Source organism: Acanthochromis polyacanthus, chromosome 15 (genome assembly GCF_021347895.1).
Source record: "Acanthochromis polyacanthus isolate Apoly-LR-REF ecotype Palm Island chromosome 15, KAUST_Apoly_ChrSc, whole genome shotgun sequence".
NCBI classification, from domain to species: Eukaryota; Metazoa; Chordata; class Actinopteri; family Pomacentridae; genus Acanthochromis; species Acanthochromis polyacanthus.
In genome coordinates this window covers 32907855-33196212 of record NC_067127.1, presented here as the reverse complement: position 1 = coordinate 33196212, position 288358 = coordinate 32907855, and the positions used below count along the sequence as shown (strand labels likewise).

Here is a 288358-nt window from a genome sequence, read left to right as displayed (position 1 = left end):
AGCACTTTGTCATACTGGAATTTTCAATAACCTGTCAGAGGCAGATGGATCGCCTCCTGGAATTGCTGCTCCGTCTCTCTCTGCCGATGCCTGTTCTCAGATCGCCTGCAGCTCCTCAGACTCCATTAAATCGGCTTCACCTCCCGTTCACTCGTCTCAGAACCAGTGACGGTCTGCTTACAGCTCCTGCTTTTGAAACATCACAGAGCCCTCAGAGCAGACCCTATGCAGACTGTGGACTCTTACAAGTACCTGGGTGTTCACTTAAACCATAAACTGGACTGGACTGTTAACACTAACACACTCTACAATAAAGGTCAGAACAGACTCCACCTGCTCAGGAACCTGAAGTCCTTCAGGGTGCAGGGAGCAACTGCAGGTCCTTCCTTCCTGCTGCCGTCCAACTGAACAATCAAACTCCCAGCAGTTCAGTTCACCCACTAATTGTGCAATAAAAATGTAAACAAGAAAAGCACTCAGAGAGCACAGTACTCTACCAAGGCTGTCTACAGCCCCATATGGCATTGTCAGAAATGCAGCATTTGTTTATTAGTTATTGATGATCAGAAATCACTGCAACATAGAATGTGTCCATTTAATATAGATGTACCCACAAACAAAGTGGCCTTAAGTTGAGCACAGGCGTGTGTTATGCATGTGTATGTTATGTACAGATACTGAATCACGTGACCTAAATATGTAGCAGGTGGCGGGAATTGATGGGACTCAGAAACACCCCCACAATTTAATCAGTTGTTCCTTATATCATTTCAAACAGATAAGTCTAGATAAGTCCGCAGCGGTGGATTTGTAGTAGGATCACAATCATGTGATCGTCAGCAGGCAGCTGATGTAGTGTTCACTTGTTGTCATGGTTACAGTGAAATCATGCCGCTATCTCACAATGATACAGAAATCTTTAACAAATCTGTGGATCCAGACTATAAGCCACATCACTGCCTAATCACTTGGTTCTTGTGTCATTTTTGACCGTAAAATGAAAATTTCATCCAAATCCATCTGTCCGTTTTTCAGTAATGTTGCTAACAGAGGAATGATTCACGTACGCTGATCATCACATAACTCCACCACGTTCCTTGGCAGACTGATGAATCTTACCTTCATTCTTTCAGTGCTCACAACAGATCTGGATGAAATAGTTTCCATCATGCTGATTAGTCTGTTCTGTGGTCCACTCGTTTCATCCATTCTTCTAATATGTTTCGCGGTAGAAAAGTGTTTGTCAATCGATTTTTTGTTTTTTGTTTTCCACCACAGTGTTGTACGGGGCGCAAAGCAGTTTACCTCCGCTTTCATGAAGAACATCAGGGAATTGTCTCGCGAGGTCTTCAGTAGTAATTTTTGTTGGTAAATGAGAGACATTATAATTGTACATGTGTGGATCTTCAAACCATAAACAGAGAAGTGAATTCAGTGGCGTATGTGCGTTACGTTTGCTCTGGGGATTGCTAAGATTGGTGGAACTCATGGGAGGCGGGCCAAAATTATGGAAAAATTGCGGTGATTGGACAAAAAAGTCCAAAGCAGAATTCACGGAGATTAGTTAAATTTGCGTGAATTGGTGCCATCGCAACAACGCAAATTCATGGAGGCACTGATAAGGAGAAAGTATGGATTTATATCTGTGCGCTGTGTGCTGCTGTTTTCTTTGTACAGTTTGTTTTCTATCTGCTGCTGTAACACAGAAAATGTCTTGCTGCAGGATCAATAAAAGATCTATCTATCTATCTATCTATCTATCTATCTATCTATCTATCCGCACGTTCACTTGAAAACACACCAGTCTGCACCGTGAAGCAGCAGCTCTGAAACTTCTCATTGGACCTGAGCTATTCCAGGGGATTAAAAAAGAAAAATGGTCGGTGCACACTCAGCACTGTTTCACGTTTACATTTAATTTGGAGACATGCTGGTATTACGGGAGGATAAATGTGACACTCGTACAACATCTAAATGTGAGTGAAAATGATGGAATTCTGCTCAGTATTCATATCTTGCGCTCCGTAATCCTTTCCACACGTTGGGAAAAACCAGTGGGAACGAGATGACTCCCTAATGGGAATGGATCGCTGCCTCTGGGGGAGGAAATGAAACATAGGGAAGAGAGGAAGGCTTGTAACTCTGACATGTCACTTCTCCTGTTCAAAGCTGAAGTTTTAGTACTCGGATCGGTTTGATATTACAAACATTAAGTCGTATTATATCGATTTATGGGGTGCATTTCATAGCAAAAGCTCTTCTCTTCATGTTCGGTAACTGCCTCTTTACACAGCAGGTTAAATTCAGGAAAGGAATTCAAATAAAAGTCTTATTGGACTCAACGCATTTGTCTTCTGTTTTTTATTCAAACAACATGATGTGTTGAATCCTGTAAACACACAATTTGTTTGTCTGATTTGTAAACCCGAGCTGCTTTTTCATAAGCATCAAGGTCTGGTCAGATTTATAGAATGGTCACATTTAAAGGTATTTCTGTTTACTCAAGTAATTTAAATATTAAAACCGGCCCTCCAGACGGTCCAATCCGGACCATGGGACGACTTTGTAAATGGTAAAGATTAGACAGAAAACATTAACTGCAGATTGTAAATTTGTAAAACTATAAATTTAAAATCATTTCTAGATCATGACAAGTTGTCCATCCATCCATCCATTCTCTATACACCGCTTTATCCTCACTAGGGTCGCGGGGGGTGCTGGAGCCTATCTCAGGTGAAGGCAGGGGACACCCTGGACAGGTCACCAGTCTGTCACAGGGCTACATATACAGACACACAATCACACTCACACCTACGGGTAATTTAGAGTAACCAATTAACCTCAGCATATTTTTGGACTGTGGGAGGAAGCCGGAGAACCTGGAGAAAACCCACACATGCACAGGGAGAACATGCAAACTCCATGCAGAAAGATCCCAGGCCCACCCCGGGATTTGAACCAGGGATCTTCTTGCTGCAAGGCGAAAGTGCTAACCACTAGACCACTGTACAGCCCTATGACAAGTTGTTTTTATTGTAAAGTAAATATTAGATTGCTCATTTTTCTTTTGACATTTTGTGTCTCATTTTTGTAACATTTTGTCTTGTTTTTGTTGGGTTTTTTTGTCTGACTTTGTCCTTTGTCTCATGTTTTTGTCATTTTGTGTTTGTGTTTCCGTTTTGTCTCGCTTGTGTTTTTTGTCTTATCTTTGTCATTTTGTGTTTTGCTTTATTCGTTGTTTTCTGTTTTTTTGTCTCATTTTGTGTCATTTGTCTAATTTTTTGTCTCTTTTTTGTTTTGTTTGGTGTCGTTTGTCTAATTTTTATGTCATTTTTGTGTCCTGTTTTGTCATTTTGTTTCATGTTTTTGTCATTTTCTGCTTCCTTTTGTCTCGCTTGTGTTTTTTGTCTTCTTTTTGTCAGTTTGTGTTTTGCTTTCTTTGTTGTTTTATGTGTTGTTTTATGTGTTGTTTGTGTTGTTTTGTGTGTGTTTTTTTATTTTCTTGACTCTTGAGTTTTCTTAACTTGCATGTCTTGGTCAAACATTCCTAAAAGAACATAGAGGAACATTAAATAACACACCTGTATAACTATGAAAACTGTTTATAACCTGTATATAAGATGCACAGACTCTTTCAGATAAGAAAAAGAATTTAAAAACTTTTCTGAGGAAGTGGAGAGAGAAAACAAAAAGCAACAAGAGTGAATATTTACCTTCAGGAGGACACATTACGCTGACTTCCAGCTCTACATTTTTATTCTGAGAGTAACTTTGCATATAAAGAAAAAGAACTTTACATAAATTGTTGACTAGCGTCAATGCTTTTTCTGGTTTCTGGTACCACTTTAATGATATATAATGACAAAATATTCATGATACACTGCAAGCAATATTTGTGATATTTTACTGACATTAAAGTTCTAGAAGAGTCGAAACAGTGAAGACCCAAGTTCAAGTATAAAAGTATGAAAATTTCCATAAAAATAATAAAAAATCTCAATCTACAGACTAATTGCAGAGAAAAGTACATTATATTCTTGAATATAATTATTTATGTGTTAAAATGAACAAACTTTAAACGTAAGCCAGATCCAAAGCTAAGGCTTTAAACCAAAACGCTGCATAATACATCATAAATAATTCTGCTCATTATATTTGGTATCATCCATCTTGAATCTGCAAAATACTGAAGTTATCAAACAAATCTGGGTGTCGTAAAAAACTGCCATTTCCGTCTAAAATGGGGAATCTCCATTAGTTTCTGAGTTTCATCAAGGCCCTGATAGGCAATATCGACTTTATTCATAAATGTGGATGATTCTACTTCTGTCTGAAAGAAGCTGTGACTTCAGTTTGTGTTTCAAAAAGATGCATTACTTACGTTTATATTGATATAGTTTGTTTTTAAATTTTAAAAAGCTGAAAATTGATCAACCTCCTGTTCCCAGCTGATCGTTTCTCATCTAGAAAAACAAGGAAAAACTTTCACCTAACTCACCGCTCTGTTCTGGTTCAACCAGTCCAGCCTTTTTTTTAAGGGCTAATTTAACTTTTTTTTCAGTTATGCTAATAGATGGATGTAAAAATTATATTAAGTCATTTATCTTAACATGAAATAATCCAATAAATGTTCGATTGGTTTAATATCGGTGTATTATTTTGGACAACATGCACAGTGGGTACAGGAAGCATTCAGACGCCCCTGAAATTCTCCACTCTGTTATGATTGCAGTATTTGCTAAAATCATTTAAGTTCATTTTTTCCTCATCAATGTAAACACAGCACCCCCATATTAACAAAAAAACACAAAATTGTAGACATTTTTGCATATTTATTAAAAAGAAAGCTAAAATATCAGAAGTATTGAGACCCTTTTGCCTGTGACACTCGTATATTTAACCCAGGTGCTGTCTTTTCTTCTGATCATCCTTGAGATGATTCAGCTTCACTGGAGTCAGCTGTGTTTAATTATGTTGATGGGACTTGATTAGGAAAGGCACACACCTGTCTGTAGAAGACCTTACAGCTCACAGTGCATGTTAGAAGCAAATGATAATCATGAGGTGGAAGGAACTGCCCAAGGAGCTCAGAGACAGAATTGTGGCAAGGCACAGATCTGGCCAAGCACAGCCTTAAGGTTCCTAAGGGCAAAGCGGCGTCCATAATCCTTAAATCCAGACGTCTGTAACAAAATTCTTCCTAGAACTGACCAATCACAGCCAAGCTGAGTAATCGGGGGGAAGAGCCTTGCTGGGAAAGAGGTAAAGAAGAACCCAAGATCACTGTGGCTGAGCTCCAGAGATGCAGTCGGGAGATAGGAGAAAGGTTCCACAAAGTCAACTGTCACTGCAGCCCTTTATGGCAGAGTGGTCCAATGGAAGGCTCTCCTCAGTGCAAGACACATGAAAGAAAAACACATGAAGCACTCAAAGATTCTCTGGTCTGATGAGACCAAGATTTTGGGCTTAATTCTAAGTGATATGTGTTGAGAAAACCAGGCACTGCTCATCACCTGCCCAATACAGTCCCAACAGTGAAGCATGGTGGTGGCAGCATCAATGTTGTGGGGGTGTTTTTTCAGCTGCAGGGACAGGACGACTGTTGCAATTGAAGGAAGGATGTGCAGCCAAGTACAGAGATATTCTGGATGAAAAAAGTGCTGAGAACCTCAGACTGGGCTGAAGGTTCACCTTCCAACAGGACAATGACCCTAAGGCACACAGCTAAAATAACAAAGGGGTGACTTCAAAACAACTCTGTGACTGTTCCTGAATGACCCAGCCAGAGTCCTCGACTTAAAAGCAAGAGACCTGAAAATGTCTGTCCACCAACGTTCACCATACAGAACTGGAGAAGATCCCCAAATGTAGGAAATGAAAAAGTTGTAGCATCATTCCCAAGTAGAACTCACGGCTGTATTAGCTTAAAAGGGTGATTCCTACTCAATACTGAGGCAAAGGGTTACAATAACTTCTGGCCATGTGATATTTCAGTTTTTCTTTATTAATAAATCTGCAAAAATGTCTACAATTCTGTGTTTTTTCTGTCAATATGGGGTGCTGTGTTTACATTAATCAGGAAAACAATAAATTCAAATAATTTTGACAAATGGCTGCAATATAACAAAGAGTGAAAAATTTAAGGGGTCTAAATACTTTCCATGCCCCTGTACATGAAGTTGCATTTTACAAAGTCAATGAAACAAAAGTTTTCCATGTTTGGGTAAATCTAGATGTGATATTTTAAAATGTATGTCCATACAACAAGGAACCAGAAGGATCACCAAATTCTAAACTCCTAAAGCTCTCTAATCAATAGTTTTATGTTAAAAAATCTGTCAGATATATATATTTCCTATGAAAAGGCTCAGTCAATGAGAATCTGACTGTTTCCCTGGACTGTTTTTATTTATTGTCTTCGGTTTTCCTTGACTGTTTCGAATTTCTGGACTGTTGTGGACTTTCTGGACCGCTCTGGATTAATCTTGACTGTTTAAGGCCCGGTCACACTGCCCGAACTTTGCTGGAGCGTTCCTTGAACAGTAGGGAGGGGGGGCCGAATTTCGACAACGCTCGTCACGCGCGCACAAAAATGGGAAAAAATCGAAACACGGGTGTTGGCTTAAGCGGTGCACCGCTGAAGCCGGCGTTGCTTTAGCATTGGTTTAGCGGTCAACAGCTTGTTGCAATCTGAGGAGGTTCTGATGCTGCTGCTGGACTAGTGCACCAATCATAGCAAGTCTCTCAGCATCCATGGTGATACAGTTTTACTGTAACTTTGAGCAATTCGATATAGATGAGGTCTGAACTCAACAGCTCGATTCAATGAGCTCCTGGTCCACTTCTCCCCGTATTGATAGCCAATTTCTGGTCCCGCTCTGACACCTCTATACCAACGCCAAACCAAAGTTCATCGCCGCCATGGATCGCTGCTTCAACGCCCCGACACCGTTCCAGCAACCCCGTGTCCGCTCGTAAACGCTTACAACCGCTCCACCGAAGTTTGTGCAATGTTTAATCGCCGCCCGGGCAACACTGGCGAAGCAGCGGTGGTCCAGCGTTCAAGATTTCTGCGTTGGCCTAGCGGACCCAAGCGTCCACAACTTGCGTCTAGCGGTGCCAAACTTTGACTGGGCGCTGGTGGAGTGGGGGTGAACTTTGCCGGGGCGGAAAATTGCCCCCCTCCTCACCGCTCACATATTTTGTGCAGCTCAAAACTTTCGGAGCAGTAGGAGGGCCCCTCCAGAAACATCAGCGGTGGCCGAGCGTATACGGCGTTGCTTTAACGGGGGCCACTTCTGTTAAATGGTGGTGAGCGGTTATGAGCGGTGATGAATTTTTTTCACCGCTCCAGGAACGCTCCAGCAAAGTTCGGGCAGTGTGACCGGGCCTTAAGGTTGGCCTCAGGCTCTCGTTATTTCTGAGATGGAGGGTTTGTGCCAGAAATAAGTCGACTGAGAGGCCAGATGTGTCTGTGATGAAGCCAGTGACTGATGTGACTTCTGATGGGCAGCAGTGTTAAATAAATAGTATTCACCCTCTCACTGAACTCAGATTTATTCTGTGAGCCATGTTGTTTCAAAACTTACTGTACCTCAGGAACTTCCACTGGTCACTAGTAACCTGTAGTTCATCATCTGCATTCTTTGAGGAACGTGAAGGAACATTAAAGAAAGCAATTTTTGCTCTTTTGCTGAAATTAGAAAACCAGTTTCAGTAGCATATATTTTCTGCGTTACGAACTTTTGTGTTCTCTGTGATGCAGAAAATACACACCAGCATGTTTTTATACTTGGCCCTGATTTGCTGCCAGGTTCAGTGGCTCCTCACAGCCGTCTCATTTAGAAGCACTTCACATAGTGAGGTGAAAAACTTACAAATTTTATACAGAGACACCCCAAAAAATCTAAAGTTTTCCTTTCGATTCTCTTTGAACAAGCTCTAGGCAACAGCGGAAAGGGGAGAATTTTTTTTTACCAAGCTTCTGAAAAAGGAAAAAATAAAACCAACATCACAAGATACACATGAAATTCTAAACAATTAAGATTACATGGTATTCTGTAGAAATTCATGGAAGGTTTGCAACAAAAAGAAAAACAAATGAATGAGGAGCAGCAAGAGACAGCAAAGAGAAGCAAGACGACTGAACACAGATTAAAGAACTGATCAGTCTGTTATTAATCACAGAGAACTTTCAATCAATAACAATAATTTCACTTTGATTTGGCCAAAAGCTAAAGGGATTTCCAATGTTTTCCTCATTATTAGACAGTGTCAGTCCTTAAGTGCACTCATTGAGCATCATGTTTAAATGTAAGAAGTTTAAAGTTTCAGTTTCTCTAATGTGCAGCTGAACTTAGAGTGAACTAAAAACGCCTCTTTGATGAAGGTGAAACATCCTCATGAACCTAAAAAAAGAAGTCAAGTTGCTTTTTACCAAAGTTTTTAGAATATTAAATTTTACACCATTAATAATTTTCTACTAGCATTTGTCTCTTACATCATTTGCAGTGACAGCGTTGGTTTTTACTGGAATAAATGTATAATTCACTCAAACTTTGCGTTATAACAACCTGTTTGCTCGTGATGGAAGTAAGCGACACACCAATGGTCTACATGTAGCTCATGGGCCAAAATCGGCCCTCCAGAGGGTCCATACTGGTCTGCAGGACGACTTTGTAAAGTGTAAAAACTACAAAACATCAACTGCAGATTGTAAATTTGTAAAACTATGAATTCAAAATAATTTCTAGATCACGACAAGTTGTTTTGATCATAAAGTAAAATACCAGATTGCTCATTGTTCTTTTCTCATTTTGTGCCTCATTTTTGTAATATTTTGTCTCGTTTTTGTTGTTTTTTTGTCTGACTTTTGTCATTTTTCTCATATTTTTGTCATTCAGTGTTTCCTTTTTGTCTTATTTGTGTTTTGGGTCATTTTTGTTTTGCTTTGTTCGTTGTTGTATGTATTGTTTGTGTCATTTTGTGGGTTTTTGTGTTTGTGTAGTTTTTTTGTCATTTTGTTTCTTCCTTTTGTTATTTTTGGTCTTGTTTGTGTCATTTGTGTAATTTTTTGTCTCGTTTTTGTCGTTTGTCCATTTTTGTTAGCTTTTAGTCAAATTTTTTGCTCTCTTTTTGTCTTATTTTTGTGTCATTTGTCTAATTTTTTAAAGCTTTATTTCTCATTTGTGTCATTTTGCATCTCATTTTTGTAATATTTTGTCTTGTTTTTGTTGCTTTGGGTCTTTTTTGTCTGACCTTTGTCGTTTTGATCATAAAGTAAAATACTACATCATTCAGTTCCAGACTGACTGACTAAATGCTGTGTTCCTTTGCAGAAACTCTGTGATCTATAAGTTGTAATGTGTAAATTATAAACTGAGGCTGAATGTTGATGAAATTTTTCGAGAAGTTTCAGGTTGTTCATAATATTTTGTAAAAAGATAATTTCTTCAGCGTGAACATTTTCAGAATGTACTTTTTTGTACTAAAACAAAGGAAACATAATTTATGCTGTGATTTTGCTGGTCTGGTCCAGTGGAGATCACACTGGGCTGAATGTAGAACCAGAACTAAAATGAGTTTGATATCCCTGATCTACAGAATGGTCTAGATGAGAAAGTTCATCTTCACAATCTGTCTGTAAAAAAGTATAACTGGGAGAATAAGAACCAAGTAATAATACGCTACAGTTTTAAGATTAAGGTGTTTGTGAATGCAGTTTGCCAGCGTTGGTCCTCACAAGTATAGAGGTATAGAGTGTGTTTGGATGTCTAATCAGTGGTGTGTATCTTGTGCATCTGTTTCCTCATCCTTGTCTCTGATTTTATACGTTTATGCAGCACAAATACACACACATTTCCAAATTTCAATCTGAGCTCCTGCACCTCAGTAAATGGGCCACATTTGCATCTTTATAATATTCCCTTTCAGCTGCCTCAGCACAGGGATGTCTGCGGCTGGCTGTGATGTGTTTGTATTCTGCTTACCGCTCACTGTTGGATTAATTCTTAAACAGCTTCCGGAAACATCCTCACAGCTCTCATTCATTCCCACCGGCCGTTCTTTCATATCTCCTTTGCCCTGTTGCTCCGTCTCTTTCTTCCTCTTTCTTCCGTCTTTATTCCCAGAATCTGTCTGTCACTCTTTCTGTCTCCAGCCTTTCTTCTGCTGACTTAAGTTTTTAGTCGTTTTGCCGAAGTGCTTATAGGTGGAGTGCTGCTTGGTTTTCTTTGATCCACGCAGCAGTGGGAAAAGTTTAATTTGGCTGCTTTTTCTGGATTTGGTTGGTGTCACTCATAAAGCAGCTTATTGGCACTTTTTTTTTTAAGATTCTTGAGCAGCGGCGCCTCAAAAGTGACACATTTCTGCACACGTTTCTGTAGTTGTTCCACTGACAGCTGAGAGGACACAAAGGATTAGCTTTAGTCCAGATTTCACTTTGTTGTGCAGAGCACGTTTTCTGACGCACATAAGCCTTTACTGTAATTTGTAGGGTTGTTTTTTTTCTGCATGAAAAAACATCATTATTTTTTAAGAAATTAGCCTTTTAAAGTGAGATTAAAACAGAAGTTTGAGCAGAATTTGCAGAAATAGCCCTAGTTGTGTCTGTTTGTTGCACCATGATTTTCACGCCTGCATCCACTTTCCTTATTAGCCCACACAGTAGTCCTCCTTCTCAGCATTAGCCGAAGCATTCAGGCATCTTTGAGGCCGTTTTCCATCTCCATTTGGTTATTTTTCCCTCGTTTAGCACCTAATAAGACTTTGACCTGATAAATTAGACATTTCATGGTATATTTTTAGATGTGTTGTGTTGAGATGCCACCCACCTGGGGAAAAGGAAGCTGCATGAAAACAAGCAGGTGTTTCATTTTAATAGGTGGTAGGTTTCTGTGAGAACATAAGAGACTGTGAGAAAAACACTCTCTGAAGCATGTATTATAACGTCCATTGGGGCTGCACAGGTGTGGAAACTTCATCCTGCTGCAGAGTTTGTGAATAGAAATGAGACTCCTCCTCAGCAGGGCCTCCAGCTGAGCAACTTATGGGTCATTCCAGAATTAGGCTTCAAATTTTTGGAAAATAAACCTTCTCTTTCATAATTTTCTGCTCCGTATTCATCAATAATAAATTATCAAAGGCTTTGATTGGCTCAGCTTACACATCAATGGTACCATTTTTACTCCATGTTATATTTGTTGTTTGCTAACCCTACTCTAATCACAGTAACAGGGTTGCTAATCCATGCTAACGTTAGCTTTTTCTCAGCAGTAGAAGCTAGATATTTAGCTAGCTGTTACTGCTGACCAAGAGGACAAACTGACTGTTGGAAAGAGTCAAAATAATTAGTCTGATACTGATAATATGAGGTAGAGCGAGACATTCAATCAAGGCTGAAAATGTTATGAAAATCTGAAAAATAGAAGAGTCTGATGATGTTGATGACAAAAGCAAGGCACAAAACGACAAAACAAGACTGAAAACGACAAAAATAAAACAAATAACAGAATCAACACACAAAGAGACAAAAGCAAGACAGAAAATGACAAAAACAAGACAAAATGACAAAAAGAAGACAAAAAATGACAAAAGCAGGACATATAAGAAAAAAATAACAGGAAATGACAAAAACAAGGCACAAAACGACAAAAACAAGACAGAAAATGACAAAAGCAAGATAGAAAACACAAAAGCAAGATAGAAAACGACAAAAACAAGACACAAAACACACAAAAATGTTCCCACAGTTACAGGAGACATTAACGAAAAAAAAATAACACCAAAAAAAGGAGATTTAAATTTCATTTTAACTGTTTTTTTTAGATTCAGTTTGGTCATCAGGGGGATGGAACAACAGAAAAATGGCATTTTGGGGGAACTCTAGACTTATTTGGTATTTTTGAAAATATTTTTAAACATAGTAAACTAAACTACTAAACTTAGTTTAGTAGTTAGTTTTTTTAAGATGTGGTTTCAGGACAAGAACATTTGCACAGCAACTGCATGTTTTAATATTTTGTACATGCATTATTTGAAATTTGATGGATGGGACATAAAATGACCTCCATTCTGGAATGATCCTTATAGTTACGTTCAAACTACTGTCAGAAGGTCAGCACAGCATATTTCTTCGAGTTAAGTCCACCTGACAGCTGCAGCTTCCAAGTTAGTCGGAAATGTTGTAGGGCTGGATGGACACATCACTTAATATGACTGGATGGAAAAACACTAAATGTTCTTGTCAGGCATAAATCAGGCGACATAAACACAGTGTCACGGCTGGTGAATGAAAGGAAGCAAAGTATTCCATTCAGTCTGACTATCTAAAGGCCTGGGTCCTCACTGAGATGGCAAGACGACAGCTAAAGCACACAGGGGCACACACAGGCCTGATTCAGCCGCTCTGAATAGATTACTGTCCTACATTCAGTGGCTCCAGGCGTTAGCCATTAGCTCAGCACAGCCCAGTACCCAGCCCCTGCAGAAATCCAAACACCAGAGCTGTCTCCAAGGTGTGGAGGTGCACTGGGGGAACAAAGCATCTCCCCACAGGAAAACTTTCTCCATGAAAAAAATCGCACATTTTCACCACTGTAGCAAAGTGGTACCTGAAAGCAGACAGCAGAATCAGAACTCCATCAGAAGAGTCTGACTTACACCTGGAAGCCATATTGAAGGGCAAAAAGTTAGCGAATGTAGCCCAATCCAAGGTGATGTACAGTGGAAACAAAGCTGTCCTATAGCACCGCATGACGATGTATTCATCCGCACCACTCGCCAACTAGTTCCACAAAACCAGTTCCAACGTATCGACGAAACGCCATATGTCAAGGGCCCTCTGTATAAACAAACCAACCGCTAAATCATTTAGTTTTGGAATGAAATGCTACAATAAACCTCTTTTTTTGCAGGAAATCTATGAGAACCCAACTGTTGTGCAAGTTTCACCAGTTACCTTAAATCGCAGCTCACACATATGAAATTGTCATAGCTCTTTTTAAAAAAATTTTGAGCCGAGTTCACATTCCCAAAAAGTAAACCAAGAAAATAAAGAGAATCTGTGAGCTACACTTTTGCAGTAGAACTTCCTCCTTCTTGGTTCTTTCTTTATTTCACAGGAAATCATTGAGCAAATAAAATAAATGATATTTCAGAGAATCTAGTGTTACCTCTCAGATTTGCAGGTCCTAATAATGGGAGAGATTCATCTAGTTTTACTTTAACCCTGCCTCTGAGCTGCTAACTAGACTTTTCTGTCAGGACCATGTCTGCAGTGATGACATACCTACATCTTAACAACTGGAAATACAATTTTGGGAAACTGTTGAGACACTTTATGGCTGATTACATTAGCTTGTAGTTATTCAGCAACTATTGGTTTGGCCTGTTATCAGATCCAGTACAGAGGGTCCTCGGTTTATGACGTCCTTGACCGAGGCGTTTCATGGTAACGTCGGAACTGGTTACATGGAATTCGCTACCTTGGATTGTGCTACATTCACTAATTTTTTGCTCTTCATTATGGCTCCCAAGCGTAAGTCAGAGTCTTCGGATGGCAGTGGTTTGAAGAAAAGAAAAGCCATCTCCATGGAAGTGCAATTAGATACAGTAAGATGCTTAAGTTGTAAAAGCAGTGCAACATATTTTGCTATCTTCTTGTACAATGACTCATACATGAGTGAAAGTCATTGGTATTTATGACTTTTCTGAAGAACTGATTGATATCGTGACACACGTAACGTCTTTGTTTGCGTTTTTGCTGGAGTTCTCACTTACAGCGAAAATCGACTTACGGCGATCTGTAGAAACGGAACTCCAACTTAAGTCGAGGACCCTCTGTATCCCCATTTTTCCAATTAATGGAGATAAAATATTCAGTGGGCTGCACAGTTTCAAATCATACAAGGAACAAATGATTAAACTGTGGGGTGTTTCTGAGTCCCATCAATTCCTGGTACCCGCTCCATATTTAGGTCACACAATGTAGCAAATCCCAACCAGACAATGGTGAAGCTCTTGATGTTTCACAAAGCCTTTATTTATGTTCAGTAGTCATCCTTATTTTGAACACAAATTCACCTTTCTGTCCTTCACTCATTTATTCACCGTAAGAGCTTGTCTCCATTCCAGCTGCTTCTAAGCTTAGACACATCCTTTGCTAGACAGCAACAGCGTGAAACCGTTTTCTTTCATCCTTACGTGAATTTTTGGACTTCATGTCAAGAAACCACTTCTTAGATAAGGACTTCCTGTGCTGCTGGAATGGTGACAAAATAAAAGTCCATTGCATTAAAAATATGCCTTCAAAATAAAAGCATGGAGCGGTTATTTTAACACTACAAAGGCTTGCCAAAAGTGATGAACTGATCAACAGACCTTTATAAGAATAACTGACATGCAATTCAGTATCCATACATAACATGCACATGCATAACACATGCATGTGCTCAGCACAAGGTCATTTTTTACTAAAGATTTCATCCGTTGGAAATGATACGTCAACTGAGCAGCCTTGGCAGAGTACTGCACTCTCTGAGTGCTTTTCTAGTTTTAGTTATTTGTTGACCTTGTTAAGCTTTATTAACAGTGAGAGAGAGACAGGTAAGTGGAGAGAGGACCAGCAAAGGGCTATATTCAAGCCCATGGGTCACCCGCTCAACATGCTGAGGTAGCGGGGTGTAGAGTTTCTTTGTGCTTTTCGGAGCCAGCATACTGTATTAAATCTGCATGGTTAGCATGTAGCTCACATTTGCAAAGTCGACAGAATGTCTTCGAGTTACTCCACTCTTTACTATATTTTTTTTGCCATATTTCCCCCACTTTTTCCCGCTCATCGTTACTGTCTCCCTCTGACAGACTCTCAAGCGTTGTTGTGCATGTTTGTGAGTATGGATAGTGGTGGTAACTGAGAAACAGGGGAGTGGACGGGTCCTGGAAAAGGACAAGCTAATGTGTTTTGCTTAATTGTGGCTAACTGGGAGAGAATCAGGAGGGGTTCATACAGGCAGCAAAGCAAGCCCAAATAAGCGACTACACTTTAGAAAACAAGCCCAAAAACCTGCAACTCACGACTGATGAGATTCTCAAGCGATTTTACAGAAAAACAAGCCCAAAGTCACTTACAATAAGTGGACTTTGCAATTATGGCTCTGAGCTCGGAAATGCTCAGAAACAGAGGCACACACAGGAGTGATTCAGCCAATCTGAATAGATTACCCTCCTACATTCAGCGGCTCCAGGCATTAGCCATTAGCTCCATGCAGCCCAGTACCCAACCCCTGAAGGAATCCAAACACTGGAGCCGTCTGCAGGGTGTGGAGGTGCTGCAGGGGAACAAAGCATCTCCCCGCAGGAAAAGTTTCTCCATGAAAGATACCCCACATTTTCACAGTATGCTCATTTTCCCAGGCGAGCACTCAATTCCACTGGAGCTTAGGGTGCCGTCTGAATAAACTTTCATTAAAGGGTTTCAGTCAAATAGTGACATTTCTGCTGTACAGCTAAATGAAAGGGGAGGATTTTAAAAAACAAGTCACCTTCTCCGCCGCTCGGCATTGTGTCGCCGTCCTTTGTGAGCGCTGATTGCTAAGCAACTAAGAAATTATGGGAATCAAAAATGGCAGCTTATTTCACTGTGGTAATTATTTGAGCTTTTAAGTGTTGCTTTCTCATAGTGGCAGCTTAATGCCTCCATTATAATTATAATTAGTGCGAAGAAGCGTCCCGCCGTCAGAAGGTCGCCAGCTTGATTCCTGAAAGAGCCGACATGTCCGTTCACATTAAAGTATCACGAAGACTGAAAATTTAGAAGAATTAAAAGATCATTTTTTGCACATTACTAACTGTCTTCTTAAATGTTAGCTCAGGTTTGACATTTCTGAATATGTGCAGTTTGGTTTGATGCATATATATATTCTGATTTTGAATAGAAGTGGCAATGTTTAATAAAGCAGGAAACTTAGGATGAACGACAATGTGTTAAAGTAAAATGTAATTTATCATTTTGTCTGTGTTTTGGGATCCACTATAGCAAAAAATAACCTGTTAAACATGCTTCACAGTGTCTTTACTTCTTGTTTTTGTAACTGCCTTTGAGTTTGAACATGCAGTTTGATTTCTACAGTATGCTGCTTACAGTTTTTACAATCTGAAAATGGAGGTCAGGTCTCTAAAGTCTCACATGAGAGGTGTAAGCTGGAGTTTGATACATGTGGTTTTATGAAGCTGGTGAGGGTTCTCATCTTTGTCGCTGCATGATTTGACTCCTCCCAGGTGTGAAACTGGTGATTTTCCACCACCTTCTGCAGTCCTCTGTAGAGTGAAGCAGAAAAAACAAAACAACCAAGAATTAAACCTGAGAGCTGTGCAGTCATTTCCCTTCGGGGATGAATAAAGTGATTCTGATTCTGATTCATTCTTTGCATCAGCTGGCTCAACTAAACCTCAGACGCCAATCGGAGATGATGGATGTCACTATGGTGGTTGCTGGCTTTCTTTGTTAACCAGGTAAAGACGATATTTGATGCATCATTTGACATTTTGTCTCTCACTAAATGAACCAACCACTTGCTGACTATTTCATTTAAGAGGAACAGGTTGTGATACTGGAGATGTATGAGAATTCTAGACCTTTATTTTGGTGAAAAAGCAACACTGATGCTGCAAATGAGTCCAGTGAGGAACGCTGGTAGAAAACTACTCATAGTTAAAATATTTCTTCTCCCATTCAGCTACTCTCCTACTCCTTTTCGACCAAAAAGAACCAGGTGCTAGTTCGATGCTGGTGCTTAGTTGGTTCTAATCTCGTGCCTCTTAAGAACCGGTTTGCTTTTCTATTGGCAAGGAGCCAATTTGGAGCCACGTCATTTTGTCACTGTAAAACTTCAGGACGTCACTGCATGTGTAGCCATTCAGCAACGTTGGTGTAACCATGCAAGTGCTTTTCCTGACTTTGCAAGCCTACATTGTGATCCAGAAACAAATAATCAAGCTGTTAGTATCTACCTGTCTTCATCTTAGTCGCAGGCAACAGCGACTAAATTTGACAAAGATGTCTTGATTCTTAACAGTGGTGTGTTAGCGTTAGCTTAGCTATTTAACTTTGACTAAATTTGCATCCATTACATAGCAGTTAAGCAAACGCAGTAAGTTGATGACAATATACTGCATGTTTGTCTTTATAGATGATCTTAAGGCTAATTGTGAGGCAGAGGTCAGCTGTTGCCTGGGCACATCCGCAATCATGCCACTGGTGGGACACAATTGATTTCAGCTGAAGGCTGCTGTTCTGTCCGAATAGTCATGAGACATTGACATTTTTATTGTGATATACCCACCACTGTTGTTAGCTTTTGTTTTAATAAAATGTTTGAGATGAGGAAATCACTATAGCATGCTTCTGCTTAAATGCCCCTGACCTACTCTGTTCTTAGCTCTGACCCAGCAAAGAGTTGCTGCTTGAAAAGCACCAGTTTTGGAGCCTGCAGCTGGTGGTTAGTTGGTGGAAACACAAAGAACTGGCTCTAAGTCAAGCATTGAACTCTGAACTAGGACTGGAAGCAACGATGTAGAAAGGGGCCTCAGTGCAGCTGCACATTAGAGCTCTTAAACCAACTTTAAACGTTAAACATTATATTTAAGAAGTGCATTTCCGTCTGACACTGTCCTGTAATGACATAGAAATCAATTTAGTTTTTGGCCAAATCAAAGTGAAAATAATGTATCTGACTGAATATACTGGTCAGTTTCCTGATCTGTGTTCTATGAGCTGCAGTACCAGCAGAGTGAATGGACTTTTCTCTTTTCTCAGATACATCATCATTCGGTGCGTTGGAATAATATAAATATACAATTAAATATATACCGTATTTTCACGACTATAAGGCGCACATGAAAGTCTTAGATTTTCTTCAAATTGTGCGGCGCGCCCAATGGTGCAGTGCGTCCTGTGTGTGTTGTTGTTGTAAGGCGGACGTAGACCAGGTGGTTTTTTCCACGCATCACCATCGCTGTTGATCTGTGACTCTATGCGTGTCCATCTCACAGCCGATGTGAAAAAACAAGTGAAGCAAATGAACTCTGAGCTTGCTGTCATTCCGGGAGGCCTGACAAAGGAACTCCAACCGCTGGACATCGGTGTTAACCGGCCGTTCAAAGTAAGGCTGCGAGCGGCGTGGGAGCGATGGATGACCGATGGAGACCACAGTTTCACTAAGAGTGGAAGGCAGCGCCGGGCGAGTTACGCCACAATTTGCGAATGGATTGTAAATGCTCGGGCTAACGTGTCTGCTGGCACTGTTGTTCGAGCTTTCGCAAAAGCCGGCATCATTTCCGAGGCGCCGCACGGCACGGAAAGTGACTCTGACAGTGAAGAAAGTGAGCCTGGCGTGTTTGATGGAGGTTTAGCGCAGCTGTTCAATTCAGAAACAGAGGATGAGGACTTCCATGGGTTTGATTGATGACGATTACCGGTAAAAAAAAATGTGAATACCAAACTCAGTTTTGCTCCCGCTCTATTTTTAAATACGCACACTTGTGTGCTTGTTTTATCTGTGTTTTACCATGCCCGCGCCTATTGATGATTAAAAAAATGTTAGTACTTTGTAATCAATACTTAAATAAAGCACAACCAAACTCAGTTTTGCTCCGGCTCTATTTTTAAATACGCACACTTGTATGCTTGTGTGTGTGTTGTTGTTGTAAGGCCGACGTAGTAGAGGACACCATGAGAACGTTAAAGGGGGAAGTGTGGGCGTGGATTGTATATAAAACCCTCGCCATATAATCAGGTGCGCCTTATGTGTGTGTTAAATACAGTAATGGCACACATAACTGAGACTGCGCCTTTTGGTACAGTGCGCCTTTTGGTCGTGAAAATACGGTAATTGTATATTTATATTATTCCAACGCACCGAATGATGATGTATCTGAGAAAAGACATTGCTTGCAGCTTGTAAATATTGGTGTAAAGGGGGTGGGAGCTTAATAAGTTTTACTTCTCCCCACTCCCTTTCGAGCTTTCTGTTTTTCTTTTTTGTGTGTTTTTTTTTTTTTTGTGGGGGTTTCTTTTTTTTCATTTTTTTTCTTTTTGTATGACATGTTTGATATGTTTATGAGGATCAAAGAAATTGTATCAACACATCTTGAAATAGTAGAAAAACTGCCAAAGTACTGTTCACAACATGTATAAACTTTACCTTGTAAAAGCTCGAAATAAACTCAAACTCAAACTCAAACTTTGCAGTGAATCAGGACCACAAATAAACACATACTGATGTGCTTCCTGCATCACTAATTGAATACATGTATGTCGGTTCTCATGGCAACACGATGCTTCAAATTTGCCTGCTGTAACTGCACAGCTTTGTTCAGTGACGTTACTGACAGCTCACAGATTTACAGATTTAAGGTTAGCTGTGTGTAGCACTGGTTGCCCTGGAGACACAGCAGGTTTAAAAAGCATTTATAACACTGAAAACTCTGCCTTTAGCTTCAACATACCTGCTGACATCCTACTTCTAAGTAGTGCATCCTTGTTTTATTTGGGTATCTTTATTCTCACTGAATTATTCTTTTAATCAGTAGGCAGCAGTTTCTCCATAAAATCTTACAGAATTAAATCAGGAATTTCAATTAATGTTGACATGAAACAGAAGATTAAGGTTTAAGAGTCTGTAGAGTTTACTCAGAATGCTGAAAAAAAGAAAATAGAGTGGCTTTTTGTGCTTTCTTGATGATAGAGGTCAGAGTAAGACCATCAGGCAAAAACAGAAATCTAACACTGTAGTGGGCTAAAGCTCAGAAATGTCAAATGTTTTTTGGGACATTTTGGGCTCTTTATTACCAGCACTGGCGGTTTGGATGCCTCGGTCTATCTGAGTGTTATTGCAGGTGTGTCCCTTTATGGCTACAGCTTCTCTAACGGCTGTTTCCAGCACAGCGACGCTGCAGGTCACAGCAAGTTCAGAGGACTTCATCCAGCAGATGTGAATCCAGCAGAAGAAAACCTCTGCGACGTCGTAAAGCAAGAAACTGGCAGCTTGAATGTTCAGCTGAAAAATCAGAAGGAATAACGTGATAAATCATGTCAACATGGAGCAGAATCTCAGAGGAAGGAATCCAACATTCATCAAAAAACTGAGAGCCAAAGGAGGCTTGACCCAGAATGCTGCCAGGTATGTTTGATTCACAACAACCCTGTCTCACAAACATCACGTTCCTCTACAACTTAACTGCTTTTTCATTTACATTTTGAAAGATACGTCTTCCTACAACACTGACGAAACATGAAATGCTTCCAGTTCTTGGAAGGTTGGGGTTTGTGCCTGATGTGGGACCATTAATCTGACACTTCAGTTTCTATTTCAATAGCTTTTTGCTTTTGTTTTAGGAACCAAAACCTCGCTTTTGAAGCTTCTTGTCCTGTTTTGAGTGCTGTTTCTTTTAATGCATAATTGCCTTTATCCAATTAACCAAATGAAACCAGTCTATCTGCTCAATGCAGTACAGTGGGTGGGGCCTGTGTTGCCAGGCAAGTCAGACTGAAAATACACATTTTAAAATGATGCATGTATAAATCAGAGTTTTTGTAAAGCTTCGCTGTTTTCCTGAAACTATTTTGTCAGTTTTCCTGAATCTCTACATCAGAGGCTGAGATTACAAGGTAATCATAACCCCAAAATAATAAATTGGATAAATATTATTCTATTCGTTGTATATATTACATATTATAAATGTTACTATCTATATTTAACAAAACAGGGAAAATATGCAAATTTCCATTTTTATCAATTTAATTTAAGTCAATTTATTTTAAAAAGAAACATTTGTAAAACAAAGCCTCTTAATTTTTAAAAAAGGTATTTAGTTATTTATTAACAGTACACCCAGGTTTATCCACTTTAAAGACATGAAATATAAAAGGTATTTTCTTGTCTTTAAGATTAAAGAGTCATTTTTCTTTTGTCAAAAAATATACTTCAGTGATTTAAATATAATAAAATAAGAAATGGTAGGTATGCATTGCATATTATGAATTTAATTATTTAATTATTTATTGAAATGGAAAAATCTGGAAATTGAAATGTTAAAATTGCAATTTTACACATTTAATTGTCTACATTAAGCAAAAACTAGGAAAATCTGTAATTTTTTAGAAATCATTTTAATGTATTAACTATATATATCTATCTATCTATCTATCTATCTATCTATCTATCTATCTATCTATCTATCTATCTATCTATCTATCTATCTATCTATCTATCTATCTATAAATAGGCTGTACTAACTGAAAAGGGTGCTTGGTGCTTCTACTCAATACTGAGCACAGGGTCTGAATACTTCTGACCATGTGATGTTTCAGTTTTTCTTTTTTAATAAATTTGCAAAAATTTCTACATTTCTGTTTTTTCTTCTGTCAAGATGGGGTGCTGAATGTACATTAATGAGAAATAAAATGAACTTTTTGGATTTTGGCAAATGGCTGCAATGACACAGAGAGTGAAAAATTTCAAGGGGTCTGAACACTTTCCGTACCTACTGTGTATATATATATATACAAAATCTGTGTTTTCAAACATGGGAGAATAGTTTATTCTTTTACAAGTATTGATAAACTGATGCTATTTTCACTTTATTTATATTAGGAAAAAATCTTTTTTCGGATGTTTTTGGTGATGTTTAAAAGAAAAGATGCATACAAACTTAAACAACAAAAATGTTTGTTTCATTTATATTTCTCCACACCATTTGTTTGTAGCAGTACTGTCGTAGCTAATGTTAGCTCTGGTGCTAACAGCAACATGTTTTGCATTGAGGTGATCAGAAAATTCTTTGTTGCACAATTTGTAAACAACCACACTTTCATCCAAGCTGCCATTGAAAAGATTTTTAAAAGAAAACTTTCTGCCCAACAAGCTCAATGCGACCTCATCTTCCTTCACTGTTCACCAAACTTTCTTGTGCGCTGACATCACTCCTGTGTGGTAAACAGACTTTAGGTTCATTACCGCCACCTACTGGGCTGGAGTGTTCATCAGTGTTACCGGTGTGGCTGAATTTAACGAACTGAGAAAGGTGCAATTAGTTGCTTTTTAATAGTTTTTTTATTGCGTTATTTTTTGTAATTAAATGAACAAAATTAACATGTTAAAGTTCCAGCCGTAGGAACAATTTTTTTTTTGCCTTTTTATTGTGATAGTTGCAGTGAAGAGTGACAGGAAATGGGGAGAAGAGTTGGGGGAAGACATGCAGCAAAGGGTCACGGGCAGGAATCGAAACCGGGCCGCTGCGTCAGAGACCAGCCCCTGTACATGGGTCGCCTGCTTAACCCGATGAGCTATACGGGTGCCCTAGTAAAAATTTAAACAAACACACAATAAATAAATAGATAAAGAAAATTATTACATAATTACACACAGAGGATTTAGAAATTTAGAAATTGTTTAAGTAGGTAAAGTTCACATTAATTTATATTTTCTTCATTTTTCATTCTGTACATTGACTGTCATATATTGTAGATTGATGAAAAAATCTATGAAATTAAATAATTTTGCTGTTATTCAAAAGATAGCAACATTCAAATTATGGACTTTAAATATAATTAAATTGTATTTTATTTATTTTTATTATATTTAAGAGAAAAAAGATTGAATGATGTCTGGTTGGGTGTGTCTCAAATGTCTGTTTTTTAGTATATATTTTATATTATGTGATATTTATCACTATTTTTGCTTGTTTCTTTATTCATTTATTATTTGGTTTTGACTTGCACTGTTTTCTTTTAAGATTGCACTTCATTTCATTGCACAGGTTAAAACGACAATAAAAAGACTGAACTGAATTGAGTTGAATTGAAATTTGGCCAGGAAATTAGAAACTATGAAAGGAATATGTGACTTTACAGTTATTCATTATTGAAATTTGCTAGGTAATTTCTGTTTTATTTTTCATTTTTCTTATCTTAAATGGGTACAAAGCATCTACCATGAGTCATACTAATCGCAGATGTCTGTCTGTTCAGCTCTCCACTTCACAAGATTCAGCAGTGACAAAGATTGAAGAGCAGAAAATGCTAATAGAAAAGAAAAAAAGGTGGAAAATGTGCTTGAGGTGAATGGATACGCTGCGACCACCAGCTCACTCTCGTCTCTTCTCATCTTTCGTCTCCTACTCTCTCGGTATAATTCACCGGTGAGGCTCAGCTTCAGACTCTTTCAGCACCAAGGACAGCTCTGCAGCGCATCACATTAAGAACCACAGAATAACATACAATAATAAAAGTCCTTTACCCTCAGTCCCAGTCTGATTGTTCCTCCCTTATCGTCTCTACTTTGTGTCAGTCGCTGACAGAGCTGCCCAGACAAGGTCGTTTGATGTGAGCTACAGAGGTCTTAATTAGGTCTCTGACAGTCGAGCAGCGTGCAGAAAGACTTCAGCTATCATTCGCTCTGCTGTCAGCCGGATTGATTGTAATGGCATAATTAATTTTTGATTTAAGTTATTCAGGAGGCATTTTAAATAACAGCGTCAGGATGGAGTGGGCAACTTTCCCACCTCTGCTTCTTCTTCAGCTTTGAGAAGTCAACAGTTGTATGAATTCCTGTTTCTTCTACGTGTTCCCACAGAGCAAAGGCTGCTTTTAGGGAGTGAAATTGAAATATATTCAGGAAGACTGCTGTGATTTAATGAATGCAGAAGATGTTTTTGAAATGTTCCATTCAGCTGAATGTTTGACCTCCCTCCTATTTTCCTGGAAAGGTAAACTTCAGATCTGTAGCTTGCTAGAAATCTGAAGGAAAGTTGGAGTCATGTGCTTCAGTTTTAATTCATGAATTTAAAATCGTTTGCATCATGAAGGGGTTGTGGATGTTTTTCTGTCTAGCAGGAAATGAAAGTCAGCGCAGCAGATTTAAAGCAGCTCTGCTTGTAAATCAGTCTGACCGGAGGATTTAATGACGCTTAATGAACACAAACTCTCCAGTAATTTAAGATGCTTTGTGATGTGTTCAACATTTTGGCTGTGTGTTAGATTTACCGCCTGCCTAACATGAATATTTATGTGTCTGTATTTCCATTATGCCCCACTGTGATTGGTCCAGCTAGTTAACAGGTGAGATGTGACTAATGGAGACATTAATGATTTATCAGTTTATGTTTCACTGTCGTCCATTATTTAGATTGTAGATCAGCAACATTAACGCCAACAGCTGAAGTGGCGACGTTGATTATCTCGTTATAAAAGAGCCGCTGTCAGGAGCTCTGTGAATCAGACAGGAGGTGAGCAGATACTTCTAGAACATGCGGCCTGAACTTGGACCACAGAAATACACCCAATGAATTTAAAGATTGAGACGCTTATCTAGTCATCACAAATTCCAGATTCCAACACATCATCTTCTAGAACACGGGTGTCAAAGTCACATTAGTTCAGGGGCCACATTCAGCCCAATATGATCTCAAGTTGACCAGTGAAAATGACACAAATTAGACAAACGTCATGAAACAAAACAAAAAACAAACAAATTTGATAAAAAGTTACAAAGCAACAAAAAAATGACAAATGACACAAATGAGACCAAAAATGACAAAAACAAGAAACAAAACTGCAGAAATAATAGACAAACAACACAAATGAGACAAAAAAAACACAAAGTGACACAAACAGCAGACAAAACAATGAATAAAGCAAAACACAAAATGACAAAAATAAGACAAAAAAACACAAATGAGACAAAAAGGAAACACAAAACGATAAAAATCAGAAGCAAAGTGACAAAATCATGAGACAAACGACAAATTCAGACAAGAAAACAGCGTAAACAGGACAAAATATTACAAAAATGAGACACAAAATGACAAAAGAACAATGAACAATCCACTATTTTACTTTCTGATCAAAACAGTTTGTCATAGTCTAGAAACTATTTTAAATTTATAGTTTTACAAATTTACAATTTGCAGTTGATGTCTACTCTATAATTTTTACACTTTAAAAAGTCATCCCGCGGGCCGGATCGGACCCTCTGGAGGGTCGTTTTTGGGCCTCTGGGCCACATGTTTGACACCCCTGCTTTTTAGCCCTAAAGGGAAATAAAAACTTTTCTGTGTTTCCTTTTAAAATCCATCAAAACTAAGTTCTGCAGTTTTAATCCCTGCTCTAAGGTTTACAGACCCTCAAACTGCGCATGAAAACACATAATCTTTATTTAATATTCCACAAGATCTGACAACTCTTTGAACTTAGGCATGTCTTCATTAGAGAAGAAGGCCTTTATAACTAATTAATGTGGTCAAAGAGACCCAAAGTTGTACGAGAAACTACTTTTAACAAACACCTTGGTGAGATTTTCTCTTTTTTGTTTCTTACTGCAGCGATGCCCTTAAGAAGAAACTAAAATTTAAAACTCATAGTTTTACAAATTTACAATTTGCATTTAATGTCTTCTCTGTATTTTTTATGCTTTAGAAAGTCATCCCACAGGCCCGACTGGACCCTCTGGAGGACCAGTTTTGGCCCATGGGCCGCATATTTGACACCTCTTTCTAACAGAATACCACAATAATCAGTGAGTGCTTCTGTGTTATGCATCATCAGTGTATATTGTTGAAGCTCAGGTCACTGAGTGTTTCATAAATTAATAATCGGAACAATGTTTTCTTCCATCACATTTGTGCCTCATGCAACTAGAACTCCAACAAATGTCCTGATAGCAACCTTCTCATTAACTTCCTGACCTTCATAAAAATCCATACAGCTAAAACTCCCAGCAGAAAACCTGCCGTCATGGAGGAAGACGTGGATTTAGGTTTCAGATTAATGCTTCTGCTCTTTGACCTTCACCTCTAACATCAAACTAATAATCCTCTCATGTTTTCTCGTCTCCGGCTGCAGTTTCGTGGGATTCACTTTCCCCAAAAAACACACAAACAGGTTCCTTTAATGAAAGTCGTCTCCGGGCTTTAGCTTCATGCATTATTTACCGAACACAGCGGCTCAGCGTCCCTCCAAACTTTTTCTCTGAAGAAAAACAAAGAGGAGAGGACAGAGTGTTTTCCTCCAAACACACCGAGAAAAACATCCCGTGGTTAACCAGTCAGACAAATGAACAACACACAGAAAGAAAACAACAAGACACAAGGAAATCCAGAGAGGATCAGAGCGACATGGAAGTGTTGTGAGGCTGCAGTCAAAGGTTTGGGCACCTACTAGTCAGAACATTTATACTTTTTACAACATTTAAAGCAATATCAATGTTTTATTTTAGCTTGAGTGCAATTTCTGAGTGAATAAATAAAAGGAGCACCGTGAAAAAGTTTGGTCACCCCATGAGGTTTGGTATATTTTAACAAGGTCTCACACTTTAATTAGCTTGTTAGAGCTCTGGTTTTTTCATAATTATTTTTAGTTAAAGGCCAGGTGATGCAAATTTCAAAGATAGATAGCTAAATACTCCTTAAACCTTCCTGTCGACACACTGATGCTCCACTATGAATAATCTAATGATGTCCTATATAGCAATACATCGGTCAGAGAGACTTTTACTGCAGTACTTTGTGGAGTTTTTCATGCAGGACTGACTTGAATCGGAGTATTTTTGTTTTGCTGTATTAATAATTTACCTTTTTGAAATCTTTTTCCAACACTGATATTGTAAATTATTCAAGATTTGTAGTAAAACACACCAAACCACCAGGGTTCGGTTCTCTTTAAGTCCCTTTTATCAGTCTAAAAAGGTGGCTATGATTCTATTCCATCATTTTGCCCTCAAAACATAAATCTTTGCAAACAGCTCACAAATCAAGTTGTGTTTTACAGCTTGCCCAAAGCTGACGACTGGGGGGAGGTGGATCCATCATTGGCAACAGAGCAGGCAAAGACAGCACTCAGTCATAGGGACACTGTGGGCCAAGTGCAGCAGGGGAGAGGTGGTGTGGCCTTGAGAAGAGGAGCTCTACCAGCACAAGAAGCTGAGAAACAAGGAGATATACTGCCGATGCAAAACAGCGAGGCTGGAAGGTGAGGGTCTGACCAGTCGAGGTAGGTAGCCACCTCTACATCCAGGCTTCTCCAGGAGATGGGAGTGATGCGGAAAGGCCCACCGGCAGGTGATCAAGGACCTCTAGCTATATTTCCATCATTAACACACACTCCATCCCATTTCTGTTATCTTCCTTCAGTGCTTCCAAGGCTTCTTTAGATCTATCCATCCATCCTCTATACACCGCTTTATCCTCACTAGGGTCGCGGGGGGTGCTGGAGCCTATCCCAGCTGACTTGAGCGAAGGCAGGGGACACCCTGGACAGGTCACCAGTCTGTCACAGGGCTACATATACAGACAAACAATCACATTCACATTCACACCTACGGGCAATTTAGAGCTACCAATTCACCTCAGCATATTTTTGGACTGTGAGAGGAAGCCGGAGTACCCGGAGAAAACCCACGCATGCACAGGGAGAACATGCAAACTCCATGCAGAAAGATCCCAGGCCCAACCCAGGATTCGAACCGGGATCTTCTTGCTGCAAGGCGAAAGTGCTAACCACTACGCCGCTGTGCAGCCCATTTCTTTTGATCTATTTCTTATTAATTTTTCTGAGCTGATTTCCTTTGTATTGCATTTATAGTTTTTATAAACTCTAAAAACCGGTAAATGATCACTTACTTACTTTTCCATTAACTGCATTTGTGAAAATATTATCAATAACAGTCGCACTTTTTGATGGTATTCTTGTTGGTTTGGATATCATAGGAAACAGATTCAGGCTATACATTGAATTTATGAAATCACTTGTTGAGTTCTGTGAATTTGACTTTTCCAGATTATTGTTTATGTCTCCACATAAAAACACAGTCTTGTTTTGGATCCTGTCAAACAGCTCCATTATTCTATCTGTGAATGTCTCTACACAGGCACCTGGTGATTTTTTTACATGTCTAATGTAAAATAACAAACTATGATTTTTTTTTTTACATTTTTCAAGAAAATTTGACATTTTTACAATAAAAAATTGTAAATATATATATATATATATATATATATATATATATATATATATATATATATATATATATTTTAAAAATATATTTTCTGTATTAACAGATGACACTGACCCTCCACCTCCTGCAATAAATCTCAATAAATAAATGAAAATAGATGATCAGGGTCCTAAAAGCTGCCCCGATGTTCACAAATCTATCTGTGTTTGGAAACATGTCACATTATTTGTCCTTCAAACTTTTGAGAGATTTCCAAGTGTTTTATTTTCTGCTCCTCTGTCTTGTAATTTTTTCACAATTAGTGACAAATAACAGAAAAAAGAAGTACTGTTTCTCTAGTTTGTTTGTTAAATGAGAAATATCCTCTGTAATTAAAGAAGTTCTCACAAGAAAAATGTTGAATGATGTGTTTTCACAATCATGATGCATTTTTTTTATCATTGCAGCTATCCATCGTCATTCGTTATTACACATTATAAACAATTTCACAGTTTTTCAACATGTAAATTTCAGTCATTCAAGCCAAAAAGCAAACCCCAATATCATGTAAAGTTAAAGTTAGAAAATGGATTTTAGGTATTGAAAATGACTGTATTTTTCTCATCAGCTGCTGGAATGTTACAGTTTTTACATTTTATTTTAGAACAAATGATACACTGAAAGGATGGCATTGCATTAAGGTCCATTTATTGGGGATTATTTGCAGTGATGGATGGATACACATTTAGTTTTTTTAGGCATACATGATGCTTTTTTGTGGTTTTGTCATTCATGTGTCTCCTCTTAGATATCATGTCTGATGGTTTCTGATCTCACAGCAGCTCTGATGAAACATTAAAGTGAACCAGCAGTGAGTCGTGCTGCATTCGTGTCACAGTTCTTCTGTTAGTTTCACTGTCAGGATGAGTTGAATCTGGTTTTATTTGTCTTTTTCTGGCTCCGATAAACTCACAAAGTCCTGATTCCTTCACTTCAGACCACTCTCACATTCATTAACTTAAGAAAAGAGCCTTCATTCTGAAATTTAATGATTATGAGGAGTTATTTTTTGCTCCAAAAAGGGATTCAGGTTCCCTCAATGTGACTTTGTAAGTAGAATTCATCTTCACAGCAGAAGCAAAGCAAGTAAACACACTCGCCTCCTCTGTTGTGATCATTTGCATATAGCCGACTCATTCATTCCCAGAAACCTTGAAGCCACGTCTTAATAATTTGCACTCCCTGACCCAAAATTCTCTTTGTGCGTCTCCTCGCACATTCTTCTGCTCTTTCTGCTATTTTGGCCATAATTAATTCACAAAGGATGCTGCGTTTGAGGTCTCTTAGTGATGGTCAACGGTCACGTGGGAAGATGGTGCAGCCAGGAAGTGTCACGTGCAAAAACGCTGGACAGCTGGCCACTCTGCAGGGAGTGTGTGTGTGTGTGTGTTTATTTACAGCATCAATGCATGTTCAGCAGCTCCTTGCCTCTGGATTTCTGCAGCAGTTTCACATTTGCACATTTCTGCTTTTGTGTGCCTCTGAGAGAAGTCGGCCACTGGGGAGGTAAATAAGCTCAGCCGACACATGTGGTTCGTTACATAAGAGCAGGGTGATGCTGGGAGTGAAGGAGGGAGGAATCTGGAGAGACTGTGAGGAACACACTCTCTGGAACATATATTAGAACGTCCATGAGGGCTGCACAGGTGTGGAAACTTCATCCTGCTGCAGAATTGATGAATGGAAATGAAACTGCTCCTCAGCAGGGCATCCAGCTGAGTGATTGAAGGGTCATTCCAGAATTGGAGGACATTTGTGCTTCAATATTTTGGAAAAAATCTCTTTTTCAGTTTTCTGCTCCATATTCATCATTAATAAGTAATAAACTATCAAAGGCTTGATTGGCTCAGCTTACACATCAATGGTAGCATTTTTATTCCATGTTTTATGTGTTGTTTGCTAACCCTACTCTAATCACAGTAACAGGGTTGCTAATCCATGCTAATGTGATCTTTTTCACAGCAGTAGAAGCTAGACTTTTAGCTAGCTGTTACTGCTGACCAAGAGGACAAACTGACTGATGGAAAACAGTCCAAAGAATGAGTCTGATCCTGATAATATGAGGTAGAGAGAGACATTCAATCACGGCTGACAATGGATGAAAATACAAAAAATAGAAGAGAAGACATAACTTTGCTTTACCCATGCTTTTAGAAAACTGTTTGATGATGTTAATTCTAGCGTTTCATGTGATTCACTGTTTTCTTCTTCTTCCACCAGATAAAAAAGTTATGCTGCCAGGGTTGTTGTGGGATAGACGTTTGTTACGACCACCAGTATTGGTGTGCCGTTTGGTTTCTGGGTTGTTATCTGTTGGGCCTTTGTGGGGAAAATTGCAAGTGTGGGTTCAGCTGTGGCTGTGCCTGAGTCTTTCCAGGATCCCCAGCTGCCAGCCATTCCAGCCAACGAGTCAGGAGTTGACGACCTGCACTGCAGCCCTGTCTGCGTCACCTTCTGACATCTCTGATTGGGCCACCCTCCAGCTCCCCTCCTCCTAACCAATCAGACCAGCCATCACCACACCTTCAGAGTGTGTATATCTGCCACCATGTTCTTGGTCTGGGCGGCTGGTGTTTGTGACCAGTCCGCCCTGGTGCCTCTTTGTGTGTCAGGTTGTTGTTTGTGTGATGTGTGTCTGTAGGTACATGTGGTTGGGTTTATGGGTACCGCAGACACTATGAGTGAGTGCTACAGACAGGTTGGGCTTAGTGAAGAAGAAATTCATTCTGAGTGTTTGTGACCTGTGTGGTCAAATGTCTGTATGTGAGGCACCAGTTTTGTTGAGTTCGTTCGTTTTGTGCACACTTTGTATTCGTTTTTGTTACTGATGGTTTTGTGCACACTTTGTATTAGTTTTTGTTACTGGTGGTGGGTGTTGCTGATGTAGTTATGTTTGGCTAGGGAGTTCAGTTGTTTTGTTTTGGGTTTAGATAATATGGGAACTCTGTTAGCCTTCGTTTTGTTTTATTCTATTCTTTGATTCAGCAGCACTCACCAGTCTTGTGTTCATTGTCACTTTTATGTTCCTTTTGCCACTAAGCAATAAATCCCTTCACCTAAACCAACAACATCTGGTTAGTCTGTTGCATCCAGCCAACCCCTAGAGGTTGGATCCTAACAACATTCCATGCATAATAATTATTATTTAAAGTATTATGTTGATTAAGAAAAATGTTCCCACAATTACAAGAGACATCAATGAAAAATAATACCAGAAGAAGGAGATTTCAATTTTATTTTAACTGTTTTATTAGAGATTCCACTTGGTCATCGGGAGGTTGTACTAGAGAAAAATGGCATTTTAGGGGGAACTCCAGACTTTTTGGTATTTTCAAACCTTTTTTTCAATTAGTTTTTTTTAAAGATTTTTTTTAGATTATTGTAACTGAAAAAGCCTCAAAAGGCTCATTTCCATCACAACAGCAGCATTTTTAGAAGTGTTTTATAACAATAATGATAATAACTTTATTTATATAGCACCCTTAAGAACAGCATTCAGAAGGTACTTTGTCAGTTAAAACATGCAACAGACAATCAAGCAAGACAGAAAATAGACTGAAAATAAATGAAGAAGTACCTAGATTAGCACGCATATCCATCCATCCGTCCGTCCTCTATACACCGCTTCATCCTCACTAGGGGTGCTGGAGCCTATCCCAGCTGACTTAGAGTGAAGGCAGGGGACACCCTGGACAGGTCACCAGCCTGTCGCAGGGCTAGCACGCATATCAAACAAAGGAAATAGGCAGTGAAGAATTTGAAGAATAAGATTGAAGGTTAAAAGTTAGAAATTAAAAATAAAAAATGAAAATTCTAAATAAACAATAATAAAATTTGAGACGACATCACATCAAAGAACTATGCAGCTAGGAATTAAAATAAAACAAGACCGGACATAAGAAATAAACAGGACATATATACAGAATAAAACACTAAAACTAATTAAAGCTAAAAGTAAATTTCACAGAAAAGCAAGTCTATAAAAGTAGGTTTTAAGAAGCTAATGACTCTGCAACACTTCCAAACACATGAATACATTTTCTTCTTTTCCAATCATGCTATTTTGGGCTTCACATTGTTGGGATTCACTCCTGCCACCTACATGCTATAAAATGCTGTACTTGACAACAAAAGCCCCATAAAACTGCAAATATGACAGCTTAACATCAAAACTTTGATGCATACAAAGCAAGATTTGGATGGAATTGGCTCTGATTTGATCTGATTGGTTTAGAAGTTCAATCAACAATGTGATGAAAACTTCTAATTTCTGGTAAATTAAGAACATTTAATTTCATCAGTCTGATTTTAAAAGTTTCTTCAGAATTCTTTTTGTATTTTTGATGGTGATTTTAATCTGTCATAGAGGCTAAAAACAGATTAGAGATCAGAAATTACACACAAGGTGTCAAGATTGTGTTTATCAACAATAAAACTTCTGGAAATGTGAGAATTTCTGTACAGATGTGAAGTCTTCATCCAGTCCTGCTTGTTGTTCATCATGACTGCAGATTGCGTGGCATGAAATGACGCGTGAAAACCACAGAAATTGCTTTGTGATCCCGGAGAAAGTGAAGTGAAGCCTGTTATTCATCACTGTTTCAGTCTACCAACCTGTCAAAAAGTATTTAGACATGAAAAATCCATAAAACAAAATGTAAACTAAGGAAAAAAATAGAAATCTGATTCTCTCTTTGCACAGGTATATGTTGGGTTTGGTGTTGTTTTATGACACATACATTTTTGTCCAAATTGTCAGGAAATTTGAATTAAATGTGATATTAAGTCGTCGCTGACCTCCAGACTGCTCAGCATTTCTGCTGCCGACTCAGGATGAAGTCCAGCAGCATCATCGGCTCCATAACACACTCAGGTGATCATCTGTTCGACCTGCTGCCCCTGGAAGGATTTAATCAGATCAGACAAACAGACCGAGAAACTGATTTTTAGCTGCAGCTGTTCATCACACCTCTGAACAACCGTCCCCTCCTCCAGAACTGCTGCACAAACAGGAAGCCAGACTCTGCAAGGACACAGTTATTTTTACAAACACACATACAGGCGTCTCATTATCAGGAAAACGCACTCTGACACTTCATACACTGTTTGTTTGTTTTTTTATTATATTCTGTGTAAAATGCTACTTCTGCATATAACAACAGATGCTGCAACACGGTCTTACTGTTTTTATTGTCCATTTTATTACCTTTATCTACATCAGGAGTGTCAAAATCATTTTAGTTCAGGGGCCAAATTCAGCCCTATTTGAAGTCAAGTGACCAGTAAAATCACAGCATAGTAACCTATAAATAACCACAACTCCAATGTTTTTTTCTATGTTTTAGTGCAAAAAAGTACATTCTGAAAATGGTCACATTTAAGGAATTATCTTTTTACAAAACAATATGAACAACCTGAAATTTCTGAAGAAAAATAAATTCAATTTCAGCAACAATATGCCTCAGTTTATCATTTACACATTACAAGTTTCTACAAATTAACAAAACATCAACAAAAGTCAGACAAAAAAACAACAAAAACAAGACAAAATATGACAAAAATAAGACACAAAATGACAAAAAAATGAGACAAAAAACATGAAACCCTAATATAACCATGCAGCCCTAATATTTACAAAACCAAAATGATTCATGAATCGAAAATGGGGGCATTAATAAGTGTAAATAACGAAGATTCATTCACATTAATATGAGACTTTGTTACGAGCATAAAAATCTTCCTCGGTGGGTCTTTAAATAAAAGTGAAAAGGGTGAAATCCTGTTGCAAAGACCAGTCCTTCCTCTTCAAGTGTGGGAATCCATGTGTTAAAGACACTTCACAGTGAAAATCTGTGAGAGTGAAAGACACTTGACAAAATGACAAAAACCAGAAACAAAATGACAAATGAGATGAAATGTCAAAAAGGGGGGGCAGGGGATGGGGGTGGGGGGGAATCACAAAAAAGTTACAAAGCAGCAAAATAAATTGATAAATAGAAAAAACAAGACAAAAAAATACACAATAGGCACAACCAAGAACAAAAATGACAAAAGTAAGAAAAAAAGACAAAAGTAGACAAAACACAAGCGAGGCAAAAAAACAGAAAACAAACAAGTAAAGCAAAACCCAAAATGACAAAATAAGACAAAAAAGGAAAAACATGAGACAAACATCAAAAGCCAGACAAAAATGAGACAAAATATTGCAAAAAATAAATCAGGAAATGACAAAAGAACAATGAACAATATTTTACTTTATGATCAAAACATTTTGTCATGGTCTAGAAATTATTTCAAATTTATAGTTTTACAAACTTACAATTTGCAGTTAATGTCTTCTGTGTAATTTTTACACTTTACAAAGTCATCTTAAAGGCCGGATTGGACCCTCTGGAGGGCCGGTTTTGGTCCGTGGGCCACATGTTTGACACCCCTGCTTTTTAGCCCTAAAGGGAAATAAAAACTTTTTTCTGTTCCCTTTTAAAATCCATCAAAACTAAGTTCTGCAGTTTTAATCCCTGCTCTAAGGTTTACAGACCCTCAAACTGCACATGAAAACACATCATCTTTATTTAATATTCCACAAGATCTGACAACTCTTTGAACTTAGGCATGTCTTCATTAGACATTAATGGTCAGACATTAATGGACATTAATTTATAACTAATTAATGTGGTCAAAGAGACCCAAAGTTGTATCAGAAACTACTTTAAACAAACACCTTGGTGAGATTTTCTCCTTTTTGTTTCTTACTGCAGCGATGCCCTTAAGAAGAAACTAATCTCGATCTTTTAACATCAGTTGTAAGCATTTCAACAGATGTTTTCAAGGTGTTTTTTTTTTTTCTGGTTCCTGGGTTTCCCAGAATGCTGTCTGACAGCCCATAAAGGATTATGAAGTTACAGCAGTCAGCTGTGGGTTGGTTGTGTAGGAGGAGAAAGTAATAGCAGCAGACACAACATGTTCAGAGAGAGAAAGTGACAGTTTTTCCACTTGAGGAAATATGAGAGTCTAGAAGAGACTCGGTGTGTTGCCCACACAATTTCAGATTATTAAATATTGATGCTAAATCTCACCTCGGCTGTCTCTGTTGCACAAACAAGATCGGAGGCAGGCTGGGGCGAGGAAGGATTTCAGTTTGGGAACCTTGGACTTGCATTTTTTTGCTGCTTTGTTTTTTGTTTTGTTTTTTTTCCAGATGTTGTGATTAAGTTTGCAGACAAATGTGTGAAGTCTGTGGACATCTAAAATGAGTTTCTTAGAGATTGGGTGAGGAGCTCAGACTGTAGGAATAGAATTGCTGCTCTTTTGTGTCACGAGCTGAGCTGGTGGACCTGAGCAGAAAACCACACTACCAGGGCTGGCTGAATGCAAGGGGTTTATTATTTGGGGGTGAGAATGGTGGCTAGGTGGGGGGAAAACCAGGGTGTAGGAGCGGGGAGTTCCGGGCAGGAGTGGGGGTCCAGGCAGGAGTGGGGGTCCAGGCAGGAGTGGGGGTCCAGGCAGGAGCGGGGGTTCCAGGCAGGAGCGGGGGTTCCAGGCAGGAGCGGGGGTTCCAGGCAGGAGCGGGGGGTCCAGGCAGGAGCGGGGGGTCCAGGCAGGAGCGGGGGGTCCAGGCAGGAGCGGGGGGTCCAGGCAGGAGCGGGGGTCCAGGCAGGAGCGGGGGTTCCAGGCAGGAGTGGGGGTCCAGGCAGGAGTGGGGGTTCCAGGCAGGAGTGGGGGTTCCCGGGCAGTCGAACTGAACGAAAGCAGGAGAAAAACAATGTCAAAAAAACACGGCAGAACTCAAAACAGAAAATGCTGAAGGCGGCTAGAGAGCAAACCGAACTGCATGGTTCTTTGTTCAATACTCTGGCAGGGAGTGGAAGGCTGAGCCGGTCTTTATTGCAGAGGTGAGTCATTAGTGAGATGATTGTCAGCTGCCCGGGAGACGTGGAGATAGTTGATTGCCTGAGTGGAGTCAGCTGGAGAAGCTAGACTCCACTCAGGCACCGAGCTGTAGAGGAAAGACAGGACAGAGGAGCAGATGAAAGATAGGCAGGCCAGGCAGGGCAGAGGAACAGATGAGACAGGCGGGGCAGAGGAGTGGATGAGGGACAGGCAGGGCAGAGGAAACAGGAGAGGGGGAGAAAAGCAGATGGGAAAAGGGGTATTTGGGGATGTCAGGTGGGAAGGATGGGGGTGAGGAGGGAGCCCTGACATTTTGCATCAAAGGAAACCATTTGAGGTGTTCTGGCATCAGATTAGGTTTCCTCATGGACCTCTCCTTTTGGAGGTTTTCTGGGGAACTGGTCACAGACTCCAAGGTAGAACCAGAACTCTCTGGAGGGATTACGTATCTCATCTGGCCTCGGATCAGCATTGGTTTGGGTTAGAGTAAGGGTTAACCCTGCCCTAATCCTAACTCTGTTGCACAAACAAAATTGGACGCAGGCCAGGGAGAGGAAGGATTTTTGCTTTTTTTTTTTTTGCAGATGTTGTGGTTCAGTTTACAGACAAATATGTGAAGTCTGTGGACCTCATTCTCTTGTGGAAACTTATTGATTTCTGGTGGCTGATGAGGAGTTGTTGCCTCAAATGAAGAAGTTTAAGTATCTCAGGAGTGTCAAGAATATGAAGCATGAGATGGACTGGTGCAGCATCAGCAGGTGTTGTAGCAGTCAGTTGGGGTAAAGATTATCGATCTATGTTCCAGCCCTCCCCTATAGTCAAGAGTTCTGGTATATGCAGCTAAAATGAGTTTCTTAGAGTTTAGGTGAGGAGCTCAGACTCTAGATGGAGTAGAGTCGCTGCTCTTTCGCATCTAAGGAAACCATTTGAGGTGGTTCTAGCATCTGATTAGGTTTCTTCCTGGGCGTCTTCCTTTGGAGGTTTTCTGGGGAACTGCTCAGAGACTCCAGAACCAGGACTATCTGGAGGGATTACAAATCTCATCTGGCCCCGGAGCAGCACTGGTTCCCCGGGAGGAACGGGAAAATGTTGCTGAGGAGAAAGATTTATGGAGTTCCTTGCTTAGCCTGCTGTCATCCCAACCTGAACCCAGATAGACAGAAAAAAGATGGATGGTTCAAATTCTGCACAACTAGATTTTGAAGCCACTTATATATATATATATATATATATATATATATATATATATATATAATTTTTGAAAATCAAGATGCAAAATGGGGCATTCTGGCACAATTTGGAGCACATTTTGTTGTATTTGTAGCCATTTCCAAAAACTAAATTAACTAAAATTTTCATGCTTGTTTTCTAAACATTAGTGATAGGGAGAAAATATGACAAATATGAACTCACTTGTCCTTGCGATCAAAACATGTCAACTAGTCCAGTCTGTTATATTCTGGTCAGATTTCCACAAGCCATTCCAAAATGCCACATCAGTTCTTATTACAAATTTGAAAAAGATGACAAAGGACTTGAATCTGGAATCAAGTGGTGACTTTTACTTTTTTTCTAAAAACAACTACATGTTAGGTACCAAATTCCCACTTCATTTTTATTTATAATAAAAAGGTTATGTCATGACCTTCATTTTACTTAAAAATGTGAAAGAAAACTTCAACTCTGGGTTAACAACTGGTTTTCTGAAGGAGTTAGTTCTGTTTTCAAAACTGTTACCTTTTTGAACACAGAACTAGAATTTAAACACAGAGTTTGTTTTGCCATTGACTGATATAATTTCGGGCACTCTATAAATCATTTTATCAAAAGAAACTAGGAACTTTATATTCCGTTGAAATCATTTGTCTCGTTCGTGAGAACGGGTTTTGTCGTGCCTAAATGTTTTAACGGGAGCCATTTTTGCAGCCACTGTCAATTCGTATCGCCGCGGACAACAAAACAGTAAGCAAACTCAGTAAAGGAAGCGAGATCGATGCCTACACTGCGTTGCTTACTTTATTTTGATGACATGCGATAGTTTTGATTCTTAATTTGACATATGTCTGTGATACACACCTGCTTTTAGCCCCGAAAAACAAAACCATGGAGCGCTGCCGCTTCTTATCCGCGATGCTCGTTGTGCCCCAACCAGAACGACCGACATTGAAACACGAACTCGCGGGATGTCATACGAGAACTGAGTGTTACCGACCAACGGGGATGTGCGTTGCTGTCTTCACCCACGGCGAGAAAAGGCTGCTATTCTGACTTGTTAATTTCAGCGGCGAATCTACCGGACTTATGTGTCAATGCTTTCTAATATTTAGCATTACTTTTTTTTTTTTTTTTTTTTGGTGAGGACCAGTGAGCAATGTCGGCAATGTCGGCAAAATTGTAATGAGGCGGTGGCCTATAGCAGCGAGGCGGGCCGCCTCGTCGGTCATATAGGAGGGGAAACACTATATATATATATATATAGATATATATATGTATGTATGTATTTTTTTTCAAATAGCCATGACCACAGTCTATGCTTATCATTGACAAGCCATACTTGCATGAATTTTAAAGAGCCCATGTAATGTTTTAGCTGCTATTTTATGCATTTACCAGGTCTGCTTTTGAACCACACCAGCGTTTACTTGCATTATGTGACTTTAGAAAGAGACCAGATCTGCAAACCTACAAAATCCACAGAAAATAATGCATGAAACACCTCATTTAAGTCCAGCTTTTTCCACATTTGCATAATGCCCACCTGGCAGCTTTGTCACTTCTGCTAGCGCTATGTCTCTCTAGTTACACCCAGAAATCTGATTTTTAACTTGCACTACCATTCAAAAGTTTGTGGTCACCCAGGAAATTTCATGTTTTCCATGAAAACTCACACTTTTATTCATGTGCTAACAGAACTGCACAAGGGTTTTCTAATCCTCAATCAGCCTTTCAACACCATCAGCTAACACAATGTAGCATTAGAACACAGGAGTGATGGTTGCTGGAAATGTTCCTCTGTACCCCTATGGAGATATTCCATTAGAAATCAGCTTTTTCCAGCTAAAATAGTCATTTACCACATTAATAATGAGACAGGAGCTACAATATGTATGTAAAGTGTTTCAGGCAGAGGCTGAAATGAGGTGATGCAGCAATGTACAGTATGAGGAAACTATTGTGTTTTTTTTTGGATATTAAAGCATGAAATCCTATTCGACAAAACCCTATAAACAAAACTATAAAATACAAATGGTGCAAAAATATGGGCTCTTTCACTAAAAGACAGATTTGAACCAATTTTAGAACATTAATAAAGGCAAAAACTGACAAACAACCTCTTGGATCATTTAGAATTCAGACCACCTTTTAATGAATGGGAGACAAATGTGACGTTCTAACCTGCATCTGTCAGGAAAATTGATTTTTTTTTCCCGTCTTCTTGTATTTGTCTTTGTCAAGGACATGATGATAATAAAAAGTGACAGATGGCTTGTTGGCATACTGTCGCTTCCTACCGTGCCCGAGCGGAACAATGACAGGGAAGAATTTGCCCCACAGGGGGCATCTTTCATCTCTTTCTTGACACCAAGTGGAGTAATGTGCTGTGTTGTTGGCGAGAAAGAAGAAACATGACAGTCAGGCAGCAACCCATGATCCAACTGTGCTCCAACGTTTATATGCTAGTAAATGTACAAGGGTTTTCTCTGTGGCATAAAGGGTGCATTTACACACCAGGGGCTGAGCTTTTTTGCCACTAAAATGTCCACATTAAGGCTAAGACCTCACCCTTATATTAAAGTTGTAATTCATATGATTTCTGTCCAAGTCCATTTATCCACACTCACAGTAACAGCAAGCGCAGGTTAATATCATGGGACCCTTAAGTTTGGAGGCAGTAAACCATAATTGAGCAGCTACTTTGCTAGAGAGACAACAGAGGTGCAATCAAATGAACAATAACTGCTGCTACAATCTGATTTCACGTTGAGCACAGCACAAGCAGTTTTCCACGCAGCAGCTGAGCATAGTGAATCCCCGGTGCACCGAAAAGCAATTGGAATCCATCACAGAAATGGCAAATGCTGCCACCAAAGATGAAAACTGCTGTTTACATGAAGATTTAATTGCTGTATGTAAATATACCGAATGGCTACTGCAGGAACCGAAAACGCTGACAAATTTAAAATCGTTTCTAGATCATGACAAGTTGTTTTGATCATAAAGTAAAATACTAGATTGCACATTGTTCTTTTGTCATTTTGTGTGTCATTTTTTTGTAATATTTTGTCTTGTTTTTATTTTTTTGACTGACTTTTGTCATTTGTTGTCATAATTTTTATCATTTTGTTTCTAGTTTTGTCGTTTTGTGCTTTCTTTTTGTCTCTCTTGTTTTTTTGTCTTATTTATGTATTTTTATCTTTTGCTTTATTCATTGTTTTATTTCTTTTTGTCTTGTTTGTGTCATTTATGAAATTTTCTGTCTCATCTTTGTCAATTTTTTTGTCCCTTTGAAACTTTTTTGTCTGTTTTGTTTTGTTTTGTTTGACGTTGTTCATCTCATGTTTTGTCATTTTGCGTCTCATTTTTGTACTATTTTGTCAGATTTTTATTTTTTTTCTTTGACTTTTGTGGTTTTGATCATGAAGTAAAATACTATATCAGTCAGTTCCAGATACCTGTGACTAAGTGTTTTGCGTTTGTAGAAACATTGTAAACTGGAAGTTGTAATGTGTAAATGATAAAACTGAGACATAATGTTGCTAAAATTGAAGTTCTTTGTCTTAAGAAATTTCAGGTTGTTCATAATGTTCTGTACAAAGATAATTCCTTATGTGAATATTTTCAGAATGTACTTTTTTGCATGAAAACTAAAGAAAAACTTGGAGCTGTGGTGATTTTTAAGTTATTTTGATGAGATTTTACTGGTCTGGCCCACTTGAGATCAAATTGGGCTGAATTTGGAACCTAAATAAGAATGAGTTTGACATGCCTGCACTACATTATAAACATGAACTGTGAAGTAAAAGGAAAAACCTCAACATCTGTAAACAGAAAGGCCAGTTTTAGTTTTAACTTGATAATTTAACTGTTGCTAAAATGTGACTTCATTGTGATTTTAAGCAGGCTTTTACTGTCTCCAAAAGTGAAAAATAACATGGGAGAATTTATTTTTTTAATAGAACAGCCAGCAATAACAATACAGTGCTGCATTGTGCTGCCTTCAGAACAGAAAGTTCCTCTTTTTTCTCTCATTATAAATGATATAGGACTGTGGACCTGCTTTCCCAGTTCACACTCTGTGTCAGGATTCTGCTCCTGGTGCTACCTTTTCATAATTTTTCTTCCTGTGTTGTCTGGTCTCTCTGTCTGCTGCTCCCTGCCTTCTCTGCACCTGGGCTTTGATTGTTGTCACCTGATGCAATCAAGTTCAGACTCAATTCACCTGGTCCCCTTCTCTGTATTTAAGCCCTGCCGTTTCTCTGAGTTGTCGCTGGCTCATTGTCTTGGACTCACTCTGCTTCAGTCTCTGTTCCCTCCTTACCTCTGGACTACACCTGCTCACTGGGTCACTCTGCTTTTCCCCCTGGTTATGGATTTACACCTTTTGGACTTCAGTTTGTTTCCGCCTTCAGTTATAGTTTCCTTGTGTGTGTAAGTACCTTTTGTAGCCTTGTCATTTGCCACAGTTTAGTTTTGATTTCTGTCATTTCAGTCCCGTCTTTAGTTGTAACAGTTTTTGATTAAATAAACCTTTTATTTATTATCATGCCTGGTTGCCTGTCTACTATGTCTGCGCCTGGGTTCTCCACACCCCACATCCCTGACACTCTGGTCAATCAGGTCAGAGCTCTGAACAAAGTTACAAGCAACTATGCATAATTTCTTTAAGATTTTTACAACAGCACCACCTAAATTTATAGATACACAATCAATACTGGATATCCACAATGAACAAAATGTGCATTTTCTTCTGTATTTACTTTAATTAGTTTAAATTTCAAACATCTATTGTACCCCACCTGCTCAGCAACCAATAAAAGAGCTGCTTTTGAGGAAAACTGATTCCCACAAAGAGGATGGCTTTTAAAACTCAATCTCGTTTTAATCCAACTAGGCTGTATTGGGACCATGGAAAAAAGTGCCTAGAAAGTGAATTTCGTTCCACTTACGTGGATCTACATGAACTCTGCTTTATAAGATCTATCTATTGCTAATTAGTACCCCAAAAAAAGTTCCTACTCACCTTTTCCAGTCATTTTTTCATAATTAGCGTTTTTGTGTCGGTCTTTTTTTTTTTTACTGTGGCGTAGTGATATTTACACGGGCGGACTAGGATTTACAGTGCGTGCAGTGGTTTTTGGTCACGTGGACCAATAGGAGCCGAGTTCTGTTGCCGTGGAATCAGACAAACACCCAACATGGCGTCGACTGTATCTCGCACAGATACAGCGAAGATGACGAAAAGAAAGACAAGGAAACCGCCTTCAAAAGTTACTAAAAAAGGATCAAAATAATGCTATATGCATCTCGCAGATGTCCAGGGCGAAGACATGCAGGACTTTACACGGAAACGGTGGGAAACTTACAGAACCTGCGTTTAGGCTGTATCGGGAAATCACTGTGGCATATGCAGTGATATTTTAAAAAATGAATAATGATTTCATTTTCAAATCTTGTGCATGGGGCTGAACAGTGGCGTAGTGGTTAGCACTTTCGCCTTGCAGCAAGAAGATCCTCTGGGATCTTTCTGCATGGAGTTTGCATGTTCTCCCTGTGCATACGTGGGTTTTCTCCGGGCACTCCGGCTTCCTCCCACAGTCCAAAAAATATGCTGAGGTTAATTGGTTATTCTAAATTGCCCGCAGGTGTGAATGTGAGTGTGACTGTGTGTCTGTATATGTAGCCCTGTGACAGACTGGTGACCTGTCCAGGGTGTCCCCTGCCTTCGCCCTAATGAGGATAAAGAGGTGTATAGAGGATGGATGGATGTTGTGCATGCAGCAGTAAATAATGCTAAAGGCTTTTCGAGGAGTCTTGTGAATCGTTCTCAGACGGAGATGCACAGATGCAAAGATTTAAAGTGCTTGTACATTTCTCGTTTTGCTCGATTTATTCTGAACAACTACAAACTCAAACTGTGACATTTACCATGAATGAGACGCACATAAGCACATATTTCATAATGCATTCTTTCACAGAAACGCTGAAAGCCCCTAGATCCCACAGAGCAGGGAAAAAGAGTGAAGAGTGCTCGCTTCAAGGAAGGATATACACTGTTACTATATATAAATAGCTCTCAATATATAATAACTGAGTGGAAAGGTGAAGGAAGAAGCGAGGAAGAAAGTGAGATGGGCAGAGATAGAAAAAGAAATGTGGCTATTCCTCTGTTGTCTGTCCAAAAGAAGCTTCTTTGTTGAGCTTTTATACTCTGGAAACAGGATCCTCTTCATGGGCAAGACAGTGAGATATATGTATCAATATATCACACACTGACTGGATAATGGAGAGCTGCTGGCTGTGAGGTTCAGCTGAATATCATGCCAATATGTGACTGCTCAAAGACACAAATAAATATAGTTCACTACACTGGCTCCTTTTTAACTCCCAAAATCTGAATTATGAACTCATACAACCACTGAATCTTTTGTGACAATGAAACTAGATGTGTATATACATTCTATTACAATGCCTTTAAAAAGTAGTCCGAACTAATCTATTGTCAAGAAATGGGAAGAATACAAGTCACTTTGATTAGGTCATCCTCAAAAATTGAGTGACATAGCAAGAAAGAGACATTAGAGGAGGCCACCAAGACACCTATGACTCCTCTGAATGAGTTACAAGCTTCAGCAGCTGACATGAAATATAATGTGCAAACAACAACTGTTGTCAGTTCTTTACAAAGCTTTATGGGAGAGTCTAAAAGAGAAAGACCATGTTGAAAAAAGCTCATATTCAATCTGTATTGGAGTTCTAAAAGAAGACATATGGAGACTCTGACAAAACAGCTTTTTGTTCATCGTACTGCATGCTAGAATTGGTGGAAACCAAACACTGTCTGTCACCACAAATACATCACCCCTACTATGAAGCATGGTGGCAGCAACATCATGATGTGAAGCATGGTGGTGGTAGCATCGTGACGTGAAGCATGGAGGTGGCAGCATCATGATGTTGAGCATGGTGATGACATCATGATATGAAGCATGATGTGGGAGCATAATTAATTGAAGCATGGCGGTGGCAGTATCATGATGTGAAGCACGGTGATGTCGGCATCATTAATTGAAGCATGGTGGTGGCAGCATCATCAACTGGTGCATAAAAATTGAACCATAATCCAAGAAATTATGCATGCGTCACTCACTCATTTCCTTGGGGATGACTCCATGCACGTCGTGTCGTTCCTGAATATTCAAATAAAACCTACACCCATTGATCTATTGACCCTTAACTTACAGCTATACCTGCCTACAATCTTCTGGTTTTAGGAATCCTCCCAGATTGTGGAACCTGAACACAATGTGTTGCCATAAAGTGTTTAGATCCTGTCATTCTCTTTGATGCAGAAGGTCAGCTGGACTGGGAATATGGCCAGAGGAAATAGAATAGAGTTTTTTTTAAAGATCCTTTTAATGTTGTTTTCTTCTCCAGAAAGCAAACACAAGCTGACCAGCCTCAGTCCTTGGGGTTTTCACATTGTATCTCACTTTTTGATTTAGGTGCATATCATCTGCAGGGTTACTGTAGCAACTGCATAGCGAGCATTTCTCCTGTGTAGAGGATTTTTTGGTGATTTTAGTCCATGTCTAAGTGAAATCACCTGTAGCAGAGTGATAAGAACTGCAATATATGGACATCAAATGGTCAAAAATAACAGAAAAATGCAAAAATTCATAGATTTATTGTACATGGACTGATCATGCTTAATGTGGTGTCTCGTCACTCCCAAAAAAATAATTCTTAGCCTGAAAAAAACCCCGCCTTCCTTACTGCCTGTACCTTGTGTCGACTGCGTCAAACAATTTAAATTTTGTTTTTCTGAAGCCGACAATCAATCATATCCACTTCATGCAGCAATCAAGGCGGCGTACAAAGCTTTGAGAAATGTTTGTTCTTGCCTCTCGTCTTTTCTTTCCAGAGTGCATTCAGAGCACACAAAAGGCACAGAGTTCTTGGAGAGACATCAGACAGGCATTGTGTAAAGCCAGGGGGAGGTTATGAAAACAGGCTTTTGGCTCCACTTTTGTATGTGGCCACTGGGAACAGGCAGGGGTTAAATTGGGATTTGTAGCGTCGGAGGGTCTCGGAGGTTTCAGGGATGAGCAACAGACAAAATGTTTCCTCATACAAAGGCCTGCATTTCAATCGAAAACTGTTCAGACACTAAACAGGAGGCTTAGTGTTCATAACCTGGAACAACCCTCTGCTCTGAATGTGGCAATAAAAATCCCTGGAAGTGCACTTTCCTGTGCATCAAATGTAGGAATGGAAGCCTTAAGCCCCATCCACATATAAAATGATTCCCTCACCACTTCGTGGCTGACATCTGGTCACTAGTGAATGTTGTAGGTCCTGTTTGACTCCATAATCCTTTTGTATATTTCCCAAATCAAAGTTTCTGACTGAAACTGACTAGCTACTTCACAATGGAACACAGTGGAGTTATGTGACGATCAACGTACGTTTGTCTGTCTGTCCGTCAGGTCTGTTTGTTAGGAACATTACTCAAAAACAGATTAACGGATTTGGAACGAAATTTTAAGGGAAGGTCAGAAATGACACAAGGACCAGGGGCCTCATTTATAAAGCTTGCGTACGCACAACACAGGGCTAGAAAGTAGCGTAAATCACAACCTTGGCGTAGAAAGTGGCGTACGCTGTGTACATTGTGATTTCTAAAAACAAACTTGGCGTGAGAATGTGCGCCAACTTCGATGCTTGCTTATGCACATTTTGGAGACAGAGGGAACAGCAGTGCCAGAGGGTGAAGTGGCGAATTGAAACCAGATTGATCTCAAACCTTTATTGTCATCACATATTAGACTTGTAGAGCCGGATAATCATAAACCCTCATTGTTGTAGATGTTCATATAGTGCGCCATTCGGCCTACGACTGTATTTGCAGAACTATGTTCATATATCAACAGGAGCGGCTTGAACATTATTTCATTCGGTCTGGTCCACATCTGGGCCGGTGCGCTGGTCTTCATTAAATAGTTTTGTTTATTGAGCACCTAGCGCCCGTATAGCTCACTGGGTTATGCAGGTGACCTGTTTGCAGAGACTGGTCTCCGACACAGCGGCCTGGGTTTGATTCCTGCCCATGGCACTTTTATGCATGTCTTCCCCCTACTCTTCTCCCCATTTTCTGTCACTCTTCACTGCAACCATCACAGTAAAAAGGCAAAAAAAAGTAAATTATTTTGTTTATTTATCCATATGCGGCGGAATGGGATGAGCGTCCAACCATTAATCAGCCCTGTACAGGCACGCAGGCACACATGCTTCACACCACAACCACGCTCAGTGTAGGGAAAATACTGCAGGCCGGCGCTGCGTAAAATGCCGTGGATCCAGCAGCTTATTTATATACAGATACATTCATGAGTTACTTTGCATTGACCATTCATGGTAAAATGTGGGTGTGTTGTGGGCGGGATGTGAGGTGGATCCACCTGCGCAATCTTCCAGCTGGTGTGTGATTTATAAAGGGGAAATTGCATGCAGCTGTGCTTAAGCACAGTTTTATAAATCAGGGGCGAAGGGCATACCCCCATTTCGGATTTTCGGCGTACGCAAACTTTAGTATGGATCCTACGCAGTGTTTTATAAATGAGGCCCCAGATGATCAGATTTTGGCAGTGACGCGGCTTATAGTCCTGATCCATGGAAAATTTCTTTATCATTGCGAGATAGTGGCACGGCGTCACTGTAACTATGACAGCAAGTGAACACTATGTCAGCTGCCTGCTGAAGATCCCATGATTACGATTCTACTACAAATCCACTACTGCGGACTTATAGGGACTTATCCGTCGGAAATGATACAAGAAACAATTGATTAAATTGTGGTGGTGTTTCCAAGTCCCATCAAGTCCCCCCGCCCGCTATGTGATTCGTATACGTACATAATGTGCACATGCATAGCACATGCCTGGGCTCAGCGCAAGGTCATTTTTTTGTGGTTACATCTATATTAAATGGCCGCATTCTACGTATGTTGTTGTTATTTCTGATCATCAATAACTAATAAACAAACGCTGCATTTCTGGCAATGCCACATGGGGGAATGAACAGCCTTGGCGGAGTACTGCACTCTCTGTCAAATGTCCAAGATGCATCATTTGTGTTACACAGTAATAGATTACTGACTGATAATGCTGCATTTATTAGGAAAATTAATAAAATCTGCGACAACTGTGTGACACCGAATATTCATGCCGAGACAACCTATCTAGTATCTGTCAATGCTGAGTCTGAATCCAATACCATTTTTGTAGATAATACCCACTTCAAGTATTGTGGCTGTGGTGCCCCTCACTGGTCATCACTGCTGCTGCCATGAAAAAGCAGGTAGTTCCACGCTGACAATCAGAGCATTATGTTGGGATTTATCTATTAAAGGGGCACCATGGCAAAGACTTCTGTGACATTTAATGACCATTGGCCATCACACATGTTATAAAAAAAGTTGAGTAATTATGAGAGTGACCTTAAATCCAGTGGCTCATGAGATAACTGCTTTTGCAGTTTGTAGAAATATATTGTATACTCGAAGGTCCTGGGGTCTTTCTGTGTAGAGTTTGCATGTTCATGTATGACAGTGAACATAAATGAAGGATTAGGTAAGTTAAATGTGATACTAGTCAGTTTAAAAATGCTTTGATCAATCTCAGGATTTGGGTGGGGACATCCCTGTTTCTAACGGGACACAGGTTTTCAGACATAGCTTCAGCTTGTAATCGATCGAATATCGATCAGAAAGAACTGGATTTGGAAAAGATCTGGTGAAAGGAAGACAGTTCTTTTAATTAATTTAAATCCCAAACTCTGAACAGAACCTCGTCTGGAGCAGGTTATTGTCAGTTAATAAGGTGATCTAACAGGTTGAAGAGCTGACAACTCCAACTTTAGGCTCAACATAACACGTTAATGTCTCTTCATAGTGCAGCCTTCAGGTGGTCCATAAAAACACAAAGAGGGGAAACAGTACAAGGAAAAGGGCGTTTATAAAGCATATTCTTGTCTTTACAGTGAATTCATCAGCATTTGTGTGATCTCTCATATAATTTAGCATTAAGCTGCGGAAAAACAACATCAACAAAGACCCTGCAAGATATTATACCTCCTGCAGAGTTCCAAACTGCACATCTGGATGTGTGAGGACAGAAGTGCCCTCCCAGAACAGTGGAAAATGTGATCGATGGTTATAATAACGCACAGTATTTTAAGCACCAGCAGCTGCACTGAAAGTACAGTTTGGCTTCCCGTGTGGCCGTCACAGAAAGTTGCATCGATGTTGTGTTTTTATTGATCAGAGTACTATTGATGGCCGCCGTGACGCAGTTCGCTGTTTGACCCATTTATTTTGCCGCCCAGGGCAGCGTTTAGATGAGCGGCCCGCTATCGATTCAGCCTTCCCACATTCATGCTCAGAAATACCATAAAGAGAGAATTCTGCCTTCTTCAAAACACAGCGGACAGCAGGGGAGAAGCTGAAGAACTTCACACCTACTGTACTGTACTTTTTACACAAAAGAAGAAGGAGTGGACTCTGCATGTGTTTCTTTACACATCGTTTTCTTTGGCGAAGTTTGGCTTTTTGAGAGCTATTCAAAGTGAGAAGTTCTGTTTTTCCCGAAGTCAAGAAGACGAGGAGGAGTGTAAGAGAGATGGAGATGGGAAGAAGCGAAAAAGAAAGAGTGGGAGGAAGAAAAAGTAGGACTGAGGAGGAGGAGAAGAAAGAGGAGAAAATGGCGATGGGCGGAAGGGAATCAGCAGAAAGACGAAGAGGGGAGATGTAGCAGTCGGAGGATGGGCTGTCAAACTCACTCAACACTGAGTCATTGGCTTTTAGTGTTATTACTATGACGTGAGCCAACTAGCCATGTTAATATGATGAGTCAAAGACATGTTGATTATGATGAGTCAGTGTATGAGGAGGCGGCGGCGACAGCAGAAAAAATAGCAGTGACTTCATCTGGACGGCCATCACACTGATTATGTCCTTAAGCCGTCGGCGGAGCGGAGGAAGGGCGCTTTAATCTTTCAGACGCTGCCGGTTGGAGGCCGAGACCGACGCCGTCTGTTCGTCGTCCGACCACTCAATCACACGGACCCACGTTTTCACGCCAAACAGAGCCGCTCGGGAGGCAGAAAGTAGTTTGGAGCAGAGTTAGAATGTCGAAGAAACAAGCAGCGGTCAGTCAGTCCAGAAGCTTAACACCTAAAAAAACAGAAATCATTGTTTGTTGTGCAGTCCAGAGTGATCCAAAGCTGCATTCTATAAGAAGTAATTAATGGAAAACATCGTGATGAAACAAAAATTATCAAATTTATTGGTTTTCATGACCATTTAAGTTTCAAATGTTTTAATGAGTTGTGTTGTCATAATAATGTTGCATCAACTCAATATTTAAACTCAAATTTCAGTTAAAATCAAATAGAGGTTTAGTAACTGAAAGAAATGATCTCAATAACCTCAAGTACCTTCCACTGTGTTTCTGAACGTGTCTGGATAGTATCATACGTTTAATAAAGAATGCCATAGAAAAACAAGCTTCAGACTGCATTTAATGAGTTGTACTGACATAATAATATTAGTAACTGCATCAACTCAATATTTAGACTCAAATTTTGGTTAAAGTGCAAATTAAGGTAATGCAATGAAATGAAATTCAAAAGGTCAGGATTTAAAGTCCCTTCACTACGTATCTGAACGTGCCTGGATAATTTCAAATTTCTCTGATTGTAGAGGAAAAGCTAATTAGCCCAACTCATTGTAGTTTGTTGGTTGAACATAATTTTTTAAGTTGTCATAACTCAAAATGATCGCTGCTACCTTCTTTCATCTAGAATGACCCAAAGCTGCACACTAGAAAGTACAATCTATTTCACTGATTTAATAAACTATTTAGGACCAACCATTATTTTTAATGAGTTGTGTCAACATAATAATGTTCCATCAGATCAATATTTAGACTCATTTTTCAATATACGGTAATAAAATTTAAGTTAAGGTAACGTAATAAATTAACTTGATAACTCCATTTTTTGTCACTTTGAGGTCAGGATTTTAAGTTATGTATCTTAATGTTATTGGATAATTTCAGACATTTAGTTAACTCTTTGACACCTATTGTCGTCCCAAATTCGCAACGTACCACTTTCATTCAGACTGCAACCGAGATAGTGTATCCCTTCCCCCAGTTTGTGTGTATTCAAGACGTACCTTGGGAACCTTTGCAAGCATTAGTTTCTTGTAGGACCAGTCGGAGTGGGACCTAATTATTATATATCTGTTATTATTATTATTATTATTATTATTATATCTGTTCTATGTGTAATAGATAAATTAACTATTACACTTAATTTAGCATCAGCTGGAAATCAAAAAGACACTGAAAAATGTTTTTTTATTTAATTGTAAATAAATTCCAGGCGTCAAAGAGTTAAATACAACTGATAGTACGAAGGAAAATCTAATTAATCTAACTCATTGTAGCTTGTTAGTTGAACATAATTTTGTTAGAAGTTATAACTCAAAAGATTGATTCAAATCGTATGAGTTTTCTCAGATTTTCGCTCCTTATTATTAGTGCCTTTCAATAAAAAAAGTTATGTTATTATAGTTGTGTACCTATCTGTGCATTTCTACCTTTTCTCTTCTTTGACTAAAGTTTTCATTGAATTTAAGCAACTAAACAGACTTCACTAAAAATTGTAACTGTACTGTTTTACTGTTACTTGTTGAATCATAGATAAGGAGTAAAAAACATACATTACATGTTGACCAAACAACAGGCCAGTAACAGCAAATAATGTCCACATAAAAACCTACAATTTTTCAGAAAAGTAATTCCCTTTATTTTCAAATTTTTAAAAACAATGTTTACTGTAAACTTTGAATCACGGGAAATATCGTTATGTTGCTGATATTTGTTGTTGTTTTAAAAAACATAAAAATCAAGTATCAAAAATAGGTTGTATAGATAGATAGATAAGAACTGTCATTACACAGATTTTTGGTATTTTAATTAAAGTTACAGAAAATATTTCTTAAATCCATGGAGAAAGTGTTCATTTGCGTGTTGACTGTAAAACAATAGGCCCAAATTGTATACATTAATATATATAAATGAAATAGGATAAAAAAAAACTGTTAAGCACAGGAATTATTTACAAAATTTGTGACTGTAAAATTAAAATCAAATCAAAATCATTTTATTGTAGATATTTATTTAAAATTCTGCAAAAAAATGTAGCATTTGCTTTCACTAGATTTTGTAAAAAACTAAAAAAATTCTATCCTCTTCACAATCGTGAAGCTGTTAGTGATTCAGCTGCAAATCAACAGTCATGTGACAAAATTTATTGAGTTTGAACTTGGCTGAACTGCAGGATGTGTGTTTGATTCCAGTTTTTCTTTCAATTTTGCAAAAATGAATAGTCACATCATCATTTTTTTCCCTTCAAAGATTTATGTCTTTCTGTGTCATGCTGCACAGATGATATTTCTGAGTCCTCTCTCCTTCATGGTTGTTCTGGTTTCATGGACATTGCAGTGGAAAACAAGCCCACAGTCAGTTAGAATCCTCTTTTTTTTTTTAGGTTACAGAGCCTGAAACATTCACTGAAGGCTGCCTGGTGCTGCTCTGGTTAAACTGGATGCAGGATTGTTGTGATTCGTCTCTGTTTGCATCAGATCTGGTCGAGCTGCCGCTGAGAATTTTTAGAAACAGCCTTTTCAGAATTTTGGTAAGAAAGAATTTTGTGTTTTTGGATTCTCTCCAGTGTTTCTGATCCGTTGAGTCTTAGGCGGCTGAGGTTGGATTTGGGTTTGTTTTTTTAGGTGGAGATTTAAAAAAAACTATTTGTCCTTAAAGGTTAAACAATTGACCAAACATATAGAAAATAGTTCAACAAAATAGGTAAAAGAGACTAAATTAGTCTCACCTCGTGGATGCGTAAAGTCAACCATGGTGTTTACTAGATTCTTCTTTTGTCCCCAAACAAGCAGGAAGAAAAGAAACAGAAGAAAATCAATTAAGGCAGTTTAATGGCTGCTGCTTAAATGGCTCCTAGCCCATTTGTTAACACTGTGAAACATTTGATGCTACTTTAATTATTTAATATCCGCTTTCAAGTCCTCGACTCCACCGTTCAGCCCAACACTCGACATGTAGCCATCACTGGAGTCCCCATGGTGAAAGCTTTTATACCGTCTATGGATTTATAGCTCACACACATTCACTCAGTCATTACACACACACACACACACACACACACACACACCACACACACACACACACACACTGACTGACATTCACCTCCAGTGACACATTGTCTCTCACCTCACCTGCTAAAAAAAGAACATTTTTAGCAGTATTTAACTGCAATTGTATGAAAAATGTACTACTATTATACAGATTACAGATAATAACTGAGACATCTCAGAAATAAAGTATTCATTTACATAACCTTAAAATATCCAGGCCAAAACCTTAAACAATGTTTGTTTTTTGCTTTATTTGATCATCAGCATGATTGATTGATTGATTTTCGTGTCTCTTCACACAAGCGTGCCCAACCCTCATGGGTTCACAAGACCCAATATTTAACATATGTAGAAGTATTTGTGTACCGTATATATGAAAGACTGAAAGTCTTGTAACTGTATTTTTTATAGATTTCCTAGTTTTTGTTTAATTACAGATTATAATCTAGTAAATCAGTTATGTAAGATCTATTATTTTAAATGTTAATCCTGAAAATAAAACAAAACAAGCCAGAACTATAAATTATCATAAAAATCTGTAGTTTTACCAACAACAATTTGTTCTATTAGAAGACTATCAAGTGAATTTTTTCTGTTTTGTTATTAAATCAGCAAAAATGAAATTGTTTAATAATATTTGTTGTTATTTGAAAGAAAAACAATTTAACAGTTTTTTTTATAAAGATTTTCCTTGTTTTGTTAAATTACAGAACACTCGCGCACAGGAAGGACTATCGTACGAGTCAGGAACATGGCCTATTGCATACAGGATTGTAAATAATGTGAGGCTATGAATTTTCATACTCATCCACTTTACATACAGGAATTCAATCTGCAGCACACGCAACAGCATCATGCATTTATTTATATGGCACCTTTAGAGCTTATTCTAAGAGGTTTGTGGACAAAAAGTAAGAAAACAAAAAGATGGAAGAGATAAAGTGAAAATAAAACACATTAAAGCACAGACACATTTAAATTACAGTATAGAGAATAAGTAAAAGTGGCATTTTAATAAAAAGCAGTGGAAAAACAAGTTTTACTCACCGAGCTGCACCGCCTGACTTCTGTTTCTCAAACTAAAACCCTACTTGAGTGATTATTAACTCATGTGTGCTGTTGAGGCTCAAGATGTTCTGCAAAGGGACAGTGAAGCTTGTTCATGGATGGACATAGTGCATTGACGTTAAAGGAGGCTATGTTGTAAAATAACACAAGACCAATGTTTCTCCTGTGACCTTTTTTTGGTGAGAAGTTCCAGTGGAGTTGTTTCCAGGAGTGAGCAGTGTAACGGCTAAGAAACATTTCACCATGTTTGGTTTAAACTCCGGACACCACTGGCTGATTGGTTTCTGCTTGTACTCTACAAGCATACATTCATTAGGTCCCGGCAGTAACTCTACTGACTCAGGATTTTGCTTGACATCATGCAAACAACATCAGAAGGATGCAGATTTGTAATTTCACAGAACCAACATTGGGTCGAAATCAACCAACCCATCAAGAATGACGCAACTTTAACGTGATCACCACTGAGAAAGGCCCGTACAGCTACAACCAAGAGACCAAACAAAGCTCCACCACTTCCACTTACAAAACAGGAGTTTAAATTAGCATCCAAACGTGGCCGGAGCAGCACTGAGAGAGGTGCCGAATTTTAATCAGGCACAACTTTAGGGTCATTCCAGAATTGGAGGACATTTGGGATTCAACATTTTTGAAAAATAAACCTTCTCTTTTACAATTTTCTGCTCCATATCCATCAATAATAGGTAATAAACTTTCAAAGGCTTGATTGTCTCAGCTTACACATCACTGGTACCATTTTTATTCAATGTTTTCTGTGTTGTTTGCTAACCCTACTCTAGGGTTAGCAAACACAGTAATGGGGTTGCTAATCCATGCTAATGTGATCTTTTCTCAGCAGTAGAAGCTAGATATTTAGCTAGCTGTTACTGCTGACCAAGAGGACAAACTGACTGATGGAAAACAGTCCAAAGAATGAGTCTGATCCTGATAGTATGAGGTAGAGAGAGACATTCAATCAAGGCTGACAATGTGATGAAATATAAAATAGAAGAGAGGACATAACTTTGTTCTTCCCATTCTTTTAGAAAACTGTTTGATGATGTTAATTCCAGCGTTTCATGTGATTCACTATTTTCTTCTTCTACCAGATAAAAAGGTGATGCTAACAGGGTCGTTGTGGGATAGACGTTCCATGGTTAATAATTATGATCCCCCCCCCCCCCCCCCCACACACACACACACATGTTTGTACTTCTATCTTAGTGAGGACATCCATAGGCGTAATGCATTTCCTAGAGCCTTACCCTAACCTTAACCATCACAACTGATTGCCTTACCCTAACCCTAACCAAACCTCAATTCATACCTGTTCTCTAAAAACTAGTCTTCACCCTCAAACATGGCTGTTCAAAGTGAGGACCGGCCAAAATGTCCTCACTCTGTAAAAATGTCCTCACTTTGATAGTTAAATGCAGAAAATGGTCCTCACAATGTAGCAAGTACAAGAACACACACACACACACACACACACACACACACAATTACAAGAAACATCAATGAAAAAACAATACCAAAGAGGGTCTTTAAATTTCATTTTGACAGTTTTATTTGAGATTGAATTTGGTCATCAGGGGTATGGGACAAGAGAAAAATAGCATTTTAGGAGGAACTGCAGACTTATTTGGCGTTTTAAAAATATTTTCAAACATTCTTTTCTCCTATTTTTTCAGATTCTGGTCTCAAAACAAGTAAATTCACGTAACAACTACATGTTTAGTATTTTGTACATGGATTATTTGAAACTTGATGAGTAGGACATAAAATGCCCTCAAATTCTGGAATGACCCTTTAGCTTCTTACGGACTCAACCTTTTAATCGCGTTTTATATCTGATCTGTTTTGGGACGACATGCTGCACTTAAATTTCGGTAGCGTTCAGACCGTCTGCTTCTCATCCTGCATCTTCTTTCTGCTCGTCTGATTTAACCAGCACCGCAAAGCACCTCCAATCAAGCTAAATCCATCTCATTATCCAGCTTATTAGCACTTATTAAAAGTGTTGCCAGCCCGTCATTCAGTGGCAGCTCCTGGGTTTTGTGCAGTTCACCCACGTGTCTTCATGTCTCAGTGTTGAAAATAGTGAATTTAAGACATTAGGGACTCTTGTTTGGGCTAATGCCTTTTGTAATTTGTGAAAGAAGTGCTACAATCTAGATAAAGTTGCTACTCCTTTTGTAATTTGGTTTTGGATGGCACAGATAAGTTGATTTTGGAGCTTCTATTTTGTTAAAACAGAACAGGTAAAGGTGATTATGGCAGAACTCTTTTGGTTATAGTATTTTTTTTTTTTTGAGTTGTCTCTTTCTCCCTCAGTTCCCTCTTTTTTTGTTGAATTGGTGATGCTTAGATTGTGGTAATTACCCACATTTAGAGAAAAAACATCTAGATTTCACTAGAAATAAGTGCAAGGATTGGACTTTTATGTTTTTATGCATTTTGATGCATTGAAAGGTCCTTTTTAAACTGACATATAAACTTTTAAAGTCGTTAGCAAAAACTGCAGTCCACCTCAATTAAATGTTAGACACATTTTATAGACACTTTAACCGCCGTCCTCCCATTTTATTCGCACTTGTCATGTCAGGAAACATTTTAATCGCGAATAAATATTTATACGACACACTGAAAGCCTGCGTTTGTATATTACAGCCACAAAAGAAAACCATGTCAGGAGTCATCTGAGGCTTCTGGCTGCATTGTTTTGGAAAATTACGCCTGAAATTCATTTATGATGTCAGTTGGCATCTCGTCTGTAGTTTGGCTTCATTTTCAAAACCGATCTGATCTGCTTTCTGAGGTTTTCTGTGAGCTTATTATTCATGTAATCTTCTGCCTCGTTCAGATTTCATCAGTCTTTGTGGGCCTTTCTCTCATTTACTAATTTGCTGTATTGTCCTCGCTGTCTTGTTTCTGTTTTTCATTCACCATCCTCCACCGCTGCCATTGTTTGCTGGCTTTCATTCCATTTTTCTCTTTCTTTGTTTCTTTTTTATTCACAAACAGCTCCTCTCGCTATCTCGGCATACGGCTTTCTTTCACATCTTTTCCATTCATAATATCTGATTCCTGGTTGCTGGTATTATCCCGCTCCGTCTCGTCTTTTCATTCACAGATTCTACCTCCTTCTTACCTCAGTTTCTTTTTTCTCTGCCATTCACAAGCTTCAGTTCATGCTCCTCTTGCTGAAATCCATCTCTCTGTTTCTATTGTTTCATTCTCTACTGGTGTAGTTTCATATTCAGAGGCCCTTGTAAAAATTGTTTTCATTTGCGTTCTCATCTGTGACTCATTTCCACACTTCCTCGTCACATGCGCCAGTCGCTGCAGCCGTTGGGGCTGCACCGAGCACAGAATACTCTAGTAAAAGAATGATATGGTGGATTCAGTCAGACTAATCCCATTAACTGCTGGGATAAGAAAAGAAAACAGTGGGGGATTCAGGACAGAGTCTTTATTCTGATAAAACTGAACTGGACCACACACAGTGTAGGCGGGAGGGGGAAGCTTGTTCCAAAAATAACTCACGAGGCCGAAATATGCAAAATTGAGTAAATATATAAAAAACTTCATCCCAAATCCATTAGAAGCAGCATCTGGCCTTTGCCTCTCGACAGGTTTTAAGCAGCGAGGGTGAGCAGGAAGCTAGAGGGAGAATTAAGGGTTTGACATGCAGACGATCCTCAAATAAAGAGGTCTTTGGCCACGGCCTGAGAGAATATTACACTTGAAAACTGCTTATGAGGCAGCAGGGATCTTCAAAGTACTTTGTAACCCAAAAATTTCCAATTAAAAGTCAAAATCCTTTCATGTTTTCTTTTTTCTCCTCACCCTCTGTGTGCAGCAGAATGATGTAACGTTGAAAGAGACGCTCTCACGGTGGTGAGTCGAGGCCGATAACGAACAACGAGTCGATAAGCATTGAGTGTTGCAGATTTAAATATGCTTGGTCCGAAACGGATGCAGTTGAAAGTGCAGATTGCATCGTGTTTGCTGAGAGAAGCCGTGGAAGTTTTGACAGTAAAATAAACTTTGTGAAAGTCTACAGGTGCTCTGTTCTGTCAGAGCTGTGGCTTCATCTGCGTCTGTGGGGAAAACAAATACTGGAAAAAAACTTTGAAACTAAGAAAGGCAAAACTTTCTGTCTAATGTGAAGAAGCTTTCAAATTAAAATGTGGCATATGGAACAAGAAAACCACTCAGAGAGCTCAGTACTCTGCCAAGGCTGTTCAGTCGTTGCATGATTTCCGACGGATGAAATCTTAAAAATTTGGTGATCCACAGCAGTGGATTTGTAGTAGGATCGCCATCATGTGATTGTCAGCAGGCAGCTGATGTAGAGTTCACTTGTTGTCATGGTTACAGTGACGCCACGCCACCATCTCACAATGATACAGAAATCTTTAACAAATCCATGGATGCAGACTATAAGCTGCATCACTGCTAAAATCTAATCTCTTGGTCCTTGTGTCATTTCTGAACTTCCCTTAATTTTCATCCAAATCCATTAGTCCATTTTTGAGTAATGTTGTGAATAGAGTAACAGACGGACAAACAGACGCAGATCATCACATAACTCTACCGTTCCTTGGCAGAGCAATAAACAAAATGCTGGCAAAATGTAACATCCGGTTCTACGTCTTCAACTGTATTTTTCCAGACACAACCTCGCAGCTGCTTTGACCAACTATGACAAATATTATATCCAGTATGGTTGTGATGCATAAATCAAAGCTCCTGAAGCCACTTTGATTAATAGAAGCAAACAGTAATATTAAAACAACAAGAACTGAGTCACATGCACGACCTTCACATTTTTACTTTTTATATATCTAAGAATCTCAATACATCAGTCTATCAGAAAAGGTTTGAAACAAACTAAGTTAGCTGCTAGCTGATCAAATACAGATCAACTAGCCAGAAATGTCCTTTCTCTACCCATTTCATCGAGGATTCTTTGAGAACTTATCCAGACTTTATGTGGATATTTTGGGGATCTTTTTCACAAGTGATGGGCAAAGAGGATTGTGAGACCAACTGGAGGTTGGGTGGAACTTTTTCATGATGTGATTGTTGTATCTTATAGAACAGGGGTGTTTTTAGTTGTAAAGGATTCAGCAATCAGTGCAGGATTCACCCCACCATAACAAAGCCAGCACTGTTTGGACCTGATTGAATGATGTTAGCGTTAGAGGCGGTCTGTTCCTGGATTTCAAACCATACTAATATGATGGCTTGCTTCGAGACTCTCTTTTATTGTGAAAACATGTCAGTGAAATGTTTCCATGTTTTGTTGAGGGGAAAATAAACCATTCAGCTGCTTTAATCTGTTTTTATTTTTAGATGAACAATGATTAGGTTGAAAGTTTCCCAGAAGTTTCATTAGACATTGGATCATGCTTGGCATCCTCATTTGCATAAAGTTGCTGAGGCCTCAATTTTATGCAAATAAGGAGCAGTTAATGCAATGCCTCATCCCTCCAAATGTAACACCACACTACCAGAATGCATTTCAGGGTGGTGCACAGAGACGATGTAAAAGAAGCTTTAAATACGATGAATGCCACAGACACAAAGAGGTGAAGAGGGAGTCGAGCTTTAATTGAAAGCTCTCAGTTTACTGCTTAGTCTATGTCCCTACCTCAACTGAGACCATTAACTTTAGGTAATGATGTGCACGAGTGGCTGAAATTCATTTTTATTTTGTGATAGCCGGGCTTACTCTCTAAGATTGGAAGAGAAGTTTGGACATGTAAAAGGAGCTCAGGGTGGATGCTCTGGTGGGGTCATAAAAGAACCGAATCCAGAAGCTCCTTGAGGTCTGCCAGGCTCAGCCAGCTGGCTGGCTCTGTTCATGACCACGACTTGATGGAATAAATCTTCCAGGAAGCCTAAGAGGGACTGGGGATCCCCCTGGATGAGCTGTAGATGATGCAACAATGACTTTACAATGGATTAAGCAGTTTGAAGAATGAATAGATGAGTGGAGAAAGTAACATTTAGATCTGAAAGAGATCTAATAATGCACGTAAGAGAAGCGCATTTTAAGATAAGCAGAATATTTGGTATTCAACATTATTTGAGACTGAATAGCCGAACCCCAGAAATTGCTTTTCGGACCAGCTCTACACTCTGGACAGGTTGTCAGTGTATCACACAGAGACAAGCAATCACACTCACATTGACACCTACAATTTAGAGTTACCAGCATGTTTTTGAACTGTGGGAGGAAGTCAGAGAACCCGGAGAAGACCGACTTATGCTCAGGGAGAACATACAAACTCCATGCAGAAAGGCCAGGACGTGAACCGAGGGTCTTCTAGTTGCAAGGTGATGGTGTGCAGCCCTGATATCAAAAATGTTGCTTATGAATCAAAAGAGAGTCAGTTTTAATATCTGCTCTCAGATGCAAGGCCCCGTCTGCCCAGTCAGACCGACCAGTTGTCTCCTGAGATCAAGTGGTTTAGAACAGTTATCTCAATAAGCCGTCTGGTTATTTACTGCTGACACTGATGTCGGTAGTGTTTATATATCACATCATTTCTACTGGAAGAGAGCTTTAGTCTCAGCTGAAATCTAACATTTCTTCCTGTCAGTTTGCCCGAAGGCAAAATTAGCTTCATGTTTATTGAACAGCACAACTCTCTGCCTCTGTGGACTCTGGATCCGGCATATACGTCACCACATTTCAATGAAACTGACATTCAGACAGTCTGTTTATGGACTTCTAGTGGATTGTCTGCATTTACAGTGCAGTAAAGTTGTGTAATTATCATAGCCAAGCCAAGCTGCTGGTATCAGCAGGAACGTTTCTGTTACAGCTGCAAATATCCATCTTGGCTGCAAGGGTCTGGTATCCTGAGATAACCTGCAATCATGTATTATAAAGAGTATTTGGCTACATATGCCTGTTTTTGGTTTTCAAATTAAATGTGGTAGTTTTTTATAATCTGTTTCTTTATTTTCCAATCCCAGATCAGACAGAGATGACTGTATGCAGTCAGATATTGGGAAATAATTCACTGATATTGAAGTAATCCTTTGGTGATGGAATAACAAATGGTAATTTACAACCTTTAACTGCTTTAAGATCTGTTCTGGGGCAGAAAAAAGGATGGATCCATCTAATAGGGAGACAAAAATGGTGTATTCCATCACATACAGCAGCTGTGGTCAGAGTTGGATTGCCAACAGAGGAAAGCGGCCTCAAAAGTAATGGTTCGGTGCATTTTATTCGGTTTGTGGAAGGTATCGGAGAAGGCAGACCCTGGGTTGTTGCTGCCATGTAGAAGGAACTCGTGTTAAAAGATGGTTTAAACATATTTATTTAAATAGTCATCATCTAGTACATGTTGCTGAAACAGTTTGGGTATGGATGAATAGTGAGGCAGCAAATGTTCACCTGACGGTCATTAAAGTGGTTAATCTGAAACACATTTTGACAAGAAATTAAATGAACACCAGAAGTTATTTGGCAGCAGAGCTAAACTAGAAACAAAATCAGCTTTAAATGGGTCAGACTTGTTAATCAGGAGACTGCAGACAGTGAAGTAGAGGGTAACGGGAGCAGCAGGTTTGAGCTTCCTCCTTTTACAAACATTAGTTATGACAGGACTGAGCTTCTGGGATGCTTACAGTTGCACTAGATGCCCTTTTGCATTTTTAAAATCAGCTCAGGATGTAAAACACCTCAGTATGACCTCCAACGTGCCCTGAAACAGCACTCCAAACTCTGCCGCTGGCTCTAACAGTGCCTCCCGTCCTTCCCTAAAATGCTCATTTACATATGAACAGCTCCTCAAATACCTTCAAACAAATCATGTGTGATTACCTGCCTCTCTGCTAGATGAAAGCTTCTGCAAAGAGACTCATGAGGAGCAGAAGGAGCTCATAATGACCACCGTTTCATGTTTTCCTTTGTGCTGCTCATGGTTGCTCATTAGTGGCAATATTCAAAATATGAATCTCCCTCGCAGTGGGCTCCACTAAGAGATGCGAACACACGGACCAAAATATCTCACAGCTGATGAGATGCAGATTGGAGTAAAACTATCAAATAACTTGTGGAGTTTGCGGAGAGTGTAATGCAGGGCTACGGATTCTTTGAATAATTATACGACCAAACTACATCTGGGTTTGCTTTTGGGTTATTTTTCATGCTTTGAGTCCTTTGAAACAACAATATAAGGGAAATGTAAAGATTGTAATGTGTTTGAAACTTAAAATGTCAAACAAAATGTTGTCTGATCACTTATAAAGACACAAGTGTTAATACCAGTTCCAACATGCATCCTCAGCATTGTATATACTTTGAATATTTGGCAAAAAAAACACCAATTGGCTAATAAATTAGATAAAAAGTACCATGTCCAAGCACTCCAGATGCATTTGAAAGGCAAAAAGACCCTTTGTTTCTGTGGTAGACATACTAAGGACTCTAGAACATCACCCTTTACCACATAATCTGCACAGTTCTTGAGCTATTTTACTTTTACTTTACTTCACATCATTACATAAGCCACATTTTCCATCCTACACTCCTGAACATATTGTGATTGTTATTATGTTTATCATTATATTGTTGTCTATTGTTGCTTATTGTTGCTCTACTGTATGACGTATGCTGCTGTAACATGGGAAATTTCCCCAGACACAGGGAGCAATAAAGGATTATCTTATCATATTTATCTTTAAAAAACATATAAATGCATGCTTGTGTCTTCTTTATGAAATAACATCTGCAATCATCACAGTTGTGCAACACCTGCATGTGTACCTTGGTTGTTAAGATGAGATGAACTTTATTGTTCCCTCCCTGGAGAAATTTACATGTTACTGCAATTAAATGCAAATGAGAATTGGGAAAAGGAGGTCAAAAAATACAAAACTGCAATAAAGATAAAGATGTAATAAGGTTATGTTGACTTTTTGCATATACAGATGGGGCATATAAATTTACATACAGACTGGTAAAGGTATGGTAGTCATGAACAGGTGAGTTAAGAACCCAAATGCAGATACAAATGAAGGAAGCAAAAAAGAACTTTTGATCAAAATGCTGGGACCACAGTCCAGGAAATTTCATAAACTGAAGCCAGAAATTGGGGGGCATTTTACATCCCACCCATGAAATTTCAAATAATCCATGTACAAAATACTAAAACATGCAGTTGATGTGCAAATGTACTTGTTCTGAGATCAAATAATAATAAAAAAAAAAAAACTAGGTTAAAAGAAGATTTGAAAATATTTTTTAAATGCCAAATAAGTCTGGAGTTCCCCTTAAAATGTCATTTTTCTCTTGAATTAACATCATCGAACAGACAGTGGCACAGTGTCACTGAAACCATGACAACAAGTGAACACTATGTCAGCTGACGATCCAGCCCGATCTCACGAGGATTCGTGAAACTGTCACGTACATTTTTGTTTCGGCTTCGTGCGCACCAACACGATTTCGTCATGTTTTTCGTGCCGCTCACCACGAAATGCGCACCAATGTATTTTAAACGGCGGACTTTTCGTGCCACTCAGAACGTATTTCAAAAGAATGTGTATATTATATTTTTAATGTAAAACCGCGGCGAATCCAACGCTATATTTTGCATGACATCGTCCCTAAACATAACCCTAACCATAATCCTAACCATAACCTAACCATAACCTAACCATAAGCCGGTGGTACACTTACCAATTTGCATAGGAATTTCAAGAATGTCCGGCGGCCGGCGGCCGCAAACGCAATCGCACAAGCAGTATACGCCGATGGACAGCTTAGATTGTCATGAATCCGCCGGTATAAACCACTTTCAGATGTGATTACCACAGCGAAAAACATTTCGTGGTGAGCGGCACGAAAAACATGACGAAATCGTGTTGGTGCGCACGAAACCGAAACTAAAACTTACGTGACAGTTTCACGAATCCCCGTGAGACCGGGTTGGACGATCACATGATTGCAATCCTGCTTCAGATCCACCACTGAGGACTTATCAGTTGGAAATCATACAAGGAACAACTGATTAAATTGTGGGGGTGTTTCTGAGTCCCATCAATTCCCGCCGCCCGCTACATATTTAGGTCATGCGATTCAGTATCCATACATAACGTACACATACATAACACACGCCTGTGCTCAACGCGAGGTCATTTTGTTTGTGGGTACATCTATGTTAAATGGACACATTCTATGTTGCTGTGATTTCTGATCATCAATAACTAATAAACCAATGCTGTATTTCTGACAATATGGGGGAATGAACAGCCTTGGAGGAGTACTGCTCTCTCTGAGTGCAGTTTGGGACTCAGCATCAGCAGAAACTAAATATTAGCGATTAAAGCTCGTGTCCGGAGTTTCCGTTTGTTTTCAATTTATGTATCATTTTTTAACAAAGCTTAAATGTGTTAGTCTAGTTCAATACTATAATATAAAGTTAGTATAACGCGATATGAAAATTTATTCCTGAGCTCCGCCTTCCTCTCATAGACCCCCATGTTATCCCAAAAAGCGCCGGTCGCTGCCGACCAATCAAGTTCGAGCTTCAGCTTTGTCATGCTGTCAATCAACGGTTACGCGCACAGCAAGCAAGCCCATGCAGAGGTGGGCGAGCTACGCACTACGCAACTGCGCGCACATTTGTTTTGCTTGTGGAGGAGAGAGCATCAGGGATCAGCAACTTCCAGAAAAGTTACCAATCCCACGGCTTGTCAGGCCAAGAGACTGCAGGACGTTTTTTGGCTCGGGGTGCTCGCGTCGCTCCCCGACCACGGCCTCCATAGCCCGCCTGACGGCTTCGTTTAGATGCCCGACCTCTGGAGGAAGATGCTGGGGCGTCTGGGACATACTCTTTGTCAGAGGAGTCATGCAATTCTGAACTCTAGATAGAAATAAATAAACAATGTAACACATATACACGCGTAAATGCACTAAGTTTGATAAACAACGTCATCCAGAGGGATACACGAGTGTAATCACATATTGAAACTTTACTCGTTCGTCCTAGCAGATTCATGTTATTTTGGTATTAGGACAAGTTAGACTCAATACAGCATTCTAACGTAATTCCTTTATTATTTACTAAATGTACTAAATGTAGAAGAGTGGAAAACAGCAAAACAGGCAAGATGCTGCAGCACTCCGGGCACTCCTGTCAGGTACTGCGCACGTACACAAATAAAGGGGCGAAATCAGAGGGAGGGACCAACAGTGTTTTGGGAGACGCTGCGATTCAAAGTCCGGACACGAGCTTTAAGTCAGAAATAAATAGCTGCACTGAGAGTGCATTGAACTCACTTCTTAAGTGTTTAATCTGTTCAAGAAATGTTGCTTCTGTTTATTTTGTTGCATAAACATTCCCATCACTTTATAAATATCTGGCTCTGAGAGATCTCGACTTGCAGCTCTGACTGTAACCACCTTTGGCCGAACCATTGGTTGTTACTCACCTTCAGCAGCTTCTGCTCCTTCAGGCGGAGGCTCAACCTCCATTTTTTCTTCAGCATTTCCATCCTCAGTGTCTGCAAAGGGTTTTATTCCTGTTGAATGACCTCTTCAGTGCTTTGCTACCAAATCCTGCACAGACGTATTAATCCGACTTCAGACACGAATCGTTGCAGATAGCTTCTCAAGGCATGTGGAGGACAAATGTCACGCATTGGAAGCTGTTTATTTGCCGTTTTTACAGAAACACTATATCTCCAAAACAAAGAAAAAAAGGACAATATATATAAACTTTCACAAATTGCATCAAACAGTTAACTGTACTGTTACCTTCTGAAAAAAACATTTCCCCATTTCTCTCCCAGGACACTTATAAATAGGGAAGAAGAGGTCTTGTCTTTCCAGCTTAAACTGGTCACATCTATTATCCAATCATACAAAGAGCTGCTCTGGAGGTGTGGCTTCCCATAAAACTCCAGGACAATATGGCCGCCGCAAGCAAGATATTCTGACAAGTGGTTTTTAAACTGAATGTCTTTTTAACAAGCTGCTGCTTTATTCAGAAACTAACTAAACTTTACTTTAAGAAGTAAAATTATGTACGTAAAATCAAATTCAGTCAACAACGGAGATGGAAAACTTTAGCATCGCTGTCTTCTGAACAACTACTTCCTCATTCCCACTCACATGTGACCAAAACAACCAATCAGAATCATGAAAGGCTCATTTAATTGCCTAATGTGTAAACACAGATTTGTAAACCCTAGAAAAATATTTTAATCTGCAAATACTCTTGAACATATTCACATTGTTAGTAAATTAATTGCACAAATTACTACCAAAATAAGAACTATGAACTTGTACATCTTAAGTTAGTCATGTTTTTTTTTTTTTTTACAATCATTGGTCTTTTGCAATATTTACGGTTGCTATTATCGAACAAATTTTCTTTGCTCTCCATTGTGACAACCTTCTTTACTAAAGTAAGCAACACACAATCAGTACATTTCATGCAGAAAAAGAATCAAATGATTAACAAGAAACTTAAAACTGCAATTGTGACACCCATTAACTCTGATTGGGTTTAAACTTTTGTTCACCTGCACACCTGCTCCTCATCCAATCATCCATCTCTCTCCTGCAGTGCTTAAAATCAGCTTATTTTTTTACCTAAATCATTCAAACCGTCAAGTGATACTAGCCCTGTTATTGTGTCTGTTGCTCCTCGGGATTCCTCAGCATTGTTTTACTCCGTGTTTCCTTCAGATTCTCACCTCCTCATGTAACAAACACTCATCACGGCCGGACACGCTTCACACCACTCACCATCCACTCCGCTGCCAAACCTCCACGCTTCAGCTCCGTACATCCGGTCCTCATCCATTCAGCTTTCTCTATTGTGCTTAAACGCTGCTTGTGTTTGTCCAAGAAATCCCTGCTTACATAACAGAAAAAGCTGAAAACACGCAGCGTGGGCAAATCTATGTGGACACCTGTTCCTTGTTCAGTTCCACTCCTCTGGTTTCAGTCTGCCCACCAGATGCTGAGGCCTGGTTACCTGGGTTTGCTGCCCTGTCTTGTGGCTGCTGTTTCAATTTTTTTTTTTTTTTACCTTTACTTTGGGTCATTTTTGTGCCTTTTCTGGATTTGTTTTGTTCCTCTTTGGGTCATGTTTGATGCAGGATTGTCCAGGCCACTGTGACACAGTTTGCTGCACATATTTTCATGGTAATTTTCCATCTTCTCTGAGTTTCTTTTGTGTCTTTGAAGTTAAATTTTTGTCCTGTGGTCATTTTGCATCATTTACAGTTTAATTTTTGCCTCCTTGTGGCTGTTTTGCATCTTTGGATGGTCATTTTATACATTTTTGTGGTCATTTGCATCTTTTTGGGGTTATTTCTGTCTTGTTTTTATCATGTGTCTTGTTTTTGTACCATATTTTGTGCCATTTTTGGGCATGTTGGGAGTAGTTTTGTGTCTCTTTGGGTCATGTTTGATGCAGGATTGTCCAGAGCAGTGCGTCGCAGTTTGTTGCACATCTTTCAGTGGTAATTTTCCATCCTCTCTGAATTTCTTTTGTGTTTTTGAACAAATTTTTTTGTCTATTTGTGGTTATTTCGCTTTTTTTTTTTTTTTTTTTTTTTTTACAGTTTATGCTTACTCTGTTGTGGTTGTTTTGCATCATTTCGGAGTAATGTCTGTCTTGTTTAGGTCATGTGTCTTGTTTTTGTACAATTTTTTGGGGTCATTTTGTGCCTTTTCTGGAACTGTTTTGTTCCTCTTTGGGTCATGTTTGATGCAGAAGTGTTAGGACCAGTGCATCACAGTTTGCTGCACATCTTCCAGTGGTAATTTCCCATCTTCTCTGAATTTCTTTTGTGTCTTTGAAATAAATTTTTGTCTCTTTCTGGTCATTTTGCATTTTTTTACAGTTTATGTTTCTCCTCTTTGTGGCTGTTTTGCATCTTTTTAGGGTCACTCTATGTGTTTTTGTGGCCATTTTTCATCTATATTACCATTTTGGGGTCATTTTGTGCCTTTTCTGGAACTATTTTGTGTCTGTTTGGGTCATGTTTGATGCAGGATTCTAAAGACCAGTGCATCACAGTTTACTGCTCATCTTTCCATGTTTTTTTTTTCTTTGTTTTTTTTCTTTGTCGCAGTCTCTTTTGTGTCTTTAAAGTTAATTTCTTGCCTTTTTGTGGCAGTTTTTCATCTTTAGAGGGTCACTTTATGTCTTTTTGTGGTCATTTTACATCTTTTGGGGTCATTTCTGTCTCCTTTTGTCTTGTTTTTGTGTCTTTTTTTGGGGTCATTTTTTGCCTTTTCTGGAACCGTTTTGTGTCTCTTTGCTTCATATTTGCTCCTTGTTCTTCTTGGTTTCAGTCTTTCCAACATATGCTGACCCCTTTTTGCACTGATTTTGTTCAGTTCAGCCGCTTGAGAACCACAAAGTTCCAACTCTGATGCTGGCTGATAAAATGTGGCACACAGTTCCAGATTATCCCAAAGTTTTTCATGGCGATGAAATCAAAGGTCTGTGCAAATCTTCCACACCAAAAGAATATTTCCTTTAGGTCTGACTCTGCACACAGTCATGAAATATACACACAGTTGATCTCTTTGCACTGAGAAAACTGCAACACTCGGGTAGGAAAAATTGCATGAACAGAGTAACCGAATAATTCATGTTGCATTTAATCTGTATGCACCTCCATTCAAAACTGCACTACTTGGTGATTGTAGACTGTATGTAGTCGGCTGGATGAACACTCAAGTGCAGAAATTACGATGAAAGACGGGAAACAAACACCTCAATAGCTATTGGCAGCTTTGGAGGATTGTATCTATATTTAAGAAATAATCAAATTTTCAAAATTCAAGTTTCAAAAATGAGATAATACAAAACAGAAGCGTTATTTTGAGGCGTATATTTCATTAGCAAGAAGGTAAATGGAGCTCAGTGTTGACTAGTGCATCTTCATGAGGGGTCAGTCAGGTTTCCAAACCTAAAATGGCATTAATACCTGGGTTTGCTGCCTGTCTTGCTGCTTCTATTTCACATATTTTTTACTTTTTTGGGTCATTTTTGTGCATTTTTTGGAATTGTTTTGTGCCTCTTATGGACATGTTTGATGCAGGATTGTAAAGACCAGGGGCTCACAGTTTCCTACACATCTTTTTTTTTGATAATTTCCATCTTCACTGTTTTTTGTACATGTCTTCCAAGTTAATTGTTGTCTCTGTGGTCATTTGGCATCTTTTACAGTTTATTTTGTGTCTCTTTGTTGGTCGTTTTGCATCTTTTTGGGGATAATTTCTGTTCCGTTTTGGTCATTGTGGTCATCAAGTGTATTGTTGTTGGTGTTTCATATATTTTGTGCCATTTTTGGACCTTTTGGCCTACAAAAAATTGGGTCAAACATGTAATAAATTATTATTCGAGCATCATAAACACCTAGATTGAAGATGAAGTAATTTTTATAATTAAATTCTTAATGTCTTCTGTTAATGATTTATATTAAAGCTTAATGTTATTACAGCAAAGCAGTAATGTGTTCTTATGTGACATTTAATATCTTTAGCAGTTTATTATCAGTTGGCGTGAAAGAAAATTAAATGTATCCTGATAAACGTCTACAGCAGCACTTTTTGGCATGATCAGCATGAGTTTTAAAATTGGCCTAAAAAGACGACGTTCTCGATTTTGGACAGGATGTTATCGAGCTCCGGATGACATTTAATTACAAAAAATGTAAAAATATAATGACTTACATCCTGTTGCCCCTCATTCCCTCTCGCTCGTCTTCTCTCAAAAGCATTCCCCAAAAACACACACCCGCATTCTGAGTCTGATCTCATCTGATGTAATGATAACACAGATTTAATTATTTGGGGGGCTCTTTTCCACTTCAAAAGAAGTGACTCATCGTTCTTTTTGAGAGGAAAGCTGTCTTTTCAGAGTTCAGATCTTCAGCAGTATCTGGGATTCATTCACATCGCTGCTGTCAGAGGAAAATGTTTTGTAGTCTTCAAAAGTAGGTCTTATCTTCAGCAGAATCGAGGCAATCGCTGAGTCTTTTTTCTGGGAGAAATCTTTGACAGAGAGTAAAAGAAGACATAGAATAAGGCTCTTTTCCCCTCACTCTAAAATATTAACTTTAACAAAACTGCATCACATTCTGCAGATTTAACTCTGTGTGCACAAAGAATAAAAAACATAAAATATCCCTTGATGTTTGCTCATAATGTCCAGATACTGAATGACATATTTAGCTTGATTTTGAGAGATTGTTCAAAAAGAAGAGGCTAGATCAAGCTAATTATTTAAATCAAGAGTGTCAAACATGCGGCCAAAATTGGCCAGACAGAGGGTCCAATGGGGCCCGTGGGACGACTTTGTAAAGTTTAAACATTTCAGAAACGTGTGAAACTGTTTCTCTGCCCAACTCATCGACGTGTTTCGCAGGTAATTAATTATTTGTTGGTTTTTCTGCCTCGAGTGTTGCTCGGATTCACATCAATCGGCCACAGCATTACAACCACTGACAGCTGATGTGAACAATGCTGATTGTCTCGCTCCAGTGGCACCTGTCAGAGGCTGGATTTGTAAGGCAGGTCTTGAAGTTAATGTGTTGGAAGCAGGAAAAAATGGGCAGCGTGAGGATCTGAGGGACTTAAGCAAACTATGATTACTGCTTCAGAGCAATGAGCCTGTTGTGGATATTCCCAGGATGCACCAAAAGTGGTCCAAGGAAGGAGAAGTGGTGAACCAGCGACAGAGTTATGACTTCCTGAGGCTTCTGCAGCACAAACTGTTGGAAACATCAACACAAAGCATCACAGTTTTGGTCTTCACTATCATCATGTCGACCACTTTTGGGTCATTTTGTGCCTTTTTGGAATTGATTTGTGTCCCTTTGGGTCATCTTTGACGCAGGATTGTAAACACCAGTGTGTCACAGTTTGCTGTACATTGTTTTATGGTCCTTTTCCTTCATCTCTGGATTTATTTTGTGCCTCTGTGGTTCATCTTTTATCCCGTGTTGCATCTTTCTGTCTTCACTTGATACCTTTGTGTGGTCATTTCCTTCTGTTTGTGGTTATAGCACACCTTCTAAGATTTATTTACTGTCTCTTTGTGGTTGTTTTGCATCTTTGGAAGGTCACTTGGTACCTTTATGTAGTCATTTTGCAGCTTTTTGGGGGTGATTTCTGTCTGGTTTTGGTCATTACAGTCATCATGTGTACCGTGTTTGGGCTACTTGCTGCCTTTTTGGAATTGTTTTGTGTCTCTTTGGGTCATGTTTGATGCAAGATTGTGTGGGCCACAGCGCCACAGTTTGCTGCACATCGTTTTATGGCCACTTTCCATCTTCTCTGTGTTTCTTTTTGTGTCATTGGCATCTTTTTGGCTTCCTTTATTGCCTTTGTGGTGTAATTTCCTTCTGTCTATGGCCATTGAACATCTCTTGGAGTCTCTTTGTGGTGATTTTGCATGTTTTTGAGGCACTGTCTAGCTGGATTTGATGATTATGGTCATCATGTATCTCATTGCTGGTTGTTTGTTCTGTGTCTTTGTGGTTATTTTGCATCCTTTGTTGTTTATTTTGTGTCTCTTTGTCGTTGTTGTGCCTGGGATAAGATGGCAGCAGGATGCACTGTAGGAACAAGACAAGCCAGTGGAGGAAATTGTGATGTTCTGCTGGGAAATCTTGGATCCTGCATTCATGTGGATGTTAGACCTTTAGACCACATACATCCCTTGATGGTCCGTCCTTCCACACTTGCGAACATTGTTCAGGGACAGTTTGAGGAACATGACAAAGAGATCAAGGTGTGGAATTGACTTCCAAGCTCCATCCATCGAAGCCCCCAACTCGCTAATTCCAGGATTTAAATTCTCGTCTTGGTGCCTGATAGCACAGGACTCCTTCAGAGGACTGTTTTGGTGGCACAAAAAGAGATTTTTATGTTACGGCTGGTTAAAATTCCAATCTGCACAACTGACAACATCGTCGACCACCTGTGTCTTTTCATCCATCGTCTTATCTTTCTTGTTGACTAATGCAGATCTTTAAATGCATTTTTAAATGTTTGTCATATTGCAGGTAAACCACACTTTCTCATGATGAAAGAAAACAGCCAGAGCCCTTAAACACACCACTTACTCTCACCACTTACAATGATGGCTCCTTCTGCAGGGAGGACTTTTTCATAAATGCGATGTCTCAGGCTGTTTTCGGCGTCATCCAGCTGTCCTGGAGCGTGACAGGGAATCAATAGCATCTCCACCTTTGAAGTATCGCTAATAAACGCTGAAACACTGCAGACGGAGGGTTTCTGATGCTTTATATTTTTAGAAAAGGCTGACTTTGAATGCTTTCATTCTCGGTGCTGTCTAATCAAACACAGCATGTCGATGTAGGCCACTGAAAGATGGGAAAAAAGAAATGCTTTGTTTAGTTTCAAGTGTTATTTTTGCACAAAGCAGGACGTCATTCTGTCATGTTTCTCAGGAAAGGGTCACGTTTTCTTGCAAAGCTGAAGAGCATCAATGAGGGTGCAGGTTGTGTTGTGTCTATTTAAAGTTCTGCATATGAGGGTGAGATGAGGACAAGAATCAGTCGTTTTTACTGCAAAATGTGGTTTTGCAAGCTCATGTTTTACATAAATGTAAGGGTAAAGATCTTGTCTGTGCGTTGGAAGTCAGATATTTATTACTCCGCCAAGAAACGCAGTGGAGTTATGTGATGATCAGCGTTGGTTTGGCTTCCTTTATCTGATTGTCAGCCTGTTAGCAACTTTACTCAAAAACGAGTAGCATGTATAGACATACGACATGAAGGCTGAAAACTCCCTTTTTTAAAAAATGTAACCTTTATTACTCTGCCAAATAAGGCGGCGGAGTAATGTGACAGTCAGCGTTGGTTTGTCTGTCCGTCTGTCTGTCTGTTTGTTTACAACATTGCTCAAAAACGGACTAACAGAGTTGGATGTAATTTTCACGGAAGGTCAGAAATGACACAAAGATCAAGTGATTAGATTTTGGCAGTGATGCAGCTTATAGTCTGGATCCACAGATTTGTTAAAGATTTCCGTATCACTGTGAGATAGCGTCACGGCGTCACTGTAACTATGACAACAATTGAGCACGACTACAAATCCACAGCTGAAGACTTAACAGGACTTATCCGACAGAAATGATACAAGGAATGAGCAGTCTTGGCAGAATACTGCACCCTCTGAGTGCTTTTCTTAGTATTTTGCCAAGGAACATGATTGATGTACGTGACAATTGGCGTTGGTTTGTCTGTCTGTTTGTTCACATCACTCAAAGACAGACTGATGGATTTAGATGAAATTTTCAGGAAAGGTCCAAAATGACACAAGGACCAAGTGATTAGATTTTGGTTGTGATGCGACTTATAGTCTGGATCCACAGATTTGTTTAAGTCAGTTTAATTCAATTTTATTTGTATAGCGCCAATTGCAATTCAAATTGTCTCAAGCTGCTTTACAGAACCCATATGCCTGAACCCCCAGAGCAAGCCCGAGGGCTTCAGTGGCAAGACAAAACTCCTTTTTAATGGGAAGAAACCTTGAGCAGACTCCGGTTCATATGGGAAAACCATCTGCCGCTGGCCGGCCGACTTATCAGGACGTATCTGTTGGAAATGATACAAGGAATGACCAGCCTTGGTGGAGTACTGCGCCCTCTGACTGCTTTTCTTGTTGAAGATGCTGAAAGAAATCACACCTGTTTCATGTTTAAGTGTTTTTTTAATGATTCATTCGAGCAAACATTCGCTCATCACTCAGCACCCTGATAAAACTGTACAGACTTTCAAATATATTTACATTTTAAGCAGCTTTGCTTCCATCACTACGTTGTTCTTCTTAAATTCCATTTCACTGCTTCACATAGATCTTACTTCATGGTTTCAGTACTAAGCTTCATGGTCGATGCTTATAAAAGGTCCTGCAGTTCAAGTAAAAACGTAAGAATGCACCAACACCCTGACGAGAACGACATGTTTTTACTGTCTTTTCCACGTGAATGTGCTGATATACAAGGAAGCCAGCCGTTTGATTGGCCAAAGACGCATCACATGTGTGCAGATTAATCCCATAAAACTTCTCCTGCTGGGCTTAATGGGACGTTAAGCCCAGCTGTTGTGGTCACCGGGGAGCAACGGAGTCCTTTCTCTTTTTTTTAATGTCATCATAATATATGTACATCAGTTTCACACCATATATACATGTCAGTAAACAGCGGCTAAAAAAAGCAGTGTCGCCCCTCTTTGTTGTGTTTGATGACGGCAGCGAGGTCCTGCAAAATCAGCGGCGTATAATCTCAGCGAGCAACATCCCCTTTGGTTCAGGTACTTTATATTATGAAAAGGTGGTTAAATGCTCAAGAGCTCGACTTCTCCGGGTCATAAGTAGCTCATGATTAGGACGCCCTCTTGGCACGAAATTGGCACGAAATTACACGAGTATCTATTAGAAAAAGGATCACTTCCCATTCTTCAACCAATTTTCTCTTCACATCTCGAGTCGTTTTCTGAGAGCGTTTTCAGGTCAGATAAAGGATTTATGCGAACAAAACCTCGTGGTGTCTTCTGTTTGGCAGCTGTCAGGTCTGTGGATAATTATATTTTTGGTTGACGTGACACTGACACTGATCTCATCAACATTTTCTCACTGGTTTCTGACTCTTATCTGTAACATCTTGCTAAAGGTGTAACCACAAATCGATTTTTGCCCTCTTAGGTTTAATGTTTTTTCAGCATTTCACAAGAAGTAAACATCAATCACAAGAAAAGATGCAGAAAAAAAGACAATATTTGATTGAAAAGAACAAAAATTGGTCTATTTTGAGTGTTTTGTCAATTAAAAAAGCTCAATTTTTGAGTAATTGGTATATCTTTGAGTCATCAAATAACATTTAAAAAACAGTAAAGGTTAAACAAAACTTAAAAAGAGACAGAGATTCTGCTGCTGTTTATTTTAGCGCCGTTATCCGCTAAGGTGACCGGTTAGATCTGATACTTGCATCTGACCACCTCCAGTGTTTTAGGGGTCGCTCAGGCTTGAAAAGTGCAGCTCGGAGGGAAAAAAGCTTTTAAATACGACTCCTTTCAGTGGGAGGAAGCATTCGGCTGCACTGACAGCTGACAGACGGCGACTGAATGCCAGTTTAGGTGCTTTTCTACCTTCTATTTAACACATCTTTCCTCTTTTCTGTCTCGTTCCCAACATGTTCTCTTTTGCTCTATTTCCACCAGAGTCACAGCATCTTCCAGACATTCTGTCAGGTTAACAGTACCTTTGGTTCTCGAGCACATTTCACGTGATATCGGTTCAGTTTGAGCTTCGGGATGCTCTTTTTGAAACATGCAGTCCTGCTCATATCCCCTGGCAGCTGTCCTCCCTATCTTTATGACAGGAAATGGAGCTGAGCCACGACGGCAGCGAGCCCAGAGCGAGCCCAGTTCAGCGGATCTCAACGAATTCTTTCTGACTCTGCAGAAGCGTAAACTCTGACAGCAGAAGATGACTTTCTTAAAGAGGTTTTGCTCCCACAGATCCTCCACACTCACACATACCGGATGAAATTATAAAGTTTTCTTGTTTAATTTGTGTGGTTTTGCAGCGATCAAAGCCAACGCCAGCATTTCATTTTGGCAAACTTGTAGGCATCTCCGTCAGGGGTGTCAAACATGCGTTCTTCGGGCCAAAACCGACCCACCAGAGGGTCCAATCTGGCTCGCAGGATGACTTTGTAAAGTGTAAAAATTAAAGAGAAGACATTAACTGCAACCTGTAAATTGTAAATCATTTCTAGAGCATGACAAGTTGTTCTCATCAAAAAGTACTAGAGTGCTCATTGTTCTTTTGTCATTATGTGTCTCATTTTTGTAATATTTTGTTTTGTTTTTGTTGCTTTTTGTCTGACTTTTGACATTTGTCTCAGTTTTGTTGTTTTCTTTCCTTTTTTGTCTCATTTTTGTCATTATGTGTTTTGCTTTATTCGTTGTTTTGTGTAATGTTTGCATTATTTTGTGTTTTTTTTGTCTCACTTGTGTTGTCTACTTTTTGTCATTTTGTTTCTTGCTTGTCACTTTTGGTCTTGTTTGTGTCATTTGTGTAATTTTTTGTCTCGTTTTCGCTGTTTGTCCATTTTTTTCTCGCTTTGTAATTATTCTGTCAAATTATTCTGTTTTTTGTTTTGTCTCGTCTTGCTTGTGTTTTTTGTCTTGTTTTAGTCATTTTGTGTTGTTTTTTGTTGGTTTTGGTCTCACTTGTCTCGTTTAACTTTTTGTCTTGTTTTTGTCGTTTTATTCGTTGTATAAGCTGTATAAGCCATGTAGACTCTACATGGCTTATACAGTGAAACTGAAGCTCCAGGATTCTGGGAAAGCTGAAGGCTACAATATAGCACTACTAAAGGAGAGAGATTTCCCCAAATTTACATGGCTTATAACGTGAAAGCAAGAATAGAAACTGATACTCCAGTATATTATGATGGCAGTACAACTTATCATTGGTCCATTCTCAGTCATATTGACTTGTAATGGCCCTTGTGATAACTTAGCACGGTTTCGCATTTCATATCATTGGCTGTAATGTTTATTTAACAGTTTTTTGTTTCGGGGGTGTTGAAAATGGAGTTTGGGTTCTTCAATTATACCAAAAAGTTCATCCAATCATGATGCAGGACTTTGATTTTGGAAAATAAAAAGTTCAAAAAGTTATAACCCTAGTGCAAATACAATAACCTGCTCCTGCTAACCTGGTAGAGGGATGCTGATTTTCCCACTGCCAGGCAGGAGGCCTAGAGGAAAACCAAAGAGGAGGTTTATGGATGTGGTTAAAGAGGACATGAAGGTAGTTGGTGTGACAGAAGAGGATGCAGAAGACAGGGTTAGATGGAGGCATTTGATTCGCTGTGGCGACCCCTGAAGGGAAAAGCCGAAAGGAAAAGAAGATATACAATAACCTGCTCCGGTTTACTCCACCACAGCTTAAACCTGTGCTTTACAGTGATCTCCTGATCTCTGAGGGAAGTGCAGCAGTGAAATGTGCTCTCTTAAATCCAAATCAGATTCCTTCTCCAGGCCTTAACTTCCCCAGAGACGTCCACGTTAGATCCTTCGCTGCTGTAATGAGCATCTGCCATCACGTAAAACTCAATAACAGCAGCAGCGGGTGAAGAGGTGATCAATATAATTTCATCAACACACCGGAAGTCAAATAATTAACCTAAATGCTTCCATGAGTAAACAATCAATAGAGGACTGATTGACATTTTTTTGTAACTTTTTCAGTTTATTTGCTTTGGAAAAGGGGGATTTTTGTGCATAATTTCAGTCAAAAAGGACAAAAATCTAATAAACCCAGTGTCCTGTTGAAGCAGATTAATGTACATTTTTTAGATTTAAGCAGTAAATAATGAAGAGCAGTTTTGTCATGATTATTTAAGGCGGTAGAAAGAAAACTGAGGATTTGAAACCAAGTTTTTAGCTCCATTAGCAGCTACAAGTTTCTCTAATGCCAAAATTAGCAGCTTTATTCTGTTTTATATCAGTCATGGTGCATTATTGTTTTTGGTTTGGGGTTGTGTCACTGAAAAGAGAACAAATTTACAAAAATTTAGATTTTTTCCCTTTTTTTTATTATTTTTATGCACCATTTGAGGGGCCAAAATCAAATCAATGAAATCTAACTAACCCAAAGTGTCTTGATGAAGGAGATTCACTTATATTTTAAGAGTTAAACACTAAATAAATAACAATTCATGTGTTTTTTTGTGATTGCTTAATGCTGTAAACCATTTATTTAGGTGCATCTGCAGGTACCAGCTTCTTCTCTGCCAAAATTAGCCACTTTGTGTTAATTCAGAATTTTAGGGCTTGGGGGCTGATGAGGCAACAATCAATGTTATGTCATTGAAAAAGATTTCTAAATGACAAATATGTTTGTGATTTTGGAGAATTTCTTTCCCATTTTATTTGCTCCCCAATTTAAAGCAGGTTTTTGTGCATCATTTGAATCAAAATGTACAAAATCTAATCAGTTAATCAAATCTAATTAACCCAGAGTGTCCTGATGAAGCAGATCCACATAAATTTTTATTGTTAAACTGTAATAAATAACAATGTTGTGTCTCAGTGTGGTTGCTTAATGCTGTAGAAAAATGTTGACGATTTAAAACCTTTTTTACAGGTGCATTTTGTAGGTCCCAGCTTCTCCAATGAATGAATTAGCCACTTTATCCAGTTCTTTATTAGCGTTAATTCATTATTTTTGACAATAATGTCTGCTGTGTCACTGTTGTGTCATTGTGATCTTAGTTTTGTGCGTTGTTTGAGGCAAAACGGGCAAAAATCCAATCAATCAGTCAAATCTGATTGACCCAGATCATCGTGATGAAGCAGATTAACTATTTTTCAGTGTTGAATATTTAATAAATAATAATTAGGAAGATTTATTTAATCCTGTAGAACATATTGAAGATTTGAAACCATTTTTTCAGGTGCATTTTGCAGGTGCCAGCTTCTCTAATGCCAAAAAAGTAATTTTATCCACTTTTTAATTAGCATTATTTAAATTATTTTAGGGTTTTTGGGGCTGTTGACAGTCTAAAGAGGATTTTTGTGCACCTTTGGAATCAAAAGAGGCAAAAGTCAAGTCAAACAACCAAATCTAATTAACATAGAATGTCCTGATGATGGAGATTAACCTGAATTTGTAGTATTTAACATTTCATAAATAATATTAAGAAAGTTTTATTTATTCCTGTAGAAAGTAGTGAAGATTTTAAACCATTTTTCAGGAGCGTTTGCAGGTGCCAGCTCCTCTAATGTTTAAATTCACCACTTTAGCCAGTTTTTCATTCATAAGTTTGGGGTTTGGGGGTTGTTGATGAAGCAACAATGCATGTTGTGTCAGTAGAAATAAGAAAGATCACCAGGAAGTAGCTTAAAATCCTCCGTAGCTCTTTCCCGCACTTTGTTAAACCCAAAACACGTCATGCATAGTTTGAAAGGAGACTCTTGGCCCTAATCGGTGACGCAGGACAAGGCACAGACACATTCAGAAAGTGTCCTAAATGATCTTTTCAGGTCTTTATCTCCAGCTCGTTGACTCCTACACAATCATAGATTCTAAAAATGCTCGTTTGTTCATCACAAAAATGATCATCCTGTAAACTGATTCTCAACATAAAGGGGGCAGCCGTGACTTGAGCAGAAGGAAAAGGGATGTAGTGAAATCAGAAACTGGTACCAGGTCCAACACATTGGAACAGTTTGTCCCAGAAACAGACTTGTGTACATTATTTTTTACATGTCAGTGGAGTTTTAATCCTATTTTGTCCACTTGTTGTTGTCCACATTTAGAAGCAGTGAAAAACAGTGTCGCTGTGCTGACCAAGGACCCAAGGTGAATACATTTGGTGTTTTAGCCTCGTGGGCCGCTTAAGCTCCTCCAGGTTTGTTTGTGAGGGCAAGTTTTCCTTGGCTCAAATTGGAATTAAAAGAGTTATTTCCACCCACGACAGCAGCTTAGAACAAAGTCGAAGAGCTCCGGTAGCTTTTGCAGCGACGCCATGTGCAAAACAGAGCTCTGAATGCTCCAAGACAGCGACCGTGGTTACAATTGTTGGACTTCACGATGCGCTGAAGAATCATTCAGTTGTTTTTCATCAATCTGCAACACACACAGCTCAACTTTTCCTCTTTTTCTTCTTTTATCAATCTCCCAGAATAAAACCTCATCTGTGCGCCTTCATGTGGATCCATCTAATCACAGCATCCTGCCTCTTCTGGCTTCACAAGTTTGGGGAAATAACCAGTCCGGCAGCGTGATGGCAGTGTGCCACAGTCTTCCTCCCCCCCGTTGGTCGATTGGCAGAACCTGCAGCTCTACACTTCAGCATCTGGCTTCTCCACCAGTTTCAGAGCCTCGTGCATGCCAACCGCCGACAGCTTCCGATTGATGTTCCTGTAGCGGCACCGCAGGAGGTTACTGTAGGTGGTCCTCAGATCGCGGTTGAAAAACGCATAAATGAAGGGGTTGATGAGGGAGTTGGCATAGCCGAGCCACAACAGCGTCCTCTCCAGCCACAGCGGCACGCAGCTGCACTCCACGCCGCAGACGAACGGCCTGGCGGTGGACACCAGGAAGAACGGCAGCCAGCAGAAGCTGAAAGCACCGACGACGATGCCCAGCGTGGCAGCGGCCTTCTGCTCCCGCTTGAAGATTGACTGGTTTTTCCTCTTCCGGCGCTGGTGGTGCTCGCCGGTCTTGAGGAGGCGGGACACTCGGGTGCTGCACTCCTCCTCCACCTCCCGCTGGAGCTTCAGTGCCGCCGCCACGCAGTCCAAACTCTCCTCCTCTTCCTCCTCGGCCTCCTGGTCCACCTCCGTCCCCTCCACGCTTCCCGTCTCCCCAGACTCCGCAGGCTGCTGGGCGTCCGGCACCCCTCGGCCCCCTCGCGGAGCCGCCCCTGCTCGGTGCTCCCGCTCTCTGGGGAAGCCGGTGATGGTGTGCTTGGCGGCGCTGAGTTTGGCCGCCCGGTAGATCCTGTAGTACATGATGAGCATCACCGACATGGGGATGTAGAAGGCCACGGCCGTTGAGTACACGGTGTAGCCGAAGTCCTGGCTGATGAGGCAGACCCGGCCGTCATTGACGTTCTGCGCCCAGCCGAACAGAGGAGGGAGGGTGATGGAGGCAGAGAGCAGCCACACTGACAGGATCATCTTGGCCATGCAGCAGCCGTTCTGACGGACCGGATACGTCAGGGGTTTGGTGATGCCCAAATACCTGCAGGGAAAAATCAAACATCACATGTTTTCTGTTTCTATTTAAATCTTTCGGTGTTTTCTTGCCTCAACAAGGTGCCCTTCAGCAGAACACTACAATCTGTTGCAGCCATATGCAGCCTCCAGGTGGAAACGGGGTATTTTTATGAATGGGAAGCTGTAAGAAGCAAGGAAACCATATGTGGGCAGCAAACCGTTGTGTGATTAATAAAGCTCCTTCCTCAAGCTCCATCCTGTTGGGTTTTATCTATTCTCCTCTGAACTCTACACCTGTCACCTCCTTCTCACCCTGTGGACTCACCTGCCCTGCTCTTCCTCTTATCTCCTCCCCAGCTTCATTCTATCTCACGTGTCCCTCATTTTCCAGCAGTCTTGTACTCTTTACTTGTTCTCTGTTTTTTTTTTTTTTTTAATTATTACTATTATTAGCTTCTCCCTGCCTGGATGTCTTTCACTCAGTCGGTGATTTACCCTGAATGATCACGCTCAGGTCTCCATGTTCACACTCTAAGCAATCATTCACAAAACACTCGCTGACAGAATTTCACCTTCTCAGACAAGCAGAAGAAGATTCTATAATTCTATTAAACTGATTCACACAGATGCCAAATTAAAGAACATAAACCAACAATTACAGCTAGATTTTGGCAATTTTTTTGAACATCATTTAGAAAAAGATTTTGGTTCCCAGATGGCAGGTTTGCTCAGAACATCGGGACACTTTGTCTCCCAAATTTGAGGTGAGTGCCCTTGAACGACTCTGAACCACGGCGAGGATTCCACAAATCCCAGGTTTCAATGTCGCAGAGGACTGAGCGGCACAATATCCTCTTAGACTGCGCAAAGGAATCTGTTAGGATATAAAATGTGGGATTAAAAATGGCACAAAAATGTGTCCACTTTTTGGCAAAATTTATGTTTCAGTCTCTGGTTCCAAACAGTGATGGAGATTTTTAAAGCAGTTCTAGGAGAAAAAGGTTCTACTTAATAGACAGTTTGGCCTCTTTTCTGGTTTTCCTCTAGAATAATTACGTTGTTTTGTTCAATTTATGGTTTAATAACAGTTTCGAATTAAAAATCTTACTTCTTAAAAACGGAAAAGAAAAGTTTATCTCACCTGTCAATGCTTATTACGCACAGAGTCATAATGGACGCGGTGCAGCACATCACATCCATGGCGATAAAAACGTTACAGAAGAACTGTCCGAATATCCACTGACCCCCGATCAGGTCCGTGATGGAGACGAACGGCATCACGGCCAGAGCCACCGACAGGTCCGCCACGGCCAGAGACACGATCAGGTAGTTGGACGGTTGGCGCAGCTTCTTGACGAAGCACACGGAGATGACCACCAGTAAGTTCCCGCAGATGGTGGACAGCGTGAGCATGGTGAGGACCCCACCGATCAGGACCTTCTCCACCCGGCCGTAGCTCAGGATCTGCTCGCCGCACCGGGTCCCGTTCGTCTCCATGACCTGCGGCTGACTGGAGGTGGACGGAGAAGTGGCTGCTGCCGCTGCTGCCGCAGCCTCTGCGGCGCCCTGCGCAATCTTCAGCAGTCGGGGCGCAAGAGCTTCCGAGATCATCATGTTGGTGGAGTCCCCGGGATCCCTGCCACCGACTCGATCCTCTATCATGAACGACGACCTCATGTTGCCACCACCGAAAGTTCCGTTACTTGCTCCCACAACAACCATTCTGCTGCCGCCTGTTCTTTTTTATCCATGGACTTGGAGACCCGTCCGGTGGTGACATAGACGCGCACAGATGTGCCGGTGTTGCTGTGAGGAGTGAGTAATCCCTGTTCCACAGCCCCCCTCAGGATAAACTATACTGACATGCTCTCTTTCTCTTCAAAAAACCTCGACGCCTTAATTCTCCTATTTAGAGGTAGACTCGTCATTACGCACGTGGCGCGCCGCAGGCATATTCCCAAAATACCTGACCCATAAAATACGATTTCATTTCCTCCTGTCTGTGGCTTGTACCTGGCTACGGCTCCCACTTTCCAGCCCTGTGTGCAGAAAGACAGAAACTTCCAAACCGCCCTGCGCGCATATATATATCTGAAAAGTTGGCGTGTGACGTCAAAAGACATGTTGGGTCGCCTATAGGCTGCCGATCAGCTATCGGAACATCCACACTAACGATGCACATGGTGCAAAATCTCCTGGGCCCCTTTCTGGAGTTCATTCAAGCAAAAAAGAACAAACTGTGCCCATGGATGGCCGTGCGTACTTGCGCAGAATGGAGAAATGTTCTGTCGGTGTGAAATGCATGTACGGCTCCAGTTATTATTCACCTCCACGGATCAAGGTGAGGCAGCTGGAGCTTTAATTTCCCCCCCAATTCCCCCTTCAATCATCTTTCATTTTAGCCAACAGTCCAGGCGGAGGGTTTGAATGATGAGTGTGAGAAGCAATCATCTGTCTTCATCCCACTTCTTAAACTTTTGAGATTTATGCTGCTGGAGATGAGAACGGGACCTCCAGCTGCGCCCGAACGCTCTTCATCATTCTTTAATCTGGGCCCAATTATTGCACGATACCCCCAGACGGTATGAGAGGCTGTATTGCTGAATGTAGCCTTGGATAGTACCGCCCCCATGCGGCCAGAACTCTCAACTGCACTTTGTTCCTGAATTCCCTCCAGTGCTGGAATTCCTGTGCTTCTGATTATTTACTGTCACAGTTTAATTTGGACATTTTACAGATTTATCCTGTTTTAAGATATTTAATAAAATTACAGAAAAACATAACAGTTTACATGGTGATTGTAAAAAAGAAAAGACCAAAACACTAAATTACAGCCACAAAAAACATTTTACCAATTAACAACCTGTCCCCATAAATCGCATTCAGTTTTTTTTTTAACTTTATTTAAATTTAAAAATACATTATTTTACAGATAATCAGTAAAATCACAGAAAAAATAACATTTTGACTGTGGAAACAAACAAACAAACAACAAAAACAGGTCGAAGCTTTAAATAATGTCCACTTTAAAAGTCTGTATTTTTACAAATAGTAATTTGTTTTATTTGCAATATGTGCCCATACAATTACAATGTTTACTGCATTTATTTTTCTGATACTTTCACTTATTCTCTATAATTTTCACTGCTATTTTATGTAATTATTTTTACAGTGCAAGACAGATCTTATTTTACTTCCAAGTGCTTTAGTTAAGTTGATTCATTTATTTTTAAATCTTACATGCTCTATTGAAGATTTACAATGGGTATGGAAAGTATTCAGACCCCTTGACATTTTTCACTCTCTGTGTCATTGCAGCCATTTGCCAAAATCAAAAAAGTTCATTTTATTTCTCATTAATGTACACTCAGCACCCCATCTTGACAGAAAAAAATAGAAATGTAGAAATTTTTGCAAATTTATTAAAAAAGAAAAACTGAAATATCACATGGTCATAAGTATTCAGACTCTGTGCTCAGTATTGAGTAGAAGCTCCTTTTCAGCTCGTACAGCCATGAGTCTTCTTGGGAATGACGCAACAAGTTTTTCACATCTGGATTTGGGGATCTTCTGCCATTCTTCCATGCAGATCCTCTCCAGTTCTGTCAGGTTGGATGGTGAACGTTGGTGGACAGACATTTTGAGGTCTCTCCAGAGATGCTCAATTAGGTTTAGGTCAGGGCTCTGGCTGGGCCAGTCAAGAACGGTCACAGAGTTGTTCTGAAGCCACTCCTTTGTTATTTTAGCTGTGTGCTTAGGGTCATTGTCCTGTTGAAAGGTGAACCTTCGGCCCAGTCTGAGGTCCTGAGCACTCTGGAAGAGGTTTTCCTCCAGGATATCTCTGTACTTTGCCGCATTCATCTTTCCTTCAATTGCAACCAGTCGTCCTGTCCCTGCAGCTGAAAAACACCCCCACAACATGATGCTCCCACCACCATGTTTCACTGTAGGGATTGTATTGGGCAGGTGATGAGCAGTGCCTGCTTTTCTCCACACATACCGCTTAGAATTAACAGCAAAAAGTTCAATCTTGGTCTCATCAGACCAGAGAATCTTATTTCTCATAGTCTGGGAGTCCTTCATGTGTTTTTTGGCAAACTCTATGCGGGCTTTCATGTCTTGCACTGAGGAGAGGCTTCCGTCGGGCCACTCTGCCATAAAGCCCCGACTGGTGGAGGGCTGCAGTGACAGTTGACTTTGTGGAACTTTCTCCTATCTCCCGACTGCACCTCTGGAGCTCAGCCACGGTGATCTTTGGGTTCTTCTTTACCTCTCTCACCAAGGCTCTTCTCCCACCATTGCTCAGTTTGGCTGGACGGCCAGGTCTAGGAAGAGTTGTGGTCGTCCCAAACTTCTTCCATTTGAGGATTCTGGAGGCCACTGTGCTCTTAGGAATCTTGAGTGCTGCAGAAATTCTTTTGTAACCTTGACCAGATCTGTGCCTTGCCACAATTCTGTCTCTGAGCTCCTTGGGCAGTTCCTTCCACCTCATGATTCTCATTTGCTCTGACATGCACTGTGAGCTGTAAGGTCTTATATAGACAGGTGTGTGCTTTTCCTAATCAAGTCCAATCAGTTTAATTAAACACAGCTGGACTCCAATAAAGAAGCAGAATAATCTCGAGGAGGATCAGAAGAATGGACAGCATGTGAGTTAAATATGAATGTCGCTGCAAAGGGTCTGAATACTTCTGACCATGTGATATTTCAGTTTTTCTTTTTTAATAAATTTGCAAAAATTTCTACATTTCTGTTTTTTTTTCTGTCAAGATGGGGTGCTGAGTGTACATTAATGAGAAATAAAATGAACTTTTTTGATTTTGGCAAATGACTGCAATGGCACAGAGAGCGAAAAATTTCAAGGAGTCTGAATGCTTTCCGTACCCACTGTATAGTATTTTTCAAACTTTTCTTTGATATATTTTTATTCCAGGTTTCTTATTTGTTACCTACATGTTTAATTTTCTCACTAATAAATGAAGGTTCCTTACATCAGTGTATAATGTAACTTTAAATAAAGGTTGAATTAATATTTTGGGTGACTTTAACAGGTGATATTGTTGCTTTTATCCAACAAAGTCACATTTAATCAGCGTGCATACTCAAGAGAGCTGCAAAAAATAGCACAACAAGTGTGAATGGTGAAACAGGTCAGACTGCTTCAGAGGACATGCGACTTTAAAAATCTATTTTAATCCACAGCAGCAGCAGAAAATATAGAAACTACCTTCAGCTACAGACTGACACCAGCTGCACCAGAGGTCACTGTTCCTGCTGATGTGACACCACATGGGTAATCTGGTTGCATAATTTTGAGATATTTTTGAAGGATTGTAATGGGAATCTATACTCTGTGTATCCTGATTTATTAAAAAAGAACCAACAATGAGCAAACTTGCTGTCAAAGGATCTGAAACTGCTCACACCAGCTGAATTTCAGGAACGACATGACAAGAAATATATTAATACATCCTGAAAACTGCACCTTACTAATAGCATTTTTTAAATATTGTCAGCAGTTTTAAAGTAAGACTCTTGATATGGGGGCTGTTAAGTTAAGAAGGAAACATCTGGTGAGAAATTGAAAGGTTGGTGTAAATGTCTTATTTGTGACTACAGAATATGTAAGGAATAATTCAACATTTTCCTGTCTGAGTCTGAAGCTTCTGTTGATATACTGTCTTGATCTTCTTAGGACTCCTACAACTCTTAATTTACTACAATGGAATCATTGAAACACATGAATCTTTGTCACAAAAACAATCACGCATTTTGGTATGGCAATACTAAAGGTTAGTTAAATGTGCTTGGTCCATTTTCACCTCAACTATTCACTTTTGGTAGCCGTTCAGACAGAACTCTTTTCTGATTCAGACTTGTATCTTCATTAGTCCACAGGTTCTTGATGGGTTTAAGACAGGACTTTTGGTCGACCGGTCTAAAACCTTCATTCTAGCCTGATTGAACCATTTCTTTACCACCTCTGATGTTTGGGTCATTGTCTTGTTGAAACGTCTTCTGCTGATGATTTCATGTTTTCATAAAGATATGGAGGTAATCCTCCTCCTTCATTATTCCATTTACTTTGTGTAAAAGCTCCACTTCGACAGAGCATGATACTGCCACCACCATGCTTGATGGTAGGTTTGGTGTTCTTGGGGTTAAAGGCCTCAACTTCTCTCCTCCTCATACAACAATGCTAATACTTGGTTAAACGTCGTTTGGCCATTTTCATTTCAACTAAGCACTTTTGGCAGCTGTCCATAAGCTTTTGGTTGTATCTTTGACCATCCCCTTCACTTTTATTTGTTGGCTTTCTGACATAGATTTGTGTCTTTATCAAGGCAAGACTTTTGGTAGACCAGTCTAGAACCATCATTCTACCCTGACTACACCATTTCTTAACCATGTCTGGTGTGTGTTTGGGTTCATTGTCTTGTTGAAACATATGTGTATAAGATCAACCTTCTGCTGATGGTTTTGGGTTTCCTAAAGAATGTGGAGTTAGTCCTCCTTCATTATTCCATTTACTTTGGATCAAAGCTCAAGTTCCACATAGCATAACACTGCCGCCACCATGCTTGATGGCATTTTGGTTTCTGATTCTTTTGTTCAGACATTAGGTGAATAGATGTTAAATACCTCGCTTGACAGTTTCGGCAAACACTCTCGCCTTCTGAGGAAGTGTCTCATCTGTAGGGCGGGGCGATATGACCAAAATTTTATATCCCGATATAGCTTATTTTATATCCCGATACGATACAGCATATTTTTCAGGTGATAAATGGTTGTATTTGGTAGATGGTTGTATTTATATAGCGCTTTTATCCAAAGCACTTTACATGATACATCACATTCACCCATTCACACAGACGGTGGAAGCTGTCATGCAAGGCACTAACCACGACCCACCAGGAGCAATTAGGGGTTCGGTGTCTTGCTCAGGGACACCTCGACATGAGCTCGACGGGCCGAGGATCAAACCAGCAACCTTCTAGTTACAAGACGGCCACTATACCCACTGAGCCATGCTGATAAAAATAGTTACTTGTGTTCGAGTCTGTTGCAGCGGGACTGGGCAGCGGCATACCTTACAAAGTACAGTAGTCTGACCCTTGTCGGTCTTTTTAAATCCAAACCACCGCCATATGACAGAAGTTCCCCCTCTTTTAGGTACAAGCTCGTCAGTTTGAGCTGGTTGTTCGTCATCTTGTTGTTTAGATTGTTCTTCTGAGTCGAGTCCACCGTCTTCCTCCATAACTGTTTATGTTTTAGCCCCCTGCAGTGTTGCCAACTCCTCAGTAAGGAAAGTCGCTGTTGGCTGTCCTAAAAGTCGCTAGAAGTCGCTAAATGACGTCATCACCTAATTTGCATATTTCCCAGTTTGCATGTAATTGTAATCAACGTTGTAGGAGAGAGGAATAACATTGTGGAAGAGACCAAAAAGTGAATATAAAAAACCCAAAATATGTTTTTGTACTAGAGGATAAATGCTGTGGTTTATTTTAGTATGACAGTGAAGAAACATTTTCATTTACATCCCGCTCCGTAAGTCTGGATGAGATCTGTAGTGACTTTGTGCATGGGCGATTCATCTGTCATCTGGCCGCAGAGTGATGTGTCCTCTAATCAGACACTGGGACTGCTGCGGGGTTACTGGACTGACAGCCTGTGCTTTGGGAGGGGGAGAAGCTCACAGCAGCACCCGCTGCTTGTTGAGGACAGTAACTGCAGAATGATCCGAGTTTTCTTGGCAGTGTCTCCAAAATGGCAGAAAAAGTCGCTGGATTTGTCGCTAGTCGCTTTTGACAAAAAAAAGTCGCTAGGACGCTTTGGAAAGTCGCTAGATTTAGTGAGAAAGTCGCTAAATTAGCAATACTGGCCGCGTGCCTGGGCTTGCCGTAAGGCACATCGGTGACGTAAAATACTGCCGTAAAGTGTGTTTTGTGACACTGCGATATAAACGATAGGATTTTCACATAAAACGATAGACATTTTCTATCGTCCAGATGATATCTATCGTTATATCACCCAGCCCTACTCATTTGTGTTGTTTTGTGTCTCATTTTTGGCAGATTGACGTACCAGCCTGATGTTCTGATATTACTGGTCATTATTGTTTCTGATTCACAGTTTTTAGTTGTATTTTTGCACATTGAATATTATGGACATTTTGTAATTTGTGAGATTGCAAATCTTGAATATTTCTCTAAAATTTAGCTCGTAAAAACTTTGGCAACTTTAGTTTAGCAGCAGTAAAAAGAAGCCTGCCAGACTTCTAATCATGTTCATCACTCTTTGCAGGCCTCACTTTATTGCCAGCCATTACAATTCATACACCTGCTGAAGTTTAATGTAACAACCTTTTACTGCCTGTTCTCACCCACCATTGGTGATTTATGCATTATTATCTTGTCTTTTCTTTTGTTGCTATATTCTTTTATTACCCGTCCCATGATGAATAAATGAATGCAAATATAATAGTTTATTCAGCACATTAAGCTTTATTTATGAGGAACGTGTTCTTGGTGCTGTGATATTGGAAAACGTTTTGTAATGCAATTTTGATAAACAGAACCGTCTAACACACAATTACAAAACATTAACTGCAAATAAAACAACATTTTATAATAAAGTTATGGTTTATATAAAAGGACAGAACATGTATCACCATGATCTATGACATACAGACACATTTCAGATTCCTCAGATTGCAAGTTCATTACTCTCAGTCTCAGTTAGTATCTGTGGTCCTTATCTAACTGTATTTTTTTCCTCTCTTTAGACTTAAACTTTATTCTGTTGGGGTTCCTTGTCATAGACACTCTCTGATCACAAATGACCAGGTTCATTTACCACTTTATTAAGTTAACTGTGTTCACTTACATGTAATCTGCAAGGATTCTGCATTGATTTCCTTAAAACGCTTCTTTGTCATCAACTGTGGATAATTAATTAATGGTATCTGTGAAATTTTAGCGTAATACAGCAAATACTTTCCGAGATAAATTTAAATAAAAGCACTGCCCGTTTAATCACTTTCGGAGATGGACATTTATTAAAAATAATAAAAAATAATCTTAATACTTGTTTCATTTAAGTAACTTTCTATTTTACACAGTTCTATAATGCCTTTCACTAATTAACATAATAAATACACTGCAAGGTCTTAACCTTAAAATCTAATCTAGTCAGTAAATTTGAATAAACCTTAATATTATAGGGTCTTAGCCTATTTCAATCTTGCCATGTAAAGTTTCATGATTAAAAATACTGCAAGTTTCTAACCTTAATATTTAATTTAATTTGGTAAATTTATAATATCTAAAATATTGTTGGTTGTTAACCTGAATATCTCATTTAGTCAGGTAAATTTGTGCTACATACAATATTGTAGGCTCATAGAATTGTATATTTAATACATGAGGAATGTTTACATCAGGTTACATAGACTTTTTCTATAATATTGCAGTCTCTTTTTTGTATTGCTGTAAATGCACTTAACAAAATATCACTGTGGGTCTTAGCTTTAATATTTAACTAGTTGTGTTGATTTGCATAATTGTTTTTTTTTTTTTTTGGAAGGCCTAATATTATTTATTTAGCCACAGGCTAACATCCAGCATGCTAATGTTATGATACCAACATGGTATTTAATGGAGTGTGTGCATGCTATTAGCACTAGTGATCCTCTGCATCTTGAAGGTAGAAGCTAATTATTATACCGCTATTATACAGTTTATGAAATTGTAAAAAATCACTTTAAAATCTACGAGAATCACATTTTTTAAATTATTTAAATTTGAAATGAATTCCTGTTTGTTGTGAAGGCAAGGTGTTGAGCTCCACCTGTCACCAGACTGATAATAAATACAGGGTCTGAAAATTAATATTTAATTTAGTCATCAAAATTTGCATAATTAATACAATTGTAAGATCTTAACAATACATATAATTTAATCAGGCAAATTTGTTAAATAGACTATAACTAGTTGTTAACCTGAATATCTAACTGAGTTGGTTAATGTTGTTTTTTTTATATAAAAATAACACTAATTTCTTAACTTCATTTATTTATAATATTTAACTTAGTCAGGTATTTGTATTATATATAATATTGTAATGTATTAACTTTCATTGTTAAATTAGTTATCCAAATTTGCCTAATTACTATTTTTGTAGGACCTAATCTTGTTTTTTCTTTTTCAGTCATCCAGAAGCTAATATCCAGCATGCTAATGTTGTGATGCTAGCATGGTATTTACAGGAGTGTTAGCATGTTAGCATGCTATTAGTACTAGCATTCATCCATGCTGGGTCCTGGATATTGGACCTAAATATTTCACCACAATTTATGATAGGGAAAAAAAAGTGGTGATCTTTAAAATCTAATGGAATTACACAATTACACAATATTGTATGGACTGAAATGAAATATTTAAATTAGATATGCAAATTTGAATAATTATTATTCTTATAGGGCCTAATCTTGTTTATTTAGCCACAAGCTAACATCCGGCATGCTAATGTTGTGATGCTAGCATCCTATCAGCACTAGTATTCATCTATGCAACATCCTGGAGGTAGGAGCTGAATATTATACCACAGTTTAAGACACGGAAAATGTGAATTTCACTTTAAAATCGAATAGAATCACATTTTTAAACCGTTATATTAAAAAGTACTTCTTGTGGTTGTTGTGAGGTGGGCGTTGAGCTCCACCTGTCGCCGGACTGACACAGCAGAGCCTGTTCCAGCTCCTCCTCCCTCATCCCGGCCACAGTTTCCAGCTCCCTGCCGGAGAAACGGTGTAAATACTGTGTTGCCAGGTTGGACAGAAATCCTCCTTTTTAACGGAGGAGCGGAGGGCTTTTCTCACGCAGCTGCCGAGGCGTTTTCCTGGCGGATCGACAGAAACGGATCTGGTCTCGGGAAAGATCAAACGTACCAGCAGGACCGGACTCTGATGAGGAAGAACCCACCGACGGAGATGAGCGCAGGGCGATTATTTCCCGGATTTATCCTCCGCTGGACGGCTGACACTCTGTGATTATTCGTCAGGTGCCCCGCCGTTCCTCCTGGAGGCCTCAGCCGGGAATTTATGACCCCGCACCGCCGCTTCCTCCTCAGACTGACAGCCAGCCTGACATCACCGACGCCCCGGTGAATCATCGCCTCCATACGGGGGGTCCGGGGATGCTGTCACCGTCGCTGCACCCTTAAAACCGCGCAGCCGAGCCCCGTACACGCCCGCCCAGCCGTCGGATTAGAACAGCTCCGGAGGCAGCATGGAGGAAATCCTGAGAAAGCTGCAGAAAGACGCGTCCGGCCACAAGCACAAAGGCATCCGCGACGCCTGCGTGTTCGCCTGCGGTGAGTCCTCAGCAGCCCCCGGCTCTCCGGCTGGAGGATGGATGGTTGGTTGGTTCACCTGCTAGCTTTTAGGAATCAGCAGCTCCTCACTGTAAACCCACAGGCCTGCACAGACAGAAACACAGGAAAAGAAGTCTGTAGCACAATTATAGCGGCGTTTTTAACGAGTTGAGAAATTATTTAATGTTAGGGTTTAGGTTTGGTTTCAGCTTCATCATCCAGAAGCTGCACCTGCTGCCAGTTTTAGGGATTAACTTTACAAAAGTGAAATAGCTTAATGTGAAGTTCATTATACAGATGTTTAAATGACAAGAAAAAAAAGAAATTAATAAAATTATTCAATGCATGTTTGAACTACAGTGGTCTACTATTTTATTGCCACTAGCAAATTATTTAGCTTAAAAAAAACTAAATAAATTCTGACTGCTTTGATTACAGCTTCTTAAATTAGAATATTTCCCAGTTTATTATCTGTAGGCTGTGGACAAATTATTTTATAGATCAAACAACTAATTGATAATTAATAGAGAAAATGAGTGGTATATTTATTGTCAGTGGAAACAATTATTTATTTTTACAGTTTACTGGTATTTTGCAGATTTTACCTGTTTTTTATTTATTCAACAGGTTATATCTAATTAGCTTGCAGAAAAAGTATTAAATTACAGGTTAACTGTGGGGGGGAAAGTAAATAATGTCAAAATCAAAAATCTGTGTGGTATTTATTATAGTTACCACACAGATTTTATTATCTATTTATAATTCTAATTACGGTAATTCACCCTTTAGCAAACTTTTGATAGTAAAATTACATATTTTTTCTGCTGTATTTAAATGTAGGAAAGAAACATAATTATATTACAGTCTTTTGCTGTTATTTTACAGAATAATTATATACATTAGGGGCTGAAAAATGATAAATATTTTTTAACTGTGATTTTATAGATTTGCTCAGTTTCAATTAAAAAAAAAAATTGCACACAACTACTTGTCAAATCACAGAAAAACTGTATTAATTTATAATTCAAATTTTGAAAAAGGCCAAAGCTGTACATCATGTCACAGCGTGTGACCATAAATTCACAGTTTTACTGTATTTAATTCCACAAATAATAGAATTATTTTGCAGATTTTGACTATTTTTTTTAACAGTTAATGTCTAGTAAGCTTGCAGAAAAAAGTATTACATTTCAGGTGTACTATGAGAAAAAAGGTAAAAAGTGGACATGATAATAAAAAAAGAATCAATGTTTTCACGAATGATAAATAAACCATTTACAAACTTTTCACAGTAAAATATTTTTTCCTGCTGTATTTAAATGTAAGAAACAAAAACCTAATTGTTTTACAAGTGTTTTTGTATACTTTAAGGGGATTAAATATTATAAATATTTTTTTAACTTTGATTTTATATTTTCCCTGTTTTCATAAATTATGGATAACTACTTGTCAAATCACAGAAAACAGTATAAATTTATTCTTAGATTTAAAAAAAAGGCCAAAACTGTACATTATGTCGCAATGTGTGACCATGAATTCATAGTTTTACTGTATTTAATTCCACTAATAATAGAATTAAATTGAAGTATTTTAAATGTGTTTTCCCCTGCACTCTTGCTGCCAGACTTTTACATTTATTTATTTATTTATTTTTCACATGATTATTATAATGTTTTTTTTTACAATGTATCACGTGTGAGCACATCCATTAATTTTCCTTTGGGGCTTGGTTGCGTCTTGCATACAAATATCACTTAAAACAGCTTAAACTAGTGAAATGCTAAACACACATTGCCCACTTTACACTCGATGACATGTAGATATTTCAGTCTCCTCTGGCAACCACACAAAGCTTTATGTTATAGAGAGCATTACAAATGAGATGAACATCACATTTCAATATAAATCTGAGACAAGCTGTTCCATGCAAGAGTATTTCTAAAGTATAATAATGATGAGCTCAGAGCTTTATTTATAATTTACAGCGGCTGTGATAGTAGCAGCTTTACAGGCAGCCACTTTATGATGAGATCATACATAACACAGCTCAGTGTTCATAACACAGCTGTTGCTTTAATGCCAAATATTAGTGTTGTATGCCAACAAAAGTCATTTTTATTATATCCTAAAAGAAGAAAAACCTAATCGCAGCACATGAAATCAAACACTGAACTTTTTGCTGACTCATTAGCTCTGTGTTTGAATTTTAAAGATCCTCGGTGCCATATCTCTCCTGCAAATGCGAAACCCATTAAGAACCTTTTCAGCAACAAGAGGTTTCCCAGACTTTGAATAAAAACCTTTTTACGAGTCTCATTACTGTCTGTCTGCACAGTTCAGTGCTCTTCCCCTGCAGCTCTCTCCTCGGCGAGACAGATAAGCTCAGAAACAATCCCAGAGAAAATATATGAAGCAGTTTTCAAGCATGTGGACGGGGAAAAAAACAAAAACCGTTGGTTTCCACTGACGTCACTGGGAATAGTATTAGTATTAGCCGGCACGACGGACCAGCTTGACCTTTGATGAGACAGCAAGTGAAGAATGGGTTCAGGTTGTGCTGATGAAGGGGGAATACTGTACCACACACACTTTATTTATGCACACACACCATTCAAGGACATGTGCAGGCCTAATTAGCCATGTCCGGAGTGGACTGCAAACCCTGAAGGTGTGCATGTGTTTGCACTGCAAAAAAAGTATAGTTTTTAACAGTAATTTTTTGCACAATTTACATAGACCAGGGGTGTCAAGATCCGTTCCTGGAGGGCCACTATCCTGCATGTTTTAGAGGTTTCCCTCTTCCAACACACCTGATTCAAATGATCAGGCTCGTTATCAGGCTTCTGCCGAGCTTGATGATAAGCTGATAATTTGAATCAGGTGTGTTGTAAGAGGGAAACATCTAAAACATGCAGGATAGTGGCCCTCCAGGAACTGAGTTTGACACCCCTGACATAGACTTTCCCTGCGTTGTTAAATTGCATACAAAAGAATTGCTATCAAACACATGGTAACCATACAAAACAAGCTTTTTCTGTGTTTAAATCAGAAAAAAAGTTATTTTACAGATTTTACACCAGTATTTTGCAGAAGAATTATGTATTTATTAGAATTAAAAAGTTGTAAATATTTCAGACTTTTCCATTTGTTAAATTGCAGATAATATCTAGTGGAAACACAGAAAAAAGCATATATATATATATATATATATATATATACATATAAATTCAATCTGGCAGTGAAAGTGCAAGAAAAAGTATTGCTCTACATGTTGAATGTAAAAGCAAAATTGTGCATAATGTCCACATCAAAAATCTGTATCTTTGCAATTAGCAATTTATTCTTTTATGATTTATTCAACTGTTTCTAAAGGTCTTTTTTCTTGCACCCTCACTGCCAGATTGTTTGTTGACAGACTACCGTAAAATCTATAGAGACACGCCCATAACATCAATCATTGTGCAGTTTATAATCAACCTAAAATATGAAGGAAATCTTGACAGATACAGAGTGCAAGAGCAAGGCTGGTGTACACTAAACCTTGAACACGTATGAAACATGATAGCATGTGCAGACTGCAGGAGGTTTATGCTGTTGTACACATTTCATATTGTACTTGTCTTCTGGGATAAATGTAGTAGATTATTACTTTTAGTTCAAAGTGTGAAGTCAAAGTGAAATATGAGGTTTTAATTAAGGCTGCAAGCAGCACTGATCGGGTCCTCATGTCTTTGCTGGTCAGGGACTCTAGCATGTCCACCAGGTGGCGCTGTGATTGAGAATGTATTTCGACTTAAGGCCTGTTTGATGGAGACTTATCGAAACTGTCCCCGAGGTGGTGCTATCACTGTGAATGTACACACGTGGACAAAATTGTTGGTACCCCTCAGTTAAAGAAGGAAAAACCCACAATTCTCACTGAAATCACTTGAAACTCACAAAAGTAACAATAAATAAAAATTTATTGAAAATTAAATAATCAAAATCAGCCATCACTTTTGAATTGTTGATTAACATAATTATTTAAAAAAACAAACTAATGAAATAGGGCTGGACAAAAATGATGGTACCCATAACTTAATATTTTGTTGCACAACCTTTTGAGGCAATCACTGCAATTAAACGATTTCTGTATTTGTCAATGAGCGTTCTGCAGCTGTCAACAGGTATTTTGGCCCACTCCTCATGAGCAAACAGCTCCAGTTGTCTCAGGTTTGATGGGTGTCTTCTCCAAATGGCATGTTTCAGCTCCTTCCACATATGTTCAATGGGATTCAGATCTGGGCTCATAGAAGGCCACTTTAGAATAGTCCAACGCTTTTCTCTCAGCCATTCTTGGGTGTTTTTGGCTGTGTGTTTTGGATCGTTGTCCTGTTGGAAGACCCATGACCTGCGACTGAGACCAAGCTTTCTGACACTAGGCAGCACATTTCTCTCCAGAATGCCTTGATAGTCTTCAGATTTCATCGTACCTTGCACACTTTCAAGACACCCTGTGCCAGATGCAGCAAAGCAGCCCCAAAACATTACTGAGCCTCCTCCATGTTTCACCGTAGGGACAGTGTTCTTTTCTTCGTATGCTTGCTTTTTGAGTCTATGAACATAGAGTTGATGTGCCTTACCAAAAAGCTCCAGTTTGGTCTCATCTGTCCAAAGGACATTCTCCCAGAAGCTTTGTGGCTTGTCAACATGCATTTTTGCAAATTCCAGTCTGGCTTTTTTATGAGTTTTTTTCAGCAGTGGTGTCCTCCTTGGTCGTCTCCCATGAAGTCCACTTTGGCTCAAACAACGACGAATGGTGCGATCTGACACTGATGTACCTTGGCCTTGGAGTTCACCTTTAATTTCTTTGGAGGTTGCTCTGGGCTCTTTGGATACAATTCCAACGATCCGTCTCTTCAATTTGTCATCAATTTTCCTCTTGCGGCCACGTCCAGGGAGGTTGGCTACTGTCCCGTGGCTCTTGAACTTCTGAATAATATGAGCCACTGTTGTCACAGGAACTTCAAGCTGTTTAGAGATGGTCTTATAGCCTTTACCTTTAAGATGTTTGTCTATCATTTTTTTTCGGATGTCCTGGGACAATTCTCTCCTTCGCTTTCTGTTGTCCATGTTCAGTGTGGTACACACCTTTTCACCAAACAGCAGGGTGACTACTTGTCTCCCTTTAAATAGGCAGACTGACTGATTATGAGTTTGGAAACACCTGTGATGTCAATTAAATGACACACCTGAGTTAATCATGTCACTCTGGTCAAATAGTTTTCAATCTTTTATAGAGGTACCATCATTTTTGTCCAGGCCTGTTTCATTAGTTTGTTTTTTTAAATAATTATGTTAATCAACAATTCAAAAGTAATGGCTGTTTTTGATTATTTAGTTTTCAATAAATTTTTATTTATTGTTACTTTTGTGAGTTTCAAGTGATTTCAGTGAGAATTGTGGGTTTTTCCTTCTATAACTGAGGGGTACCAACAATTTTGTCCACGTGTGTATATCTGCCTAAGTATGTTATCAGGGCCGGACTGTGATCACACATGTAAAGTTTCAGGCAGATTGGAGCATGAAGGCTATCTGGACAGCACTTCCTGTTTCATGGCGACCCATCCACCAGGTGGCGCTCTTTCTGTGACTGTATTTTGGTCTATAGAATTCATCAGGGCTGGACTGTGATCACACATGTAAAGTTTGGGCCAGATTGAAGCATGTATAGGCCAGTTACACAGCACTTCCTGTTTCATGGCGAATTGCCGAAATTCTGCCAGCCACCATTTCCACATCCTCAGACTTTTATGGAGCATTTTGACGATTTTTGATCACCCATGCCTGGTTTACATCCTGGTCAAATTTGACCTCTCTGTTTGAATTTATAGCTTTTAAATACGTGGTAAAATTGGTCCAAACTGTCCAAAATATGACACATAATTAAAAATGGCCAACTTCCTGTTGTGTTTTAGGTATGGTTGTCATTTACATTTTTGTGCATTGTGACGAGTTACTTATGCCTACCAAATTTCATAACTCTCGGTGACATGTCCTGGTCGTAGAGCCTGTTTTTTTAAATAAATGTCAAAACCTGAAATTTTTCATGTGTCGCTATTGAGCCATTTTGGCTCACTCCCATGGAAGCTGAATAAAATATAAAATTTTTTGGTGGTCCTGATGCGCAGATTTTTGTGTGTTTTCCAGTATTTCTGGTCATCAAAATTGCGATTCAGAAAATGGGTGAAAAAATAAAAACCTTTGGTATAACTAACTGAATTCACAGCATGACATTTGGGATAATATGATTATTATACAGATGTTTGTTTCTCTCTTAAAGTGTAACTGCATTTATTCTGTGTTTTTCTTGTCTCTGTCATTCGTAGAGGAGATGTAAACTAGATTCTGTTTTTCCTAAAACAGCTGCCAGTGCCTTCTGTAGTTTTTTATTCATGCCACTGCTCAAACAGGTGATGGAATATTTTACATTTTTGTGCTGTTGTGAGTGTTTCTGCCTGTTGTGGGATTCAGTTAAAATAAACTGCACTGTTTGTTTTCACAGCAATGAAGGAACTTTTTCAACTGAGTGACTTGTTGATGTATTTTTCGTTGTTATACTGGAGGTCTATGGCAAAAAGCAATGTGAAATATTGGGCGTTAGTTATTCATCTTTTTTTACCTTTTTAAGTTTTTTTTAAAATAAGAAAATGTATAATACCACCATTATTCTTTGTCCTTCAGCTCTCTGCCTCTTTTGTGCTCAGTTATTAATGTTAATTAATAAATACTGATGTATTTTATGCAAGTAATGTGCCAGTTATACTTGTGTGGGAAATCTGATTTGTCTTAGGATAAAGTTGGGTCTTTCTGAGCTTCAGAAACAGGTTTTACAACTATAACTTTATGTTTTTTTTTTCAAGTAAATCACACTGTCTTCTTTTGTTTGTTCCATTAAACTACAGAAACGCTGGAGTCTCAGAATGGATCTTCTAAGATTTCCCCTTCACAGCTTCGGTAAGTAAAATTCCTCTAATCCTGTTTAGTTTACACTTTGTTCAGCTCAGATCAGGTGACTTCAACTCAGAGCTTCTGTAGCATGACATCAAGACTTTTTAATCACTGTAGCAGAGAACAGAATAGAATCTTTGGGGCTAATCATTGTCACTGGAAGTTGTCTCAACCAATCAGCGGTTTATTTGAAGCCTTCTGTTCATTCATTTGACTATTCTTAGCAGCATTCTGAATTTAATATTGAACATTAAAAGAAAAATCATCTTGCAAGTTTTGGGTCATCAATTTGACTCCTCTGATCACCAATCAGACTTTTGGAAGAAATATTTTTGGAATTAAAGCATCTTTTAAAGAGAATTTGTTAGAAACACCCGATGAACCTGATGACTAAATATTGAAATTCAAACTGCTCTTTCTTACACGCCTTTAGTTTGCATAACAGACATGACTGGTATGGATTTTAATACATGGGTTGATAATGCAAATGTTAAAGTTAAGCTCTGAAGTCAGGCCTTTTAACTGACAAACACAACACTTTCCTTAGTTTGAAGGTTTCAAACATCGATGCCTTTTAATTGTTAGAGAATAAATCAATTTAAACTTAGCAGCTAAAGGATTGTATGAGCTAATGCATCAGCCTGATAACAAATACTAACTTTGTAAAGCGTAACATAATGTTATGGGTCATTGTCAGACACATGGAAACAATTTGCTATGCATTCAAACCTCCACAATATAACAGTCCATAAAGGCCGTTATTTTTACTCTGCCTGAAACATGGCTGAGTTATGTGATGAATGGCGTTGGTTTGTCTGTCTGTCTGTTCACAACATCACTCAAGAACGGACTAACGGATTTCCATGAAATCGGAAACGACTAGGATTCACAAATAATTTGTCGAACTATCTCCCTTCCTGGCCTTCATCCTCCATCTCACCGGCATCTGGTCCGATTATTGTTAATGCATGAACATGTAAGAAAAGCACTCAGAGAGCACAGTAGGCTACTCAGTTGTTGTATGATTTCTGACAGATAAAATCTTTCAAAAATTTGTGATCCGCAGCGATCGATCTGTTCAGAGGTGGGTAGAGTAGCTAAAATTTGTACTCAAGTAAGAGTAATGTTACTTAAAATATTAATATCACTCAAGCAGAAGTAAAAACTAGCCATCTAAAAAAATTATTCAAGTAAGAGTAAAAGATTATTTAGTGAAAAGACTACTCAAGTACTGAGTAACTGTTTGATTGTAGTGTCCGATTTATTTTTTAGAAACGATGTGATCAGACAGACAAAAATGTAAAATAATGTGCAAATTCTGGTATTTCCAAATTATAAGATAAAAATAGCAAAAATAAATAACATCTTTACAAAATGACAAGTTAAGGCACAAGAAACACAAATTTCCAAATCTCTCTTTTTCACAACATAAAGCTTTTGAAACAAATACCTGTAATAAGGTAAAGTTTTTATGTTTGAACAGTGCAAACTACTTCCAGCAACAAGATATACTGTATTTCACTTCCCTCCAAATGGTTCAATAGATAGAAAATAACATTATAACTAGGGCTGGACCCCAATATCCAAATATTCGGTGGTTATGGGGGTATCCAAATATTAATTTAGAGAACCAAATATTCGGACCCCCAACCCTCCGCTGTATCACGCGGACCTACCAAGCCTGATGTCACGCTTCACTTCGGCCGTGTTAGTAAACAGAAGACAAAAGCCAAAGACGGAGACTCCGAAGCAAGATGAAACGTCTCGGAAATGGCCCCATTTTTGTCATTCTCCATCTGCAACGTGTGTCGAGTTTGTGCCGCCATGCTGTCACAGTTCATATGTGGTCATGTGACTGCAGGGTGACATCTGGTGAAATGGAGTCACATGATTGTTGTTGCTTCGTCTGATTGGTGAAACATGTTCATGTGGTGAATCCACTGGGGGCATCTCTCTGACAAAATAAAGCATGTCTGATGTGGTAAATAAAAAAGTAATGAGTAGCCCAGTGTAACGGAGTAAGAGCAGCGTTTCTTCTTCACAGATCTACTCAAGTAAAAGTAAAAAGTATGGCAGAGTAAAACTACTCTCAGAAGTACATTTTTTTCGAAGAGTTACTCAAGTAAATGTAACTCGTTACTACCCACCTCTGAGTAGGATCACTATCATGTGATTGTCAGCCGGCAGCTGACATAGTGATCACTTGTTGTCATAGTTGCAGTGCCGCTGTGCCGCTAAATCTTTATCAAATCTGTGGATCCAGGCTATAAGTCCTTCCCTGAAAATTTAATCCAAATCTGTTTGTCCGTTTTAAATAATGTTGCAAACAGACAAACCAATGGCGATCATCACGTAACTTGGCCGCCTTCCTTGGCAGACAAACAAGTGTCGGTTCCCCTGTGTGTTTAGTTTATTAAAGTAGGAAATTTACTGCAAAGTGACAAAAATATTCCACATTTACAGTCTCTGCTTTGACATCCAACTTGTCCGGTTCAGTTAAAACAAATTCACAGTTGGTATGATTCATTTAGGCTGCTGTGAAAACTGCAAACCGGAGAATCCAACTTGTTTTACACCATTTTCAGATCTAATTTTATATTTGTGTTTATATATTTTAATCATTCAAACATGGCACAGTTTTCTTAGGTTTGTTTACCTTAAAACACATTTCTTACTGCTTTCTGCAGACTTTAGTTCGAGGTGACGTTAGCACTTTTGCCAGCTCAGTGGTCACAATTTGTTAAATTCAATGAAAGAATAACTTCACCCAATTAAATGCAGCATTTCTTGGCAACCAAATCCTCTGCTGAACGCTGCAGTTTAAGACGGGGTCTGTTCCGTTACGTAATGCAGCAACTGTGTTCGAACCACAAAGCTCAAGTTGTTGTTTTTTTTCCGTTACTTTGCTCTTTCTTTGTCTTGGTTGTAGCTTTCCCTTCGCTCGCTCTCTATCTTCCTCTGATTATTTGTGCTTGGTTGAGTCACCGTCTCTGCTGCTGATGGCCGACTACCGGGCTTCGTCTCTGCGTTCTGAGGCTGCCCCCGAGGCTGTCATAACTTCACTGTTTGAAATAGGCTGCGAGGAGACAGAATTTACGTGGTAGTTCCCTACATTTTCAACAAACGCCCAGTCGATGTGAGCAGCAAGAAGCCACAACGAAAATGGAGACAGATGGCTTACTTGGTCTCAAAAGGAACAAAATCAGAACAAGAATGTGCAGAAATGTCCACAAAAACACCCAATCCAATGATTTCAATGAATAAATATACTGTTTTTTGAGTTAATTATGCACATCCTCAATCAAAAAACATAATTATTCTGTCTATTTTCAGGAAGGACAACAGTTTTATCCTCGTTGTCATCTCAGTTTGAGTGGCTGAGAGCCCATTTTGTAATTAGAGACCTGAAACCTCTCTTGTGGAGACAGAAGAGCACACTGGCTGAGAATCTTTGCACCGTATTACAAAGGCATTATCATCAATATTTAATCTAATAATCTCCTAATAAAACAACAGAGGTTATTGGATGAATAATTCATGGCGCACGTGAGCTGCAACAGCATCCAGAATTTATGGCACCGTCATCAGCCGTCCAGCAGCAGCAGCAGCTCGTTGTTCACTTTGCATTTTACTCTTTATCTCAACTCACAGATTAGCTTAGTTACAAACAAACATGAAAGAATCATGTGGGTCATATTCCTGTAATGAAGAACCATGGTGGTGCAGCAGTAAATATAGACTTTAAGTTGTAAGTACAGCTTCTGGCAGCCATGTTCTAACTCCACAGCTCTTTGGCTAAAGTCCCTGTGAACAGCTGTCTGCATTTTTAAAACCCCAACCAGGTTTTATCAACATTATTTAATGTGTAATTACCATAAAAAGGCATGGAGCCAATAACAGGAGCACCTGTACCATTTAAAAGAGCCCACACGGTGAAAATTCATTTTTATTACTTCTCCAAGGAGCGCAGCAGAGTTATGTGACGATTAGCATATGTTTGTCCATTTGTTAGCAACGTTAGTCAAAAATGGAAATGCACTACCTCACAATGATACAGAAATCTTTAACAAATCCATGGATCCAGACTATAAGACACAGACCTTGGTCCTTATGTCATTTCTGACCTTCCTGAAAATTTCATCCAAATCCGTTTGTCCGTTTTTGAGTAATGTTGCAAACAGACAGAAAAACAGATGGACAAACGTATGCCAGTTGTCACATAACTCCGTCCTTCCTTGGCAGAGTAATGCTGACTATCTCCCTTCCTGACCTTCAGGAAGGGAGATAGTTTGACAGATTATCTGTAGATCCCAGTCGTCCTTGAAGTTTGTACAGTTTCTTGGTGTAAAATGTTCACTGCAGAGGTGGATGTTGGTGGAGATCCTCAGCCATTAACATAAAATAAATCCACCTCTCCATCTCATCATTCTGAGCAAATTTAAACAAGGAGATCGAGCTGTTCTGCAATTTCGTGTTTCTAGAGAAGATACATTTGCACAGCTAGTAATTCACAAGAACCACTCTAGCTTTTGTCGTGTTTCGGGGACGCGTCCTGTAAAGTCCAGTGCATCATCGGACCATACATTTTGACCCACCCAAAAAAATCAACACAGAAATGACAAAAAACATTTTAATGATCAAACTCCATAATTCAGCGCTGCATATATATTTCACACATGTGTTCAGCTGTTATTTTTCAACATGTATTATGTATTTACAACATCTGCAATTTCCTTACATGGTACATATTTAGGTAGAAATAAAGGCAGTAACGAACATTTAACCTGAACAAACACAACAGAACAGCTGAATGGTTGAAGTTAACGCGTTCATATCGTCATAGCTTTTATTTTACACCTCCAAGTTTACAAAAAAAAAAAAAGATAAAAATGTACTTTCTCCATATGGGACCTTTTATCCAGGAACTACTATCCTCTCCTGAGTCTTTCTAGCCTCCTTTCTTCTTAGAAACACTAAAAAAGTGATCCAGGACGACCAGTAACCTGTATAATGCATAACTTTAGTGACTTACTGGAGGTTTCTCCTCTGTTTGTGCCTCGAAAGCATATTTGTTCTTGAGACTGTGATACCTAGAAGAAGTGAAGATAGAAGAGGGAAAACCTGGGAAAGAGACAAATATGCAGATTTCTATCTCAGACCTTGATTAGAGAATCTCAGTGGGACTCGGTGGTCGATTAAATCTGGAGAACAGATGAGAGAAGCTCAGTTAAATCGTCTCCCACTCGGCTGTGATGAGATACTACAGTATCGCAGAGAACAAAGCAGAGCGGAGAGGATCTGGAAGACATGATTGAGGTCAACACTGAGACTTTCTCATCTTCTGCTGAGCTGCTCTCCCTTCACATCTTCAGCATCTCACTTCCTATTAAATTCTGCAGGTCAACAGAGGCTCTCGCAGATTTAAACAGGGTTTATCAGATGCTGTGGGTTCAGGTTGTCCTGTTGTGTTTTCAAGAAACCTTCCAGAGACACAATTTCAACCACAAATCACAGATTTTATTTAATATCTTTATTGTCATTATGCCATCAGTTTTCACCAGTCACATAACAGATTTTTGTTTGGTAGTACAGTCATCGCTTGCCATATCACGGTTCACTTTTTGCGGTCTCAACATATCCCGAACTTTTAAATTGTATATACCTAATTTTGTACTGCATATTTTTTCGCTATATTGTGGGATTTTGCAGCATATAAGTATTTTTATCTATTTATTCTTTAAATTATTTTTGCGGTAAAATATGCATTTTGTAGCCTAAAAAAATTGAAAACGATATTTAAAAAAATATAAAAAATAATAATTGAAGCATATTAAAAGATATTAACCTCCTGAGACCAGAGCTTTGCTTGGGCTTGCATTTTAGATTTCTTCTAGTTATTTGGGATAAGGAGTAACCAATATAAAAAATAATTATCGAACAATATCTTATGTCTCATTATTATATTTATTGTATTTATATTATATGTATGTAATATTTATTATTATTTTACATTTTATTGTTGTTGTTATTTTTATTATTATGAAAAGTACGCTCTTTTTGAAAAAAATAATAAAAAGATGTCTACATATGTGGACGCCAGGTCTTAGGAGGTTAAATGGAAATAAAATGCGTAGTGTGCGGCGCTGGGTGCCTCCTCCGTCTCCCATGTACAGCAGCGTTCAGCATCTTGCTTTGCCCATTTCACATCGACGTCTGATCGCTGCTCGTCTTGTTGTGTTTTTGTGATATTTTCATTAAAAAATTAATTTATTTCAAGCCCTAAAATGTTGATCAAACTTTCGGTGCCTTCTGAGGCTTCTGGCACCGAAGCCAAGCTCCAGAGAAAAATGCTTACCATCGCAGAAAAGATGGAACTTCTCGACATGCTGAAGGAAGGGTGTTTAAGAGCATAGTAAATAATTCATGCTTACAACTATACGTCAGTAAAACTAAAGAAATGCTGATGGACTGTTGAAAAAATTCACCTGTCCCAAACCCCACTTTCAATAATGGTTCGGCTGTGGAGATTATAAGCCAGTACAAGTATTTGGTAACCATCTTGGATGACAAACTGACTTTTGAGGCCAACACGGACTAAATCTGCAAAACAGCCAACCAGAGACTGTTCTTATTAAGGAAGCTGAGGGATTTTAAAGTTGACAGTTTGCTTTTAAAAATGTTTTATTCATCCTTTATTGAGTTAATCCTAACTTTTGCAGTGATTTGCTGGTATAGGGACCTCAGCAGAACGAATACAAATCGGCTGGGGAGCATGGTCTAGCTTTGCCAAAAATCACTGGCACCAATCTGCAGCTTGACAATGTTTATCAAGCAATAGCCGTTCAGAGGAGAAAGATCATCTTCGCCGACACACATTACCCTCTGTGTGCTGAGTTTCAACTTTTCCCGTCTGGAAAAAGGTATACTTTCCCCAAGAGGGTCAAATCGAAAAGATACCTCAGATCATCTGTTCCCTCAGCTGTAGGGTTTCTAACTAAGCTTTAGGCTTGTGTCCTTGCGCTGTAGACCGCATATATGGTCATGATCACTCACCTGATGACATTAATTATTTTTTACTATGTTTCTGTGTATTGTACTGTACTGTTTTATGGTATGAATTTTGTTGTTGACTGCTGCTGCAAATCAAATTACCCAAACTAGGACAATAAAGACTTTCTAATCTAATGTAGGAAGTGTTTATACGAGTGTGGGAAAGGTTTCTAAAAGTATAGAGAGGGTTTATAAAGCCTTAAAATATATATGAATGATAAAATAAATATAAGGTCGCTATTTGGTAGACTTATAAGCCAATACAGGAACCACTGTACCAGCTTAAGAGTCAACAATAAAAGACATGGACAGTAAAACACAGAGTTCATTAAAAATACCTTAATAGTAAGAAAATATATATGCAACAGACTGATTAAAGTGCAGCAGTGCAAGGTGCAGTTTCGGTCCCATTTCATCTCAAGCTTTTAAAAGGAGAGTATGTGAGGTTGTACAAAGTTTACAGCTCAGTAGAAGAAGCTGTCCCTCACTCTGGAGGTTCGATTTCTTATAGATGTTCTGCCATCCTTTCTCTGGAGGCGACAAGCATAAACAAGTTGGCAGAGGGCGTCCCACAATCCCCTGAGCTGTCTTCTTGTTTGTCATAAGCTACAGTTCTTTAAAATGGCTTTAAATCTGATTCCCGATGATACATTTCCTCTACTCTGCTTCAAAATACATGTTCCCTGGTTGTATTCATGCAGATATCTGTGTGTTTCTTTCCCGTTGTGGCTGAATGTGTCAGCTGAATGGCACATGCAAAAGACAGTGGCTGTGTGACTACTACTTCCATTCTGAAAGTTGCAACTGTTTTGTGTTTGTGTGCTTGCAGAGAGCGCTGCCTGTTGCCTCTACAGATGGCTCTGGAGTCCAAAAACACCAAACTGGGGCAGACGGCGCTTACTGGCATGCAGGTACTGGAAGATACAGCAGAACTGCTACTGTTTTCTTTAGCCCTCTTCTTCTTTATGTGAGAAGTTCTGGTCCTGCACAGATTTAAGTGGAAAGTATAAACTGAAGCTCTTGTCTTTCCCCATCCAGAAGCTTCTGTGTGAGGACAGGTTTGTGGGCGCTGTCGGTATGGAGATGGAGGTGCTGGAGAAGCAGCTGCTCAGCCAGATGTTGGAGGCCATCAGGATCACCCCGTCTCTCCACGAAGACCTACAGGTGGAAGTCATGAAGGTGAGAACTGAGGAAGTATGATTTGTTGCCCTGAAATCCTGATCCAAGTTCCCGAAGACCTAGAAATAGTCAGCATAAATAATATGAACTGATTTGGTTTTACTTTGATTTTCCTGCACCATGTTGCACAGTGCACCTGGTCCACAAACTAGTCAGATAGATCTGTGTGAAGCAAATTTAGCCTGCTCTGTTGCTTTTTCTGATAGTTTCCTATTTGGCCTCTTAGTAGCTCTGTAAGTCACCATCTGTTTTTGTTTAATTCAACATGGACTAACTTTGTCACACTGTTTGTGGTTGTATTTAAGTTAGATCCATTAATTTAGTTTCCCCTGAGCTATAAAATTTCTCTCTCGGATTTAGATGAAATTTTCAGGGAAGGTCAGAAATGATACAAGGACCAAGTGATTAGATTTTGGCAGTGATGCAGCTTATAGTCTGGATTTGTTAAAGATTCTGTCTCATTGCGAGATAGCAGCGCAGCGTCACTGTAACCATAACAACAAGTGAACACTACATCAGCTGCCTGCTGATGATCACAATTGTGATCTGACTACAAATCTACCGCTGTGGATTCATTGGGACTTATCCATCAGAAATGATACAAGGAACAATTGCTTAAATTGTGGGGGTGTTTCTGAGTCCCATCAATTCCTGCCGCCCGCAACATATTTAGGTGGCATGACTTGGTATCCATGCTTAATGTACGCATGCATAACACACGCCTGTGATCAGCGCAAGGCCATTTTGTTTGTGAATACAACAGTTCCTCGGTTTTACGACATCCTCGACCTACGATGTTTCATGGTTACGTCATCATCTCCCATAAATTTATAAAGAAAGTCTTGTTCCATCATTCCGACGTACAGCGTTTGCGATGGTAAAACAAATTTTGCACGGGAACGAGTTGACGAGCGGACAAATACGTTATGTACAGTGTTTTAATGTCCTAAATTATGATTTTACCAAGGTGTTAGCGTAGGTGAGCGACATACAGTGCCTTGTGAAAGTATTCAGCCCCCTTGAACTTTTCAACCTTTCGCCACATTTCAGGCTTCAAACATAAAGATATAAAATTCTAATTTTTTGTCAAGAATCAACAACAAGTGGGACACAATCGTGAAGTGGAACTAAATTTATTGGATATTTTAAACCTGAAAAGTGGGGCGTGTAATATTATTCGGCCCCCTTGCATTAATACTTTGTAGCGCCACCTTTTGCTGCAATTACAGCTGCAAGTCGCTTGGGGTATGTCTCTATCAGTTTTGCACATGGAGAGACTGAAATTCTTGCCCATTCTTCCTTGCAAAACAGCTCGAGCTCAGTGAGGTTGGATGGAGAGCGTTTGTGAACAGCAGTCTTCAGCTCTGCCCACAGATTCTCCATTGGATTCAGGTCTGGACTTTGACTTGGCCATTCTAACACCTGGATACATTTATTTGTGAACCATTCCATTGTAGATTTGGCTTTATGTTTTGGATCATTGTCCTTTTGGAAGCTAAATCTCCGTCCCAGTCTCAGGTCTTTTGCAGACTCCAACAGGTTTTCTTCCAGAATGGTCCTGTATTTGGCTCTATTCATCTTCCCATCTATTTTAACCATCTTCCCTGTCCCTGCTGAAGAAAAGCAGGCCCAAACCATGAGGCTGCCACCACCATGTTTGACAGTGGGGATGGTGTGTTCAGGGTGATGAGCTGTGTTGCTTTTACGCCAAACATATGGTTTTGCATTGTGGCCAAAAAGTTTGATTTTGGTTTCATCTGACCAGAGCACCTTCTTCCACATGTTTGGTGTGTCTCCCAGGTGGCTTGTGGCAAACTTCAAACCAGACTTTTTATGGATATCTTTGAGAAATGGCTTTCTTCTTGCCACTCTTCCATAAAGGCCAGATTTGTGCAGTGTACGACTGATTGTTGTCCTATGGACAGACTCTCCCACCTCAGCTGTAGATCTCTGCAGTTCATCCAGAGTGATCATGGGCCTCTTGGCTGCATCTCTGATCAGTCTTCTCCTTGTTGGAGGTGAAAGTTTAGAGGGACGGCCGGGTCTTGGTATATTTGCAGTGGTCTGATACTCCTTCCATTTCAATATGATTGCTTGCACAGTGCTCCTTGAGATGTTTAAAGCTTGGGAAATCTTTTTGTATCCAAATCCGGCTTTAAACTTCTCCACAACAGTATCTGGGACCTGCCTGGTGTGTTCCTTGGTCTTCATGATGCTCTCTGCACTTTAAACAGAACCCTGAGACTATCACAGAGCAGGTGCATTTACACACGTGGACAAAATTGTTGGTACCCCTCAGTTAAAGAAGGAAAAACCCACAATTCTCACTGAAATCACTTGAAACTCACAAAAGTAACAATAAATAAAAATTTATTGAAAATTAAATAATCAAAATCAGCCATCACTTTTGAATTGTTGATTAACATAATTATTTAAAAAAACAAACTAATGAAATAGGGCTGGACAAAAATGATGGTACCCATAACTTAATATTTTGTTGCACAACCTTTTGAGGCAATCACTGCAATTAAACCATTTCTGTATTTGTCAATGAGCGTTCTGCAGCTGTCAACTGGTATTTTGGCCCACTCCTCATGAGCAAACAGCTCCAGTTGTCTCAGGTTTGATGGGTGTCTTCTCCAAATGGCATGTTTCAGCTCCTTCCACATATGTTCAATGGGATTCAGATCTGGGCTCATAGAAGGCCACTTTAGAATAGTCCAACGCTTTTCTCTCAGCCATTCTTGGGTGTTTTTGGCTGTGTGTTTTGGATCGTTGTCCTGTTGGAAGACCCATGACCTGCGACTGAGACCAATCTTTCTGACACTAGGCAGCACATTTCTCTCCAGAATGCCTTGATAGTCTTCAGATTTCATCGTACCTTGCACACTTTCAAGACACCCTGTGCCAGATGCAGCAAAGCAGCCCCAAAACATTACTGAGCCTCCTCCATGTTTCACCATAGGGACAGTGTTCTTTTCTTCGTATGCTTGGTTTTTGAGTCTATGAACATAGAGTTGATGTGCCTTACCAAAAAGCTCCAGTTTGGTCTCATCTGTCCAAAGGACATTCTCCCAGAAGCTTTGTGGCTTGTCAACATGCATTTTTGCAAATTCCAGTCTGGCTTTTTTATGAGTTTTTTTTCAGCAGTGGTGTCCTCCTTGGTCGTCTCCCATGAAGTCCACTTTGGCTCAAACAACGACGAATGGTGCGATCTGACACTGATGTACTTTGGCCTTGGAGTTCACCTTTAATTTCTTTGGAGGTTGCTCTGGGCTCTTTGGATACAATTCCAACGATCCGTCTCTTCAATTTGTCATCAATTTTCCTCTTGCGGCCACGTCCAGGGAGGTTGGCTACTGTCCCGTGGGTCTTGAACTTCTGAATAATATGAGCCACTGTTGTCACAGGAACTTCAAGCTGTTTAGAGATGGTCTTATAGCCTTTACCTTTAAGATGTTTGTCTATCATTTTTTTTCGGATGTCCTGGGACAATTCTCTCCTTCGCTTTCTGTTGTCCATGTTCAGTGTGGTACACACCTTTTCACCAAACAGCAGGGTGACTACTTGTCTCCCTTTAAATAGGCAGACTGACTGATTATGAGTTTGGAAACACCTGTGATGTCAATTAAATGACACACCTGAGTTAATCATGTCACTCTGGTCAAATAGTTTTCAATCTTTTATAGAGGTACCATCATTTTTGTCCAGGCCTGTTTCATTAGTTTGTTTTTTAAATAATTATGTTAATCAACAATTCAAAAGTAATGGCTGTTTTTGATTATTTAATTTTCAATAAATTTTTATTTATTGTTACTTTTGTGAGTTTCAAGTGATTTCAGTGAGAATTGTGGGTTTTTCCTTCTATAACTGAGGGGTACCAACAATTTTGTCCACGTGTGTATACGGAGACTTGATTACACACAGGTGGATTCTATTTATCATCATCAGTCATTTAGGACAACATTGGATCATTCAGAGATCCTCACTGAACTTCTGGAGTGAGTTTGCTGTACTGAAAGTAAAGGGGCTGAATAATATTGCACACCCCACTTTTCAGTTTTTTATTTGTTAAAAAAGTATAAAATGTCCAATAGATTTCATTCCACTTCACGATTGTGTCCCACTTGTTATTTATTCTGGACAAAAAATTAAAATTTTGTATCTTTATGTTTGAAGCCTGAAATGTGGCGAAAGGTTGAAAAGTTCAAGGGGGCCGAATACTTTCACAAGGCACTGTGGATACTTAAGTAGATATGTGAATTTTGACTAATGCAAAAATCATGTTGAGTCACGCCGTAGGAACTGAATTCTAACATAAGTCGAGACCCACCTGTACATCTATATTAAATGGCCACATTCTATTTTGCCATCATTTCTGATCATCAATAAATAAGAAACAAATACTGCATTTCTAAAAACAAAGCAATGCTGCATTTCTAACAATGTTATATGGGGGAATGAACAGCCTTGGAGGAGTACTGCACTCTGAGTACTTTTCTCATTCAATTATTGTGAAGTAAATAATCAAATTTGATCAAATTCAAATTTTGCTTCTTTTTTTTAAGATTATGGCATAACAACAGTGTCATACAGCAAAATACATTTCTGAGTTCTCTCTCCTTCTTTCTTCATAGTTATTATGTTTCCACAGAGGTGCAGGACTTTATGTTGCAGTGAAAAATGAGTCTGCAGTGAAGAATAATGTGACGGGAGCAAAGTATTCAAGAAGCTGCTTAGTATGCAGAGGCTTAAGAACAATAGAAGCATTAATCACATCATAATGGATTCCTCCTTATTATTAAGACTGTGTCTCTGTGTTCTGTGTTCAGGTCCTGCTGTGCATCACCTACTCGCCAAACTTTGACATTAATGGAGACTCCATCCTGCGGATTGCAGAGGTAGGACTGCTCATTTAATACATGACAGCTTCAGTGTTAGATATTTGATATTTTATCCAATAACATGCTTTGACTTGGAATGGTTTAGACTCCTTGTTCAGCTGTAGTTTGAAAGAGGAAGTTGTGCAACAGCCAAAGGTGTAGCTGTTTAGATGCAGCTGTTTGTGTCCTTAAATGATTAATGATGTACCTATTATGAGTTGGAATGATAAGACATATTAAGATGGACTAAACCAGCATAGACAAGAACAGTTTGAAGTTGTTTTTAAGAACAAAGTGAGCTTTAATTAGGAAGTAACTTATATACACAAAAAACAGCTGCTGAGCATAATACTGCCACCGCCATGCTTGATGGTAAGTTTGGTGTTCTTTGATTTCAAGGGCTCACCTTCTCTCCTCCAAATAAACAGTTGTGAACAGAAATTTACATTCACTTGTATAAACCATGTATATAATAGTGGTCTTGAGTTTCCAATGATTCCTCTAACTCTGAATTTTCAATGATGGAGTGTTTAAGACATGTGCAGCTTTGTCACTGAAAGCAATCATATGTTTTGGTTATTTCATAATTTTTTGTAAGATCTTCTGGAATTATGACAAAATCTGCTGGATCAAAAATATACATACAACAATGCTAATGTTTTGATGAATGTCCTTTGGCTGTCCACAAGCTTCTGGTTGTTTCTTTGAAGCCTCCTCCTTACAGAATTGGTACAGTTCACCGAATTGTGTTGTCTTTCTGACTCAGACTTAAGTCAGGACTTTTGGGAGACAAGTCTAAAACCATCATTCTAGCCTGATTGAACCATTTCTTTACCAATTTTGATGTAAGTTTGTGCTCATTGTCTTGTTGAAACATCCAACTGTGGCCATTTTTACCTCAGAAAATAAAGGTAATCATTCTCCATCATTATTCCATTTACTTTGTGTAAAAGCTCCACTTCCACAGAGCATGATACTGCTGCCACCATGCTTGGCAGTAGGTGTGGTGTTCTTGAGGTTAAAGGAATCACTTTCTCTCCTCCTCATACAACAATGTTAAAACTTGGTTTAATGTTTTTTGGCCATTTTTACCTCAACTAGGAACTTTTGGTTTGTCGTACCCAGTCTTTTGGTTGCATCTTTGACCCTCCTCTTGATAGAATTGTTGCTGTTCAGTTTTATTAGTTGGTTTTATGACACAGATTTGTGTCTTCATGAAGACAAGATTTGTGGAATACCATTCTACAACATTAATTCTAGTTTGATTAATTCACTTCTTTACCACTTTTGATGTGTGTTTGGGCTCGTTGTCTTGTTAAAGCATTCAACTACATCTGAGATCCAACCTTCTGGCTGATGATTTTTGTTTTTCCTAAAGAATGGGTTGATAATCCTCCTTCCTCATTATTCCATTTACTTCCTAAACCTACCAAAACAGACCCAGACCATGATACTGCCACCACCATGCTTGATTGTAGGTTTCGCATTCTTGGGGTTAAATTCCTCACCTTCTCTCCTCCAAACATGCTTCTGATAATTGTGGCCAAATAGATATTTTTTTTGTTTCATCTGACCTCAAAACTTTCCCTTAGAAGGATGCTATAAACTGCACCTCCTCTTCTGTTCACCATTTCCGTTTCGTATTTGTGGAGCCATTCTTTAACTTTTTTCCACCATGACGAAGCAAAACGGAGGCATAGATTTTTTTTTCACGGTATTGATCGGGCTCTCTCAGATGGAGCCGATGACAGATTGCATCACGCGCTGTTTTAAAAAAGAAAGTGAAGTGTGAACACAGCAAGCGAAACATCAAGTCTATTTTTAAAGGCGAAGCTTTGCTCTGTCCCTGTTCACCTCGAGGCCTTAGTCTCACGCTATAATCTCATCGGTTATTCAGAAAAAAGTGAGATGAGTTTTCCAGCATGCACACACAAAAGCACACAGGCGTAAAGATCAGCTGATTTGGGAATACACAAACAAAGAGCAGGAGGAACTTATGAGCTGAAAATAAAGTGACGGCTGTTTTGGTCATGCAAACTCTGACAGGGATCGCTGAACAATATACTGTAGGCTAAGAGTGACCTCTGGGCCAGTTGTGATTTTTAAGGCTGAATCACCATTAAAATGCTGAAATATGTCTGTGGGTCATTCCAGAATTGGAGGACATTTGGGCTTCAAAATTTTTGAAAAATAAACCTTCTCTTTTATTATTCTTTCCACATTGAGCAATTCAATTCATCTGTTGAAATCTCCTGTATTTTATATATCAAAGTGTATGTGTGTGTATATATATATATATATATATATATATAAATTAAATATTGCAATGTCAGTTTTTGGGAATATCGTGCAGACTTATGCCATATCTGTAGACTGGAAGTGTTGTTTGTTTAAATAACCCTGAAATGCTTAAGGTGTTACTGGATGCTAAATCAAAGTTCCTTGAAACTTGCAGCTGATACATGCTGCATTACATATTTGACTGATAAATACACGTCGGCATCCAAGGTAAAATGCTGGTTGTTTCAGTACTTTTTCTATTTTCTTTTTAATTGGAGGAAATCACAATATACTGCTAAAAACTGCAGGTTTTATGCTTCATTTGAATCTGAAATTTGCAGAGGTTTGAGAAAAATCCAGCTGCCAAACTTGGCTTTTGTCTTGCTAACTCCTACACATGATACTCCTCCTCTTGGACACAAGTTTTTCTGAGTGTTAACCAGGAACAGACAGATATGAATTAGTTTGATGAGGTTTATGTAATAATGGAAATACATACGTCAGTCACAGTGCTCACTTATTTCACAGAATAGTAACAAACAAATCTGGATGGAAGAAAGATCAACTTCGGCGCATTATTTGTGCTTTTTTAAGTTACGTATTTGTATTCAGGTATATCCCTGTACCTGTAATGTCACAGCAGTTACAACTGGTTCATAAGGAGATGCAGTCATGACTATAAAATAGAATCAAAACATCTATAGAATCTTCTCCTACACTATTGTCTTCATCCGCACTGATCTGCTTGTTCAGAATGTTTAAAAAGTTTGTTGCTTTGTGTAAAAATTCCCTGTTTATGGACCTTTACAGCTACGGTGGGGCATAACGGTAGCATATTTAGCTCTTTTAGGTAGTATTTAGAACATATCAAACTCAACATATATTGTCTGTAATGATATTTTGATGCTTTTTTGGCTCCTATTACAATCTAAGGTGACTGTGCATGCTTATGCAAAAGTGCAAATGGGCTTCAGAACCATATTAAGCCAAAGTGTTGTGACTATGTGATACTCAAAAACCAAACTTAAAGACTTTATGATTCCCCTGAGAAGGACTCATTTACAAAAAGTATAATACAGTCGTCTTTTGATATTTCTCCTGAGCAGAAATGCAAAAATATTCAACTGAAAATGTCATCTGAGCCATGAATTCTCTGTCCCGCCACCCGTTATCTCCAAACATAAACCCAAATGCCAGAATCCACGTATTGTTTTCCACATTGCTGAGTGTTTTCCTGTATGTCACCTCCCTCGGTGGCGGCAGTGTCGTCTCCTGTACCCAGGTGATGTGTGACGTCCATTAACAGCTCATAAAAACCTGGTCAGCGTGGTGTGTTAATGGGCTGTGTGCTGCCAGGACTGGCCATCTGGTGCCGGAGTGCTTCTGTTTGTGTTGGGTTATAACTCAGGGTGGCTGGAAAGGCTGTCAGCAACACTCCATTATCAGTAACATCCCAAACAACCAGTGCAGGCTCTTAATGCAGGGATTGGCAGTGCTGAGGGATTTGTTCAGTTTCAGACGCTGGGAGCTCGATGTTTAAACTTTATCTCTAATATGAGCATCAGTTACATGAACACATATCTACAGCTGGAGACAGTCGAAGCAGTGAATGGCCTCTTTAAACATTTCCTGCAGAAATCTGATGCCACCGTTGGAACGACCAAAACCAGCTTTCTTTGTCTGAGGCCCACCTGCACCATAGACTGTATACAGTGGGTACGGAAAGTATTCAGACCCCTTGACATTTTTCACTCTCTGTGTCATTGCAGCCATTTGCCAAAATCAAAAAAGTTCATTTTATTTCTCATTAATGTACACTCAGCACCCCATCTTGACAGAAAAAAACAGAAATGTAGAAATTTTTGCAGATTTATTAAAAAAGAAAAACTGAAATATCACATGGTCAGAAGTATTCAGACTCTGTGCTCAGTATTGAGTAGAAGCACCCTTTTCTGCTAGTACAGCCATGAGTCTTCTTGGGAATGACACAACAAGTTTTTCACATCTGGATTTGGGGATCCTCTGCCATTCTTCCTTGCAGATCCTCTCCAGTTCTGTCAGGTTGGATGGTGAACGTTGGTGGACAGTCATTTTGAGGTCTCTCCAGAGATGCTCAATTGGGTTTAGGTCAGGGCTCTGGCTGGGCCAGTCAAGAACGGTCACAGAGTTGTTCTGAAGCCACTCCTTTGTTATTTTAGCTGTGTGCTTAGGGTCATTGTCCTGTTGAAAGGTGAACCTTCGGCCCAGTCTGAGGTCCTGAGCACTCTGGAAGAGGTTTTCCTCCAGGATATCTCTGTACTTTGCCGTATTCATCCTTCCTTCAATTGCAACCAGTCGTCCTGTCCCTGCAGCTGAAAAACACCCCCACAACATGATGCTCCCACCACCATGTTTCACTGTAGGGATTGTATTGGGCAGGTGATGAGCAGTGCCTGCTTTTCTCCACACATACCGCTTAGAATTAACAGCAAAAAGTTCAATCTTGGTCTCATCAGACCAGAGAATCTTATTTCTCATAGTCTGGGAGTCCTTCATGTGTTTTTTGGCAAACTCTATGCGGGCTTTCATGTGTCTTGCACTGAGGAGAGGCTTCCGTCGGGCCACTCTGCCATAAAGCCCCAACTGGTGGAGGGCTGCAGTGATAGTTGACTTTGTGGAACTTTCTCCTATCTCCCGACTGCATCTCTGGAGCTCAGCCACAGTGATCTTTGGGTTCTTCTTTACCTCTCTCACCAAGGCTCTTCTCCCACCATTGCTCAGTTTGGCTGGACGGCCAGATCTCGGAAGAGTTGTGGTCGTCCCAAACTTCTCCCATTTGAGGATTCTGGAGGCCACTGTGCTCTTAGGAACCTTGAGTGCTGCAGAAATTCTTTTGTAACCTTGGCCAGATCTGTGCCTTGCCACAATTCTGTCTCTGAGCTCCTTGGGCAGTTCCTTCCACCTCATGATTCTCATTTGCTCTGACATGCACTGTGAGCTGTAAGGTCTTATATAGACAGGTGTGTGCCTTTCCTAATCAAGTCCAATCAGTTTAATTAAACACAGCTGGACTCCAATAAAGAAGCAGAATAATCTCGAGGAGGATCAGAAGAATGGACAGCATGTGAGTTAAATATGAATGTCGCTGCAAAGGGTCTGAATACTTCTGACCATGTGATGTTTCAGTTTTTCTTTTTTAATAAATTTGCAAAAAATTCTACAATTCTGTTTTTTTCTGTCAAGATGGGGTGCTGAGTGTACATTAATGAGAAATAAAATTAACTTTTTTGATTTTAGCAAATGACCGCAATGACACAGAGAGTGAAAAAATTTCAAGGAGTCTGAATGCTTTCCGTACCCACTGTATAAAAGATGGATGTCATGACTGTGGCATCCCCCATTTGTTTGTTGAATATCGTACACAGAAAATGAATGTTTTTTTTTAACATTTTAGAACTGTCATTTAAAAAAAAAAAATACTCTTCATTTATAGATTATCCCTGTTTTTGTTAAACTACAGATAATAACTTGGAATAGCTGAGAAATAAAGTAATCAATCAATTAATCAAATGTTTATTTATATAGCTCTTTACAACAGCCCAAAGGGTGACCAAAGTGCTACACGGTGAAAAACAAGAGAATACCTGTTCTAATTTACACAGTAACTGTAAAAAGAAAGAAAGAAAAAAACAGATCGAAAAGAAAACTGTGGTCCGTATAAAAAAAAAATCTGTATTTTTTATACATTAAAATTTATTTCACAACATTTAACTGTTATGTTATTTAATTTTACATTCATTTTTATTGTTATTGATTTAATTTATTTTTTAAAATAATTGTTATTTTATTTATTATATTTAACTCTAATTTTATATTTTTTTTGCAGATTCTACCTAGTGAAATTACAACAATAACCAAAAAACTAGGAATTTACATGTTGGCTGTAAACAAAAATAAAATAAAAAATACACAAGCGGAAAAACTGTAAATCATGTTCCCTTAAAAAAAAAAAAAATCTGTACTTTATCAAATAATTATTAATTCTTTTATAGTGTGTGACTGTCAAATGACAGTGTTTAATTGGATTTACAGCAGCTAAAAATATGTATTTCTGCTATTTGCTGTTAACCCTTTAAGCTTCAGTCAATTCCAGCCGTTTTCAGTACAAAAAATCGCTAATATTCTATTTTTAAAAAAAAAAAATGACGAAAAATACAGGGAATATTGGACGCACATCACGAGGTGCATTTCCTTGAAAACGACCGATTCGTGGATTTTATACCGACTTCAGGACATGTTTTGGACAAAATAGTTTACTGGCTTGTGTTGTCTGGATGTAAAAGGTTGGATTATGGCCGTTTTTTGTGGAATCTTTTTTTCTGTGTGTAATAATGAACCCGGAAATGTGAGTCGCGCTGTGTGCGTTGAAGCCGCGTATAGAGAACGGATGGATGAATATTCGTTTTTGTCGGACAAATGTGTTTTTCTCACCCGCTGTGGTAATCACATCTGAAAGTGGTTTATACCGGCAGATTCATGAGAATCTAAGCTTTCCATCGGCGTATAGTGTTTGTATAATCGTGTTTGCAGCCGTCGGACATTCTTGAAATTCCTATGCAAATTAGTAGGACGCACTGAAGCGTAAAGGGTTAATATTAACATTTTTATAGTTTCAGAACAGTACAATATTTCAGTATTTCACCTTTTTTGTGTGACGCTCTTGCTGCCAGATCATCACTTCTTTTTTTTTTAAAGGATTTTCTTTTTCTATTTTTATTTTCTACAGTTTGTTGAACTCCTTGATTTGGTGGTTAGGTATCTTGCTCTTTTGAAACTGGAAATGACAAACAAGCGGCACAGCTCAATCTGTCAGTCATACGATAACTCTGCCCTAAAGCACACATTGCGTTATTGTCCATTTTACTGTAAATGAGACTAAAAGCTAAACAAAAAAATAACACCTTGCTGTTTGAAGAAGTTGTGAAACTAGCGATTAAGACCCCAAACTCTTCAGGAAAATGCCTACGTAGGTACCAAATTAAGAGAGAACTGGGGTCATTTTCTCATAGACTTCTATACAGTCTGACATCTTTTTGGAACCTAAGGAGATGCCCCCTGGTGGCTGTTAGACAGAATGCAGGTTTGAAGCACTTCCATGCTGGCTACAACCAGGTTTTATAGACAACTCATGGTCAACTTGTTAAATCTAGTGGGAACTGTTGGTGAAACATCTCTACTGCGAAACTGAAACCTAACATATGAATTTTAAACCTGAACCTTTAGTGAAAGTCAAACTTGCGATATTGCACGTTTTAGATGTCACGGAACAGAAAACATTTCTCATTAGTCACATGAACAGATAGTAGTAAAATACATCATGTGTATATCTCAGGGCTCCAACTTGGGCCTAACCTTATTTTCCATCTACATTAATGATGTTGCAAAAGCTGCTGGCAGTTCCCTGATCAATTTGTATTCTGATGATATCATCTTATAGTCAGTTGGCCCTTTATTCCACTCTGCAGCATCAACTCTTCAGCTAAGCCTCACTTCTGCTGAGCAGTCCTTTCACAGCCTCCACCTCAGCCTCAATAACAGTAAAACCAAATGCATCATCTCTGACAGGAGGATTGTTGTGTCCAGCCCCCCTACAATCAGCTGTACAGATGGCTTGCCTGTGAAGTACGTCACATCCTATAAATATCTAGGCTTCTGGCTGGATTCATCTCTGTGTTTCGCCACACACATTAACACTCTTCAGACCAAACTCAAAGCCAGACTAGCTTTCCTCTTCCACAGCAAAGCCTCCTTCACTCATGCTGCCAAACACACCCTCATCATGACGACAATACTCCCCATTCTAGATTATGGTGACATCATTCACAAAATGGCCCCAAGTACGGTGCTCAAAAAATTGGGCACTTTTTATCACTCAGCTATACACTTTGCCACTAACGCACCTTTCCACACTCACCACTGCGATCTCTATAAATTGGTGCGGTGGCCTTTCCTTCAAACCCGGTAATTTCACCACTGGTCTGGGCAACAGGCCTCCCTACCTGTCCTCTCTTCTTCACATCGCCCATAATTCATATTGCACTGGGTCTAGTGAACACATCAAGCTCATCTTCCTAAATGCTTCTACTGTTTTTGGACATGCCTTGTTTCGCTTTGCAGCAGCTAACGACTGGAGCTCCTTACAAAACACCCTCAAACTTACAACTTTGACTGCACTCGCCACCTTCAAGCTTAAACTCCAACAGATTGTAGCTGTCTGTTGCGGCTGCTTATCACTTTGGACCTTACTTACATGCATACTTATATGTATATACACACAAACTTTCTTACACCTCATGCACATTTTTTCCACTCACATGCACATGCTCCCATGCTTCTTACTTGTTTATTTGTGTTCGTGTGCGTTTGTTCCTGCTGGCTCCTCTTGGCCGGGTCATGTCTGCAAATGAGAACTGGTTCTCAAACATTTTCACTTGGCAAAATAAAGGTCAAATAAATAAATGTGTCTTTTATCTTGTAGACTTTGTGCAAATGAGCAGCTTTATTCATATCAGCTCCAGAGACATGACCTCACATTTCTGGGCTGAAGATATTAAATATTAAACCTTGATCATGTTCTTACTTGCACTAAACGGCAGCTATAAAAACGGACAGCATTCACTGACTGCAGGAAGTGCAAGCATTAAAACGATAGGAGCTGAAAGGAATTGTAATTTTGGGAGGCCGCACCTTCTCACACACATACATAGTCACTGCAGCTGTGAGGCCTAATGGTGCAGGACGTATTGATCTTTCATTGATTAGGCAGGTGATGTAAAACATCCCCGAGGCGACCAAAAGTCGAATCTGAATATAATTAGCAGATCCGCTCTTTGTTTGGGTTGGCAGCTCTCAGCCCCTCAATTCTCAGAGGATAATTAGTAAAATAAATCCTGGCATTTTTCGTTGACATTTCCTCTTGCTTACCTCTGCAAGGGTTTGTGATATTGAACAGTTCTTATTGGAGTACACTGTGTTACACAAACTTAACCTGAAAAATCTCCTGGTGGGTTTGAAAGGCAAGTTGTTGCCAAAATGACACCATTTACAAGAGCCAAAACTGTAAAAACAGGAAAGTCCTTGAACTAATCATCACTGACATCATGTTTTGTTGAAAAGCTAAACCAAATCACGTTGTTGTGCATGTTTCATTTTTAAAAAGGCAAAAACAAAGCCTTTGCATGAACCAAATTCTGTAAAAACTAAGTATTTTGCAACTACGAAGTACTCAGCTGTGACAAAATGACAGAAATTCAGGAAGTTTTTGGTTGAACTGCAGGCAGTGTAGGGAAGACTAAAGGTACTGATAGATTTAAAAGTGTAATTAATAAAATATCTGTGACATGTAGACCCAGCATTTGGTAACACCCAGATCCTTGGAGAAAATACTGAACATTTTCTGCATTTTTGTAAATAGTCAAAGAAATTCAGCTTTTGTTTGTCCATTTTTATGATTTGTGGCATAATAATTGTGTCATACTACATAAGTTATAGTTCTGAGTTCTCTCTACTTCTAGTCATGGTTATTGTGTTTCCATAGAGGTACTGAACTTTATATTGCAGTGAAAAATGAGCCAACAGTAAGTTAAAATATGACAGAAGCAAAAAAATTGTCTTTGTAGTTCAGAGGGTTAATCAGGTACAGCTTGACAGTTTAATTAAATCCTTGAAATTTCATTTAGAAAATGGTAAAATAAATACAATTCTTTGAAACTCACTCACCATTGTAGCATAAAATAATCCAATTCAGAATCACTGTTATGAGCACAAGTCCATGTGATCTCAGTAAACCAGTGTTTTTCGTTTTTATCATCATCTCTACAATCTGAACATTTGCAATAAACGCATTACGGAAGAAGTTTGGACAGTCACTTGCAGCCTCAGTCAGCTTCATTCAGGTTAATTGATGTTAATTTGGTTTATAAGAGGTGTTTTATTATTAGCAGAAGAGAAATTAGTCTTTAATTTCTTTTAGTTGTACTTCTTTTTTACGTTGTTTAATTGGGTGGATATCCATGTGCAGTTTGTTCTATAAAAGCGTGATTGAAATAATTGATTTAACTTCTTTATTTGGTGATTATAGGCTGTTCAGTCTTTGAGGTGTATGTCCCAATCACATCACAGACGGAGAATGTTATGAAACATCAAAAATTTTCCTCACGTCTTGCAGATTTCGTCTCACTGATGCTTTAATATTTCAGGTTTTTTCTCAGACTGTGGAAATCCACACCCAGCAACCCTACTCCTGAACTTCACCGTCTTCAAACAAATACCACAAAATAACATTCTTAAAGCTTCTTTTAAGTGGAAAAAATATGCCAACAGGGCAAAAAAAGTCCTTCAAAGAGACTCGGTCTTTCTGTTCAGATTTCCTGCAGCTGTTTTCGTCTGAACTTTAAGCCTTTATTACTGAATCCTCTGAATTTTTAGTCAGGAATCGGCTGCGTGTTGTGATTTTCGTCACACTTTGAACATCCTTGAAGGTTTTTAAATAGCAAAAACTGCACAAAGCAAAGTGTCTGTGTTTGTGCACTTACTGGCTAAATATAAGGAGTGAACCTTGACTGAGGGTCCATGAGAGCTAAACCCCCCCCCAAAACAGCTATACTCTGAAGATACAGCAGTGATAAAAGCATCCAGTGGAAAGTGTGTGTTGTGTCTGATGTTGTGTGTGTGTGTGTGTGTACGCGTTTAGCTATACCGGTGGGGACTTGTGGGGACTTTGACCTGACTCCACACCATCTCGGTGGGGACTCGCGTCACGGTAGGGACCAAAAATGAGGTCCCCACGTGGGGAAACAGTGTTTTCTTGGCCATGTTGTTGTTACTGAAAAAAGTAAAAGTGCAAAAACGTTTCTTTAGGGTTAGCCATTGTTTTGGTCTGGGTTGAGGTTAGGGGTTAGATATGAATGGGAGTCAATGGTAGATCCCCACAAGAATAGGAAAACACTGTGTGTGTGTGTGTGTGTGTGTGTGTGTGTGTGTGTGTGTGTGTGTTTTAGCATTTGCTACATTGTGGGGACCAAATGTCCTTACAACTGTAGGAAATCCAAAAACTACGTCACTTGTGGGGACATCTTTCGGGCCCCACAAGTTTAAACAGTGTTTTCTTGGCCATGTTGTTGTTACTGAAAAAAGTAAAAGTGCAAAAACGTTTCTTTAGGGTTAGCCATTGTTTTGGTCTGGGTTGAGGTTAGGGTTAGGGGTTAGATATGAATGGGAGTCAATGATAGATCCCCACAAGAATAGGAAAACACTGTGTATGTGTGTGTGTGTGTGTGTGTGTGTGTGTGTGTGTGTGTGTGTGTGTGTGTGTGTGTGTGTGTGTGTTTTAGCATTTGCTACATTGTGGGGACCAAATGTCCTTACAACTGTAGGAAATCCAAAAACTATGTCACTTGTGGGGACCTCATTTCGGTCCCCACAAGTTTAAACAGTGCTTTCTTGGCCATGTTGTTGTTACTGAAAAAAGTAAAAGTGCAAAAACGTTTCTTTAGGGTTAGCCATTGTTTTGGTCTGGGTTAGGGTTAGGGTTAGGGGTTAGATATGAATGGGAGTCAATGGTAAGTCCCCACAAAGATAGAAAAACATAGTGTGTGTGTGTGTGTGTGTGTGTGTGTGTGTGTGTGTGTGTGTGTGTGTTGCTGACTAGCTGCTGTCTCATCTCGCAGTGATCTACAGTGTTCCTTCTGTGACCTTCTACTCCGTCCGGAAGATGTTTGACACGCTGATAATACATCCTCCTCCTTAGTCTGGTTACCGCAGCGACCAGTGACGCCATGGAAACCTCCTGTAAATCTCCCCCCGACTTTCGTTGCGTGTCCGTTCTTGTGCGTCACAGCTTTCTGTCTGTGTGTGTTTCCAGGTGTGCATCAAGACCTACGTGTCGAGCTGCCACCAGCGCAGCATCAACACGGCGGTGAGGGCGACGCTGAGCCAGATTCTGGGAGACCTGACGCTGCAGCTGCGCCACAGACAGGAGGTCAACACACACACACACACACACACACATACACATACATGTACACACATAGTCACTATGCAGGTATACATGATGTCACATCGGGTTGAAATTCGTGCCCTCTGCTCTGTGTTGGTCCTCAGGGTGCTGATGGAGATGAGGTGACTGCACCGCCGCTGCAGAGAAGAGGTACATCGTTACCTTTATGTCTCCTCTATTAGCTACAAGACCGTAAAAAACTCTATTATATAACATAACATATGATTTATTGGGCCCTGTGACAGACTGATGACCTGTCCAGGGTGTCCCCTTCCTTCACCCGAGTCAGCTTAGATAGGCTTCAGCATCCCCCGCTACCCTAGTGAGGATAAAGCGGTGTATAGAGAATAGATGGATGATTTATAGGCATGGAATACTAGCTTCTTATGAACAGATGCAGATACAGGAGTTACAACAAAGAGACGAGTGAGGGAGGCCACCAAGACACCTATGACGAAGTAGAAGTACATCTTACACTGGTTGGGGACTGCAATTCATGTTAAATGAGCCTCACAAGTTGCTGTTATGTTCTCAGAGGATAAACCCTTCTGACCTACACAACAAAGTGACTCCTCCTTTGGCGCTTTACTTCTTTTTGCCCTTGTCGCAGCAAGAATCCAAAAATAGCAAAGCCTCTGCAGTTTTCTCCATCCATAATGTGTTCATTTTGAATGAAGCACTAAAGCCTCAGAGGCCAGCGGCGGCTGTGGAAGTTCAGTCATGTTTAGTGTCAACCACAAACTCTTTATAGCTGGTATAAAACCGTTGTAATCACCAATCTGAAGGTAGTGAGAAAACACCTTCACAGAGACGTTTCAATGCTTCTTTATGATCCCATAAACAGTCACATACACATGAAGGGTTCAGACAGATGCTTCAGCAGGTGGAAAGCTAAACAGGTTCACAGCGATCGTGTTGATTTTATTATATTTATTACAGAGGAATGAAGAGGGGGAGGTGAGGGGGAGAAGAAGTAAGACACGGGGAAAAGTAATGAGTTTTTTATCGCTTTAGGTGCATATTGAACAAAGATAAAGTGGAATTAACCTTTTTACGGTGTTTTCAGATATTTCTCCCACCAGTCAGGCGCTGTGTGAAGACGTGGTGACGGTTCTGACCGTTTTCTGTGAAAAACTGGAGTCGGTAGACGGGTAAGGCTGCAGGTTTCCTTCAGATGATCCTTCTTGCTCTTTTGTTGTCGTAAATGTGGAGAGAATTCATCGTCTCAGACTTGTATGCGAATCATTAGGCTTTAAAATAGGATCATGAATTTTCAGAGAATTGCCGTTAACTTGAGTAGAATTGGCTTTGTGCAGGATCTGAAGAAAACAGTGTTATATACTTGTTAGTTTTGGGTGAGATGCTAACAAAAGCCTCTATAGTGTGTTACAGTGTGCATTTCTCTGAGGTCGACTATATAAGTCGCTTTTAGCTCACATCCAGTTAATTTGCTGTTCAGGTGTAGTTAACCACGCCTGACGTACGTCAGCGGGGTTACTGCATTCGGTGCAGTATCTGGCTGGGTAAGTATGTATGTGGGTATGTATGTGTGTATGTCCGCTCCGATATCTCTGCAAGTGCTGATGTCAGGATAATCAAACATGGCACTGAAGATCGGTCTAAGGTCCCCTGCTCAGTTGTGGAGTTACAGGTCAGCAGATCAAGTAGGAAGGGATATACGTAGGATGATCAAAATTGATACAGAGTCATATGCAAGTATTTATTGCCATCTACTGAAACACGCCAGTAGATGGCGTGGTTCTGCCATCTACTGAGGGCTCATCTAGTTTAGTTTGTTTTTTTTCATAGAAGATTTTTTGTGGCCACACAAAGAGACTTTTCCCACCACCAAAAAAGTACCTGTACACAAAGATAAAAAAAATGGAGATTAAACACAACAATTTCAATGTTTTTAAGTAGTTTTGGTAAATGAAATTTAATTTCCTCAACTTATAATATACAATCTTATTTATAAAATGCTCAGAAACAACAGAAAAGTACATATATTTCTGCAAAATAAGGAACACAGATGTAATGCCTTTACTGTATGCAGAACAGTCATGCTTATTATTGTAACTATAGACAAAGTTGACTGTATATAAACCCTCCGTGATGCTACACATAGGTTTCCTGAAGAACGGGGTTATCATTTTGACAGTACCTGGCTCCTCCTAACTCCCAGCTAATTCTAAAATGAATTAACTGGGTGTTATTTTACGCCCAAATAGACTCTAAGTGGATGAATAATTTACCATTCACCCCCTGTAGAGTTTCCATCAGCATGGAAAAAAGCTATAGAGACCAAAACAGTTTTTGAACCAGGCTGTAAATGTATTTATTTCTATTGTAAAGTTGGAGATTTTAACAAGGAACTGCAGTTTTTGGCACCTCGGCATTGGAGGTTGTTGTTAAGGCCCATTCTGAGGCAGGAAATCCTCCTCCTTGGTCAAAACTTTGACACAGAAATCAAATTATATTTGCCACAAATGGTTATCAGATGGATACACTGTTAGTGAGATTCAACATGGCCATAAGTCAACAGTTTACAGGTAAACCTGCGCTTATTGTCTCTCTTTGATCAGTCCGTCTTGCTTTGCACTGCAATCAGTCATTGCTGAAAAGCAACTTCTAGTTCCCTCTCAGATCACCCACTGTGGATTTTCTAACTTAAAAAAGAGTCCTGCTTATTCCAGCTTTAAACTGAGGCCATCTGACTTGTGGCGACTACATTACAGAAAAGCTTTTTTTTAAAAGTTTGTGTGTTTCCTCCCTCCAGCGACAACCAGCTGCTGCAGCTGCTCTACCTGGAGTGCATCCTCTCTATGCTCAGCAGCTGTCCTCCCACAATGCACCTGTCCAGAGGCTTCACCGACCTGGTGTGGTAAGAATTCCCAGTGCTGCACACATTATCACAAATAAAACAACAAGCCAAAATATGCTCTTGATTCTTAATATTTGTGTTCAGATTGAGGATAGAAAAACCTCTCCTCTGAGGATTTACAGAAGAAATAATGATCAATTGTTGTTTTTTGGGGATTATTTGTTGGTTTCTGTTCATGCTGTTAAAATTTATGATATGAAATCATGCAACTTAAATGTAAAAATATTTGAGACTGCAAGGAAAAAACTATATGAAATTAAAGCTGGAAGCAAAGTTGGTCGGGTCCTTGCATCTTTGATGGTCAGCAAATTCACCTGTGTCCACCAGGTGACGCTGCGACTGAGAGTATATTTTGGCCTATGGCCTTTTTGATGGCGACCTGTCATAACTGTCCACTAGGTGGCGGTGTCACTGTGAACATATATTGGCCTAGGTATGTTGTCAGGGCCAGACTGTGATCACACATGTAAAGTTAGAGGCAGATTGGAGCACGTACAGGCGAGTTAGACAGCACTTCCTGTGTCATGGCGAGTTGTCGAAATTCTGCCAGCCGCCATTCCCACGGCCTTTGTGGAGCATTTTGAAAACTTTTAATCTCCCATGCCTGGTTTACATCCTGGACAAATTAAAGCTCTGTTGGGATTACGCTGTTTGAGTTTATGCTTTTTGAAAATGTACAAAAATTGGTTCAACATATGTAGGGTGACCATACGTCCTCTTTTGCCCGGACATGTCCTCTTTTGAGAGGCTGTCCGGCCTGTCCGGCCGGCGTTTATAAAGTCCTTCAAATGTCCGGGTTTTTGATCTTGCCTAGCTTGAGCGTGTCACAGACCAGTGTATTTATCATGGTAGTGTCTACAGATACGGACCCGTACCCGTAGCACGTGGCCTACGGATACGGCACTTTCCCTTATCATAAATATTAATGAGCCGAACATAAATATTAATGAGCCGGCTGATGACCGCGCTTCGTGATTGGCTGGTAATCCGACGGACATAAATATTAATGAGCCGGTTACCATTCACGTTGAATGGTTCTTTTGGAAACACGCTGTGAGAGGCGGAGTTTGAGCCGAACCCCGGAACGCTCCACACTCACTCACTCCTCGCAGGCTGACAGGCAGGTAGGCACATTGCGAGAGAACACTCGAACCGAAAGAAAATGCCGAAACGCAAATGTCATTTCACTGATGAAATGCGAAAAAAGTACCCCTGTTTTCGTCCGGGTCGTGTCAAATGGGAGGCAGAATGTACAGTCTGCAAAGCTGGGACTTATGTCTCTGTAGCTAATAAGAAAAGGAAAAAGAAGGGGGAAAAAAAGGACTGTTGACTTGAGGCATTATTTCTATATTTTTTTCATTTGCCATTAGACATTATTTTGAAGAATGGGCTCACTGAACATTAAAGAATAGGCTACCTCTCTTTTTTCTTTTTGTTTAATATTTTGAGGCATTATTTCTATTTTTACATAATTGATAATTGGGAGGTTATTTTGAAGAATGGTACTCTACCTGACTTTTCCTAACTAAGGTGTAAATGTCAGACTTAAGAGAGATGATTATTTCTTATTTTGTTAAACATCTGAATACATGTGTTCCTACACAACTTGAGTCAATAACTATTAAAGACTAGAGCATGCCATATTTGTATGTGACTGATTATATTGTTTAGGAGAATTGCTTTAAATTAATAAATATATTATTTATAAAGCAACTGTTTGTGAGTGTTTTGGGCTATTTTTCTGTATATCCAGGTAAAGTGTTCTTTTCTGGGGAATTCAGAATATCTGTTTAACTGAGTTTGAAGCACAGAAAGCCCCCTGACCCACGGAAAACCCCTAAAAATGGGGGGGACTGAAAATTTTTCACGCGCGAGCTGGAAGTGTGTCCTCTTTTCAGAGAAACAGAATATGGTCACCCTAAACATATGTCATATAATTCAAAATGGCCGACTTCCTGTTGTGTTTTGGGTGTGGTTATCAATTACATTTCTGTGCATCGGGACGAGTTACATGTGCCTACCAAATTTCATAGCTGTAGGTGATATATACTGGTTGTAGAGCCTGTTTGAATTTTTCCAGGCGGTGTTATTGAGCTATTTTGGCTAACACCTATGCAAGTTCCATAAAATACAAAATGTTTTATGCTGTGTGTGCAAAGTTTAACGTCTTTTCAAGTATTTTTAGGCCTTCAAAATTGCGATTCAAAAAACAGAAGAGAAAATAAAAAGAAGAAACCCACTAGTTCTAAGAGGGTCCTAGGCTCCTTTGGACCCTAATTACGTCTGTTAAAATGTCCGTTGGATGTTTTATGTGGTATATTTGGGAATCATTCGTTCAGTTAATAATAATTTGAGATTTCTTTGATAGTGGTCAGTTTTACGTCACCACGCTCCTTTATTGTAATATACTGTGTCCTAATAAAGGATCAGTAATCCTAAATATCCATAAATTTTTCCCCTCACAGGAAGCAGCTGTGTCCGTCCCTGGTGGCCATCATGGGAAACCCTGTCAACGATAAAACCATCGCCTCCCATCACGGCTACATGTCAGCTTCAGAACGAGATCGGCTCTCGGAGAGACTCAGTCTGGGTAACAGGATTCACAAGATAAACCCTCTTTAGGGGCATAGCATTTATACAACGTGAGGGCCAGTGTGAGCTAGAAGGAGTCCATATGGCAGACATGAAGAAAGAAACTAATTTGGTGTTTACAAAGATTGTGTTTAATGATGGCTTGTAAAATGTAATCAGCTATTAAGCTCAGTAAGCTAACGGTGTGTGAAGAGCTGCTGCTGTTGGAGGGGAACTGACTCAAATGCTTCCTTGTACCTCCTCGTTCTCCTCAGGAATCGGCCAGGAGGTGGACTCCTCTGCCGGGGGAGTGTCCGATCAGGGCCGAGGGTCCGGCTGCTCCTCCAGCGCCCCCGCCAGGATCGCTCCGGTAGTCCGGACAGTGTGCTACATCGCGGCAGAGCTGGTGCGTCTGGTGAGCTGCGTGGAGTCGATGAAGCCGGTGCTGCAGTCGCTCTACCACCGGATCCTGCTGTACCCGCCTCCCCAGCACCGAACCGAGGCCATCCGCATCATGAAGGAGGTGGGACTAGGAGACGCTGTTTTTTATCATGATCTGAAGCATTTTATAACTTTCTCCTTTGTTTTAGTTTCGCCTCTACATGAGCGTAAGTAATTAATCCATCTCAGTTGATGTTCAACCCTCTGAACTCTAGTTTTGAAGCAGTTTCTAGGCATTTTTTTTCACAATTTTCCTCTCTGTGGGCTCAACTCCTGCCCCTAAATGGCTAAAAGTTGGCTAGAAATAGAAAGAACTCATGTCTACTGTGTAGTATAACGAAATTATGCTTTTTTTTAATCTGAAAAAGATAGAACAAATGCTTGATTTCTTTCATTCCTTATTCTACAAAAATTCAATGAAACTGGAATTGAGATGTGCAGAGTTGTGTCTAAGTGTCCACAGCTGTTACCCACACTGGGAAATAAAGATGGTGACTCTACATATTACATGTTTTATACATACAGCGCTGTTGAAAAGACCCAGACAATTTCACGTTTTCCATGAAAACTCATATTTTTATCCATGCACTAACATAACTACACAAGGGTTTTCTTATCACCAATGAGCCTTTCAACACCATTAGCTAACACAATGTAGCATTAGAACACAGGAGTGATGGTTGCTGGAAATGTTCCTCTGTACCTCTATGGAGATATTCCATTAAAAATCAGCTGTTTCCAGCTAGAATAGTCATTTACCACATTAACAATGTCTACATTGCATTTATCATTAATTTAATGTTGTCTTCATTTTTAAAAAATGATTTTCTTTCAAATATAAAGACATTTCTGAATGACCTCAACTTTTGAATGGTAGTGTATTTTAGATAAATGCTTTTTTTTTGATATTGTACTACTTGTACAATAGAAAAGTCCCTAAATTTTTGTTATGTGACCGTTGCTCACAGCTGAGTCACGAATAACTTCCTAGTTGAGCAGAAGAGCACAGAATTATTTCATTTTTACAGACTCTAGTTTGAACAAATTCTTTATTTTTGGCAATTTAAAAAAAAGACGTGTGATTTTCATTAAATATTGTGGTTTGGTTAGTTTACTTTACTACAGAACAGAATCAGAAAAAACACTTAATTTGTCCCTCAGGGGCAATTAGGTGGGTAAAAGCAGCACAATTAAAAAGGGCAAGAGAAAGAAAAACCACAAAAAATGGATGAGCGATAGCGGCAGGTTATGTGCAGCGGCAGGTCTGCTGAAAGTACTAAGTAAAGGCAGCAGAGACCATGTAAGTGTCAGAGATGTAAAACAGCAGATTTTGTACAGCAATAAATTAAACATAAATTCAATAACATAGCAATTAAACAGTGGATTGAACAGCAGAATGGCAATGTCATAAATGTTTAGTTCAAGGACAGTTGGAAACTTCAAGATCTGACTATTCTTTTTGTTTTTACAGTTTTTAGTTTTGGTAAATAAGTCATTTTTGTTGAAGACCACTAGACTTATAAACCTCCCAACAGGTTTTAGGGTTCTGAAAGTTAATCAGCAAAGTTTTTCAGTTTTTGACACAGAAATCAACGAAATATATTCTTGGAAATGAGACATCAAATGAACATAAATGAGTTGATTCTCCCTGTGTGTCAGATTCTGGGCAGCCCCCAGCGGCTCTACGACCTGGCCGGTCCCTGCATGGCTGAACCTGAAACCAGGAAGCGCTCCTTCTCAAAGAGGAAGTCTCACCTGGACCTGCTGAAGCTGTCAGTAACTCATCTGTCTTTGCTTTTTGTTTGATTTGTTGTAAAGTCAGAGACTGTTAATCTCCTGAAAAGCATCATGTTGAGCAGTATATTTGCTTTGCTGCTTAAGTAGAAATCAATACACTGCATTCGCTCACTTATTAATAAAAAAGGTGTAGATTTTGGTCACATTTAATAAAATACTGCAATCAACCAAAATCAAATGCGAACTTTGAATCTTAAGTAATTTTTCTGGCAAATCAGTTGTGTTATAATGCAGCGGTCCCCAACCTTTCTTGTGCCACGGACCGGTTTAATGTCAGACAATATATTCACGGACCGGCTTTTAAGGTGTGGCGGATAAATACAACAATATAAAATGATACCACCGGTTAGGGTGACCATACGTCCTCTTTTGCCCGGACATGTCCTCTTTTGAGAGGCTGTCCGGCCTGTCCGGTCGGCGTTTATAAAGTCCTTCAAATGTTCGGGTTTTTGATCTTGCCTAGCTAGAGCGCGTCACAGACCAGTGTATTTATCATTCACGTTGAATGGTTCCTTTGGAAACACGCTCAGAGAGGCGGAGTTTGAGCCGAACCCCGGAACATGTATTCCAGTGTGGGACCTTCGCGCTCGTCAGCTCGTCCGAAGCGACCTGAAACTGGCCAGACGAGTAGATATTACGATATCTACATTCTTGCTCGACCGCCGCTCAGAAAGACATATTAAACTAGAAAAGCACTCGGAGAGTGCAGACCTCCGCCAGGCCATCGCTCAATTGTACAGATGACCAATCGGAGTTTGTTTGTATGTCTGTTTGTCTGTTAACAGCATAACCCAAAACGTAATGGACGGATTTAATTTAGTTTTAACAGTTTGTGCACAAAGCATACAGTAACATGCATGTACACTGTAACAGCACAGTGTCTTGACGGCGGCGCCGCCGCACGCACGTAACGGTAGCGTTGCGCGCGCGTGTGACGGTACCGTACGCGGCGTCGCCGCCACTTCGTTCCGTCGGTCCCGACTCGCTCGGGCAGGCCGAACCGGCCGCGCGGAATTCGGCTGTCGCCTGGGATCGATCCGGCGGCCTCTGTCTGTACAATTGAGAGATGGCCTGGCGGCCATCCCTCGCAATTGTCCTTCGACCTTCAAAAAAATCCTGGATCCAGACGGTGATCTGGATCACCTCCAAAATCTAATCGATTGTTACTTTTGCTCTTCCGGACATCCTGTAAAAATTTGGTGAAAATCCGTCCATGACTGTTTGAGTTATGCTGTAAACAGACAAAGAGACAGACACACACACACATACACACACACACACAGACGGACAGACAGACAAACAAACTCCGGTGATTACATAACCTCCTGGCGGAGGTAATGATTTCTTATCAATTTAAAACAACGAATAACTTCTCGGTTCTCAACCTGCAGGAGGCCGCCATCTTGTCTCATTGCGCATCGCTTTCGCGCAGGTTTCAGTTTCCGGTTGGGGTTCGTGTGGATGTTGAGCGATGTCGATTCCGACTCTAACCATTTATTTATATTTATTGCTTCGGTTCCCAACTTTCCTTAGGGGTCTCGCTTCGATCATTGAATGACAGTACAGAGGGGGCTATAATGGATAATGAAGAGTTTCATTTCCGATTTTTCTTATTATTCGATGTTTGGAGGTTCGATTTCCACATCTCCACACAGGTCTCAGTTTGGATCACACAGGTTATTAGGGCAGACGCTTGGGTTTTGTTATCAAGGAATATTCTCAGGGATGATGTGGTCTTAGGACTTTTTTGGTATGACATTTTTGTGATATTTTTGTACTAACTAAGAGACTTTGTGCTAACTTGTCTAAGTCATATTTGTTCTTGTTGGTCAGAGAGACTATTTAATGATAATATGAAGATATTAGTATTGGATATGAAGATATATAGACTTGGTATGATGATGATGATATTATGATATCTCATATTTGCTTATCAGAGATAAGTTTATTTCAGTGTTAGATAGATGATACTAGTAATAATGTACATAGTTGTTATATTAAAAATTATCTCAGGATGACGATCTCAGGATGATGATCTCAGTGCTACTGGAGGACTTGATGCTACATTTAAATTTTCAATGTTATTTCTGTAGAGTTGCCATATTAAAAGTGATCATAATGATCTCAGGATGATGATCTAAGTCTTACTGGAGTGTAGTGTTAAAGTTACACAAGATATAATTAAAGATTTTTAAAAAAGTGACTTTTTAATCAATTTTATTTTTTGCTTCAACCAAAAAAAAAAAAAACGCTGCGAATTACGGACGACCAGAAATTTGTACGGACTACCAAAATTTGGATTTGGCAGGAGTTGGTCGTCCGTAATTTGCTGTACGGATGACCAAGGATTTTGACGAAGGTCCCACACTGGTATTCATTCATTCACAAAGCAGTACAGAGGCACTCCACACTCACTCACTCCTCGCAGGCTGACAGGCAGGTAGACACACTGCGAGGGAACACTCGAACCGAAAGAAAATACCGAAACGCAAATGTCATTTCACTGATGAAATGCGAAAAAAGTACATCAGTGAGTCACAGACAGATGTGGAGGAGAGAATTAATTTTAAAAAATAAAACATCGTTCAGAATCAGATAATAAATAATACGGAAATAATGTAAGTTATGCATTTTTTCTGTGCGGCCTGGTACCGGTCCACGGCCCGGGGGTTGGGGACCACTGTTATAATGTATATCTGTGTGTTTGTTGTTGCAGAGTGATGGACGGGATGACGGAGGCCTGTATGAAGGGAGGCATCGAGGCCTGTTACTCCTCCGTCTCCTGTGCTTGTGCTCTGCTCAGCGCTCTGGATGAACTGTCACAGGGCCGCGGCATCCAGCCTGAGCAGGTCTGTAGCTGAGATGTAAGGGTCATTCCACAATTGAAAGACATTTGGACTTCAAAACTTTAGAATTTCATTTTAGCTGTTTTATTTGAGATTGAATCTGGTCATCGGGGGGGTGGGACAAGAGAAAAATGGCATTTTAGGGTGAACTCCAGACTGACTTGGTATTTTGAAAAAAATATTTTCAAACATTCTTTTCTCCTAATTGTTTTACATTTGGTCTCAAGTACACAACAACTGCATGTTTTAGTATTTTTTCATGTATTATGTGAAATTTGATGGGTAGGACGTAAAATGTCCCACAGTGAGAGGGAACTCCAGTGATTTAATAATCCACTTTATATTAATAAAGACTTGAACCTCTGAACTGTGAAACCTGCAGCAAGTTTGAAATTGACGTTATCTTTTTGCAAATCGCCAAAATGGCTGTGTTCATTACAGCTGGAAACTGTAAAACTAGAATTGTCAGATTTTCAACTCTCTGATGGTCCTTTAAGTAATCATATGTGATGCGCAGTTTTCTCTGATAATTTAACCAAACCTGAGCTTAAAATCAAGATTTTATCAAAATTAGTTGTCTTCATGTTTTATTTAAAGAAATGCTAAAAAATAATCAGTTTTCACCAACCAGATTTTGAAAAAAACAAAAAATTCTGCATTTTTTGGCAAAATGGAAAAGTCATGAGTGACTCAGCTGTGACTAACAGCCATGTGTTAAAAAATTAGACTTTCTGTCTGAAATGAACCAAGCTGCAGGCTGTCCTTACACAAAGCACATAGGAGACAAGTATGAGGTCAACATAAACTAGTGCCTCTTTATTTGCTGAAAGCATCTCAGGGAGTTTGCATCGAGGAAAGTGGAAGTTATGGAAGGAATAAGCTTAAAAACGAGGATTAAATAAAAATTAATAGTGCTGCGGCTGTGTTTTCCAGGCTCGACTCCTCCTCAGACGCCTGGACGATCTGAAAGATGGAACCGAGTCGACTCGTGAGTCCATGGAGATAAACGAGGCTGACTTCAGGTGGCAGAGACACATCCTGTCCTCAGAGCAGCCTCAGTGGGACCCCAGCTCCTCCTCCTCCAATGTGGCCACCGCTGGGGCCACCGAGCGCAGCCCCGACATCAGCATCAGCATCACCACGGAGACGGGACAGACCACCCTGGACCTGGAGATGGGGGAGCTCAGCATGGGTCCGGGACACACCACTCCTGAGGAATGCGGCGAGGAAGCACGACTTCCATCGCCCTCGTCCTGCGGTGGTCAGGAGGCGACCAAACAAAGCGCTGGATCGGACCAGGGGAACCAGAGGGAGGAAGGAGGAGGAGGAGGAGGAAGAGGAGGAAGAGGAGGAGGAGGAGGAGGAGGAGGAGGAGGAGGAGGAGGAGGAGGAGGAGCAGCAGTGGAGGTGGAGGGACGAGTAGAGAAAGAGAGAAGAGGAGGAGGAGGAGGAGAAAGAGGAGGTGCAGTTCCTCCAGATGTGGTGCAGAGGAGTCACGCCCTCGTCTACCCCGACATCACCAACTTCCTGTCGGTGGAGTCCAGGACGCGGTCACATCACGGAGGAGGGTCACGGTACAGCGAGAGCAACTTCAGGTACACATGATTTCAGTTATCTTTCGTGGCCAGTGGGTTTTGGCTTTTTGAAGCTGCCTCTCAGACTTTGACACCATCTAGTGGCCAGTTTCAAAAAGACGTGACGGCACAAAGATACTAGCCTTGTTTCTAAAACAGTTTCATCCACATTTGAAAGCCTTCTGTACTAAACTTTTAATAGAAATGGCAAAGTTTCCAAAAGCAATTTCATTTTTTGTTAAGTTTTTCTTTTCATTTCTGGTAATTTTTGAGTTTTTCCAGAAAAGATAATGCGATTGATGGGAGTCAGAAGCACGTTTTTCCAAATAAGTTCTAAACAGAAGCTAATACAGAAGCTTGACAACGTACAAACTATATTTTATTATCAAACTTTGGCAGTTTAGCAACACAAATGAATTTATGCAGTAGAAAAATCTGCATCCATCCTATAAATACCAGCCCTGTGTGCTCATTTCTGAGGTTATTAGTCACTATTTCAACATGGTGCATTCCTGAATGCAAAACAGAAGGAAGCTTTATGGCTCACAGCTCCAACTGTACACACAGATTATTCTGATTGTGACAAACACATTTATAAATCAAGGCAGGATGTTGTTTACCTTCTCCAAAAACAATCTGAAATCTAAAGTCTGACTTAAATGTGATGATAAAGCAGTGAAATAGAAATGTCTTTATGCCTCTGTGTGTTGTCCAGCAGTATGGAGGAGCAGGATTTGTCCCGGACTGAGTTTGACTCCTGTGATCAGTACTCCATGGCTGCTGAGAAGGACTCGGGCCGCTCTGACGTGTCTGACATCGGTTCTGACAATGTTTCTCTGGCCGACGAGGAGCAGCAGACGCCTCGGGACTGTCCGGGTCACCGCTCGCTGAGAACCGCCGCCCTGTCGCTCAAACTGCTGCGGAACCAGGAGGCCGACCAGCAGAGCGCCAGGCTGTTCGTCCAATCGCTGGTGGCACTGCTGCCGAGGCTGCTGGGATTGGCCACCGCCACCGAGGTGGACCTGTCGCTGCAGAACTTCTCCTCCACGTTTTGCTCCGGACTGCAGGCGGGTGAGTCCGTGTCTGGGTGTATTGTGAAGCCTGGGATCAGAATAGAGTCTGTGTTTAAGTTGAGTGTTTGCTGAACAAACACGCCGTATTTGCTGAGGGAGGAGAGGTCGGAGCAGCTGCTGTTCCTGGATCAAATATAAAACAGTTTAGGAGTATCACTGATAGAGCACACGGATAATACAATATTTCTCACGGTGCACTACTGTTCTAATGTTTGGGGACACTTGGAAATGTCCTCATTTTTGAAAGAAAAATAGTTTTTTTCAACGAAGACAACATAAAATTAATCAGAAATGCAGTCTAGACCTTAATGTGTTAAATGCATATTCTAGCTGATTTATTTTTTAAAGTTATGTTTTTGCCTTTATTAGATCCTAACAGTTGAGAGGCAGTCAGGAAAGTAGGAAGAAGAGTGGAAGGAAGACGTGCAACCAGTTGAGCTATCTGGGTGCCTCTGCCTAATATTAATGTGTGATTCATTCATGAGGGTGATTCATCACTTCCACACTTAACAGAAATACTCACAAACATGCTGCTCATTCTCTCCCATTCAGGAGAAGAAAACTAGGCAGCAAACTGTGGATTTACCCAAAAATCAAACTCAGTCGACAGTAAAATGATGCTGTGGAAAAGCTAAATCAACTGCTGTGTAAATATTGACTGTGTGGCTTTAAACCATGAAAAAGTGAAAAATCTGAACCTCCCCTGAAAGCCACATTGTAGTTTTCACACTGTTTTCCTTTCATTTCATCACTTCAGAGCAGGAACAGTTTAATAAAAAGCTTTGGCTTCATGCATGACCCAGTAATCCATCAGCGAAAACAGGAGGCCTGCTGGGAGTTTTTACATCAGCGGAGCAAAAATTACCAGTGAAATTAAACTGTACGGTTAACTGACTTAATGAATTTGGTCGAGACTTTAAATCCCCAGCGTGAGTCTTTGATTAAAACACTCGACTCATCAGGCAGCAGATTGCATCTCGCTGCCTCCTGTCACCTCTGCATTCATTTTCTGTCTTCTTCTTGTCTCTCTTTACATATTTTACCGTCTCACCTCTCAGTGCCTTCCAGTTCTCTTTGCTTTGCCTTCTTTCTCTTTATTTAAATCTGACATAATCCCTTTTTGACTCGTAATTCTCTGCCTTCTTCTCCCTTCTTTCCACTTTGCCTGCCACCAACATTTTCCAAACATTTCGAACAGATTCCAGTTAATTTAGAAGGATTTGTTGACTTTTTTGAGGCCTAAAAGGAGACAGCTTTTAGTCCAAGATCGGTGTAGGTATAGTTAAAGTGTTGCCAGGACTTGGATCATGCAGTCAGGCAACCCTGCTAGTTTTCTATACTGAAGTAGCCACTTCAACCGCCAGTGTTCCACCAAAAACAATTCCAGATTCACTATTTTGAAGGAACACTGAAGCTACAGAATAATACTGAGGTGAAGCCAGGTCTTTATTTTTTATTTGATTTAAGACTCCACCAAGGAACGCAGCGGAGTCATGTGACAATCAGCGTCTGTCTGTCTGTCTGTCTGTCTGTCTGTCTGTCTGTCTGTCTGTCTGTCTGTCTGTCTGTCTGTCTGTCTGTCTGTCTGTCTGTCTGTCTGTCTGTCTCTGTCTCTGTGTCCGTCCGTCCATGCGTCCATGCGTCCGTGGTTTTTGTTTGCTTTGAACATTATTTGCACAATACTGAAGTGTTTTGTGTTGGAATAATGCTCATTATATCCCACATTATGTACCACACGAATAACTTCTACAGACTGGGCTGGCTAAGCAGCACCATTAAACCCCTGATACCTTCACTGGCTTCCTCAGGTGGGATTCACTCTCCGGGCTTCGAAGCAGGCGACACTCTGAGCTGCCAGTCCCTGATGAACGCCGACGGCCTCTACCTGGTGTCTTACTACGCTCTGCTGCTCAATCTCAAGCTCTGCTGCTGCGACTATTACAGACGGCGAGCGCTCACACCCGTCCTCAGCCTGGTGAGAACATCATGTAGTCTGTCAGAGCTCAGGAAGATCTCATCCAAGTGCCGCATGTGCAGCCGTGTGGATGAAATCTGTCAGATTTAATGTGTGGTTGTGTTGCTGTCGTGCAGAAGGAGTTTGTGCGTCTGATCCAGAGCAGCGGCGTCCTCGTGGTTCTGTCTCAGGCCTGGATCGAGGAGCTCTACCACCAGGTGTTGGAGAGAAACCTGCTGGGTGAAGCTGGATACTGGGGCTCTCCAGAGGACCACACTCTGCCGCTCATCACCATGCTGACAGGTGTATATATTAAAAGTAAAAGATGATACAGTTATGACAAATGATATTAGACTGAAGAACAGAGGTGTGAAATACATAATCAATCAATCAGTCAAACTTTATTTATAGAGCACTTTTCATACAAAGAATGTAACGCAAAGTGCTTTACAACATTTAAAAACATTAAAAACAAAAAGACTCATCCCACCCTCCCTCCATGTGGGCGCACACACACACACACACACACACACACACACACACACACACACACACACACACACACACACACACACACACACACACACACACACACACACACACACACACACACTCTCACCACTGTGGTGAGACATGGCATGGCACTGACGATTGTGGAAAACGCCTCCATTGGGGCCGTCCACACTGGGAGGAGCTCCAGGCCATGTCCACTGGAGGCGCCGGCACCCAGATCCCCCCGACCCCGACAGACACAGGAACCCCACACCAAGGTGGGGAGCCCCCCTACCAGCCGAGCCGAGGGGACCTGTGGACAGCACCCCCAGCAGCAGACCAGACACAGCCCCCAGTGTGGAGGACCCCCCTGAGGAAACACTGGAGTTAAAAGAAATAAACAAACAAATAAATAAGTAAATATATGAATAAGTAAAGCATGGAAAGTGAAAACAGTAAAATACATAAGATAATAAATAAGTAATGATAAGAACATAAGAAGGCTTAAAAGGTCAGTTAAAAGCCTGATTAAAAAGGTGTGTCTTTAACCTTCTTTTAAAAACATTGACAGTCTCTGCATAATGGTGAATATTCTAGTAATGACTGGTGTTTTGATGGTATGGTGTGTGTGTCTGTGGAGGACACACACAGCTGGAAGATCATAAAGTAAAACATGTATTTTTTGGTGATGACAGATCACATGCTTTTTAGAAAGGTGGTTGCTAGAGGTACGGACCGTACCCGTAGCCTGTGGACTACGGATATGGCACTTGCCATTTGCCAATCAGATACGCGAGATCTGGTCACGTGACTCCCGGTAGATGCTAGCGGTACGGACCCTAAACCTGACCCTAACGCTAACCCTAACCTTAACCTTTGCTTACCTTTCAACAGTTTGCAGTGGTTAGCAGCTTCTTAACTCGCGAGACTCGTGTACGGGTCCGTATCTGTCTGGCAAATGGAAAGTACCGGATACGGGTCCGTATCTGTAGACACTACCTTTTATATATGGAGGACTGAAAACATACACTACCATTCAAAAGTTTGGAGTCACTTAGAAATGTTTGTATTTTTGATAGAAAAGCTGTTTTTTTCCATTAAGATAATATAAGTCTAGACATAGTTAATGTGGTAAATGACTGTTCCAGCTGGAAACAGCTGATTTTTAATGGAATATCTCCATAGGGGTACAGAGGAACATTTCCAGCAACCATCACTCCTGTGTTCTAATGCTACATTGTGTTAGCTAATGGTGTTGAAAGGCTCATTGATGATTAGAAAACACTTGTTCAGTTATGTTAGCACATGGATAAAAGTGTGAGTTCTTATGGAAAACATGACATTGTCTGATTGACCCCAAACTTTTAAACAGTCGTGTATGTAAATGTGACGTAAAGGTCTTCCATTCTCTTCTGTCAGGGCCTGTAAAGTAAAACATTTAAACTACTAACAACTTAGACATCCTCTGTAATTATCTGTGATTGACAGCTTGTCCACGTCTTTGTAGTTTCTCATTCTCCTCCCTGTTTCTCCCTCAGATATTGACGGTTTGGGCAGCAGTGCGATTGGAGGTCAGATGATCAGGAGGGCGTCCAGCCAATCCCCTCTCAGCTGTGACAGGACAGGAAGTGACACGGTGATGGCAGGTCAGTAGATCATCTGAGTAAAACCGCCCCAAAACCTCAGAAATATGTTTTAGGTAACATTTATTCAGGGCTGCACAGTAGCTTGGTGGTTAGCATTTTCGCCTTGCAGCAAGAAGATCCCTGGTCCCTTTCTGGGATCTTTCTGCATGGAGTTTGCATGTTCTCCCTGTGCATGCGTGGGTTTTCTCTGGGTACTTCAGCTTCATCACACAGTCCAAAAATATGCTGAGGTTAATTGGTAACTCTAAATTGCCCGTAGGTGTGAATGTGAGAGTGATTGTTTGTCTGTATATGTAGTCCTGTGACAGACTGGTGACCTGTCCAGGGTGTCCCCTGCCTTCACCCGAGTCAGCTGGGATAGACTCCAGCCCTCCACGGCCCTGATGATGATTTAACGGTGTATAGATACTGAATGGATGGCTAGATAATATTTATTCACTGACTACATCGCTGTAATAGAATGAGCTTTATTTTAGTGGCTTCACCTGAATTCATACTGAGCTTCAACTCATCTAATTTCCTCCCCTTCAGCTATGACAGGATTTATATTGCAAAAGTAATGAGCATTTAATTCTCCTCAGTCAGCAGCTGCATTTTTTTATTGCAGGTCAGAACCTCTTAATTCAGACACTTCTCGTTTTTGCAGTGAGCTGAGGAGCTTTTCCTCCGAGCCTCTGAATCAGCTCGTCTCACTCCTTCTAAATGGAGTTCACATACCGAGAAACTGCTGCCGAGCTGCCGCTGTGTTAATCAGTTCAAAACGCTGCTCTGGCAGCTTGCTGATAGGTGAGGGATCCCACAAGAGTGCCGCATGGACAAATGTTCCAGCTCTTTTTTTTTTTTTTGTGGTGCCATGAAAAGTAAAAGGACACAGATGAGCAAGGCCGTAACAGATGAATATTCAGGGAGTTTTATATCCGACTGCACCGTTATGTAACCGGGAAAGTGGTGCAATCGCCTGCTACTCGGTTACCCTCAAGTGGTAAATGTAGTGAAGTGTTTCCAGAAAGCTTGCAACAGCAGGCTGGAAAAACACACAAAGAGGTCTGCATCAAAACACAGCCTGTTATCACGAAATAAAATGATAAACCTGACCTTTTTTTTTCTCAGTTTGGTGTGATAAGACGATTGAAGTTGTGTTTTTGGTCCCATTTGATCTGTTTATTCGTCACTGGCTGCACCTAAAACAAATTCAAATTAATTAGATTGTGCCTGGCTGTTCATCCAAACATGTCATCCCTTTGAAACATGAATAAAAATGTCTGTCTATAGCTGCGACAACATATTTTACAATAATCATTCTTGGATTAGCTGCACTGAGAAAGGCAAGTTAATTCTAAAAAAGTCAAAGAGCAGAAGGGTAGAAAGAGGCCAAACACAGGGAGGGGACATGGAGAAAATGAGTCAGGGACCACCTGCTGTCCTTCAGCATCCCCCTGGAGTGCTAAGGATCAGCCAGAATCGCCATGGTAACTGCTGCTGACTCACCTATGATGACATTAATGTTCTTTTTGAGTGTGTATACAGCACTTGCCTGCCTGTTTGAATGGTCTGAATCACCAGCTCTCCAGCTTCTTTCTGTGTAAACTGTCGAGATGCTGGAGTGCAAAAATGAATGAATACTTTGTGTTGTTATTAGGGATGTTGTAGTTTCCAGACTACAGCTTTAAAGGTCCCATACTGTGCCTATTTTCAGCACATTAACCAAAGTCTCATGTCCCCCAAGTGTTTCGTTTTCACTCAGAACACCACAAAGATAGTTAATTTCTCCATGACTGTATCACTCCAGGTTTTAGTCCTGTTCTAAACAGACTGTTTCAGTGTTTGTAGTTTTACAAGCAGCCAAGTTGCTGCTGTCCCCGCCCCCTTCAGGAAGAAGACTAGTAGCTACCACAGTCTTGAATGAGTGTGTGAGACCAGAACTTTCTGTTGCTTCTAACTTTTTCTGTGCAACTGTTTGACATGGAAATATCTCCTAGTTCACAGCACAGTCATTGTTCTTAACTTACTTGCTGAGTGAGTTGACGTTGCAATTATAAAATCAGTATTTAGCTTTTGTTGGCAACTTGTAAACGGCTCTGGTTGCTGGTTAACATGATGTGCTAATGGGCTGTTTTTCAGTCAGTATTTCACATTCATTCTGTTGTCTGACAGCAGAGACAGAGGAATATATAAATGAGAACAGCTTTAAATGGAATTTGACATTATTTAAAATACATCGTAATTGAGCACAGAGAGCAGGAGGGAAGCTAACAGATGGAAACAGCAGTTGAGTTTGAGAACAACAGGAGACATGGAAAGACTATCAAAGCTAATGGTAGCATTAGCCATGTTAGCCCTACAGTGTATTAGCACTGAGGATTTCCCTGTTATTGCTGGGACATTGCCATCAAAAAATAAAACTGATCCACTGCATGTTTAGTTCCTCGTATGCTGGGAGTGCATGAAGACTTTGTGTTCACTGAACATTTGATGAGATTTGCTTGTAAGTGAGACATTTTAAAGTTTAGCAGAAGCAACTGTAGAATGTAAGTAAACCTGGTGGACGGTGAGGCGACTGCTCATTCTGATTGGTTCACCTGGAAGCAGTGAGGGGGTGGAACTTTTCAGATTTTCAGCTGCCCGATTATTAGCTTCTCGGTTTCTGCATGGAAAATAAATACAAATCTGACCTGCTTGCAAATCTGGGTGGATATCTGAGAAGGTTGAGCTTGAGGTTCTCACAGCTTTTTAAGACATACAAAACACAACGGCATTGGTTGGGTCCTCGCATCCTTGCTAGTCAGTAAATCCAAGCATGTCCACCAGCTGGCGCAGCGACTGAGAGTGTATTTCCACCTATGAATGTGATGAGGGCCAGACTCTGATCACAGATGTAAAATTTCAGGCAGATTGGAGCATCTGCAGGCTAGTTATGCACCACTTCTTGTCCATCCACCAGGTAACGCTATCTCTGTGACTGTATATTGGTCCATGAAATTCATCAAAGCCGGACTCTCATCACAGATGTAAAGTTTCAGGCAGATTAGAGCATGTACAGGCTAGTTAGACAGCACTTCCTGTTTCATAGCAAAACATCTGAAATGGCTGCATTCCATTGGTCGCCGTTTCCACGCCCTCAGACTTTTGCAGAGCATTTTGATTCCATTTGATCGCCCATGCCTGGTGTACATCCAGGCCAAATTTGAGCTCTCTTGGGGTTACTCTCTTTAAGTTTATAGCTTTTGAAAATGTCCAAAAATGACACAAAATCGCCAAAATACGAATCATAATTCAAAATGGCTGACTTCCTGTTGGGTTTTGGACATTTGTGCAAGAGGCTTTTTTTGTGTGTCCTGATGAGTAACATATGTGTACCGAATTTCGTAGTTATAGGTGAAACGTGGTTTGCACGTGTGGCATTTCCCTAAAATATCAAATTTTTCAGCGGTATTGTCGTATGTGCAAATTTTCATGTGTTTTTGAGTACTTTTAGGGTGTCAAAAATGCGCTTCTTTCGTCTATAGAAAAAAGTCTAATGATAATTTGTTGCGTTCCAATAGGGTTCTCACACCATTGCGTGGTGCTTGGACCCTAGTCAATATTCACCATATGGAACCTTTAAAGGTGTTATGTATGAGTTTGAAAAGATCCGGTCCCTTCTTGTGTTTTCATCTCTGAAGGCTGGCTAGGTCACTGTTGTACCAACCCAACATTTAAAAATGAATTCCTCTGTTTTTCTCTGTGTGTGTTCCAGGAGCTGTGTTCTCCCGCTTCATCCTCACCGGAGCGTGGAAGAACCTGATCGACGTTCTGTCCACGCCGCTCACGGGTCGCATGGCGGGCAGCTCCAAGGGCCTGGCCTTCATCCTGGGAGCTGAGGGGGTCAAAGAGCAGAGCCAGAGGGAGAGAGACACTATCTGTCTGAGCTTAGACGGTCTCCGCAAAGCTGCTGCACTCAGCTGTGCTCTGGGTGGGTGAAGCATGTTGCATGTGTCCGTGTTAACAAGAAAAATGAGGCTCATCAGTCAACGCTGTGGAGAACCTTTTGTTCTATTCTCCTTGAACATAAAAGAGTCAAAGGATCAGGATCAGATCCTGAACATCAGACCTGCAGCTGGAACACACTGAGTTTAAATTAGAAGGACGAACAGTGGGTGCACGATTTGGTTTCTGCAGCTAAATTACACTATCATGGAAAAATTCACATTTTTTTATCAGTCACATTCCCAAAAGAACATTAAATAGTGGTTTTAATGTCTAACGCCATTTCTCTTCTAAAAATGTGAATCTTTAAATGAGCATACCATGATAAGACTCAAGTTTGGTGATTTTTCTTTGTTATTGTAGAACTGCAATGCAAATAGAAAACAATAACTTTGAATTAAATGAATCGGCTCAAACAGGGCGCTTCTATTTTTGCTCTGCCAAGGAACATGATGGAGTTATTTGACGATCGGCATACGTTTGTCTGTCTGTTAGCAACATTACTCAAAACAGATTAACGGATTTGGATGAATTTTTTTTAGGGAAGGTCAGAAATGACACAAGGACCAAGTGATTAGATTTTGGCAGTGATGCAGCTTATAGTCTGGATCCATGGATTTGTTAACGATTTCTGTATCATTGCAAGATAGCGGCACAGCGTCACTGTAACCATGACAACAAGTGAACACTACATCAGCTGCCTGCTGCAAATCACATGATTGTGATCCCACTACAAATCCACCACTGAGGACTTATCAGGACTCATCCATCAGAAATGATACAAGGAACAACTGATTAATTTGTAGGGTGTTTCTGAGGGTCATCTATTCCCGCCGCCCACGCCATGCGATTTGTTATCCATACATAATGTACACACGCCTGTGCTCAGCGCAAGATCATTTTTGTTAAAGATTTCATCCATCATCAGTGATACGACTGAGCAGCCTTGGCCTGAGTACTGCACTCTCTGAGTGTTTTTCTTGTTTTGTTAGTTTAAAAAAAAGACCATATGCCTTTCAGATGGGTTCCAGAGGGTTACAGGTCCTTCCATACAGTGGTTTCCATTTGTTTGGGTCGATTGCGCTCAGAATCTGCAGAGATTGTGGTTGATGGACGTCTACCTCACTATTAGTTTAGTTGCACCTGTTCGGTTGCGGCAGCTGACAAACCTTTTTCTAAAGAAGTATCCCCTTTAAAATCACTCCAAAGTGTGCAGGACACTCCTCATTAGGGAGGGAATGTGCACAGTCATGAAAGCCCCGTCACTTAAGATGCTGATGGAGAAATTGCCCATCATGCTGTCACTGATAATGAAGCTAGAAGTATTAAAACAGAACTTAAATTTATGTTTCCTACAGCTTCCACACAGGGTTGGTGGAGGAATGAGGGCAGCAGGGAGGCCTTGCTGTCAGATGGTTTTATCGTTCACTTCAACTCGACACTAACTCAGTTGGAATGTTGAACTCTCCACATGGATGCACATATGTAGTCGACCTGTCAGGAGATCGATGTTATTAGTTTACAGGCCTCATGTGTTTCTCAGCACAGATTCACTCAACTTAAGTCAGAGCAGGGCGCTAATTAGCCAGAATAATTGAGAGCTCCTGCGGGGATTTACGCAGCCTTTAATTGACAGTGAATAAAATGTTTTAGAGGAAGTCGCAGCAAAGTGCAGTCACACACACGAAGTGCAGATGAGACTTGACACATGAAATCTGTTGCAGTTGGATCCATCTGGCCTGTTAGGATTCCGAAGCTCATCCTTGAAAAGAAATAACTAATGCCTGCATGGTTCACAGAAACCACATATTTGTAGTTGACTTCCAGTGTATATTTTCTTTTTCCCTACATTTTTTTCAAGTTTAAAAAGATCCCCTTTATCACAGTGCAAGCTCAGAGGTCTTTTCCACACACACACACACACACACACACAATCTTGTACTTCTATCTTAGTGAGGACATCCATAAGCGTAATGCATTTCCTAGAGCCTTACCCTAACCTTAACTATCACAACTGATTGCCTAACCCTAATCCTTACCCTAACCCTAACCAAACCTCAATTCATACCTGTTCTCTAAAAACAAGTCTTCACACTCAAACATGGCTGTTTCAAAGTGAGGACCGGCCAAAATGTCCTCACTTTGTAAAAATGTCCTCACTTTGATAGTTAAATGCAGAAAATGGTACTCACCATGTAGCAAGTACAAGTACACACACACACACACATTTGTCTGTCTTGCTATCATTGTGGGGACATACCATTGACTCATATTCATATCTAACCCTTACCCTAACCCTAACCTTAACCAAACCCTAACCCTAACCAAAACAATGGCTAACCCTAAAGAAACGTTTTTGCACTTTTACTTTTTTCAGTAACAACAACATGGCCAAGAAAACACTGTTTAAACTTGTGGGGACCCAAATGAGGTCCCCACAAGTGACATTGTTTTCGGTTTTCCTACAGTTGTGGGGACATTCGGTCCCCACAATATAGCAAAAACATGGGCACACACACACACACACACACACACACACATATATATATATATATATATATATATATATATATATATATATGTGTGTGTGTGTCACCATACGCCATATATATACATATATATGTATATATATGGGGGGCAGTCTGTGGGCAGTCTAAGGCACACCTGTGCACTAATCATGGTGTCTAATCAGCATCTTGATATGGCACACCTGTGAGGTGGGATGGATTATCTCAGCAAAGGAGAAGTGCTCACTATCACAGATTTAGACAGATTTGTGAAGAATATTTGAGAGAAATAGTGATGTTGTGTATGTGGAAAAAGTTTTAGATCTTTGAGTTCATTTCATTAAAAATTGGGAGCAAAAACAAAATTGTTGTGTTTATATTTTTGTTGAGTGAATGTTCATTGGGACAGAATTCATTCAAAGTGAGAATTAAACTCTCTTTTCTCTAGTTTCACTTTTGACGGGGGCAAAATTTGAGGAATTTGCTTAACCCTCTGAACTCCAAACCCAGTGGTGGTGAAAGGGACGTTAACTTTTAAAAAAAATATATATATATATCAATATTACACTATTTGCATCAGGAAAATTAACTAAATTTAAGCCAAAACTTGTGATGTTTCTTCAAAATGACTTTATTCTATTGAAAAATTGAAAAAAATATTGTTTGGTTTAATAAGGGACTGTAAAAAACAAAAATTCTGCACTCTTCACACAACTGTGATGCTGTTCATAATTCACCTGCAATAAACAGCTGCTACCACCGTGCTTAACATCATGATGCTGCCAAACAAAAAATGTTGCACTCCTCACGCAGCTGTGATGCTATTCATATTTGACCTGCGATAAACAGTCACTTGACAAAAATTCAGGAACTTTTTTTCCCTGAACTGCTGGCAGTGTTTACACAGAGCACAGAGGAGTTAAGTGTGGAAACAAATTTAAAGTCTAAGTTGTAAAATATCTATCGAATGTGGAGCTTTTTTTCTAGAATTAGTAACATCTGTGGGCACTTAAAAAAATTACACATCATGATTATATTTTTTGTCAAATAAATAATCACTACATTTAACTTTTTTAAATTAAATACTTACACTGGTGACAACTGCTCAGTTACTGCTGGACTCTACAGCTCCACTGGAGATTAATTGGGAGGTTCAGGTTCATACTCTGTTTACTTCCAAGTTTTTTTTTGTTTTTTTTTTGTAGATGGTAACCCTGAGAGAGGAAGTTTTACCATCAAACCTCTTTTTGAAGTCTGACTTTATCAATTATTAATAGTTACATGGAAAAACTGAGATGAAAACACACAAAAGAGCAGAAAACCCGAGAAGTCTGTTAAATGTTTTATTTTGAGTTGAAATTTGGATGGATATCAAGAGTAAATGTGACATTGTGTTTCACAGAGTACATTGATGATTTTTTATTTTCATGAATGAAACTCTGCTTTTTTGTTGTTGTTATTAGTTCTATTTTTGTATTTCATGATCTTTGTTTCACTGCTTGTGTTGTTTTTTTATTCATCTTGTATGATATCTTGTCTTCTTCCATTTAAGCTTTTTTTTGGCATCGATTTGCCTCATTTTTACCGTCCTATGTTTGATTACCGTAACTAATTGAATATTGTGACACATCTTTACACTGTGTTGTCTGTCAGGTGTGGCTGCCAACTGTGCATCGGCTTTAGCCCAGATGGCTGCAGCCTCCTGTGTTCAAGAAGAGAAGGAAGAGAAGGAGGTTGGAGAGACTGGAGACGCCATTACACAAGGTACTGTGTTTTTAGTTCTACAAAACCAGCCAGAAGCTCATAAACGCGGGCACATTTACATACAATACACACTTAAAACCACCAACACAGATGGGATCCTGTAGAGAAAAGATGATGAAGGTAGCATCTTTAGGACGTGGGCCTTTAGTGACACCTAGTGACATCTCGGGGAACTACAAGCAAATCAGTAAATTCCTCCTTGACATCAACTTGTTTGAAAAATTTTACAAATGTACCCGCCTAAGACCTGGCCTCCACCTAAGTGGACATCTTTTTCTTTTTTTTCTTCCAAGAACAGTGTATTGTTCATATAAACAACAACAACACTACTAGTAATAACACCAACAACAGTACTACTAACAGCATTACTACTAATAATACCAGTACTAATACTACTACTATTAATAACAACAACAACAACAACACTATTAATAATAACACCAACAATACCACTACTACTAATAATAGCAACAACAACAGTACTACTAATAATAAAAACAACATTACTACTAATAAAACCAGTAATAATACTACTACTATTAATAACAACAACAACAACACTAATAATAATAACACCAACAATACCACTACTACTAATAATAAAAAGAACAACACTCAGAGTGTACAATCAAGCCTGCTCTCAGTAGTCCAGCTCACCCACTAACTGCAATAAAAAATGTATATAAAAACTGTGCAATTTCACTGAAACTTTTTCTGTCAACATTTATGTTTCTTCTAGAAGGAGAAAATGATTATGTCTGTGCATTTTGTGCTGCTCTTTTTCTTTCTCTTGCACTATTCCTTGTATTCGCTGCTGTAACACCGAAAATGTCCCCGATGCGGAATCAATACAAGTTTAATCTATCTATTTACTAATAATAATAACAGCAAATCTACTACTAACAATAACAATAGTACTATCCTAATATTTTTGCTATATTTTCCTTTTCGTGTCCAGTGAAGCAGCGTGTTGAGCAGCGTCTGGAGCAGATCGGTCGTCCTCAGGGAGTTCGTCTCCACACGGCTCATGTGTTGTGTATGGACGCCATCCTGAACGTGGGACTGGAGATGGGCAGCCACAACCACGACTGCTGGCCGCATGTCTTCAGGTACACTCACACATACTGCAATACATAGCAATATATTGTGTACTGTGCCTGTTAAAAAATAGTCACCTTCACTGGAAGTTGCTTTTAAACACTGAGTCTTGTATGGTCAGTATAATTTGACACTGGTACATCCACCATGCTTTACATCATGACGCTGCTTCACTTCATGATGCTGCCACCTCCATGCTTCACTTCATGATGCTGCCACCTCCATGCTTCACTTCATGATGCTGCCACCTCCATGGTTTACATTATGATGCTGCCACCTCCATGCTTCACATCATGATGCTGCCACCACCATGCTTCACATCATGATGCTGCCACCACCATGCTTCACTTCATGATGCTGCCACCACCATGCTTCACTTCATGATGCTGCCACCACCATGCTTCACTTCATGATTCTGCCACCTCCATGCTTCACTTCATGATGCTGCCACCTCCATGGTTTACATTATGATGCTGCCACCTCCATGCTTCACTTCATGATGCTGCCACCTCCATGGTTTACATTATGATGCTGCCACCTCCATGCTTCACATCATGATGCTGCCACCACCATGCTTCACTTCATGATGCTGCCACCACCATGCTTCACTTCATGATGCTGCCACCACCATGCTTCACATCATGATGCTGCCACCACCATGCTTCACATCATGATGCTGTCACCTCCATGCTTCACTTCATGATTCTGCCACCTCCATGCTTCACTTCATGATGCTGCCACCTCCATGGTTTACATTATGATGCTGCCACCTCCATGCTTCACATCATGATGCTGCCACCTCCATGCTTCACTTCATGATGCTGCCACCACCATGCTTCACTTCATGATTCTGCCACTTCCATGCTTCACTTCATGATGCTGCCACCTCCATGCTTCACTTCATGATGCTGCCACTTCCATGCTTCACTTCATGATGCTGTCACCTCCATGCTTCACTTCATGATGCTGTCACCTCCATGCTTCACTTCATGATGCTGCCACCTCCATGGTTTACATTATGATGCTGCCACCTCCATGCTTCAGAGTGGAGATGGTGTGTGATGATGTGCAGCATTTGGTGATACCAAAACTTAGCATCGAGCCTATCCTATATCTAAAAAACTAACTTTTATCACATCAGATCTTAGAATGTTCTTCTAATTGACTTAAGAATCTCCCACGTCTTCTGGTGAACTCTAGTCGAGACTTAATACCAGCTTTTGTCAACAGTGAATTTCTATTTGCAACTGTATTGCAAAGCTTTGGCTGGTGAGGAACATGCAACAGCTGTCCCCCATCTCAGCTGGTAAAGCTAATAACTCCCTTAAATAGTAATAATTACTAAAAACTTCCAAGGGAAGTGAATACTTTTTATGGACGCTAAATAAGATTTGGGCATTAATGAAAGTTATGATGTAGAAATGGACATTTTCAAGCCCTGAAATGGTAGCATCAAAAACATGACTGACTTATATTAAAGCCAAAATGTGTTGAGAAATGCTGTAAAACGACAAATCTCTCTCAGGGTGACAGAGTACATCAGCTCTCTGGAGCACACCCACTTCAGCGACGGCTCCTCGCAGACGTCCTCCCTGACCACCATCACCCAGCAGAGCCAGCACGCGGCCGGCATCGACCTGGGCCTGGAGCTGAGCTGTGAGCCCAGTCCAGAGGCCTCAGAGCTGAGCCTGAGCCAGCCGGTCATCCAGCCGCTGTCCATCCAGGAGCTGCTGAGGGAGAGCAGCCGAGGAGGCCGAGGCCTGGACCTGAAGAGTGGCAGCCTGATGACCGGAACCAACGCGGCCAAGGCTGTTTGTACGCTGTCGACACAAGCTGACAGGTAGGGCAGAGATATGTCCCTGTAATCATACTTTATCTGTCATGGTTCTCAAATATATATATACCACCGTTCAAAGGTTTAGGGTCACTTAGAAATGTCAATATATTAGAAAGAAAGGTATTTTTTCAATGAAGATAACATTAAATGAATCATAAGTCCAGCCTAGACATTGTTAATGTGGTAAATGACTATTCTAGCTGGAAACAGCTGGTTTTTAATGGAATATCTCCATAGGGGTACAGAGGAACATTTCCAGCAACCATCACTCCTGTGTTCTAATGCTACATTGTGTTAGCTAATGGTGTTGAAAGGCTCATTGACAATTTGTGGAAAATTCGTAAGGGGCAGTTAAAAAGCATAAATAGGACTATAAAAGTTGTATAGATAACCATTATTTTTCCTTGTTAAAACACGGCGCACACGTTACCCATAATGCAACAACTGCTGACTGTTGTGTTGTCTGTGTGTGCGATGCTAACAGGAGCTAATGTAGCCGTTAGCTTCGAACAAGAAATAGATGGCTGCCTCAGACCTCTGGTGAGGATTTTTTTTTCTTTTTTTTGGAATTCTGTTTTTTTAAGATGACACAACTTTAACTTTTTAATATATGTGCAATTTATGAAGAACTGTCAGGTGGAAAAGTGAAAACACATTTCTATCACCTGCAGTTCACCTTCAGTAGCCCTAAATACCAACATAATGACAACATAAATACATGTTGTGTTCCATGTTATATGTCAAATAAAGATAATTTACAGTGTAAAGAGTATCAGTTTCTTAGGACTTCATTGCCAGTCGTGTCACTGTGGAGCTTCATAGTGTGGCCAAGATTCAGTAACCAAACTGAAGAGATCATTCAAAGGACTGCAAATGAAATGAAAACACTCCATCACAAAGTAATTCTCTGTTTTAGGAATTTTTGATGAAACTTTAATGGTGTCAGAGACCAGTGTTCAGTTATTGAGATCAAATTGGACTGAATGTGGCCCCTGAACTATAATGCGTTTGACACCCCTGCGATAGAGTAAGAATCATAGTCGGATTAGTGATTAATTCAGCCGCAACAGCCCAATAAAATGTCTCTCTCTTCTTTGTTATCGCCTTGTTTAATTAGCAGCCAGCATGGCAGCGACTTTTACTGAATTTATCTGCCAAAAACTGCATTTCCCTGATATTTGGAGCTCTGCAGGAGGTTATTGTGACTTTTTACAGCCATGAAGTGGCAGCAGCAACGCAGAACTACCAAACTATTAGAATTTGAAAAAGGGGACAGGCTGTATTGTTGTCACTTTCTTGAAGAGGGGCTTCAAAGAACTAAATTTAATATAAATTTCCGCTCATTTTAGCCTCTTTACTCATGTACAGATGCAGATGTATATGTAGATGTATGTGTTGCATTAGCGCTGCATTAGTTAAATCTCCATCAACACATAAACAGAAGGCGCTGCAGTAAATATGGAGTCAGTGCGTGTGTTTATTCCAAGGATCATCTCTTATATAACCAGTTATCTAGGCAGCTTTTAGGGGCAAATGCAAAAAAAAAAAAGATGTTCCCTCTGATCTTTTGGAACAGATGGACTGAACACATTTACAAGCTGAAAGCAGAGCCAAAAACATTGTAAACACTCCTGCACACGGCCGTCCCAGAAAGAGATGGCTTAAAGGGCCACACTGCTGCATTTCAGCCTTGAAACTTTGTTCTGCTCTGAACATTCAGGTGTTTACAGGGGTGGAAACCGCTTTGAAAGCTGGTCACAAGATCAGAATCGGCCATTTTAATCAGTGCAGATTTGACGTTGTCGGTAAATTCTTGAGGATTTGAGTCTCAAATACCAATTCTCAGTTGGATCTGTGTTTGCATATTGATAGAACATTGTATGAAATGTGAGCTAACAATGGTTGGATAAGCCCAGAGTTTATAAAAGCAGTTATCTGCAATCCTTGGAATCTACTTTGTGCTCATGTGCAACAGTTAGTTTTATGCCATAGGATCAGAGTTTTGAGGGCAGGTGTTCTGCCCCACCAAGACCTCAATCCACCCTTTTTACGTCCCGATTCTTTAATCTTCTTCTGCTCTTAGGGAAGTCGTATGATCCCTCAAAATACTTAACATTTTCCATTATCTTTTTTGTTTGTTTGTTTGTTTGTTTGTTTTTGCAACTGGTGCAGTTTAGTGCACAGAAACATGTCATGGTCTCTGCCTGGGCTATTTTCTGCCTTGCTTAGCTGTGTTTGCAGCTGAGAAGTGTTTTGATGCTTTTCTTAACTTTGCAACTTACTCTGTGTTAGTTTACTTTGCTTTAAGGGTCCTTAACCCCCTCGTTAATCCCTCGCTAGCAGGTTTAGAAGATGTTACCTTAAAAATAAAAAAAGATTTCCTAACTTGCACCATCTGTTAGAGCCAGAAATGTAAAAACCCCAACAACTGTCAAATTTTCAACTTTTAAAGGGTCCTGATTGAATCATGTGATGTTTAAAATCACAATATTTGATTAAAATCACTTTATTCTACATCTCATTTAAACATTTGCCCTATAACTATCCTGTACATATATAGTATAGTAGATAGGAATAATGGCATTTTAACTGTGTTATGCTACACAGAAGACATGTTTTGAGTTCTCTCTGCCTCTAGTTGTGGTTGTTGTGTTTCCATAACAGTGCAGGACTTTATATTGTGGTGAAAAATGAGCCCACGGTGAGTAAAACTGCAACAGGAGCAACAAACAGAGGGTTAAATAGAATCTTACACTGCAGCATTTCATTACCTTTGTCCTGCAGATGTTCACATGGATGTAATGCTTCATTCTCTGTGTTTCAGGTTGTTTGAGGAAGCAGCTACTAAGCTAAACCTGGTTGGTCTGGTTGGTTTCCTGCAGCAGCTGAGAAAAGCTTCTCAGTCGCAGCTGTTCGACTCCGTTACCGAGACTGGAGACTATTCTCTGGCAATGCCGGGTACAGATACACAACCATCATGGTTCTGTCACTGTTTCGTCTATCATTTTACCCTGTTGCCTTCTTTTTGTCCCCAAAATTTAGCTGCACTCCATAATGTGATTGCATAAACAGACCAACATGAGAAATACAAAGTCCTGTCACACACTGCCTTTGCTTCATTGAGTACAAGTGACACATATTGGATATTAGAGGGGGGGAAAACTGAAACAAAAGCAAAAATCAGTGATGATTCTGTTCAAGAGAAGGTTGAAGGTTAAGGAAGGCTTCTTGTTCTTCTGGTACTTTAGATACAGTTAGCCAATGTGTTCGTATAAACAATAATTGCAGCTTATATTTCCCCTGAAATAACAATTTTTGTATTATGTACAATTTAACATGTTGTAAAGGATTTCCTCTGTTTCTTAGATATCTATTCACCTGAGGTCCGACTCAAATCCCTTAACAATTCCAAAACATTAAAGAAATGATTGCTGGTTTAAACAAAGACATGAATGAACAGACATTTTCTGTGTCTGTAGGAGAAGCCAAGTCTACGTTGGACCGACGCAGCGCCCTCCATCTCTTCCGTCTCGGTGAGGCAATGCTGAGAATCGTCAGGAACAAGAGCCGCCCTCTGCTGCACATGATGAGGGCCTGGAGCGTGGTGGCGCCACATCTGGTGGAGGTACGGAGCTCCAAACCTTTAACATGAACCTAAAGTATTAATGCAAAATGTGTAAAACATGCCATTAATCTGAGGTTTAGAAAGCAATTCAATTCCGTTTTTTTCAGTCTCATGTTATTCTACCTTTAAAGCCTCTGAATTTCAAAGTACGCTGGCTGGTTTGAAAGGTTTGTCATCTTGAAAAAGCTGCGAAATTGGTTCATTTATCAGAATCACGAACTGTCAAAACAGAAAGAATCATTGGAATTTCAATTTACCAACACTTCTCGAACATTTCCTGTTTTAAAGTCCTGTAAAAGTCACCAAATCTAAGCTTGTAATTGTGATACTTCATCCCAATTCTACATGTTTCATTTAAAAATTAGTCAAATAGTAATCATTTCTGCTGACCAGATTGTCTAAAAACATTATTTTTTAATGATTTATAGACATTGTAGTTTTGCTATGCTGCACAGAAGACGTGAAGAGCAAAAAAATAAATGAATAAGATGCTCATAAATGTCTGTGTAGGTTCTCATTCTTCCAGGTCATGGTTATCCAAAGTAGTTTAAATCATTCCACTGGACTTTAAGAAAGTTCCTTGAAGACGTTTCACCTCTCATCCAAGAGGCTTCTTCAGTTCTGGTGGTAGTTGTTGTTGCCACAGCTTTTAAACAGAGGTCCAGTGGATTGATTTAAACTTCTTTGGATGCTCATAAATGCTTGTCTTTCACAGCTTTAGAACATATCATTCCAAACTGGTGTGAAAACTTCAGTGTAGCTCTCAGTCAAAGCAGAATAAAAGGCAGCACATCTGAGACACAGTAATGAATCATGTCAGCTACTCTACAGTTTACCAAGTTTCTGTCATACAAAATAGTGTTTTTACAAGTACAACTGTGTACTTTTACACAAACCAGTTTGTTAACCTGCTGCTTTTATGGAGGATTTGTTCATTTTAAATTATGCAACATCAGTTTGTCTTTTTTCCTTATATTTGATTGATTTCATCCTCTTTTTTCTCCTTTTTGTCTTGATTTTAAGATTTAATTTTGAAATCAAAGCATTTTTTTCAGTGAAGATAACATTAAATGAATGATAAATCCAGTGTAGACATTGTTAATGTGCTAAATGACTATTCTAGCTGGAAACAGCTGATTTTTAATGGAATATCTCCATAGAGGTACAGAGTAACATTTCCAGCAACCATCACTCCTGTGTTCTAATGCTACATTGTGTTAGCTAATGCTGTTGAAAGGCTAATTGATGATTAGAACACCCTTGTTCAGTTATGTTAGCACATGGATAAAAGTTTTATTTAAAAATAAAAGTTTTCATGTAAAACATGAAATTGCCTGGGTGACCCCAAACCTTTGAACGGTAGTGTAAGGTTTGATGCAAACAGGAAACTGCATATGAGATGTACGGAGAAGTTAAACTTCTTCCTTCTCGTTTTCAGACATTATTTTAGGTTCTTTTGTTTGTTTGTTTTGTTGTGTTTTTCATTTTGCATGTGTGTGTTTTTGTATTTATGATACTGTCACATATCATCAGTAAATAAAGATCTGGTTGCACTTCAGTATTACTCGGCAGCTTCAGTGTTCCTTCAAAATAAAACTAGCAGGGTTGCCTTACTGCATGATCCAAGTCCTGGCAACACTTGAACAATCACTACACCTATCTAGGACTAAAAGTTCTCTGCTTTTATGTCTCAAACAAGTCACCATATCCTTTTAAATTAACTGTAATGTTCATGAAATGTGAAAGATAAGTTTGTGTGCAGCAGTGCACATTGAGTTTTCTCATTTTATGTTAAAATAAATACTGTTTAAATGCATAGCAAACAAAAAAAGTTTGTTTTTCTCTCAGGCTGCGTGTCACAAAGAGCGGCACGTGTCCCAGAAGGCTGTTTCCTTCATCCATGACGTTCTGACGGAGGTGCTGACCAGCTGGGCCGAGCTTCCACACTTCCACTTCAACGAGGCGCTCTTCAGGCCTTTTGAGCACATTATGCAGCTGGAGCTCTGCGATGAAGACGTGCAGGATCAGGTGAAGTCTTGTCGCTTAAAACACAGCAAATCTCTCAACTTAAATGTGCCAGTGAAGCACGTCTGCACACAGTTCTGAAGGCGTTGCTCTGCTTGAATCCCTGCAGGTGATAACATCAATCGGAGAGCTGGTGGAGATGTGTTCTCCTCAGATCCTGTCTGGATGGAGGCCTCTGTTCAGCGCTCTGAGGACCGTCCACGGCAGCAAGACCGACACCAAAGACTACCTGTTGGGAGAATACTCCATGGGTATGTCTGAGAAGCTCTGGTCCAAAAAAAAGCTTAAATTCATCATCTAACAGCTCCAAACACTGTTAGCTTGTTTAATGCAGAAAATAACTAAGATAGCAACCTGTTTTCCTCCAGGGAAGTCCCAGGCGCCGGTGTTCGATGTCTTTGAGGCTTTCATCAACACCGACAACATCCAGGTTTTTGCCAACGCTGCCACTGACTACATCATGTGCCTCATGAAGTTCGTCAAAGGCTTAGGTTCGATAGCCATTTTCCAGATATTACTTCCTGGAATCATGCCTGTAGAGTTTGTATTTGCGTCACATTCTTAATACTAACAGGCAGGGATTTATGTGTGTGCAAATGTGTTCAGTTACTTCTCGCAAGCTTAGTAGAGTTTCTGGAAATTTCTAATCTTTTTTGAGTTTAGATGCTATAGTTGAAATTGATCAATCTGCAGCAAAATATTGCAGCAAAGAAGCAACTTTCTGTAATGTTCTGTCCTAATAAGTTATCATCTTTTAGCTTCCATCATTCTTTGATGGTTTTTTACCGTTATTGTGTGTTTGTGTGCAGGAGAGGTGGACTATAAAGAAATTGGAGACTGTGTCCATGTTTCAGGTTACAGCTCCACCGACCTCTGCCTGCCGGCTCTCGACTACCTTCGCAAATGTTCGCAGGTGAGAACTCTGTTTGCGCTACAACATCGACACAAGGGCGGCGCTTCAGCTGGATGTTTCCGCTCATTGACTTGCTGGAAAACAAGTAGTCGCATAAGCCCGTCTGATCTACAGTTTAAAGAACTGCCAAAATTACTATTGCAATTACTATCAGATCCAGAAACTGTAAAAACTGAAAGAAATGTTGAATTTTCAACTTCCTGACAGTCCTTGAACTACCCAATTGTGAAATGCCACAATTAAAGCTTAATGCCTTGATGTATTATCAAAATCTACTTTATTCTAAACGTCTCATTTAAAAGGACTCCACAAATAATTCTGTTTGCTCAAATTAGATTCCACAGGAAACCAAAATAAATGCTGAAATCCTGGCCACAATCCTGAAGCCACTGAAACACACTGGATGCAAGCATGGAAACAAATTTCAAATGTCAGCAGTAAAATATCCACTGTTTGTAGAATTCACTTTTATTCCACCAGTTTTGCTATCACATGGAAAAATGTTGTCCGTGTTGATTTTAGGCTTGTTCATCAACTGAAATAATCAAACAAATCCATGTTTTCCTTTTCATGATATACGCTATTATATCTGTTTGATGCTGCACAGAAGCTATTATTGAGTTTTCTTTGTTTCTAGTCATGGTTGTTGTATTTTAAATGCATTATAATGGGAATATTAGACTGAAGCGTCACATTAAAATATTGTATCACACATGAAACAAGAAAAGCACTCAGAGAGCGCATTAACTCGACCAAGGCTGTTCATTCCCGCACATGGCATTGTCAGAAATGCAGCATTTGTTATTTAGTTATTTATGATGATATAGATGTACCAATCAAAAAAATGACCTTAAAGACGGACGAACTCGTCACTTAGTTCTGCCGATTTTCATCGTAAGTCGGAACTCATATGTGGCGTACAACCAAAGAATGTAAACAAAGCCGTGTTCCTCGTATAGCACCGCGTGACGATGTATTCGTCCACTCTGCTCGCAAACTAATTCCCGTGCGAAATTTGTTTTAACGTCACAAACGCCGTACGTCAGATTGATGGTCCAAGACTTTCTTTAAAAATTTGTGGGAGATGGTCGGCGTAACCATAAAACGCCGTAGGTTGAGGACGTCATAAACCGAGGACCCGCTGTAATAATATCTGTTGGAAAGAATGCAATTAAATCAGTTTTACAGTAGTTTAGCCTGAATAATAACTCCTGCAAGTTTCACTTGTCTACAGTTTTTTAGTCATTGTTTACTACTATAAACAGTGTTTGTTGACATTTTTTCAGTAGCCACAGACAGCAGAGGAATGTTTGCACGATTTGTAAATTATTTTTTAAAGACTACATTGCATTTAATTGACAGCTGCTTGCAAAGATCTACAAGATGCCGTCCAAACCGGTGTTTTTAGGAGCGCGGCTCGCCAGCCTGCCAATGAGATCACAGGAACGATCAATCAGCAGCGAGGACGGGATGGACTGTGTCCTCCAGGAGTTCGACGATGACACAGGTTAACACGAGTTACTTCTCTGATTTATCTTTGTCTCTAGTGTTGTTTGCTTTGCTGTCTTTCTTCTGTAAGTCTCCACTTTCTCCTCCTTCAGTGAAGCTTTGGTCCATTCTGTCCTACAGGTTTGATCCAGGTGTGGATTTTATTGCTGGAGCAGCTCACAGCAGCGGTGTCAAACTGCCCTCGACAACATCAGCCTCCAACCCTGGAGCTGCTCTTCACTCTGCTCAGAGAGGTCACCACTGTACCAGGTAATAATAGTCAACATGTCTGTGGATCTGGGTGGGTCTGACAGGTCCAAAACAAAAACGCAAGCTAAACAAATCAGATTTCAAGAAGGAGAGGAGTCCGTAGGTCTGAAGTCCTTTACAGTAAAAATAATGTCAGATTTGACAAATAATAGCAAACAAAACAAATATTGAACATCCTGTACGAGACAAAGTAGTGAAACTAAGTTAATGTTTTTAATATACAATGACAATCAGCCATTGTATCAGAGTGTTTCCAGTGAAAAGGATTACAATTGCTGTAAATATTAGAATTAAGACCCTATAGCGTTATTCATGGTATGATTTTACCTGAGGAATTTACATATTAGTTATTAAAACCATACCAATATTATTTAAAATGCTACTGTACCTGACTATATTACACATTATTTTACATGCTAGGGCTAAGAAATATGTAGATTAACCTACTACAGCTAAGTCTGACTCCATGTCCTTCCTCCAGGTCCGGGTTTTGCCATCTTCTCTGTCATCCAGCTACTGCTTCCTGTGATGTCGCTGTGGCTGCAGCGTAGCCATGGTGACCACTCCTACTGGGATGTGGCGGCGGCGAACTTCAAACACGCCATCGGCCTGTCGTGTGAGCTGGTGGTGGAGCACGTCAACAGCTTCATACACTCCGGTGAGAGGAAGAAAGTTCAAAACAGTACAAGTCAGAATTTAAGGCTCAGATTCTCCACTTTGGCCCTGATTATTCCCTGAAGTTTCCCTCTGTGACTTGATGATCTGCGGCTTTGAGTTTCTTCTTGCATCTGGAAAATTCTGTCTTAAAACACTAAAAAGTCCTCTGCTTCACCTGGATGTTTCCACTGATACGTCCTCATTTTAATAGTTGAAGGTTCCCTCATTGTCCAAAATTCTCCAAGCTTCAGTTGAAGCCTTCTGTTCCTTATAGCAGCTTATTGGGCCCATTTTATGTAAAAGAAAAGCATTTCACAGCCAGGGGAGGAGGTGATATATTCAGAAAAAAACTCTAAATTCATTTAATATGCTTTTTGGATTTCCTTAATTTCTCTGAATGTGTGCTAAAGCTGCTTTTTTTTAATCCATAAGAGAATTATTACTATACATTCAGTAGTGTGCGTGTACCCAACTAAATCTATACTCAACTGAAGTTAAAAAGAAGAAGTTATTGGAAACAGTAGATCAGCGGTGTCAAACTTAACAATTTGCAGTTAATTCATTTTATTTTATTTATTCATTTATTTGATCAGAACAGAACACATCTGATGTATTTCATGTAGAGTATATAGTATTAAGGTCATTTTCATCTCCCGTCCCTGGTTGTAGTCAGAGGACCAACAACATAAATAAAAACAGCAAGGCCTTCTCTGTAATTTTGAAACTTTACAGGGTCATCCCACGGTCCAGATTGGACCCTCTGATTGACCGGTTTTGGTCAGTGGGCCGCATGTTTGACACCCCTGTTTTACACAAAACAATATGCTGCTCTGTTTGGAAGAGTCCCAGTCACAGCGGTGTCTCTTCAGAGTCCAGATGCTGATGATAATCTGGTGATGTGGGTCTAAAATCAAAAGTGTTTCATTTTTATAACATCTGATTGCAAAGTTTCATTTGATTAGTTCGTCTGGTGCAGGCGTGATACACGGCTCAGTGGCACGATTAGCTGGATCCACTATTTTTAAGGTTTCTTCCCTGTAAGTTTGTGACTTTTTCTCAGACATTATGAGCTTGGCTGCTCAGCGGCGTAGTGGTTAGCACTTTCGCCTTGCAGCAAGAAGATCCCCAGTTCAAATCCCGGGGTGGGCCTGGGATCTTTCTGCATGGAGTTTGCATGTTCTCCCTGTGCATGCGTGGGTTTTCTCCGGGTACTCCGGCTTCCTCCCACAGTCCAAAAACATGCTGAGGTTAATTGATGACTCTAAATTACCCGTAGGTGTGAATGCGAGTGTGATTGTTCGTCTGTGTATGTAGCCCTGTGACAGACTGGTGACCTGTCCAGGGTGTCCCCTGCCTTCACCCGAGTCAGCTGGGATAGACTCCAGCGCCCCCCGTGACCCTAGTGAGGATGAAGCGGTGTATAGAGAATGGATGGATTATGAGCTTGTTTCTTGAAATATTACCCCCTTCATCCAGCTACACATTTATTTGTTTCTTTATCTATAGTTGTCCTGATATGCTGTTGTATTTCCTTAAAATTTTAAGCTGGAGGTAATTTTCCTTTAGTTTACCACACGTGTGATAAAATACTCTAAAGTGTAGGTCCACTGCCACAGATCTGATGTTTGTCTCGTTCATAGTGTGACTCATTCAGTGAAGAGAACTGGAGCGTGACTGATGACGTGTTGCTCCCCTGTCCTCCTCTTTAGTCAGATTAAATCTGGGCCGGTCTGCCTCCACTGCATGTGCTTACAGAACATGTTGTGTTGTTGTGACGTGCTTGTGTGTGTAATTTTGTTTTTGCGGTTGCAGATATCGGTTACGAGTCGCTGATCAACCTGATGCTGAAGGATCTGTTCAAGCTGCTGGTGGCCTGCGTGTCTGAACCCGCAGAGACCATCTCCAGAGTCGGCTGCTCCTGCATCAGGTGACGACACGATTGAACACCGCAGCGACTCTAAGTGTGGAAACTCTTTAAATTCAGGAATCTCTCTCGCTGTTTTATCCAACCTGCTGAACTCTAAGACTTGCCTGCGGGTTAGAAAGGCGTTTTGTCTTTAAATGAGCGCCAACATGTCAAAATTTATCATAGCTACATGGTGTAAAAACAAAAAAGAATCATCAGACTTTCAACTTTCCAAACAGTCCTTGAACTGCTCATCTGCTGTTTCATTGGAAAAACTTTACCAAAGTTAAGCTACAAGTCACATTGCATCAAAATTACTTCAGTAAAAAGTTTCTTTTTTTAAAAATTTGCAGTAACCAGATTCTGTTCAAAAATAAAAATCCTATGCTCTTCAGTGCTACTGTGAAGCCAATAATGACTCAGCTGTAAGCATTAGTCAACTGACAATAAATTAAGGCAGCAGTTGTTGCTGGATTCAGCTTTAGAGATAAGTTGAGCAACGCTGCCATCTCTGCCATGGAGAGCTGAGAGCAGCTTCTCTTTTAAAGGGCCAGCTGAAGTGGTCCATGGATGGGGTTACTATGCCACCTGGGTGACTTGTTTGGAGGTTTTCTGGACAACTGAAAGAGATCCTGTAGTAGAAGCAGGGATCATGTATCTCATCTGACCTGGAAACTATTCCGTATCCTGGTGGAGGAACTGGAAAACTTTTTTATTGTGTTTGAAAGTTATAAAAAAACACAACTGCGAGCCCGTTTATTGACTTCCTATATTCCAATAAACACACTCAGTGCCATGTATACCATCCTACTGATTGAAATATTCCGCTGAAGAACTAAATGAACATTAATAGAAGATTAACATCAACAAAAGGAGCCAATGAGCTTGCAGCTAAGTGAGAAACAGGGTTCTGGTCAGGAATAATGATTTAACCCTCCTATTACCTTCAAACATCTTTGATCCTTGGGGTCAATTTGACTCCAGCAATTTAAACCTCCAGAAAATTACTATAATTAAAATTGTTCCCCAGGTTTATGTGTCGGATACTTCATGTTTTTTTGTTGACTACCTAAGTAACCCTTTCAGTAAAACAACTCCACACCCACTCTCCTCATACATCCAGAATACCTGGTGCACAGCTACGGACACATTTGTAGATCACAATAAAATCCTAAGATTGGAGAGAGATACTTTTTTGTGTTTTAACTGCTTTATGTTATTTCAAAGTACATATTGTTGTTATCTGTAACATTTGAAAATGATATGTATTATGTTCGAGGTCAATTTGACCACAGGAAAATCAAGAAAAACAAAGAGTGCAGTGCTCCACCGAGGCTGCTCAGTCAATGTGTTATTTCTGATGGCTGGAATCTTAAAAAATTTCATGGCAGGAATCACAGTACCATGGAATTTGGCCATTTAATATAGATGTACCTGCAAACAAAATGACCTTGCGCTGAGCACAGGCGTGTGTTATGCATGTGTACGTTATGTACGGATACCGAATTGCCTGACCTAAACATGTAGCGAGAGGCGGGAATTGATGGGAATCAGAAACACCCCCACAATTTAAGCAATTGTTCCTTGTATCATTTCCGACGGATAAGTCGTGATAAGTCTGCAGCGGTCAGTTTCTAGTAGGATTGCAGTCATGTGATCATCAGCAGGCAGCTGATGTAGTGTTTACTTGGTTACTGTCGGAGCAATTTAGGAAATGCAGGTAATTGTCTTGGTGTCAGTGGGTGTCACATCTTTATGGGTTAATTGTCGATTTACCTAAATAAGGTAGGAACCATTGTGTCCAGACAGGGTTTTTCCAACCGGAATGGCACAAACCAGTTTTTGAACACTGAACAGCAACATGTGGAAATTTATGCACTTTGGGGATTTTGTGTACAAAAAATAAAGACACTGTGTGCATCGAAAGGTCCATCGTGTTGGACTATTATTCATCTGTTATGGTAATCAAGCACATCAATTAAGTTTTTATGTTTCCTGGTTGGATTCTCTCAGTGGCTTAAAGCATTAACAGGTAAAATGAGGCCATTCTGCTATCTCACAAGGATACAGAAATCTTAAGGAAATCCGTGGATCCAGACAAGAGGCTGCATCACTGCCAAAATCTAATCACTTAGTCCTTTTGTCTCCGCCTCCTTGGCAGAGTAATGAACACAATTTCAAAAAGTTTAGGGCCCTAAAGTTTTTTGAAGATAATACCATTGCATGTGTTGGAAATGAGCCTATCCTACAATTAAACAAACCAACAGAATATGTGTAAGGCTGTTTCCGCCCAGTTCTTTTGATGGAGTAGTCAGGAGACTTCTTCTTAAAATCAAAAGTATTTATTACAGCAAAATTGAATGTGCGATACAGAGCTCTGGGCCTGAATCCTCTGTCCCTAACCAACAAGTGTTCAGTCAGTTCGGATGGAATCAGACTGCTAACTGTTCCTGACCCAGTCTTCTTATACTCTAACAGTGTGTGTAGCTATCTATCAAGGCTGGCCGCCCCTTCCGATGCTGTGTTGTTCCGCTCTCCTCTTTCACAGCAGATGTTTTGTCATTATCGCTCACGTAGGAATGACTTCACCGCTGCAAAGCAAGATTAGAGACTGCACACACAACAAGCTCATGTTCTTTACTGGTTACCGCTTACGTCAAAAACTATCTGTACCTTTATTATCAAAAACAGTCTGTACTTTGATTATCAATCACTTTATGTCTTGATCATCTTTGCATTCAAACACATGAGTAATAAGTAAAATAAAGCTGGACTTTTCTTCTTTGTTTCATTACAGACACACTGTGGCAATGATGCTCTTGACCTTCCTATTCCTCAGAACCAATACAACTCTTTAATATGCACACTTAGCAAATTATAAAACACACCATTTCCCACACATGTTATATTGACCTCAATATCTTCCAAAACAACGAAAACTAAACTGTGTAAAATGTTGATATTTATTCTGTGTTTTTTAGCTAAAAGCCTGGGGTCAAATTGACTCCAAAGAACACTGATGTGTACAACATGTATTTACCCAGGTGTCCTCATTAAATTAGGAAAAATCATTAAATATGAACAAAAAAAGAATGATGTCAGTCATTTATTTAGAGACGTTAAACATTGAATGGGGTCAAATTGATTAATGACTAAAATGTCTTAAAGCCTCATGTTTTGGATGAAAGTAGTTTTTTTGTGTGTGTGATACTGGACCAGATTATTTTCTGTCTAATCTAACCGTTGTTTCTGCTGTTGTTCCTTTGGTCTCTGCAGGTATGTGCTGGTCACAGTGGGTCCGGTGTTCACAGAGGAGATGTGGAGGCTGGCCTGCTGCGCTCTGCAGGACGCCTTCTCTGCCACCTTAGAGCCCGTCAAGGTACAAACATTCAGACAATTAGTGCTGTATGGAGATAAAACAGCACAGAAAAACACACAACCTCACACTCTAACAGGCCTGTTTGCTGAAGTAAACCACATAATCCATCCCCAATCTGAAGCTGCTGCAATCTAAAAGCTGTTGCTGTTAATACTGTCAACATGCTGACAGTTAAGCTTGATAACCCCAGTTAACCTCAAACACACACATGCAGCTGTGAACTGAGTCTCCTCGACAGATAAAAAGCAGTTTTATCTGCTGCATCTCTTCTCTGGTTAATCGATTAAACCGGGTGGAGACAGAAATGTGCAGCTTCAAAGCTTTCATTCTGCAGATAAATCAACAACATTGATACAACAATTTCACATCTTCAGATTTTTTTTGAAAGTTTTCTTGTATTTTTGTGTCATCCACACAACTTGCACATGTGTAATGACCCTCAAAACCTAATGTACAATTTCAATAGCCACACACTTCCTTACAAAATTACAGATTATTTTACTGCAAGTTTTCTAGAATCATCCAGCTAAGCAAAATCAACACAAATGGAGTTGTGCTGACGTTATATTTGAATTTTGTTAATAGGAATGTTGATAACAGACAGACAGACAAACCAATGCAGGTCGCAACATAACTCACCACGTTCCTAGATGGAGTAATAAAATTGGACCCAACCTTTGCTAAACACCTGCTTAAAAAATCGATACAACAATTTCCAGATGTTCCCTGAACGCCTCACATGGAGGTTACAGTAGAAGCGAGCTAGCAGGCTGCGCACAGAGAAGCTTCTAGTCTCCACTCAGACAGCTGTGTGACCAAGAAACTACTTTGATGAAAGTAAAATAACGTGTTCTAATGTCACATTTATCCAAAAGGAAGCCAAGTGATTTAATCTGTATTGATTGTTTTCCAGCTGTGAACATTTTAAGTCGATATCGTTTCAATTCTGCCAGAGGCATAAATCATGATCATAAATAATACAGCATGAATTGTGCAGGCATTAAACTGACACTTTTTCTTTGCAACAACGACATCTTCCTTGTCAGTATTGATGAACGAAATTGATGTCTTTTGTTAATAAATCTGAAAAACGGATGTTCAAGAGCAAAAAGTACAAAAGATCATTTAAAAATTTAATGGAATGACGTAAAACCATGTTTGATTGAGGAATGGCTGGAATCTGAATCGATAAAAACTGTTCATTCCAAAGATATTGAAAGAAAATGGCCTCACTGAGTCATTTTTGACCCATTTATGCATCTAAGAGTGAAAGAACTTAGTTTTTAGAGGCAACACAGTCAGTGTGGGTTTATTTTGTGTTTAAGTGCAGGGGTGTCAAACATGAGGCCCATGGGCCAAAACCAGCCCTCCAGAGGGTCCAATCCGGCCCGCAGGACAACTTTGTAACGAGTAAAAATTACAGAAAAGAAATTAACTGCAAATTGTAAATTTATAAAACTATGAATTTAAAATAATTTCTAATCCATAAGTTGTTTTGATCATAAAGTAAAATACTAGATTGCTCATTTTTCTTTTGTCATTTTGTGTCTCATTTTTGTAATATTGTGTCTTGTTTTTGTTGTCTTTTCTATGACTTTTGTCGTCTGTCTCCTGTTTTTGTCGTTTTGTTTCTTGTTTTTGTCGTTTTGTGTTTCCTTTTTGTCTCGCTTGTGTTTTTGTTTTATTTTTGCTATGTTTGCGGTTTGTGGACCGTTTGTGTCGTTTTGTGTTGTTTTGACTCGCTTGTGTTGTTTTTTGACTTTTTGTCGTTTTGTTTTTTGTAATTTTTGTGTTGTTTTAGTCGTTTATCCATTTTTTGTCACTTTGTAGCTTTTTTGTCTTATCAAATTTTGTAAAATAAACTTATTATCATTCAGTTCCAGATACCTGTGACTAAATGTTTTGTTCCTTTGTAGAAACTCTGTGGTCTGTAAGTTGTAATGTGCAAAAAATGACAAACTGAGGCATAATGTCGCTGAAATTGAACTTATTTTTCTTGAGAAATTTCAATTTGTTCTTAATGTTTTGTATGAAAAAATAAACCCTTAAATGTGAACTTTTTTGTACTAAAGCAAATGAAAAATTCGGAGTTAGTTTATTTATAGGTTGTTATGCTGTGATTTTACTGGTCCGGTCCACTTGAGCTCAAATTGGGCTAAATGTGGACCTGAACTAAATGAGTTTGACACCCCGTTCTAGCGGAATCATTTCAGACGTTCTTGAGTGTTTGTGTGCTTCCAGTGTGAGACAGTCGGCCAGGCCGCTCAGCTTTATGACAGATTTGTGTTAATTTGCTGATGATGCTCCCTGCTGGGTGGACGTGGCGTTTGGGTGCCGTGGGAGATTTGGCGAGCGCAGCCTCAGCGGGGAGTCCGGCGACCTGCTGCTGCTGCTGCTCCATTTCAGCTGCTAACCTTGGCAGCGTGTGAGCGCTGGGCAGAAGTGACATCCCAACGCATTTTATTAGAGGATGTTTGGAGGCAGCTGACTGCAGATAAGCAGCTTTACAGCTTAGAGTCACATCTGTGTGAGCGTTATTCAGAAAGAGACACGATGGCGATCATTGACAGTTTCTCTTTACTTGTTTCCAGAAACTACAACTTAAAGATTCCTAACAGACCAATGAGCTGTGGTTTGTTACTGTTACTAGCAAAGTGTTTGGAGGAAAAAATTAAATAGTTGACCAAATACGCTGTCCTGATTTTGAGACAGTTTTTGAGGCGGATTTGAAAAACTTGATTTAAAGTCTTGTGTTTATCTCTCATGTGAGGAGACTTTAGGGCTTAAAACATGCATGTCAGTTTAATATATAAAATGTAAACAAATAGCTCTGCATGCTCTGAGCCTCACAGTCAGACATGCAGGACTTTTTGTTTATGTAACAGCTTTGGTGACTTTGTGTGCATCAGATTTAACGCTATTGTTTTACCGTATTTAGGTCTTATAGCCATTTATATAACAGTTCCCGTTAAGCAGTGGCACGTTGCAAATAATACACATAAAGATGAAAAAAGTGGGGCTGCTGTTCAAGCTTTGCATGTGTGAGGGTATTTTATATTACATGTTGGATAGTGAAGTGGGAAATGTAGCATAAATGTTGCTCCCTTTTCATACCTCTAACTAAGAGGTTTCAAACTCATTTTAGTTCAGGGGCCACATTCAGCCCAATGTGATCTGAAGTGGAGCGGACCAGTAAAATCACAGCATAACAACCTATGAACAACCACAGCTCCAAATGTTACCTTTGTTTTAGTGCAAAAAAGTACATTCTGAAAATGTTCACGTTTAAGGAATTATCTTTTTCACAAAACATTATGAACAACCTGAAATTTCTGAAGAAAAACAAGTGAAATTTCAGCGACATTATACCTCAGTTTATCATTTACACATTACAATTTTCAGATCACGGAGTTTCTACAAAGGAACAAAGCATTTAGTCACAGCTATCTGGAACTGAATGATATAGTATTTTACTTTATGATCAAAACGACAAAATCAAACAAAAAAAAAGACAAAATAGCAAGACAAAATATTATAAAAGGAGATGCAAAATCACAAAAAAATGAGACAAATGAAATGAAACAAAACCATAAAGAGACAAAGAAATTACACAAAAAATTGTAAAGTAATAAAAAAAGGGATAATTGACTAAAAATGACACAAACAAGACCAAAAATGACAAAAGTGATAAACAAAACAGCAAATAAGTAGACGAACAACACAAGCAAGACAAAACACAAAACGACACAAACGAAACACAAAGCAACAAACAAAGCAAAACAAAAATAAGACAAACACAAGTGAGACAAAAAGGAAGCAAAGCGACAAGAGCATGAGACAAGCAACAAAAGTCAACAAAAACACGACAAAATATTACAAAAATGAGACACAAAATGATAAAAGAACAATGACCAATCCAGTATTTTACTTTATGATCAAAACAACTTGTCATGGTCGAGAAATTATTTCAAATTTATAGTTTTACAAATTTGCACTTTCCAAAGTAGTCCCATGTTCCGCATGTTTGACATCCCATGTCTAACTTAAAGGTTCTATTAGTTTCTGTACTTGTGGGTGAGAGTTAGAGCTGCACGGTATCATTTCAGCAACACGTGCACAGTCGAGGCAAATTAACTCAGTCAACATCTTTGCTGGTTGATACAAAAAGAAAAGAAAGAAAACAAAAGACATCAAATTTGTTAATCGACAAATTCTGAAAAGGAAGATCTGGTTGTTGAAAGGAGACCGGTTCACTTTAATGGCTGCACAATTCATGTTTTATTATTTATGATCAGAATTTTGGCCTCTGGCAGAATTGAAACGATATCGACTCTTAAAATGTTCACAGCGAGAAAACAATCAATGCAGATTAAATCACTTGGTTTCCTATTTTTGGATAAATGTGACATTAGAACACCTTATTTTACTCTCATCAAAGTAGTTTCTTGTTCCACGGATGTCTGAGTGGAGACTAGAAGCTTCTCTGTGTGCAGCCCGCTTGCGAGCTTCTACCATAGCCTCCATGTGAGGCGTTCAGGGAACATCTGGAAATTGTTGTTTCCATTATTAAGCAGATGTTTTAAATAAATGTTGAGTCCAATTTTATTTATATTGTGCCATTAGGAGATGCTCTGAATTCACGTGAAGTTTATTTTGATCTAGATTCGTGCGTTTGCGGGAATTTAGCACAACACGAAGTGAAAGCAGTGCCATAATTATTTATATAAGTATTGTTTAAAATCAGGAATAATTGTGATAAGTAGGCTAAACATGATCCTAGTATTCATCAAAAATAATTACTATTATCATTTTGGCCATAATCTTGCTGTTCTAGTCAGTTCTATGAAACTATTTTGGCTACAGAGGATGATTTGGACCAAATACAGGGACTGTGTGTGGTGTTTTGTTGCTGCTACATGAGACATTTGACCATTTAAATCAACACCACAAAGCCAAATCTGAACACAGTGCAATCCAAAAATCAATTCTGTGTTGCACCATGTGAGAAAGATCTCATTTTGTTTGCTTTTGAGAAAAACATTCACAGTGAAAACTCATTTTTCAGCACATTAAACCTTATACCTTTACCATATAAACCAGAATCCTGCAGTGTAGTATACTTATTATTAGGGCGAAGACATATTGCTTTTTGAAATGTTTATATCCCATTTCAAGGTCCCTACTGTGAAAATCAAATGCAAATATTAAATGCATGTTAAAATTATTATTCTATATTTGCTGCTTTTCCAGAATTTTGGAGCTTTAAAGTTGTACCTTGCCACAGAGCAGCCAGGTTTAGTTCATCTGGAGTCCTTTATGTTTTTCCTGAAATTTATATTTTTATATTTCATTTAGTTGATGAAATGTTTTGCATGAGATGTGTTTTTGCATCAAATCTCCCCTGAGACCAAAACTGAGATCACATTTATCTCCAAATGTCAAAGTTATTCCTAAGTGTAAATAAGTGTAGAATTATCACAGGTACTATGTGAGTAAAAACATTTCCAAAGAGAGAAATTTCCTGGGAAAGCAGATTTGCTTAAACTCTTCTTTAGTTTAAATGAAATCCCAGTGAATGTATAGCGGCTGTAGGACACCAGCAGCCCATAGTGTGCAGATTAAAGTATGTGGAGGTTAATCCCTAACATGTAGCTTATGCTTTCAGACATATGAACGTGTGATCTCCCACTGATGTCACAGTAAAGCAGCTTTTGTTTATAAGCGATGAATTCAGGCCACATGGAATATAACATATTCAGCGTATTAAAGTAGAATTTTTAAGAGTTCATCTGCTGGACCATACGTTGGGAAGATTCACCAACTTTAATCATCTTTAAATTAAAAAAAACCTCGACTGGTATAGAAATAACAGAGGTTTGCATGGCGTCCGTGTATTGTATGTTCCATAAACGATGCTTTTAGTTTTTCATCTTAATTTTTTTGTGTTTCCAGGAATATTATCTTTGAGCATAAACCACTACTTGTTCCGTAATCCACCTCAGATGTTCCCAAACAGATGCATCCCCTTCTGTGTTCAAGCCTGACAAATCCTCACATTGGTCTCTGGTCTGTAGAGACATTATATTTTCAGGTTGTCCGTCTGTCTGTCTTGTTCTTGTTGATGCAATAACTTCAGAGCAGCTGGGGGGAAAGTCTTCGATTCTGGTGCCAATTTACACTCGAGGATGAACTGATTGAAATTTGGTGATCGAAACCTGGCTTCAGCGTTTGAAAAGTGCACAGTTCTGTCTAAAACTCAGTTGAGGTATTATGGAGGTATTTCAGGTGCAAAATGTTTGAGCATCTGTAACATCGAATTTGTAGTTGTATACATTGAATTTGTATGTGTATCAGCAAATCTGTATTCCCACACTCTATGAGTTGTGTACTTGTAAAATAATTTCTTGTATGTGTCGATTTTTTTTCTTCCCACAAATACAACACAAAAATACACATTCACAAAATCGGACAGGTGCACAAATCACATTCACTATGGAGAGAGTGTAGGCTTTGATTTCAATATACTAAGAGGAATGGATAAGTTATTTGAGTTATTGGGAAATGTGCATTATAGAGATTAGAGCAGACCAGCCGTCCAAAACAAGAACTGCCTACACTCTCTCCATCGTGAAATTCCACACCTGGAAGTCGGTAAAGCGACCTCGGATGGAATAAACACCTCTGATTGACTGGGCGGGCAAAGCATCTCTCTGACTGGCCGAAAAGCCTGTCAATCTCAGAGCATAGAATTTATACACAGATTGGATTGTTTTGTAGTTTTGCACCAAATATCTCAGCGGGTGATTTGCACCTGTAGATTTCTCATTTGCACCTGTAGAAAACAGAGAATGTGTGCCTCGTGGGGAGGATTCGAGTGGTTGTAAGTAGCAATTTGTGTTTGTGTGTTAGAGGACACAGCTATTTTCATGGTAAATTATTTCACATACTTATTGCACAGGTTCACATTCAGATTTGCACATATTCAAATTCTCACTTCAACTTCACTTCGTACAATACAGGTGCACAAGTATGTTTTGCACTTAGTGTGCTGCAACAATAGGTGCAAAATGTGAGCATGTCAGTGTTGAAATATGTGACTTGTAGAGAAGGATTTGTGCACCTGTAAATGTGATTTGTGCACGTATAATCACGATTTTGTGAATGTGTATTTTTGTGTTGTATTTGTGGGAAGAAAAAAAATCGACACATACAAGAAATTATTTTACAAGTACACAACTCATAGAGTGTGGGAAATCAGATTTGCTGATACACATACAAATTCAATGTATACAACTACAAATTCGATGTTACAGGTGCTCAAACATTTTGCACCTGAAATACCTCCATATGTTATAGCCCAACTGTCCACTACAGGAGAACAACTGCCTTCAGTCTGCAAAAAAAAAAAAAAAAAAAAAAAAGATGGACTGGCAACTTTTAAAAGGAATTTTATTTTTGAAAATTACTTGATTTTTCAAGATAAAATTTTCCAAAATGTTTCTAAATATCCATATGTTATACTGTAGGAGTTCGGGCATATTAGAGACGGTTGAGTAGAAATTGGATGATTTTAGATGAAAAAACCCTAAAATGTTTTTGGGTTGTTCCCTCGTCTATCTTATTCTCATGGGTGTAATAACTCTTGAACCAAAAGCAGGAATTTCATCAAATTTGCCACAAATGTTCACTTTGACTAAAGGAGAAACTGTTAAGATTTTGGTGGTTAAAGCACAAAAGACTCTGTTACCTCACAAAGCATTATTTTTGGTCATATTTCAATATTCAGAGGATGATTGTAGCAAAATTTCACCCAAATTTTTAATTGGGTAAAATTATGACGTTTACTTTTTCAAAACATGATGTTCTGCAAAAACACTTTCCAGGCCATTATTTAGCACTATGATTCAGAAAGATTGTGACTAAATGAGAAAAAAGAGTAAACACACTGGCTGCAAAGATGCACAAAATGGCTGGAAATGAGCCACTAATAGATGCAAGCTTATGAAAAAGAAGGAAGACAACCAGAAACAAACGCAAAATGACCAGAAAGAGATGCAAAACAAACACAAGCAGATACAAAATCAATGCAAATAGACTCAAAATGACAATAATGACACACAAAAGTGCTGTAAAAAGAATCAAAACAACCAGAAAGACACAAAAACTGACTGAAAAGGACCATAGAGAGATTCAGCGATTCTCCAAGAGGTAAACGGCTGCAAATACACACAAATCTAAGAAAAAGACACACAAAATAAAGACATACAAAAAAATACACTAAGAACCACAATGTGATGCACAATAGGTCGGCATAGCTCAGTGGGTAGAGTGGGCGTCTTGCAACCGGAAGACGCCTAACCCCTAATTGCTCCTGGTGGGTCGTGGTTAGCACCTTGCATGGCAGCCGCCATCAGTGTTTGAATGTGATGTATCATGTAAAGCGCTTTGGATAAAAGCGCTATATAAATACAACCATTTACCATTTACCAAAATAACAACAAAGAGAAGAAAACTGACCAGAAAGACATAAAAACTAACTAAATAGAGGTAAAAAAAATGATTAAAAAAAATATATGCAAAATGAACCTAAATGTAGATTAAACGACTGCAGAAACACAATAAATAAAACAATAAAACAGCAGATTCATCAAATTTACCTAAAAGAGATGAGAAACACATGCAAAAAGGGACAAAATGACAACAAAGACACACAACAATATTGCAAAGACACTCAAAACAACCAGAAAGACACAAAAACTGACTAAAAAAAGCAGCCAAAAGTTGCAAAAATACAAACAGAGAAGTGAAAATAAAGATGATGTGAGTGAAACATGGACATTTTAGAATTTGTAGCTTCTTTGTGACAACATCCATATTTGAACACACTTTAAAGTACTACATACAGTCTGTTATACAAGTCTGGATGTAACCTGCATCTCGAGTGATTGGTTCATGCACATTTGTATTTTAATTAGTCTTATAAAAGACCTGGAACAGCTCTTCCAGTAATTTCGTCTCTACGTTTGTGCTACAAGTCTGTCCATCAACACATCTGAAGGTCTACCGACATAGGGGTGCTCATTCAGGGTCTTAGCAGCATCATCTGTCCAGAAACTGAGAGGAAGCATCGGTTCACAATGACTGATCGGTCATGAAATAACTGTTTTTGTGTTGAATTCAGATCTGTGTTACCGTCCTTCTCTTCGTGTCTCTCTGTAGAACCTCCTGGCTTGTTTTCATAGCGGCTCAGACAGTTTTTCTGGAGACGCCTGCGAGGTGAAGGTAGCAGCTCCGTCTCATTCGCCTTCAGCCGAAGCCGAGTACTGGAGGATCAAAGCTATGGCTCAGCAGGTTAGTGTTTGTGGTATAGCATGCATATTATATTGTTTTGCTGTTACATCAGCCTCCAATCCAAAGCCCATGGAGCTAAATAACCTTAATTACCTTTAAAGCCTGTAATTTCAGATTACAGATCCTTTTATAAGAATCCTAGGGATGTTCTAAGCCCAATCTTAGGATCTCAGAATTGGGTTCAGGGCCTATCAAAGCAATTTTAATTGATATGCATCTGCAAGAACCTTCGCTTTACTCTTTGTTTGATCAACTGTCATGTTATTTGAATCCTTAATCAATCAAATTTGAGAAATACTTTATTTATTCCTGAAAGGAAACGGCTTAATTAATAAATTTATATACAAATTCATCATAACTTCGAAATTGCTTTTGAAGCAGCAGACGCGATATTATGAGTATTTTTTCCTCTTCTTCTTTCCATAGTTCCTTTATTATTCTCTTTCCTTATTCCCAGGATGACACCAACAACCGAAACCAAATTCTTTGCATGTCGTGTACTCGGCCATTAAAGCTGATTCTGATTCTGAAATGGACCGTGAATGTGGCTGATAGATACACCAGTGATGTTCTAAGTGATCACAGAATAATTTAAAGTATTTGTGCTGACTGGAGGTCATTTAGCCACACAGAAGACTTTGTCATGGTGCCCCTTTCCTAGCTAAACCCCCACAATGCTCTCTGATTGCCCGTCTCATCTGGTCTCTACAGTATTAAACAGTGAGAGGTGCCATTTGGTGGAACAACCAAATACGACAATACTTGAAGTTTGTATTTTCCAGGAAAGTGGTATCAGGTACCAACAGAGACTAAATATTAAATGACTTGGGTTGAACCCGATTGGATTTAGGGCAAAAATATGTACATAGATAGAGATTTTCTTACCGTATATTTACACCCAGATAGCAAACTATGGGTGAATCAATGTTGAATCTATGTTGAGACCTAACGTAGAAATTATACAGAAAGCGCAAGGTTGATAAAATGTTGAGTCAACGTTTGCTTACATAGATTACATGTTTGCAAACATAGATTCAACATTAATTAAACACTGACCTGTCAAACATTTTAATTAAACCAAAATACAACGTAGATTCAATGGCATCTTTTAAACACAAACTTCAATGTTGACAAAATGTTGTGGAATCAACGTTGATCCAACCATCAGTCTTCAACCGTAACCACAATTCAACCTTCTTAACCCTAATTCAACATTGATTTAACATCTTTTGCTATCTGGGTAAAGTGCGATTTATGGTTGAAAAGCAAACGTTGACTCAACATTTTATCAACCTTGCGCTTTCTGTATAATTTCTACGTTAGGTCTGAACATAGATTCAATATTGATTCACCTATAGTTTGCTATCTGGGCAGACACTCTGCATCATAAATAAAAACAACACACATTTGTGTATTTTAAAGATGTTCTTGATGTCTTTACATTAATGATGTGAATTTCAGTTTCATCCTGGTTCACATAACTGCAAATTTAACTAAAACTGTTCAGAAACAAGATATTTCTATCTCCAAAAGCTTTTATGAGGTTAAATACACCAAAATATTTGGACTAGAACTTAGCCATGCAGTTATACTTAGAAGCGTCTGTATAATGTTATACAGTTATATCATTTTATTTTATTTGTTTATTTTAATTCACATTTTTATTTATTTTTAGTATTTTTTTGCTTTTTTATTTATTTATTTTTTTGCTTATTTAATGCTTTTTGCTTTTTAAAATATTTTTTTAATTGTTTTTGTTGTTCTTTGCTTTTTCAATTTATTTTTTGCTCATGTTTTAATTATGTTTAAACTGTGTCATTTTGTGTTTTGTATTTGCCGCTGCCTATCTTGGCCAGTATTCCTTTGCAAAAGAGATTGTTAATCTCAATGGGATTTCTCTTGATTAAATAAAGAAGAATAAGTAATGTTGTAAATCTGTTGCTGGCCCAGTAGAGCGTATTAAGGCGTCCTGTTTGTGTCCCAGGTCTTTATGTTGGACACCCAGTGCTCTCCAAAGACTCCCAACAACAAGGACGGCTTTGAGCACGCTCAGTCCTGTGTTCTGATCATCGAGCTGCCGTCCGACCAGCAGTCCAACGGACACACTCAGAAGAGGTGGATAAAAAACACAAACACACACACTGAGGCATGAGATGGTTTAATTCACGTTTTCTAACCTTAAACTAAAACTGCATCCTGACTGAAAAATATGAATCATGTTTTGTTAGCACCATGACTGGTTTTCTTTTGCTGTGAAGGTACGGTGTTTTATATGCATTTGACTATTGACATACGCAAAAAGAGATTTATTTAACCACATTTCTAACATTTGCAGTAACCAATACGTTCTGTGCTGCCTTTTGGGAAGCAGAAACTTTAAAGATTCCATATTGTGCGTCTTTTAAGCAACTTTATGAGTGTCAAATCTCAAAAACCTTAAATACTGCTTCTAAATCGGGGAGGATTTTCATGATATCTTTAAAGACAAAATTTTAGCTGACACTCACCACAGTGATGAAATACTGTTATTCTTTTTGTTTTTTTTTTAACTTACTTTACGGTGATATGTCTTTTTTAGTAGTCTGTTATCTACTACATCACTTGTTTTGATGGCAATACTTTTTGTTGGAAACATTGGATGAGTTATCGGCGTGTAGAATTCTCTCTGTCAGTAAGTTTGAAGGAAATACGGCTAATTTTTTCTTACTCTCTTTGCTTGTCTTTCTGCTGCTGTGGTTTCAGGAAAATTGGGTAAGGCTCTTTTCTCTGACATTGACAACTTCATCAAACTACTTTATCAACCTGTAGAGCTGCACAATGTGGAGAAAATATGCAGGATGTGATAAACAAGAGCAATCCGAGATTTCTGACCTCCGCCAAGGGAAGATGTGGATGGTAAAGCAAGATTGATGAGAACCCCAAGATCTAACGTTGTTGTAAATTACATTCCCATCGATTCATTAGTTCTGGAGAAATGATACGAAGCTGGAAAATCTAAATCCGGCTCCAGAATCCAGATCCTTTTCCGGATCAACACAAAATTTGAATGGAGTCTTCCCTGGGCCAAGATCCACCTCTGGTGGAAATTTCATGAAGATCCGACAAGTAGTTTCCGAGAAATCCTGTCCACAGACACGCACACAGACAGACAAATAAATAAACGGACCCGATCGCATAACCTCCTTGGCGGAGGTAATTAGATGTGTTTCGGTGTGAAGAGATGTAAAGAATCCTGTGAACTAGGAATTTGTTTTGACCACGAAAATTATTTCCAACAGAAGCCACAATACAATAGATGTTAAATAATGTCATTAGATCAGTAAAATATGATTCTTACTCAAAGGGTGAGGGGATAACTGATCTGATCTCCGTCCAGGATCCCGTTCCGGACCATCGTGGTGAGTCTTCTGTCCCACCAGGTTCTTCTCCAGAATCTCTACGACATCCTGCTGGAGGAGTTCGTCAAGCAGTCCGAAGGCAACGAAAGAGTCACACCGGTGACCTCCGACCCCAGCAGACCCACAGCCGGCTTCCTGCGCTACATCTCCATGACGAACTTAGCCATCATCCTGGACCTGCTGCTGGACTCCTACAGGTCAGCGCAACGGCAAAGTCACCATATATGCTGATGACAGTGTTTTGTAGCTTTCTGATGTAAAAATAAAAACTATAAGTTGTCAGTAATGATCCTTCTAATAATAATAATGATCAGGTTTATACTCAGCTGATGAATAAATCTCTCGTCTGCAGGACAGCGCGGGACTTTGACACCCGTCCAGGTCTGAAGTACCTGCTGATGAAGGTTTCGGGTGTTTGTGGAGCAGCGAATCTCTACCGTCAGTCTGCTATGAGCTTCAACCTTTACTTCCAGGCCCTGTTGTGTGCTACACTGAGCCAGGCCGACAGCATGACGGCACAGCAGGTAGAAAGCAACCAGAAAAGTGTTTCTGTAGTTATCTATTTTGTTGTATTTTTATTAAATACAAAAATTCATTTTATCTGTGAAACCGAATATATCCCCTTTGTGCCCTACAAGTCATGTTCCTTTTGCACAAAGTAAGCTGATCCAATCTAACCTCACAGTGTTTGGAACAGCATTCAAGCATGATATCTTGATTTTCCTAACGGGAATTCAGAATGGATGACTGTTTTTTTTCCTTTGAGAATTAGAGAAAGAAAGACCTCACTGGCTCTACAGGCAGCCAGAAAAAGGCACTGCAGCTGGTCAATGTTCACACCCGTCCTACATTTTTGCCCTCCGATTGGTTCCCTTGTCTCGACCAGCTGTATCCTCCTCTACCTCCTCTTCTTCCTCCTCATAATTCTCCTCCTCATTATTGTTCATGCAGTTTCTGTGATCTCCCTCCTTTCTTAGTTCTTTCTGGTGTTTTTCTTAATCTTGTGCTGTGATCAAAAAACTGCAAAATCAGAAGTAGTCCATGAGTTTTCCACTTTCCCACAGTCTGTAGGAACACTTGACCAAATTTATGCTTAAAATTTCTTAAAATTTTGATTCTGTTTTTTATCAGAATCTCTTTAGTCCACGTACCTCATATTAAAAGGTTCAGAAAATCTTTCTTGCCATCAGCAATCAGATTATTTTATTCAGAAGTAAACAGATGAAAACAGACAATTGAATTTCCCTTCAGGGATTAGTAAAGTCATTGTATTATATTGTATATCTCAACTACATATTTGCCAAAATTGAATTATTTAACTGTATTTTAATCTGTTTTAATGTAACTTTTATCGATTTGTTTTTATTTTGTTTTTGAATGTATATATGCCTTTACTGTAATGCACATTGGGCTGTCACTGTTACATGAAATGTGCAGTACAAATAAAATTGCCTTGCCATTTTAAAATGAGGGGTATGAATTTTTTAAATATGACGTGTAGGCTAAAGTGAATTTAGTGAAATTTAAGCAGAGATTTGGTTAAATACACGACTTTTTCTGGTTATACAGTTTCAGGTCCTGATAAATGGCCTTTTGTTTGTTTTTTTAAACATGGATTTTGAGGTTGCCTCCACTATGTTACTAGTTTTTATCATATAAATCTTTAGCTCCAGATTTACATCTTTACTTCTGTGTGTTTGTTAGGTGTAATGACAGAAGTTCGTGGCAGGTATTTTACATGTTTGGAATAAATATATACAGAAATAATAAACTAAAGTGATCTTTTCATCTATTAACATAATTACCTAATGATCTGCCAAATTAGCAACCACTTGGCTTCCACCTACTAAAGACTTGACATATCTTAGTAACCATTTTAAAATGCACTGATAACCACCTAGCAACACATTAGCTACCACTAAACTTAGCGTCAGTGAGCGTGTGTCTGTGTCACATTTAAACATTTTGTTTTGTTCAGGTGAAGAGGATCCTGTATGAGGAAGAGGAGGGGAGCTCTGACTCTTCTCATCCCGGCTCTGCTTCCTCAGAGGATGAAGACATCTTTGAAGAAACAGCCCAGGTGACATTTACTGCTTCTGATCTGCAGGATCTGAGGATTTTTCCTGTCACTTATTGTGATTCTATAGTAGTGATTTGAATTATTCTCTGCTAATTACATTTGTTGACAGTTTCAGACCAGTGAATATGATAATATGCACATAAAAGGATGTATTTTGTTAGAACTGTCATTTTGCCAATGTGTGAAAGCTGAGCAGATAAAGACAACAGCATGGAGGCACTTTGAGATCACAGTGACCTCTCAGTGAACCACAGAAACCAAAAAAACACCAACAAAAACGAAGGATTTCTGTGGATTAGTCCTTCTGCTGCTCCCTTTTCCCCATCAATGATTTTCCTTGTAGTTTGTCCCAGTTTTACCAGGACGGTTCTCGGAGGGATTTCTGAACTTTTCACACCCTGAATGTAATAAGGAGGATGGATGACTCATGTTGTTGTACTTTCTTCCACGTTTCTCTGCATCTCCTCAGGTGAGCCCTCCTCGCGGTCGGGATAAGCGTCACCCGTGGCGAGCTCCGGTCCCGTCGCTCAGTGTGCAGCCGCTGGGCAGCGCTGACTGGGCCTGGCTGGTCAAACGCCTCTACAAGCTGTGCATGGATCTGTGCAACAGCTACATCCAGATGCACCGCGACCTGGAGAGCACACTGGAGGAGACAGCGCTGCTGAGGGGGAGCATCGGAGGGGGAGGAGAGCACATGTTCTTCCTGCCTCTGTTTCAGTCTGAGGCGTCCACACCGACGTCTGCCGGCGGGCTCTCTACGAGAGGCACGCCGTCAGAGGAAGGCAGCTACAGGTGTCAGACGACTGATATAAGCGCAGCATCACCAGGAGACACACCGACACCCAGTCCAGGATTCAGGTCTGACTTCACTTATATATATTATAATATATATTATAATATATATTAAACTTGTTGACTTAAAAGTCAAATATGATGAAAATCTATTTTGTTTGTGTCTTGTGGTTGATATAAACTTAGAGGTGTCAAATGGAAGCTGTTAAGGTATAAGGACGTTCAGTTCTGCTATTTATGACCCCCCCACACAAGCAAGTCCACAGCCTTCCAGCTTTACTGTCCAGTAAGAACTCAGCTTTTTTATACTGAACTGCTACATAAGGAACAATAGTCATCTCGCTCAAATCTTATATAACCCCGCCCCCCTCCAGATCAACCAATCAGAATGAGCAGCTGCCTCACAGTCCACCAGGTGTATCTACTTTCTACAGCTGCTCCTGCTAAACTCTGAGTCCTCAGTGCACTGAAACTTGCCCAAAATGACTTAAAAATTCAAAGATTATTCAAAATGCTTCCAAAGAATATTCAAATTGACTTGAAAACTAAAATTTCTGAACCACAAACATAAGTCATCAAATGTTCTGCTGTTGGCTGCAAGAGCAAACACAAGAGTCTTCATGCACTGAAACTTAAACAAAATGACTTGAAATTTGTCTAAAATGACTCCATAGTAGTCCAAAATTAGTGAAAATGTGTCCAAAATAATGCAAAGCTTGCTCCAAAACAATTGCAACTTGTCTAAAATGACTCAGAATTTGTGCAAAATGACTTGAAAGTTGGCTGCAGAGTCTTCAGTGCACTGAAACTTGTCCAAAATGACTTAAAAATAGTGTAATATTTTTCAAAATGTGTCCAAAGATTGCCCAGATTGACTTGAAAATTCTAACATGTCTGAACCACAACCAAAACTCACCAAAATTTTCTCCTGTTGGCTGCAAAAGGGAACGATGGTAGTCTTCATGCACTCCCAGCATTGGAGGAACTGAAGATCCAATGAGTTACTCTCAATTTTTTACGGTGATGTCCCCACAACAGAAGGAAACTCCTTAGTGTTAGCATGCTGTGTGCCTAATGTGGCTAACTTTAGCATTAGCTTTCATGGCGTGTCCAGAGGTCAGAACTAAGGGAAATTCAGAGATGGTGCAAACTAGCCTAGCCGTGCTAGACAACCCACGGCAACGAATTTAATTCTCTGCCAGGGTCGACAACAAAAACGACAACAGTCGTTGCGCTCTATTAGCACCGACTCTGAATAATCTTTCTGTTAACATGTCTGTAATATACTTGAGCTTCACCCATTGACTGTATAAATAAGGCTTCACCGAACTACCGCATCCTCTGATTTCTGGCTCTCTAGGAGCCTATTCGTTGCGCTGATTGGTTGTATACCTACCCAATTGCTGCAGAGTGATTTGATAGACAACCTTTTAGGCCGCCTCCCTCCCTGTCGTGAGTTCCTAGACCCTTGCGTCTTCAGACCTGGGTCCAGCGCAGCTAGGCTAGGTGCAAACCTTAATTAAAACAATTAACAAGGATTTTGTGTGTTACTGTGTTTTCATGTCACTTGTGTTGTTTCAGTTTAACTTAAACTCAGCCGGTTTTTCCATCTGTTAGCTTCTCTCCTGCTCGCTGTGCTCACATTTGCTGTATTTTGTTACAGCTGACATCAGAATGAGCATGAAACAGTGACTGAAGTGCAGTCCATTAAGAATACACTTTAACCTTTACAACCATTTTCAAGCTAAAATGTGTAATTTTATAACCACAAAGTGTTTGACAAACACATGAGCTAAAAACAATAGCTGTCGTGAATTTGGTAATATTTCCATTCCAAATGGTAAGAGAGGAAATTCAAAGCAATAGACAGCTCTGGTCTCACAGCTGCTCTGGTATTAATCAGAGATGCAGAGAGAGTCTTCTTGCTGAAAGGAGACGGGGAAAGCAGCATCTCAGCTGCTTTTAAAGCTACAGACACAGAAGCAGCCTGTTTAGTACTAAAAACAGGGGTTATACAGTCATTGTGAAATGAGTAATCTTTCCAATAGTTACAGCTAAAAAAAAATGTAAATATACACTGTGATGACATCTGAAAAAGGGCACAATATGGGACCTTTACAAACAGTGACAGTGATTTAATCAGTCTGGTGTGGTTTAATCGATCATCTTCAACTGTCAGAAAAATCATGATTACAACTCTGGGTTTGATGAATCAAATTTAGCTCAACAACAGATGGAAAACCAACCATCTGTTTGCCCACCAGTCAGATAAAATCAGCTGTTTCCTCTCATCACAGCTGCACCGGAAGTCTTCCCCACCACTTCAGAACCGGAGGTGAGAGGAGGGACTCCGGCATCACAGGAACCTCAGTGGGCGGAGCTCCTGGCAGCGCCGGACTGGGAAGGAGGAAGGAATGGTGGGAAAGCGCCGGAAACAAACTGTACACCATCGCCACAGACAAAACCATCAGCAAGCTGATGATGGAGTACAAGCGGCGGAAACAGCAGCAGCAGCAGCCTCAGCAGAGCCATGTCAACCTGTTCATGAAGGAGCAGGGCCGGGCGGCGGCAGCAGGAGGCGTCGGGGACCGGAGGGGCCCGGTGGAGCCTCAGAGGCCCCCACAGAGGCCCCAGCAGCTGGTGGACCAGCAGGGACCCCCGCTGAGGCACTCAGTCAGCGCAGGACCAGAGGTACTGAGGCAGGAGAAAAGACCAAGATCTGGATCCACCATCAGCTCCCACAGCATCTCACTGAGGGACTCGGAGGCTCAGATCCAGGTCTGTAGGAGAGAACAGAAGTGGAGACAAATGTAGAATCAATTTGAATTCAGTAAATCACTTCAGATTAGGTCGAAATAATGTTTGAAATGTCCCTCTGTACCTCTATGTAGATATTCCATTAAAATTTTTCATCTAGAATAGTCATTTACCACATTAACAATGTCTAGACTTCATTTATCATTAATTTAATGCTATCTTCATTGAAAAACTGCTTTTCTTTCAAAATTGAGTAAAAGTTGACCTACACTACTGTTCAAAAGTTTGGAGTCACTCAGACAATTTCATGTTTTCCATGAAAACTCACACTTTTATTCATGAGCCAACATAACTGCACAAGGGTTTTCTAATCATCAGTGAGCCTTTCAACACCATTAGCTAACACAATGTAGCATTAGAACACAGGAGTGATGGTTGCTGGAAATGTTCCTCTGTACCCCTATGGAGATATTCCATTAAAAATCAGCCGTTTCCAGCTAGAATAGTCATTTACCACATTAACAATGTCTAGACTGTATTTCTGATTCATTTAATGTTATCTTCATTGAAATAAACTGCTTTTCTTTCAATGATAAGGATATTTCTATGTGACCCCAAACTTTTGAACGGTAGTGTACCTGCTTTACTTATTTGCGGTTGTTGTTTAAGACAAGTGTCTGCTTGTGTGTTTGTTTTTACTCACTGAAACCGTCTCCGTCCTCCTGCAGGCGTGGACCAACATGGTCCTGACTCTCCTCAATCAGGTCCTCCTACTGTCAGACTCGTCCTTCCTGGCACTGCAGCCGGCGCTCTATCCCTGCATCAGCCAGCTCTCCTGCCACGTCACCGACGCTCGGGTCCGCCAGGCGCTGCGAGAGTGGCTGGGCCGGGTCGGCAGACTCTATGACATCATAGTGTGACGCCGCAGTGAGGAAATGTGCAAAACGCAGACTGTCGGTCAGTGAAGGAGGTAAACTCATGAATTTAGAAATTGGAGAGATTGATGAACCATTTGGCTGATTGTTGACAAAATGTTGGGTTGCTAGAACAGTCATGATCTTGACTGGGCGACTAGCAGCCTTTAATGTCATCATGTTGGATTGGTGGCGCTTTTAAAGGATGCTGGCAGACATTTATGTGGAGGATTTGTTGGCTGAGGAAGGATGTGCAGAGAAAAGACTTCCTTTGAGAATGGAACTGATTTGATAGTAAATGTGCCATTTCTGCTCCTGTTTTTCAGTTGAATTTGTTCATTTCCAGACCTCGAAATGTGCAAGAAAACCAACAAACATGCACCTTTTTAATATGATTTGTTTGTTGTCCGGTTGCTGGCCTTGCCCTGATGTGGATGCAAACATAAATGTGCACATGTGCAGTGAACTACAGCTGTTGTTAATCTCCTGCATATTTTTCCTTCATGTGTTTCTTCGTGGAACCTTGTGAAGTTTCATCATGAAGAAACAACCATATTTACATTCACTGCTTTGCTCCATTTCAGTGTAATCAAATGTTTTTTTTCTCTTTATTTTAACATCTTACAAACACTACACATTAGCATTGCTTCCTTCTGTACTCTGCAGTGAGGTGTGTCATGTTTGTGTGCTTATATTCATGCACTTGTAGAGCTTTTTACAAGCATTGAACTGTGACTCCACAGCAAAACAAAAACTCCACAAGGCACCTTTAACCCTCTGAACTCCAAGCAGCAGTTTCTGGGTGTTTTTTTTCCTCCTGTCACATTTTTTCTTCACTTGGGGCTTATTTTTTTACTGCAATATAAAGTCCTGCACCTCAATGGAAAGAGAACTACCATGATTATAAGGAGGCAGAAATATATGTATATGCAGTAAGACACAGTTAAAATGTCATAAATCTGAAAATATGACAACAGAAAGTTGAATTTCTTTGATTAGTTATTTGACAAAAATTAACAAAAACAACCTAAAATCAACTGTACAACACTTTTCCAAGTGCCCACAGGTATTACAAACACTGGAAACAAAAATACTTTTTTTCCGAATTTCTTAATAAGACAAGTAGAATAAAGTGATTTTGATTAAATATCTGCCCAGCACATCACAGATGAGTAGTTCAAGGACCATCAGAACAGTGAAAATACCACCGGTTCTAACTCTGATAAATGGTATAATCTGGTGATTTATTTGACAGATAAAATGCTTTTCCGACCCGGTGGCAGGTTTTGCGGTTCAGAGCGTTAAGAGGGAACTGTATTTTATTTACAACCTGGCACATATTTTCATCTTGGCCATATTTCCACTACTTGTTATGAGAACAATGAGGAACTAGAAAAGCACTCAGAGAGTGCAGACCTCCGCCAGGTGACAATACACGCAATGTTGATGTGTGGAGAATTGTTGCTAATGAGTCCAAGTAATATTTGATGAGTTAGAAGCATTTTTGTCAAAGCCGGCCCTATCTCTCAATTGTACAGAATCCTTCAAAAAACTCCTGGATCCAGACGGTGATCCGGATCACCTCTAAAATCTAATCGATTGTTACTTTTGCTCTTCCGGACATCCTGTAAAAATTTGGTGAAAATCCGTCCATGATTTTTTGAGTTATGCTGTTAACAGACAAACAGACAATCAGACAGACAAACAAACTCCGATGATTACATAACCTCCTGGCAGAGGTAATGATGGAAGTTACTTTGTGAGTTTTTTTTTCCTCTTGTGAGGAGCAAAAATTAACCGTGTCTCAGTTGTGCCGACAATCTCTGACTGACAGCAAACCGTCGAGGAATGTGTTTACATCACAGCGATTAGAGCTGAAGATGAAACCAAAAGCAAACCACCAGGATCTTGGACATGATTCAAAAATGTCTGTCTAAAGGGTGGAGGTGATAACATAAATGATTACTTCTGTTCTTTCATTTCTTCAGAATCAGAGTGACGCATGGAGAAGGAAACTTGCCTTGCATTTAATCTGATTGTGTGTTTCCACCATCGATCCTCCAACTTTAAATACACCTACAACTGAATGTCTTTATTATTCACTCCTGCTGAAACCTTCTGCAACAATTGAGTATTTATTCAAACCAAATGCAGCATACAGTATGTGTAATATTGATCTTTAATGCTTGCTACATGTTATTTTTCCTATTCATGTATGTATGCACATGTATTTATGTAAATGCCTCTTTATTTTAAATATTTAATGTCATACTGAGATTATTCTATTTTTTGTGAGATTTGATTTTCTATCTGATCCTGTGCTATTTAATTATTTTTCTCTGTGTTAAAGGGACGCCCTGTGATTTAACAGTGAAGCTACAGCTGTCAGTGATTGACTCCCACAGAGGTCGCTGACACTAAATATTCATTTAAGTCAGGTTGGTGATGAAGCTGTTGGAGCTGCTTCAGCTTAAAAATGCATCCTATGTTTAAATCTGTGCATTTAATGACTTTTTTTAAGTAACCAACAGCTCCAGTTAGTGGATTCCTCTTTTATTTATTAATCCATTAATCCTGTAGTCTATAAAATGTCAGAAAACAGCGTAATTTCTCAGAGCCTCAGGTGATGCTTTCAAGTAACTCTTCGTATTCTATTTATAACTGTGAAAGACAAGAAGAAGCAGCAAATTTGGATTTTTGTTTTAGCTGCTCGAAGGATTTATATCAAATATCCTGTGAAGGAATCACATGCAGTCAATCTGTTGCAGTCAGATGAAATGAAATTTCCTGAGCACGTTGCTACTCCACAGAGGATTAACCCTTTAAATTTGAATGACCTGCAGACTACCAACCTTGTGAGAAACGTGACATTTTTGCTCCAGTTTTATGGCAAAATTTGTGTAACATCAGTAAAATTATAATCAATAAGCTGTCCGTTCTTTCCTTTAACATTCTTACTTACTAACCATGATATTTGAGGACAATCAGTTTCAGCCACAACAATAAAACCAATGACAGGTGAAGCGAATGATCATTGATTATCTTGTAAAAGTGGCACCTGTCTTTGGGTGGGATGTGTCAGGCAGCAAGTGGACAGTCAGTGTTAGAAGAAGGACAAATGGGCATTTGAAGGGTCTGAGTGACTTTAACAAATTGTGCTGAGTAGGTGATTGATCAGATCATATCCAAAATGGACCAATTTACCAAAAGTCCTCCAAGAAAGGACGACTGATGAACTAGCAACAAGGTCATGGACACCCAGGACCCGCTGATGAACATCTGGGGCAAAGGTAGTGCGTACCCAGTCTTCCATGTTGCAAAAACTGTTCAGGAATGGTTTAAGGCATCAACTTGGCCTCCAAGTTCCCCAGATCTCAATCCAATTGAACATCTGTAGGATGGGTTTGAAAAAAATCTGATCAATAGAAACTCTATCACTCAACTTCCTGGATCTAAAGGCTCTTCTACTAATATTTTGGTGCCTAAATCCATAGAACACCTTCAGAGGTCCATGGAGTCCAGGACTCGACAGCTGAAAACTGTGCTGACTTCCACAATAATAGAAAAAAACAAGTTAAAAGTCATGGCTGATTGGTGTATAGTACCTCTTTGTAGTCAGAAATCTACAAACTGTAGAGTGTTACTTTTGAGTATTTCCAAAGAAAAATGCTTTTGCTCTCTCCTGGATACCAAAAATAAATGGTAAATGGTCTGTATTTATATAGCGCTTTACTATACCTGCAAGGTACCCAAAGCGCTTTACAATACCTGCAAGGTACCCAAAGCGCTTTACATGATACATCACATTCACCCATTCACACACACATTCACACACTGATGGCGGAAGCTGCCATGCAAGGCGCTAACCACGACCCCATCAGGAGCAATTCGGGGTTAGGTGTCTTGCTCAGGGACACCTCGAACACGACGGGGCGAGGATCGAACCGGCAACCCTTCGGTTGCAAGACGGCCACTCTACCCACTGAGCCATGCCGCCCCAAAAATACATTAATTTAAAAACATCAAATATGTTTAGACTAAAAAATGATTACAAATGTAATTAAAATTAAAATTTATATTCTGTAACTGGCATTACTCTGGGTTGTGGCAGCAGGGTGAGCTGAAGCTGCATTGACCTCCATTCATTCATGTGTATTTCAGCTTATGGCTGAATGAATGAATGAAAGAAGTGACACTAACTTCAGCAGCTGGAGCCATATTGAGGCCGGGCAGTAGATCGGGGAGGGCAGGGCGTCTGATGCTAGTAAGAAGATTTACTCTTCTTTTTTCAACCAGTTCGTCAGCAGCTGAGGGTTTTTCATTTGTGCTGTTGCTCCAACGGCTTCTTCTGTGGCTTCATTCACTCCTTTGTGCAAATTATCTCTTGCATTTGGTGCAGAGTTTGTTACTGATAGTGTTGGACTTCATCACCATCTTTAACCAACCAAATGCTCCTGTGTTTGAGGCTCCTATTTGTCACCAAGAAGTAAAATTAGTTACTGGCACCTTAAAGACCTTCAAAATACCATTTATTGATGTGGTTTTCTGTTATTTGTTCGTCCAGAAAAACTGCTTCTGATAGAACTTGAGGCTTCATCTCATCCATAGTTGTTGCTGCTTGAGAAAAGACACACAAAACCCTAAATGATGCTACAGAAGAGGATTTAAAAACCAACAAAGACGCTTTTCTGTGGCTACTGATTTGACCTGTAGCCACAAAAAACAAACTCTTCTCCACCTTTGAGATGCACCTTCTTCCCGTGCAGTCCTTACCAAGAGACCTCTGCTTTCTTTGGCCTGTTTTTCTTTGATGAAGGTTGTGCTGAAGGGAGAACTCCAGATTTGCTGATCCTTTGTGTTTCTTCGACCACATTTCCTGATCAACTAAACTTATGCCAAGTTCTAATTGCAGTAGTCTGCAGGAATACCACTGAGCTGTGCATCTGTACTTTATTTGATCTTATTCATAAATGTGGAAAAATCTTGAGGAAATCGGTCAACTTGACCAGCAAGATAATCAGTCATGCACGTTTTCAACCAGCAATACTGAAAAGGAAGAACTCTATACTTTATTGTAATTCATTTTCCAGTTCTCCCTAAAAATGATAATAGGCCAAGCTGAAAGACAAAAAACTTCCAAAAGGAACAAAAAAAATAGGCATCAGGTGAACCATGTAGTGGATCATGAACATGCATCTTGGACGCCTAATTTTTTACCTTTTCTTGTGCCAGTGTTGGCAATTCATCTGAAACTTTGGCCAATAGGAACAAAAAGCAGTCTTTTGTGTACAGCAAAGATTGGCTAAAGGACAAAAACCCCAACTGCGGATCCACTTTGACTTAAACCGTCTGTTTTGAGGCCAATATCATGCACACTTCTTTGGATGACAGTGTCTGGAATCATTTAGTCATGTTTGATCAAGTGACGTCGATGAGACACCAGGAAACTGGATCTCAGAAACTTTCAGGATTGGAAACTTTTGCCCTAATTCCAACTTGCAAATCCCTCTTTATTAGGTTGCTCCTTTGCCCTTTTGTTCTTTGGAAGTAGTAAATTCAGACGAAAGATAAATAGCAGTAGAGCATCTGTCTCGCTGCTGTGTCTCGTTGTGTCTCTGCTGACTCTGAATCCCTCTTTCTGGGGTTGCTCCTTTGCACTTTGGTGCTTAGCAGATCATCAACAACTATCACATCTTGGATGCCTAGTTTTTACCTTTTATGGTGCCAGCTTTCACAGTTTGTTTGCAACTTTGGCCAATAGCAGCAAAAAGCAGCGTTTTCTGCATGGTATGACCCAACAAAGATTGGCTAAAGCACAAAAAACTCAAATATGCGTCTATTTTTGCTTTAAGTGTCTGTTTCAAGGCCAATATCGTACACACCACTTTGGACGACAGTGTCTGGAATCATTTAAGGAAACTGGACCTTGGAAACCTTTGCCCTAATTAGAACTTGGCAGTTCCTCTTTTTGGGGTTGCTCTTTGCACTTTGATTCTTTGTGGATCATCAAAAACTATCACATCTTGGATGCAGAGTTTTTACCTTTTCTGTTGCCAAATTTCACAGTTTCTCTGCAGCTTTGGCCAATAGGAGTAAAAGGCAGTCTTTTGTGTACAGTATGACCCAATGAAGATTGGCTTAAAAATGCAAATGTGGGTCTACTTTGGCTTTAAGTGTCTGTTTAAAACCCAGCATCATACACATCACTTTGGACGACAGTGTCTGGAATTGTTTAATCATGTAAAGTGATGCAGACGAGACGCCAGGAAACTGGATCTCAAGACTTTTTCAGGTTTGGAAACTTTCGCCCTAATTCCAATTTTTAAAGCGCTCTTCTTGGGGTTGCTCCTTTGCACTTTGGTTCTTTGGAAGTGGTAAATTCGGACTAAAGATAAATAGCAGTAGCGCATCTGTCTCGCCACTGTGTCTAGTTGTGTCTATGCCCACTTTGAATCCCTCTTTTTGGGGTTGCTCCTTGGCACTTTGTTCTTTGTTAATAATCAACAGCTATAACATCTTGGACACCCAGTTTTTACCTTTTCTTATGCCAACTTTGACAATTTGTCTGCAACTTTGGCCAACAGGAGCAAAAATCAGTCTTTTGTGTACAGTATGACCCAACAAAGATTGGCTAAAGCACAAAAAAAATCAAATGTGGGTCCACTTTGGCTTTAAATATCTGCTTTAAGGCCAGTATCATACACACCACTTTGGACGACTGTCTGGAATCGTTTAATCATGTAAAGTGACGTAGAGGAGACGCTATGAAACTAGATCTTGAACACTTTCCGGATTGGAGACTTTCACCCTAATTCCAACTTGTATATCCCTCTTCTTGAGTCTTTCTCCTTTGCACTTTGGCTCACTTGAAGTAGTAAATTCAGACAAAAGACAGACAGCATTAGTATATCTGTCTCACCGCTGTCTCATCTTGTCTCTGCTGACTTTGACGTCCCTCGGCCCCTCCCAGCGTCCTGACCCGTCCCCAATCGTCCTTATTCCTGCTGTTCGAGGCCGAGCAGCCGTCGGACAGATGTTGCCGGCCATCAGTGTGATCAGCAGCAGCAGTGGCAGTGAGGAAAAAGGATTTAGTCGGTGTTAAGTCCGTGATAGCGGGGGGGGAAAAAAAGCAGTCGGCTAATGTGTCGGTGTCATGCAACGATTCTACCGCAGCAGTGTATTTCTGCTTATTCTACATTTTCACTCTGATGATGCACATTCGTCATAGCGGAGATTAAAGGAGTTTGAAATCGTCGTGATTGTGGCTGAAGATCAGCATGAGTGAAAACTTCATCTGCACTCTAAGCAGATTTGGGTAAAACTCTGTGCAGCAAAAATCCGCCACGTGTTCCGTCCGGCCTTTTTTGCATTTGAAGCTCTTATTGTTTTCTGGCCAGCAGCTCCTTCCTCCGTCCCTTTTTTCTGGAAAATTCTAATCGCATTACCTCCAATATTTTACAGTAAAACCATCTACAGTTTACTGACTTTGCTGAGGGATTATTGGGGCTCGGAGCTGATTGAAGAGAGGCTGTGACCTAAAATATTTGCTTTGGCCAGAGTGATCGTTTAAAAAACATTGTAAAAAGATTCTGCAAAAAACATTCCCAGTTTGACGACTGCCCGACTTGATAGATAAATGTCTGTTTGCAGGGAGGCTTTGCTGACTGTCTGAGAGCGTAGGAGGGAAAAAGTAAAGCAGCTTTGACTTCACTGTCTGAACCGGACGCAGAAACATGACCCAGACATCTGACACAGTTTCTAAAGTGGAATGTCACTGGACGGAGGGGGCATGAAGAACATATAGAGGCGGGAAAATGGCATTAACCTCCAGGAAATGGAGAGGAAAGGAAATGTCTCTTGACCAAATACACATATTGAGTCCTTTACAGAAATATTTTGCCTGTAAACTTTTTGATTAGGTTTATTTCTGTCTTATAAACATCGTTCGAAGGGAAAGTTTTGGTGTTTGGATGTTCCGTGGCAAACAGGAATGAGCCCCAGTTTGATGGATCTCAAATGTACTCATAGTGATTTCTGCTGTTTTGTGGAGAAAGAACAAGATGATGGCACCATAGAGCCAGAAAATGTCATAAAAATACCATAAAATCAAGCCCATAATCTTAAAAATAAATCCTTTTCGGTGTTTTCTGTCTGTCAGAAGATCACTACACTTGACTGAACATGCACCATGCCTTTTTTCATCTTTGTTGAAACATTTATATTTCATTTATGTTCAAGCTGCGTTTTTAGTTATTTGAGGGTTTGTCAAAGTTAATTTGCTCACTGTGAGCTGTATTCAGCATGTTTAAAACCTCTTAAAACCCACCAGAGACCCATTTTTAGCTAGTTTTAGCCAAATGCACATTTTCAGAAACAAGACATTTTCCACTACCATTCAAAAGTTTGGGGACAATTAGAAATGCCCTTATTTTTGAAAGAAAAGTGTTTTTTTTCAATGAAAACAACATTAAATGAATGATCAATACAGTCTGGACATTGTTAATGTGGTAAATGACTATTCTAGCTGGAAACGGCTGATTTTTAATGGAATATCTCCATAGAGGTACAGAGGAACATTTCCAGCAACCATCACTCCTGTGTTCATCTGACTGAGGTGAATAAATGTGCTGCATTGTGAGAAACGTAGGATTCAGTGAGTTTGAAGTTTGACTCATACCAAAGACGAGAAGTCTGGATATTTCAGCATCACTATTCCAGATTTGTTTCTCCAAAGTTCCTCCACATTCATAAAAATGATGTACTTAATAATCGCCTAAACCACACTCACACCCTTTTAAAAATATCTCAAGGAACATATTCCCAAAATTTGATTAAATGTGTAGTTGCAAGGTAAAAAAAAAAATCAGATTTAAGTTGAAAACCTTATTTTAGTTGATTATTTTGACACAAAAACATGAATTGCATCAGATTAAACTCATTGAAATTAAATTCAAGTTGAGATAATTTAGCTTCATGACTACATTTGTCCCCTCCATTCCTGCTGAACACTGGAGCAGTTTAATTATTTTAAATTAAGTACGTGACACTCAAAAAATCCCTTAAACAATAAGGAAATACTACTTGAAAGAACTACATTGTTATGCGTAATCAACTTAAAAACTTGTTTTAATGCAACCAATCATTAAATAATTCAGATTCCTTTGATTGTACTTCAGTTGTAGTTTGTTGGTTGAACGTAATTTGATTAGAAATGGTCAAAACTCAAAATGATTGTTATTTTATTAGTGTGGTGAAAAAAACAGATATGGCACTAATTCTGATTAAACCAGTTACGACAATTCTATGTATTTTTTGTTGACGTTATACTGAAAATTGGGTAATTTTCTATTTCTAGATCACTGAGGCTTGTAACTCTTTATTCTTTTACTTTTTTAGAAACTTATTAAAATCTGGATGTGTGGCTCCACTCTGCGCTCGTGAACTTGAATTAAAGATTGTTCCATTTATCAGGTAGAACAAATCTTAATTCCAAAGACAAGATATTGGAAGGGATGATGCAGAAAATACGAAACACAACTTGGTGTACGTTTGTTTTTGTTATTCAGGCTGGATGGAGATTTAACAGAAACTGTTCGGTCTGTGTGCCTTTTAAAAATGTCATGGACTGTTTCTGGAATGACACGGCTGTAAAAATGTGACTCGCATCCTCCAGTATTCCTGCAGATGAATGTGCAGAAGCTCCTTTCTGCACGTTCATTCAGGTCTATTTGCTTCCTTCACTGAACCTGAACCGACATCAGCAGGTCAGCTCTTGTTGTGACTGATTTCTAAAAGTGCATTTTTTTCCTGCTTTTGATATGACAGAGAAGCACCTGTAATATTTCCTCCTGATGTTTCTAACCTGTTCTGGCTTTTGTCCTCCCTCCTGAGCTCCGTTGTGTAACTGCTGTACGTTTCAAAGCGCTTTGCCAGCAGGCCTGTGTGCTCTGTGTGTCGCACAATAAAAGCAGTTTGTTCCAGGTGTTGTACGTCTGATAATAATCTCTTCAAATACCTGCTGCCGTCACATTTAATCCCAACAATTTTAGAAGAAAACTGTTGGGTTTTTGTGCAGATTAACTAGAATTGTTGTCTTTGGTCACAATTAGGCTAGCTGTTTCCATTTGTTTCCAGTTTTCATGCTAAGCTAAGCTAATTGGCTTCAAATTTGCTGAACAGACATGAAAGCGCCATCAACCTTCTGATTAACTCAATTCGGAAGTCAGAAAACCAAGTACAAAGGCAATGTACCATCTTAATATTTATTTATTTATTTAAAAGCATGCCCATTAGCTGATGCCAGTGGCACCAGCTAGTCTTCCTGGGGTCCGAAAAAAGAAAGCAACCTTACATTAAATAGGTCATATTTCCAGATCACTTCACTCAAAATAGACATCTTAATATACATCATGTTTATGGTAATACTACCAGCAGCACATCAGTGCTGTGTAATTTTACATTTTCTTACATTCAAACAAGTTGATATTAGTCTCCAGAGCAATAATTGAATAAACAAGAGCAAACGGAACAGAAAACAAAGCAGAAATAAGACATTATACTTGTCAGTCTGGATTATGCATTCTAAGATGGTGTTTGAATGAGACCTTGCTGTTATGTTGTCCAATGTGGAGGGGAAAGCTATTCCAAAGTTTGATAGCACGATAGATAACAGGCTTTTTTTAAGCACTGGATTTTGGGCATGGTAATGTAATTTAACCATCATCTGCTAACTTAGTGGAATAACTATGAATCTGACTGCATCTGATAATATGATTGTGTAAAAGCTCAGGTTTGCTGGAGTAAACAGTATTACTGAGGAATGTGAGTGTACTTAAAGAAACCTTTTTTCTATTTTTAACCATGACAGTTTACGATGCGTACTTTCTGTATTTGCTCTGATGGGGCAATATAAAAAAAAAAAAGGCCTGTAAGCTCTATTCTGGGCAGTTTGTAGTTGGTTCAGCAGATCTTTTGATGCAGAGAACCAAACAGGTAAGCAATAGTCCAGGTGACAGAATTAAAGATTTAACTGCGTGACCCAAAGTGTGTTCAGTAACGTAAGGAAGATATTTTCTCACCACAATTATTGTGTCAATGTGTTCTGACCATGACAATTGACTATCTATTATAACACCTCATAATTTAACCTTATCAACCTGTTCTGTAAGTCCAGACAAGTTCAGTCTCATTGTGGGTCTAGATGACAGTTTGTGACTTCATCCCAGAATAATAGATTTGGTCTTTGAGATGTTCAATACCAACTTGTTTCGTTGCATCCAATCAAAGACCAAACCTAACTCAGAAGTTATAATATCGTCTAGCTCTCTGCTGGTATTTGCTGCGTAGTACAGTGTAGAATCATCAGCATACATTTGTACACTTGCTTTGTGCAAAACAGATGGCAAGCCATTTGTAAAAATATAATAATATTAGATAATAGATTGCAAACATTTCAGCTGCGTGCACATAGTAAATGCAACTGTCATAGTGTTTTTTCATTGAATTTTGAATGGTAATTTGTGCAGAATAACTGATTATTCTGCATAAATATTAAGTACATTTTGGTAGATTTTGTTGCTATTGATCACAGTCAGTCTAGCTGGTTTCACTTCTCATTTTTATGAAGCATTAAGGAATCTTTTTTGAAGCAAAAACACTTTCCAGGTTGACATAAACCTCTGTGCTGGAGTTGCCACCAGCTACTGTAAGTTTTGAGTCTGTTGAAATGGAAAATGTGATGTTTGCCTGACATGAACACACTGCTGAGCTCCCAGCGGCTGTAAATCCTCCCATCAGGACCAGTGACGCAGCTCCTCCCTGCTGGACGCCAGGACTGTCTGCTGGCCTCATTTCTTCCTCCCTCCTCCTCCCCTGATGCTCATTATTTCAGGCTGATCACTTGCTGGGTGCAGTCAGTGTCTCTCTGAGCTCCCAGCGGACTCCTACTCTTCACCTCTTCGTCCTCCACCAGCCCTCTGAGCGCTCTCGGCCCCCCGTGGCCCCCTGGCTCCGGCTGGGCTTCACACCATCGTTCACCATGAGGTTCCTGCTGGAGAGCAGCTGGATGAAGTTTGGACCGGCCGGCCGGGACTCTCTGGACTGGTCGTCTGGACCCTCGGCCCTGCCTTCCACCGACAGACAGACACCGGTCAGTTCAGCCAGATACCATGAATAGTTGTTTTTTTGCGCTTTTAATTAATTAGATTGCCATTTTTAAAATGATCTCTAAATCATTTGGCCTACAAAAATTTCTAAAAATTGAATGCAGCACAAGGTTTCTAGAAGAAAAAGTGAATAATGACAATTTTTATAGCCAATATTAGGAAATAAAATGTGTTGAATTTGAAAGTGTTAAAAATTTTGCACATCATCATCATCTGTTGCTTCTCACGTCTATAAATCTCTCGATCTTTCTACGTGTTGCTGATCTGAATAACAACATTTTGGCGTTTGGCCACTAAGGTGACATAATGTATTTAAATATAAGATCCTAATCTGATCATTGAGTGTTGTAAATCATTTTGGCATTAGGGACTAAAAAGTCCCCATTTGGCATTTTTCATATTTTTGTGGCGCTTCTTATTTTTTATGCTTTACAGTTGGGCTTTTCCATGGTCAAACATATTTTTATATTTCACAAATTTTGCACGACTGTATAGCCAGACAGAACTACAAGATCAAATGTGGATTTACTTTCCGATAGATGCTACATGCAAAGGTTTCCAAATCTGAGATGCAGTTTAATTTCATCAATTACATCTACTTTTTAAGATTTGATTTTTCTAAGTGAGATCTGGCCGTATTTAAAACTAATGCACCAATCAAACAGAGTGTAAACATTTCAAGTGTGTGAAATGTTGAAATGCAACTTTCATGAGTTCTTAAGTTGAATTTTGCACAAAATATAAAAACAAAAATATAAAAATTCTTAGTTTCCTCACTAAGATTCTGTGTCGTAGCAGTTTTGCAGCTTACTTGCATTTAAAATCATTACTTCTAATGTGACACGTCTTACTGTTTGGCTTTTTTTTTTTTTTGCTCAAATTCTCCAGAAAAATCAAGTCCAGTAACTTTATTTCGTTTTCATTAAAACTCAGAGCCTTATCGAGTGTTGAAATGTGCACATCTGCAGTATGTTCAGCAGCTTCTTGATGGTGCAGATGATCTCATGTAAACAGAGGTGTGACTGACAGCGCCCTCTATTGGCCAGATGTTGTCTGACTACTCACTGACCACAGTATTAATTTTACAGCTTGTTTCTCCGTTTTTCTTGCTGCTCTCACTTTCCTGCAACAACGTCACAGTTTAGACTTTAACAAAACTACGAACCCAAATCCAACAAAGTTACTTTTCTTGTCTTGAGAAGAAGAATCGAACATTAAAATGTTGATTAATGTGAACATTCAGCATAAAATCAATGTGGGAAAAAAATGTAAAATTACCTGAATTATAATTATTTAGTTTTTAATTTTACTTAAGGATAATTAACAAATAAAATAATTACTGGAAGAAAATATGCAAACTGTGCTTCAGCATTCATTATATTATTCTGTCCTCACAACATCTAACTTCTTGTTATTTTGACTCTCAGGGCCAGAGCTCCGGTGAGGCCATCTTCAGCGCTGGATCCATCACCTACATCGTCATAGCAACCGTCTCCGTCCTCCTCCTTGTCTTCAGTATCGTCAGCTTCCTGATCTGTCGCCGGCGGCGGAGCTTCAGCCTCAACGGCAAGCTGGGATTGGCCAACGTGATCGCTCTGGAGGACCTGCAGGACCCGGAGAGGAACTGTGAGCTGCTGTCGTCCATCCGGCGCAGCAAAGGCCAGCTTCCCAGCTCCAGCTCCGAGCAGGACGTGACGGACGGCGTGTTCCTCATGGTCTACCTGCCCTCGCCGTACGAACAGACCCTCACCAGGATCGCCAGAGCTGCCAGTACCAGCAGCTCCAAGGACCTGGAGCTGCTGCCGCCGAGTCCTGGTCCGGAGACGTGCGGCAGAGATGAAGAAGAAGGGATGAGGATGAACGATGAGGTGATCATAGAGGAAGATATCAAAGACTGAATCGGAGGAGAGAAAAGAGAAGGATGGATGATGACATTTCCAGTTAAGGAAACCAAAATCAAACCTTCTTAGCTACCAAGACTAGACCACTCATCTATCTAGGTCTTGCAGTGAAGAAAAGAATCGGCCCTGTCCTGCTGCACCAACATCTTGTAAATCCTTTTTTTTTTTTTAATACAGACGTGATTTCGGATCCAGAGCTCGTTGTCCATCTTCAAACCTCCCTCTGGATGAATCCTCAGTGAGTCTCCTTTTAACTGAAACGTTTCAACCTGCTGAAGGCTGACGACTCTGATGCAGAACAGAAGCAAACCACAGACTGAAAAATGCTGCAGAGTCACATGAAGTTTGTTTTTTACAGCGTGCATCGTTCCTGGAAAAGACAATGTGACTCATTTTTGACCTCTTTTGGTTGCAACTACTATTGTAAAAACAAAATGTACATGTGGATGGAAAACGTTCTATTTTTTACTCATGTTATCGTTACTGTGTGCATTTTACCTGTGACACATCTTAGCATCATTTTAGAATTGTGTTGAGCATCAGTGATAGTTTCACAGCCCTCCATAGTGACGGAACAATTGTTATTTTCTAATTCTTGTATTTGTATTAACTTTTATTACTTTGGAGTATATTTTTGTCTCATTGTTTGACCTCTGGATACAATAAAGTGGAGAGTTCTCCAGTACCATCCTGCAGTATTTTCATGCTCCCATATTATCTGATTGAGGTGAAAGTAGGATTTAGTTTCAAAGTTTCTCCAAAAATCAACTTTAGGTGGTGGAGGTGGTTCATATTTATGCTAACCCTCAGAATGCCAGGCAGTTTCTGGGCATTTTTTGCTCCATTTTTACTCACTGTGGGATCATTTTTTCCCTACAGTATAACGTCCAGCACCTCTGTGGAACAGAACAACCACGGCTAATTAGAGAAAACACAGAAATGTCTTTTGTGCAGCATGACATAGTTATCTGATAAAGTATGTGGAAAAAAACATAACTTTTAATAGTTATTTTACAGAAGGGGGGGGGGGACCCTGGAATTTCAAAAGGTTCTGAATTTGTTTCCATGCTTGTCTCCTTTCTCTTATGTGTAAACATAGCCTGCAATTCAGCCTAAAAATCGCAGAATTTTTCAGTTTTTACAGAATCTCTTTACTGCTAATAGGTCATTTTTGGCTATTTTTAAAATGTGTCAAGTGGGGCCTAGTTATTTGAGATCCCAGGAGCAACCACCACCTAAATAAAAGCTTTAAGCAAACCAATGAAAAGTTAAAATGAGAAACTATATAAGTTAACCACAAGATTATGCTTATGCTTGATGCAAGAATGATTTTAATAGGCTGATATATATTCTGAAATGATTATTGCTATAGAAGAGAATGATTTAAAATAAGTTATTTGATCATGCTAAGAAAAATGATTTAAAGAAGTGATTCAGTGTAACTAAGTGAGTTTTGAATGGAAGTAATCTGTGCTGTTCTGAGCTGTATGCAGACAGGATGGGAAAAGCAGAAGTCTCCTCAGAAATGAGGAACTTGGAGTTTCCACAGGATGACAGGATGGGCTCAGGCCTACATTGTCATGACAACTGAAGTGTGTGTAACAAGTGGATGTGTTAACAGAAAAGATGGAAAGAATGATGTATGCGTGATAGGAAGAAGGTTGTGTCTTAAACCTATGAATTAATTACCTGGGCGTACCTACTAGTTAGAATTGTGTGTGAAAATGTGTATGTGCTAAGCTGAAGTCGAGCTAGGGTATAAAACCCAGAGACACAGACACTGAATTCGGAGTTCTCCCCCGGAGGGGAGAGATGCTGCTCGCCGGAGCTGCCGGGGAGCATCGCCAGAGTTCTGAAGAATCTTCACCGGACCCTTTTGCCCAAGAGACGTGAAGACAACGCAGGACTTAGGCTCCAGAGTTCGCTGAGAACATTGTTGGAGGCAAAGTCTTTTTCTGACTTTGTTCAACAAGCGAGGACCACACTCTGCTGAAAGGAGAGTCCTGAGAGGTCTGCAGTTTTCCAAAGAGATGAAGAGAGGCAAGCACCCATGGCATCCAGAGAGGCACAGGAGGCAGCAGCAGAGGGCTGCTCCACTCCAGGGGCTGGAGGACCCAGTGACCCACCACAGCCTGGTGAGACGGGGGCTTTCCACCACCACCATCCGACTGAGAAGACAGCTGAGACGCCCGCACTTGTGTTCCAGCTGCTACTAAAGATAACTGCCAGACCAACGATTGGCTATCGGGACCTTTCCACTCCCCCTGCCTAGGAAGAACACCCTCTGCCCACAAAGAAGACTTCGTACCGAGTCTGCTGGTCCACGGAGGAGTTCAACTAGACGCAGGTGAAGACCGGGCGTGGCAGCTAAGGCCTGGCTGTCCGCTCTCTCTCCTAAATTTACTAATTAGAGAAGATTCTTAGGTACGCTCAGCTTAGTTTAGTTTAGTTAGAAATAATCAGAAATAATTAAATTGTTTAATCATGAATTAATGCTGTGCCCCTGCTAATAATTGCTTAATAAAACGCTATATTGCATTTAAAGAGAAGCCTTATGAGATTATTATGATTCACCTATTCTGCATAGTGGTAAAAAGTTAAGTTGATTGTGTGTATTAAATCTAATGGTTCTTAAAGGTTACTTTAATCCAACTAGTTATTTAAACATTACCCCTGAGGTTAGTTATCCAAACCTCTAAAACAAACCTAGGAATATCAACAAGTGCCACAGTTTTAAGAGGAAAGCTGTCGTTAACAAACGTGGTCAATAAATCAATTCTACTACTTAGGTGGGCTGCTTAGTAAGAGAGTATTTATTGGAGTAAGAGGGGTAAGACGTTTGGAAGAAGACAGTTAGGACCTAGGCGAGTATTCCTCGACACCAGCTTAATTATTCTGCTGAAACCTGTTAGGTGGAATACTAATAGGCAGATAGAATCTAACCCTTTAAACGGAGAGCTGGTCCTGATTTAACCTGAGGCAAGGGTTAAAGAAGGCTATACTGACCGACAAATGAGACATATGGAATAAAGCGATTTCAATGAAATATCTTAAATTTAAGTTTAGATGTGGACACTTTTCTCAACTGAACAACAGATGAGTAGTTAAAGGACTGCTGAGAAGTTCAAAATCGTAAATTTTTTTTCCATTTTGCAGTTTCCGCCTCTTATAAATTGGATTGTATTGGTGTTCTTTCTTTCAAATCTTCTGAGTGGGGGTTAACCACATGTTGAAAATCAGATGAACTGCAGTAGGATTGATGCATAACTATTTATAATTGTAGCGTAACCACTGAAGTGATTATATTGCACTCGTTAAGTAAAAGGGTCACCACCCTGGTTATCTGGGGAAATTATTAATTTAGGCAGCATCTCAAGGAGATTCCTGTTGAAATACAGTTGATCAGTCTAATATCTGAAAGTCTAGAATTCTCGGTTGAAATTGACTTTAGTTCTCACACACAGAAAACACACAGGACGGTGGATTGGTCTAAGTGAAAACATTTATTAGCTATTCTACCAAAACAATACAGGTGAGCTATGTACAGTGAGAAATGTGACGTGTGTGTACGTGCATAAAGGTGTGTATGTAAGATTGTATGTGTGGGTGTGTGTGTGGATCAGATTCAAATCAGCATATTAAAATATGAGGACTATGGTGACAGAAAGCCAGATAGCGGATGACCTGACTCAATGAGACGGTAATTTGGACTACGATCGATACGCAAAAAGAAAACGAAGTGGTTGGATTTAAATAACCAAGTGGTTAGTGACATCAACCCAGATCAGGAACAGAGAAAGCTCAGCTGGTCAGTAGAAATGTCAATCAGAGTCTCCTCCTGGCTGGGACGTGTGGGCCGGTGACGTCTTTACAATGCGCCTGGACTTCGCTGGTCGTATCGTCGTTATGGCAACGCATTGACGTCCTGCCGTGGGAGCTCGGTTCGGCACAAGTGGATCTGGACCAGCAGACCTCTGAGGCGTTGAGCGAAGAGCAGAGCCGGTGTCCGGAGTTGATGAAAAGATCACTTGATTAAAATGGTGGCTCTCGTTCGAGTTTAGCAGGCGTTAGCTGAGTAATAGTCAAACAGATGTTGACTGGAGAGCTGCCGCAAAATTTAGGAAAAACGGAAAACTGGTTCTAATTAGTTCTCGTCAAAACTTTCGAATCAAAGAAAAAAATAAGTTCAGACTTGCGTTGAAAGTGAGCAAAAATGTCTATCTTCAATTACAAAAATGTCCAGAACGAACTGGAGAAAGAGACCAAACTCTGGAATAAAGGAACTTCAGGGGATAAAGAAAAGAATGCGTCTTAGAGAAGAAAATTGAGATGCTCAGCAGCATTTTCGGAGCAACTCATGAGGGGAAAGAGAGAAAAAAGAGAGAGAAGAGGCATTGTCCGGCCTTTATCTGGCCAGGAGACCTCTGGGCGGAGGAAGGACCTTTCGCGCGATTTTCTAGTAACCTGATCACTCTCCTTTGTCTTCAGGGGAGAGGGGAATTGATGTTGGTTAAGAATGAACTAAAATACATGATATTAAACACGCAAACGGGATCTGTTTATTCCTCACCATAATCCTGTCAACCAAACTTTAACACAACCCTGATTATACATGCTAGCAAATACGTGAGTTATTTAATTCATTCAAACCATATGTGAATGTGCTCTAGGTACTAAAAATATATGTCACAGTGAAGATATGATTACATGTCATACATATGGTAATGAATAGCACAAGTTTCACCTTTCAAATTCTTAATGGAAAATAAATTCAGAGGTTAATAATGACATTCATTCTGAAATCATCGTATCCTTTGACGTCAGTAGGGGGCACTGTGGGAAGAAATTGAATTAAACAAGCCATTTAATAATTTCATGTTAATATAACCTACAGATATGAATTTTGAGTATGTGTGTATGTCAAAGAAATACATGTATCCCAATTTTCCTCCTGAAACTGGGGTTGTTGCTGCAAGGGTCCCAGATAAATAGCTGTAATTCAACCTTGGCATTAATGGCACCTCTCCCACCAGGGAGCGAGAGTTCTGGTTCTGTCCAATGTTCAAAATGACAGTTTGATGTGGGTGTTAGACCCCATCCTCAGAGAGTGGGTTCTTATCTGAGTTGTCATCTCCTTTGGAATTCCAAAAGACCAAGCGTGTATGCTACATAATTTACTGACAAGGAATATAAAAACAGAACATTGCATCTAATGTTTTTTTTTTTAAGCAAGACACTAAAACAATATTTCAGAATCGTAGTATGACACAGAAGTCATTCTTTTTTACAAGCTGAGAAATCAAAGTGACTCAGGGACAAATGTTTCCTAGTACAGTTGCTGTGATTAGGTTTATGTTTCTTTATGCAGATTTTTGTACGTTTGCTTTGACAGCAGCTCATTGACATTTAATTACACACGTGGACAAAATTGTTGGTACCCCTCAGTTAAAGAAGGAAAAACCCACAATTCTCACTGAAATCACTTGAAACTCACAAAAGTAACAATAAATAAAAATTTATTGAAAATTAAATAATCAAAATCAGCCATCACTTTTGAATTGTTGATTAACATAATTATTTTAAAAAGCAAACTAATGAAATAGGGCTGGACAAAAATGATGGTACCCATAACTTAATATTTTGTTGCACAACCTTTTGAGGCAATCACTGCAATTAAACGATTTCTGTATTTGTCAATGAGCGTTCTGCAGCTGTCAACAGGTATTTTGGCCCACTCCTCATGAGCAAACAGCTCCAGTTGTCTCAGGTTTGATGGGTGTCTTCTCCAAATGGCATGTTTCAGCTCCTTCCACATATGTTCAATGGGATTCAGATCTGGGCTCATAGAAGGCCACTTTAGAATAGTCCAACGCTTTTCTCTCAGCCATTCTTGGGTGTTTTTGGCTGTGTGTTTTGGATCGTTGTCCTGTTGGAAGACCCATGACCTGCGACTGAGACCAAGCTTTCTGACACTAGGCAGCACATTTCTCTCCAGAATGCCTTGATAGTCTTCAGATTTCATCGTACCTTGCACACTTTCAAGACACCCTGTGCCAGATGCAGCAAAGCAGCCCCAAAACATTACTGAGCCTCCTCCATGTTTCACCGTAGGGACAGTGTTCTTTTCTTCGTATGCTTGGTTTTTGAGTCTATGAACATAGAGTTGATGTGCCTTACCAAAAAGCTCCAGTTTGGTCTCATCTGTCCAAAGGACATTCTCCCAGAAGCTTTGTGGCTTGTCAACATGCATTTTTGCAAATTCCAGTCTCGCTTTTTTATGAGTTTTTTTCAGCAGTGGTGTCTTCCTTGGTCGTCTCCCATGAAGTCCACTTTGGCTCAAACAACGATGAATGGTGCGATCTGACACTGATGTACCTTGGCCTTGGAGTTCACCTTTAATTTCTTTGGAGGTTGATCTGGGCTCTTTGGATACAATTCCAACGATCCGTCTCTTCAATTTGTCATCAATTTTCCTCTTGCGGCCACGTCCAGGGAGGTTGGCTACTGTCCCGTGTGTCTTGAACTTCTGAATAATATGAGCCACTGTTGTCACAGGAACTTCAAGCTGTTTAGAGATGGTCTTATAGCCTTTACCTTTAAGATGTTTGTCTATAATTTTTTTCGGATGTCCTGGGACAATTCTCTCCTTCGCTTTCTGTTGTCCATGTTCAGTGTGGTACACACCTTTTCACCAAACAGCAGGGTGACTACTTGTCTCCCTTTAAATAGGCAGACTGACTGATTATGAGTTTGGAAACACCTGTGATGTCAATTAAATAACACACCTGAGTTAATCATGTCACTCTGGTCAAATAGTTTTCAATCTTTTATAGAGGTACCATCATTTTTGTCCAGGCCTGTTTCATTAGTTTGTTTTTTAAAATAATTATGTTAATCAACAATTCAAAAGTAATGGCTGTTTTTGATTATTTAATTTTCAATAAATTTTTATTTATTGTTACTTTTGTGAGTTTCAAGTGATTTCAGTGAGAATTGTGGGTTTTTCCTTCTTTAACTGAGGGGTACCAACAATTTTGTCCCCGTGTGTACATACAGCAACACACAAATATCATAAACATGGCGACAGCAGAGCCATAAATTATAGCACTGATGTATTTAAAAGAACAACCAAGCCCAAACAGAAACTTGATCCTCTAAGAGCCAGAGCAGCATTCCTGACACACCTCGGGTGTACTTCATAACTCTAATTAACTCCTAATCCAGAGCCAAGACCACATCTGCAAGTAAGTGGGATACAACTCCATTTTCACATTCATAGCAGTTTGTTTTTAATTTGCTTGATCTAAGTTGTTGTGTTATTAATATCCCTATATATTGTGCCAACATATATAAATCCAATTAAATTTTCAAGCAAACACTCATGATATATATGGCAGTACAGTGTATGACTGTTTGAATGAGGTACAACTGAAACAAAAGTGCTGGTAAACAGTGCAACAGTACAGTCACTGTTGGTTTTGAGGTCAGGAAGTCTGACTTGAGTTGACATTTCCAACTGGGAACTTCCTAGTTCTAAGGAAATTAGCGAATATTATATGGCTCCTTTAAAAAGTAATCATCCCTGTTGAAAGACTGCCTACTTTTATTTGCTTTTCAACATTCATTCATGACCAATTCTATTCAACATTTATGACTAGAATTTAGAAAAAACAAAAGAGTCTGTCATATCAAAGTGAAAGCAGAGCTCTGTGAGATAATATCACTTCGTTAAAAATATACTGTCCAACCAGTACCTGTTCTTCAGCAGCCAAAGCTTTACTAGACAGCATAAAAAGAAATCTCAACTATAGTTCACCAGAAGGCAGTGGGAGACTCTAAGGTCAACTGGAGGAAGGTTCTTTGGTCTCACAAGACAAAAATTAAGTTTTATGTCCATCAGACTAGACACTGTGTTGGGAAGACAACAAACACTGCACATCATCAGAAATACACCATTATCTACACCATGAAGCACGGTGGTGGCAGCATCATGATGTGAAGCACGGTGGTGGCAGCATCATGATGTGAGGCACGGCGGCGGCAGCATCATGATGTGAAGCAAGGCGGCGGCAGCATCATGATGTGAAGCACGGTGGTGGCAGCATCATGATGTGAGGCACGGCGGCGGCAGCATCATGATGTGAAGCACGGCGGCGGCAGCATCATGATGTGAAGCACGGCGGCGGCAGCATCATGATGTGAAGAACGGCGGCGGCAGCATCATGATGCTTCTCAGTAACAGGTCTTGCAGAGCTTCGAAAGATAGAACATAAAATGAATGCAACAAAGTATGAAGAAACACTGGTGGAACCTGATGCAGTCTGTAAGAAATCGAAACTTTGTTTTCCAGCAAGACGATAAAAAGGAAACAGCTGAAGATACACAGAAATGTTTTAAAGACAACGAGGTGAACATTATGAAGTGGTCAAGTCAAACCTCAGATCTCAATCTAATCGAAGACTAGCGACTTGATGTGAAAAGTTGCTGTTTACTCACATATTTAATGTAACCTGACAGAGCTTGAGCAGTATTTTTAAAGACAAGTGGGGTAGAAGTGCACAAAAAATAAATACATTTTAAAAATGAAAAGTTGCGCCCAGATGTTCAGACTGATTGAGATCTACCCTCAGAGACTCAGTTCTGTAACTGCACCCAAAGGTGCGCCTAAGGTTTCTTTTACATTCCACATACTGGCTGCTGCTGCTGCTGCTGCTCCCTGAGGCCTCTTTCTGCTGCCACACCCCTTTACTAACCGAGCACACGGTTCATTTGCCTGCTTTGTTATTCAAGTTGAGCCGGTGCCAAGAGCAGCCTCTGCAGTTTGCGCTGCATAGTCAGCATGGCTCTAAACATCCCAGGACTGATCGCTACCATCGTCTTCTACCTGCTAGTGCTTGGGATCGGCATCTGGGCATCCATCAAATCCAAAAAGGATGAAAACCGGACACAGGCTAATCATGCAGACATGGCTCTGCTTGGAAACAGGAAGATCAGCTTAGTAGTCGGCATCTTCACCACCACAGGTGAGCTTCTTTTTGGACCATGCAGCACTAGGTGGGTTATATTTGCCTATACAGTCATGAAAGTATTCAGACCCCATTGTGTTTCTGAGATATATTTTTGAATTAATTTGAGATTTTTTTGCCATCAGTCTACTATGAATAACCCAGATTTTAAAGATTTGTGCAAATTTACTAAAAATCAAAAACTGAAATCTGTCATTTGCAAAAGTGTTGAGATCCAGTTTGGTTAAATTGTTCTTGAAATGTGCCTCTGTCTTGTCAGGAATCTATCCATGGCAAAATGAGTGTATGTAAAGTTCCACATAAGTCCCACCTCCCTGGCAAACTTGGGAAGTGGCACAGATTAGGGTGAGGATATGAAACATTTCTAAACTTTAGGTGTTCCCAGGAACGCAGCGGGCTCAATAACTATGAAATTAAAGATGATTAAAACCAGCAGGACTCGTTCGACCAAAAAGAATAACTGAAAAAGAGAGTTACGAATGAGACCAAGAATCCAGAAGTCTTCTACAGAGTCGGAAAAAAACTGCCAAAGGACCGAGATTTTCGCAGCACATAAGGTAGATTTGATAGAGCAGCAAGATGGATGTCATTCTTAAGTAAAATGCATGGTTGGGGTGCCAAATCTCATTCAAAGGAATCTGAGAGTATAAGGAAAGAGATTCTGCAGTGTTATGAAAAAATATATGGGCAGAACTCCAACCAAAATGTCAGTTGAACAAGTTTCATTTTGCTTCCTATTCTGCGGGAAACCATGTCCTGGATGCACCTCAACAGCATTCGATGGAAATAAAAAAGCTGTTTGGCTGTTCTTGTATTTTTTTAAACCAGTCACAGTTGTCATGTGTGAGGCTAAGTGGCAGGCGCGACTTCGATGTTTCTTTAAAGATAATAACATTTGAATGCAGGAAGACGAGCACTGTGATTAAGATAAAAAAAAAAATAGCAAGGCTGCCTCACTGCACAATTCAAATCCTCTGCAACATTTTCAGTGTTGTAGGTTTATGTTAAGCAGAAAAGAGGAAAGAACAACAAAAATGATCAGCCAATGACAGACTTACACCCACATCCTACATTTAGAAAGTTAGACTAATGCTGCCCCTAAAGCGAAGCATGGGGGTGGCAGCATCATGCTATAAGGCTGTTTCTTAGCAGCAGAAGGGCCAGAGTTGAATGCAGGAAAATATCAACCAGTCTTTGACGGTGAGTGGAGGGCACCTGAAACTGGGACAATGGTTCAAAATCAGCACCTCATTGACCCAAAGCACACACCACTTCAACCTTGAGTGGCTTCAGAACAGGTTTCCTTCAAGTGGCCCAGCTAAAACACTGGCCTAAACCCAGGAGAACATCTGAGAGACCTGAAGATGAGAATTAGCAGACACTTCTCATCCAATCTGATGGATCCTGAGAGGATCCGCAGGCAAAAATAGGATCAACCCCCCAAATCCAGCTGCACAAAGCTAAAGATCTACCCAGAATCTGTAACTGCTGTAAAGCATCATCATTTCTTCGAACTGAGCATAGATTGATGGGGAAAATTTGCATTTGCATTTTTGTTTATTTAAGGGTTCTGAATACGGGCTGCACAGTGGAAGGTGGTTAGCACTTTCGCCTTGCAACAAGAAGATCCCCGGTTCAAATCCCGGGGTGGGCCTGGGATCTTTCTGCATGGAGTTTGCATGTTCTCCCTGTGCATGCGTGGGTTTCCTCCGGGTACTCCGGCTTCCTCCCACAGTCCAAAAATATGCTGAGGTTAATTGGTTACTCTAAATTGCCCGTAGGTGTGAATGTGAGTGTGATTGTTTGTCTGTATATGTAGCCCTGTGACAGACTGGCGACCTGTCCAGGGTGTCCCCTGCCTTCACCTGAGTCAGCTGGGATAGACTCCAGCACCCCCCGCGACCCTAGTGAGGATGAAGCTGTGTAGAGAGAATGGAGAATGGAATGGATCTGAATACTTTCTGATGTATGTATCAACATATGTATGTTTTAAAATTTGCACAAGGTCAGTATAGCAATCATTAATGAAGTTCCTGATGATCAGAAGACTCATACGACTTACAAACAAATGTCAAATTTCTGCTCGTGTCTTTCTGATTTGACATAAACTCTTGTTATTGTCTTGTTAAATCTGTGTTTGTTAACAACAGATTGATATAAGTTTAACAGACAGTACTACACGCTGGATGTTGTCAAGTAACACAACAATTCATAGAAATGCTTGAAAAGGGGATGATAATTTTAATAAGTTTGACAATGTTCACTGTGCAGCTACCTGGGTCGGTGGGACCTTCATCATCGGTACTGCTGAGACGGTTTATGACCCAAAGCTGGGACTGATTTGGGCCGTGATGCCGCTAGCAGCAACGGTGGCCTTCGTTCTTGGTAAGGTTTGAGTTTTTTTAACTTGTGTTTACTTTTAACTACACCATACAATACCGTTCAAATGTTTGAGGTCACTCTGACAATTTCATGTTTTCCATGAAAACTCACGCTTTTATTCATGTGCTAACATAACTGCACAGGGGTTTTCTAATCATCAATGAGCCTTTCAACACCATTAGCTAACACAATGTAGCATTAGAACACAGGAGTGATGGTTGCTGGAAATGGACCTTGGTACGCCTATATTCCATTAAAAGTCAACTGTTTCTAGTTAGAATAGTCATTTACCACATAAACAATGTCTAGACTGAATTTAGAATTAATTTAATGTTGTCTTCATTGGAAAAAAATTGCTTTTCTTTCAGGGAAAAAGACATTTCTAAATGACCCCAAACATTTGAATGGCAGTGTATGCCATTAAGTACAATATTAAAAATATTTAAAGAAAGTAATTCTGTACAACACCTCCATCAGTAAAACCATAATTATTAAGAAATCTCACTGATTAGAGCATCTATCGGCATCTTTATTAATATCTTTTTGGTTTAATAATAGTCCTTGGTGTGTTAGCTGCTGCTTTAAAATCACATTTCATCATTAAAGAACTTTTTAAGGATGCATTAAACCCCTCGGACTGATGGCAGATTGATGCTTTATGTTTGGTTTGTAGAAAGATTGGACACATGAAGAGATTAATGAGAATATGTTCATGTTTTCAGCCTGACTTGAGCCAGTTTTCCATTCAAGGTGGCCTTTTCTTCGCTGAACCGATGAGGGACAAGAAGTATGTGACCATGATGGATCCTTTCCAGATCAAGTACGGAAACGGACTGAGTGGACTTTTGTCTGTGGCGCCGCTGATGTCAGAAATTATCTGGGTAACATCAACACTGATAAGCTTAGGTAACAGTTCGTGCAGATGCATATTTATTTTGCTTATTGATTCATACAAACATGTTTCTCTCGTTGCTTCCTGTCGAATGTGCTCCAACTGTGGGTGGTTTACATGTGTGACTGTGGGATTCTTTTACCAAAATCCTGCAATGGTGTTGTTTTTCTTTACTCTGTCAGCCTTGAAATGCAGCATTGAGATGGTTTTCAGCCAAATCCAGATATTCATTTGCTGTTATGCAATCTGTTCTTGAATTGATGTGTATCTGCTATAGAAGTATGTGTGTACTATTAGAATATTTTAACCCCTTAACTTGTTTAGACCAGATTTTTTTCTGCTGAGCAGAAAAAAAACCTATCTTGTTGCTTTTAATGTTTTATTTTAATGTTCTAGCTATTTATACAAGGAGCACAACTGAATTTTGTGATGATCGGTGTACATTTGTCTGTCTGTCTGTGAACAACATTACTCAAAAACGGATTAACCAATTTAGATGACATTTTCAAGGACGGTGAAATGACACAAGGACCAAGTGATTAGATTTTGGCAGTGATGCAGCTTATAATCTGGATCCATGGATTTGTTAATGATTTCTGTATCGCTTTGAGATAGCGGCACAGCATCACTGTAACCATGACAACAAGTGAACACTGTCAGCTGCCTGCTGATGATCACATGATTGAGATCCTATTACAAGTCACTGTTGCAGACTTCTCCGTGGGAAATCATACGAGGAACAGTTGATTAAATCATCGTGGGTGTTTCTGAGTCTCATCAATTCCCACCACCCGCTACATATTTAGGTGAAGCGATTTAGTATCCGCACATAACGTACACATGCAGAACACACATCTGTGCTCAGTGCAAGGTTGAGGTTCTTATTAAAGATTTCATCTGTCAGAAATGATACAACAGCTGAGCAGCCATGACAGAGTACTGCGCTCTGTTTCTCTTGTGTCAAATGGGACAATTCGTATTAACGAACATTTACGAGAGATTATAGCCATACAGCTAATTTCCGCCTTGAGCCCCATTTGCAGGTTAAAAATTTTAAAAATGACAAATAACATAATACCATAGCTGAACAAAGACATACAAAGAAGCAACAACACATAGTGGACACAAATAGACAAAAGCTGGGGGACCAAGGCAAGCTACCAAGCAGTAATTAATCAACATTTACACATGATTATATTGCAAATATTCCTTTGTTGCTATTGCACATTGCTCTCCATCACTATTGACTATTGTCCATCTCCATCACTATTGTCCCTTTAACACTATAGTACATATCCCAAATGCTATCGCTCATGACCCTCTAACACCAGTACACATGATTTTATTGCACAAAGCCCACGTCTACACATTAAAAACAAACTACAGAGTCCTCAAGAACAAGCCCCATCAATGGACAAACAAATGTAGACAGTGTTATGATCACAGTTCTGATTTTCCAATAGCCATGCTTTGAGATGTTTGGTAAATGAGGTGAGATGCAGTAGTTCACGAACTGCACTTGGTACAGAATTCCAGGTTTAAGATGCCCGATAGCACTTTTCCTAAAAGGTACTATGCAATAACCTCTAGAGTCTGATCTGGTTGATCTGCTGGAATTCTTGCAGCACAGGCGGAGCTTGGCCATTGGAGCTTTACTCCTCTCCAATATAGAATTGCAGGAAAAAAGGCATTTTTACCAGGTCAGATTTTTATTCGTATTTTGACACGTCCATTACAATGGACGCCAAGACTAAATGGGCGAGAAATGTCATTAAAACTTAAGAAAAACAGAATATGCTTTTAATATTTGGCTCAAGTTTCGGTCATACCTTCACTGTGACTGTATAATCAGGAATCAATAAGTAACAAAGCATTATTCAAACGACAAAATCACAGATTTTTATTGTTGTAGACCCCAAAATTTGTCATGTCCATTCCAGTGGACGCCGGTCTGAAGGGGAAGTCCACAACTAGTTTTTGAAATTTCTTCCTGATGAAAAACCTCAAAATCCAGTTAGTAACATTCACCAAACTGTGAGTCCAGATAAACAGCTCTATGGATAAAAGAAGTATTTTGAACTTCAGTACGCCTCCTTAATGAATCTTATCAGCAGGCTAGAGTGGGATTTACAAAACTCTACCCAATAATTGTAGTTTTATTATTCAAAATGGTCAAATGGGGAGTAAATAAAAGCCCTAATAATGAGTTGACTCTAATTCATTGATATTAAACCTTACGCTCAGCTAAAACTCAACCAAACGTGATACAACAGAAATTAAACACAACAACGCTGCATCCATTTCAGCCTGTGCAGTAATATTTTCACTGAATATTTCATTTTTTTGCAACCTTCAAAAGTTGTGTTTTTAAGCCAGAAACAGTCCAGTTCTGGTGCAGGGGGCTCCAGAGTGGAGAATCTTCTGACTGTGTGTGTGTTTGACAGGTGTGACTATGAGTGTGATTCTGGATTTGTCCTACGCTGTTTGCATCTGGATCTCTGCAGCCGTCGCCATCACCTACACTCTGCTGGGAGGCCTCTACTCAGTGGCCTACACCGACATCATTCAGCTCACTCTCATTTTCATCACCTCTGTGAGTACGTCTACCTCGTCCATTTGATCAACAGACGCCGAGCAGCTTTTAGGCGGACAAAAAGTGGTGTGGAGAGTCAGGCGTTTGTGCTTAGTGGAACAAAAGGATGTTTTCATTCCCGACATGTAGTCACACCAGTAAATGCACAGGTAGATTAGTGAAGCAAAAAAGCCAAACGAGCACTTCGTTTAAATCTGTTTCATTTTAAGAAACTATATCTCATTATGTACAGCAGCATAATTCTAAATGCAAGCAAAAGTTGAGTTTTTTTTAACCCTTTATTAATCTTTATTGAAAGTATAAAAATAAAGTTAAACCAATGTATACATATACTACCATTCAAAAAATTTGGAATCAAGTAAAAAGGTCCTTATTTTTTGAAAGAAAGTCATTTTTTTCAATGAAGATAACATTAAATGAATCATAAATCTAGTCTAGACATTGTTAATGTGGTAAATAACTATTTTAGCTGGAAACAACTGATTTTGACATGATATTGATGCATTTTCAGCATCAATCTTATCAATTATACCCACTAACTGTGGCAGCTCTAATGACTTTATTCAAGGTCCTGCTGTTATTTCTGCTGATATATGGTCACGATTTAATGAGCCACCAAGAGGAGCTGAGCTGTGACTGATGTTATCAGTTACACCTGTGAAGGTGTGACACATTAAAATACCTGCAGAAGACCTGAACAGATTCCTGTGTGAAGGAGTCCACACAAAAGCGAAGCACATCTCCCCGCTGTAGTGCACCGATCAGAGCTGGCATGAGTTGCTTCCTGTTTGTAAAACTGGTTTTATGTTAAAAAAATATATCTCCCAAGAGCACACACATACTGATGACATAACCGGAGGCTCTGACTTATGAATTCTTCGTCTGGAGCCACACCTAGAAGGCGTTTTACGTTCGTTTTCAAATATTTGTGCTCTATGTGACTAATAAACTACACTTTGAGTGACAAATTGGTGACACATTTTAAAGAAGAGCAGAAGGAGCAGCAGGATGTACATCTAAAGTGCCTCTGTCTCTGTTCAGTGGCTGTGCGTCCCTTTCCTCTTCATGAGCCCAGCATCGGTTGACATCACCACCACATCCTTCAACCACACCTTCCAGCCTCCCTGGGTGGGCAGTCTAACCGTAGACACAGTCTGGATGTGGATCGATGTCTTTCTACTGCTGGTGAGCATTTAGTGGCCGAATTAAGACCGAAAAAGGAGCTTAGAATAAAGTGAGATCTGCAGCAGTGGAAAATGACTGAACACACTCAAGTAAACAAAGCTGGTATATGTAACTCCCTAAAGTGCTAATATGGGGATAAATCCTGATATTCTAGTTTGTTACTCTCTGCAATAAGCTCGGTAAGCATTTCATTAATAACACACAGAATTATATATATACATATGCCAGCTCATGTGATTTCTTTCATGGATATTTTGATAAAACTGGGTTATTAAAAAATAAAATAAAATAAAATTTGATTTAATTACTTGATTTTTTATTTTGATATAATATAATATAATATAATATAATATAATAGGGTTAGGAACAATAAGCCTTTCATTAATGAGAAAGAATTATGTGTATACATATTAAAATTAAATAAAAATTAAATAAAATACCATTTTATTTTGCTTAATTTATTCAATTTATTTTTTGATGCATTATGGTTAGGGTCAGTAAGCATTTCAGTAATGAGACACAGAATTATATGTATACATATGCCAGCTAATGTGATTTGTTTCATGAATATTTTGATAAAACTGGATTACTTAATACCAGTGGGATTTGCATGGGATAACTTTACAGTCTGCAAATCTGCTGTATTTATTGTAAAGAAAGAGTAGACCAGTTTGAGATACTGTAGGCTATTTGTGTTTATTTCTCCAAGAGTGTTGGAGATCTGGGTTTCCAGGATTTCCACCAGAGGACATTATCAGCGTCCTCTTCAGCCACAGCGAAGCTTCGATGCTACGCTGCAGCCTTTCTCATTCCAACATTTGGGATTCCTCCTGTACTCATTGGAGCCGTGGCTGCATCAACAGGTAAACAGTAGAGATAAAGAAAACACTGGTAAACTTGAAATTTAAACAGTATTCATCTTGCATCCAAATGAATGGAAGCAGCTGTTTCAGTTTAAAATACACAAAATATCAGGTAGATGCGATTATGAACATTATTATGTTGACTCAACTCATCAAAAATAATTTTTGCACCTTAAAAGGTTTATTCAAACTTTATAAATTTGAATGTTTTTTGCAGAACATCAGCAGAACTTAAAAAATACACGTAAGAGAAGGAAGCGCTCCCTGTGACAATGTTTTGAGACTTTTTCTACCTGCTGATGTAGAACTGATGCATCAGTTTGGCTCATTGAGTCTCTTACACCTCTAATATTTCTCAGACTGGAACCAGACTTCCTACGGATCTCCACCTCCATTTGAACGAGGCCAAACAGGTCTGATTTTACCTCTCGCTCTGACCCACCTGACTCCACCGTACATCTCTGTCATTGGCATCGGAGCTGTGGCCGCTGCCGTGATGTCATCAACTGACTCCGCCCTCCTGTCTTCAGCCTCCATCTTCTCCTCTAATATCTACAAGAAGATCCTGAGAACCAAGGTGAGGCACAAACATGAATAAAAAAGAAGATGGTCACCCTATGAAAAGTATATATGAAATCAGTTTACATATGGAGACTTGGATCATCATACAAGATGTTCCCAGGCCAGGTGAGATAAGTAGCCCCTCCAGTAAGTTCTGGATTAAAACCCAGAGATATGTAGACCCAGAACTCACTGGATGGATTACACAGCTCATACGGTCAGGGATCCTAAGGGAGTACCAGGCCAGGTGAGATATATAGTACCTCTAGTGAGTTCTGGGTCTGTCCTAGAGATATGTAGACTCAGAACTCACTGGAGGGATTATACATCTCATCTGCTCTAGGATCTTAAGGTGTTCTAGGCCGAATGAGATGTGTACTACCTCCAGTAAGTGTTGGGTAATCCCAGAGATATGTAGACCTTGAACTCACTGGAGGGACTATATATCTCATCTGGCCTGGGATCCTAAGGCGTTCCAGAACAAATGAGATATGTACTATCTCCAGTGAGTTCTGGGTCAGTCCCAGAGATACGCAGACTCAGAACTCACTGGAGGGGCTCCTTATCTCAGCTGGCCTGGGAACACCTTAAGATCACAGCCCAGGTAAGATATGTAACCCCTTCAATGAGTTCTGAGTTTATCCCAGGGATATGTAGACCCAGAACTCAATGGAGGGATTATATATCTCATCTGGCCTGAGATCCTAACACGTTCCAGACCAGATGAGATATGTAGTCCCTGAATTACCTCAGTTCTGGATCTACTGTAGAACTCACTAGAACCATTATTTATCTCATCTGGCCAGGGAATGTCTTAGGATTGCCTAGGAGGACCTGGAACACGTTGCTGGTTAGATGGACGTCTATGCTGCTGTCACTGCAACCCAACCCAAAAATAATGAATGTCTGGATAGGAGAAAAACTAATTTCTGGTTTTCTTTCCCGCACTTTGCAATCTTCTTCTTTCTGACATTGTAGGCCTCAGAAAACGAGATGCGCTGGGTGATTCGTATCGCCGTGGTCTTGTTCGGACTGGCCGGCACGTCGCTCACCTTCCTGCACACTGGCGTCATGGCATTCTGGGTCCTGGGAGGAGAAATAGCCTACATCCTGATGTTCCCTCAGCTGGTCTGTGTACTCTTCTTTAACATCTCCAACGGTTATGGAGCTGCTTCAGGCTTCCTGGTTGGGTTTTTCTTTAGACTTTTGTGCGGAGAACCATTGCTAGCGTTACCGCCTGCAATCCACTTCCCAGGATGCACCCTTGAGCACGGAGTTTATGTTCAGTATTCTCCCATCAGGACCATCTGCGTGCTGATTGTTTTTGCCACCATATTGGCCGTTTCCTTCTTGTCATCCCTCCTCTTCAACAAAGGACTGATACCAGAGAAGTGGGATGTATTTCAAATTAAAAACCACGTTTCACCTCAGACACAGACTCCAACAGATGACACCAGGAGAGATGAAAACTCAGAGACTCGGTGTGAGAATGGAGGAATTTCAGATCCAATGTTGGAATCAACATGTTGAACATCAAACTGTATCAGTACTATGACACGAAACATGGAACTACCTCTCCATAAAACGCATACGTCATGTAGACTTAGCTGAGAATATATATTTAAGAGGATGAAATAGTAGATCAAACGTTTCTCTTGAGAAGGAAAGTATGTCGTGTAGAGACAAATGAAGAAAATATCTGGTGAAGAATATATCTGGTACCTGGTCATTTCAGTGGCCATGAGAGCTAAACTTATAATAAAAAATAATAATAATATTTTGTTTCTATAGCAACTGTCAAAACTGGTGTTGCAAAGTGATTTGCAAAACATTACAATTAGATAAAATTGTGAAATACGGCGGGCTGCACAGTGGCTTGGCCGTTAGCCCAGCTAGAAGATCCCAGTTTGCGTCCCCACCTTACCAGGGTCTTTCTGCATGGAGTTTGCATGTTCTTGCTATGCATGAGTGGATTTTCTCCGGGGTCTACAGCTTCCTCCCACAGTCCAAAGAAATGCTGAGGTTAACTGTTAACTCTAAATTGTCTGTAGGTGTGAATGTGAGTGTGACTGTTTGTGTCTATATGTAGCCCTGTGAGAGACTGGTGACCTGTCCAGGTGTCTCCTGCCTTCACCGTAATTCAGCTGGGATAGACTCCAGCCACCTGTGACCCTGATGAGGATTAAGCGGCGTATAGATGATGGATGGATGGATGGATGGATGTTAAATACAGCATTATGTGAAAACTTAAATCAACCAATACAAACTTAAACTGCAGCTTGAAAAAAACATGCAAATGGATAAATTACAAGCAAATTAAGAAAACAGGCTGCAAGATTTTAGGAAAGTACAGGGGGTCTTGACTTACGTACCAATTTTTTCCTACAGTGCGACATAACGCGATTTTCGGCATAAGTACATAAGTACCTGTCACTCACCTATGCCAAGACAGTGGTAAAATCATAATCTAGGACATAAAAACACTGCATTGTAAAAAATATTTGCCAACTAGTTCCTGCACGAAATTTGTTTTAGCATCACAAATGCCGTACGTTGGAATGATGAAACAAGAGTTTTTAAATAACTTTATGGGAGATGGCGATGTAACTACCAAATGCCGTAGGTTGAGTGTGATGTATTGAACTGTTGCTGCACTGCATTGTGATGGCCAGCAGGTGGCGCGTGTACTCTACTTGTGAGTTGGGTGTGTGGAAAAATTTTAAAAAAAGAAGAGAGCCGAATCCAGCCGAGTGTAGTGTGGTTATTAGGATACTGTAAACTTGTTTACCAGCATATGTTGACTCCAACATAACATAAATTGGCGACGAGGTGTGTGGTCCAGACGGCTGTATCCCTGTGACAGTGTGGACCGCCAGTGTTGGGCAAGTTTGGACTTTAAAGAACAGCCACGCAAGACGAGCATCGCTACCGAGTGGGCTAGTGCTGCTACCTGAGTGCCGGAGCAGCTTTTCCCTCCAAAGGTTGCTTTGTGCCAGTAACAATGACCAAAAGACACACCATGGCTGGAGTAATTGGACATATGGATCCCTTTGATGAGTCCGGTGAGCAGTGGTCTACATGTATTGAGCGGTTTGAACATTACGTCCTGGCTAATGAGACCAGGGATGCTAAGAAGGTGCCCGTGTTATTCAGTGTGATGGGGCCTAAAACGTATGGACTGCACCGCAGCTTGGTAACTCCTGACAAGCCGGGGGACCTGGATTTTGACTGCATTGTGGATGTTTTACAGACACATTTTGCTCCGAAGCCGCTCGTGATAGCGGAACATTTCTGCTTCCACAAACGGAATCGGGGGGAAGGAGAGTCTGTGGCACAGTATGTGGCGGTGTTAAAGATGCTCTCGGAATACTGCGAGTTTGGTGCCTATTTGGAAGAGGCGCTACGGGACAGATTCATGTGTGGACTTACGAGTGAGACTGTGCAAAAGCGTCTGTCAACTGAGAAAGACCTCACGTTTCAGAAAGCAGTGGATTATGCTGTATCGGTGGAGACTGCAGCGCGGGACGTGCAGCAGCTGAGCAACTCCCTTAAAGTGAACACGGTGTTTTCTCAGAAGGGCGAGAAATGCCGCCGCTGCGGGAAAGCCAATCATATTGATGATGAGTCCTGGTACAAAGATCGTGACTGCCATCAGTGTGGGAGGAAAGGCCACACCAAGCGCATGTGCAGAAGCAAAACTAAACGCAGCCACAGCAAAGAAAGGAAAGTAAACGTGAAGAAAACTGATTTTAAAGGCAATGCATTCAAGCGCAGTGTTAAAGACAAAAAGAGGAGGATTCATCATGTGGAGGCAACAGAGGTGGGAGTGAGGAAGCCAGATCCGACACAGATGGTGAGTTGGGACTGTTTGCTGTTACCAAAGCAGGGAAATATTCACGCATCTCTGTACTACCAACTGTGAATGAAACAAAAATGGAGATGGAACTAGATACGGGTGCTGCTGTATCTTTAATTCCCTAACCCTAATCCTCCAAAGAAACTTTCAGCCACTTGCCTCTGCAACCCACAGATGTCATGTTAAAGACTTACACAGGAGAACCCTTGGCACCTGAAGGGGTCAAAAAGGTATAAGTGTGCACAAATAGTGTGCAGAGTTGCCTTTGTATGTAGTAAAAGTAGAAGCACCTCTGCTGTTTGGCAGAGAATGGTTAAGAGCTATAAAACTGAACTGGAAAGATTTGAAAACTGTGTATGCCATTGAGCTAAGAGAGAGAGACAATTTAGAAGCAGTCTTAAAAAGACACTCTACTGTGTTCTCTGAGAAGCTAGGCACAATGAAAGGTATTCAAGCCAGACTGACTCTCAAACAAGACAGTGTGCCCAAATTCTGTCCCCCACGAAATGTGCCTTATGCCCTGCGACCTCGGGTTGAAGCTGAGTTAAAACGCCTGACAGAGCTTGGGGTGATCTCGCCCGTAGAGCATAGTGACTGGGCCACACCCATGGTGCCGGTTGGCAAAAAGGATGGTGCAGTGAGACTGTGTGGGGATTTTAAGGTCACTATCAACCTTGCACTTTGTGTGGATAAGTACCCTATTCCACGCATTGAGGACCTTTTTGCCTCATTGGCAGGAGATCAGTGCTTCAGTAAGTTGGACTTATCAAACGCTTATCTACAGATAGAGGTGGAAGAGGAGTCCAAGGAACTGTTGACGATTTCCACCCAAAAAGGGCTATTTCGCTTTAATCATCTACCCTTTGGAGTAGCTTCATCACCTGCATTGTTCCAAAAGGCTATGGACCAAGTGCTGCTGGGACTGCCATATACTCACTGTTACCTTGACGACATTCTGGTCAGTGGTCCTAATGAGCAAGAACACCTCAAAACGCTGGATGCAGTCCTGGGCAGGCTGGAACAGTACGGCCTGCACCTCAAGAAAGAAAAGTGCCTGTTCTTCCAGAAGTCGGTGGAATACTTAGGCCATTTCATTGATGCAGCTGGGCTCCACAAATCACCAGAGAAGGTGTGTGCAATAGTGGAAGCGCCAGCACCATGTGATGTTAGCCAGCTATGTTCCTTTTTAGGGATGCTAAACTACTATGGATGTTTCATTCCTGACCTCGCGACAATACTGCAACCATTGAACGAACTGCTTAATAAATGGATGAAATGGCAGTGGACGACAGCTTGTGAGTCAGCATTCCAGAAAGCTAAAGCTCTTCTTGTTTCACAGGAAGTATTGACTCACTACAATCCTGAGCTACCTCTTCGCCTGGCGTGTGATGCTTCACCTTACGGTGTTGGAGCTGTGCTTTCACACCTCATGCCCGATGGTGTAGAAAGACCGATAGCCTACGCATCTCGGACGATCAGCAAGGCAGAGAAGAACTATGCTCATATCAAGAGGGAAGCATTAGCCATTGTTTTTGGAGTACGCAAGTTCCATCAATATCTCTATGGCAACAAGTTCACCCTACTCACTGACCATCGTCCACTGACCTCCATCCTGAGTCCAGTGAAAAGTACACCACCCATGGCTGCAGCCCGAATGCAACGTTGGGCACTTCTTCTGACAGTACATGACTACAACATCCAATACTGGAAGGGTGTTTCACATGCAAAAGATGGACTTTCAAGGTTGCCACTTCCACAAGTACATCCAGAGAAGACAAGTGTTGTAGATGTGTTCTACACGCCGCAGTTGGAGACACTACCCGTCAGTGACACTGAGATCAGGTGTGACACCATGCGCCTCCTTCGTCGTGGCATGGGGGGTGTTGCGATAAGTCAGCAGAAAGGTATCCAAAAGAAGAAGAGAGCCGAATCCAGCCGAGTGTAGTGTGGTTATTAGAATGCTGTAAAATTGCTTACCAGCATATGTTGACTGCAACATAACATCGAGGATGTCGTAAATCCAACAAGTCCTCAAATTCATACGACCACATCGGTCGTATGTAACGTGCACCGGAATACGACCCATGAGAGCGTATTTACGTTAGCGCCCCTACGGGGAAAAGGAACGCATTACGGGATTTAATTCGAGAAGCGGCTTTTCCCTCGCGAAACGGCTTTTTCCTCACTTTCCCAGCACAGGTTTAGGGTTATGGTTAGGATTTGGGTTAGGGATAGGGATAGGGATAGTGTTAGATCAATTTTTGTTCATGGTGACGTTTCACCTGCGACACCGGAGTGTCGATATTTACTCAACCGCCAGAGGTCACATAGTCAAAACATAACACTTGGTCGTAATACGGGCGTATACAGACGACTTATGTGGTCGCTTTTCGTTTGAGGACAGGCTGCGTAAATCGAGGACCTGCTGTAAACTAAATATAACCAGATACAGAAACAAACGGTCCTGGGTGTGGGTCATTCATTCATTTAGCTGTCAGCTTTTTATCATTGGTAGCTGTGTGTTCTCGCCCAACCAACCAAAGAACTACTGCTTAATTGGAACTTTTTCATAGAAAACTGCTGCTTATTCACACTCCCATCTGCACTGTTTTCCCACCTTAACCTGCATCTACTTATTCAATTAACTCCCCCAGTACTTTTACCTCCAGTTCATCATGCAGCCAGATTGTTTTTGAGTTTCCTTACCTTCGCGTTCTAACAGTTTTTGTTCTGTCTTGTTTTTCCTGTAATCCTCCCCTCTTCTCATTTCTTAGTTTCTACAATCTTGATTCTTCTTTTTCGTTCTTAGTCAGAACATGAGGTGAAAGAAGTTGAAGGCAGCAGGCCTTTAACAAAATAAGACCTCCTTGCAGCATCAGTTAAACATAATGTTGCTGTTGCAAAATATGGTACACAAAGTGGTAAAATGTGATTAAAAACATCCAAATTACATGCTTTTTGACACAAAAATAGCAGTATACAAATAGAGGGATATATATTGTGATTTACTGATGTATTTTTTCTACACATCTCTCATTCCTGCTGCTGCTGACATTGTTTATTCCAGCTGTGTGGCACCTCTTTTAGATGCAGAAAAGACAACTGCAAAGGAGTTAAACACCTGTGCATCCATGTTCATAGCTTCTTTCTCAGATAGATTTTAAATATTTGACTGATTACCATTTGCACATAAAAAATACAGAGGACAGAGGAGATGAGAAAGCAGCTAAAACCTTCAAAATCCAAATCCTACTGAACATGCAGAGAACATGAGGGCACTGTTGTGTTGTGTTGTTTTAAAGAGGCCAAAGGTACACAGAGGATATTAGATTAGGGCCATGTTGTCCCTATAGTGACTGCTGATTGGCTGTTGGGCTGTGCCAGGCCTCTATATTCATTGGTGAGTAATTTGATTTTTATTTTCTGGATAAATCAATCAGTTATGTGGTCTAATAACTGTCAGAAATTGGTGGAAAATGGTGATCAATGTGTTACAATACCCTAGATAACGTCCTCAAATATCATATTTTTATTTTAACTATCAAATAGGAGGAAGGATACAGAAAATATTCTCATTGTAGTTGCTAGAATCAGGGACTTTTGACATTTCCTCAAAGAATTATCACAGAAGTTGGCAATTAATTTAGCAACTGGCAGCCAATTGGTCAATTAGTCAATAGTTGCAGCTCTATTTGGCATCTTTTGCTTGTCTTGATGGTATGATTTACGTATTCTTTCACATCTGAAGCCTGATATTCTGTACAGAATAATTTGCAGTCTTAAAAACTATACAGTTTAGCATGTGCAACGTTAATTGAGGGTTTACAATGTTTTGACCATGTTGATTTGGTCCAGATTTAATATTCTAGTGTCCTGGTGCTGCCCCCTGCAGGCTGCTGGAGGTTATCAGTAATCTCAGTGAATAACCATATTCACCTTTCATAGAAGTCTCATGAAATGGTTTTATGTTATTTGTTTAGTTATGGTTTTATGTTATTCTATCTTTGATCTGCCAATGGGACTTGAGATGGAAATTAGCCGCATGGCTATAATCTCTCCTATTTACATGAAAATGTACATTATTCCGAACTGTTCCATTTTAAAAATAAATAAATGAAATGAAATGAAAATATTCAGAGTGTTTAATCCTTAAGTGTATTTGCACAAGACACAGAAACACTTTTACCAGTCTCTACACACTACGTACGAGGTGTTTAAATGTTCTTTAAGCTGCTATTGGATTAGACTAGTAGTAGAAAGGGATGTCATTCATGCAGAAGTCGGGCTGCAGACTCTCCAACGTGCAGTCAGACACGTCCATGGCACATCCGCCACAGTGGCAGCTCAGAGCCACCGGGTAGGTGACGATCGGATCTACACCTGGAGGACAGTCAGGAAGCTCAAACGTTTTGTAGTACAGGTCCTGGTAGGTGCACACATGTTGGAAGACGTTGCTGAACAGCGTCTTGATGACTGGATCCTGGAGAGAAGTAAGAATAACACAACATCACCACACAAAGAGGATGTAGACAATCACAGAGTCAACTAAAAAGTTCAAATATCAGCTACTCTCAAGTAGAAAGCAACTAAAGCTCAAAAATCTGAAGAATACAAACCAACTGAATCCAATTTTGAATCCACTTTCAGGAGTCCTGTTTTGTAAATGCAGATTTATTGTCACGCTATCATGAATCGGTGGGATTTTTGAGAAGTGTGCATCCATTATTCATGCAAGTTTTACCTTTTCTTTCACTGTTATCACACATGAGACGGTTTTGGTGAAAAGACCTCAGAAGACAGCCCCCTCCTACCTGAACTCTCTCATTAAAGTCTTCAATCCCTCCCGCTGCATACAACCACAACAGAGCCTTAATGTGTTTTTCTTTCAGACCGTAGCTGTTTCTCCCATTAAGGAACCAAATTAATTTCATTTTTCTTTCACAGTGACTCTCTTTCACTTCATTTCTCTCCTTTTGCTTCCTCTCCAACAGTACCTTGGTGACACAGTGTCCGCTGCAGATGGTGGTTTCCACCGGGTGACACCGAGGACATCCCTCCTTCTCCAGAGACACCGTCTGGTTGACGAGCTGGCAGAACGGCAGCTGGAAGGCAGCTGGTTGTGGAAAGTGTTAGAGTTTGGTTAAAATATTAATAATGTAACATTCAGAGAGATTGAGAAGTGAGGCTCTTATTCCATGTTTTATTTTTTTATTTGCCAACCCTACTCTAATCATAGTAACAGGGTTGCTAATCCATGCTAATGTGACCTTTTTCTCAGCAATAGAAGCTAGATGTTTAGCTAGCTGTTACTGCTGACCAAGAGGACAAACTGACTGATGGAAAATACGGTAGTAAAGAAAAAAGTCAAAAGAATTTCTCTTGTCCTGATAATATGCATAACCAGGTTGCATGAGGTGGAGGGACACATTCAATCACAGCTGATACTGATATCAGTAAATGTTATGAAAGAAAACTATATTTAGTTGGTTGGTTTACTTGTTTGCTATCTGCAGACTTTAATTTGAGTCTTGCAAATACAAAGATGGATCTTAAGCGTTTAGAGAACAAAAAAATTAAACTGTAAATCAACACAGTGTACAACTGAATTTGTAATGTGATTACAAAAAAGGACCATTTAAAAAAAAATGTACAAAGTTATTCCTAAATAGGCTGAACCTGTGGACAAGATAAATGATGCATTTGTTACAAATATCTGGTATAAATGTGTGACTTTTTTTCCCCATTATTCAGCTGTAATTCAAGGTGTCTGAGTTCATCATGTAAGAAAAGGTATCTATTGATAGTCAGTGTTATTAAGTGTTTCATTGGTTGAAAAGACCGAGTTAATGCTCTTTTGCTCTATAATAGAAAAATATAATATAAAAATAAAAACATACATTTTTCACAAAAAAATGCTGAATTATTAGGAGGAAGCAAATTGCTTTGTGTGAAAATATTTCAGTGTAATTCTGTCATAAGTTAAACTCTGTTCTCTTTACCTGCTGGAGCCAGTGGCCACATGGAAGATAAAGCTCCCAGAAACAAACTCAACACCAGGGGCAACATCTCTCTGCTGCGGGGGACACTTAGTCAGTTAATCAAAAATTCAATTAACTATGATATGAAATAAATAAACAACAGTCAGAGAAACATTCAGATGAATCAGGTCTTACCTCTGTGCTGTCTGCAGCAGTGCTCTGAGCTCAGCCGACGCTCAGTTTTTATATCAGCAGGAGTCTGGTGTCCAAACAAGCTCAGATTGAATTTCACTGCTTCAGTCCTGATCACCTGTTTTTGTTAAAAGGAAGACGCACGGTCCAGTTTTAAATCTTCATTGATCCAGGGGATTAGCTTGTATCATTTTTACATCCTGTTACACTCTCATCAAGTGGAAGGCCCTCAAATATCGCTTTTCACTGGACATTTGGGGGAAATTTATCAATAAATAGAAGTTATTCTGGTAAGTTTTATTTGCTTATTTTAGTCTGTTGTTTGTTATTTGAGACCAGACGTCTTGCAAATATAAAGAAATATCGGGAAAATGAAAAAATCACCTACTGTAAATGAACAAAACACTGGAGAAAATACCCATCTTTGCTACATAAAATTCAGTAGAAAATATGCAGAATAAGTCCTCCTTTCATGAACTATGTCAGTGGATGTGACTGTTATGATTTTCTGTTTGTTTGGGTTTTTTTTTTTTACCCAATTTAGTTCTGTTTGCTAAAGGAAATTTAAGTGAATTAATACAAGTACTGTGTTTAATTGTCTTTTATAGTTAGTGTTTATTTGACTTGTGTTTACAGCACCAAAAGTCTAAGTTTTCATGTGTAATTGTCAATAAAACTCATCCAAATTCTGTTTAATAAAAACCTGCAGCACCACGCAGCAGCAGAAATGATAGTAATATGTGCTTCTTTAAACTAAGAGTAATGTGCAGATTGATGGTAAATCGAGACACTTTTACTAAAATATGTCATTAATATGCACAGGAATATATAAAGTAGTGATATTTCCAGTTATATGTGTTGTTTTTAACCAGATTTTGGATGACGAAAGCGACTCTGACAAGTCGCATATAGTCTAGCAGTTAGGATTCCTGGTTTTTACCCAGGCGGTCAGGGTTCGACTCCTGGTATGAGAATGGCAATTATTCCTGTTGTGGAAAGTGAAAGCATATAACACAGGAGTAATAGCATGTAAGCAACAAAATAATGGACATCTGTATAAATTGTACAAAGAAAATGCGGTCTTCAAATATTCAACAGTCACCAAACCTATTAATACTTCAGTTAATGTGCAATAAGCTTGCACCAGGCTGCAAATTTTTTCTTCTATTTCACCTTATCTTTACGAAACTGCATACCTATATCTCAATTTTTAGCCATTTCCCCCCCTCATAGTCTTTTTTCATTGAATTATATATGTCTAACTTTATTTTAAGGCTCCAACAGACTCTAAAGTCTGTATTCTACTAATCATAATAGCTTGCTGTGGAAATCATTTCCATCATTACAGGAAAAAGCAGACTGCCACACGATAATCCTCTGCTGGTAAATTGATCCTGTTCGGTCAAAGCAGGACCACGGTGACACAATGGCTTCCTGTTTGAGACGGTGTCGTTTGGAGCCACATAATTCCTGTCAGGATTAATGTTCCCAGTAGGTTGAAATGACGCAGTTTGACTCGGGTTTCTTTGGATTTCAACTTTGAACTTTACTTTATTTCTTTAAATTAATCAATCTTTTAATTTTCAGCATCTAAATTATCCGCTACACAATGTAAAAGTCAGTATTGATCCCAGAATGACAGTTTCGTTACAAATGAAAGGAAACACAGAGAAGAACATCTGTAGCATTTATTGAATAATAATAATAATCCATCCATCCATTCTCTATACACCGCTTTATCCTCACTAGGGTCGCAGGGGGTGCTGAAGTCTATCCCAGCTGACTCGGGTGAAGGCAGGGGACACCATGGACAGGTCGCCAGTCTGTCGCAGGGCTACATATACAGACAAACAATCACACTCACATTCACACCTACGGGCAATTTAGAGTAACCAATTAACCTCAGCATATTTTTGGACTGTGGGAGGAAGCCGGAGTACCCGGAGAAAACCCACGCATGTACAGGGAGAACATGCAAACTTCCATGCAGAAAGATCCCAGGCCCAAGCCGGGATTTGAACCGGGGATCTTCTTGCTGCAAGGCAAAAGTGCTAACCACCTTCCACTGTGCAGCCCTAATAATAATAATAATAATAACAATAATAACAGAATTTTTAAAAAAATCTGTAAAAATTTTGCTTAATATAACGCTTCAGTGTTGTCATATAAATACAAAATGATATGTTTTGCTGTATTTTTATGCTGACAAACAATATAAAAAATAAATACAATAAAAATATAAAAACAATAAAATAAAATAAAATTTGGGAAAAATAAATACAATTGTCTTTGCCATTTAGGAAACAACAATATAATAGTAAGCATTATCTTAACTAATCATTAATAATTTTACAGTTCTATATAATATATTTTTTTTATAAATAATTAAAATATTGGAGGAACCTATATATAGTGTATAGACACAAACACATTTTTTTTTTTACAAAAACCAAACACACTTTAGCCTGTGTTTGAAACATATATATATATATATATATATATATATATATATATATATATATGTATATAACATATATATATATATATATATATATATATATATATATATATATAAATTATATACATTATATATAATTATATATATATAATGTATATATATATATATATATATATACATTTTATATATATATATATATATATATATATATATATATATATACGTTTATATATATATATATATACATTATATGCATTATATATAATTATATATATAATGTATATATATATATACATTATATATATATATATATATATATATATATATATATATATACATTATATACATTATATATACGTTTATATATATATATATATATATATATATATATATATATTAAAAGCGGCAATAATTCAGCTATAAATTACACATCGTTGTTATATTGACTCGTGTTTCCTCATACAGTTGTAACATATTGCTGTTTTTTAACACCAATAAACAAGTACATCTAAATTTGAAGTAACAAATGAAAAGAGGTTAACATATTGCCAATTAATAAATACAATTTTATGTCATTTAAATATGTTTCTTAAACGTTAAAGTCACAATATGTTCATTTTTTTCCTTGCGTATGTCGGAACCGTCGTGTGTCATCCTCTTCTTTCGAGTCGGCGATTAATAGCGGACGGACCCATCCGGCAGGTATAGCGCATGCGCAAAGGCAATGCACTTATGAAAATGATTATATGAGTGTTTTTTAAGATAAATTGAGCTTCACCTTTACAGAAGGAGACAAACACGGCGGGACAATGGCAGGAGAGGAAGAACAGAGGCCTGATAAGGTAAACATTTAATGTAAATGTACGTTACAAAGTGGGAATACAGTGAAAATTTCTGCTAGCTTCCAGTTTTCAGAAGGTCAACCAAAGCAGTTAATGATAATCAACGGTTAAACTATTTTACTGGGTTTTATTTTTGATTTAAATGAAATATTGCTGTTTAGCTGAGTTATACTCGCGTTTAAAGCTAAAACTGAGTGGATGCTAACACGTTTAACGGACAAGTGTAGGTGCTTGTAGCTGCATTAGGAACTTATTTACGTCTGAGTTGTTTACATTTGTAGAGATGACAAACTCTGGGTTAATTTAACTTTACGGGAATTAGCAGCATGAAGCAAAATTCAAGAAATGTGACCAGATTGAAAGTTTAAGTTATGAGTCAGTAAAGCTAGCTATAGCTAGAGAGTAGAAAACCTCAGTTAGTCATGGTCGCCTCATACCAGACTCTGTTCAAAAATGTAGTATTTAAAGGTTAAATAGAATATAGACACGAAACTCATATCGTATATAGTACCTAAGAGATATTCTAAAATAGTATGTCATCCAAAAAAAGAATCCGCTTAGAAAATATTCACCACAAATCCCAATATTCGACTGAAACATGACCCTACTTATTTGCTATTGTTACTAAACTCCAAATGTTTTAGTTTTGTCTTTTTTAGGTGTAATGTGTAACTAAAAACACAGCTTGTATACAGTATATTATTAATGAAATATATTTACCTCTAGTGCTAAACCGTGAAGACATATTCCATGCCATGATTTGGGAATTATTTTTGCTATGCACATAAAAATGTAATCAATGCTCTCTGGACATCATGCACAGATTTTATCTTTTCCCAAGTTAAATAACACAGACTAAGAGAGATAAAGATGGTAGGAGTTCTTGTGAGGCTTTATTAGCTACTTCTGTTTGTTTATCTTCAGGGTTTTAGGTTGATGGGGATCCTGGATGTCCAGAAAACTCCGTGTGCCAGAGAAGCCATCTTGCATGGAGCTGGAGGCTCACTAGCTGCTGGCCTGCTTTACTTTCTGGCTACCAGTGAGTTTTATTTGAGTCTTTCACCTTTTAATGACAATAATATTGATAATAATAGTCTTTATTTCTATTGCACCTCTCAAAACAGGAGTTACAAAGTGCCTTACAAAAAATCTGAACTTCTTTTCATGGCCTGATTATACGATAAGATAACCCTTTATTAATCCCACACTAGGGAAATGTCCAATGCTACAGCAGCAAAGACAACAAACCAAAATATACATAAGCACTAGTTCTAAAAAATAACATTATTGCACAGATTTTTTTGATGAATAGAAATACTGATAGAGTACACACTGGAGACTCAGATGGCTCAGGTTGAGAATAAAGTTTACTCCTATCAGGAGAAGTGATCCAACAAAGAAACAGATCATGTGCTAAGCCAGTACCAGCTCTTAGGATTCTCTTTGACCTCCTGGTATATATTGGGTGGGGAGGAGTGTCATATTTATATTACAGCCTAACATTGGGACATCTTATCTGCTCAGGCACGTCAGACTAAACAATATCTAATCTTGACCAGGCCAGGTAGTCCTGATTTATCTTCTTCTTAGCATCTGTCTTTCTCAGAGCCATATTAAAGGGAGAGAAGGCCTCAGTGTACTCAATGCCTTAGTTCAGTCGAAGCAAATAAGAACAGGGCTGATTTGAGGGGACCTATAGGATCTACAGGATGATTTAAGGTGACTGTAGTTGACAGATGTGACCTGTATGATTTTCTGAGATGTCTTCAGCTAACAGCTATGAGGAAATACTTTAGCAAGGGGAAAGAGAGTAGTTTTTCCTTCACAGCACAGATTGTATATAAATAGAAAGAAGAGGTAAATAGCATGTATTCTATTGTATGTGGAGAAATAAATATTGCACAGGGTTTTTAAAGTGCAAAATTTTCATAATTCACATGATATGGTAGGATCTCACCCAACTGTTAATGTACGCATTTTAGAGAATCTCAAAACATTCTATTTTATGTCAGTAAATTATGCAAAACCTCTTGGTGTGTCAAAATATTTTTAGGGGCCAAACTTTGATTTCAGTCCCTTTGGAGAGAAATTAAATTAACGGACAAAAATTTCAGTTTCAATTGGTCAGTATTCGGTTATTTTCTGGATTTTATTTGAAAAAGTTTTAAAATTCTGATGCAAAGTTGTAATTTTACAAAATCGGACCTCGTGTGTACTTCTAAAAACTGCATTTTTACTGTAAAATTACAACTTTTTTGTTTTATTCTAACTTATTTTTCAAAGATTTCAGCTTTATTCTGTCTGAAAATGCAACTTTATTCTCAGCATCCTAGTATTTTCTTTCCATAAGTGCAGCTCTCTGATTATCTGTGATTTTACCTCCAATTTGATGCAATTTATGAACCGTTTTATTTCCTTTCTGAATCATTTATGTCAGTGTAAAAGCATTGACTTCACCAGTTTATTTCATGCTGTCTATGCACATTTGAGCAATCTCTACAATAACTTTGATAACCATCAGTTTTCTGTCTGCAGATCGTATTTTTTTTCCTGACAGGTGACGTCTTTACTGATAAAGTGGTGAGAATACAGTGAACTATTTACAGTATTCACAGCAGTTACGGCGATGTTACAGGAAAGCTTCACACACGTTGGTTTCCTGTGTATTTAAACTCTAAACACCACTTTGTCGTTCTGTCCTCAGGTCGGGTTAAGAGGTCTTTCGACGTAGGAGTTGCGGGTTTTATGGTCACCACACTTGGTTCCTGGTAGGTTTTTAGTACACTTTGACATATTGAACATACCTGTGAAAGTAGATCTTGCTTTTGGACTTGTTGTCACAACATTGGCTTGTTTATAATAGAAACTCTTCCGTGTCTCTCTCTTTCCAGGTTTTACTGCAGGATAAACAACGCTAAACTACGCGTGCAGCAGAGGTTCATCCAGGAGGGCTTAAAGAACAAAGTGGTGTATGAAGGAACGGTTCGAGACCCCACAAAAAAGAGACACCCTCAGGCCCCTCGTGACCTCCAGCACTGAACCTCCTCCTCGTTTTCAGTGAGGATTTGGAGGACACTGTTCGGGTTAACGGACTGAACTGACTCTGACTGTACACATCATGGAAAATACTGAAAACCAACATTTTATGAATCTTATTTTTGTTGTTGCTTGTTGTCAAGGAACTCATTAAATATTGTTTCTGTTTGCAAAATGCCTGTTTTCTCAGTGAAGTGATACATTTGAATGTACCCGAAACTCCACACTCAGTCCCTTATACCCAAAACTTGTACTGACTGGGAGGCAAAGCTGCTCATACTGTGTATCCTACTCTGAAATTAATAACAAAAAATCCTTGGTGTTTCCTGCTTTTTTAAATGCTCCATCCAGCCAATAATCAGGTTAAATTCACTAAAACCCTGATTCCACCCACTCTTTCCTTCTGTCCAAGCATTCACTCGACACATCAGCCTCTATGTAACATCAAAAAAAGAACCAATGTATTGATTTCAGTTTGTCGTTTCACTTACGGACTGAACTGACATTTTTTGTTTTAAGAGCGAGACGTCACTGAAGTATTGTCAAAGAGCTTTGGACTTTATTGAAAACAGCAAAGAAATAAGTCACACTAAATATCTGGGTGTGTCAGTGATGTTTGTCCAGATGTACAGTTTAGCTGAAGGTTTCGTTGCACAGAGAACAGAGCAGCACATTTGGGATTCAGTGTCTAATCAACCTTTGAAAATGTTAAATCTGTGGGCAAATAAATTATAAAAAAGAATGATAACTGAAAAAATGGCCTGAGGAAGTTCATTGCAGAGTCTGATATTCAGCTAATTATGTAAATTCAAGACTTTCCAGTTATTTGAAGCAGAGATCAGTAGAATCAGCAGGAACCAGTCGAAGAAAAGTGGACTTGAATTTCTACAGACTTCAGGTAACAGATCATAACAGTGTACATCTTACTTTATAGAATTATTCACTGAACTTTTGACCAATATGACTATGAAGGTGTCATGCAGCAAAATAACCCTTTACAGCCATGGCCATAAGTTTGGACACAAGTACCATGACGCTTGTGAATTTTAGAAAATACCACAAAATTGTCACTTACAATACAGTACACAACTCCTGAGAACTATATTAAGTTTCATATTTAAAAAAACATCAAAAGAGTTTGGTGTCATTTTGTTATTCTTACCAAATTGGGTTGTGAAAGTACTGCATTTTTTTGTTATTTTCTTCTAATATTATGTTTTGGGAACAAAGTTGTTCCAATTGTTGGAATTTATTGATAACATTATATCCCTTGTTGATTTGTTGACTAATTAAATTGGTGCTGTCAAAAAATATTAGTTATGTTCTGTAATAGACATCAAAACAGACATAGTAAGTCATGCTTTGTCCAGACTTATGGCCATGGCTGTACATCAGTGGTGCCAAACATGTGGCCCGTGGGTGAAAACCGGCCCTCCACAGGGTCCGATCCGGCCTGTGTGTAAAAATGACAGAGAAGACATTAACTGCAAATGGTAAATTTGTAACACTATAAATTTAAAATAATATCTAGACCATGATTAGTTGTTTCGATCATAAAGTAAAATACTATGTTGCTCATTGTTCTTTTGTCATTTTGTGTCTCATTTCTATAATATTTTGTCTTGTTTTTGTTGTTTGTCTGACTTGTCGTTCATCTCATGTTTTTGTCGTTTTCTCACTTTTTGTCTTATTTTTGTCATTTTGTTTCTCGCTTTTGTCATTTTTGTCTCATTTTTTCATAATGTGTAAATGATAAACTGAGGCACAATGTTGCTGAAACTGAACTTATTTTTCTTAAGAAATTTCAGGTTGTTCATAATGTTTTGTAAAAAGATCATTCCTTAATGTGACCATTCTCAGAATGAACTTTATTTTATATTTATTTAAAGGTTATTATGCTGTGATTTTACTGGTCCGGCCCACTTGAGATCAAATTGGGCTGAATGTGGCCCGTAAACTGAAATGAGTTTGACATCCCTGCTTTACTGTTATTCTGCTGTTTGGATGCTGTGGATGCCATATTTTTACAGTAGCATGGTTAGAGATCTGTGTGTGTGAGATCATATTGCTGCATGAATGCATTCGTTGCATGTTTTAACTGTTTCACAGGTTTGCTGTTGTATGACTGTTTGTCCAGCAGGTGTCACTACACTCACCCGTGACTATTTTTCCTGCATAAACTGCCCAACTAGTCCTGCAATGAGTTCATCTGAAGCACGTGATGCATGTAAATAATCCTACAGAAAAGGTAAGATGAGACAAATTGGATCCAGTTTACATCTTTCATTAAGACGGTGTGTTTTTACTGGCAATGTCCTACTAAGATGTATTTTCACAGTTAAAAGAAGGAAATTCTACACATCTGAATGTTTTGGAAAAGAAAAATTTAAAAAATCTTAAAGATTTTATACATGTTTGGGAATGCAATTTGTGTATTTAATGTTGAGACAGGTGCATGTCACTTTCTCTAAATGTTGTTTTCCACATTAATTCATAATTTCAATAGGGAAGCACTGCATTATTGTTGACCTCCCTAGCTAGTGCTGATCCATGATGATTTTTAAAGTCTTTTGTGCTCTTATTATGACACAAAAGCACATGAATCTGCATTTTCAGAGCCAATACTCATTATTAGAAGCTCAAGGGGCTCAATGCCTGGTACATGATACCCGATATTCGATGTGATATTTGATGTAAGCAGTATATTCCCAATAAAAACAAGAAAAACACTCAGAGAGCACCGTACTCTGCCAAGGCTGCTCAGTCATTGTATAATTTCTGACAGATAAGTCCCGATAAGTCTGCAGCAGTAGATTTGTAGTAGGATCACAATCATGTGATCGTCTGCAGGCAGCTGACATAATGTTCACTTGTTGTCATGGTTACAGTGATGCTGTGCCGCTATCTCGCAATGATACATAAGTCTTTATCAAATCTGTGGATCCAGACTATAAGCCGCATCACTGTCAAAATGTAATCAGTTGGTCCTTGTGTCATTTCTGACCTTCCCTGAAAATTTCATCCAAATCCGTTAATCTGTTTTTGAGTAATGTTGTAAACAGGCAGACAGACAGACAGACAGACAGACAGACAAATGTACACAGATCACCACATAACTCAGCCGTGTTAATAAAAATACTGGCATCAAAAACATTTCAACACAAACTCCAACCCAAACTTTTGCTGAAATGCCTTTGTTTATTTATGTTTTACATATGTTTACTTAAAAGAAACCTTTTGACATTTATCCTGCAGGTTTTTTTTATAGGCTATAACTGGTAACCAATCAGACAGCGCGGTGGGAGGGACAAGAACGCAGAGTGACAACAGATGACAGGCAGGCGGCTGCATCAGAACCAAAGCAGCACATTTCAAAAATTAATTTCCAGGGAATTCGTCATGATAATCAGCCAGACTGATGAGACACACGTCATGAAACATTAAAACGTTCTGCTCAGACTCGTGAAAATAGACTGACCTAAATTTCTGATTTAACAGCAGAGAAAGTCAGGCAAAGAGACAAGAGTAACCCCTAGCATGTAGGAGGTGGACAACGGAATTATTGGCATGTTATTGTACGAATCCACCGTCACAATCCGGAGCTTCATGCTTGCCATTCTGGACTTCATCACAGACTTATCCATGAGAGGGCACAGGAAGCGGCCTGTGTCCTTCTGACAGCAACACTTGCTTGTCTTATTATAGAAGACCTTTATCTGAGCGTCCAGTGGGATGATTGTTCCACCAGAGCTGTTGGCACACACACAAGTCAGGAGCGAGATGTCACCTCATACCATGTAGTACCGCTCTGGTATATTTTTTCTCCGCTCTTGATATCGGGGAGGACAGAGGGAGGGACAGTCCGGACATCTGTCATCGTCCCGGCATGCCACGCGCTCCCATGTGGAATTATCGACGAGGTTATTTCTGTGTGTCATATTACAGCAAAGCTCACAGGACACGTGAAGTCAGGTGAAGCGCCTTGGGCTTGAACCAAGTTGTTTAATTCTAACATCGTTTTTTTGTTTGTTTTTGTTTTGTTTTTACATCCATGTTCGGCTACATTTCAGACATATTATTCACAAGATTCATTGTATTTGAAGCCATCTTAGTTATTTCAGTTAAACAGAAACCATTAAGTGATTATTTATACAAGCAGTCAGTAGAGAAGAGTGTTTTTTTGTGTTTTTAAATGCATCTTACTACGAAGTAGTAAGGTCTCTCTTTTTTTTTTACTTTTAAAGCAGCACATATATAGTATTGTCCAAGTGCTTAAAGGGAAATTCTGGCATTTTTTTTAACCGCTTATCCTTATTTTTTTTTTATCATATTCAAGAGATCTGGGATCAGCAGATGGTGCAGATAGCACAAAAGTAGTATAATCCTATGTTTTTTTTAATGATTTTAGCTCAACTGTTAATTACAGGAGACATGATTCCTGGTTTGAGTAATAATCTTCATATAGATCCACATTTTATTGTGATATTTGGATTGATTCCGGAAAAATCCACTTCGCTTTCTTGTGTGTTTTTGTTTTAAACTCAAAACACAAGCATAAAGAGTCTGTAACTACAGCTGTTTTATGTTTCTATGTTAAAATGATACCTTTGTATGTGTGTTTTTATGACCTCAAAATGTCATTAAAAAAAAAAAAATCATATGTCGCAACACCTCTTCATCCAAATGTTGATTTGGGGCCTTTAAATTTTAATTTACGGTTAATTAAATACCAGAACTTCCCTTTTAATATCTAAGATAATCCTTTTGTGATTTTCTAAATAAGTGAAAAAGCACTTGAAAAAAAAGACACATCACTTTGCGGCTGCTGCATTCCAAGTGCGAAAAAAAAAATCACACTGACCAAAGCCTAAGAAGAAATGTGAAAGAATAACAAAGGATAATACAACAATAATGCCCGTGTGTGAAAGAAAAAAATGGCAGAATCTGTGGATTTATTTGAACTTAATTACATGATTGCAAATTTCAGGGTCACCGAAGTGTCTTTGCTTTCATGTCGCCTGTTTTGTGTAAGCCGTAATTAAATCAGTTGGCCTTCAAAGCATGAAAGAGCAGGTCAGTGGGCTGTTTTTTAACATTCATGCGTTTGGCAGTTGTGCAGCACGTTGGCAGTATGAACCAAACTGCTGGTCCTGTGTCACTTTCAACAGATTTTAGTCTTATTAACTGCCGTTTTTTTTAAATGTTGAAAGCTGTCGTACAACCAGGACTAGAAGCAGAGTGGGTTGATTCCCTCATGAGCACAGCTGCCAGAGTCTCAGTGTTAAGAGGCAGTTTGTTTGGTTTTTTTAAATATTTGTCTTTGGAAATTAAAGAGAACTATTTGTGATTTTTGGTCCTGATCCTAATCTGCATCCTGTAACATTCATTCATATCATATCTTAGTGTGTTTTTGTTCATTTTTTTCAACATAATACACCCGTGTAGTTGGGCTGCAGTAAGTCTGCATCAAAGTGAGTAATTTAAATAGTAGGAAAAGTGCACACCAGAGATTATTTTATCGTTTACAATCATGTTTTTTATAGTGTTTATATAGTGACGTGTATATAATATGTGGTTGAGAAGCCCTCCTTCTTCTCCGCGATGACAAAATATTGAAATTAAGGTTCAGTATTCAACCAAACATCAGCACCTCTAACTGTTCTAAACAGCTATGGTTAACCTGCAAACTGTCAAAGCCACAAAATGACTATGAGCATCCAGCCGGAGCGGTTGGGGGTCCGTCGTCTTATCCGACAACACTTGAAAAGCATCGCTGCTGCATAAAATTGCAGAAAAACTGCTAAGCTCTTGTAACAAAGAGCATAGGTGAGATGCTTTTCCATTTATGCTGCATATAAAAATATACAAAAAATTCAAAATATACTGTACTATAATTAAAAGTGTCTCATTATTTCTTTTTTGTTTTTTAAAAATAACAAAGTAATGTGAAATGTATAAAAATGTTACTTCAAATGAGGTTTAACATGTTAGTTCTAGCATTGGTTCGCACACTTCATCATTCTCGTTTTGTTCTTTCAAGTCCTGGTCCTTGAAGTCAGATTTGGCGCCACCTCGTGTTTGTGTTGAATACTGAGCTTTTACATTGAAAACATCCCATTTCTCAGGAATCAGGCCCCTGCTGAACAGAACAGACGCCAGGTAGGAAAACAGCAAGATGGCCGCCACGGCAGAGAGCATGCAGATGGTCCTGATGGGAGAACGCTGGACGTAGACACCCTTCACCAGAGTGCATCCTGGGAATTTGAGAATGGTCGGTATTCCGAGCAGTGGTTCACCGCACAGCACCCTCAGCAGGATGCCGACGGCGCAGCCCAGAACCGCCCCGTAACCGTTGGAGATCCTGAAGAAAAGGACGCAGACGAGCTGAGGTAGCATGAGGGTGTAGGTGAGGTCGGAGCGGAGCAACCAAATCATCAGGACACTGTTGTCCAGGAAGGTGAGGGACGTCCCGGCCAGGCCCACCACCACCACCGATACCCGGATCACCCACTGGATCTCCTGCTCGGACGCCTGCCAGGAGGAAGAACCACCATCACGACCCTACATTCAGCCATTAAATCAATGTGTAAAATCTCTTTTTGTTCCTCACCTGTGTCCTCAGGATGCTCTTGTAGATGTTGGAGGTGAAGATGGAGGCCGCAGAGAGCAAAGCCGAGTCAGTCGAGGACATCACAGCGGCCGCCACTGCCCCGATGCCGATGATGGAGATGTAGGTGGGGGTGAGGTGCTGCAGAGCGATCGGCAGAACGAGTCCCGTCTCTCCACGTTCAACGGGAGACGGAGAACCGTAAGAGGTCAAGTTCCAGTCTGAGGAACAAAAAAAAAAAAGAAATACATGTTATAAACCTTGGTGATGACAAAGAAACACAACTTAGTTCATTTTTCCTGAATGAGCCAAAAGATAACTACAGAAACCACCAAATGTCATTTCAGTTAATCCTTTCTTTTGGAAATTTCTATCAGTGTTCAGTATCATGGAAAATCTGAAATGACCAGCTGCTGTTTTCTTGACAAAGTCGACACTACAGGCCTTCAACACTGATAACTTGGTTTGACTTTTCTCAGAATAATTTCAGCATCCTCTAAAAGACATGAAAAGTCTTGTAAGAGTTCAATACATGCAATTAACTGTGTTTAAAAATAAGGTGAAACTGACTGCAAAAATGTTAAAATGGACACTACAACGCCGAAAACTACTTTTAGAGTCACCATTATTTTGTGCATAAATACAACAGATAATCCAAACTGAATTATTACTCAACAAGATGACAAAAAATAGCAACGTAGTGGAGAAAAGTGAGAGAAGGGGGGATTTCAGAGGCAGCGGCTTTAATTTTTGCTTAACTGTGGCCACTGGAGCCTCTATAAGCTTACATTGTAGGATAATGACCAACTAACCATAGCAAAAGTGGAAAAGAGGCATGTAGTCATTAAACTAAACCAGTAAATTTTATCCTGAGTTAGCTTAGCATGAGCTACAAGAAGCTATGCCTCACTACCTAAAACTGTATCAGCAGAGCTCCTGAATGAACTGAAGTGAGCATGAGTGTGTTTTGTTGTGTATGAAATCCACTTTTCATTGGTAAAATGAAGAAATTTGTAAGTTACACAGTCACAGTTTACATTTGTGGGCAATTAGCATAGCTTAGCATACACAGAAAGGCCTAGTGTGGTTCACCACAGTTCAAAAATGCATTTACCATCACTCCTGAGGCTCACTAGCTAACACTGTGTCTTAACTTATGTAAAAATGAGAAATTGCAGTTGAATCCTCTGAATTCCAAGCAGTTATTAGCCGTTTTTGGTCACGCTGGGTTCCCTTAAGTTCACTCAAATGAAATTACTACTCAACAGTCCCAGCACGAAGACATTTGCAAGATGGCAAAAAAACAGAAATATTTCCCAAAGAGGGACAAAGCCAAAGGCTAATTTCTAGCAGGTTTGGAATCTGCAAAATAGCGTCCATGCAACCTTAAGAACACAACTGCAGAAAACCGTGTTCCCGGTGGTCTAATAGTCATTTCCAAAGCTATTTATATAGTTTAGTCTGTTCCTGATTCGTACTTGTTGATGCAGCCGCTGCTCCGAGCAGTATGGGTGGGATTCCCAACGTGGGAACGATGAACGCCGCGGCGAAGCAGGTGATCTTTGCTGTGCTGGAGGAGGAGGCCGACAGCGTCCTCTGGTGGAAGTTCTGGAGACCCAAGTTCCCCAAACCCTTGGAGGACGAAGAGAACGAGAGGTAAGAAAAATAAGACGCTTTGGGATGTTACTTTATCACAGCACGATGTATCTGTTGGCAAAGGAAATGCTGAAAACTAGAACAGCTCAAATATCCTGAAACCTTCAACCTCCTGAGGAGTTTCAGCCACACTGGGAATATATTCTTCAGATCTCCTCCACACAAACGTATTAAGAAACTGAGCTAAACCTTCGTACAGCGTGTCATGACTTGTTCAGCTGTCTTTTTTAGCAACCACCTCAAGTGCAGGAATTCACATTTCTGCCAAATCTGAAGAAACATCAAGCCTGAGAACAGTTTAATGCACAATCTTGACAAGAAAGCCTACAGTTTGATGATGAAAGACAAAAGGTCATCTGCAAAAATACAAAGAACTTCACAACTTGTGTCTTGAACTTGATTTAACAGAACAATAAGGGCATACTTGAGCAACCTTCACCCTTAAACAACCATAAATGTGGGTTTAATATTAGATTTTCTCGTTTTCTTGCACTCACCAGTAGTAGAAAGTTATCAATCCACCTCCAGACTCTGTCGGCCTCCAGAGTCCCGACCCATGGATTCTGGTAGGTTTTATTGTAGGCCGTCTCAGTGATATCCAAGACAGCCGGGTTTATCAGAGTGAAGGGGACGCACAGCCACTACAACATAAGCCAGTAATATTCAGCAAACCCTATTAAAGTTCATTTTTAACCAACACTTTCCTCATTTAGCTGTTTTTCTGAGTGTCCAGGTTCTTTACAGATGCCAACAGTGTTTCTCTACAGCTCAGGTTGGTGATGCAAATACTTGCTGATTTCTGAGTGTCCGAAATCTCAGTTTGCTGCTTCATGAATTATTGATTGTTGTTATTTATGGACATGCATGTATATGTAGTGGAGAGAAGTGAGAGATGGGGGCGATTTCAGAGATAGCAGCTGTGATTTTTGCTTAACCGTGGCCACTGGAGCCTCTATAAGCTTACATTGTAACATAATGACCAACAAACCATGGCAAAAGTGGAAAAGAGGCATATAGTCATTAATATAAACTCAGAGTTAGCTTAACATTAGCCACCAGAAGCTACCACTCACAACATATAAGGCTATAACAGTCCTCCTGAATGAACTGAAGTGAGCATGGGTGTGTTTTGTCGGGGATGAAATCCACTTTTCTTTGGTAAAATAAAGAAATTTGTAAGTTACATTGTCACAGTTTAAATATATGGGCAGTTAGCCTAGCTTAGCATACACAGAAAGACCTAGTGTGGTTCACCACAGTTCAAAAATGCATTTACCAACACCCCTGAAGCTCACTAGCTAACATGGTGTGTCTAAAGTTATCTAAAAATGAGAAATTGCAGTTTTATCCTCTGAATTCCAAGCAGTTTTAGCCATTTTTGGTCACTGTGGGTGCCCTTTTCATTGAAATTTGTTAGCTACATAGTCACAGTTTAAGTATGTGGACATTTAGCCTAGCATAACATACACAGAAAGGCCTAGCGTGAGTCACTAGAGTTCAAAAATCCATTTAACAACACCTCTGAGGCTCACTACCTAACACTGTGCGTCTTAAGTTATCTGAAAATGAGAAATTTCAGTTTAATCCTCCGAATTCCAAGCAGTTTCTAGCTGTTTTTGGTCACTGTGGGTTCACATTTTCCTGAAATATAACATCCTGTACCTCTATGGAAACAGAACAACCATGTCTAGAAGCAGAGAGGACATAAATGTCCTTTGTGCAGTATGACATCATTATAATGCCATAAATCATATCAAGAAGATAAAAATCTACATGCTACAGATATTTTACTGCTTTCATTTTTAATGTGTTTCCATATTTGTGTCCTATCTGTTCTGTATAAACATGGCCTGCAGTTCAGCCGGAAAATCCCAGAATTTCTTTGTCACATGACTGTTGAGTTGCTGAGTCACTGATGGCTTCATGGTTGTGCCAAGGAGCTCAGAATTTTTAGTTTTTTTTTTGAGAATCTGCTGAATACAAAGGGTTAGGGCTAGCAATTTTTAAATGAGACATGTCCAACGATGTGTAGATTTTTTTTTCTATTTGCCTTGGATTTGGGTAGTTTTCCCAAACAAATGGAATCTTGCAGATGATTAGTGCAATAACTATTATAAAGCTGAAAATACAACCATGTTTTCTGTTTTTACAGGTTTTTTATGACAATGGTTGTAATTTTGGCGATTTTTAAAAAGACAGTATGCCTTTAAAATCTACTGGTAGCGTTTGTGGTATCATGTTAACACCAGCAGAGAGGCTGTACAGTTGGAAGTTGAATAAATTGTTTGTCAGCACGTAAATCCAACCACAATTTGCTGTTTTTACATTTTTGCTTGTGTGCTGATTCTCCAAGCAAGGAACAATATACTAATATGTTTTAGCAGTGCCTCCAGTCTTGATGCTAAGCTAGGCTAAAGCAAAAAAATAGTTAACGAGTGAATTTGGAAATACAAAGAGAAGAAACCCACCAAGCTGATGAAAATGAGGATGAGCTGAATGATGTCTGTGTAGGCCACCGAATAGAGGCCTCCCAGCAGGGTGTAGGTGATGGCGACAGCAGCAGAGATCCAGATGCTGACGGTGTAGGACAAATCCAGGATCACACTCATGGTTACACCTGTCAGACACACACATAATAGCGTTTTAAACACACTTCCTCACACTTGAATGTGAACTAACCAAAGCAACAGAACTCTTAACCTAAGATTGATCAGATTTTCTAAGTATAAGATAGGCTAAAGTAAGATAGAAGTTAATGCACTGACCGAAAAAGAACATTCACAGGGAGATAAGTTTGTAGTTTTGCTTAAAAATATTAACTGGAAAAACAGTCAGAGAGCACAGTACAGGGTTCTCACCAGGATTTTTTTTACAGCATAACGGCAGGTCGGGACGGCCCGACACTATGCGCATGCACAATAGCCTCCATTAAATCTCGCGAACGGCCGGCCCAGATGTCAGCCAATGAGCGTCACGCAGATGTTCCAAATGCTCGTGATTTAGGTCACTATTCACCATACATGGCATCACGGAAACAACCGAGACATGCTAATTGTAACCCCGAGATTGGAAGCGACTCTTAATTTTAGACGGGAATGGGTCAATCGACAGGAAAGTACGGCTGAGGGGGGAAGACATAAATTAACCTAGATAGCCACCCAGTCGATAAAAACAAACGCACATGGCGTTATCTGTCAAAATAACTGTCATTCACAGCGCCAACTGTCCTAATAAAGAAGTTTTCGCACATAAATATGGAAATATTACGCAAGCAAATGTGCTCAAAACACAATACCACAACTTGAAAGGCAGCGTAGCGGCTCCAATCACAGCGTAATCTTTTAAACTGACAGCGTAATGGCCCGTTACGCTGAAATGCGCTGGCAAGAACCCTGCAGTAGTCCACCAGTGTTGAGCACAGGCATGTGTTATGCATGTGCACATTATGTACGGATACCTAAACGCGTGTGTTGTGGAGTATGGAGATATGGGATCCCAAAATCAGCCATTTATAGGGGCTGACTGGGATCTCATAGCAGTGGGTGTTTTGGAGCATGGAGATATGAGATCCCAGAATCAGCCACAAGGGAGAGACTCTGACAGAACAACAGCTAAATAAGGGAACATTGTGATATTATAACCTGTGATTTATCATCAAATTATGCCATAACCTAATGGATGTGTTTGAACTAACCAAGAGTCTATTTCTTACATTCTTTAATGTTGAAACAGTGTAAAAATAAGAAGAGTGTCTCACTGTAAAAAGTGATGGGTTGATTATTTTTGAAAGGTTGTCTTGATAATCTTTGTTTTAAAGGGGAACTTCGTTTTTTTTTAACCTGGGGTCTGTTTCCATATGTCATTTCATACATGTGAGTGATGGAGAAATGAATTTTCGACATAGCTCCAGTATTTAGCCAGGCAGGCAGCTTAGCACCTCAGCTAGCAGCTCAGCTAGCGAAAAGTATGGGGCAACTTGCCCCCCCGCGTCAAAGTCCGCCCTAACGTGCTTTTTTCCTCCACATTACCTGGCGATCGCTCTTTGTTGTGGTCTGTATCCAAATCTCAGGACGCTAGAAAGAAAGATTTGCTTTCTGAGATTTGGATACAGACCACAACAAAGAGCGATCGCCAGGTAATGTGGAGATTTTCGTTCACTTCTCATCTCTAGTATGTTGTGGGACACTCATTGAGACTATCCGAGCCGGTCAGTGTGGGGAAAAAAGCACGTTAGGGTTGAAAAAAGGTTGAAAAAAAACGAAGTTCCCCTTTAAGAAGTAGCCAAGTCAGAAGAGCAGCTCACTGTGAAAAGTGATGTTTTTGGTTACCATAGGAAACTAATGTTTTTGATATATTTGACTAAAAAGGTAACTTATGATTTATGAAATGGGAATGCTTTTAAGAGAGTTGATTGCTATGAAACTGAGATGTTTTAGAAAGAGTTTTGACAACTGTTAAGTTAAGAGGGTTTTAACTTTGTAATGAGGTGAGAAGTCAAGAGCTAAGATGAACTAGGTTCAAGTGTTCACAGTAGAGGTCACGAAACTCAAAATAGACTTTGGGGATTTTTATAAGTCTGTGCACATTGTCTACAAGATTGCACAATGGAATGCCAGCAACAACTGGAGGCTGACATCTGCTACTCCATTTCCTGATCAGGGGGGCAGATAGTTTCAGTTCCTTAAAAGTGGAGGTGTCCGTGCGGTCAGTGAATGGTAGAAGTGTGCGAATTTTTTTATTTTTTGTGTGTGTGTGTGTGTGTGTGGGGGGGGGGGGGGGGTGAAGTCGTTGCTCTGTTACTTAATGGTGCAGTCATTGCATATGCGAAAGGTGCAGTTCACTATATATTACACCTGATCGAGACGCAAGTTGGGAGTCGTTGGGTGGTAGTCGCTCGATGCAAACCAGGGTCGAAATGCCCTGAGCAAAGGGGACTTTATCACACAACTCCGGACGGGGGATTCAACATGATCTGCTACGGAATAACTGTTCTATTCGAATTATGGATGAAAGTACTGCTTTTTTTGCAGTGTTTGAGGATTACGGAACTGTGATCTAAAAACAATGCTGACTGAAGGAACATTACTGAACTCTATCTTCCCCGTGAGGAACAACACCAGAACGGAATTACAAAGTTTTTACTGGCCCAAACAACCAAATTGGATACATGCAGATCTAAATCTGGTCCTGACCCCCGTCCACTTCCCCCTAGACCCCGTGGGTCTCAAAGACTTGCCGGGTTTCAGGTGTGCAGTCGACTACGGCCAAGCCGGCTGCTCTCTCCCTCCAAATCACATAATCTGGGTGATTATTACTTCTCTTTTATGAGAGCATAGTTCCACTTATGAGTCGTGTTAAGCAATTAAAAGAATAGTGATGTCTGATTAATTGGCTGATGATTAAGAGCTATTGCTACGCCCTTGCTAAAATATTAAAATAAACATTTTTCCTGCAATTAAAGTTAACAGATTAACAGAATTCTCTTTATCCCTATCACAATGATTAATTATGAATATTTTCTCTGGTGGCAAAAAGCCAGGTTATTGTGTGCATTACATCTAAAAAGGTTCTGAAAGGTTACTAGTCTTTGGGGACGTGGGTGGCCTATTACAAACATATCCTTGGGGTTTTTCCTAACCTCTAAACTTTAACTTAGCAACTTGCCAAGTGCCAAACCCATGAGAGGAAAAGCTGCCGTTAACAGACATGACTGGTAGTTAATTTGACCATTTGAAAGTGACTACTCAGTTAAAATAATTATCAGAGGAAGCAGGATAGACGGCTGGATGGAGGCAGTTAGAAGCTAGGGGAATTTTCCTCAAATATCAGCTTAAACGTTCTTCAGAACGGTGGGTCAGACCCCACCGGGCTGTAGAACCGAACCCGTTAGACGGAGAGCTGGGAGCTGGGGGTCCAGTGATTCTCTGACAATCAATTAAATAATTTTTTGGGGGTTGGAGGATTTACTGGTCCCCCTTTCTACACGTGACCTAAATATGTAGTGGGTGGCAAGAATTGATGAGACTCGGAAACACTCCCACAATTTAATCAGTTGGTCATTGTATCATTTCCTACAGACAAGTCCCGATAAGTCCGCAGTGGTGGATTTGCAGTAGGATCACAATCATGTGATCGTCAGCAGGCAGCTGACGTAGTGTTCACTTGTTGTCATGGTTACAGTGACGCTGTGCTGCTATCTCACAATGATACAGAAATCTGTAGCCCTATAAGGTGCAGTCAATTCCAGCCATTTTCAGTACAAAAATCGCTAATATTTTATTTGTAAATAAAAATATGACGAGAAATACAGGGAATATTGGACGCGCATCGCGAGGTGCATTTCCTCGAAAACGACCGATTCGTGGAGTACATACCGACTTCAGGACATGTTTTGGACAAAATATTTTACTGGCTTGTTTCGTCTGAATGTCCAAGGTTGGATTATGGCCGTTTTTTGTGGAATATTTTCATCTGTGTGTAATAATGAACCCGGAAATGTGAGTCGCGCTGTGTGCGTTGAAGCCGTGTTACAGAGAACGGATGGATGGATATTCGTTGTTTGTCGGACAAATGTGTTATTACCCACTGTGGTAATCACATCTGAAAGTGGTTTATACCGGCGGATTCATGAGAATCCAAGCTTTCCATCAGTGTATAATGTTTCTATCATCAAGCTGGCAGTGTCGTTCTATTTCGAAAAATGCTTATGCAGATATCAAAACGGACTGCCCGCGGGCCGCTGAACCGCAACGGGTTAACAAATCCATGGATCCAGATTATAAACCACATCACTGCTGATATCTAATCACTTGGTCCTTGTGTCATTTCTGACCTTCCCTAAAAATTTCATTCAGATCCATTAATTTGTTTGTTTGTTGTCCATTTTGAGTAATGTTGTAAACAGGCAGACAGACAGATAAACCAACACTAATCGTAATATAACTCCTTCGTTCCTTGCCAGAGCAATAAAAATAAATGTGATTTGAAGCAGGGAAAGTGACACTTTGAACAGCTATAATAAGGCTTGATGATTTTTACTCTGCCAAAGAACGCGGTGGAGTTATGTGACGATCGGTGAAATTTTATCTGTCTGTTTGTCTGTGCGCAAAATTACTCAAAAACCGATTACAAACCTACAACAAATCGACCTATCGGGACTTATATGTTGGAAATGATACAATGATTGAGCAGCCTTGGTGGAGTAGTACGCTTTATGAGTGCTTTTCTATTCTAATTATGTGGTAAAAACATGTGCATGTATCACCCAAATTCAGTTAGAAAACATTAGCATATCAGATATTATTACAAATATATTGTCGTGCAACACTATCTAAATGTAAAGCTTCAAAACATGCTCACTTATTTGGAAATTTATGCTGAAATACAGTAACAAGCTCAGTTTATAGGCACATTATAATTATGCTGTCTGAGGTGGAGTGGAAACATAAAAGGAATGTGTAATGATGCTGCTCCTGCACATAATTAAATGTCACTTTTTGCAGCAGTGTTTGGGTTACGTTCCACTAATGCGCTGACTCACTTTTAGAGAGCTAAAAACAGCACAATATAGCATTGTATGGTGTCAAAGTACAATCCAGGAGGGAGAACTGTGCAAAGCGACGGCTTAATTGGTGGACTGTAAATGTCGGTTTGACGTGTAAGTTTTGATTGAAACGATTAAAAAAAGTGATGCTTCTTGCACCTCGGCGGTTGATTACATCGCCGCAGTTTGTTTGTTTACCATCATATACGTCTGAAAGCCGTCACCACTGCGGGTGTTGGTGTGATTAAAGCCCCTCGTTCCCCTGATGGAGTTATTTCAGACCGGCTGTACAATATAGACAAAGGCTTGTGTTTCACTCAGCGCCTCGGCAAAGAGCTGCGATCAACAGCTGCTCCGCTGCCGGGATCAACAAGGATCACAGACGCACACTAACACACTGGAGGTGTTGCATATAGAAACATTCTTACCTAATCCTATGAGTGTCCCTGTCACCCACATAATCTCTGATACAAGTGACGCCAGCGACAGAGCGGCTGTCGGTACTTTTCCGTATTTGATCTGGAACGGATCCATCATGGTCACGTATTTGTTGTTCCTCATTGGCTCGGCGAAGAAGAGGCCACCTCAAAGACACAAGAGAGAAAGATTTAGATCTGTGTGTGCTAAATATATTGCTCCCTGAGGCATTCTTCGGCTAGAAAACACTTAAATTAGGCGTCTTATTTAACTAATTCCTTCAGTGGCTGCAGAGTAAGGTGTAATAATTAGGATTTTCACAGCTAAATGATCACATCAGGCTCTGCTGCTTATTTCCCAAAAATGCTTTATCTCATTAAATGTTAAAGGCAAAAGCTGGTTATTAAACAAGCATTTTGAATTTACAGTAACAGTAAAAGAAAAACTGTCAGTGTGCCTTCATGAGGCTTTAAGAGGATAAATCTTTTCTTTCTCATGTGGCTTTCACGTGGAGAAAGAATGCAGTTTTTCTTCTCTAATCTGCACAAATAAGGAAACTTGTGCAACCTGTTGTGTTTTCATCAAAAGAAAAACATCATAAAACCTCCCGAATGTTGAAAATTCACCCTCAGGCATTGCGTTTACACTCTTGGCTTTAAAATTTAGTGATGTTCAGCAAAACTCTAGGGATCGTTTACAGTAGAAGGTTATGTTCTTAATGCTGAAGGGGGAAAATCCTCTCCTGCTTCACCTTCTTATAACCGAATTCCTACGTTTCCCAGGAGACCTTTATGCAGTTTACAGAGGGAAAAACTCTAATATATGAAGAAGGGAGAGTTTAGTTCTGATTCCACAATGAATATACAGTAAGAACAATGAAATTAGACTTTTATAGACTCAGACCAGAAAGCATCTTTACAATAAATGACAGATCTTCTGTACTTTAAGGTAAGTTAAAAGTCTGACAGAGCAGCACAAAGTCTGACAAGCTGAGTGTGACGCCTGAGGATAAATGATTTTAATTAAAGTAACATCTATTCTACTACAAAAGAATGTAGTGCTTTGTGATCTGCCACCTTGATATTTGCCGCTTGCCTAAATGTCAGCAACAAAAAATCCTCGACTGAGCTTAAAAAAAACTTCATCTCAAAGTCACATATTTAGAAGTTTTCTCATTAAAATAATCCCTCCGTGCTGGAATATGGTTCAGATGTGACTCTGTGCTGTAAGAATATCATTGTCATTCAGCATATAAAACATGTGCAACATCCTTATTTTCCACATCCAGAAGAATATGTGCAATAGTTTAATGTCCACATGTAGAAGAATGACTACCTAAGTGGTTTTTTTTTTACTTTAAACCCCTGTTTCCTACACATTTGCAGTCTCCTCTTTGCAAATTTCCCGACTGTGCAAGTTTTAAAGGCTAACCTTAATCTTAAATGTGAGAACTTTTTGCCTCTCGAGCACACCAGCTCTACTACTGGTCAAACACAGGAAAACTGCTCCACGCTGCACAATTGCAATATTGGAGTGATTCAAATTGTACATGTTGGAGCTGAGGTTAGACAGTGGCTTGGTGGTTAGCACTCTAGCCTCGCAGCTACGAAGATTCCCAGTCCGTCTTCCCGGGATCTTTTAGCATTGATTTTGCATGTTCTCCTTATGCATGTATGTATGTGGCTTCCTCCCACAGTCCCAAAACGTGCTGAGGTTAACTGGTGACTCTAAATTGTCCGTAGGTGTGAATGAGAGTGTGACTGTGTGCCTCTATATGTATTCCTGTGACAGACTACTGACCTGTCCAAAGTGTCATCTGCCTTCATCATAAGTAAGCTGGGATAGACTCCAGCCCCGCCCCACGACCTAATGAGGATTAAGCAGTGTATAAATAATGGGTGGATGGATGTTCGAGCCGGAAACTTAATTCTGTAGGTTTAGTATGTATAAAACACCAGAAATCTGAATCTGTGTCATCGCTAGGTGAAAATACTCAGCCGTAGCCTTTACTGCTCATATTAAAAATCCATATAGACGAGGTGTGGACTGCCTACTGTAAACTGGCTTCTCTCCAGTGTCAGAGGACTGTAAAATCACCTTGAAGTCTTTCATTAGATGCAACATCTGGCTCTGAGTTGAGGGTCTCCACTGCAATTTTAGATAGAGATCAACACACTTTACTGTGTGAAAGTGCAGCTATATCGCTCTCATAGTCACACACAAGGAGCACTGCCCTTGTCTAAGGCACTATATATGAATTAAAGTACATTTTTGGCTCGATTTCTAGCTGCTGTCATTGCGTCTGACTCCAGCCGAGTCCGCCTTCGCTGCTGACAGAGGACACTCATTAATTAAAGTGTCAAATGTGGCATTTTTCCTGATTTCCTGAGTCATTCCCCGTTTTTTTTTTTAAAGCTCCTGTGCGATCATGTGCCAGTTGTCTTGAATGTGACCCCCTCAGCTTCTACAATTCTTTTCTTCTTTTTATTAAAAATCTCACCAATGATGAAGCACATGGTGGCTGCGATCGGCATCACGGCCCAGATCAGACCCATGGAGGGGTTGTACACTGCCTCCGCTGTGCCCACGATGAACCCACCTCCAACCCACGTAGCTGCATGACACACACATTACATACATACAGTGATTCAGACACACACACACACACACACACAGTAGAGGACATTAGCAGGAAGGAAGCCTGCTGTCTGCTGCTGCACCTGCCTGCAACCTGATATGTGAACACAAACCAGCCAGTCTACTGTAACTTTAATAGCAAATTAAATTTAAATAGGGGGTGGTGGTGGTGGTGGGTTAGGCTGGTGGGGGGGGGGGGGGGGTGGTGGAAATATCTAGGCTAAATTTAATGACCAATTCTTTAAAAGCACCCACCTTGAGGAGTCATATGGAAAAATTAAATGGTACAAATGCACGAGTGTGAAGCCAACTGGAATAAATGTGATTCTGGTTGGCTTATGATTTGGAATTTGGCACGTCAGGATTGGTCGATATGAGAACAAAACCGCCTCGGAAACACGTGCACGTTTTCATTTTTTCCACCCCCACCCCCCACCCCCTCCTCCTCCTCCTTTAGTTTTTATTCCTTTTAGAATAAACAGGCGCTGAGAAATCGCGTTGCATAATTCTCAAATCGCTCCGCAAAGCAGAATATGCGGAGCTAAAAATAAATAAACAAAGCAGCGGCTTTTTAAAAGCACAGATAAAGGCAGAGAGTCCCTGTCGTCCTTGGCTGATTTACTCGCCTGTCATGGTGAAGATGCCGACCACCAGGTTAATGCCCCGGTTGCCCAGCAGAGCCATCTCCGTTTTGTCCCCGTGTCCCTTCTTGGCCTCCCTTTTGGACTTGATGGAGGCCCAGATGCCGATGCCGAGCACCAGCAGGTAGAAGAGCATCATCACGGACACTCCGGGGATGTTGAGAGCCATGGTGGAGCCGCAGGATTCCGACTGGAGGACTGAGGGTGGTGTGCGCGGCTGCCGGGATGATACAACACATCCCTCCCCGCTGCTGCTGCTGCTGCTGCATGAGCGGCGGATGGAGATAAAAAAAAAAAAAAAAAAAACGCCCCGGAGCGCGGCGGCGGCGGCGGCTGGTACTGCAGGAAAAATCCGCCAGTCAAGGTGAAACACGCACATATGGAAACATATCACATTTTTATATTAACCTCTCTCATTTATCTGCTGTGGGAGAAGCTCCATCTTAATAAATAAGCGTGTTTTGTTCTGATCATGATCATATTTCAGCAACAACTGGTGCATTTCCTGCATTTATTCCCCCTGTAGAAATGCACACCAGCTTTATCATTAATGGTAGAGTCCAACATTCCCGCGCTGCATTCAAACTGAGAGGAAAACGGGAAAATAGTGCCATAGTTTACAGTTTTAAACCCCCAACGTGCAGAAAATACATTTTTATTCAGTAATAAATAAACACGTAAATTGTAAGATGCATAAGAATCCTTAAATAAACGAATGAGGCAATAAAACGATTACTATTTTAAGTAATTTATTAAATACATTTTTATTTTGCACATAATTGCACAATATTCCTGTACAGTCTTTACAGCCATCTCACTTAAATAACTTTGGAAATATTTCAATTATATTTTTAAATTTTTTAATTACATTGCTATAAACAAATAAAATAATAATATAATTGTATTTTTAATCAATTTTATAATAAAATAAAACATTTTAATTTCACAATAAAATAATATATGAAATAATGAAAATATTTTATTTTATTTTTTTCAACATAAAAAAATAGATAGATAGATAGATAGATAGATAGATAGATAGATAGATAGATAGATAGATAGATAGATAGATCTTAAAATAAATGGAGCAGATAGTTAAATAAATAAGTTTTTATTTTCTATATTATTGAACAATCTGTCCAGCCCTCTCACTTAAATAATTTTAGAAACATTTAAATATTTTTTTTATTTTAAATTATATTGCTTTTATTATTATTATTAATAATAATAATAATAATAATAATAATAGTAATAGTAATAATAATGTAATTTTCATTTTTTATATTGATGTTTTAATTTAAAATAAAAATAATATATGAAAAAATAAATATAACAATAATAACAATAAAATAATAGTAAAAATATTTATATTTTTCTGTCTATACAACTGTCTCACTTAAATATATGTAGAAATATTTTTATTTTATTTTTTGCTTTACAATAGTGTCTGTCTGTCTGTCTGTCTGTCTAGATAGATAGATAGATAGATAGATAGATGGATAGATAGATGGATAGATAGATAGATCTTAAAATAAATGGAGTTGATAATTAAATAAGTAGGTTTGTAATCTTTTTAAATGTATATTTTTCAAATATTTTTTTGAGATTTTGCACATTCCTGCTCAGATTTGTCTTTTAATAAGCATTGTATTGCATTCGAATTCATTTTAATTCTGCACACTTGCTTCTTTTTTTGCCTTGTAACACTCACCGTACAACTGAATTGCAACACTTGCTACTTTTCAACTGCTGTGCATCAAGACATTGACTCAAATCCTCAACTCGCTCTTATTCAGATTTATTTTAGGGTGCGTTTATGTCTTGAAGTCATTTAAATTTATTTTATGGTTATATCTTTGTTTATTTAATGTTAAATAAATGACATTCATGGACATCTTTTATTAATAGTATATTAACATGGACATTAACAGGATTCAAACAGACATACAAAGTGAGATTGTATTCCCAGATTAACAAGTGTCATGTCAACATCTTTCGTGCTTTTTGCAGACCTTTCGGCAACATCTCCTGGTCTTCATCAGCAGACAGGGTTTGTTTGGTGAGAAACAGCATCTTTGAACAGAGCCAGGGTTTTGAATTTCCCCCTGTAAGGCTTATACAACCACCAGCTATCAAGTCAACAGAGTTCACAGCAGGATACAGGAGCCGTGAAAGCCGGGATCAGATGCAGCAGAAAGCTTAGGAAAAATCCAGAAAAAGGGGGACTTCAAGTGAAGAAAATTCATTAACTTTATGTTAATGAGAAAAAAGAATAGAACAGTACAGATAGGAAAGGCTACACATGAGTAATAAAATAAAAAAATACTCATATTTAATGCTCCAGCTGCCATTTAATGCAATATTAATGACCCCTAGGTAGCAACCAAATGTATGATATTTCAAAAATTCAGACTATTTCTCTTATATAAACTGACAAACATACTTTTTTCATCACTTTCTAACAAAAATTGTGCTCTTTTATATGTTACAGAATATTTTCAAACATTGTTTTCAGCACAAAGACTGTTTCTGTGGTTGGCATTACAATGTGCAAAGGTTATAAAGTGCTTCCACTTTAATTGCACATAAATATACTGAACCAATATACTGCAGACTACAATAGCATACCTAAAGATGTATGATTCTGAGAAAACTGTGCTACAGAAAAATGCTTTGCAAAGCACATTTCAGGACATTTAATCTGCAGGATTTATTTTGCCGGCAGGTTATTCTGACCAGAAATCACGCTGTTCTTCCCATGATGCAAAGCAACATGCATGGGCCCCTTAACAGGAACAATAGTTTGTGTTCACAATATCTCCAAGCATCCCGCTGCTCAGGGGTCAACTGTAGCATGACCTGAACACATCGTTTGTAAAGGCCTACTGAAAGGAGCCGAGGGAGGTCCAACGGATTTTAAAGGTTCTCTCGCAGCTCGGGGTGACCCTTTGATGTGTTTCTTATGTGACTGAGGACTATCACCCTGTCACATAGTCCCTATGCCAGATGGGCGGAGCCCGCATTCTTTGAGGGCGTGCAAGCCCCGAAGCTGTGCTTGGTGGTGCTGGTGGGTCACCCCCACCCCGGTTAGCTTTTGGCCTGGGCTGCCAACCCAGTCCCACTGCCTAGGATAAAGGTGAGTCTGGAGGTGTGGGGGCTGTGATCCTGTGCAGGCAGTTTGAGTGCCAACATGTCCCATTTTCCAGTCTGTAAGACACCGGCCCCAGCCACTTGGTCACCTGCAGGGGCTCAGACCAGTATGACTGCAGCTTATTTTGGCGGTGGATGTGTTTGATTCTGACCCAATCCCCTGCTGAAAGTGAGGGGCTCTGCACTCGGTGCGTAGCATGTTTCTTTCATTAGAGCCTGCGAACCCTTCACTTGAGCTCTGACATTCTGGAGCGCTGGGTTCCCCTGTGCAGGAGCTGGCTCAACTCTCAAGCAGTCCAGTGGTTGCTTTAGCTCACGCCCAATCAATGCAGATGACACTCCTGAGTTGAGTCAGAGTAGTGCAGCATGAATCTAAGGTAATAGGCGGCCATCCCCAGGAAGGAAGATAGCTGGGATGGCGACTGAGGATCTGGAAGGGATAAAATGGCCTCAGTGTGGGACATAATTGGGGAGATTCCCTCCTTCGAGAGCCGAAAGCCCAGGAACTCAACCTCCTCCACTCCAAACACGCACTTCTCAGGATTCAGAGTTACCCCATGCTGTTTGAAATGCTGAAAAACCTGCTCCAGACGAGCATCGTGCAGTGTAGTGGAGGGCACATGCACCACCACGTCATCCAGGTAGATGGAGACACCCTGGATAGCCGCCAGTATGAGTGACATTATCTTCTGAAAACAGCTTGGGGCTGACGAAAGTGCGAATGCCATGCGCTTGAACCTGAAAACCCCTACGTGCGTGACAAACGCAGTAAGGTCCATACTGGCTGATGCCAGAGGGACCTGCAGGTAGCCGTTCCGCAGGTCCATTTTACTGAAGACTGTGGAGCCGTGGAAATGGCTAGTAAGCTCCTCAGCCATAGGTAGAGGGTACTTATCAGGTATGATGGCTTTGTTTACATCTGTGAGGTCGACACAGAGTTGAAGTCTGCCCCCCCTTCTCTTGGCTATGACCAGGTTTGACACCCACGGCGAGGCATCAACAGGCTCTATGACGTCGGTCTCCACCAGATACTGCAGCTCAGCCTCCACTGCATCACGGAGAGCCAGGGGAATGCGCCGTAGTGGCTGGATAACAGGGCGGACTGATGAGTCCACCGTAGGCTGGTGCACGCGGCCCAGTCCATTAAACAGTTGAGGATAGCAGTCAGGCCAGGAGGCAGAAACCTGCAGAACATGTTTGGCCCCTGGCATCACTTACAGTAAAACCCAACGCAGCAAACAGGTCAAGACCCATAATGTTGGCTCCTTTCTGGGTGATGCAAAACTTGGAGTTGGGCGCACACTGCTGATTATATCTGACAGGGAGGAGGACCACACCCAGGGTAGAAAGAGGAGAATGGCCATAGCCTAACAGGGGTTTAGCTGATGCCGTCAGAGTCACGTGGCTGAAGAAGCGGTCATATGTACATTTGTTCAGGATTGACACTTTAGCCCCTGTGTCCACAAGGAGCGGAATTAGAGCTGTACCCACATGGCAGGTGCAGAGCTTAAATGAAGGCTGTGGAGTCTGCACAGTGTTTATTGGGACAGCTGCAGCATCCCGGGGAGCAGGGGAGGAGCGAATACAGTGTGCAAAATGATTTAACTTGTTGCAATTACGACAACATTTTCCCTGGGCAGGCCATGACAGATCTCTGGCAACATGTTTAGAGGAGCCACAGTTTCCACAGGTCCTGGCCACACTCACCCCGGGACCCCTGTCCACTTTCTGCACATTCGAACTGAAACTCACACTGTCAGCTACCGCTGCAGTCTCTGTGTGATGAACTGACGGCGGCGATGACGTCACCGGCTTGTGCATGGTGCGGATGAACTTGTGCGCCTCCATTAGGGCCATTTCCAACTGTTTTCCAATTACCAATGCGTCTGCTAGCGTCATGGAGTCTGGCTCCAGTAAAATTCTCTCTCTCAGCTGGTTACACGACGTTTTCTCTATTAACTGGTCAACTATAAGTCCATCTTCTAAGGCACCAAAGTCACAAACCTTAGCCAGCTCGCGTAATGCCGAGACATAGTGGGCAACGCACTCACCCGGCTTCTGGACCCTCTGGCGAAACTCGAAATGGTGCATCTGCCGACTCCTCCCAGACCTGAAGTGAGCCTTCAAGGCAGCTGTGGCAGTAACATACTTATCGTCCGACATGGTGAGCGTGGCAATGGCGCAGGAGCACACACTTCCTCGCGTCCGCCAGGTCCGTGCACCCTAAAGCCAGGAGATAATCCTAAAATGACGCCAACCATCTATCCCAGGGAACCGCTGGATCACCGTGAACAGGTAGGAAAGGTGGCGGAGGTGGTAGACTGAGTTCGGACATCCTCGTTCGCCAAATGTTGTGTTTGCCACAGACAATAACCACACCGTCCAGCTGTGTTAATGCGCGTTTTAAGTCAACTGCCACAAACTGCCGCAAACCCCCCCTCACTGCCGTAAAACTGCAGTGCACAATGTACAGAGTCCAACAGGACATTATAACCACATCAATGAACATTTCAAACATAACAGTCTCCACCATTCTTCTACCCAGTATGAGCACTGTCAGAGAAATGTTACACTTTTGGTTGATTAGTCATCGACCACAACAGCGTGATTATGCCGACAAATTAAACTAATATCAGGCTTTTATTGAAGCTCAGATATCAGAAAGTCAGAGTTTTCAAATGGGAAAAGGCCAATTCACCCTAAAAAAACATTAAAAAGGCACATTCCAACATACTCCTGTGCAGGTTTTAGCGCTGTAGATAATTTAAGATCCATCTGATTCATCTGTTTCGGACATAAACTCATTTTAATCAAGTTTTGATTGTTGTCCATCTGCTCTCGTACTGTACTTTTCCATCAGTCTTGTACTTTTTGCTGCTTTAAACTGTATCTTTAGCATGTTCTGCTGCATGTTCTGTCTTAATACATCTTTGCATACATTTGTTTATCCATTTTCATGCTATATAACAAGCTGAAGGTGAGCTAATTTAAAAAAAACTACAAAAAACAAAAAGATCATAAAAGGCAAGAGAAGCCCAAATATCTCACTATTTGTTTACATTTTAGCTGAGGTGACCCAGACTTTCGGAGCTCCAACGGTGATTAATTTCCCATATGGTCCTAACTGTCATCCATACTGATGGATTGCTGGATGTATATTGGCAGGTGTATATTTAGTCTGCTATGCACTGTATGTTCCGTGAAATGTTCATGTGTCTGAGCGACACCGTCAACAAGACAAACAGCTGTGAATGTATGCTCTTCAGCTGACACAATTTTCCTTAATCTCACCTGAATCTGAGAAGTTTCACTGAGATCACCGCTCTCTCTTCTTAAATTAAACCCTGAACGCGTTCACGAACGTTTCCGCGTGGCAGCTGACCAGTAAAACCACAGTGCTCCACCGGTTCATCTGGGGTTCAGGGTCTTGCTCAAAGGTACCTTGGGGCCATCTCCGGATTCCTCTATTCAGTGTCACCACAGGAAACAGTGTCCAGTGATTCAGCTGTCAAACACTGAAGCTGACACCTTCACTACTTAACCAGCTGGATGCCACACTCGGCCCGCTATCACATTCTTCAGATTACAAAGTGCTTCAGATTACAAACCGGCATCCCAGAGGTAGTTTAAAGTGTTTTTCAACTTTTGTTTTTCAGCCGTTGTCGTTGCATTTTTTCGAGCTTACTCTACTTTTCAAAGGTTTGGGGTCACCCAGACAATTTCATGTTTTCCAGGAAAACTCACACTTTTATTCATGTGCTAACATAACTGCACAAGGGTTTTCTAATCATCAATGAGCCTTTCAACACCATTAGCTAACAAAATGTAGCATTAGAACACAGGAGTGATGATTGCTGGAAATGTTCCTCTGTACCCCTATGGAGATATTCCATTAAAAATCAGCTGTTTCCAGCTAGAATAGTCATTTACCACATTAACAATGTCTAGACTGTATTTCTAATTTATTTAATGTTTGCTCTATTTAAAAAAAAAGATTTCCTTTTAAAAATAAAGACATTTCTAAGTGACCCCAAACTTTTGAACGGTAGTGTAGTGTGACTGTAGATTACATAAAACTTAAAAGTGCTATTGTAAAAAAAAAAAGTCTAAATCCTAAAAAATAAGCATCAAATACATTACCTTCCATAAAAAATATTGTGAAAGAAAGCTGTGATTTGTTTGAAGTAATGTGGTAACTCCTCAGATTGATCTGGGGGCCTTGTGCATGATACAAATGCACTATAAGTCATCAACAAGTCCACGAGGTAGCTTAAAAAAGGTTGCAGTGTGGACAAAAAGACAAAAAAGCGCAAAATATTCAATCATTTTAGCCATTTTTTAACACTGACATGACCATTTTTTTCAAATGCTGTGAGCTTCTCAGTACTCAATTTAGCCACATTAAACCCACTGACAGGTAAAGTGACTGACATTGATGACATTGTTGTTATCATGTGGCACATGAAAAGAGGTATGATATATCAGGCAGGAAGTGAACAGTCAATTTTTGAAGTAGATTTTTTGGAAACAGGAAAAATGAGTGGTATAAAGATGTGTTTAACAATCACTGAACTGTCTAGATCAGGGGTCGGCAACCCGCGGCTTCGGAGCCGCATGCGGCTCTTTCAGCCCTCTGTTGTGGCTCCCTGTAACTTTGGAAAATACATTGTTCTGCCTTTCAGGCGCGTTTCAATGCATTTTAATATAAAGAATTTTATTGTGAAATTACCGCTCTTACTTTGACGTGTCACTCCACCGGATGTGCTGTGCCTGTGACATGAGCGCAAAGCTGATGCAGAGAGACAACACGGAGCTTCCGATTCCCACACGTTTCATGCCTTTTTTTGTTTTACTCCTGGAGAAGAAACGCCTGTAGTTTCGCATCGTTTTGTACTCAAGAATGGCAAGCCTGTATATTAAAGCTCCACTCCAAGAAAGACACGTCTTGTCTTTGAGTACACATTACTCACAAGAACACGGCTCGATGTCACATCCAGGCAGCAGGTCAGAGAGTCAGAGGAGTGACGTCTTGGAAAAATAGGGCAGCGACTTACCGGAGAAAAGTTATTAGCTTAAGATAAATAGATAAATAGATTTTACAAGTTAAATAGACATTCGCAAAATATTGAGTTCCCGCTACGTAACATATGAGGTCCAGGAGCAAAAATGACATTAAGTAAGATAAATATTAGTGGAAGGACACAATTAAAAAATGAATCTATCTAATTAGAGGCTTTGTAATTAATTAATCATGACTGATTAACAAGGGCATAGAGGTAAAAAAGTGATATATGCCAGCCCGGTCTCACGGGGATTCGTGAAACTGTCACGTCAGTTTTTGTTTCGGTTTCGTGCGCACCAACACGATGTCGTCATGTTTTTCGTGCCGCTCACCACGAGCGAAACCCGCTGTGGTAATCACATCTGAAAGTGGTTTATACCGGCGGATTCATGACGATCTAAGCTGTCCATCGGCGTTTGCGGCTGCCGCTATGCAGTGTTGTCTTCATTTTACACACGTGGACAAAATTGTTGGTACCCCTCAGTTAAAGAAGGAAAAACCCACAATTCTCACTGAAATCACTTGAAACTCACAAAAGTAACAATAAATAAAAATTTATTGAAAATTAAATAATCAAAAACAGCCATCACTTTTGAATTGTTGATTAACATAATTATTTAAAAAAACAAACTAATGAAACAGGCCTGGACAAAAATGATGGTACCTCTATAAAAGATTGAAAACTATTTGACCAGAGTGACATGATTAACTCAGGTGTGTCATTTAATTGACATCACAGGTGTTTCCAAACTCATAATCAGTCAGTCTGCCTATTTAAAGGGAGACAAGTAGTCACCCTGCTGTTTGGTGAAAAGGTGTGTACCACACTGAACATGGACAACAGAAAGCCAAGGAGAGAATTGTCCCAGGACATCCGAAAAAAAATTATAGACAAACATCTTAAAGGTAAAGGCTATAAGACCATCTCTAAACAGCTCGAAGTTCCTGTGACAACAGTGGCTCATATTATTCAGAAGTTCAAGACCCACGGGACAGTAGCCAACCTCCCTGGACGTGGCCGCAAGAGGAAAATTGATGACAAATTGAAGAGACGGATCGTTGGAATTGTATCCAAAGAGCCCAGAGCAACCTCCAAAGAATTTAAAGGTGAACTCCAAGGCCAAGGTACATCAGTGTCAGATCGCACCATTCGTCGTTGTTTGAGCCAAAGTGGACTTCATGGGAGACGACCAAGGAGGACACCACTGCTGAAAAAAACTCATAAAAAAGCCAGACTGGAATTTGCAAAAATGCATGTTGACAAGCCACAAAGCTTCTGGGAGAATGTCCTTTGGACAGATGAGACCAAACTGGAGCTTTTTGGTAAGGCACATCAACTCTATGTTCATAGACTCAAAAACCAAGCATACGAAGAAAAGAACACTGTCCCTACGGTGAAACATGGAGGAGGCTCAGTAATGTTTTGGGGCTGCTTTGCTGCATCTGGCACAGGGTGTCTTGAAAGTGTGCAAGGTACGATGAAATCTGAAGACTATCAAGGCATTCTGGAGAGAAATGTGCTGCCTAGTGTCAGAAAGCTTGGTCTCAGTCGCAGGTCATGGGTCTTCCAACAGGACAACGATCCAAAACACACAGCCAAAAACACCCAAGAATGGCTGAGAGAAAAGCGTTGGACTATTCTAAAGTGGCCTTCTATGAGCCCAGATCTGAATCCCATTGAACATATGTGGAAGGAGCTGAAACATGCCATTTGGAGAAGACACCCATCAAACCTGAGACAACTGGAGCTGTTTGCTCATGAGGAGTGGGCCAAAATACCTGTTGACAGCTGCAGAACGCTCATTGACAAATACAGAAATCGTTTAATTGCAGTGATTGCCTCAAAAGGTTGTGCAACAAAATATTAAGTTATGGGTACCATCATTTTTGTCCAGCCCTATTTCATTAGTTTGTTTTTTTAAATAATTATGTTAATCAACAATTCAAAAGTGATGGCTGATTTTGATTATTTAATTTTCAATAAATTTTTATTTATTGTTACTTTTGTGAGTTTCAAGTGATTTCAGGGAGAATTGTGGGTTTTTCCTTCTTTAACTGAGGGGTACCAACAATTTTGTCCACGTGTGTAAATGCCAAAAGGATTTTGCGGCTCCCGGTGTTTTCTTTTCTGTGGGAAACGGGTCGAAATGGCTCTTTGAGTGTTAAAGGTTGCCGACCCCTGGTCTAGATGATTGGATCAGAGCAGGTCTTGCTGGGTGTTCTAAGTATGCAGTAGTTAGACCTAAGGATGTCCCAAGCCCATCCCTAAGATCTGTATCAAGTCCAATAATTGGAATTGATACTGTGTTTTCATCTGTTGTCACATATAAATGCAAAACTCAGCCATACAACAGACCTTAAGGTGTTCTACAAGGACACAAATACTAGTCTAGTTGTCAAAGCTTGATTTAACTGTAGTTCTCTGGCCTGAGATCCACTAAGCCTCAGAGAAGTCTCTGTCATGGTGCTCGTTTACTGGCTAAACTCCCACAATGCTTGCTAATATTAAGTGCCCACCTACCCTTGTGGCTAGTATTAGTGGCACAACCCACAACCAGGGACTACTTTGGCCAAAACTGCGTTTTCAATGAATTGAGTTTTTTGCTAGATCCTCCCTGCTTGACAATGTAACATTTATTGGCAACTGAGGGCTTGGAATTTTACTCCTTTGACTCTAGTTTTTCAAACGCAGCTTCTGCATTTTATGTCAGTCTCCTGAAAGGTAGTTTACTGATTATACAGTACAGAAATACAGCTTCTCTAACTTTAACAAGGTTATCTGTACAACAGTTTATTAAATCCATTAGCTTTACTTGAAGTACATCAGTGTTCCCACCATTCGATCAAGCTAGCTCTATTTGCTAAGGCTAACACTGTCGTCAATTCCATTTCTTGTGCATTTTTAAAAAAAATTTTAACCTAGTGTATGTCCAAGCAGGCCATTTTCACGATGTGTTGACATGTACACTACCACTGAAAATTTTGAGGTAAAAATGTCCTCATTTTTTGAAAGAAAAGCTGTTTTATTTTTCAATGAAGATCACATTAAATGAATCAGAAATACAGTCTAGACATTGTTAATGTGGTAAATGACTATTCTAGCTGAAACCGGCTGATTTTTAGTGGAATATCTCCATAGGGGTACAGAGGAACATTTCCATCAACCATCACTCCTGTGTTCTAATGCTACATTGTGTTAGCTAATGGTGTTGAAAGGCTCATTGATGGTTAGAAAACCCTTGCGCAGTTATGTTAGCACATGAATGAAAGTGTGAGTTTTCATGGAAAATATGAAATTGTCTGAGTGACCGCAGACTTTTAACTGGTAGTGTATCTAATAGATATACTAAAAATGTATTATTTAGGATAGTGAAAACCATAGAAATAAACTGTACTGACGCATTAAATGAAAGGCTGTATGAGCCAGTTAAACTTTGTGACTCATGAAAGAGATGGTTAGTATGTGAAGACTGAAAAGAAGCTTTGATAAAGATGTTCTGTGCGTCCTCCATGTGTCACTGGTAGGATCCATTCTAGCAGCTTCAACATTCAGATCACAAGACAAAACCAAGATTGTACGAAGTTTGAATGCAAACACGCCCACTTCGCTCTGCATGTGAGAGACGCCTGGTGCTTCCAGTCCATCACAGCTCAATTTCTCTAGCCAGACTCTTTTCCTCTGTTGTTCCCAAATGGTGGAACAATCTACCAAACTCTGTGCGTTCTGCTGAGTCCCTTTCTACTTTTAAGAGACAATTGAAGACTCAATTGTTCAGAGAACACCTAGGCACTTAATCTGACTCCACCTTAGGGGTAGAATAAGTCAGGTGGTCCAAAACCCAGCACTTATTTAGCGCTGACAAAATATTAAAAAAAAAAAAAAAGAGGGGGGGTTGGCAATTCTTCTGCAACTTGATGGCAACACCTTTGACCAATCGCACTTGAAGCACTTTTTGCACTTTTTGCACTTACTACAGGTTTTTCCTTATGTCTGAATTCTTGCTTGTGTTGTACGTCGCTTTGGACAAAAGCGTCTGCTAAATGAAATTGTAGAATTGTAGAATTGTAAACAAAAGCCAGCGGACATGATCGCACACAATGTGGAGATGCAGCTCGTGACAGGAGGTGAGAGTCAAGTGAGAATCAAACTTGACCTGTGACGCACATTTGGTGGCATAAAGAATCTTATTTAAGTTGATGTTTACTGAGACGACTTCAGCTGACCTTGAGACCAGCTCAGTTCTCTGTCGGCTGCACTGCGTGGTGAAATAGAAGTCTACAAGTGGACTGAAGGTTTTTTTTTATTTTTGGCCATGAGTGCTCTGAATTCATCGCCCAAACATTACTTCGGACACCATTCTGCTCATCGTCTTACTCATGAGTGTTCTGAAAATTGGAATGATGCAACAAGTGAATATGAGCTCCTTAAGTTCCTAGTGCATATCGTTCATCCTGTTTCCTAAATATGCTGTCCATACATGGGAAAAAGTGTCATAAAGATGACTCTTCTATCTGAGACTAGTGGTGGAGATCTAGTAGTGGAAGGGTCAGAATGTTTCCTTCATCTTATGCCGTTGCAGACGAATGACAGTAACACCTGACTTGAGAGTCACAAGAGCTGCAGGCTGTAGTTTAGCTAAATAGCACGCCCCACACCACTCCTGGGGGAGATACAAATAGACCCTATGGCCATGGCCCCAAACGTGGTCAGCCGGGCAGGAGAACCCTCCCGTGTGTGGAACCACAGGTTCAGACACCCATCCCATCACATCGCCACGGATTCCCACGGCAGTGAGGTTGATTGGTTTTGCCCAATCTTCCTCACACCGGGAACCGCTGCACAGGGGATGGCTCGAAACACCTTCCCTAGGAAAGTAAGTTGTACAGTTTGCCACGCCTAGGTCCACGTCTCCCCCAGCACAGCTTCTCCTGAAACACAGTGATGGTGTGTTTGGCTAGCGTGCTGTCATGATTCCCTATAGATTAATTTCATTACTAGTTATCCTAAAATGTTGAGGCATTCTCCAGTTTGTCAAGTCATAGTCACTGGCATTAGTGCAGCTTGGCAAATACTAAGTGAATTTTTAAAGGTAGTGACTGGGGTTGTAATTAGAGGTGTAGATTGCTAACATATAATTTCATCTAGTGTGACTGGTTTTGGTGTTAAGCATGTATTGGCCCGTGAATGATGAGGAATGAATGAGCACACATAGCAGTCAGACATATTTAAACTTTTTGAGGTCAGATTTGCCATCTGGAACCAAACATTATCATGGTGATCACCAACTTATAGTTCATGGTTTCTTTTCTCCCCGTGAACCTCTTCTGTCCTTAACAAACATGAAATGAAAGTTTTTTTGTTTTTGTTTTGTTTTTTTTTTAAATCAATTTCCGTGATCTCAGGTGAGGAAACCAGGAGGTGAACCTAGAAACACTCAGGAGACACATACACACGTGGACAAAATTGTTGGTACCCCTCAGTTAAAGAAGGAAAAACCCACAATTCTCACTGAAATCACTTGAAACTCACAAAAGTAACAATAAATAAAAATTTATTGAAAATTAAATAATCAAAATCAGCCATCACTTTTGAATTGTTGATTAACATAATTATTTAAAAAAACAAACTAATGAAATAGGGCTGGACAAAAATGATGGTACCCATAACTTAATATTTTGTTGCACAACCTTTTGAGGCAATCACTGCAATTAAACGATTTCTGTATTTGTCAATGAGCGTTCTGCAGCTGTCAACAGGTATTTTGGTCCACTCCTCATGAGCAAACAGCTCCAGTTGTCTCAGGTTTGATGGGTGTCTTCTCCAAATGGCATGTTTCAGCTCCTTCCACATATGTTCAATGGGATTCAGATCTGGGCTCATAGAAGGCCACTTTAGAATAGTCCAACGCTTTTCTCTCAGCCATTCTTGGGTGTTTTTGGCTGTGTGTTTTGGATCGTTGTCCTGTTGGAAGACCCATGACCTGCGACTGAGACCAAGCTTTCTGACACTAGGCAGCACATTTCTCTCCAGAATGCCTTGATAGTCTTCAGATTTCATCGTACCTTGCACACTTTCAAGACACCCTGTGCCAGATGCAGCAAAGCAGCCCCAAAACATTACTGAGCCTCCTCCATGTTTCACCGTAGGGACAGTGTTCTTTTCTTCGTATGCTTGGTTTTTGAGTCTATGAACATAGAGTTGATGTGCCTTACCAAAAAGCTCCAGTTTGGTCTCATCTGTCCAAAGGACATTCTCCCAGAAGCTTTGTGGCTTGTCAACATGCATTTTTGCAAATTCCAGTCTGGCTTTTTTATGAGTTTTTTTCAGCAGTGGTGTCCTCCTTGGTCGTCTCCCATGAAGTCCACTTTGGCTCAAACAACGACGAATGGTGCGATCTGACACTGATGTACCTTGGCCTTGGAGTTCACCTTTAATTTCTTTGGAGGTTGCTCTGGGCTCTTTGGATACAATTCCAACGATCCGTCTCTTCAATTTGTCATCAATTTTCCTCTTGCGGCCACGTCCAGGGAGGTTGGCTACTGTCCCGTGGGTCTTGAACTTCTGAATAATGTGAGCCACTGTTGTCACAGGAACTTCAAGCTGTTTAGAGATGGTCTTATAGCCTTTACCTTTAAGATGTTTGTCTATAATTTTTTTTCGGATGTCCTGGGACAATTCTCTCCTTCGCTTTCTGTTGTCCATGTTCAGTGTGGTACACACCTTTTCACCAAACAGCAGGGTGACTACTTGTCTCCCTTTAAATAGGCAGACTGACTGATTATGAGTTTGGAAACACCTGTGATGTCAATTAAATGACACACCTGAGTTAATCATGTCACTCTGGTCAAATAGTTTTCAATCTTTTATAGAGGTACCATCATTTTTGTCCAGGCCTGTTTCATTAGTTTGTTTTTTTAAATAATTATGTTAATCAACAATTCAAAAGTAATGGCTGTTTTTGATTATTTAATTTTCAATAAATTTTTATTTATTGTTACTTTTGTGAGTTTCAAGTGATTTCAGTGAGAATTGTGGGTTTTTCCTTCTTTAACTGAGGGGTACCAACAATTTTGTCCACGTGTGTATGACTGATGTAGAGAAAAAATGCACTACTGAATTCAGGAGAAATGATACAGCAAGAACCGCATATGCCGACAAAGCCAGTATCAACTCTGAGGAGTCTCTCTGTCCTTGGTGGGTTTATAGTGTCTGAAAGGAGAAAGGAAGCAGGATCTAACCTTGTTATTGTTGCTATATCAGCAAATAGTTGTCTGTCTGAGCAGTTGGAGTGCTTCAGTTGTGGTCAGAGGATGACCTTCTGTATGTTGGTACAACTTTTTCCTTAACAAATCCCCCTTTTTGATCATAAGATCAAACCTAAACTACAAGTGAAAGGGAAAATTTTGCGTGTGTGGAAACTGTGGCCAGAGAGCTCCACAAAATTGATTCTGTAATATTCAAGACGTAAAAAATCATTTTAAAAGTCATAGTAATTTACAATAAAATACACAAATGCACAATAAAATGAGCTTGATTGCTGTGGTAAATTTAGATCATGTAGAAAATTAAATGCAATGAAATTGGAGTAATTAATCACATCTGCCATACCTGTAATTACACACAGTTCAATTAGCTGAAATTTCCATAATCTAAACTAACTCAAAATTTAACTTCACTGATTTATTAGTAATATGTTAATAGTTATACACTCTTGATTTGTTACACATTAATTTACACACTTGAGTAAGAAAAATGCCCTTGAAAGAAAAGAGGAAACTCTGATACAATCAATCCTTACAAATTCTTTTACCTTCAACTACTCAGTACTACTGCAATCATGTAATTAACTGAATGTGTGTTATATACAAAATCATTCCACGATAAGTTTTCTATAGAGACATTATTACATGAAAATTCAGGTACCCAGCAAGAAAGTTATTGTTGTGCTATTCATGATTCTCAAAATTAAAAGTACACACACGTGTAAATGTAGTGCAGTGAAGATGTAACTAAGTGTATGTGTGAAGTGTATGTATGTTGTGGCATTTATGTGTGTAAGCTGTTGCATCCCTCTTACTGACCTGGTCTAAATCATCTTTTATTCATTCAATTCAACCAGTGTGAATGATGTTCAAGACCCTCCTATTTCTCAGATCAGCGCAACTCAAAAGAGCACAATAATGCAATGTGTGAATCAGTGTAAAACCAGCACATCTAGGAAACAAAACTTAATGAGAAAATTCTCTAAAATCAATGAGTAGATGGTTATATTATGTGATTATAAAACGATTCCCTTGTAATGTTAAATCAGCATCTCAATTAGTATATGTTGTATGTTAATTAATGAAATGTTTTCTCTGTGGTTGATTCTAACTTTTACCTGTTTTCAAAGCCATCCCCCCCTTTGAAATGAAGGAATAGTAAGTCAAAAAAATGTGAACAACTTGTACAACTGTGACGTAAAAGTATAAGAGTATAGTGTATTGTGTATAACTACCTGAGGCACATGTGTGTGACAATTGTGTTTGTGGCACGTCTCTGAGCTTGCATTGTGATAAAAGGGATCTTTGTAAACTTGAAAAAAATGTAGGGAAAAGAAAACATACACTGGAATGTCTTAATCTCAATATGCAGATTAAAGTAACAGAACAAGTGAGAACAAGCAATAGTGAAATTACCATCACTTTGATCATTGTCAGGAATCTGAGTAATCCTGAACCCCATGTTCCAAACAAACTAGAAAAATTCCCAAAATCAAAAGTGTGTACATCATGAAGCTATTTTAGTCCCTGCACTGTGTCGTGCACCATGTCTTGTACATCAGATGTGGCATCTGAGATATACGAACAGCACTTTGGCCCTATGACCTTACAAGTACCTCCTTGTGCTGCTAGGAGCAGAACCAGGGCCATTCTATTTTGCTGAGCCACAGTTTTAACCTCCTCTCTTTATAAGCTTGTGGCTTCTTCAGGGTGTCCATTTTCACAATGTAAAAACTGACAAGACTCCATTGATCTCAAAGTGGAATAACCTGAACTGTGTGGATTTTACTCTGAACGTTCAGAGAACAGATAGGAAGAAAAGAACACAGAGTCCATGTTGTGCTTTTTCTATCTACTGTTTCTGTTCTTTAAGAACAAACAGATAAACTCCTTCAGTCTCTGGGAGCTGTAAGAACATGATGTGAAGCAACGAGCTGCTGTCCTGTTGAACAGATAGAATAAAGGATTCAATCTCTCTATTCATTAATAAATAGCAGTTTTAAATGGGGTGACTATTAAATTTTTTCATTAAATAACCTTAAATTTTCTTGCAAACACTTGAATGAAAGCAGTGAGACGACAAAGCTCTTTGTGCTTAAATATGTTTTAAATTTGGAGGAAACTGTAAAGATGTCATAATTCTGAGGTTAAAGATAAACTTTCAAAGAGCTGAGATCTGTTGAGTCGTCATTTCACTTCATAAATGCTTGTCACTGAAAAATCCCAAATCTCTAAACATATGAACAATTTAGATTCCTATTTAACTGAGTCCATTGCAGGTCTCTGATCATTCTTACAAAGCATACTGGATCATAAAGTGATTTCTGTGATCATACACATCCTGAATTCAGATTACAGGCAAGAAACAAGTTTAAATGGAAGAAAGGCACATGTAGTGCAGATATTGTGAATTCATTTCATGTTTCTCTGCTTTTTGTAAGAAAGTTTTTTTATAAACACAATAACATCATTTTTAGTGTCTAAAACCATAGTCTATATTAAGTGCAACTGTGTCGAAAGACAAACTGATATCTAGGTTTTAAATCTAAAGTTACCAACACATAATAGGAGTTACATTATCAAGTTATTGCAGCTAGTATTCAATTTAAAAGCTGGTTTAATTTGACTGAATGGAGACAATGTTGTACTAAATGAATTGTAATTGTCAGGATTCTGCCCTTTTGCTGCCTCTTTGTCCCTTCTTCCACCTTTAGTCTTCTTGTCTGAATTTATCCTTTTAGATTCCGTTGTTTGTTGCTTTTCTCTAAGCCTGTTTGTTCCTCCTGTGTTAGTTTCTGTCCACCCTTCTTAGTCTGCCATTTTGCCTTTGTCTAGTTTAGTTTTTGTCCACTCAGTCTTGCTTTCAGTTTGTAAAGGTTTCTTTGATTTAGTTAAATAAATTCTTTTAATTATGCCTAGCGTTCTCTCAGTGATGTCTGCGTCTGGGTTCTCCACATCCACCATTCCTAACAGTAATAAATTTTACAATTGATCTTGGAGGTTAAACCTCTACTGATAATTCATCTCTGCAACACAGAAGAGCATTTCTTCACAGGCCCTGAAGAAATGATGAATGTTTTGTGTATTTTCTGTTTCTTTTAAAAAAACTGAAAAGGCAGAAATAATCCCACATCAGCAGATGCGTGTACTGCTGCTGCTGCTACTATAACTGCCTGTATACAATTACTACTGGATCTAATTTTCTTTTCTTTTTTTTGAGCAACATGCCGCAGGTCTCATTTGCACCTCACAGTTTTGTTTGTTATCATTTTGATAGAAGACGCTAGCTGTCTTGTCTTCTTTTCCTGTTCCTTTTACGATTACTGTGTCAGCATGTTTTACCCAATTCATGGCCTGTGTGAGGGTTTGAGTGGGGAGGGCTACATTATGTTTAGTCAACCAGTTTTTCAGCCCTGGCCGGAGATTATTTATAAAAACAGTCTTCAGGTGTTGTAGGAAAAGTTCGCTCCCTTGTCTGTCGTCTGTCAGTCCATTGTGTCTAGCAAACACAGCCTCCAGTCTTACTTTAAAGTCCTTTTGTTGATTTTCCGTCTTGTTGTTTAGTCTGTCCTATTTCACTATAATCAGCTCTTTGAGCGAAGGTCTGGGTAATACGGTCGTTCAATGCTTGGTTTTATCTCTTTTTTTTTAGTTTCAAATCTTACACAGATCTTTATTGTTCTTTTAATTACATAAAGTTCATGGCAAACAAGTTGCCCCTTTCTCTTTTCTTTCCATCTCAACAACAACAACATTTTGTGCACACATACGAAAACCTTTCTCATCTCCCTTCCCCTACGTGCTTTTTACCATCAGTTACACTCACTTGATTTTTACCATCTTTCATCCATTTATGAGCCAAAACACACTTTATCCCTCAGGTCTCAATTCATCTCTTCAGCCTTCAACAACGTTCTCTTTTCATCATCAACCAGTCTTTTACATCTTTCGTTGTCCATCTTTGATTATGTCATTCTCTAAGTTTGATAATTATTTCCACAGCAGTGGGTCTTTGTCATCTAAAATTAGTCCTGATTCTTTTAGTTCTTTGAATTTTGTGTCATCAAACAATCTTTTCTTTTTTCTGTCTTTTGTTTTTTCTCCGCTGAATAATTGAGTTACAGCTACTTCCCACTGTTTTTCTAAGGACCAAATGCCCTTTTTTTGTTCTTCTTCCTCCATGTTTGATCAGAATGTGTACTACAGGGTGTGTTTGACCAATATCAATGCTTCTTGAGCCAATTCAGAGTCCTCAGAAATCAAGCTTCTAGAATACACTGTTGTATTCCGGATATCTGCTGGGGATTCTAATCCCAGGACTGAGAATCGTTTCAGAGTTACTGTCAAATCACACCTAGAACCTAATGAATGACTCAGTAACCTACTTCAACTGACAACAGCTTTATGTTTACACCGTTAGGGTTCAGGCTGTCCGCTGATTCAGTTACTTTTCATTCCAGTTATACATGAGCTCCTCATTCACACTCTCTTTCACACTCTCTGAGACACAGTTACACTAGGCAGTACCGTTCACGTTGTCTCAGTGAGATTCCACAAGACACAACAACACATAAAAACCGGTTGTCCATTTCATTCACTTTTTTAGTCACTGGCTTTCATCACTGTTTTTTGTCTTTTTTTATTTTTATTTAGCAAGCTTTTAGAGGGGAACCACGTCCTCAGGGCTTCTAAACCCAGTATTTTCAACTACTCGTCAGTGATCCAGGCTTATACCAAACCGTCCAGGCTATTTGCCAGCCTAAGAAACTGTTGCCTAACAGGGATTACATTACACTTAGGGTTGCAGAATAGGCCCTCTGCTCTATCCACCTTTTGGAGGGACTCCTAAACCCCCCGGGTTTTCTAACCCAGAACAGAGTATCCAGCCAGAGATTCTATCCTCTGTGGATCAGTGACTTTTTCCATTTTCATTAACCTTAGCACTTCTTCATCATTTTCATCCTTTTTATTTCCATTAACCTTAGCACTTCTTCATCATTTTCATCATTTTTATTTCTTCCAGAAGCACATTCAATTTTGCATACTAGAACATACAGGAGGAATTCTGACAACAGTTTTGGAATAGCCAATAGCAGAACTTTGATGTCGACAGGCGTCTGCTTACCTTTTATAGGGCGCCCAAGTTGTCAAAAAGTCCTTTGTGTGTCCGTTGTTTGTTCAAATGTACATCTATTGTCAATTCTCCTTCTCCATCCGGGTCACGGCACCAAATTGTTGGAAATCAGCCTATCCTACAATTAAACAAACCAACAGAATATGTGTAAGGCTGTTCCCGCCCAGTTCTTTTGATGGAGTAGTCAGGAGACTTCTTCTTAAAATCAAAAGTATTTATTACAGCAAAACTGAATGTGCGATACAGAGCTTTGGGCCTGAATCCTCTGTCCCTAACCAACAACAAGTGTTCAGTCAGTTCGGATGGAATCAGACTGCTAACTGTTCCTGACCCAGTCTTCTTATACTCTAACAGTGTGTATAGCTATCTATCTGGGCTGGCCGCCCCTTCTGATGCTGCGTTGTTCCGCTGTCCTCTGTCACAGCTGATGTTTTGTCGTTACGCTCACATAGGAATGACTTCTCCGCTGCAAAGCAAGATTAGAGACTGCACACACAACTCGCTCATGTTCTTTACTGATTATGGCTTACGTCAAAAACTATCTGTACTTTTATTATCAAAAACTGTCTGTACTTTGATTATCAATCACTTTATATCTTGATCATCCTTGGTTTCAATCACATGAGTAATAAGTAAAATAAAGCTGGACTTATCTTCTTTGTTTCATTACAGTCACACCGTGGTAATGATGCTCTTGACCTTCCTATTCCTCAGAACCAATACAACTCTTTAATATGCACACTTAGCAAATTATAAAACACACCATTTCCCACACTCTGCTCCATTCTGTGTGTGATATTTGCTTTGTGAAACTGTCTATGCACATGAATATTTTAGCTTTTTGTACAAGACATCAAAAGCAAACCTTGAGACAAGCATGTTTTTTCGCTATTTTATGCATTTAAAGCACAGAGGTTGAAAATAACATCATGTTCCCACTACCAAGATACATCATCATCAAGGTTTATTAGCTCCTGCAGAGCCACAAAAGTCCACTTTAAAACAAATAAATTCATCTTCCCATCTAAAATCAATCAATAAAAGATTATAACTGCCTGTGGTGCAACACAAACATGCAGGAATAGGTTTAAGATAAAGGCCCCCGCTATATATTGACATCAGTCTTTCATGCAAATCTTTGTTTCCTGCATTATCTCTAAAACAGAATGATGCATGTAAACCAGCAGAGAATATTCAGCACATCCAGGCCTCATTCAAAGCAGCCGGTGGAGCTGTGTGCAGATAAGGAGGCTGCAGCAGTAAATGGTTTCCTAGGAAGGATTATGATGCATTCAGTCACAGACAGACAGACAAAAATCATACACAAACCTGGAATTACACATTTTTAACTCAGAGACACAAGAATTCTGGCTGTCTAAGTTGGAACGGACACATTTCAGTAGAATTGGAAACTAATTTTGAACCATTTGATGTTTTTTCAGTCTTTTAATGCAAGCTTGGCTCACAGCTGAGGTGTTTTTGCTGGATAGGAAGTGACTCAGCATTTGTCACAGGTAAGATAAAACAGTGGATTTTAGTAGGTGCTGAAATTTTAAAAGAAGCTGTGATGTGTATTTTTTTATTGGCTTCATCTGGTGCAATCTCTTTTTTAGGAGATTTTTTGTAATGCCTTTCTGTTCTTTTATTGATAAGAGCTGCTAAACTGCCTTTCATTGTTCCGTAACAGGACCTTAAAGATCTGTTATATTCTGATTCTGCCAATGAAATCACAATGTGAGGGATAACCTCCTCAAACAGTATTCATTTTTGACAGTTTGGTCAATATTTGTGCAATACTTCCATCACTGAAATAGGAAATGCACTTTTAAGATGTGTTTTACTTTGAATTTTTTGCACAAAGTTACTTTTTTAATGTTGAAAATGTTACCGGCCTCCAGCCTCGGGGTGTGTGGGCCGGTAGGGTTGTTGCTTCACAATCCCAAATAACTGTGGAGCAGCAAGGAACAGACACGATTATCTGTGTGTGACCGCTGCAAACATAATTTTATTCTGCCACTAACGTGGCCAAAACACATTCCCAACATGCTCCACTTCAAACCCATACTCATTTCTAGTACAGATTTATCCCACACCATGTACATCTCATTCACAAGTAACTGTCTTTAACTTATGAACTCAGCTGACACAGGGTTCTTACACATTGTAACAGTTGTAAAACAATCTCGAAATGTAAAATCACAAGGCAGCTGCCATTCATGCACTACAGTACCACAAAAATCATAGAAGCCTACTCTATTTTCACATTCGACTAATAGCAAGGCAACAAAAGACAGCGCGTGCTTCAGCATTACATTAGGTTCTTTTACTGTTACTTTATATATCATTAATCTCACACTATTCATAAAAAAAACACAATACTTCAACACAATATCACATCGTGGTCACTTTAAGCTAATGGCTAACTCAGAAAATACATTATACATAAACTATGTGCAAACTCTGTCCTTTAGCACTTACTTTGTGCACCAGTAAAGCTGGATGTGTAAACAAACTCTAAGTTAATATCGGCTTAGGTTTAAGTGTTAAACATTACATTTTACATACCGTAAGGCACAAACACGATTATCTGTGTGTAACCACTGCAAGGCTCATTTTATTCTCTTCAGTGGTGTTTCCCATACTGGTCCTATGTATTATTGTTTTGTTTGTTTGTTTGTTTGTTTGTTTGGTGGGGTGTCATTTTTTCTATTTTATTTTTAATAGAGCCTTTTTCCCATCCTCTACAAATACAATCTTTTTTATTTTTCCCCTTATTGTCTTTTTCTGTTGTCTATTTAAAGCTCTCTATCATGTTGAAGTGCATTATATACCTGCATTAATCTGCATTTCTTATATTAGCATACAACATCTACTGAAAGTATCCACCCCTCTTGCAAGTTTTTCCATTTTGTTGCTTTTCAACAATCAGTCATCGTTGATTTATCATTTTTATTCCATGTTTTATTTTATTTATTTTATTGTTTGCTAACCCTACTCTAATCACAATAACAGGGTTGCTACTCCATGCTAATGTTAGCTTTTTATCAGCAGTAGAAGCTAGATATTTAGCTACGCTGACCAAGATTACAAATCATGGTTGATTGAATTTGTTTGTTGGCAAACATTTCCCCTAAAATACGCTTTCATGCCAAATTTTTTGACACCTAAGATCAATGCTGTAATTTCAGGCCAATAATCTACTAAATGCTGACCTGAAGGTGGTGAAAATGTATGCAGTCACTTATTTTTCATTTTATACCACTTTATAGAAATCTGCTTTCACTTTGACATGAAAGAGTCTTTGTTTTTTGCATCATAATTTAATGTTGAAAATCATTAAAAAAGGAAAAAAACTTCAAGGAGGTAAATGCTTTTTACTATGCGCTGTAGTCTTAATGTTGTGTTGTAGCCACATTGTGAAAAGTCTCACCTGAAGTTTTTTGCTTTTCTTAGCTCACATAGTAGTTTTGTTATCGCGTGATTCTGTCGTACTGTTTCTTAATATTAAGCAGCAGGTAGCTGCAGGTAACTCTGCATTACCTGCCCAAAGAGATAGAGTTAGCAGCTAGCTACGAGGAACATTTAGCAGCAGGTTGCAGGAGACCAACATAAAGTTAAAAGCACATAAATTTTGAGTTTGGATTATTTATAAGTCCTCAGCCTCACCTGAAAATAAAGAATGCATCTCCTATTTTAGGTCATACCTTTATTGCATACATGTATGACCTAAAAAAGGAGTTCTGGCCTGATTGGATGACTGTGCAAAGTGTAAAACTGAAGCCAAGTTTCAGGAGCAAATTACACACGTGGACAAAATTGTTGGTACCCCTCAGTTAAAGAAGGAAAAACCCACAATTCTCACTGAAATCACTTGAAACTCACAAAAGTAACAATAAATAAAAATTTATTGAAAATTAAATAATCAAAAACAGCCATTACTTTTGAATTGTTGATTAACATAATTATTTAAAAAAACAAACTAATGAAACAGGCCTGGACAAAAATGATGGTACCTCTATAAAAGATTGAAAACTATTTGACCAGAGTGACATGATTAACTCAGGTGTGTCATTTAATTGACATCACAGGTGTTTCCAAACTCATAATCAGTCAGTCTGCCTATTTAAAGGGAGACAAGTAGTCACCCTGCTGTTTGGTGAAAAGGTGTGTACCACACTGAACATGGACAACAGAAAGCGAAGGAGAGAATTGTCCCAGGACATCCGAAAAAAAAATTATAGACAAACATCTTAAAGGTAAAGGCTATAAGACCATCTCTAAACAGCTTGAAGTTCCTGTGACAACAGTGGCTCACATTATTCAGAAGTTCAAGACCCACGGGACAGTAGCCAACCTCCCTGGACGTGGCCGCAAGAGGAAAATTGATGACAAATTGAAGAGACGGATCGTTGGAATTGTATCCAAAGAGCCCAGAGCAACCTCCAAAGAAATTAAAGGTGAACTCCAAGGCCAAGGTACATCAGTGTCAGATCGCACCATTCGTCGTTGTTTGAGCCAAAGTGGACTTCATGGGAGACGACCAAGGAGGACACCACTGCTGAAAAAAACTCATAAAAAAGCCAGACTGGAATTTGCAAAAATGCATGTTGACAAGCCACAAAGCTTCTGGGAGAATGTCCTTTGGACAGATGAGACCAAACTGGAGCTTTTTGGTAAGGCACATCAACTCTATGTTCATAGACTCAAAAACCAAGCATACGAAGAAAAGAACACTGTCCCTACGGTGAAACATGGAGGAGGCTCAGTAATGTTTTGGGGCTGCTTTGCTGCATCTGGCACAGGGTGTCTTGAAAGTGTGCAAGGTACGATGAAATCTGAAGACTATCAAGGCATTCTGGAGAGAAATGTGCTGCCTAGTGTCAGAAAGCTTGGTCTCAGTCGCAGGTCATGGGTCTTCCAACAGGACAACGATCCAAAACACACAGCCAAAAACACCCAAGAATGGCTGAGAGAAAAGCGTTGGACTATTCTAAAGTGGCCTTCTATGAGCCCAGATCTGAATCCCATTGAACATATGTGGAAGGAGCTGAAACATGCCATTTGGAGAAGACACCCATCAAACCTGAGACAACTGGAGCTGTTTGCTCATGAGGAGTGGACCAAAATACCTGTTGACAGCTGCAGAACGCTCATTGACAAATACAGAAATCGTTTAATTGCAGTGATTGCCTCAAAAGGTTGTGCAACAAAATATTAAGTTATGGGTACCATCATTTTTGTCCAGCCCTATTTCATTAGTTTGTTTTTTTAAATAATTATGTTAATCAACAATTCAAAAGTGATGGCTGATTTTGATTATTTAATTTTCAATAAATTTTTATTTATTGTTACTTTTGTGAGTTTCAAGTGATTTCAGTGAGAATTGTGGGTTTTTCCTTCTTTAACTGAGGGGTACCAACAATTTTGTCCACGTGTGTAAGCACACTTCTGCACCCTGAAGAATAAAATTCTGTGAAAATGAATCCTTATTGTGAGAAGTATTTAAAGACATTGAACACTGTGTAATATGATCGAAGTCAGCAGTTTTGGAATGACAGAGTTTGGTTTGGTGAAACCCAGTTGTTCATGTGCCGCCACAACTTTTTTTAATGTGTGAAATTAAAACATTTACAAGGCAAGAGGACAACTTAACCTTTTCCTGAATAGTTTGTCAGTTGAGGTGGTCAGGATTACACAGATGTCGAAATGAATGTAAATTTAGATCCTGAAAAGTTGTAAAATACTATATTGGAATAGAATAGGTTTATTTTCATCATACATGGGTGCATGACGAAAATATAAGGGTCATTCCAGAATTGGAGGACATTTGGGCTTCAAAACTTTTCAAAAAATTAACCTGTTTTACAATTTTCTGCTCCATATTTATTAATAATAGGTAATAAACTGTCAAACTCTTGATTGTCTCAGCTTACACATCAATGGTACCATTTTTATTCCATGTTTTATTTGTTGTTTGCTAACCCTACTCTGATCACAATAACAGGGTTGCTAATTCATGCCAATGTGATCTTTTTCTCAGCAGTAGAAGCTAGATATTTAGCTAGCTGTTACTGCTGACCAAGAGGACAAACTGACTGATGGAAAACAGTCCAAAGAATGAGTTTGATCCTGATAATATGAGGTGGAGTGAGACATTCAATCAAGGCTGACAATGTGATGAAAATATGAAAAATAGAAGAGAGGACGTAGCTTTGCTCTACATACTCTTTTGGAAAACTGTTTGATGATGTTAATTCCAGCATTTCATGTGATTCACTGTTTTCTTCTTCTTCTACCAGCTAAAAAGTTAACAGGGATGTTGTAGGACACACGTTCCATACATAATAATCATTATTTAAAATATTATGTTGATAAAAAAAAATGTTCCCATGATTACAAGAGATGTTCCTGAAAAAATAATACCAAAAAAAGGAAATTTAAATTTCATTTTAACAGTTTTATTTTAGATTTAATTTGGTCATCAGGGGGGTGGGACAAGAGAAAAAATGCATTTTAGGGGGAACTACAGACTTATTTGGTATTTTAAAAATATTTTCAAATGTTCTTTTGTCCTAATTTATTCTAGATTTGGTCTCAGGACAAGTACATGTACACAACAACTGCATGTTTTTGTATTTTGTACATGGATTATTTGAAATTTGATGGGTGGGATGTAAAATGTCCTCCAGTTATGGAATGACCCATAAATAGCTACCACTGGACGGTGCATTGACGACAATCTAAATGAAATAACAACAACAATAATAACATTTCCAGATAGCTGTGGCTAAATGATTTGTGTCTTTGTAGAAACTCTGTGATCTGTAAGTTGTAATGTGTAAATGACAAACTGAAGCATATTGTTGCTGAAATTAAACCTATTTTCTCATAAAACTTCAGGTTGTTCATAATGTTTTGTAAAAAGATAATTCCTTAAATGTGAACATTTTCAGAATGTATTATTTTGCACTAAAACAAAGAAAAGATTTGGAGTTGTGGTTATTTATAGGTTATTATGTTGTGATTTTACTGGTCACTAGAGGTCAAATTGTGCTGCACGAACTAGAATGAATATGACACCCCTGCCCACAAAACTCCGTTTATCGTGATTTCTTTGCAAAAGGGGAGCAAAGTTTCGACCAGGTTATTGTTCCTCAAGCACAATGTATTCGTCCACACAGCATCAGGTGGCAGCAGCAATAAAATGAGGCTTTAAACTGCTGCTCCGTGAACCTTACTCGCTCAACCTGCACCTTCTGACTTCTATCTGTTTCCCAAACTGAAATCAGACGTGCTTTGTTTCCATTTTCAGAGTGAGGATGAAGTCATGCGTGCTGTAGAGGAGAATCTGGAGCCTCAAGATGTGACCCTCTTCTAGAAATTAATAGTGAAGCTTGAACGTTGGTGGAACAAATGCACTAATGTTAGAGCAGACTTTGATGAAATATAATGCACCTTTTTTCTGTGATGTTTTCTGGTACTTACCCTCATAGACAGCTGGTTGTTTTACACATTAAATCTTTGTAAGCTTTTGCTGATTGCTGCAGCTTCAATCCAACCACCATCTTAATTATTGCAGTGTGAAACACGTTTAAACTCAAATTTCTGTCCCAGAAAAATTCCCTTTGATGCCGTTTGTCCACGTTCACAGTCTTGGCACAAATCTATAAATACATCATTTCTAGGCGCGCTATATTTAACCATATTTTAATGGGTGAAAACTGACAGCTGAGAGGAAGAACTCCTGGTATTACTTCACCTTGTTTAGAACAGTGACTATCAGGAACGCCATTAACTGATATCATTTTGGCCTCTGTGACTTGTATAGATGTAATGTCGGGTTTAAACCAGGGGTGTTAAACATGCGGCCTGTGGGCCAGAACTGGCCCTCCAGAGGGTCCAATCCAGCCTGTGGGTCGACTTTGTAAAGTGTAAAAATTACAGAGAAGACATTGCCTGCAAATTGTAAATTTGTAAAACTGTGAATTTAAAATAATTTCTAAACCATGACAAGTTGTTTTGATCATAAAGTGAAATACGAGGTTGCTCATTGTTCTTTTCTCATTTTGTGTCTCATTTTTGTAATATTTTGTCATGTTTTTGTTGTTTGTTTTGTGTGACTTTTGTCGTTTTGTTTCCTTTTTTCTCCCTTGTGTTTTTGTTATGTTTTGTCATTTTGTGTTTTGCTTTATTTGTTATTTTGTGTATCATTTTTGTTGTTTTTCCATTTTTTTTCACGTTGTAACTTTTTTATATAATTTTTGTCTCTTTTTTTGTTTTGGTTTGTGCCATTTGACTCATTTTTTGTTGTTTCGCGAATTGTTTTTGTCATTTTATGTCTTATTTTTGTAATAGTTTGTCTTGTTTTTGTTGTTTTTTGTCTCACTTTTGTCATTTGTCTCATGTTTATGTCATTTTGTTTGCTTTTTCTTGCTTGTGTTTTTTGTTATATTTTTGTCTTTTTGTGTTTTTCTTTGTTTTTTGTTTTGTTGTTTGTCCATTTTTTTGGTCGTTTTGTGACTTTTTTGTCTAAATTTTTGTCTCTGTTTTGTTTCGTGTCGTTTGTCTACTTTTTTGTCATTTTGTTTCTTGCTTTTGTCATTTTTGGTCTTGTTTGTGTCCATCCATCCATCCATCCATTTTCTTCCACTTATCTGGGGCCAGGTCGCGGAGGCAGCAGGCGAAGCAGGTCGTTCCAGACGTCCCTCCCCCAGCAACGCTTTCCAGCTCTTCCTGGGGGATCCCGAGGCATTCCCAGGCCAGACGACATATATAATCCCTCCAGCGAGTTCTGGGTCTACCCTGGGGTCTCCTCCCAGACGGACTTGCTCGGAAAACCTCCAAAGGAAGTCTCCCTGGAGGCATCCGAATCAGATGGTCAAACCACCTCAACTGGCTCCTTTCGATGCGAAGGAGCAGCGGCTCTACTCTGAGCTTCCTCCGGATGTCTGAGCTCCTTACCCTACCTCTAAGGCTGAGTCCAGCCAAACTACGGAGGAAGCTCATTTCGGTCGCTTGTATCCGCGATCTTGTTCTTTCGGTCACTACCCAAAGCTCATGACCATAGGTGAGGGCTGGAACGAAGATGGACTGGAGGGAGCAATCCACCGGTTTCCGGCAGAGAACCATGGCCTCGGGCTTGGAGGTGCTGATCCGCATCCCTGCCGCTTCACACTCGGCTGCAAACCGCTCCAGTGCATGCTGGAGGTCACGGTCTGAGGACGCCAACAAAACCACATCATCCACAAAAAGCAGAGATGTGATCCTGAGGCTCCCAAACCGAAAACCCTTTCCACCACGAATGCGCCTTGAAATCCTGTCCATGAAAACCACAAACAGGATTGGAGACAAGGGGCAGCCCTGGTGGAGTCCAACACCCACCGGAAACGTGTCTGAATTAGCCCCGAGTATGCGGACACAGCTCTCACTTTGGTCGTACAGGGACCGAACGGCTCGTAGCAACGAGCTCGGGACCCCATACTCCTGCAGTGCCCCCCACAAAGTCCCTCGGGGGACACAGTCATAGGCCTTCTCCAGATCCATAAAACACATGTAGACTGGCAGGTCATACTCCCATGACTCCCTCAGCAGCTCCGCAAGGGTAAAGAGCTGGTCCGCTGTTCCACGACCGGGACGGAATCCGCATTGCTCCTCCTGAATCCGAGGTTCGACTATCGGTCGGATCCTCCCTTCCAGCACCCTAGAATAAACTTTCCCGGGGAGGCTGAGAAGTGTGATACCACGGTAGTTGGCACACAATCTCCAATCCCCCTTTTTGAAAATAGGGACCACCACCCCGGTCTGCCACTCCACAGGTATTGTACCCGATGCCCACGCGACATTATATAGACGTGTCAACCAAGACAGTCCAACAATGTCCAGAGCCTTCAGCATCTCAGGGTGAATCTCGTCCACACCTGGCACCTTGCCACCGAGGAGCTTCTTAACTACCTCGGCGACCTCTGCCACGGATATGGACGAAGATCCCCCCGAGTCTTCAGGCTCTGCCTCCTCCATAGAGGACGTGTTTACTGGGTATAGGAGTTCCTCGAAGTGCTCTTTCCACCGCTCGTCAATATCCCCAGTACGGGTCAACAGTTCTCCACCCCGACTGTACACAGCCTGAGCAAAGCCCTGCCTCCCCTTCCTGAGGCGTCGAACGGTTTGCCAGAACTTCCCCGAGGCCGACCGAAAGTCCTTCTCCATGGCCTCCCCGAACTCCTTCCACACCCGAATTTTAGCTTCCACAACCACGACAGCTGCCGCCCTTTTGGCCAGCCGGTACCTGTCAGCTGCTTCGGGAGACCCCTGAGTCAACCAGGCTCGAAAAGTCTCCTTTTTCAGCCTAACGGCCTCCCTTACTGCTGGTGTCCACCAGCGGGTCTTTGGATTGCGGCTGCGACAGGCACCAGTGACCTTCAGACCACAGCTCCTAGCAGCTGCTTCTGCAATGGAGGCTTTGAACATGGACCACTCAGAATCCATGTCCCCAACCTTCCCTGAGATGCAGGAGAAACTCTTCCGGAGGTGGGAGTTGAAAACCCTACGGATAGGGTCCTCCGCCAGACGTTCCCAGTTCACTCGCACTACACGTTTGGGTTTTTCAGGTCTGTCTGGCAGTCTTCCCTGCTATCGGATCCAACTCACCACCAGGTGGTGATCAGTTGACAGCTCTGCACCTCTCTTCACCCGAGTGTCCAAAACATACGGCCGCAGGTCTGACTATAAAGTCGATCATCGACCTTTTGGCCTAAGGTGCTCTGGTGCCAAGTACACTTATGAGCAACCTTATACTCGAACATGGTGTTTGTTAGGGACAATCTATGACTAGCACAGAAGTCCAATAACAAAACACCACTCAGGTTCAGATCGGGCAGGCCGTTCCTCCCCATCACCCCCCTCCAGGTTTCTCCATCATTGCCCACGTGAGTGTTGAAGTCTCCCAGGAGAACTATGGAATCCCTGGGCGGTACCCCTTCCAGGACACCACCCAGAGGCTCCAAGAAGGTTGAATACTCTGAACTTCTGTTCTGTGCACAAGCACAGACAACAGTCAGAGTTTTCCCCTCTGCAACACGAAGTCTCAGAGAGGCGACCCTCTCGTTCTCCGAGGACAACTCCAACAAAGCGGCGCTCAGCCGGGGGCTTGTGAGTATCCCCACACCCACCCGCCACCTCTCACTTTGGGCAACTCCGGAGTAGGAGAGAGTCCAACCCCTCTCCAGGATTCTGGTTCCAGAACCCTTGGTGTGCGTGGAGGTGAGCCCAACTATATCTAGCCGGTATCGCTCCACCTCCCGCACCAGCTCAGGTTCCTTCCACGCCAGTGAAGTGACGTTCCACGTCCCCAGAGCTAGTCTACGCCACCAGGGGGCAGCACGCCCAGGCGCCTGCTCCTGCCTACTGCCCGGTGGACACAACACCCGAACACGACTTCCTGCCCTGTAGGTGGTGGGCCTACTGGGCGCTGGCCCCGTGTTACTTCTTCGGGCTGTGCCCGACCGAGCCCCACGGGACCCCAAGGCTCGGCCACCAAACGCTCTTCTACAAGCTCCCCCCAGGCCTGACTCCAGGGGAAGGCCCCGGTTTCATTAACCCGAGCCAGGTAGCGGCTTTACCATTTTCTGCTTTCATCGAGGTCTTCTGAATCGAATCGAATCGCCACCTTATCGCGGTGGAGAGGTTTGAGTGTCTCGGTGATCCTGGGAGCTTGTTGTCCGGGGCATGAGCCCCTGGTAGGGTCTCCCAAGGCAAACTGGTCCTGGGGGAGAGACCAGTCTAAGAGCGATTCAGAAGACCTTGTTTGTGTCATTTGTGTAATTTTTTCTCATTTTTGTTGTTTGTCCATTTTTTCTCGCTTTGTAACCGCTTGGTCTAATTTTTTTGTCTTTTTGTTTTGCTTCGTGTCGTTTGTCTCATTTTTTTGTCATTTTGTGTCTCTTTTTTGTAATTTTTTGTCTTGTATTTGTTGTTTTTTGTCTGACTTTGGTTGTTTTGATCATAAAGTAAAATACTGCATTGGTCTGTTCCAGATGCCTGTGACTAAACGTTTTGTTCCTTGATAGAAACACTGTGATCTGTAAATTGTAATGTGTAAATGATCAATTGAGGCATAATTTTGCTAAAATTGAACTGATTTTCCTGAAGAAGCTTCAGGTTGTTCATAATGTTTTGTAAAAAGATCATTCCTTAAATGTGAAGATTTTCAGAATGTCATTTTTTGCACTAAAACAAATCAAGCATCTGGAGTTGTGGTTATTTATAGGTTATTATGCTGTTATTTTGCCCTCTTGAGATCAAATTGGGCTGAATGTGGCCCGTGAACTAAAATGAGTTTGACATCCCTATCTGTCTGCATAACACATCCAGATCTTTGTTCAATGCGCCACAGTTATGGTTTGTCTGTGCTGCTTATTCGGTCTGATGGTTTTGCTCTTGTTTTTCTGCTCCCAGGAGAGAATCGTGGCCGGTACAACCTCACGGCATCAGCTGATGGACATTACTCCAGGGACCTTGGTGCTAATCTAAACAGCTGAACACATAAATAGCCACCGTGTGGCCTCTTATGGCTGACAGCAGCACGGTGACAACAACTGGCCACGACCTCGACAACGTCACTGACAGCCTCACAGGCAACGCCACCGCCACACCTGCCGCCGTCCAGGTGGCCAACGTGATCAGCTGGCTGACCGTCGGCATCGGCCTGCCCGCCATCGGACTGGCTATTTACACGCTCAAGAATCTGAGCAAAGGTTTGTCTGCACTCTTCTGGGAGGTCAAAAGTGTGCAAATATTGAATCTGTCTTGTGATTTTAGGATTTCACTCCAAAGGAATGCGTATCTCGAGGCTCCTAGTGAGAGATCATTTTGAGATTTACAGGTGGAAAGGCCATCAGATGAGTAAAGGTTCAACTCCAGTTTTACACATGCAAACATCTCTTGACCTCTAAATTTAAAATACTGAACGTGTCTTGTGATTTTAGCAGTTTGCCATGAAAAAATGTCCAGTTACAGTTTCTCAGTGATAACTAATTTTGACATTTGCAGGTAAAAATGCATCCAGACATGACTGACAAGCAAAAGTTTTTTTGTGATCAAATTTTTACTTTATTGACAAAAGCATATGCAGCAATACAGAAAAAATGACAACCAGTGCCTCTGATCAAGGGCAATATACATGCCAAGAGCAAAACAATAGTAATAGAGACTAACTAATAAGAAGACCATAAAAGGGAAAAGGAGAAAAAAAAAGTAAAAAAAAAAAAAAAAAGAATATATCCCACGCCACCCCCAGTCCAGGCCACCACTCTTATGAATAATTAGTTTAAAAGGCTTTTGAGGTGTACAGACAGTGATTGCCACATTTCTATCGTTTTCTCCTTCGCCCCATGCACTTGACTGACAAGCAAGAGTTCAGCTACTACATGCAGACATCTTTTGACCTCCCAATGAAAAATAATAACTGTATCTTCTTTTTTAGGATTTCATTACTATTAATGTGTAGTTTAAGGTTCCTAGGGGGAAGTGATTTTGAGATTTGCAGGTGAAAATGCATCCAGACGTGACTGACAAACAAAAGTTCAGCTTTTGCACATGCAGACATTTTTTCACCTGTAAATGAAAAATACTGAATATCTTATGATTTTAGGATTTCACTGCTAAGAAAAGTGTAGTTTACGGCTCCTAGTGAAAATTAATTTTGAGATGTGCTGGTGAAAAAGCATCCAGACAAACACAAGTTCAATTCCTATTTTAGACATGCAGACATGTTTTTTTCCCTTTAAATGGAAAATACTGAAAATATCTTGTGATGGTAGGATTTTGCTAATTAGAGATGTGTAGTTTGAGATTCCTAGTGACATGGGATTATGAAATTTGTAGGTGTAAAGGTGTCTAGGCATGTCTGACAACTAAAACTTCAACTACTGTAGATTAAAAATTATTGAATATCTTGTGATTTTATGAGTTTCCTATGAAAGAATGTGTAGTTTAAGGCTCCTAGTGAGATGCAATTTTGAGATTTGCACGTGAAAATGCATCCAGACATGTTTGACAAGTAAAAATTTAACTACAATTTTACACATGCAGAAATATTTTGACCCCTAAATGAAAAACACCAAATATATCTTGTGATTTTAGAATTTCACCACTAAGAAATGCGTAGTTAAAGGCTTTTAGTGAGAAATAATTTTGAGATTTGCAGGAAAAAATGCATTGAGACATCCAGCAGAACAAAAGTTCAACTAGTAACT

General features: G+C 39.8%; 6 protein-coding genes and 1 long non-coding RNA gene across 13 annotated transcripts; 3 read left to right on the top strand and 4 right to left on the bottom strand.

Annotated features, from left to right (window-relative positions):
- Nucleotides 1-47948: 47948 nt before the first annotated feature.
- LOC127537479 (uncharacterized) lies at nt 47949-56968 on the bottom strand. Its single transcript, XR_007947137.1, has 3 exons — nt 56657-56968; nt 52116-52158; nt 47949-49386 (listed from the first exon to the last, which is right to left on the bottom strand). It is a non-coding gene; the product is annotated as an uncharacterized LOC127537479 (long non-coding RNA).
- Nucleotides 56969-73226: 16258 nt separating this feature from the next.
- LOC110968795 (5-hydroxytryptamine receptor 7) lies at nt 73227-82474 on the bottom strand. The gene is made up of 2 exons (XM_022218770.2): nt 81416-82474; nt 73227-80299 (listed from the first exon to the last, which is right to left on the bottom strand). The coding sequence occupies exons 1-2, from the start codon at nt 81994-81996 to the stop codon at nt 79396-79398; spliced, it is 1485 nt and encodes a 494-aa protein (XP_022074462.1). The 5' UTR covers nt 81997-82474; the 3' UTR covers nt 73227-79395.
- Nucleotides 82475-90850: 8376 nt separating this feature from the next.
- arfgef3 (ARFGEF family member 3) lies at nt 90851-196047 on the top strand. 7 transcript variants are annotated; one of them, XR_007947132.1, is made up of 43 exons: nt 90851-91647; nt 98592-98643; nt 106517-106598; nt 106726-106866; nt 111699-111767; nt 123931-124047; nt 124170-124215; nt 125132-125216; nt 126842-126946; nt 129412-129536; nt 129793-130040; nt 131618-131730; nt 134472-134604; nt 135535-136196; nt 136891-137246; nt 139057-139223; nt 139340-139505; nt 141233-141340; nt 145077-145292; nt 149467-149577; nt 150536-150686; nt 152201-152515; nt 155337-155470; nt 155992-156137; nt 157986-158165; nt 158272-158413; nt 158531-158653; nt 158972-159075; nt 160438-160582; nt 160705-160833; nt 161315-161491; nt 163303-163417; nt 166673-166775; nt 175995-176126; nt 178111-178241; nt 178869-178877; nt 179503-179721; nt 179877-180048; nt 181503-181604; nt 182074-182462; nt 184694-185174; nt 185882-189812; nt 189843-196047. XR_007947132.1 is itself a non-coding variant. In XM_051959742.1 (42 exons), the coding sequence occupies exons 1-42, from the start codon at nt 91563-91565 to the stop codon at nt 186071-186073; spliced, it is 6975 nt and encodes a 2324-aa protein (XP_051815702.1). In that variant the 5' UTR covers nt 90851-91562; the 3' UTR covers nt 186074-196047. The 7 variants fall into 7 exon arrangements, 6 of the variants coding, with proteins under 6 accessions (XP_051815702.1, XP_051815705.1, XP_051815701.1 ...); XM_051959742.1 differs by having other exon boundaries at nt 136894-137246; nt 185882-196047; XM_051959745.1 differs by having other exon boundaries at nt 159017-159075; nt 185882-196047.
- Nucleotides 196048-207276: 11229 nt separating this feature from the next.
- Nucleotides 207277-219164, top strand: LOC110970206 (high-affinity choline transporter 1-like). Its single transcript, XM_051959758.1, has 8 exons — nt 207277-209155; nt 211430-211543; nt 212291-212446; nt 214877-215025; nt 216067-216210; nt 216920-217073; nt 217433-217650; nt 218613-219164. Exons 1-8 carry the CDS (start codon nt 208972-208974, stop codon nt 219162-219164), a joined length of 1671 nt encoding a protein of 556 aa, XP_051815718.1. The 5' UTR covers nt 207277-208971.
- Nucleotides 219165-225614: 6450 nt separating this feature from the next.
- Nucleotides 225615-227716, bottom strand: lhb (luteinizing hormone subunit beta). The gene is made up of 4 exons (XM_022220459.2): nt 227664-227716; nt 227490-227563; nt 226485-226603; nt 225615-225970 (listed from the first exon to the last, which is right to left on the bottom strand). Exons 2-4 carry the CDS (start codon nt 227554-227556, stop codon nt 225737-225739), a joined length of 420 nt encoding a protein of 139 aa, XP_022076151.1. The 5' UTR covers nt 227557-227563; nt 227664-227716; the 3' UTR covers nt 225615-225736.
- A 3031-nt stretch (nt 227717-230747) lies between these two features.
- LOC110970208 (cytochrome c oxidase assembly protein COX20, mitochondrial) lies at nt 230748-234320 on the top strand. The gene is made up of 5 exons (XM_051959757.1): nt 230748-230820; nt 230905-230960; nt 231885-231999; nt 233665-233728; nt 233852-234320. Exons 2-5 carry the CDS (start codon nt 230928-230930, stop codon nt 233997-233999), a joined length of 360 nt encoding a protein of 119 aa, XP_051815717.1. The 5' UTR covers nt 230748-230820; nt 230905-230927; the 3' UTR covers nt 234000-234320.
- A 2854-nt stretch (nt 234321-237174) lies between these two features.
- Nucleotides 237175-253790, bottom strand: LOC110970205 (high-affinity choline transporter 1-like). Its single transcript, XM_022220456.2, has 8 exons — nt 253483-253790; nt 252720-252833; nt 250231-250386; nt 244728-244876; nt 242757-242900; nt 242082-242235; nt 240607-240824; nt 237175-240527 (listed from the first exon to the last, which is right to left on the bottom strand). Exons 1-8 carry the CDS (start codon nt 253664-253666, stop codon nt 239976-239978), a joined length of 1671 nt encoding a protein of 556 aa, XP_022076148.1. The 5' UTR covers nt 253667-253790; the 3' UTR covers nt 237175-239975.
- Nucleotides 253791-288358: the final 34568 nt, after the last annotated feature.

Bases quoted from the DNA above. Each gene is read 5' to 3' on its own strand.
- LOC110968795 (XM_022218770.2), bottom strand. From the start codon at position 81,996: ATGGTTGTTGTGGGAGCAAGTAACGGAACTTTCGGTGGTGGCAACATG. The intron at 80,300-81,415 runs GTGAGATAAACT...TTTTCCCTGCAG, and splicing joins TGCGTAATAAGCATTGACAG to GTATTTGGGCATCACCAAAC.
- arfgef3 (XM_051959741.1), top strand. From the start codon at position 91,563: ATGGAGGAAATCCTGAGAAAGCTGCAGAAAGACGCGTCCGGCCACAAG. The intron at 91,648-98,591 runs GTGAGTCCTCAG...ATTAAACTACAG, and splicing joins CGCCTGCGTGTTCGCCTGCG to AAACGCTGGAGTCTCAGAAT. The intron at 163,418-166,672 runs GTGACGACACGA...TGGTCTCTGCAG, and splicing joins GTCGGCTGCTCCTGCATCAG to GTATGTGCTGGTCACAGTGG.
- LOC110970206 (XM_051959758.1), top strand. From the start codon at position 208,972: ATGGCTCTAAACATCCCAGGACTGATCGCTACCATCGTCTTCTACCTG. The intron at 209,156-211,429 runs GTGAGCTTCTTT...TTCACTGTGCAG, and splicing joins CGGCATCTTCACCACCACAG to CTACCTGGGTCGGTGGGACC. The intron at 216,211-216,919 runs GTGAGCATTTAG...TATTTCTCCAAG, and splicing joins TCGATGTCTTTCTACTGCTG to AGTGTTGGAGATCTGGGTTT.
- lhb (XM_022220459.2), bottom strand. From the start codon at position 227,556: ATGTTGCCCCTGGTGTTGAGTTTGTTTCTGGGAGCTTTATCTTCCATG. The intron at 226,604-227,489 runs GTAAAGAGAACA...TTCCACAACCAG, and splicing joins GTGGCCACTGGCTCCAGCAG to CTGCCTTCCAGCTGCCGTTC. The intron at 225,971-226,484 runs GTACTGTTGGAG...ACTTCTCTCCAG, and splicing joins GCGGACACTGTGTCACCAAG to GATCCAGTCATCAAGACGCT.
- LOC110970208 (XM_051959757.1), top strand. From the start codon at position 230,928: ATGGCAGGAGAGGAAGAACAGAGGCCTGATAAG. The intron at 230,961-231,884 runs GTAAACATTTAA...GTTTATCTTCAG, and splicing joins AAGAACAGAGGCCTGATAAG to GGTTTTAGGTTGATGGGGAT. The intron at 232,000-233,664 runs GTGAGTTTTATT...TTCTGTCCTCAG, and splicing joins GCTTTACTTTCTGGCTACCA to GTCGGGTTAAGAGGTCTTTC.
- LOC110970205 (XM_022220456.2), bottom strand. From the start codon at position 253,666: ATGGCTCTCAACATCCCCGGAGTGTCCGTGATGATGCTCTTCTACCTG. The intron at 252,834-253,482 runs GCGAGTAAATCA...TGTGTCATGCAG, and splicing joins CGGCATCTTCACCATGACAG to CTACGTGGGTTGGAGGTGGG. The intron at 244,877-250,230 runs GTAAGAATGTTT...TGTGTCTGACAG, and splicing joins AGGGACACTCATAGGATTAG to GTGTAACCATGAGTGTGATC.